The sequence below is a fragment of the Daucus carota genome, chromosome 4, assembly GCF_001625215.2.
Source record: "Daucus carota subsp. sativus chromosome 4, DH1 v3.0, whole genome shotgun sequence".
Classification (NCBI taxonomy): domain Eukaryota; kingdom Viridiplantae; phylum Streptophyta; class Magnoliopsida; order Apiales; family Apiaceae; genus Daucus; species Daucus carota.
In genome coordinates this window covers 36,893,765-37,128,950 of record NC_030384.2, presented here as the reverse complement: position 1 = coordinate 37,128,950, position 235,186 = coordinate 36,893,765, and the positions used below count along the sequence as shown (strand labels likewise).

The 235,186-nt window shown below is 34.0% G+C and overlaps 29 protein-coding genes, 1 long non-coding RNA gene, 1 other non-coding gene and 1 pseudogene across 54 annotated transcripts; 13 read left to right on the top strand and 19 right to left on the bottom strand.

The window, feature by feature from the left end:
- Positions 1 to 4,064: 4,064 nt before the first annotated feature.
- LOC108217335 (uncharacterized) lies at positions 4,065 to 5,366 on the top strand. The gene has a single exon (XM_017390169.1). It carries the CDS (start codon positions 4,065 to 4,067, stop codon positions 5,364 to 5,366), a length of 1,302 nt encoding a protein of 433 aa, XP_017245658.1.
- An 870-nt stretch (positions 5,367 to 6,236) lies between these two features.
- On the bottom strand, positions 6,237 to 10,887 carry LOC108218150 (DEAD-box ATP-dependent RNA helicase 6). Of its 2 annotated transcripts, none has more exons than XM_017391068.2 (4): positions 10,380 to 10,887; positions 7,474 to 7,534; positions 6,969 to 7,146; positions 6,237 to 6,798 (listed from the first exon to the last, which is right to left on the bottom strand). In XM_017391068.2, exons 1-4 carry the CDS (start codon positions 10,679 to 10,681, stop codon positions 6,623 to 6,625), a joined length of 717 nt encoding a protein of 238 aa, XP_017246557.1. In that variant the 5' UTR covers positions 10,682 to 10,887; the 3' UTR covers positions 6,237 to 6,622. The 2 variants fall into 2 exon arrangements, with proteins under 2 accessions (XP_017246557.1, XP_017246558.1); XM_017391069.2 differs by lacking the exon at positions 10,380 to 10,887 and adding an exon at positions 9,283 to 9,945.
- A 3,109-nt stretch (positions 10,888 to 13,996) lies between these two features.
- LOC108215963 (uncharacterized) lies at positions 13,997 to 19,196 on the bottom strand. Its single transcript, XM_017388607.2, has 6 exons — positions 19,014 to 19,196; positions 17,247 to 18,462; positions 16,875 to 17,123; positions 15,986 to 16,066; positions 14,985 to 15,461; positions 13,997 to 14,372 (listed from the first exon to the last, which is right to left on the bottom strand). The coding sequence occupies exons 2-6, from the start codon at positions 18,426 to 18,428 to the stop codon at positions 14,316 to 14,318; spliced, it is 2,046 nt and encodes a 681-aa protein (XP_017244096.1). The 5' UTR covers positions 18,429 to 18,462; positions 19,014 to 19,196; the 3' UTR covers positions 13,997 to 14,315.
- A 1,712-nt stretch (positions 19,197 to 20,908) lies between these two features.
- LOC108219050 (uncharacterized protein At2g33490) lies at positions 20,909 to 32,052 on the bottom strand. The gene is made up of 11 exons (XM_017392297.2): positions 31,795 to 32,052; positions 29,903 to 29,975; positions 29,151 to 29,225; positions 27,875 to 27,936; positions 27,717 to 27,785; positions 26,025 to 26,053; positions 25,744 to 25,951; positions 25,410 to 25,640; positions 24,284 to 24,337; positions 22,872 to 23,787; positions 20,909 to 21,129 (listed from the first exon to the last, which is right to left on the bottom strand). The coding sequence occupies exons 1-11, from the start codon at positions 31,906 to 31,908 to the stop codon at positions 21,119 to 21,121; spliced, it is 1,842 nt and encodes a 613-aa protein (XP_017247786.1). The 5' UTR covers positions 31,909 to 32,052; the 3' UTR covers positions 20,909 to 21,118.
- A 1,566-nt stretch (positions 32,053 to 33,618) lies between these two features.
- Positions 33,619 to 34,785, top strand: LOC108217333 (uncharacterized). Its single transcript, XM_017390168.1, has 2 exons — positions 33,619 to 34,180; positions 34,319 to 34,785. The coding sequence occupies exons 1-2, from the start codon at positions 33,619 to 33,621 to the stop codon at positions 34,783 to 34,785; spliced, it is 1,029 nt and encodes a 342-aa protein (XP_017245657.1).
- Positions 34,786 to 41,444: 6,659 nt separating this feature from the next.
- LOC108217896 (NAC domain-containing protein 41) lies at positions 41,445 to 42,642 on the bottom strand. Its single transcript, XM_017390799.2, has 3 exons — positions 42,292 to 42,642; positions 41,906 to 42,168; positions 41,445 to 41,824 (listed from the first exon to the last, which is right to left on the bottom strand). The coding sequence occupies exons 1-3, from the start codon at positions 42,473 to 42,475 to the stop codon at positions 41,552 to 41,554; spliced, it is 720 nt and encodes a 239-aa protein (XP_017246288.1). The 5' UTR covers positions 42,476 to 42,642; the 3' UTR covers positions 41,445 to 41,551.
- A 3,019-nt stretch (positions 42,643 to 45,661) lies between these two features.
- On the bottom strand, positions 45,662 to 55,279 carry LOC108217332 (uncharacterized; annotated as a pseudogene).
- A 3,039-nt stretch (positions 55,280 to 58,318) lies between these two features.
- LOC108217331 (exocyst complex component EXO70C2) lies at positions 58,319 to 60,468 on the bottom strand. Its single transcript, XM_017390167.2, has one exon. It carries the CDS (start codon positions 60,466 to 60,468, stop codon positions 58,468 to 58,470), a length of 2,001 nt encoding a protein of 666 aa, XP_017245656.1. The 3' UTR covers positions 58,319 to 58,467.
- Positions 60,469 to 63,021: 2,553 nt separating this feature from the next.
- LOC108219455 (uncharacterized) lies at positions 63,022 to 70,464 on the top strand. The gene is made up of 8 exons (XM_017392921.2): positions 63,022 to 63,192; positions 64,679 to 64,807; positions 65,485 to 65,732; positions 66,665 to 66,784; positions 66,890 to 67,046; positions 68,203 to 68,342; positions 68,469 to 68,504; positions 69,404 to 70,464. The coding sequence occupies exons 2-8, from the start codon at positions 64,732 to 64,734 to the stop codon at positions 70,178 to 70,180; spliced, it is 1,554 nt and encodes a 517-aa protein (XP_017248410.1). The 5' UTR covers positions 63,022 to 63,192; positions 64,679 to 64,731; the 3' UTR covers positions 70,181 to 70,464.
- A 6,725-nt stretch (positions 70,465 to 77,189) lies between these two features.
- Positions 77,190 to 77,945, top strand: LOC108219456 (glutaredoxin-C1). The gene has a single exon (XM_017392922.2). The coding sequence runs from the start codon at positions 77,320 to 77,322 to the stop codon at positions 77,683 to 77,685; it is 366 nt and encodes a 121-aa protein (XP_017248411.1). The 5' UTR covers positions 77,190 to 77,319; the 3' UTR covers positions 77,686 to 77,945.
- Positions 77,946 to 82,350: 4,405 nt separating this feature from the next.
- Positions 82,351 to 84,869, bottom strand: LOC108217330 (GRAS family protein RAM1). The gene is made up of 2 exons (XM_017390166.2): positions 83,754 to 84,869; positions 82,351 to 83,576 (listed from the first exon to the last, which is right to left on the bottom strand). Exons 1-2 carry the CDS (start codon positions 84,696 to 84,698, stop codon positions 82,455 to 82,457), a joined length of 2,067 nt encoding a protein of 688 aa, XP_017245655.1. The 5' UTR covers positions 84,699 to 84,869; the 3' UTR covers positions 82,351 to 82,454.
- A 2,818-nt stretch (positions 84,870 to 87,687) lies between these two features.
- Positions 87,688 to 90,720, bottom strand: LOC108219043 (ACT domain-containing protein ACR6). Of its 2 annotated transcripts, none has more exons than XM_017392285.2 (7): positions 90,381 to 90,720; positions 90,078 to 90,123; positions 89,861 to 89,975; positions 89,687 to 89,754; positions 88,752 to 89,360; positions 88,424 to 88,528; positions 87,688 to 88,325 (listed from the first exon to the last, which is right to left on the bottom strand). In XM_017392285.2, exons 1-7 carry the CDS (start codon positions 90,425 to 90,427, stop codon positions 87,975 to 87,977), a joined length of 1,341 nt encoding a protein of 446 aa, XP_017247774.1. In that variant the 5' UTR covers positions 90,428 to 90,720; the 3' UTR covers positions 87,688 to 87,974. The 2 variants fall into 2 exon arrangements, with proteins under 2 accessions (XP_017247774.1, XP_017247775.1); XM_017392286.2 differs by having other exon boundaries at positions 87,688 to 88,316; positions 90,381 to 90,718.
- A 2,933-nt stretch (positions 90,721 to 93,653) lies between these two features.
- On the bottom strand, positions 93,654 to 96,940 carry LOC108219044 (transcription factor TCP20). 2 transcript variants are annotated; one of them, XM_017392287.2, is made up of 3 exons: positions 95,674 to 96,940; positions 94,604 to 95,162; positions 93,654 to 94,291 (listed from the first exon to the last, which is right to left on the bottom strand). In XM_017392287.2, exon 1 carries the CDS (start codon positions 96,571 to 96,573, stop codon positions 95,812 to 95,814), a length of 762 nt encoding a protein of 253 aa, XP_017247776.1. In that variant the 5' UTR covers positions 96,574 to 96,940; the 3' UTR covers positions 93,654 to 94,291; positions 94,604 to 95,162; positions 95,674 to 95,811. The 2 variants fall into 2 exon arrangements, with proteins under 2 accessions (XP_017247776.1, XP_017247777.1); XM_017392288.2 differs by having other exon boundaries at positions 93,654 to 94,151; positions 94,901 to 95,162.
- A 4,439-nt stretch (positions 96,941 to 101,379) lies between these two features.
- On the bottom strand, positions 101,380 to 112,946 carry LOC108219487 (probable metal-nicotianamine transporter YSL6). The gene is made up of 7 exons (XM_017392961.2): positions 112,340 to 112,946; positions 110,927 to 111,099; positions 107,558 to 107,655; positions 106,604 to 106,741; positions 105,617 to 105,806; positions 103,941 to 104,073; positions 101,380 to 102,486 (listed from the first exon to the last, which is right to left on the bottom strand). Exons 1-7 carry the CDS (start codon positions 112,692 to 112,694, stop codon positions 101,552 to 101,554), a joined length of 2,022 nt encoding a protein of 673 aa, XP_017248450.1. The 5' UTR covers positions 112,695 to 112,946; the 3' UTR covers positions 101,380 to 101,551.
- A 6,284-nt stretch (positions 112,947 to 119,230) lies between these two features.
- On the top strand, positions 119,231 to 121,734 carry LOC108219488 (probable WRKY transcription factor 75). Its single transcript, XM_017392962.2, has 2 exons — positions 119,231 to 119,802; positions 121,397 to 121,734. The coding sequence occupies exons 1-2, from the start codon at positions 119,432 to 119,434 to the stop codon at positions 121,578 to 121,580; spliced, it is 555 nt and encodes a 184-aa protein (XP_017248451.1). The 5' UTR covers positions 119,231 to 119,431; the 3' UTR covers positions 121,581 to 121,734.
- A 4,350-nt stretch (positions 121,735 to 126,084) lies between these two features.
- Positions 126,085 to 137,995, bottom strand: LOC108218799 (pentatricopeptide repeat-containing protein At4g02750). Of its 11 annotated transcripts, none has more exons than XM_064091540.1 (8): positions 136,402 to 137,995; positions 133,994 to 135,937; positions 132,615 to 132,730; positions 131,463 to 131,572; positions 129,834 to 129,991; positions 128,282 to 128,326; positions 127,896 to 128,109; positions 126,953 to 127,103 (listed from the first exon to the last, which is right to left on the bottom strand). In XM_064091540.1, the coding sequence occupies exons 1-2, from the start codon at positions 137,911 to 137,913 to the stop codon at positions 135,131 to 135,133; spliced, it is 2,319 nt and encodes a 772-aa protein (XP_063947610.1). In that variant the 5' UTR covers positions 137,914 to 137,995; the 3' UTR covers positions 126,953 to 127,103; positions 127,896 to 128,109; positions 128,282 to 128,326; positions 129,834 to 129,991; positions 131,463 to 131,572; positions 132,615 to 132,730; positions 133,994 to 135,130. The 11 variants fall into 11 exon arrangements, with proteins under 11 accessions (XP_063947615.1, XP_063947610.1, XP_063947611.1 ...); XM_064091541.1 differs by having other exon boundaries at positions 131,463 to 131,562; XM_064091542.1 differs by lacking the exon at positions 131,463 to 131,572.
- On the top strand, positions 126,452 to 133,595 carry LOC108218800 (beta-amyrin synthase 2). Its single transcript, XM_064091548.1, has 18 exons — positions 126,452 to 126,951; positions 127,862 to 128,047; positions 128,207 to 128,296; positions 128,502 to 128,699; positions 128,934 to 129,018; positions 129,148 to 129,314; positions 129,575 to 129,763; positions 129,901 to 130,014; positions 130,354 to 130,473; positions 130,570 to 130,692; positions 130,784 to 130,882; positions 131,047 to 131,103; positions 131,720 to 131,766; positions 131,844 to 131,987; positions 132,065 to 132,242; positions 132,402 to 132,482; positions 132,700 to 132,783; positions 133,197 to 133,595. The coding sequence occupies exons 1-18, from the start codon at positions 126,745 to 126,747 to the stop codon at positions 133,317 to 133,319; spliced, it is 2,292 nt and encodes a 763-aa protein (XP_063947618.1). The 5' UTR covers positions 126,452 to 126,744; the 3' UTR covers positions 133,320 to 133,595.
- A 308-nt stretch (positions 137,996 to 138,303) lies between the features above and the next one.
- LOC108216897 (annexin D5) lies at positions 138,304 to 140,724 on the bottom strand. Its single transcript, XM_017389756.2, has 6 exons — positions 140,549 to 140,724; positions 139,854 to 139,999; positions 139,385 to 139,603; positions 139,089 to 139,304; positions 138,741 to 138,830; positions 138,304 to 138,657 (listed from the first exon to the last, which is right to left on the bottom strand). Exons 1-6 carry the CDS (start codon positions 140,622 to 140,624, stop codon positions 138,451 to 138,453), a joined length of 954 nt encoding a protein of 317 aa, XP_017245245.1. The 5' UTR covers positions 140,625 to 140,724; the 3' UTR covers positions 138,304 to 138,450.
- Positions 140,725 to 143,081: 2,357 nt separating this feature from the next.
- On the top strand, positions 143,082 to 147,402 carry LOC108215921 (uncharacterized). 3 transcript variants are annotated; one of them, XM_017388552.2, is made up of 7 exons: positions 143,082 to 143,169; positions 143,410 to 143,765; positions 144,471 to 144,509; positions 144,596 to 144,666; positions 146,331 to 146,395; positions 146,491 to 146,580; positions 146,695 to 147,402. In XM_017388552.2, the coding sequence occupies exons 2-7, from the start codon at positions 143,416 to 143,418 to the stop codon at positions 147,193 to 147,195; spliced, it is 1,116 nt and encodes a 371-aa protein (XP_017244041.1). In that variant the 5' UTR covers positions 143,082 to 143,169; positions 143,410 to 143,415; the 3' UTR covers positions 147,196 to 147,402. The 3 variants fall into 3 exon arrangements, with proteins under 3 accessions (XP_017244041.1, XP_063948542.1, XP_017244040.1); XM_064092472.1 differs by having other exon boundaries at positions 143,112 to 143,236; XM_017388551.2 differs by having other exon boundaries at positions 143,113 to 143,765.
- Positions 147,403 to 147,919: 517 nt separating this feature from the next.
- LOC108218639 (tubulin beta-2 chain) lies at positions 147,920 to 149,795 on the top strand. Its single transcript, XM_017391673.2, has 3 exons — positions 147,920 to 148,408; positions 148,536 to 148,805; positions 148,905 to 149,795. Exons 1-3 carry the CDS (start codon positions 147,931 to 147,933, stop codon positions 149,573 to 149,575), a joined length of 1,419 nt encoding a protein of 472 aa, XP_017247162.2. The 5' UTR covers positions 147,920 to 147,930; the 3' UTR covers positions 149,576 to 149,795.
- A 78-nt stretch (positions 149,796 to 149,873) lies between these two features.
- On the bottom strand, positions 149,874 to 156,439 carry LOC108218638 (phosphoethanolamine N-methyltransferase 1). 2 transcript variants are annotated; one of them, XM_017391671.2, is made up of 12 exons: positions 156,143 to 156,439; positions 155,925 to 156,052; positions 154,638 to 154,775; positions 154,413 to 154,550; positions 153,569 to 153,712; positions 152,378 to 152,488; positions 152,155 to 152,296; positions 151,306 to 151,586; positions 150,610 to 150,771; positions 150,469 to 150,522; positions 150,304 to 150,378; positions 149,874 to 150,193 (listed from the first exon to the last, which is right to left on the bottom strand). In XM_017391671.2, exons 1-12 carry the CDS (start codon positions 156,159 to 156,161, stop codon positions 150,095 to 150,097), a joined length of 1,491 nt encoding a protein of 496 aa, XP_017247160.1. In that variant the 5' UTR covers positions 156,162 to 156,439; the 3' UTR covers positions 149,874 to 150,094. The 2 variants fall into 2 exon arrangements, with proteins under 2 accessions (XP_017247160.1, XP_017247161.1); XM_017391672.2 differs by lacking the exons at positions 155,925 to 156,052; positions 156,143 to 156,439 and adding an exon at positions 155,414 to 155,551.
- Positions 156,440 to 163,829: 7,390 nt separating this feature from the next.
- Positions 163,830 to 163,901, bottom strand: TRNAC-GCA (transfer RNA cysteine (anticodon GCA)). The gene has a single exon. It is a non-coding gene; the product is annotated as a tRNA-Cys (tRNA).
- Positions 163,902 to 168,581: 4,680 nt separating this feature from the next.
- Positions 168,582 to 172,671, bottom strand: LOC108215516 (probable auxin efflux carrier component 1c). Its single transcript, XM_017387992.2, has 6 exons — positions 171,202 to 172,671; positions 170,841 to 171,084; positions 170,602 to 170,687; positions 169,533 to 169,690; positions 169,025 to 169,101; positions 168,582 to 168,920 (listed from the first exon to the last, which is right to left on the bottom strand). The coding sequence occupies exons 1-6, from the start codon at positions 172,382 to 172,384 to the stop codon at positions 168,854 to 168,856; spliced, it is 1,815 nt and encodes a 604-aa protein (XP_017243481.1). The 5' UTR covers positions 172,385 to 172,671; the 3' UTR covers positions 168,582 to 168,853.
- A 2,725-nt stretch (positions 172,672 to 175,396) lies between these two features.
- LOC108216603 (protein C2-DOMAIN ABA-RELATED 4) lies at positions 175,397 to 177,826 on the bottom strand. Its single transcript, XM_017389408.2, has 3 exons — positions 177,426 to 177,826; positions 176,443 to 176,538; positions 175,397 to 175,982 (listed from the first exon to the last, which is right to left on the bottom strand). The coding sequence occupies exons 1-3, from the start codon at positions 177,561 to 177,563 to the stop codon at positions 175,692 to 175,694; spliced, it is 525 nt and encodes a 174-aa protein (XP_017244897.1). The 5' UTR covers positions 177,564 to 177,826; the 3' UTR covers positions 175,397 to 175,691.
- Positions 177,827 to 178,428: 602 nt separating this feature from the next.
- On the top strand, positions 178,429 to 181,751 carry LOC108217875 (uncharacterized). 2 transcript variants are annotated; one of them, XM_064091798.1, is made up of 8 exons: positions 178,429 to 178,873; positions 178,971 to 179,050; positions 179,524 to 179,586; positions 179,669 to 179,770; positions 179,900 to 179,965; positions 180,760 to 180,835; positions 181,013 to 181,521; positions 181,740 to 181,751. In XM_064091798.1, the coding sequence occupies exons 1-7, from the start codon at positions 178,510 to 178,512 to the stop codon at positions 181,510 to 181,512; spliced, it is 1,251 nt and encodes a 416-aa protein (XP_063947868.1). In that variant the 5' UTR covers positions 178,429 to 178,509; the 3' UTR covers positions 181,513 to 181,521; positions 181,740 to 181,751. The 2 variants fall into 2 exon arrangements, with proteins under 2 accessions (XP_063947868.1, XP_017246261.1); XM_017390772.2 differs by lacking the exon at positions 181,740 to 181,751 and having other exon boundaries at positions 181,013 to 181,717.
- Positions 181,752 to 183,337: 1,586 nt separating this feature from the next.
- On the bottom strand, positions 183,338 to 195,062 carry LOC108219242 (outer envelope protein 64, chloroplastic). Its single transcript, XM_017392571.2, has 13 exons — positions 194,665 to 195,062; positions 192,801 to 192,953; positions 192,422 to 192,546; positions 191,802 to 191,927; positions 189,893 to 190,075; positions 189,387 to 189,531; positions 187,775 to 187,943; positions 186,447 to 186,581; positions 186,069 to 186,269; positions 185,210 to 185,337; positions 185,073 to 185,124; positions 184,140 to 184,209; positions 183,338 to 183,787 (listed from the first exon to the last, which is right to left on the bottom strand). The coding sequence occupies exons 1-13, from the start codon at positions 194,868 to 194,870 to the stop codon at positions 183,705 to 183,707; spliced, it is 1,776 nt and encodes a 591-aa protein (XP_017248060.1). The 5' UTR covers positions 194,871 to 195,062; the 3' UTR covers positions 183,338 to 183,704.
- Positions 195,063 to 197,243: 2,181 nt separating this feature from the next.
- LOC108219101 (zinc finger protein VAR3, chloroplastic) lies at positions 197,244 to 205,690 on the top strand. Of its 2 annotated transcripts, XM_064092609.1 has the most exons (8): positions 197,285 to 197,791; positions 198,794 to 198,911; positions 199,049 to 199,392; positions 201,635 to 201,751; positions 203,575 to 203,691; positions 204,942 to 205,040; positions 205,129 to 205,287; positions 205,324 to 205,462. In XM_064092609.1, the coding sequence occupies exons 1-7, from the start codon at positions 197,388 to 197,390 to the stop codon at positions 205,259 to 205,261; spliced, it is 1,332 nt and encodes a 443-aa protein (XP_063948679.1). In that variant the 5' UTR covers positions 197,285 to 197,387; the 3' UTR covers positions 205,262 to 205,287; positions 205,324 to 205,462. The 2 variants fall into 2 exon arrangements, with proteins under 2 accessions (XP_017247870.1, XP_063948679.1); XM_017392381.2 differs by having other exon boundaries at positions 197,244 to 197,791; positions 205,129 to 205,690.
- Positions 205,691 to 209,453: 3,763 nt separating this feature from the next.
- LOC108219102 (agamous-like MADS-box protein AGL11) lies at positions 209,454 to 213,363 on the top strand. 2 transcript variants are annotated; one of them, XM_017392382.2, is made up of 9 exons: positions 209,454 to 209,549; positions 210,698 to 210,908; positions 211,834 to 211,918; positions 212,126 to 212,187; positions 212,276 to 212,375; positions 212,536 to 212,577; positions 212,662 to 212,703; positions 212,800 to 213,002; positions 213,100 to 213,363. In XM_017392382.2, the coding sequence occupies exons 2-9, from the start codon at positions 210,721 to 210,723 to the stop codon at positions 213,101 to 213,103; spliced, it is 726 nt and encodes a 241-aa protein (XP_017247871.1). In that variant the 5' UTR covers positions 209,454 to 209,549; positions 210,698 to 210,720; the 3' UTR covers positions 213,104 to 213,363. The 2 variants fall into 2 exon arrangements, with proteins under 2 accessions (XP_017247871.1, XP_017247872.1); XM_017392383.2 differs by lacking the exon at positions 209,454 to 209,549 and adding an exon at positions 210,029 to 210,116.
- A 2,585-nt stretch (positions 213,364 to 215,948) lies between these two features.
- On the top strand, positions 215,949 to 219,434 carry LOC108218627 (elongation factor 1-gamma). The gene is made up of 7 exons (XM_017391653.2): positions 215,949 to 216,090; positions 217,076 to 217,225; positions 217,310 to 217,370; positions 217,446 to 217,498; positions 217,618 to 217,719; positions 217,809 to 218,310; positions 218,886 to 219,434. Exons 1-7 carry the CDS (start codon positions 216,082 to 216,084, stop codon positions 219,263 to 219,265), a joined length of 1,257 nt encoding a protein of 418 aa, XP_017247142.1. The 5' UTR covers positions 215,949 to 216,081; the 3' UTR covers positions 219,266 to 219,434.
- A 644-nt stretch (positions 219,435 to 220,078) lies between these two features.
- Positions 220,079 to 222,988, top strand: LOC135152042 (uncharacterized). 2 transcript variants are annotated; one of them, XR_010291155.1, is made up of 2 exons: positions 220,079 to 220,432; positions 222,742 to 222,988. It is a non-coding gene; the product is annotated as an uncharacterized LOC135152042 (long non-coding RNA). The 2 variants fall into 2 exon arrangements; XR_010291156.1 differs by having other exon boundaries at positions 220,116 to 220,432; positions 221,537 to 222,988.
- On the bottom strand, positions 221,568 to 223,973 carry LOC108218628 (GDSL esterase/lipase At1g71691). Its single transcript, XM_017391654.2, has 5 exons — positions 223,529 to 223,973; positions 222,718 to 222,839; positions 222,381 to 222,620; positions 222,035 to 222,284; positions 221,568 to 221,938 (listed from the first exon to the last, which is right to left on the bottom strand). The coding sequence occupies exons 1-5, from the start codon at positions 223,836 to 223,838 to the stop codon at positions 221,718 to 221,720; spliced, it is 1,143 nt and encodes a 380-aa protein (XP_017247143.1). The 5' UTR covers positions 223,839 to 223,973; the 3' UTR covers positions 221,568 to 221,717.
- A 1,739-nt stretch (positions 223,974 to 225,712) lies between these two features.
- LOC108219448 (protein FAR1-RELATED SEQUENCE 5) lies at positions 225,713 to 232,646 on the bottom strand. Of its 4 annotated transcripts, none has more exons than XM_064091814.1 (4): positions 232,288 to 232,646; positions 229,766 to 232,000; positions 226,320 to 226,713; positions 225,713 to 225,992 (listed from the first exon to the last, which is right to left on the bottom strand). In XM_064091814.1, the coding sequence occupies exons 2-3, from the start codon at positions 231,962 to 231,964 to the stop codon at positions 226,540 to 226,542; spliced, it is 2,373 nt and encodes a 790-aa protein (XP_063947884.1). In that variant the 5' UTR covers positions 231,965 to 232,000; positions 232,288 to 232,646; the 3' UTR covers positions 225,713 to 225,992; positions 226,320 to 226,539. The 4 variants fall into 4 exon arrangements, with proteins under 4 accessions (XP_063947884.1, XP_063947885.1, XP_017248398.1 ...); XM_064091815.1 differs by having other exon boundaries at positions 229,766 to 231,995; XM_017392909.2 differs by having other exon boundaries at positions 226,548 to 226,713; positions 232,288 to 232,645.
- Positions 232,647 to 235,186: the final 2,540 nt, after the last annotated feature.

The following is a 235,186-nucleotide window of genomic DNA, read 5'->3' as shown; positions in this document are numbered from 1 at the left end:
GATATTAATGGTGAAGGAATGAAGAGATCAATGGAGATTCAAAAAAAAAAAAAAAGAGTTGTGCTCAAATGCCAGGACCAGCATTTAAGAAAGTGTTGGAGAATAGGCAAGAAGAATGCAGTTCCGGGACTGGTGACTGCCCCAAACAGAATGGGAACTTTGAAGAAGAACCCTGAAGTAATTGTCAGAGGGTTTCATCAAGTAAGTGGATGTGGCTTTTACAATCTATGCTCAGAAGATGAAGCAGTTGAACATCTACTAACAGAATTGGTGCCTGAATACATTGATGCGGTTAGGAATGTCCTACAATTTGACACATTTGGTCTGTATAATTGCTTTGGTTCTGGACCGTTACCACTACCTGACAATAGGCATCCAGAATCTGCTGCAGATATATAAAGCCTCACTTTGTTATTCTGGGATAAGGTTTTAGTGACAATGTGACCATTTTAGCACATCCAGTAGTTATCTACATAGTACATACTTCTTATAATTTTCTCTTCTTTTCTTCATCTTTGTTCATCAATACATTCAGATTATCTTTGTCATCAATTACTATTGAGAGCATTTCCAACGCAGGTGTGTCAGCCCATCTATACCATTTATACTATCTATATTATACTATAATAATAAGCCAACATGGGTATAATTTGTAATCCTACTTCTTGTCATTTTTTCGTTTTGGTCATGTTTTTTAGTCATTCTTATATTATATTATCTTGCTAAAAAAAGAAGAATCACACTAGAAATCTATCTCTTAATAGATACAAGTCTTAAACAATTATAAACCCAAAAATCTATCTAAGAAAAGAATCACACTAGAAATCAAGTCTTAAACAATTATATATTTATTGAAATTTATATGTATCATATAACTGTAAATATAATAAAAATTATACCATTCGAAAGTATAATTAGCCTATTTTAATAAACAACTTTCATATTTTAAAATAATGAATAGATAATTTTTAATGTTTAATCAAAAATTTGTCAATTTTACTCTTTGAAAACTAACATGGACATTAATTAGAATTTGATATCTACTGCAAGGGATGTACTGCCAAGAAAAGTTGCTGGTGAAAATTAGTTTATTAGCAATTATCAATGGATTGCTCACGGTTATTTATTGACAAATTATTTCAATTCAGAAAAAAATAACACATGTTGAACTAATTTAGCTAGAAATTAATCATGATAAAATAATGAGTTTGTTTAATTAACTTAAAAAGTACTTATTACTCCCTTCATCCTATTTTAAGTGTCCTGTTTTGACTTTCAATGGTCAAATTGACCAATTTTTGACCAAACATAAAGAACAAATTCGTTATTATTTTAAAAAACTAAAAATTGCATTTCATAGTATATTGTATGTATTTTATAATGACACAACTTTTTTACTTTTAAAATTTATATTATACGTGTAAATCTTAGTCAAAATTTTGTCAATTTGACCATTCAAAAGTCAAACAAGACACTTAAAATGGGAAGGAGGGACTCCCTCCGTCCCATTTTTTGTGACCTCATTTCTTTTTTGGGACGTCCAAAAAAATGAACCCATAATACTTACTATTTTTGAACACTACTTCTCACTATTACACCCACTACCTCTATATTTTATACTCTCTTTTTAATAAATAAACACTATTACACCCACTACACCCACTACTTTCCTCCACTATCTCAAATTTATTATTAAATATTGATAGGTACCACCACTTTACCCACTTTTCAACTACATTTACTACTTTTTTCTTAATCTCCGTGAAAGTCAAACCAGCTCATACAAAATGGGACGGAGGGAGTACTTATTAGTAAGAAGTTATTTATAAAAAAATATTTTAATTTATATATTTGGATATAAAATGATCTTTTACATGTTTATAAAATTAAAATTCAAAACAAAAATAAGTAATTAAAAATATAAGCATTTTGAACTTTGGGTGCTTAAATTTGACTTCTGTTTATAGCAAATTTTTTATTTCATAATAAATTTATGGACCAAATGTAATATAATTTTATTTATTAAAAGTGTGAAATTATATAGTGAAAATTAAGCTATTTAAATTAAATAATAATATTTGTATTGCAGTTTTGTCAAAAAAATTTATAAATTTCAAAAGTTTTGTCAAAAAAATTCTATAAATTTCAAAATTACATAGTCACTCGTGCTTTGCATGGGTTTAAGGCTAGTATACCTAATATGCAGAGACCTGTTAGCAATATATTTATATACCATAAATCAGCAAACTACATTTGTCGAATGAGTTCTGTCATTTGTATCATATCCGTGTCATTTTCTTTTAAAATTTAACTCAATGAAAATTTAAATCTCCTCTCCACCTATGTGTCTATATTGTATTACATATGTATCATAATATTATAATTCTATTATATATATATATATATGTATATCTTTTTAATTTTATAATTTAATTTTATATATTTTTAAGTGTAAAAATATTAATATAAACAAATAATATAATAAAAATAATATAATAAAACTAATATAATAACTTATATAATTATTTATCGTCAATTGTGAATTTTTAACAAAGAAAATTAGTAAATGTTCATAATATAAGTAATTTTTGTTAATTAGTTTTTCAAGTTTTTATTATTATAATAGTATTGGTATTATGTTTTTATTAATTATATTTTTATTTTCACCTCTATTAAATAAAAATAATTAACTTTTTATTTTTGATTCTTTCAAACCCTTTTTATTAAAAGATAATTAGCTTAAAATCTTTCACTTTAACTTTGATTCTTGCCCTTCTAAATATTTTTTTTTATTTATAGCATATAACATACTACCTTAAATCATTTTTGCAATATTTAAATTAAAATATTTAAGGTACTATTATTATTATTATTATTATTGCAAGTATAGATGTATTATTTATGTTTTTTATAAATAATATTGTTATGTAATATTATGTGAAATTGTTACTGTATTGTATATTATAATTTTTAAAAAATTATAATATAATAATATAAAAATGTTAAATATTATAATTAATCATTATTTATCAAAGATATTATTTTGTTTTCAATAATATAGAATAAAAACTAAATAAATTATTTTATTGTATACTTATAATTAATATTTAAAATAATATTTTGAATATAGTTAATGGTTTTAGCTAATGCTCATTGGAGCAAAAATCCTAACGGACTCAATTTTTTTTAACTAATGATGTTTTAGCTAACAATTTCATCTTTACGTTGGAGATGCTTGAGAATACTAATAACCATCAAATACTAATAAAACATCAGTTCTATCGTGTATCAAACACAAACAAACTACTTGTCATCAATCTTTTAGTTGTTGATATTTTTCTTTAAAACAAAATCTTTAAAATGCTAGTTATATAAACTAGGGGTAAACAAAAACCGGAAAATCCGCCAAACCGACCCAGCCCACCTCTTTTTTAAACTGATCTATCCGAATTGTTCGAAACCGAAATATTAATAAGTTCGTTTTTTTTTTTAAACCCGAACAGGTTGGGTTGGGTTAAGGTTTAACAAATTTCAACTTTTATCCAACCCAAACCCAACCCGTTACATTATATAAATTATATATAATAATATATGAATTTTTAAAGTTAATAAATAATTATAAATATATATTTTGACTAAAGTTAAAATATATAAGTTTTGGACTTATTTGCACTAAAATTAAATATAACAGATATTCTGCTCGATCCCAATCTGCCTTTGTTAACAGAATATACCTAGAAGGTAAAAAAGCAAATGATATTTTCTATTTTATTCCTATTTTTAAATATGTATTCAGTTAATACTTAATCAACAGGTAAATCAGTATCTTTTTATTGGATCCAAAAAAGCTTAGGGTATTCCAGCGGACCTAACCCAAACCAAACCAAACTAATTTCTAATCGAACCAAACTTATAAAAAAATTATTAAAACGAAATATAATGACTTGTTGGGTTAGGGTTTCGCCTAATACCGACTGAAGCCATGAACATCCCTTATATAAACCCAAATTGCAGACTGGCGTGACCAAATAAAGAAATTTTGGGCTAAGCGAGAGAAGCAAGGGATGAAGGGCGTTAACGTGTCTGGGTTGTTGACACTTTCAATTCCTTTGTTTGCTATTCTTACTCGTTATTACTCCTCAAAACACAAGCACAAGCAACTCTCTGAAGAAGAAGAAGAAGTAATAGCGTCGTCGTCATGGGCTGAACTTGACCGGAATCTATTGAGGGAAATAGTGAGCAGACTCTGTGTTGCTGATGAGGCTCGCTTTGGTGCTGTTTGCACCCACTGGTTGGCTGCGGCTCGTTCCATTAGTACTAAATCCTCATCATTACCATGGCATGGTTGTAACTATCCAGGTAGCTCTGAATTCCGAATCTATGACCCTTTATCATCTCCCACCCATCTAGCTTCACGACACCTTATAGACTGGTCTCAATTAGGTATTCCATCTTCCACTGATGGAGTCTCTTTGCATCTTGTCAAGCACAATTGGGTTTTTCTTTCTGTTAGCAAACCAAGATTGTTTTTCTGGACGCGTAGATACATCTTTCTGTTCTCTCCCTTTACTAAAAGAATCATCACCCTTCCTACTTTTGACTATCCTAATGGTTTTTATTTCGTTTCCACGTTTTCCACCCGACCCGATTCACCAGATTGTGTCTATTGTTGCGTAGACGCTGACCGAGATGACAAAATTGCTGTTTTAACATATCGCAATGGTGATAAACAGTGGACTGCTAGACAATTTAATATGCATCCTGATTTTAAGCCTTGGAATTCCATTCCTCACATCCTTGATGGAATTCTATACATTCTTTCTCCCTATGGACAAGTAGCCTCCTATAATATCCTTAATGGAGAATTCATCTTTGACCGTTTGCTCCACGACGAGTTTGTTGTTCACAATTCTGCTAAAAGGATAGTCCATTCGTTTGTTTTGAATGGGGAGTTGCTTATAATAGGTTTTAACCCGGATGTCAGAAAGGATGCTACTCTTCCAGGCAAACAATTTGTAAGAAGGTATCATCGCTCATTCAAGGTTTGGCTTCCCGTAAGAACCTTAGGGGATTATGCTTTATTTTTCAGCCCAAAGTTTATCAACGTTTCACTAGTTAATACAAAGGATGTTAGGACATGTAACGGACTATTATCAAACAAGGTATACCGTTTTTTCAGTGGCGGCTGCCTTGTTTACTCCTTACAGGACGGTGAATTAGTTCAGTTTAAGTGTATAAATTCAACCTTTTTGGGGGATGGTGGGAACGATTTACCTGAGTACAAGTATAATTATTCTACTCCAGCTACAAATTTAGCTTATTGGTTAGAAGCTCCTCCCGTCCGTTCCTCCACAAACAATAAATAGCTTAGTGGTTAAGAGCTTATCCTCTGTCGTTTCAGGTCCTCGGTTCGGTCCTGGCTCATCCTGAGAATATCAATCTTATTCATTATTGTGACTCTGTCAATATTTGAAGTTACCTGACTTATATCCATCATGTTTTCATGATTGTTATTATGTTTTTTTTTGGCCATATATGTTGGTAAGCTAAATTGTTTTAATTATTGTTTTGCTGTAGATTATGAGGGGTTGTTGATTCTTTTTTTAATATTTAGACAGAGTGGATTGAACATGAAAACAATAACAAACATAGGCTTCATAAATTAACTCAAGTAAAGTTGCTACCTTGGGATTTCGTAATTGCAGATAAGATGAATACTACCATGAAAGTGATATAATAATCTATACTATACTATAATTTTACAAAATTTTGTTTTGATCATGTTGGTTTGGTGATTCACTTTATAACTAAAAGTACTCTACATATAGAGTTCTCAGAATTCTCGTAGTTTTACCCTCTAAACAGTTTGTTATACTACAAGATAAAAACTCCACCATTATTCTTTTAAATATAATTAATATAGTCAACCTCCTGATTTTGGTTATATTTGTCGAACCTCTATAGGTAATTTGTAAGAGATTCCACATCATTTATTATTATATTCAAATGATATATTCAATTTATAACAACCAAGGTATTAATAACATACTAATTTTAAAATATAGCCAACCAATATAACCAATACCATCGAAGCAAAATGTGTTATAAGTTTAGCAAATTTTAAATAATGTTTTGCAGGTCAATTTAGACAACCACGTTGAATATGCTATTAATTTTGTCACTCATAAAGATAGTTAATAGCTTATCATACTTCAGGAAAAAATAGCTTATCGTACTTAAGAAAAAGATCAACCACTAACTATTATCCTACAAAACTGGCGTTTCTAACAGTATTTTTACACTCATTCTCTATCCCACATATTTTCTCACCCTTCATTCCTTTTGAAGAGAAAGACCAAAAATAGAAATGTCCTTGGATTGCAGGAATGAAAGGTTAAAGATGACTACAAAAAATGCAAAAAAAAAAAAACATTATGGTGCAGTCTTGTTTTTCCCCTTAATTAAGTTGAGATCAAAATAATCTTCTGGTTTGAGTTTGAAAGTTCTTGGATCGAAAAGGGATTTGTCTGAGGATGGCGGCGTTTAGTGGTACAACAGACAAATGCAAGGCTTGTGACACAACAGTTCATTTCTTTGAGACGGTGTCTGCTGATGGAGTTCCTTATCGTAAGAATTGCTTTAAATGCAGCAACTGCAAGACCTCCAAACGCATAATATCATCCTTCAAACTGGTTCCTCCAGTAGTGACCATCACTTGAATTTTTAAAAGCTTCCCAAGTTCTTTGCACACTTGGGATGTCTGAAGGGCTAGCTCCCTAGTCGAGACTAGTATAGCAACTGCAAAATATTTAAAGCACAAGTTAGAGACTACGTCATGTACAGTAAGGTATGGTTAGCATCACTAGTACAATAACCAAAGCTGAGTTGGAGACTTTCTATTGTCCTCATACACAAATAAGCAGCAAAACAACCAAAGAACATATGCCAGTTATCAAAAACACATATACCTTTAATAACATTTTTATCTGGATCAATCATTTCAAGTGCAGGAATGCAGAATGCGGCAGTTTTGCCAGTTCCATTTTTTGCTCTAGCAAGAATATTACTTCCAGTAAGGGCTATAGAATGCAGCTCTCGTTTCAGGAAATAGTCCTCAAACTCATTTCCTTTGGTAGCAGTGACATCCTGAAATAGCGCCAAGCAAAGTTTAAGCCAAACAAAAATGCAAAGGCTCCTATATTACTTCCCTTACACAAATGTTCAAGAGACTAAATTTCTGATTTCATAATTTTATCCAAGTATGTGATGTTGGGGACAGAAAACACAAATAGTAACAATGTCAAATGTAAACATGCTTCCAGGTGCACATCACTTATTTGAATGCATAAAGTTAAAATGTGAAATTGGCGTTTCAAAGTGATCATGGTCAAGGTTTTTACTCCTCAACCATGAGCATATTTAATTCACAATCATGCAAACAAATGCTGAATTAGTTTGAGTTTCCAATTATACCTCTGTCTTGAAACGATTGTCAGGTGGTGGTTTAATTACTTGAGCTTTCCAGTCTTGAGAGCTGATCTCCAATCAAAGAAGGAACCATCAAGTTACGAGTAAGTATAGGCCATAAAGTGCAGCGTAAGAACACAACACATATACAACTTTAAAGGTTTTGGCAAATAAAACAACTGCAAGAAGCCAACTACCATGCAACATAATTCATATCCGAATAATTATAAATCAGACCATAAAAATATCAAGTGTTGGCAAATACAAAGAAGAAAGAATATATTATTAATTCACATAACAATTTACTACTTACCTTTACGGGTCCACGAAAATTGAAGGGAAGCATATCCCTCAATGATAAGAGTGTTTCTAAGAAATAAAGCAACAGTTTAACCTAATTCCCTCAACCCCGCGCGCGCAAACGCACACAAAGAGGCGGACATGTATCATTTCATTCATCGAATCTGACATGCACTTTAATTTCTTTCAACTTAAGGAATCTCTATATATAGTGGTAACCTACATGCTTAAAGAAATGAAACTACCCCACTTCATCAGTTCGTAGGAACAGTCCAAAATTACTGTCAGGAATCGCCTATGTTAGTTGCAGTGTTTGCTAATATAAGTTGTCAGGATTAGTACTTAGCATAGTAGTACACTTTAGTAAGGGTAGTTGTGTCATTTCAATACTTGAAGTTAGTTATAGTTGAGGTTTGCCTATAAATACTTGGTAAGCTTTGTATTTCCATGCATGTTGAATATGAATATGAAAATGGAACTTGTTCCACAATTCTCTCTCTTCTCTCTAGGGTTTCTCTCTCTCTCTCTAGAAATCTATCTTGTTCTTCAAGTTTCTCTTTCTCATCTAACTCTGATCAATCTGAACTCTGCTTCTCATCTCTATTTCTGCCTATTTTTTATCTAATTCTCTATTATCAAACTATTACCTTACTTATAAACTCAGAAAATACCATATATAGCAACAACACTAGGTCAGAACTCATCAGTTCCTGACATTTACACACAACTTCGAAAGATAACATCAGATGTAAATGACCTTGAAAGGCACATCTATATGTGACACACGGGTTTTTAATACGTATACCATGAACAGTAGTAGATCATGTTGGTCACAAGTAAGCAAGTAGTTTTGTACTTCAAAAAAAGCAACAAGGTATACTTAAATAGTTAAATTCATTACTATATTAGATTATAGAAATGGCATTCCTTATAATACTTCTGACTTTACATTATCACAACGAGAAAAATACAATCTTATTAACAAACCCATAAACTCTGCAAACTGGACCTGACACAGCATGATTACTCTTACTGCAACAAGTTTAAAACATACAACACACCTTCTCACTTATTTTCCAACAAATGGAATAAGAGCTACCAAAAATATATTACAGCTGCATCATATCAAAAATTAAGCAACACATGATGTATTTCATCTATACACCAGACACACATCAAGAAGCACAGAATATTGTATGCATTAAATACCCGCCATCTAAATAGGAATAAGCACATAAAACCTACCTTTCCTGTCGGGAGTACCGACACATATTGCCCTAGTCATATCATCTTGCAATAAAAATCTACACACATGTTCTTGACAAATTCTCATCTTTTCAAGATAAAACATCACAACACACACACATTTTCTCGAAAATTCAATCTTTTTAACAATAATACACTGCAATTTTCTTTACACACAAATATACGCATGTTCTTCACAATTTATCTTTTCAAGATTAAACATCACAAAACACACACATTCTTAATTTAATTTAAATTGAGTATGTCTACCTGTTCATTCCTAGTTGAGGTATTACCCAACGGGTTCACACCAAACAAGCGGCTACCATTTGGATTACATTGCATAATTCTCGGCTACACAACATTAAGAATTAGAATAATGGTGCAGTTATAGAGAATAATACATAAATATGAGAAAAACTAAAAGCACGTATACTTCGAAGTCAGATACATATCTCCGGCGACTTCTAAGTATGTGGGTGTTTGGGAACTAAGCTTCTCAGCTTATTTGAAGTAAAAGTGGACTTCCATTTTTTCAGTACCGTTTGGCAAATTCGTGGAAGTGCTTATATTGGGCTCTGAGAGGCCCGAAAAAGAAGTTAGTAAACCTAGTTTTTTTTTACTTCTACTTATCCTGTGAATCATTAGACCATTCAGTTCTGTCTGTAGTTTTATGTAGCTTCCTTTCTTTTGTGCCCATATGGTTTTATTTCTTTTTATTTTAATATTGAGTTTTATATTTTAAATTTGTAAAAGATTTCATCTATTAATAATATAAGGTATTGTATTATTATGATTTATTTTTTAAATGGAAAAATATTATATTACATAATTACCGAACTATACTAGCTTATAAGTCAAGTTATCCAAACACTAAATAAATTATAAGTTTCAACATCCAAACACTTTTAATAATTTATAAGTCCGAACCAATTTCTCACTTATAATCCACTTCTTTACTTTAAGAAGTCACTTCTTTTAAGCTCAGCCAAACAGCTATGTGCTTTCAGGTTTTCTCATATTTATGTATTATTCTCTATAAATAGACTATTATTCTAATTCTTAGTGTTGTTGTGTAGCCGGGAATTAAGCAATGTGATCCATATGGTGGCAACTTGCTTGGAATTAAGCTATGTGATTCATATGGTAGCAACTTGCTTGGTGTGAACCCGTTTGATAATACCTTAACAGTGAATGAACAGGTACAAAGACAAACATTTATCAAGAACATGTGTATGTTTGACTGCATAAAGAAAACATAAAAACCTAAAAAAAACACATGAAATCACCCTTAAAACCCCAAAAAGACAACATAAAAAACAAATCTTTACATAAATCAACAAACGACAAAAAACCAAGAAATGTACCCAGAATCCTTGTGAGCCTGAAAAGTGTTGCCACCCCTCCTTTCCCCGGGCCCACCTGGCCTTTTCCTCAACCAAAGATGCTGATGCTGCTGATTTTTCTGCTGCACAACACCTGGCCTCTGCTGATTATAATTTGGGCTTCCGCGAAAACCCCCATCACCCCTTGGGCTTCCACGAAAAACCTCGTCACCCCTTGGGCTTCCACGAATACGAAAAACCCCGTCACCCCTTGGGCTTCCACGAAAAAACCCATCACTCTTGGTGCCTCTAAACCTTGGCTGATACTTCCCCTGATTATTCATCACAAAAAATTGTTTTCTTGAATTTAAAGAATGCGAAAGGATGGGATTTTTAAGGGTGAAATGAGAATGCAAGAGAAGGGTTTCAAGATTTGGGGTTTTGGTTGGAACTTGGAGGGGTTTTTGTTATGGGAAGAATGGGTTCTCAGCAATGAGACACTTGCTTGAGAAGGGTTTTTACATTGATTGTGTATTTATATTGTTTTTGGGGCCGCATGGTTTCCGATTCTAGATTTTTTCATATTTTGCGATTTCGCGATAATAATTGAGGTGTGGGGAAAATCTTAAATTCGTTGGATATCTTTTAATTTCGATAAATATCTGAAGTGAATGTCTAGTATTTTTCTTGATATCTTTAGGCGAAATTGTTGAATTTAGTAGATAAGAGGTGGATATAAGTAACCCATTTCAATATATTACTAATGACAGTTGATAATAAATTTTAAAAATATTTAAATATTTAAATATCAAATTATGCAATATCAAGTCTATAGTTCTGATCCGATATATGAGATTCAATTATAGAAATCTCATGGTGGATGGGGTGGGCTCTAGTGGAAAGGGGTTGAGCTAAAGTATTAGCTATTGACTTTGTCTGGAGCCCCTCTGAATCATGTTCGGAGTCTTAATAAGGTTTTAGTGGGCACGGGATGAATTGAATGAGGTCGAGAGTGGGCCCGTGTGATGATATTTAAGAGGTAGGTGATATCATATATGCCTATATTCTTTTAGTTCGTATTTAAACTTCGCATTTAACGGTTTGTATTTCATCATTAACTTATATATATTATTTATAAATAAAATAATTTGGATAAAATTGTAATGCATTATAATAATATACAATATTGTATTTAAATTGAGATTTTGTTCAAACAAATTGAGATATTTTTTAACTAAATAGATATGAAAGATGAATATCATTTTACAAAAAGAGATTATAATGTATTTTAGATAAACCGAGTCGAATATATGTGTACTGTATAGAAAAAGATTATAATAAATTGAAAATGTTGCTGAATTTGAATTACTAACACGATAATGTGATTTATTTATATAATTCTTACTTATACAAAAATTTAAGTCGATCCATAATAAATAAATATACGTCTACACATACATAGCGGTGTCGAAAATATCTTATATACTCGATCTTAGGCGAACTATAATAAATATATAACACTTAAATAATCACGATAAGAACAAGAATTTAGCTGCTAGATAAAATTGTGTATACATGTATAGTTAGATTTTCACACATGAATGACTCTAATAAAAGTCATAATCACTTTTTTAAATAAGTGCAAAATTAACTCTTTTCTCACACAGGATGTTAACATCGAAAGAATGAAATTTGTGGTGTGCATGTGTATTCAAATTCTAGTCATCATAAATCAACAAACGTATACATATGTATTATATATATATTATGTATATATATGTATGTAAGTATTCTAACGCATATACTTGTGATTACGAGAAATGTTAACGTGGGAAAGTGGTTAATAGCAAATATGAGAACTAGCTTGAAAGTAGAAAGAATATCACGAAAAACATGGGACGGAGAGTGATGGAAAGTGTAACTGAACTTGTATTTGATTCTTGAGAAAACAGGAGAGAGTGTTCTCTGGTGTTAATCCATGTAGTGATACAAGAGTCATGCGTACCCCATTAATAGGGATTCAAGGTATCACGTAATTTTTTGGAAACAAATAACCTCAATGGGTTACGTTTTGTCTAGTACATTAAAACCCAGGTCCATTAGACTGTGTAAGCCACCGTCAAGAAGTCTGTAACTCACATGGCCCAAGTCTAAATGGCTAGAGAAGCTGACATGGAGCGGGACGAATAAAGAAAAGCGCACAGTGAGTGGATGTAGAGATCTCAAATGAGTGGAGGTAGAAACCTCAAAAGGTGTGGGGTGCCTTCGGAAACGCGGACACATGTGGTGCATGGCTGTTGTCAGCCTGTAAGGTGTTGGGTTAAGTCCCGCAACATCTCATGTGGCTCGAGTCAGGACTAGTCATGAGCCTTCATGTGTTGTTCATCCTCTTAAAGAGCTAGGGAACTTGAGATAGAAGTTGTAGCCCTAGAGAAAGCCTATACCCTCAACCAGGGTCATCTTGAAGTGGAAAAATGAGAATTAGGAGCTTTGTTGGAAAATGAGTGTAAGGAAAGCAGTCATATGATGAGCGACCTCGAGGGTCATCTTCATACTTGGAGCGACCTCTCCCTTATGAAAGGATGGATCATCTTTTTAGTACTAGTAGTCTATTATGCAGAGTGGCCTACTATAATCATGAGGCGATGAGACTTGGCCTAGCATGATCACGAGGTATTGGGATCAGACCTAATATAACCATAAGTCTTTGATACTTGTAACTTTCATCAAATTGACGTGATATCTTGGTGGTCCTTGTTTAAATATGAGTCTCCCGAGGCTCATTACAATTTTGGACATAATCTATACTATCTATACTATATTATAATAAACCAACATGGCTATAATTTGTAGTCGTACAAATTTTGGTACTCTTTCTATATACAAGCAAAAGTCTACAACATATCAAGATTGTTAAACATTTTAAATACTAAAAACACTCATCTTGTATTACATAACAAAAACTTTATCATTATAACGTACAAAAAAGCAAATATGATTCTCATATGGGGATTGCATCATGCAACAGATTTCATGAGTATGATACTTAGCACAGATATTAGATTGATGGGCCTGATTCCACAACACAAACGGAAAGACTAACACACATACACATCAAAAAAAAAAAAAAAAAAACACTGTGAATGCTTGTCACAAATATTTTATCAATTTATTATTCCCATATTTTCTTATATTAAATTATTCATACAAGTGCATGAAAAAGAGCATAGATTGACAGCTTCTGAAACTCAATCCGGATCACCATCATCATCTTTACTTGATCTTCCCATCTTTCAATCACTCCTCACTAGAGACGAGGTGTACATACATATGTAACATGTACGTGGATTTATAGACATAATAGATTACACATCAATACTAGGTAGGTAGCTTTATTCCCTCTTACTTTCCTATATTAGGTTGTTGAGTTTGTTTCTCCCATTCCTCCCATTTTTACTATTTTTGTCTCTTTCCCACCCACTGTTGCATTTAAGATCTACCAAAGCCTCATCACACGTCTGTCATAAAATCAGAGTTTGCATCTACTCTTGTAACTAAAGCTTCATTTATAATGCCAAACCAAAACTGACACTAGATTATACACTAACGGAAACAAATAATATAAACAGGGCATTCACCTTGTTTGCTGTGGAAACAACTAGTTCTAAATGGCTACACTTTTATAACTTGCACCATTAGTATCTAATTATCTGCATTAAGTATATGTTATATAAATTGAGACAATGTTCTACTACTTGTTAGTAGTAGTAGAAGATGTGACCTTTTTCAATGTTACAATATATACAAGCAGGGAGCAGTATAATGCTAATACAATCCACACATTTGCCTGGCTGACATGAACCTTATTGTTTTACTCAGACCGTCTTGTGTAAACCACTTTGAGATAAAACGGCATTCCGCAACTGTGCTGGAAATTGATATACAAACAGCGGGATTAAATCATAATGATGCTGACTTTCAGCTGCTGATATCGAAGTATCTCGGGTCCTCTGGAAAATGATATTCCACATTCAGCTGCATTGAGTAAACAATATATCTTTAGTTACACATATTTTGAGTGACACGTATTAGGCAATTCAAAAATTTATACACTATTCTTTTCATCCCAAAAGAAGTTGTCATTCAGAACCCTAACTGAAAAAAAAGGAAAAAGGAGGTTTTAAGACCAATTTCAGAGGAATGTTCGAATACCGCTTCTGGTGTCATCTAATATTCTATATATATTCTACTTAGACAGTGCAAGAGTTAAGTTCCACTCTGATTTGGCCATTTTTGCACCCTGTGATAGTTCCTAGCAGGAGTTAACCTATTGAAACTGCCACTGCTTAATTATAAACTAATAAAATCCAACTGTACCAATAGCACACAAGGCACTTTTGAAATGAAGGCTTGTGATCAGCAACTTACATACTGTCATAATCATGCAATTAACGCCACAATCACAATGACAATCACAGTAACATTAATAAGGGACTATGATTTCCCTAACAGGCAACTTCATGTGAGCATATAACTTAATAGGCAACTTGATACAAGCATATACTAATGCCCAAGAAGAAAACTACACCACGTCAAAGAACTAAGATAACTGAATGCACTTGAAACTATGAAACGAAGACAATGCACCTTTCCTTCATCAGCGTCAGAATGGCGCTGAGGGAAAACCACCCTCAGATCATTGTACAGATAGATTTTCCTCTCTTCATTATCTATGTTACTTCGCGGCTGTGATAGAAATTTAGACTTGCCTTTCTCAACTGATCTTGAACACTTTCTAGGAGAAGGGCATAGAAACCGGAGATGAAGAGCATACCGCAGTGCACCTACACTGCCAGGATTCCCATTGACCTTTGAACAAACATGAGCAGATTTATGGTCAGGTACATGACACCGATCCAACCAGTCAATGCCGCCAGTCCTCTGGTCTACATCAGTTTCACTGCCGGTCCCAAAACCTTCACTAACTCTGACAACTTCATCAGATTTATACATCTCCGAAACTTGCATATTTTCATTCTTCATGTCTGAAGTTTTCCAATGCTCTTTGCCCTCTGTAGATATTGGACTAGAGGAAGCTAGAGTCACCTTCTGGCGCAAAAATGTCTGATTTGATTCGAAGTAACAAAGATAAATAAGAGATAAACCACAAAATTGTCTCATTATAAAACAACAGAGTACACAAAATTACATATTCTGGATTTATACTACAATAGTTAAGTATGAGTAGTGAAACAAGATCCTGCTTTTATGTATTAAATATGATTTAAGATAGATTAGAAGAGTCGTCACTGTCCTCTAAGATCTAGTTCCTTTTATTAAGTAAATTTAGTTAGATCATGAATGTACAATGTCTGAAGGTGTTTACAAAAGAAAATCGATACACAGTACCTCATTCTAAGAAATTAGTATGTACATATAACAAGTTTTAAATATTATATTCACATATAGTAGATGGCTGATCTCCTATACCATGATGTTGGTAGGATTAATTAAAGATCCTTTAGAAAAAGACTGAGAATAGGTATTTTACACTGATCACATCACGTCTCACCATACAAGCAATTTAGCAATGGCATTAACAACTGCAAGTAAACCTGAAAAGGGTAGTGCACTACTGTTAAACACACCTTTGTACCAGCTGGCATGTCACTCAGGTCGTAATTGCAAAAGAAAGTATGAAGAGGCGTCTTTTCAGGATTGCTAAGAACCTGCAAAAAGCATTACAATTTAAGGGTGATCATAATCATAACTCGGTAACTCCATATAGACAATAAATCAGTGAATGATAGAGCTGCAACTGTAAGATCTATAGACACATTTAAATACTCAAATATCTATGGAAGACGTAAACAGTAAACACTAATTGGTTTTCAAATATAAAGTCCACTGTGGTTGTAGCATACACAGTGCACCATTATGCGGGTAATTGATTGTGAAATTACGTAATTGTGTATGCTACATCCTTAGAGATACAGGCCTTGACAATAGGTAGAACTAAACTTTCAGTACAGCTGAGTAACAAATAAACTACAGTACCAGAAAGAAATGAACTCCCTATCAAAAAAGAATATAAACTCACATATGACATGCAAATATAATACAATTTAAATACATGAAATAATGATATAGCTGTTTCATACCTAGCCCAGATGGATCCCTGTACATGCCTCATGCATATCAAATAAGTCTCTCATCAATTAACAAACGAGTTCAAAAAACTAAAAATCTAGACAATACCAAATCCAACCATGTACTGCAATATTATTCCATTTACATTAATACATGCAGACTATGTCATATTGACTTCTAGCCAAGGCCACATAATAGAAATAAAGTATAGTTCAGTAAAGGGTACCCAATACGCACATAAAAACAGGCCGCAGCAATGGTAATAACAACAGAGATCATATTGCAATCGCATTTAAGTGGTATACTACGATCAACTTTTTCAACACTGCATTTAATAGGCCTTTACAATTCCACCATCTTTAGTTTGGATAGTGGAAGGATCAGTACCAGCTGTATCCGCCCTTTCACTGGGATACGTAAACGACTCCTTGAACTACGTGAGTTCCCAATGCATAGGTCTTCCTTAGAGTTTCTTCTGCACTTTGTTGATGGAGAATTTCCTGCAAGATCTATGGATGCACAGTATAGCAAGTAGTTGTCTCCATCGATACTGGTTACTGAAAAAGGAAGCTTCTGCGATTTTGGTGAAAAATTCCCTCCAGTTACGCTTAGTACAGCAAGGAAACCATCAATTTTCTGCAGTACAAAGATAAGAATATGTGCATAAGAATTGACCTTCATTATGGACAGTCTCAAAACAGAACTGAAACTTCGAAGTAATTTTAGAATCTTCCTCTATCATGTTAAAAAGTAGATAACCTGAGTAAAATTTCCAAATAGTCGACCAGACAGAAGAGATTCCTCAAATGAACCAACCAGTGACCTTCTCACAGGGAGTCCTTTCATATTTCTATCCAACTTTGTGCAAGGGGAAAACCCTGCGATATCTCGACTGAAAGGCCAACTCTTTCCAAATTTATTCTCTGATGAAGTCGATTGTAAATTGTTATGCAGAAAAGCTGTATCTTCGAAAGATTTACTCTCTATTCTTGAATGCTCCTCCTCTTCATATGAAAAGATGATGCCTAGAGCATTCTTATTAAGGGCCTCTTCCGTGTCTCTAAAAGTAAGGTATTCACCTCTATACTCTTTTCTTTCCTTCCTGCATCCTCCTTCAGCTTTGCTATTAGCAGACAATCTAGGACCAAGAGGAGATAAAGAGAGAGGAATAGAGGTTATCGTCTCTGCAGATACTAAGATTGCACTAGTTCGGGGCTTTGTCCTACATGATTCACCCAAGGGGTCAAGACCAGGTGACGAACACCAAGCATGAGATAATAATTCCTTTTGATCTAGCACCGGGCCATCAGTGAAACAAACAGAGGATCCCATGCCACTATCATACACAAAGTCATTCTGTGCTGCGTAATTAGACACAGAAGACTCTGGTGAAATGAAAGCCTTGTCTCTCCCAATATTAGCTTTCTTGAAATCTTGACCTGTGAGTCTACTATAACTACTACTATTTTTTTGTGAATCACTTTGAAAATTGCTGCCACCAATATCTAAAGAAGCACCGCTAAATTGCTTGGGAAAAATCCTACTGCTTAAAGGTGACAGCATTCGCTTCCTCGCAAGTGAACCATTTGATTCAGATTCACCAACAGTAATACCATAGGTAGACGAAGGTGCAGAGTCATCTGAATTCTGAGCATTAGAAGTTAAAGAATTTCTCATACTAAAACCCAAAATCCTAGAAAATGGAAGTGGACTTCTTTCACTCATAGGAATTGATAAATTATTCTCCGGTGATTTTTGTTCATTAAGTTCTCCTATCGAACTGCATATAGCATTCCCACTACTTGATCTCACACATCCAGTTTCCAGACCACACGTGCTCATATCAGCAAATGCTGGTCGATTTTGCACTAATGTACTCAATGTACTCAATGACACTGTGACCTCAGAAGGCTCACTATAAGTTACTTGCGGCAATCCCATTGTTACACTTCTTACAGAGTTAAACCTTGGTCCTCTAAACAAAACACAACAATGCTTCCATTAGATCCTTCATATAAATAGATCCTACCAAAAAAAGCAAGAAAGTGACAATTGCCAAATGCCTGTATAATCAATACAACTTGATCATTTTACATATAGAGAATTCCAATAATCAATGTTAACCAGGTAGAACAATGCATCTTAAACACAATTCAGCTAATTCGCCGATACCATTAACTCCACGAGTACTGGTAACTCCTTTCAGAACAAGAACATAATTCACCCGAAAACTATTTACCAAACCTACCCAATCAAAACATAACTCTCATTACACTCTTGAATCAAAACAAGTCATAAAAATACACCACAAATTTCAAAACAAGTACAAACACAAATTTAACATAAAAGATACATATAAAATATACACACACACAGAGATGACATCAAACACATAAGTGTATGCACTACTAAGCAAAGCTACCAGTTTAAAGTACAATAAATCAAAAGCAAGAGAGATTAAAGCAAATTATAATCTGAAGATATGTATAGCAATTAAAGTAAAGATAAAGGGGGATTAGAACGGACCAAAAATAAGGGTTTGAAGGATGAATCTGATCTGTGATCATCGGTTTGTGTGTGCACAATGTATAATCAATTTAACTGCATTCGATCATATTTTATTATTAATTTTTGTATCAGTTATATCAAGGAAAATATTTTTATTGGAAATAAAGGGAAAAATTGAATTGAAAATGTAGTGAATGTGGTCTCTTGTGATATGTTTAATGGTCGGAGAAATTGAAGAGCATCCGAAAAATTATAGAAGTTTTTGGAAAGGTCAATTATCAATGAGAAAAGGCCCGAGGTCGTGTAAAATAATATATTCAGGAAGAATGTCTCAAATATTATTTAATAATATCGAATAATATAGTATTCTCAATTTCAGAAAAAAAATAATATCTTATTCTTTTAATTTTGAGCAAAATACTACACGGACGAGCGTTTTGTTTTTTAACACCTACAACACGCTATGTCATGTAATGTTTTGTTTTTACATAAAGTAGTGTTATATTTTTTAATCCCGACAATGTCATATAATGTAATGTTTTTTATGAATATCGAAAATACTACACAATGCGCGTTAATAAATGATAATTCGGGACCATCTTTCTGAATCATAATATTTTAGATATTAATGATTAATTTTGTGCTAATGGTAACAAAACTCATTATCAATTTCTCATTGCTTCAATCCTATTTATGTATTAATTTCATAAATTAAAATTTGATACATAATTTTTGTACCTATTTTTTTATTTTCAATATTGATATCATAAGTAATTGTGAATAATGTCTGTCGTTGGGTTGAGAGTTGAGTTGATGATGATGTTCATCCTCTTTCTTATCAAACACACCTCATATTTCCATTTGCATGTGTATCTTTTTAGAGTGAAATTCAAAAGCACCACTTTTAATATAATTTTATAAATATTATTATGAAAACATTATTTTGTGTAAATGATTAAAAATATTAATTTGATATATATTCTTAAAAGTAATTATTCCAATATATGCATCCTTCAAATGAACATCGCATGCAAAATTAATTTTTTCGATTTTTAAAAAGACTGATACACATTCTAAATGAGTATCAGTGATATAAATTCTTAAACCTTCTTAAAATTTCATTTGTTTGGTTATCATAAAACTTTTATCATATACAATTTCACACCTTAATCACATACAGTATATATTATCATTAGTTCACCATCACCTATCATTAAAGTCATCACCATCAATTATCTCTCATCAAGAATTATATAGTTATCAAAGATAGATAACTTCTTTTGTAGGATCGTATTTTTGACCATTAATCTCAAAAATAGTATTTTTTTGCAAAATATATAAAAGTTATGATATTTTTGTCATTTTTATTTTTTGTTGATGCTTGGTTTACTAATTTACAACTCTTTTCATTCCTTTCATTTATTTACGATTGTTTTACGTGGCTTGAGATGCATTACCAACCTATCGATTTCACCTCGTTCGACATAATTACCAACCTTAAGACTCACTCTTCACTCTCTGGCTCTACCCAATATATACTTGGAGCCACCAGAGTATCATTAAGATTCCAGGTCCTCCACAGACTCAATACAGTCCAAACCCCGGTCCATCTTGATGACATGATTTAAAATTTTAAAATTCTCAACTAGAATATTAAAAATAACAAGAAAAAATTAATTGAATTGTTATCAATTTTTAAACCACCATCGGTTATGACAGATTTTCTTTTAGCCCATGTATAATGATCAAACCTGATTCCAACAAATTATCTGTCATTGATTAAATAACCACACCCCAATTTATCTGCCATTGATCATCAAACCATACCCCTATCCTATTTCACCTCAACCACCTGGCAAACATATTCCGGTGTTCCACCAAAGAAATACTTCTCTCTAATTGCTTGCAACATATCTCTACAAACATACGTTTTATCATAGTCATTGATTCTACAACAAAATTTGGAGTGCGAACAGCAAGTTGCAAATAAAAACAAGGAAGCCAATTCAGATGGAAATATGACCATACATAAACATCACATGATATATATACAGATCTATATCCAGCACAGAAGCTGAAGGCTGGAGAACACAATAGAACATGCGCGGAAGGAGGCATGTGAATCAGCTGCCACCTGCTTCCACCAAAAGTACACGAGGTTTTGTGAGCAGATAGATAACATTAAAGTTAATATAAAATGTGCAACTCTTTAACAATTTGCTTCTTTTTTTGGTATTTTGTCAAGTATATAACTTGTTATTTTGTGAGACACTTAACTGCATACAGGAAGTGCAACCTAACAATTTAGGGTTTACATATAACATTTTCCAAGTGCAGCTCCATGTACTTTATAGCTTAACTACTCAAACTCTAAGGTTGTTTTACACTTGGATGGAATAGAATGAAATTTGTTTTCTTATTTGAGAGAGATTGGGTAAAATGTTTATAATTTTTTTTTACTTCCATTATTCTGTTCCAAATAATTTGAACTATAAATCCAACCCACATGTTTCGTAAGGAATGCTCGATTCCATTTCCTCGCCATCTTTCCTGCAGTTTTCATCATAGAAAAATAGACTCCCTTACATTCACTATTCTCTCTGAAATTCTTCTTTATTCATAAATTTCTTTCTAATTTTCATTCCATTATCTCCACATTTCATTCCATCCAAGTGAACACAATGTAACTATATCAAGAATGAGATGACACAGATGCAAGGGTACTAGGAAGGATTTATGTGGTCAAAGGTCAGTGGTCACCTATAAAATACTCCATCCCCGAGCATGTGTGTCCACTGTCCAGTACCATAATGTGAACTCAGCAACACAAATTTTGAAACTATGGAGACTGCGGGCCTGTTTGGGAGCAGGAAGTATCTTCTGCTTCTGGCTTCTGCTTTTTTTGACCCGTTTGTGTAAAAAAGTAGAAGCACTTTTAAGAAGCTGAGAATGCTAGCTTCTCTCTCACAGCTTCTGCTTCTTTTCCAAACACTTTATTAACTTATTTACTTCTCACTTCTACTCCACTTCTTCACTTTAAGCAAGAAGTCACTTTTTTTAAGCTTGGCCAAACGGCCCCTGCATATATTCAGGGACGTTCCTATGCATTTTTATAGCATAATTAAGAATTGGAGAAACAGATAGGAAGCACATTATGGCAAGTTTCCGCTACCCCATTCCTGTCACATGTTTCTTTGACCCCTCGAAAAATATCTTGGCTTAATTTTAAAATAAGACTTCTAAATCATCTTAAATTCTTTACTAATAGATTAGTTGATTATATTAACTAATTATTCCCCAACCGACAACTATTAAGATCTTATTACTCTATATATCTAATAAGTAGCTACATATCTTCTTAATTAATAAAGTAAACAGCTGCAGATGCAAAAACTATAGGGTTTTGTTGCTCCACTCCCGAGTTTTTTAAGGCGGAAAGTAAAGAAGTGGAGTGCAACAAGTTTCAATCATTTGCTCCTGAGTTTGTAAATTAGAGAGTGCTAATGCTTTCATACTGTGCTCCCGAGTTGGAAGGAAAACATATACTTAGTTGTCAAATTACAATCATATCCTTTTACTCCGAAAGTCACAATTTAAGCAGTAAGGTTGATTTGTAATATCAAATTTTTTTAATTTCCCCCGCACTTGCTTTCCTCTTCATTCCATTCTGGAGTGAAAATTTTGGGTGGAAAGTAAATAAAAATTTTACCCCTCTTTACTCACCTTTCCTTAAAAAAACCAGGGAGCACAAACATGATTGCAAATTATGTTATTTGCTTCCGCCTTCATCTGCTTTCCTTTCTATTTAAAACTCAGGAGCATGGTGAAGAGGGAAAAATAATTTGCATTGTACGCTACAAAATGGCATTTATTTACCTCTGGCCTGCCCATAATTGGAGACTGCTTCAGAAACTGTTGATATTGGCTTTATGTCTGAAAGTGATATTGGTGTCAGCGGAGGAGAAGTGAAGTCTTCAACCTGATCTGGAATACGAGAAGGCTCTAATAGCTTGGTCATATGTGATGCCTTCGCTTTTAGAATGCTAGAGGGTATGGAGTAACTACGAGGAACAGTTAATGGAGGAGCTGGAAGCGGCGTTGCAACGTTTGATGCTAGCTTAGGGTTTCTATTTGTAAAAGAATTCTCATTTCTCATTATTAAAGGGGCAGAATGCCCAGTCCCAGAAGAAGTTGATGTCTTGGATGCAATACTGCCAGGGGGCCTCGGGAGCTCATGAAGCTCACTTATTCTGGGTGAAGATACAGGGGGTGGTGATGCACTTCGAGACGCGTTTGGAGACGTAGACAGATGAGAAACTGGAACTCGAGTAAGCAAAGCACTGGGAACTTCTTTACTAGTCAAGGGACCACTAGTAGATAAAATAGGTTTACTTGGTATTGGACCAGAATAGGCTTGTCTTTTGTTTCGGTTAAGATCAAATGAGTTATGTTTTTCAAACTGTGAACGTCTAGTAGCGGGAGGGGGCAGAGGGATGGAGGAGTTGCTATTGTTTTCATGCTTCTCAGGGCGAAGTGGAGATGAATGGCGCATGTTTGTGGTATTTGTGCTTAGGCTTGCAGAACTTGACGGCGGACCAGAGCTAGTGGTGCTTGAAGATGAAGTCTTTGCCGGAGCTGGAGTAGGCAACACATATGTGTGAAACTTCTTATCAGATGTTTGCACTTCTCTTCCTTTATCAGCTGACTTCTCTGGATATATTGGAGCAGAATAGCTGCTTGGTCGAGAGTGTTGTCCAAAAGCATGGGCCTCGGGGGTTTTTCTATGAGTTCTCTGCAAATATACAGAATGTGAAAAAGATAATCCAAGCCAAAATAGCAAGTGACACATCTTATTTTGTCTGGATTTATTGATCTTAAAAATGACAAATGGCAAGACAAGCAAAACTTCAATAGGTTCAACACCATAACCATTCTCAAAGTTGCTCCGGAAAAGCTATGAATAGGTAATTATATGTATGTAAATGTGTTCTAGGGTAAGGATCTCTTTGTAGAAATAAACATCATCAACCAATCAGTTTTGAATACTTCTAGACTTCTCAGGGTAGGTACGTGCACAAGCGGGCATTACATGTAGTAAGGTTGCAGAAGCTTATATACATATCATACACAATCTTCCTCGAAACTTTTAATGCTATGAAGCCTATTATTACTCACTAATTTTAAACTCTTAATAGATAAAGTGAGGACACAGAGAACTTATCCTCTAATCTAACAATGCAAAATAGACAACGTCGTCAGTTATTTAAGAGAGAATAAAGTCTCAATACCTCACTTTCTTCCGGATTAGAAAAATGAGGATATGATGAGTCAGCCTCGTCCAACTGAAGAAAGTAGAACATCAGACATAAGTTAGAACTTAAGTATATTTAGTGAATATAATATGCATTGGTCCGGAAAGAAATCTGCTCGAGTACAAGAAAATTAGTGCTCCAAGTGTAGCATATACAGTGACTATTAACCTAAATCCAGAGTTGTTTAAACTGGCGGATAAAGTATGGAACCAAGCGTAAAAATTTCTTCTTGACACTAAGAAAAGAAAAAGATGGTGTAGATATGTACGTGTATGTATTCATAAATGTTAGAATATATTGATCCTGGTAAAAAGCCTTTACCTTGAGGTTTTAGGTGAACTGGTCATTTAACAGAGCTCATGCTAGCAGGATACTCGAGTAATTAGATGGAGTGTCAACTTTACTAGGCTTACTAAGCAATAAGCAGTAGCATAGTTTTTCAGCATCTGACTGTCTAATTTTCTGTATCAACTGTCCAGATTTTAATTTCAGCTACATAGTACTGGCATTTCTTCAGATCTACTGGAAGTTTCTGCATTTGTCCAGATCTACTAGAGTTACATTTGCCAAGTGAGTTTTAACAAAAATTGCAATGACTTCTAAATTATAAATTAAACAATTCTTGACCTATAATCTATCCTAAGATAATTTAAACCAAATCAGCAGTTTGTATTTCCAAACATTTCCTGAAAGTAGACGACAAGTTTGAATAAATTCAAATTGTATTCTCATGAACAGCAATCCTTTCAGAAACTTCTTATAAATTGTTCTAATTTTAGTTATGGAGGGTTTCTTATGTTATCTCCAGTTCACCAAATCCACAACCCTGCATTGGTCTGAAACAAGCTAGTCTTTCAAATATATGTACAGACTAAAAAACTCGAGAAGCATAACTGATAAATACTAAATTCCTAGTTAACCTTATTCTTAGCCACCCACCAACTAATCTGCCTTCAACCTTTGGAATAGACATGATCAACTTTTGCAAACAATAGTTGAAATCTACTGCATACTATCCCGAGGCTAGACAATGGAGCAAAGAGTCTGAAAGCAACCTGTGAGAAATATATCTAATAAAGCATCAAATTAGCAAAACTATTACCTCAACCGAGATCCTTGATGTAGGATCATTAACACCTCCCTGATTATTTCTGTAGTCGAAACTTAATTCTCCATGCTCGTTATTCTCGTAACTGCTTCTACTCTCACCCTCATCATCTTCCCCTTCATTCAGTCCATCAACTTGGTAGTCAATTCGTTGCTTTTCACAGACTACTCTCGTTTGTGAATCAACTTCCTCGAGAGATTTAAGTCCCTTCCGAAAGTAATTTAACTGTATTCGTAACGTAAAAAGGTAAAAGGGAATCAAATTAACTATTTAAACTCTAAAATGGGCAGAGAACATGGCATACAGCAAATGCTAGATGCAAGGAAACCTGTGCTGTATGATGACGAGCTGCCTGTGTTAGAAGACTGCGGCATTGACCTTGCTTTAGAGATTTCACCCGAAAAATACAGCGTCTCGCTACTTCATCATATTCAATTCGAGCTTCCTTTACTTGCTGAGAAGTAATGCTTTCACCTTTTCCAGTTCTAAATTTCCCTTTCTCTCTATATTGTGCAAGCATGTGTTCATATACCTCTCTGAAGATCATGTACACAAGTCACATATATGTACCTCAGGGTTTATATTTAAAACCAAAAAAGAAACATATACCTTTTCTCATCACACTGTAATTTCATCTCCTGCCACAATAAAACAAAGAGAATTCAATAAATATTTCACCTACTAGGAAAGATGGACTTGGTTGATGAGAAAGAGAATAGGGAAGGTCCAGCTTTTAGCATGCATATCGTATGCGTAAATTCTCAATGTGTGTATGCATGTGTGTGCGCTTGTCAGAGGGAGGGAAGGCGTGTGGGTGTGTGAGAAAGGGGGGGGGGCACATAATTGTCTTCAAGCATTTAGGGTTAGACATTACTTATTGAATGAAATTCTCAATCGTGTGATACTTTTCTGTCAATAGAATTAATTCAAATGAAATATGAGGTCACCGAGCTGATCACCTTTCAAATTAAATTCGTAGATAGGCTATTATTTACCTATTTAAAAGCCACCTGGAATTAACTAGGTGAATTAGGCTATAATTACTTGATTTATTTAAACAAATTATTCTTATATCAATAGTGACAAACCAAATGTCTACATACGTATATAACATATATTCCCATACTGCTATACATAGCTAAAAGCCTAACGAAGGATGCTAGGCAAGCACCTCAGCACCTAGGCATCCAGATGGTTAGCAAGTTCCCTGTTTCACCTTTTACGACTTGACAAGTATGTTATGAATCCAATTTCTAGCAAACGGTTACATTAATTGCCCGAGAATACAACTTTGCTGTACTGCCCTAAAAATAAAGGTATAATGTTGACAGCTACTGGATGATATTTCTACTCTTTCTCAATAATATCAGAGTGGAAATGAAAATATATGAGCAGAGAAAGCAAAGAAATGGAAAAAAATAACTGCATTACTTGACAAATAACGACCGTACAGAATACAAGAACTCTTAACTTCGAGATTTATTTATTTATTTATTTTTGAAATCGAAACAAAAAACGTATTATTGATTATCAGAAGCATCAACATCAATAAGAAAGGATAGTATAGAGAACCATTCCTCATGATCAGAACTTAAATTAGCTATCCTAACTATAGTATGAGCGGCTACATTCGCTGATCGTCTAATAAAGTAAACTGAGTAGGATCTTAAATCCTTTACAAGAGTGCAGCAATTCATTTCTTTAAAAAAAGGGTGGGATACACCATACACCATATAATCAATAGGAAAGAATATAAAGACCAGCACAAAGAACCCAACTAAAAGGAATCGAGAATGTAGCAAAAATAGCAAAATTCCCACAGCAAGGCATACCTTCTGCAAACTGCATATTCATTGCATGCTATAAGACATATTGCATATTGTTCGGCACATACACATTTAATACCAAAATTACACTCAATTCAAAAGATGAGTTCAGACAGTGCTTTCCCTTTTATTTGTAATGTTACTTTATTTATAAGGAATCAGAGTCGCTAATTAATACGGTTAACAATTTTACACCATATATGATAGTTTCACTTAAAAGAGGGTATTTCTCTTTGTGCTTTACGTAATTCTTGAAAGAAATTATTTTTAAAAGAAAACAAAAAGTAATTAAGGGAAGGCAGCCTAGATATACTATCAAACCGAACCTATTGACCAAATACTTTACATGTATTCCTCTCTTCAGTAAGTGTAAATATAGAAATTTAATTTTTTCTTTAATAATGCTTGTTCTAATCCTAACTAGTATATCAAGCTTGTATTGTGGAAAAGAAAATATAATGCATCAGAAACAAACCTCGACTTTCCGAAGTTCGCTAAGTAGAGACTCTGACGGGTTTGTGATTGTGAGGACTATATGAGAGCGCTGACATTCAAAAACAGATAGCAATTACCAAGTGCAACGTTTATACTTCAAATGGATGATGTAGATACAACATCAGAACAAGCACTCACATAAGTGTCAATAATTTTCTGGAGTTCTATCTGGGCTTTTCCAAGCATCTGTAGCACTCCTCCTACATAAATTATAAAATCAGACAATGGTTAGCCCCTATTATCCAATATTATGTATGTGAGAATTTCATAACAGGGCGTTACCTTTGGTATAAATTACTACTTGGGCGAAAAGTGGTACTATTATTAGCTAAGAAAACCCCTCGTAAACACCCTAACTCACTTATCTGCCTACTTTGTAAATTACATAACTAGCACAAAGGCGGATCATAAACAGGGTTAGTCTTTTCTCAGGAAGTGTATTTTTATAATTAGGAGTTGAAAAGGACTTATTAAAAAAATGTCTTGCATAGAATATGGGCATCCTTGACACCTCCAGGAACACATAATTTCTTAGATTCAGATTTTGCTTGGCATGCCTTGGCAGACCGGTTAAATATACAAAAAAGAGAGAGGGTAGTCATTTACTCCCTCCGTCCCTCTCATTTCTTTACAGTTTTTTTTCACTGCTCCACACGCATTTTAAGGCTCTTATAGAACATAGTTCCGTAACTTATTTTTGAGATTTTCTTTTTGTGTATAAAAATTCAAACATCAAATTTTTATTCAAAAGAAAAAAGATTACAAAATAAGTTACGGAACTATGTTTTCTAGGAGCATTGGAATGCGTGCCAAACTCTCGTCCCCCAAGGTAAACTACCTAGGGGGACAGAGGGAGTACCTGATTAGCCTTGATGGGTATGGGATGCGAAGGACTTGATTAAAACAATGTCTTGCATAGAATATGGGGATCCTTAAGACCTCCAGGAACACATAATTTATTAGATTCAGATTTTGCTTGGCATGCCTTGGCAGATTGGATAAAATATAAAAAAAGAGAGAAGGTAGTCATTTCCCTGATTAGCCTAGATGGGTATGGGATGTGACATTTAGGAGACAGTATTCCGGATGATCCTCCTAAGGCTCACTGGAAATAGTTCCAGCAGAACAAACTAATACAGCTACTGGCAGAAACAGGATGATAGGACTCATGTTTGTTAAGTATGATTTATAGGGCATTCTAACTTCCCTTTCAACTCTCAGAAAAAAGGGCTGAGCTGAAGCAGATATCAGTTAACAGCTAAAATATCCTCCCCCCTCTCCCCCAACACACAGACATGTTTGATTTCTTAGGAGTAAACATTCAATTCTTTATCCTAATCGCATCCATATCATTTCAATGTCTTTTCCTTGAAAAGTCAAATTTAAAACTTCTAGGAAAACAAAAGTTTCTTACCACTTTCTCCATAAACACTTGATGCAGTTCTCTCCAATAAACAGTTTCCCATTTCCAGCAATGACTCTGAAAATTCTGAAGTACAAATTTGGCAGTAAAACTTCAGGCTATTATACGTTATTTAAAATTGGCATTTAATAATAATAATTCCCGTGCAATATCACAATGAAAAGAAACTGAAACTGATAAATATTATTGAAAAAAGTAAAATATATGACATGTATATTCATAAGGTGTATGAACTGAAGTTGGAAAACTCAACAACCCTCTCCTCTTGGTAGCAAGATGTAGAGGTTTCGAGCCTCAGCAGAGGCATGTGTCTGTGAGAGTTCAAATTTATGTAGTTCACCGTCTTTCAAAGAACACTATTCACTTGCAAGTTGATCGATCACTTTCTTCAAATGCGAGATAAGTTGATTGGTCACTTTTAAAATTTGACAAAAGAAAACAATCCAAACTAGGCTTAAGATGATTATATTCCACAGTATCAACTTTGCAAAAAATTGTCTAAAGTATGAGAGCAGATGCATACTTGGTTTGACTATCATATCAAAACTTCATAAACTGCGAAGCAATTATCTATATGTAGCATCTCTAAACATTTTTCATATCATAAAACATATGTATACTAGATAATGACATCAGATATTGGACTGGAGCACTTGGACTCAAACACTGAGCTACGTTTAAATTTTTATTAGGGAATTGGTAACTTCCATTGAAAAGTGAGTTGTGCCAGAATATTAGCATACCATATGCGCTATTAGCTGTGGCAGCAGCTGCAGATAGCAAGTTGTCATAGCAACTCCTCATCTCTTGCATATCCTGCAAGATGATAAGTGATTATATTATTATTAGCAGCATTGGCCAAACACAGAGTTCCAATTATGAGAGAAAAAGAAATCTATCCTAATGAACTAAAACCCCAAAACCCGCAAAACTATTACAGATAAATCAAGATAAAGGATATAATAAATATCTAAATCAAAATCAGTGCCCTAAGTTGATGTCAATCTTATGATTAAAACAAAGAACTGTATATAAAAGAAACCCACAGGCAAGTCAATTACTCTATATTGCACATAGTTAAGCTGTTTAATAATGAATCAGTGCATAATATTTAAATATCAAATACTGAGAATTCATAAATTCAAGCTCAGACATAAGTATAGCACCGCCAACCCAAGTCTAGCACACATATGACGATCTTCATCGTGCATTAAGCTCATAAATACATTTATTTGCTAATATGATGGCCGGTCATAGTTCAGTAAAGATTTCAAGTGGGTTTGCTTGGACTATGCTATGTATGAATGATCTTTTATATTTCACAGGGTTTCCCCTTGACTCTCCTAACTTTGAGCTAAGTGACTTCGTAACCTTTTCGTAGCGTAGTAGAATGAAGGCTCCGCCTAATGCTGAACTTTAGTTCCTGAACCAGTACCAACAAGCTATCAGATAGATAGGTAATCCACAATGAATGGTTTTATAGGTTTTCAGATATCAACAGGCATTATGACGGATTTTAGATTATCGGAGATCTTAAATTATTCCTTGAAAACTTTTCTAGGTTTGGCATTTCCTCATCAGTGTTGTATTACTTCATGACAAGATTTACATATTATAAGGCATTACTAAGGATCACAAAAGTTAATTATAGATACAACTTATAAGATCAGTGATCTATACCACAAATATTTTATATAGTTTTAGAGTATAAATTTGGTGTATAGACATATACAAACTTTTAGAATTTTTTTTAATATAACATTATACATCCCACGATCCAGGCGCGTAGCCATGTACAAACATCTCAGAACTGAAGTGTTTAAAATCATGGTTTTACTAGTTACTAAAATATTAAATTGGACAACTCAGTGGCACGTGCTACACTGCTAGCGAAAGTTTGTGTTAATCTCCATAACAATATAGTTACTGATAAGTAAAATCACTTGTACAGTAAGGTGCATATCCTTGTGTCCTGTGCCTAGTAAATCTCCTAGTTTCACATCAACGTTCAAGGAGTTAATTACTTTAATATGAGTTATGCAGCGACATTCAAATTTGCAATTTACATTCGAATCCAGTTAGCTGACAGTAGTGTTCTACTAAGTTCACAGTATCTTAGTACACATGTCCTCTACAGTATATATCATAACCAGACCGTAGCATATAGTATCTTCAGCTAATTATAACCTCGGTATAAAAATTAAATGAATGCCACATAATAAATGCCACAGAGATGTTTTTGAATTAGATTATAGCTCATTTTCTAACACCTCAAATTCCCGCACTACTTTCCAGAAATAAAACTGTTCAACACAAAGAAAGGAATAGTTCACAGTTCATCATAATCCTATACTCTCTTTTTTTCACTAATCCTAAATCATAATCAATTCATATAGATTATACTGAAAATAACCTATTGGCATTGCTGCCGAGTCAACAAAAGCTCCAGAACTTAACATAAACCTAAATCGAAGCTCGATACGACACTATAGCCTAATCCTCCTCTTCTTCTCGCTCAAGTAAATTACTAAACCAAACCAAAACCCTAGCCGTATAGAAATCGAAACACACAGTTACACAAACTAATAAACAAGTAGAAATTCAACAATAGAAGAATCGAGAAAGCGAGAGATACCTGAGTAGCCTGAGCTAGCTCATCTAATTGAGCCACAGATTGATGATCTCGTCTCTCTTTCGCATCGCTTTTGTGAAGTGCTAGCTTTCGCAGCTTCTCCAAAGAAGACTTCATTTCTCACAGTTAGGTGTTTGGTTGTGTGTGTGTTTGGTAGAGAGATATGTAGAGAGATGTAGTGTGTATGTAGAGAGAGGAGAATTTTCGGTGGCGTTTGTGTTTTGGTAAAAGATGAACAAAGGAGGAGGGAAATGAGGTGCGAGAGTGAATGAAAAGGGAGTTGAAAGTTGGGGTAAAATATTATTTACTGCTGCACAGTCCAGTAGTTTCGTCAACAGTCAAATCTGAAGGCTTACTTGTAAAGAGTTGCAACTTTGCAACGGAATTTGAAAATTATCACAATGGATCACATACATTGAAACCTAAATGTTTTTGAAAAACTGGAATTGATCAATGTTTATGAGGGATCTAAGCATCTAACCGAGATTACAAAGGTTCAAACTTCAAACATTGGGGTGTATTCAACTTTGGTGAGTTTTTTTTTTTTTTTGAAAAAGGAAAATAATTCAATAATGAAAAGCCATACGACATCTACAGATATAATCGAAATTGAACAAACGCAGAATCATATCGCCGTTGAATCCTTCCTTCTTCGGTAGGCAACCAAGCGATTTTTTGAAGAGATATATACATGCTGTAATACTCTCAATGTTGTTTTGAGCAATCGACCATAAATGCATCACCATACAAACCTTTATCATTGAATCAGCATCATGAAAATCCCGCAGATCTGTAATCCCGGACATGATGAACACACAAAACCCAAACAAAAATCAAACTCTCACAGAAGGAGAGACCAAACAAAACCCAAATAAATTGGGAACTTATTGAAGAAAACAAGAGATTAACTAATAGTAAGAAAAGAAGACAATATTGGGGCTTTCCACCGGTGAAATCCGATGGAAGCCCCTCAGATAAAAAGACTGCGGCTACTTCAAGGTGAGAGAAATTTAGGGTTTTGTTCAACTTTGGTGAGTTTTAAAATTCACAGTAGAATTTTGTTCTGCTGATGGGAAATCATCTCATGAAATGTTGTTTTTGACTTTACAGCATGATACAAAGGTCCTTTTTATCAAATTTACTCTCTTAGAGCATCTCCAACAGAGATATGTAAATCTGTTAGCTAAAAGTGTGATTTTAGATGATTAGTTAAAAATTTGCTGAACCTGTAAGGTTTGTCCGCCAACGGTATTAGCTATATTTAAAATTCTGTTATTCTGTTATTTTCAAATTCTAACAATTATATTTTTCAAATAATAGTCATTTATTGTGAATAAATTTTATAAATAATTTTTTAATAAATTCATTCAAATAAATATTTTATATAAATATATATATATATTATTCTGATTAATTAAAATAATATTATTTAGGAATCTACTATTTTACTATTTTCATATTGTAGTTATGTATTGTAAAGAAAACTCATAAATAAATTATTTTCTGAATTTAATCAAATGAAGTTTTTAACAAGAATATATGTTATTTAAATATTTAAATAATTTTATTTATAATGCAAATGATATAGTTTTTTAAAATTAATTTCATTCCCAAATTTTATTTAATTGTTGTAAAAATAAGATAATTTTTAAAATTAAAACACTAATTTATAAATCTGTATTTTAGGTATCAAGAAGTGTATAAGGTGTAAATTTTACCCTAATTGAGAATTACACACGCTTTTCAGAACATATAAACTCAAATCTATTCACATATCCAAAATACTCTTTTGTAATGGACAATACTACACAATTCATTCTTGATATAATGGATGCAGAAGAAGAAGAGCATCAAACAAGGATGAGAATGGGTGCGGCTTACATTCATACTCAGCTTGAAAGAGCAAATTCTATCTCGTATCATGGTGGTTCCACAATGAATCATCGTGTGATTGATCGCAACAGAGAAAAAGGTCATGCTAGACTGTATCGTGATTATTTTTCTGATACACCTACATATAAAGATACACAATTTCGTCGAAGATTTCGGATGCGTAGATCATTGTTTATGCGAATTGAAGAAGCAGTTACGGCTCATGACAATTATTTTACTCAACGAACTGATGCTGTGGGAATTCGTGGCATGTCTTCACTTCAAAAAGTGACAGCTGCACTTAGGATACTTGCATATGGAACAGCAGCTGATGCAATTGATGATTATGTTCGAATTGGTGAGAGTACAGCAATAGAGAGTCTAAGAAGGTTTGTTAAATCAATTGTTGAAGTCTTCGGAACTGAATATCTGAGACGCCCAAATGCTGAAGATGTGTCTAGATTACTAGCAGAGAATGAACAACGAGGCTTTCCCGGAATGTTGGGTAGTATTGATTGTATGCATTGGAAGTGGAAGAATTGTCCAGCTGGCTGACAAGGTATGTACACAGGTCATGTCCATGAACCAACTATTATATTAGAAGCTATAGCTTCAAAAGACTTGTGGATTTGGCATGCTTTTTTCGGATTACCAGGGTCGTTGAATGATATTAATGTGTTAGATCGGTCTCATCTTTTTGAAGAATTGGCAGAAGGTCGCGGCCCTGAAGTGAGGTATACTATCAACGGGCATGAATATAACATGGGATATTATCTTGCTGATGGCATATATCCTTCTTGGCCAACTCTTGTCAAAACTATTCCAAAACCTCAAGGTAACAAAAGAAAATATTTTGCAATTGCACAAGTATCTGTTCGAAAAGATGTTGAGAGAGCATTTGGAGTGTTACAATCTCGGTTTGCGATGATTCGTGGACCATCACGATTTTGGGATGTGGGCACAATGAAATACATTATGACAGCTTGTATAATATTACGTAACATGATCATTGAGGATGAAAGGGATTTACATGCCGAGGAAGAACACTTTGCTGGGTTTGGGATTGAGATTGTGGGGGTGGCTGGGAAAACACATCTTCAAATTCATACGAATCATTATTGAGTAATGATACAAATGAGCTTTCCATTTCTGTAAGAACCAAATCTCTAATTATGTATATAAACAACAGTCATAGATAATCTAGGAAATTATCAAACCTAATTAAACCTGATTGAAATGATGTTATCCGAATTGAAAAAAGAAGAATCACCTTTGCAGCGAGAATGGCGCGCAATGTTGATGATAGAGCGGGAACTGATATAGCGGGAGATGAAGCGGTGTGTTTTAGATGACGAGAAGCTGATCAGCAAATATGAAGGATGGAGGAGCGTTATCTAACAATTTAACTAACAGTTGGGCTCCCTTGGAGAAGCCCATTTTCCACTCGGTAGCTATATTCGACTCAAACTGTTGCCAGATCAACGATTTTAGCTAACAGTTCTGTAGCGTTGGAGCTGCTCTTACCTATCGCATCTTTGCCTTCACTCTGTTTTCGTTCACTACTCTTGTTTCCATTACTTATGGTCTATTTGGATTGCTATTAAAAAATTTAATGTGCTGATAAGTATGATTGCATAAATCATCTTTGATAAAAAAAAAAAAAATCTGATATTTATATATTTTGAATTATAATATAAAAAATTATTATTGATGAAATTTGATAGTGAAATCTAGTTGTTTCTGACAACAATTTAAAAGCAGTTTTGTGTAAAAGTATGCGACTTATAACAACAATGTCAAATTGTTTAAGTTAAATGAGTAGCACATAAAAGGAGGATTTCTATCCAAAGTACATTACAAAATATTTATTATATAAATTATATTATATGCAGCAGATACATGGTTTCTGTAGTCATAAAAAAAAAATTGTGGAAAAGTTCCTCATAATATAAATATAATTTAATTAACAGTCAATTCCCAATGTCTCACTCTTTAAAATTGGTTAGTCTGAACATGATATAGATAAATTATTTGGTATTGCAGAATTTTTCCAAATCATACGGACACAACCATACTTCTTACTCAGCCCTAGAATTCATTATCAGGCTTGCTCCAGCAAGTCCAAGCCCAATCCCAACCTAAACTGTTCCACCTGTCTTGACCCAGTCAGGTCTACTGCAAGTTTACCTGATACTCCATTCCAGTTGTTATTCGTTTATTGCATACCCTACAAATTTGACCAAGAAACAAAACAAAATAAAAATAAAATTAATATGCAAAATATTGACTTGATATCTTCGAATAATAACTCTAGTCTTGCCTTATCTAAATTTGCTACCGTTTAATAGTTTATATATACGAGCAAAGTGCATTTCCTGGACTCCTAGTTTTGTATAAGAGTATTTGAATACTAAACTTTTTAAATTATCACTTACTAGACGATTTGTTGAGAAATATTGGTTTAAGTTATTATTTTGTAGCTGTTTGTCCTCGATTTATTATTTCTTTGGGTCTAACTTGCTTCATTGTTTCTGTCTGATTTTCCCAGGTGATTTTGTGCAATGAACTCATGTATGTTGGAGTTAATTTCGGCAGAGCTCGGAGTTTGCTTTTCACTTGTGATCCATTTACGGTACTCCTTGTAGTCTACTATGTAGGGCGTTTAACTTTTTATAACTAATTTTAGGTTCTTTAGTTGCTATATGGTCAAAACAACTAAATTTAATTGGAAAAAATCAAATGCTTTATATAATGGAATAGAGGGAGTAAGAGTCTATATCCCTGCATAAATACATTTATTAGGGATACAAGTAGCGGCGTTTTCTCGATACGAGCAAGTGTATTTCTGTAAAAAAAAAAAAAAAAACTCTTATGGATTGTTATACAACTTTGAAGAAGGATCATTTTAGAATAATCTTAATATATTTGTTTTCAAAATTAAAATTAGACGAGTATTAACTATTATGTGGAAAAACTACTTTCAAAAGAGATCATTACCGTATGACAGATAGAGTATTATTTTATTTTGCTTTTCATATGATTTTCATTCCTGTAATGTATTTGAAACGTTTTAGATAATTAACGATGTGTGTAAATATAAACGAAGATACGTGGAGGTTATTGTCCTCGGTCAGATAATTATAATTAAAAATCAATTTTATATTTGTGAACGGAGCAATTCGGATGATGAACACGACTAAAATATTAGAAATGAAATATTAATCAAGTTTGGGATCGTAAACTAACGCAGAAATCTCAGACACGTCTTGAGATTTTGCACAGCCCCCTCAAGTCCAATTACCAGAGTTTGATATCACCGAGTTAAATGATTCCCCTCAAGTCCAATTACTAGAGTTTGATATCACTGAGTTAAATGATTCACATACGTGTTATTTCCAGTTTCATTTGGTGCTAATCGCAACGTAAACCATCGGATCAGATTCGAATTTTATTAAACACACTGTAGTTACCCAACCAGGTTGAAACATAAACAAGGCAAGGAGTCAATACGAAAACAGAGACCAGAACATTAATTTATTGTATTTGCCAGAACATTATTTTTTTATATATCTGCATTTAAAGTTTGTTCCTGTTTTAGTTAACAAAAATTACAGGAAATCTGAGTAATGCAATTAATTAAATGGTCAGAGGTACAGTTGCATGGACTTTTATGAAACACAACTTATTGCCGTGAATAATAATTCATCTCACCACCCCTTTCCTTTCTTCTGCTAGCTGGTAAGTGAGGAGTGTTGAAAGGCAGCCATCGATTGATAGTCATAACACTGAATAAAGCCTAGATGCCATGTCCGTACACTGATTCAGTATGATCATGACCAAAACTGATGTGCCATTTCTCTGATTCTTGACCAGCCATTTGTCTTTTTACCTCCTTTTGTTTGTAGCATATAGCCCCATAGGCTAGCTTAATGTCAGAAACATGTATACCACTAAACGAGCTTACGTTGTTAAATCCAAGCCATTAGATATGCTCGGGTCTTTGATGACTCTTAGGTTTTGGTCAAGTCTAGGCTTAGCTTCTCTGACGAGATGAATTGAAGGGTTGTGTCTATAATGAACTAGGTTTAGATGAAAAATGATTCAAAACTACTGGCACAAGCAACACAATCTGGTCCCCTGCTCGTCCCAGATCTTGACTATTACTGCGACTGCTACTTATCTTTTCCTTCTATTCATATGTATTTGCGTGTATAAGCATATTAGGCTAGGGTACAGTGTGTCATCACCGATCTTAATTGTGCAGGGCATCTCTCATGGTAAACCTCTCAACTAAAGGTTTGCGGGTGATATTAGGGCCGTTTGGGCAAATTTAAAAGAAGTGACTTCTTGCTTAAACTAGGGGTGAACAAAAAAAACCGAAAAACCGAAAACGAGCCGAAAAACCGAAAAACCAAACCGAAAAAAACCGTAACCGACAAAAACCGAAAAAAACCGTAACCGAACCGAACCGATATAACGGTTTGGTAACGGTTACGGTTTTACCCCTAAAACCGAACCGAAAAACCGAACCGTTTATATAATATATAATAAAAATATAACATTTCTTATATAGTATTATATATAACATATTATAAATAATATATTATATATATGTGCTATAATATATTAATTATATAGTTTAGTAAGAGAAGTTGATATTATAAGTATATAAATATTTTTATAAAATTAATAATAATATTAAATTTGTATACTAGTTTCTAATCATATAAAAACCGGAAAAAACCGAAACCGACCAACGGTTAACCAAACCGAAAAAAACCGTCCGAAACGGTTCGGTTACGGTTTCTACCTACGAACCGAACCGAACCGAAATACACGGTTCGGTAACGGTTTTAGGTAGAAACCGAGCCGAACCGACCGTGCACACCCCTAGCTTAAACTAGAGAAGTGGAGCAGAAGTGTTTGGAAAAATAGCAGAAAGCAGAAACCAGAAGCAGAAGCTCTTCTGCTTCTGGCAAACAAACATGGTCATTATCTCCCTCCCACCAGATTCTTAAGAGTCTCAAAACAATCCAGTGGACGGAGTGAGGGAGGGAGTATATTTATTTGTTTAGAAGTCATTGCTAGAGATTTGTAAGCTTTACTAGCTCTTGTCGTAAAAAAATTACTAGCTCTTGTTGTAGTGGTATCAATCCAAATCTCGTCTCGAAATTATAATGAAAATTTGTTTTCAATATAAACAATCATAAAACTCCATTAATAAAAGTTCAAAAACAAATTCTTGTCATGTCATATTAATATGGACTTAACTAGGTTGCGTATCCGCAGGTTGTCTTGAATTTAAGCAGTCATAGGGCCACATCTAATAAAAAACATAATCAATCATATTTCATTGTCAAAAAGTAACTCAAATTAAATGGAAATTGGGATTAATCGAAACAAAAATAATTTTAGACTAAAATACTTTGAAAATGATAGAATAAAATTTAAATTCGCTAAAAAATCTGATGAAACAATACAGATACTCAAAATAACGATCATGCGAGATGTTACGTATCTCGGCTATACAATTACAGGTCTACCACGGGACTCGAGAGCCATTGAAGGAAGCAGTTTAGATGGAACTTCCGCTAAACTCCAAAAAATTAGCAGACATTTTTATTTATGTACGAGTAACCAGTAAATTATATCCTGATTTCATCGTTAACCTCTGTGTATTCCTGTAGTATATAGGCACACTGACACTAACGCACTATAGTACTACTGCTGTGAAACCGTGCTAGCAAGATAGAAAGCCAGCATGCATGCCATTCTGCTTTTCGAGTACACATGTTTACTGTCTTGCCAAAACTTGCGCTGCCATTTTTGCCAAGTCTTTCAATTCTTTATCAAGATCTCTCGCCATGTGAATACGAGTATACTTGATGCTTTGACCGCTACTTTTCGCAATTATTTATTGCTGTTATATACTATTTATACATGTCTTGAATCTTGATGTTCCGTTGCTTACGACAAGTTGTTCTAGCAAACATTGTTAAATGAGCGCTCAGGACAAGCTTCTAGCAAATATTGTTGAATGAATAATCTTATAATCATCCTAAAACCTCAAGCTCAATTTTTTAGGATGGAGAATGAATTTGGCGTGGTTCGCGCACCATTCTTTTAATTCATATTAGTATTATATTGTCTTTTCTGGATCATGACGAATCTCGCGTAAATTTATTTCGGATTCTTCCTTAAAGGTTTCATATTAATGACTACTTATATCTGAGATGAATCTTTTTTAACTTTTCGACCTTGATCTGAGAATCATCACTTATGACTTTTGTACCGCCACTACTCATATGTGTTCCTCACCTTGCGGGGCATGCCGCTATGTATTCCTCATCTCACGGGACACGTCACCCAAGCACCCACATCTTTTAAGACGTCCAACTTAGTTTTTAAGACGTAGTTTTAAGGACACCCACATCTTACAATTGCAGCTCGGAATCCCAGGATCAACTTCTTAACTATCGGCTCTGATAGTACTTATTATGCCACACAACTGTTAACTTCATGTTAGTATGATAATGTTCGTTCTGTCGTAGCCAAGCCCACACAAATTTGGTTTGTGGACTCCTCCCAAAATACCTGATAATAATGGGGTTCTTTGATAGTTTATATTTGAAACAATTTTTTTTTTATTCTTTGCGATGTGAGACGTATGGGTTGATATCTACTAAATATTTGATTTGAAAGTGAATCACAGATTCCCATACCTAGAACATAAGTTAGAGGAATCAATTGAAAAATATGTTGAGCTAAAATTTGACAATACTTAAACTCGAAGTCAGGGTCGATTATATTACAAATAAATTATATCAATATCTGTTTCATAGAAACTGAAAACTTTTACTTATATTCTTTTATCATATAATTTATTGAGCCCGTGAGTATATTCCACTCATCTCGTTTAAATTTGCTGGATTAGCTCGCAAATAAATTCGACTTTGCTGTTTAGCGAAAAAAAAAACTATAGTAAAAAACTCAGCTCATCTAAGTCAGAATTTTTCATTGGCAGGCTGAATTAGATCTGCAGTAGTGTGGTACTCCAATTGGATGATGCAAGATGAATTGATTAAAATTCAAAAAACTGGCTGCCTTCCACCTAATGGCTATTGGCTGACATAAGGAATCTCTCAAAGCCAGTGAAGCAATTACAGGGGTGGTTGAATTTCCAGCAGGTTCCTAGAGATTTTATAAATAAAAATGTGCCTTGTTTTGTGTTCCAGAGAGCCAGAACTTGCCATTACTACTGCAAATCTGCAATGTTGCAGGGCAAGACAAATTAAACAAACCAATAATAATCTTTTAGCTTAAGCAAATCAAACTGCTCAGCAAGAGGTGCATTGTTTAGCAGACATGGGAGAATCAGTTAACTATTTTAAATTATCTTTATGGTTTGGAGATGTGTAAATAATAAATTCCAATTTCCCACTTTTTTGTTCTGATGCTTCTCTTTTATTGTTCACTTTGCATCATCTTTACCATAAATATTCACCTCTTTCATGATAAAAAATTATATTCTATAGAGTAATGAATATATGAAGAGATTATTATGCTTAACCATTTGCAGAACAACTCATTCCTAATTAGCATAAAAATTATTCTTTCATCATTTTAGGTCATGTCTTCTAGATTTTAGGTTAATTTGAATTTTGGTCATATAAATGTTCATAATTTAAAGTATTTTTTTTTATAAAAAAAATGTGATGTGATGAAAAGAAACCCAACTAAAACCAGCTGTGAAACTGAAAACAATCCACAAAGAGCTTGAATGTGGTTAATTTTGTATCCATCATGCATTCATTAGTCATTACTCAAAGCCAAGTACAGCATAAATACTTAAGTTCACTAAAAATGATTTTGATTCTGAGCCTTGGTTTCACCAATGAGGAGAAACTGGTTTGATGTTACTGCTGCTGCATGTTTCCTCCTGATCTGTTGATGCATGATTTGCAGACCCATGGTCAGTTGAACATGATGGTGAAGGCAAAGGAGGGCCAGGCTCAGTGCTGTCAAGAACCACAAAATCCATCAGATCATCACATTGGGCACCAATCACATCATCTTCATCTCTTCTTGTTTTCTTCACTTGATGCTTCTTGCCTCTTCTCCTCCTCTGGTAAATGCAAAAGATGACCCAGTCCTCCATGTTCTGCAACAAAATGAAACTGAAAATCAGAAACAGGATATAAAGAAAAAAATAGTTATTGACGGGAAGTGAAGAAAGCAGTACCTGGCTCAAAAGTGTGGCTGTTTGAGAGGGCAGAAGTGAGAATTCCTTCATGGCCCATTGAGTTTTGATGCTATGGGGATAATTCCCTTGGTGGAAAATGTAGGATTTCTTAGTCCCAATAATAAAAGCACTTGATGAACAAATGTACTTGTCTTTGCTTATATGTTTCCAGTAACCAGAGCCATCAGCTGTAGAGAGTCTGCAGTTCTTGAAATGATTCCAGCTGCTTTTGCAGAAAAAATACTTCTTCTCTTTGCAATCACCTTAACCAAACAAAACCAACAAAATATATTAGGCCATAAGTAAAAAACATGAAAGACTGTCGTTTATCAAACACAATAACAAACACGAAAGTAAAGAACGGAACCGAATAAGTATGTGCTTACCAATGAAGAGAGATGGGTGAGAGTGGAAGAGATTGAGATGGTGAGGGATGACAGATGAAGGGAAAGGGAAAGAAAGAAGCTTGGGTTTGAGGTAATGAAGAATGAGTTCTTCATCTGTGGGTCGAAATCTATATCCAATGGGGAGGTTCGGGGCACTATCATTTCCTTCATTCCGGTTCATCATGGTTTGAATTTTGATATCGGAATGGGGAGGGGGTTTTGGGTTGGTTTAATTTTTATTCCTCCCAAGAAAACGTTTGTCTTGTCTTTCCAAAGAACTAGACAAGTGAAGTGGTGCTGGTGGGAGTTGGATCAACATATTTATTTGTTTCCTTCTACCAAAGGGCAAAGTCCTTCGTGTTGCTGGAATATGTGTCAGTACGTATTAATTTATCAAAAGAATTGCTACCATAAGAATATGCTATGGTCACTTTGTTCGTGATAAAGGGGGGGTGAAGAACAATCGAACCAAAAATTATAGAATTTTTTTTAATTATATAGCTAAAATTATTTTACAACTTCAATAAATATTACCTGATCATAGTTTCAGCCTATAATTTTAGCAACATTATTGAAATGTTTAGAATATTCTAATTTAAAACTCTGAAAATAATATTCTTTTCCAATAACACTTTTCAAACTGCATATCATAATATGAGCGACTTATAATTTTATTTTTCATTAATCATGTTGAAAGTTTTAAACTAGTTTAACTAAATTGAATTGTTAAAAGAAATTCAAATTACATATGATGTGTTCCTCTGTGAGTTTAGACTAACACCATTAACAAAAATGAGTGTATTTCCGTCTTTTTCAGCTATATTAAATATTTATCTGTAATCAAAGACTCAATTTCAATGACTAAATCGGAGCAATCATCGATGATATTGTGACAGATCACAAGTTCACTTATAAATGATCATTAGTTCACGTATAAATGAATGTTATAATCACCCTCAGTTCACTTATAAATCCTTTCTCTGTAGAGTGAAGGATATGAGATCCCCTGGTTTCTACCAGGGAATCAAGCTCCTTATAATATAATGCCTTACTGTGTTCTAGGGTTAAAAATGGGGCGGGTTCGGGGCGGGGACTTCATTTCCCAGCCCCGCCCCATATATATTTTTCATACCCCGTCCCCGCCCCATTCCCCGCGGGGATTTATTTTTAATCCCCATCCCCGCTCCATCGGGGATTTAATATAATTTCGCCCCGCCCCGCCCTGCTGCTATAATATTACACTTTAAATAATTACTTTAAAATTTAGTAATTTTTTCTTCAGAATTTAATAAAAATATACGAGACATGTATATTAAAAGCAAAAAATTAAATATAATAGTAATCAAACAGACATGTTATACATTGTAAAATTATAGTTTTGTGTATTATAAAATAATAATATTAAATATAATAAATATATTATATTTTATATAATAAATATATTATATTAAATATAATTATTTATTTATATTAAATATATGCGCGGCGGGGCGGGGAATACCCGCGGGGATTCAACAAATACCATACTTGCCCCATATTTTGGCGGGGCGGAAAATCATTCCCCGTCACTACCCCATTCCCCATATTAGCGGGGCGGATCTACCCCATTCGGAGCGGGTTGGGGCGGGTTCCCCATTTTCCCCACCCCATTTTTAACCCTACTGTGTTCTCCTCCCAGGAATTTGATTTCTTCTGCTTTCTTTAGTAGGTAACCACTTGCTTCTGATCACCAACATAATTTTGATTTACTTGTTTATATTCAAAGGTGTGATGAAAAAATGATGATTGCATTGATGCACTGGACTGAATCTTACTGTAAGCCTGTAATCGGTTACAAAATTATTGTTATGGCCTAATTATCAGGACGGCTATCCCTCAAAACTGTGATCCCGATACCCCTTTCGATCCTTCCAAGGCGATGAAGCTTAGGATTGATCCAATTCCTGTTCATGGTCTTGGAGGTGCGTACTACTTTTGAAACAAAAAAGGCCAAAAAATCGCAAAATAAGCGGTCATGTTGGAAACCTGCATGTGAGGAAGCTTGATGGTGTTGGGGGGATCCAATTTATTCCCATCGATCATGGTCTTTGCTTGCTGGGAAGTTTGGATGATACTTGAATAGCACATCATGTGTCGGATGAAATGGTGCAAAGAAGTCGGAGTGATTCAAGTCAGTTTGGATCAATTGAGTTACTACAGACAAGATGAAAAAAATATCTTTTGAAATGTTAACGTTGTTGTTGGTCTAAATCGATGGTATATTTTGAAAATTGATATCGCAAGTGATCTGATACATTGTATAGAAAATATATTTTGTTCTAAAATTTTCAGACTAGATAACTAAATTGAACCGTTAAGCTAATAGTTTACACTATATTTGAACCAGAGAAATCAAATAATATGGACAAAATGTATGAACATTGGGGCACTACTGGGTTTCATTTATATAAAAGATTTATGTGATATGGGATTTCGTATGGTGACATATTAACATAGCTGAAAATGATATGATGTGTTCAAATATGCGAGGGAGACTTAAAATCATATTTTAACTTTTAAGTATGAAAAGATTAAAAGAGTCGGGCTCGAACACCCTTCTTGATTTGCAGGCACCAGAGGTTTGCCTTCTCTAAAGGAAAGAACGGAGTAACAAATATTTCTAAAATAAGAAGACAATCACGCGTTTTTCTAAAATATGTCATCCTACCGTACCAAATATTTATCAAAAAAATCATACATATTTATTAAAGATTTAGTTTGCCGGTGAGCGAAGATATATACGGCTATATTATGACTCGAGCATTCAACATTGTAGTCCCAGTCAAACACGGTCTGGTCTGCCTACGTGATGGGCTGGGCTCATTTTCAAACCTACCACATGTCTTCTATAAACATGTGACATGATCTTCAGGCTAACTATTTTGAAATTAAACTCAATAAAGATAATAAGATTAAAAAGCATAGCATACTTCTTTCTAGAAGGAAAAAGAGAAGAATTATATTTCAAACCATTTGAAATGTATGACTCTATGTTGAAGAGTTGGAGAATATCAATATCCCATGTTTTTCTTAATCACATATGTAGAACCAGAACAAGATGCTTTTTCACAGAATCAAATGCCCATTAAGATGACATCCGATCTATCAATATTTGTTTCCATTCATTTCACTGTTCCTTTCGCACTTATTTGCCGTGAGTTCAAATTTCGTCAAATATAAGGTGAGTATTATAAGGTGAGTATGTTGTGCGCTAGTGTATTCAATCAATAAGAACACGAATCGCTAAAAACGAGTCAAATATAAAGTGAGTATGTTGTGTGCTAGTGTATTCGATCAATAAGAACGCGAATAGCTAAAAACGGCACTCGTGTACAGGAAAATTGCTTCTTTTTTGGATATCAACCTGAAGGTCGCAAAAACAGTGTAATATGCACCAACACAAGTGAAGTGCCAATGACATGAACATAAACCAGAGACCATATTATGTACAATCATCATGCCTCACTTTGAGCTACCACCACAAAAACTACTCTTGTATTATTATGCATATCAATCCACCTACTATCTCCAATTCACCCTTCTTCCATGCTGTTTCTTTACAATTTCCCCTTTGTTTTTAACTACTGTATCAATTCTGGAATGAGCTTCAGTAGAAATGACAACTCTCTTTGAGAGAACTGAGGCTTGGCTTTGATCACCATTTCTTCATCCAATACCATCTCCTCACCTTCACCTTCATTCTTATTTGTCACATTGATCATATCCTGAACTGCCTCCGTGATTTCCCGAACAAAATCAACAATCACTCCTTCAATTCCCATTAAATACTGCATGTACACAGCTTCTGGCACATTACTGCAACACATAGAGAATTGTTAAGTAAAAAACGCAACTCGAAACCAATGTAAATCTATGAGAAGGGAAAAAAAATTACAACATACTTTAATTTGCCATATGTAAGGAGGGAGAGCTTTGATTCCTTGATCTTGCCAACTACACCAGGATTTCTAAATATGCCCTTCACTTCCGAAACAATGCCCTCAAGTCCTCCTTCTAAGCACAATTTAAGCGCTTCTTCTAATGAGTTCCTTCTCACATCATAGTATAACTCTGTTCCTCCATTTGTAAGGAAGAAAACCTGATTCCAATTCATTATTAGCCTCGTTTATTCATTCGTCGTAAATAAATTAACAAATAGATAGAATTATTTTCTGTTTGAGAACTTACAGGGTAGGTGCTCTGCAATTTTTTGACAAGAAGAGCTGCATCAGGCTGGAAAGTTGAAAATATTACAGGCCTCTCATTTGCATGTTCAAACACCACCTGAAGTCCAGATCAAACATTTAATCATCGAATCCAATTAATTTAAAAATACGAATAAAAAAAAATAGTCCTGTTATTTGTATATACCTGTAATATGGTTTGCAGAACATGAAGAAGATAGTCCTGATCATACACCATATAATCATCAAATTTCAATTCAATGTTGAAGCCCAGACGAGGGTTGACTTTCTGAAAAGCTTCTTCAAGTGTGCAAGAGGGTTCGTCAATTTCAACATCCCAGCTCACGATCTTGCCATCTTTTGTTTTTCTGTACAGAGATTTTCCTGTTTTTCCGGTCTCTCTTTGGGGTCCATATTCAAGAAACTCACAGAGAGATAACTCTGTTACTCTCTTCTCAAAGATAGTACCCTGAAACCATCAATTTCACCCATCAAAACCACAAATTCATTCCGAAAAACTAAATAACAACACTAAACAAAATTAAATTAAATAATTCTCACATTTTCTTGAGAGAGGATGAAGTTGTCGTGGAAAATAACAGGGCAGTCATCTTTGGTGACCTGGACATCGAATTCAACGAAGTCCAGGGGAAATTTAGCGGCCATATTAAACGAGGAAATCGAATTCTCCTTGTAAGTCTTCATTCTCCGATCACCCGAATTCAATATATTCATTCCGTGACCCCTATGCCCTATCACCGTGAATTTCGGAATCTTAAATCCGCCTTTTGCCATATCGACCCCTGTATCCACATAAAAATTCCGTCACCATAACCATGCAATAATATCGAGTATTTAAATTTCCGTAGTTAACGAGTTTCATACCTTTCGGGAATCGGTTGGAACAGAGGGCAACAGAAGCACTTTCAGGAACCTGATCAAGGCACGGAACTTCGGTGACGTGGACAGCCTTGAGAGCCATGATCCGTGACAAAAAATGTGACGAGAGAGGAGAGATACGAATGAATGTGGAGATAAACTCGCGCGTAGTTAGTTAAAGGGAGGAAGATTTAGTGAATAATGGGAGATAATTGGAGTTAGAGAGAAGGTATATAAAGAAAGGGGGGAGAAGAATGAAGCCATGCATGGAGGATGAGCAGGGCATTTTGGATCTTCCTGAATGCCTGGAATATTCCTCTACCCGCCTTTATTTTATGCTTCTGGATATTCCTCTTTTTTTTTTCTTTTCTTTTGCTTGCTTGTTATTTATCGACGCTTTCCTTCTATTACGTCACTTTTCCACCACCACCTATATTCTCTTGCGGTTCCGAAAATAATGGGATTTCTTTCATCTTTTTTACGGTACTGATTATTTGATTAAACTTAGATAAGGCTCGGGTTAATTAATGGTGATGACACGTTGGATTTTCAGTATAAATATGATGAAGCTTGGTCAGGGATATGAGTAATAAAAATACGGTTTTTCTATGGTGTGCCCATGGGCACATGCTAAGCGCGGAAAATTTTGTGCTTGGATCATTTTGATTGGCTCCTATCTCATGATAATTGTGGACCCCCTGCAAATACACCAACCACACCAATCAAAATCTCTCAAATACAAAAATTTCCGCGCCTAGCATATGCTCATGGGCACACACTAGCCAAACCGATAAAAATATTACGATAAAACACGTGGATATGATGTGTCGACACGCCGAGACTAATCCATGACATATTAATCTTGTTTGATCTGGACCGTTCATTCCACAACATGTATGTTTAATGTTTTTTTTCTCCCGTCAGGAGTCAAGGCCAGAGAGGGAAGGGAGTACAATATTTTTTTGCTAAATAAGGGAGTACAATCTTGAATATTAGATATATAAATAATTAACGTAAATTTATATTTCGCTTATAGTCATCCAGTTCACGTGGAATTTGATTATTGTTGTTTTTTATCGCAAAAATATTCTGATAAGAAGCGTGGAAGTATTAGTTGTGAGCTGTACATTTATTTATATTTAGAGCAGAACTTGCGCAGGGATATGTACAGGAACATACTAAAATAAATAAAGAGAGTAAGGGTAATGTGTCTCAGACGTGGATCCACGCATTAGAGGAGTAGTTGTTAGGAGCTGGGAATTAGTTGGCAATTAGAGTATTATTTTTAATCATATATCATTTTTAGTTAAAATAATTAATATACATTCTAAATAAAAATTATAAAAATTATATAAAAAAGAATTAATTTTGATGGGATATTACTACCTGTAATGTCATACAATGTATTACGGATCTGATTGAACCAATTATTCCACTGACCAAAATAAAAGAGATTAATACGGGAGATTTCCGATCATATTCTAAAATATATTTTAGATTATGTATAATATATTTTGATTGATTATAATATTTTCAAGAAAATGTAACTCATATATGCCTAATAATAAGAAGGGCTTTTTTTATTCATAACCACGTTTTCAATCTTATTTCCAAAAATACTACCTTATCCAATCTTATTTTCAAAAATACTACCCTCTCTAAAATATTTTCAAAAATACTGTGGTTGCATATGCAACCATATATGCAACTACAAATCCTGATTTCAAGTTTCAAATTTCAAATGTCATTTTCGACCTCATATTTGGAATCGATATATATATATGGATATATATACCTATATATGTATATAAGTATATATATATTTGGAATCCATATATATATATATAGAGTTGGGCTCAATGGAGACCAAAAATTTTGGAGTCATTAGAGACTACAAGATCTACCGTTAAATAATATGGCAATTAATGGACATGATTAAATATTCTTTGTCCTGCATTTCTTGTCCTGCATTTCTAGTTTTGTAATATTAATAATTTACACTATTCTTGTCCTGCATTTATAGTAATGTATTATTAATATTCTTGTCCTGCATTTCTAGTAATGTAATATTAATAATTTGTCCCGCATATTTGTGATATATCTAAGTGTTATTTTGTCTTGCAACAAATTCAATTCGTTGTAGGACAATGACAATGAGTTCAGTGCCAATCATAGCAGTGTCCAACTACATCTTTGTTTTGTATGCAATTATTATTTTCATTTGTTAGGATTTCAGTGATTGAACACCAATATAATGGAATTATTATTTTATGTTATGCAAGATTTAGAAGTACTGCTTGTTGTTCATCGATTTAGAAGTGCAAGACAGGATAGGGAGAGAAAACAAACGTGCAGGACAAAATATATGCAGCCGTTGGATGTTTAATGATTGGATGACCAGGATTAGGTCTCTACAGTCTCCAAATAATTCAGTCTCCATAGAACTTTCTTCTATATATATATATACACCTATATATGTATATAGGTATATATATATATATATATATGGATTCCAAATATGAGGTCGAAAATGACATTTGAAAACTGAAATTTGAAATCAGGATTTGTAGTTGCATATATGGTTGCATATGCAACCACCGTATTTTTGGAAAATATTTTCAAAAAGGTAGTATTTTTGAAAATATTTTAGAGATTTGAAAATAAGATTGGTGAAGGTAGTATTTTTGAAAATAAGATTGAAAAAACAATATACAAGATAATTCCCCTAATAAGAAAACTATTAAAATATTTAAGTTTCGACCATATGTGGTTTTGTTTGACGTATCTTAAAATTGATCATCCACTATATATTGTTCGAAGTACATTTATCATCTTGTTCACTTGTATCCCTCATCGCAGCTAATCTTCTATCATCTCATCGCCCATTTCTTTCTTTCATATATTTAGAACATTAACTTGTAATTACAAAAAGAGTTGAAATAACACGAGAAGACAGTCTAAAGATGCGGCTACACGATAACATCCCAAGTCTCTTCTTTGTTCTCTAAAATCAACAAGAAAGAAATTGCAAAATACACGCCATATACCGCCTCGTCCTTGTACAATATTTAGACCCATTTGTTTTTTTGTTTGTTGTTTTTTTTTTAATGTAGGAACCCGCTAAGCTAAACCGTACTTAAGCGACATGCTCTGAACCAAGAGGCATAATCATAAATTTCGCTTTTGAGAGTCGGACATGTGACCCTGGCGAGCTGTTTATTTCCTAACACCGCTATTGGGGCTATCCGTCTAATTAATTTCATTTGGCTTGGGGCTATCCGTCTGATTAATTTCATTTGGTGTGTTTGAACACTTGGCGAGCTGTTTATTTCCTAACACCGCTATTGGGGCTATCCGTCTAATTAATTTCATTTGGCTTGGGGCTATCCGTCTGATTAATTTCATTTGGTGTGTTTGAACACTTGATTAATTCAAGTGGCTGGCCACATGCCGATTATTCAAGTGGCTCGCCGAATATTTTAGATCATCTAGTTCGAGACATGAGATTGGAACTGGTTCTAGACATGAGATTGGAACACAAACTCAGATAGGTTAAAACAACAATAAAATTACTAAACAGTTAAAAACAAGATTTTATAAAACATGTTTTCTTAACAACATAACAGTTTTTAACCATCCTCTCAAACAAACCCTAAATATTACACTTTAAAATCAAAATCAAACTATTCATGATATACATTCCAACCCAAGGACACAGTAATTTACACTAAAAGGAATCTTTACGACTCCCAATCAGTTGATCACCTAGAAAATAAACATTTGAACTACATGAATGGAAAAACATGAAACATCACTTAAAAGTCCACCTACTGAAAAGAATCATATGCTTAGGGCCTTCAAAATGTTAACCTGCTGGTAATTGCACTCTAAAATTTTAGCAGAATGGTCCATTTCTAATGCCAGAAGAAAAATCTTTATTGTATTTCATTCAATCGCTACAGCTCTCTGTTCTAAAACACCCTACTCACCTACTGGAAAGATCAAACTGATTTTCTACATATTGTTGCCTCTTTTCTCTCCAAGTCTCTCCCCACATCTTTGCCTCGGCAACAGCCCGCTGTCGTTCTCGTTCCTTGTTCAACTTTTCTGCTTCCACATCCTCGGAACTTTTTACAGATCCAACGGTTTTCATGTTTCTTTGTGGCTCACTCTCCGCTGTCCTAAGTCCGTCACTTCCAGGACTATTAGTACGAGATCCTTCGTGTTCATACTTCTTACACAACAGGTAATCTAATGCTTGTACCACCTCTCTCATGCCAGGCCGAGCACGTGATTCTTCTTGCACACACATTAGGGCAACCTCTACAGCCCTTCGCACACTGGACCGTGGGAACTGACCTTTCAGACGGGGATCTGCCAGTTTAACGAAGTCTCTTCGATCTCTCAGCAAAGGAAGCGCCTTTACGAAATTAAATGAAAGGCATTAAATAAAAGTTACAATTAAACCATGACAAACTCACAAAGGAGACTAGATATACCATATTCAAGATATAATCATGAACTCTTAAATGGTCAAAAAATGGATATCAATTATTCACATGATTGTTCCTACTAGTCCATTTCTGCATATACCCAACTAACAACATGCATCCAGTTGTCTAAAAACACCTCTTGGTGTGAACCATCTCATGAACATCGAAACAAATTTAACAATTACAATCTCGATATCAACTTTAACGATCAACTTTCATGCTACCATGTACGTCCAAGTAATTTGAACACAGTATCAGAGTAAAAGGTAACAACAATCTACCAGGCAGACAGCTAACAGCTTGCACAAACATATTGAAATTTTGTGATAACTTGTATGGGCGATTGTCACTGGTAAAAGTACAGAAACTCAATTAAGGACAATTATCAGAGCCTGCATTAACAGTATGCATTATGCAATAAGGATGCTTAAGTGATATAAGAAGTATTTTCTTGTAATTGTGAAAGAAGTAACACACGTTTTCTGATTCCTTTTTCTTTGCAGTGACAGGAAGTAAACAATGCAAACAACAGAGACAGGGATCAAGAGTGTAAGGAGCACAAACATGTATACGGAAATGATTACCAAACTAATCTCGGGAATCTGTCACATCTCAAACAACATAAGATGTTGGACAAACAGAAGGTATTTAAGCATCTAGAATTGCATTAACTTTACCCATTGCACGATCAACTGCCTTTCCCGCGGTTGAGTTGTATCTAACGCTTTCCTTCCAGTAATTATCTCCAACAAGACCACTCCAAAACTAAAGACGTCCGATCTCTTTGTCAGCTTTCCAGAAATTCCATATTCAGGTGCACAGTATCCATGGGTTCCCATAACTCTAGTAGAGACATGTGTATTACCATCACAAGGGCCAAACTTTGCAAGGCCAAAATCAGAAAGTTTTGGATGGTACTCCTCACCCAGTAGTATGTTAGATGATTTTAGGTCCCTGTATATAACTTGAGGTTTCGCATCATTGTGCAGGTAATCCAGGCCTTTGGCTGCTCCATATGCTATTCTCATTCTCGTATCCCAGTTCAGTGGCTCCATATCAGGCTCAAGATCTGTATGAAAACAATAAATGCATCAATATATATAAATACACTTATTATTCAAAATTACTCCGACGAAATCAAGTGTTTTATACAGTTCAAACACAAGTGCTTCATGGTAATCATGTAAGCAAGTAGCAATTGTCTGCTTCTTATATACAAGGTCAGTATATCTGTCCTAAAAACTATCTGCCAATTTGTCTTTGAGCTTATTTGCTCAACTGTTAAACATCCACATAGGAAGATTATCTTTTCAGACATGTTAATAGCTTTAAATTAAAATTGAAAAATAATATTGCCTTCTGTGGCATCTTCCCTCACTGCTCATAACATTAATGTCATACACAGATGCAAATTGTCATTGTTAGTGAAATTAAAACTAATTACTTTACTTATCACATCAAGTACTGTCACCCTTCATGTTATAGATTGGAATATTTGGAATCAAGAAATGGGGGACCTTATTATAAATGTTATGTTATTCAAACATGAGGAATTGCATTTTATCCGTTAATTATTTTTCAACTAAAAGCATTGACCTAAAGACTGATTATTTACAGTTTTAAAATTAAAGAGGAAAACAATAATCTTTGCATACAGAAGATGTTGCACCAAATTGAAAGAGATGAGATTTTATTAGCATACTACCGTGGAGGTGAGAATCCAAAGATCCTAGGGGCAGAAATTCATATACAACAAGACGCTGATCCCCCTCAGCGCAGTACCCGATTAAATTGACAAGGTTAGGGTGACGCAACAGAGATAGCATCAAAATCTCCACTAGAAACTCTTTGTCACCTTGAACACCTTTCTCATTTAGTTTCTTAATAGCAACAACCTGCCACCAATTGGGAATCAAGTCATATCTAGAAATAATGTAATCCACTTTTTACATCATAGAAGAATAAATGAAAACCAAGAAACTTAAGTCAAGGACACAACTAACTTATGCTCAGTTTAGATAAATAACAAAACCTTGTCCAATAGATTTAATAAAGCTATTAAGCATACCTGACCAGATTTCTCCAATTTCCCTCTATATACTGGTCCAAAGCCACCTTCCCCGACAATGGACTCGTTTCTGAAATTTTTTGTTGCAGTAGCAAGCTCCCGAAAAGTGAATATCTGAGCATCACTTTTTGCCTTGATATCATTCTCCACAATTGACAGCTCGAGATCTGGCTCTGAATTGATTTTCTGTTTGATTTCCAGCCCTGTGAAAGAAGTGTCTATAAGAAGTGGCTTTAATGCAACCAGTACCAATGCCATCAAATAAGAATAATGGTGAAAAAAGGAAATGGGACAAAGTAGCTGTATGAAAGCAAAAAGGAACCCTCTTGTGATGTTACCGATGATTGCTGGAACAGATCTATCATTGCTTGTTCTTGATCTCGAATTTTGTGCTATGTCAAACAATGGTAAATATGTATAAGTTATTAATCACGTCATACGAAATATGAACACATATGTGGAAATTTAAAACAATTGGAATTCGGTTATTAGTAGCCCTTCTTAACAAATTTAATTGTTATCCGTGGTCGAGTTCTTATGATAGTCTGAGCAAGTGAGGGTAGCATTTTTAACAATAATATAATCCACTTTATGGACTCTTGGATTCTTCAATAATATATGATCCAGTTAGTGCCTTCTACAATTTCCTTGACGGTTTATTAAGATCCATTGCGTCAACAAGGCTCTGCCTACACTGCCGTAGAAAAGGGCATTGTGTTTGAGCGAGAGATGGGATTAAACTCATCAGTATGTGTTGACACTTGACAGTGAAGCTAGAGGTTGAAAACTGACGAATTTGATTAATGAGTCCTTTCACTCCTTTGTTGATTTTGTTAGGCCCCGTTTCGATTTCAGACTCTCCACTTAAGGCTGCTACTACTCAGCAGGTGGAATTCCAGTTACTTAGGCTTATTGCATCAATAAGGCTCTTCCAACACTACCCAAGATTCAAGAAAATAAATACATCTATGGCACCACTTTCACTCATCCCTAACACTTGCAACTCAAACACTTCCACCACTTTCAAGCATAACCCAAATCATCATACGAAACAGTAAAAAAAAACAAATCAAAAAGCCAATTAGCAGAATTAAAAACAGTAAAACCCTAGTAAATTAAATTAAATTAAATAATGTGATACACATGCATGTGTAAAACTAACCAGGGGAATACTGAGGGCTCTCGACGGTTACATCATCATTAACGTCATCTTCTTGATCTTGACTCTTGAGCTTCAGCCCTCTTTTGCGGCCAAAGCATGGACAAAAAACTACACTCTCGATCATACTTGTATATACTGACACTAATATACTATACATCTACATCATCTATTTATTAGTACTTATTTATATTTTTTTTCTGAACGATGTACAAATATATAGTTGGTATTAAATATATTTTGATATCGGGGGTTTAGTCCGGTTGATCTGACACGGCGCCGAGCAATCACAGATTCCCCATCTCCGTCGCTCGTGAGCAGTTGCACACTTGTTAACTTCTTCAATGCCACGTGGTGTGTGTTACAAAAAGATGAGAGCTGAGAAATAAATCTACGGATTTATTTTTTTATTAATTTAGATGCAGAGATATTTGGTATTTTCCAATTTCGAAATATTTTATATCTTATTCTGGATGATAATAGTATAATACTACTCATATGAAAGGAAAAGATCGTTGCATGCGAAAAATAATTCTGGCCTCTTTCCAAATGTAAATTGTTTTTATATTAATTTTTTATCAATCAGGGATTTTATGATGGAATTGATGGAAACTTTCAAGTTTCTCAAATTGTTGATGTTTCTTTAATATTGTGAATAAAAAGGATGTTTTTACCTTAAATACTCGATTTTATTTATGACTAAAACCGATGTGCCCTTTCGGTTTCTAAAATTGTGCAGTTTTTTGCAATCCAAATTATCTTTTTTGGTCATTCATATTATGATTATAAATATTTAAAAACTAAACGTTTTTATACTTATACTAATTGTTACAAATTAACATGATTTTTTTTGTCAAGATCTAAATATTCGTATATGAGTTGTATCTCGATATAATCTCGATATAATAGCCGTTACAAAGGAATTCTTTCATTAATTAAAAAAAGTTTATCATCTAATTTGAAAAACATGCAAAAGTATTCATCCATATTTAGATTATTAGACTTTAATGTCCGATTAGAGAATACTCAAAAAATCTCTACGAAGAATCTTGAAAAAAAATAAAACAAAAAAGCATAAATCAATGTATACATATTTTAAAAATAGAAAAGATAATAAATAAATTATTAATACACATAATCATATGTGTGCATGTATTTCATAAAGAAAAAAGAAAAGAAAATAAAGTCTAACATGAAAAATTAATCTGATATACCTATATATTTGATAAGTTGAAAAGATAGTTACAACTTACAAAATATATTACAAAGTTCAAAAACTGCAACTCAAATCATATATTATAAGAACTATACTCTAACATATATTTCAAGGGTCGCGCTTAAGAGAGAACCAGTACTTAAAATAGAATCATAGAACCACTAAGGTTCTGCTGCGGAACCCTAAATTTTAAATAGATTTTTAGGATCTAAATCTAAATACATGTTTTTTTCATATTTTTTCATCGTTGTGTGTGTTCAAAAATAATTTTAAAATCTTATACATAGATATTGACATTTTTTTGCATGCGAAGTTCTGCTGCAAAATCCTAACTCATACTTAAGTTCTGCTGCAGAACCCTGCCTTATAAGGTAAGGGTTATATGGTTCTCTCTCTAATGGTTGTAGAACATGACCCTATATTTCAAATTGGTACTATTTTTGGATTCAATTTAACAAGATTAAAAATAGCTCAGACTTATTGTGATCGACTGGTCTTAATTTCCTAACATGCTCTTGATATATTTTTCTCTCTTTTTTTGAAAATATTCATAAGGAAAATAACTTATTCATGAAGAAGACTACGATTTTCTTAATTTTATGAATTGAGTATGATAATCATCTAAATCTTGTTCTCGTCATTAATTCTAATACCATGTCTCAATTATAAACTCAGTATCATGTCCAAATCAAGCAATTTTATAGATATATACAACATTATTTTTAATTATTAAAGATAATGTTTATTGTAAATAAATATACCATGCGTCATATGGTCTTAATTTTTTCTTGGTGTGTTGACAAGTCTTAACCATCATTTAGGAAACCTGTTGGCATGCAGAATAAGTCCTCCACTCCTCATATAAAATATTATAATATATGATCTGCGGTATCGATAATAAAATACAATATCAAGAAATGTATCACTTTGAATAAATTGAAAATAAATATATGATCATCTCAAATCATTATACGAGGATAAGCTAACGATAATATAAATTACCGTCAAATAAGTTACGAATTCCATGATAATCGGATAATCTTTGATCATTTGGTAATCGGTGACCTTTAATTACTATCCCAACTCTACTTATTTATTTTAAAATATCGTCAATAATAATTATGGTATATAAACCACTCATTCCAATTTTAATTTAATTAAGGGCATGCTTTGGTGTCTGTGAGGAAAGGGCACGACACCTCCTTCCCAAATGCAGGGGCAACTCCCTCCTTTCTTCTTCTCTCTTTAGTCACAAGATTCATCCATATTTTTAGCTCATAAGATAATAATTTAGTGCATTTGTGTGCAGTTAAATTTTGGCTATAACAACTTGACTTGACTAATAAAAGCTCAAACTTGATCGTAATGGTTCAAACTCGATTTTATTTTTAGCATGCTCTCAAAATTCTCTTATCACTTATTATAATATTCATAAAGAAAATAGCTTATTTGAGAATAAGACTAAGAATCTTTAACATGTATACTTTCAGCCCCTTCCAGACAACTCACTGAGACCGAAGTAAATCACCAGATTGTGAAGTAATTTTAAAAAGAAAGATTGATTTATACAATTAATACACCTGCAAGCTTTAGATGTATTAAATCTAATTTACAAACCATTTGTTCATTTGAGGATCAGTTTTTGTTAGTTAGTTTTTGTCTAGCTAGCTATAGTTTAGACATGTGTGAGGACTTAAGTAGCAACTTTAATGTATGAGAGTATCTCTCTTGCAAATAAGCATCAAATGGTTAGTTAACACAAAGATTCGGAACGCATGTATAGAATATTTATCAATAAACATTTTGTGATGAATCGAATTTTCTGGTCTACATCAAATTGTATAATTGTCATTTCAGATAAGTTTGTTTACAATGCAAAACACTAAAAAATATCAAAAGTTATCAGAAACTTACTTCCACACAAAACTAAAACCACTTGTCATAAAAGTACATATAATTTTATAAAGTATTAAAGCATATATAAAAAATGGCTTTGAGCTATTTAACATTACAATAAGTTCAAGTATTCTTAAAAACAACAAAAAAAATTATAAAAAACCATAATTGTTCCACTACACAGAGATTTTTGATGAAATCTCTCCATTGTCTATTACTCATAAAATTTATTTTGATGATGATCACCTCTTCTTTCCCATTTGGGTTGCAGAACTTCCATCAAAAAGCTCATCAATGTACGTCTCTATATCCTCCGGCTGGTACTTTACATACTTCTCCGTCTGCCTTCCTGGTGTAAATGTTGAACTGAACCTAGCCATGAAGGACCTGTAAGCCGGTATCACTAACGAAGCTATCGACACCCTTAGCTCCGACTGAAGTTGTTCATCAGTTACCACCCATGTGCTTTGTGTTTTATGTATCTCATCAAACATTGCATTAAAACTTTTGAACCTTTCCTTCAATTGTGGCTTGGACACTTTACCATGCACTGTCAATCCCTCAGCAGTCAAACACTGCAACACTTTACCCCATGTTTCTCTTTGGTAACTCTTATGATAAGACCTTAAATCTGATGATCGCTTTCGAATCCACGGATCTCCCATGACACCTTTTATTTCTGGTGATCCTTTTACTTTTTGTAATATGTATCGTCCATTATTCATTAGGAAAATTAGGCTTAGTGAAGGGTCTTTGTACAACTTAGATTTCCCCTCGAGATTTATATCCACGGAATCCATCACTCTTTGTAATTGAATTTGGAATGGGGACTGTACAGTGGCCTCTTCATTATTATTCGACGGCTGGTTATTTGCTGCATTGTAGTCTGAGGTGGACCTCTGTGAATCTGCTCGTTCGATTTTTTGATGGTCTTTGAACAATAGTTCTAATGTGTCCTTGTACTCGCATGCTGCTTTTAGATAATTTAGTGTGTAACGTGTGCTTGGATGTACTGCGCCCCCAGGGACGGGAGTTTTACCACTTTCAGTCTTTATTTTGTTTTCGAGCTCAATAAAAATGCATATAATAGTCTCACCAATCTTGCAACGAGTCAAGTTTACGTCTGATTTTATCAGCTCAAGAACAACATCATCTGCAGGAAATAGTCCATCCAAGGAAGGAATCAGATCTCGCAATGTTTCATAGACATCCACAAATTTGAAAAGCTTCTCGTCAGAACGCTTTGTCATGGCGACAGCCTCTGAGAAATTAAAAAGTTGAATTAAAAAGGTTCGAGAGAGTATTCTGAATAAGTTAAGGGATACAGATTCGTGTCCAGCATAGACAGATTCAATGAGGTTTCGCTCTGATGGCAAGATATTTTTAGAGAATTCCTTGTATGTTTTGATCCAGGTGGCAATGTCTCTCTCCATAGACTCCCAACTTTTTTTCTGTATATCATCAATACTATTCTTTTCGAATCCCAATCTGTCAAAAGTCGCCTCTAATGCTTTTCTTCGCTCCAGAAAATACAGTTGACAACATTCTGTTTCATGTCCAGCTGATATCAATGCATGCCCCAGTTTGTTCAACTTGGCTATGATATCGTCTGAATATCCTGGAAAATAGTTTACCTCTGGAGGCTCCTGCTCTGGATCCGGATCTGACGAATACTCAATGTTATTGGCATCATAGTCTTCAAGTAATAACCTGAATTCCTCTTCAAAAAAGGACAAAGCACGTTGAAGAATTCCTCCAAAACGGTTGAGAGTCAAGGCGTAATTTGAATGTTTAGAGAATTTCGCAAGTGATACACAAAGTTTGTGAATTCGAGCTACATTTTCGAGAAGACTAGTTGTTTCTTCTTCGGAAAGTTGGCTCCATTTGACAGGATTATCCATCATATCGTAGTTTGCTATTTTTGCTTCCGCGACAAAGGCAAATTTTTCGAGTGAATCTTGAATTTCTGGGGGTTCCTCATCATCATCACCCGTGTGCGATGATAAAAGAGTAACGAATCCATCAATTTCGTCTGTGACTTTAACAATATCAGGTGCTTGTTGATCAGTATTTTCATCGTCTTGCTCATTTGTTTTATTTTCCGATTCTTCTTTTGGTTCCTTATCATCAGGCTTGTTATCTTTTGTGACATCTGGTCCTGTGCTATGATCTGTTTGTTCATCTTTATTCTCGTTGGTCTTTTCGTCAAGACTTTCATCTTTGATTGTACTATCAGGCTCCATAGAAATTGATTACAATTGGAATCGTGCACGAGAAATTAATAAAAAACCAACCCCGCTGAATAATAACAATGATGATAGATTATAAGCTAACCATTCTCTCTTCTCACCGATATCATTTCATATTCAGAAATGTTTAGTAATAAAAATGATGATAATGATAATATAATAACAATAAGAAAAGAAAAAGGTGTTGTTTAAGGTTGTTGAGATATTGTATGTCTGAACAACAAAGTAATGAAAGGCCATGCAATAATTAAGGGATGTATGTGGGTAGGAGGGAACTTCGTCAAATCCATAATCAATGCTTTCTTCGTTCACCTTTCTTTTTTCAAGTATTATCTGTATTAATATGACCACTTCATACTGATCCCATACACTATGTTGATTAACAAAAAAAATTAACTATACAATTCATATTATGGTAATATTTTACAACTTACTAAACCAAATTATTACTACTTCATTCTTCAGGGTTAACCTTCCACCTTTTTTGTTTACTTATTCTCAATCTTTCATGTTTTGTATAATATTTCTCCGATTGAGTAACACAAGCCTTCATGTCTTCATCGAGCATATCCTAGAAGTAATTAGCAACTAGCGAGTAGGAAAATGAGAAACATTATAGTATTCAACAAAACTAACCCCTATGTATCCGAAAAATTCAATAAGCTCTTCTGTAACTCTCTTTTCCTTGAAGACTAACAACAACGTTATTAACATAGTTGTGCTGATCCTTGTATCTTGAGAATTTTTCAAAAATCAGATCAAGTCTCGAATTCTGAATCTGAATTAAGCGAAATATACTGGCCCGAATGCAATGACTTGGATAATTCGCTAGTCCATTGCAAGCTCCCAAAATATCATGATTTGTTGGTGTATTTGGTAGTCTTATAAACTAAACTAAAATCTCCGCACTCTTCGACACGAGACTAGGTTGGTAAAATAATTCATTTTTACATGTGGCTAAATAGGAGCTTGGAATGAATTTGAGCTCTCAGCATCATTTGGCACCTTATTACTGCATATTTCATCATCTGAATTCTGATGTGAAGCCGGAGTCATACTAAGGGAGTAGTCATAGGACTTTCCATTAGTATGGTTCAACATGTTCTACCAAACTTCTAGTCTTTTGTTCTTCGATGTTGTATGAACATACCATTTTCGTACTCTTGTCCATATTTGTAATAGAAAAGAGTAGCCAAGAAGGCCTTGTGCTTGAGAATAAGCTACAATTTGGTTGATTTGATGACTCATATAAAGAAGATGATGAAAATTATACTTACTGCATTGCCTTTCTCCAATGTGCTCGTTGATTTCTGATTAATTATTAAATATTAAAATAGAGAGTCAATCCTAGTCCATTTGACAATCATTAACTATAACCCTATTCACTTATTCATTTATTCATGACTGATATATATTGTTATATTGATTGAATTTTATATCAAAGTGACACTCTTCTCGTCGGAATGTCTTACATAATTACTCGATCTCTGCAAGGACTCGTTTAAAGCATTTAAATCACTATGACCCTGTTTGGGAATTAGCGGTTAACAGTTAGTTGTTAGAGCATCTCCAAGAGACTCCTTGTTGGCTCCTATATATAATATAAACAATGTGGCTCTTAGCAATTTAGTACAAAGTTAAGAGTGTACACTCCAACAATGCTCTCTATATCTCTTCTCTATTTCATATTTTATTCATATTGGGCTCCACTATATTGGGAAACAAAACAAAAAGAGAGGGAAAGATGGAGGTGAATTGGAGGGAAGGATTTTTTTTATTGTGAAAAAATAAGTTAGGACATGGCTCTTAACTTTGAGGAGAGAGGAGAGAGAAACAAGAGGCTCTTAGTGATTTAAGAGCCACTTAAGAGTCTATTGGAGCAACATTTTGCCTCTCCCTCCTCAAATCTCAAAGTTAGGAGCCTAAATGAAAAGCCTCTTAGAGATGCTCTTAGCTGATTGAAATAGATGTTTTGACTAGCTGATTAATTAAATGTTTTGACTAGCTGATTGAAATAAGCGGTTTCTTAGCTGTTTAATTAGTTTTTTTATGACACATACCAAACCTCTAACCCAAAAATTCCTCAAAGCAGCTTTTTGAAAATTAGTCTTTTGGGACCAAACCTCTATTTCAATCCGCTAACTATTAAACACTAATAGCGGATTGAAATGGTCAAACCTCTAAAACACTCCCAAACCTCTAATTTTACCCTAAATCTCTAGCTTCCAAACACGGCCTGTATATATTAGCTTGTTAAATTTTTGGAAAAAAATAACAGGATCAAAGATTTATTTCTAATTGATCAGTTTAAAACATAGACAATTCTATTTTTTTTGGTTTGATTAACTAAAAATTGGAATAAAAACTTGTTTAATTCTCAAGTCTGGGGACAAATGATTTGAAACTCAACTATTATTTGAAAATATATATTTATGACACAAATTTAAAATTGTAATAAAATTTAAGTATCAAATTCAATATTAAATACCCCTGTTACTTCAAACTACAAACAATAGCAGTAATCGTGTATAATAATCGTATAAATTTGCGCATACTTGTTTCGAATTTGAGATAACAATCTACTTTATTCACGAACACACACAAAATTTTCACAACAGAACGAATCCTTACTTGATTCTCCAAACATATACACACATATGTGTATGTATCTATTCATGACGATATCTACTTGAAGCCTCTGAATTGTTCTGCGTTTTGGTATGCTCTCACTCTTTTTAACTTAAATATGATTATTCATGCGTTCTTTTGTTAGTTAATTGTTCAATTTGTTTGTTTTTGATTGGTTGTGAATAAAGTTGTCGCCTTTTTAATGTTCTTGAAATCTCTCAATTGGTTGTGATTGATTTATGGGGATAATTGTCTAGTTGGGAATTCGAGTGAATTGCGGTGTTTGTGATATCTTTGGGTGTTTTTTCCATTGTAATTGTGAAATTTTTAGGGGGGAATTAAGGGAAGAAAAATGATAGCTTTAGTGATGTAATTTATGTATGATTCAACTCCCTTTTCCGATGCGGTTTGAGTTAACAATAGAGTTCTTGTGGTTTTTAATTTAATACCCGTCTAGTAGTTTGTTGGTGGATTTGAATGAATTTAAAAAACAAAGTAACCCTTAAGAGGAGAGGCATATATCCTGTTTATAACAGGCTCTATATATCAACACACAAACAAAAGATTGTTGGTGTTGCAAATTACAAAGTCTAGCTATATTACTGGTATTAGCCTATTAGGTTTGAAAGTTATTAAAGCATTCCGTCATTGAGAGCAAGTCCAATGCTAGATGCTATATATCTATTGCTATTGCTATAATATAGCACCAAAAAGTGTGTTTTGGTGCTAAAATAAAACTTGCACTCCAATGCTAAGTTCTATAACTTGTTTCAAATTTAACCAACTTATTAACTTTTACCTAATTTCTATATAAAACCAACTCTTTAACTTTTACCTAACTCATTAACTCATTAACTAGTTTCCAATTTCTATTTATTGATGATGTGGCAACATGGATGGATCCATCCTTGGTTTCAAATATAGAACCAAGGATGCATCTATGCATGGATGCATCCAAATATAGCACCCCTTTGGAGTTGAGTTTTTTTACTTTTGATGCTATAATATAGCAATAGAACCAAGTATAGCATTGCATTGGAGTTGCTCTGAGAGTAGAGAAACATATTTGGCAGAACATTAAGGCAGGAAGTTATCTATTAGTATGTTATTGAGAATTCAAAAAAAAATTCAATACTCTATCCTTCTTAGGTGCATCTGCAGCTGTAAGCATTTGTTCTCATTGCTTGTGTTTACCGTGGATAAATTTAGAAACTTGTCAAGTCAAGAGCAAACTATATGCCCCTGAGAAAAAGCACAGAAACCTATTCTCTCCCTGCTGTTTGTTTGGACCAGCTTTGTGTAAACATCAAAGTATATGCCTAAATTGGTAATGGTATAGTCAGATGCGAGGCCATCAGGGTTTATTTATTTGCAAGTCTGTTTAGGGTTCATTTTTTCAGAAAAGTGTGATCCTAAACTATGCAAAATGTTAATCATTAAAGAACACCCTCCTCTATGGGTTTTGGTTGAAACAAGAATAGCGTCTTTTTATGTTAATTTTCTCTTCTTGTAGAAAGTTTTTTCTGGTCATTTGACAAGGTTATGTCTCAATACTTATTTCCTACTCCTGTTTAAGGTTACTCTTGCTTTAAAGTTGTTAAAAGTGCTCTATCATTTCGGTTGACGAAGATGGGCAGTACATTCAATCCTCAAATTTTGAGGGAGAAGTTGGCCAAGCTCAACAGTTCACAGCAGAGTATTGAAAGTATCCTTGCTCAAGTTTGGTGATCCCATTTATGTTTGCATGTTTTTTCAACTCATACTGTTTGACTTGTAAGATTACATCCATTTAATTCATTGTACATATCAAAATTACATTTTGTACTTTTATCTTTAGAAATTTTGTATATTATTCATCCTTTAAATAATACTTTACCTTGTGTTCTCGTGGAATGCCCTACTTTACATTAATTAATTTTGTATCTAGTAGTAGTAGACAAATTTGTTGTCATTAGAGGGTAAACAAGTACATCCTATTGTTTTCCAGTATCTAGTGTATGTTCTCTATTTAGCTTCGAGATAGTTGTGAAAGTGCAATAAATTAAACATTGAGCTGTCATTTGAAAAATATTCTTATTTTTCTTATTCATGTACACTTGGCTCCTGTTCTTGCTTTTTATCTGAGGAAAATTATGACATGAGCTAATGTTTACTTGCTATCTATAGTTATTAATGCAAGTGAAGTCTTGGACTGTAGTGTTATATTCGGTGGGTTGTTTTAGGACGTTAAGTATCTGTATTATGTATGGGGAAGTAATGCAGGAGTGTTCTCACTTTAAGCATAAGTTGGTAACTAGTTATGACTTCCAAATTGTTTTCTTCACCTGTTTGCGATTCTATTCCTAAGCATTACTCCATTATGCTATCCTTGACGTAATAAAGCTCTATCCCATTGGTGTATATTTCACATGAACAATGCGAAGAGTGTTGTTGAGACATGGGAAAGTCAATTCCACTCTTCCCCGCGTGAACAGAGGTTGGCTTTCCTGTATCTATCAAATGACATCCTGCAGAACAGTAGGCGAAAGGGTGCTGAGTTTGTTGGTGAGTTTTGGAAGGTTCTTCCAAATGCACTTCGGGATGTAATTGAAGCTGGACAAGAGTTTGAGAGAAATGCTGCACTACGGCTGGTATGTTATTGAACAACTATACTTTATGACTAAAGAGCAAGTATTTGAGTGTGGGGAATGAGTAGTCTGGGGATACACATATTTGACAAATATGATATTATGGTTATTAAGGGTGCAGGGGGTTAATGATATATAGAATTAATATTTTTATATATTTTGAACGTACAATTGTTATTTTTGGGAAAGTGAGTATAAACATCAATACTCTTCGCTGATGATTAATATTAATGCTTTGCTTTATGTTAAGTAGTCAGTTAACACCAATTTTTGGGGGAAATTGAGTTGGAATTGTGGGAGAATATGACATCTGTATCCAATATCTAGGTGTATTATAGCATTTGATATGCTTGGAATATACATCTATGTTCAGGAACTTAAAACTATTTCAAACAAAAAGGATTCATTGACCGGAACTTATTGAGTCTTATTTTCTGTTAATATAAAAACCAATGTTTGGATATGAATAATCAAGATATTTCAGTTAATAGTGACACCACACCTTTACTTGGTGAATACACAAATGAGTTAGGATCTATTTTTGTGTATTTTTAGTTATAAAGAGGGAGCAACTTTACCTATATGCCAAATTTCCATAAAGATGTTTGTACGTTGAAAGGGGTTGGCGAATGTATATTAAATGAACAACAACATTATGTTTCTGCTGATGACACAATTCTTTGTTCACTAGTCAACATTTGGATTTCCTTTAGCTAGCGGTGTGAAGACGTCCTAGATGCTTGATTCCACTTTCCTTTAGAAGTACACTCTATTGTAAAATGTGTTCAGAATTGTAATGGAACCTTCCATGTTTTGTTATGAGTTCCAATATTCTTCCCTTGCCCTGTAGATGAATGGGCATTTCGTTTTAAATGAGATATGTGTTGGAGTATGTACGGGTTTTCCCATTATTGTGAACTTGCTTTTTGATACAGATTAATATATGGGAGGAAAGGAAAGTCTTTGGCTCTCGAGGTCAGCTTCTCAAGGAAGAGCTTGTAGGAAAAAAGCTGGACACAAATAACAGACCTGGGAACTCTTTCGGGTTTAAGCTGGTGGTTACCCATTTGATAAATAATAAATTTGTATCTTCACACAGTGTTTGCTTTTGTAAGGTATGCTGCTTAACATCAAAATTTATTTAATATCTTTCTGAACAGAGAAATTCTGCTGGAAATGCATTGGACAAAATAGTTTCTGGCTATCACACTGTTTATGGCAGTCAACTGGATGAAGATGCTATACTGAGCAAATGTAGGAACGCAGTCAGCTGTGTTCAGAAAGTAGACAAGGAAATTGGCGGAGATATTGAATCAGGTAATAGGGGACAGTCTCTTATTGACTTTATAAAACAATTGGTAATAAATAGCTTACTGATGCAGGACAACTTTAAGAAACAACCAATATATGGAGCAAAAATATGACAAAGATAATTAGGCAGATTAACCAAAGGGAGAAGTATGGATCGCAATCCAACAAAGTCACTCAATTTACTTCCATAATTAATCAGTTAATCAAATTTAACTAATAAGCAGGATTACATTACTGATATATAAATAGAAAACTCCAAGAATAAAACCTAATGGCCCCGTTGATAATTTGAGCTTACTATAAGTAACCTACTACATATTTACTAACTCTAGCCCCACATATAGAATATATAGATAAATATACTTCCATCTTTAGTCTTTACACTAAATATGTATCAACTAATTAATAACACACACACACACACATAAATTCTTCAGTTCCGTTCCCTATCACTTATGGCACATCTAAATCATTATTATATATCGTACAAGTTTTATCTTATATCCATGTGGCATTTTTTATTTCTAATGCAGTTTTTTTGTTGACATCTCTGCTCTTCTGCTATAATTAGTCATCCGTCATATTATGTGTAGCTGAATTATGAATTTTATGCACACTTTAAAACTCATAGCAACGTTGATCTATGTAATCTCATGTTGTGCAACTCCTTTGCAGTTTGCATGCAATTACGAACAGGGATGTAATGATACATTATGCATATGTGATCTATCAATTTAATTTAAGAATACATTATGTTGTCTGAAGCATTATAAATTAAGATGATAGTTCTTTTTCAAACTGTCTTTGGGGACTATTTGGATTTTGGCTAATCTGAATTATAATGAATAAAATTTGTAATCAGATAGATAGATATCTGAATTATTAATATTAATACTGAGAGATATTTCACAAATCTGAATAATAATTTCTGAATGTTTAAAACATATTTTGAGAAACAACATGTGCAGAATTAGTTATTGCTGCATACATAATTGTATTTGACAAACTATTGTTACTTGATCTGTTAACTGAATTTGTGCTTCACTAGTCTCTTCGATTGTATATTTGACTCTATTCTTTATATGGTTTTCCCTGATATTTACGTATTTGTGGCACTATAGCATATTACAACGAATATATGCCTTTCTCTGCTTTTGAACAGCGCAATTCAATGGATCGGGCATAGTAGAGGAGATTAAGGAGCAACACACTATATTAACTAATTGCATTGGACAGTTAATGACTATGCAATCTTCTAGAGAAAATCTCGTCTCTCATCTCAGACAGGCTCTTGAGGAACAGGTTGGTTAGCAAGCTGCTGTTGTACTTTACTAAATAAATATGTGTCTTAAACTTCTTCTGTGCTTCCTGTTGTCCTAAAATAGTCCTTTCATTTTCTTATTATTTTTTCTCCCCACAAATAACCAGGAAATCAAGCTAGGTCAAATTCGCAATCAGCTTCAGGTAATGTATATAGTGCTTTTCCCTCTGCACAAGGAAGTCCTATTTTTCAGTTTTTACAATGCTACTACTTCTGACAGTCATATATTTCTGACAAAGCTGCACACTATCTATGTACACTTTTGTAGATCATATAGCAAAAAGTGTGGAGTCAAACTGCCAATTGTTTTTAGAAAAATACTATGTTAGTTTGATGAGATCCTAACTAACAAATTTATAGCGGTTAAAAAGTGCATTTAAACTACAATCTCCAGGTTTTCAAGTCATTAAAATGCAAAAGAATATTAAAAAGATCAGATTTGATTTTAATGCGTCAAATCAGTCATTTTCTGTGGGGGACAGCTTGAGTGATTATTAATTATTATTGTGATTGTTCATAGCTTCTTCCATATACAGAAATGGACCCAAATGGTCAGTAGTGTATTTACTTATGAACTTCTAGCACTGTGAGGCTTCTAATGTCATTTAAATATAAAGTGAAACTCCAAGTGGGATGGAAGGATACAGGGTATGTGTTTATTGACATTTTCTAAAATCATGCGGAATTTTTTTTGGGGCAGTTATGCACTCATGCTCTACTTTTGTAACAAGGAATGTAGTTATTGCCTTGGTAAAAAGATTGTGAAACAGGATCACCTTGACGAGGAAACTAAATTGCGAATGGATGTATTCTTTTGTTTCTTGTCTGAAACATAATAGTGTTCCGTATTCTTGATTTCGAAACTGATGGTGTTTAGTACGATGGTAGGCTGGTTAAACTGTTACGTGATCATGGCTAATGAAGTGGTGATATTGGTTCTGTCTTTTTTCATCGACAGAAATGTGCAACATCATTGATATTTTGTTAAAGATGAAATGAATCTGTTATGACAGTGTTGCCTAATTTCATGATATGTATGTAGGCAGCACAATCTCTCTCAGCCCTTGCTGGTAGTCTTTGTGGACAATTTGTAAATGGAAATGCTGAGCAGTCCCTAGCTGATCAGAATAAGGAAACACAAACCTCGAAAGAGAAACAGAGCTACTTGACTGGAAAGGAAGAGCAAACAGCTCCGGTGATGTACACACGACAGATGACTTCTGCTGAAAAACCTGATCATTTTGAAGATCCTAAATCTGCTGCAGCCGCTGTGGCAGCAAAGCTTACAGCATCCACATCCTCAGCTCAAATGCTGAGCTATGTGTTGTCTTCTTTGGCGTCAGAGAGTGTCATCAATAATGCAATGAATGAGTCTTCAGATGATTGCCCCCCTGAAAAGCGAGCCAAGATTGAAAACCACGCCGCTTACATTCCATCCCAAAATCCTCAACCACTTTTTCTGCATCAGAATGCAATGCAACACAATAATCTAACTGCCCCCAAAGAGTCCTCAAATTTAGAGGAGAAACCACCTCTGCCATCATCTCCTCCACCTATGCCACCGCTTCCACCACCCATGCAGTCATATCCTGCGCCGACATTCATGCAGAATTCAGGGTCTATACCTAGTTTACCCTATGGTTACGGAGCACCCCAACAGCAGCCACCACCCTTCCCTTTTCCTGCTACGGGGGTTCAATTTAATGTGATTCCTCCATTTCCAGCCCCTTCAGTTGACCCTTATCACAGTTATCAGACTGAAGCTGGTTATTATGGCCAGCAATCATCATTGTCAATGGCTCCAATCTCTAGGCAGTAGTGTGGGTTCTAAATGCTGGGTAATGGAAAGCATGCAGGGATAAACGTAAACCTTCTAACCGTTGTACGTTAGACTATAGAGTTTTCACATATTTAGCTTTTCGTTGTAGACCGCAGATAAATAGAAATTGTAATTTGTTTATTTAAAACTTGAAAGAAGTGATTTTTTATTTGTATACTCTCTTAATAAGCTTGTAACAGGTAGAAAGTTCAACTCTAGATCTTAATTTTGTAATGTTCTTTCCAACGATAATCACAGGTCATGGAAAGCAAGTACTTCATTCATTCTTTTCCTCCCTCAATCTCATATTTTTTTGTCTTGATTTTTTTATGGTCAATTGACCAAAGTTTGACTATCGTTCATTTTTCTTTTTGTAATTTATAAAATTTGAAATTACATATTAAAGTAGATTCTTATACTTTTTTGATGGTATAAATTTTATTACATCTTATATTTCATATGTGATATTTATTTAATTTGATCAATTTAACTAAAAAGAAAGACAAAAAAATTTCAGAATGATAGGAAAACAAATTTTATACTATCGATTTTAAATATCAAGTAGAAGTGGGTTTGTAAATAAAATGTCTCATATTCTTATACTTTTTATATTTCGAACAAAATACAAGGATGTTTTATAAAAGTCAATAGAAGTAATATTTGCAATTAGAATGAGCAGTTTAAATATCACAGAATAAATATGAATCTTATTTTTGGTAAATAATTAATATATAATGATACAAGATATTTATATACAATGTTTAAATATATATATAATTTATATTTTCCAAATTCTCAATCAAATAAAAGTATTTTTGTAAATAAAAAATGACTTTTATTCATTTTATATTCAAACCCTAATAAAAGGAGGTTTTGTAAATAGATAATAATTATGTATTCTAATAATAATCATTATAAAATACATAATTATTTTTTTTATTTCCTATTTCTGTTCTAATTTAAATATAATTGTCAAATCATCATTAAATTTTCTTATAATGGAAAACCTCGAGATAGTTATAGATGGACATGGAGAGAGACTAAGTTTTGGTTCTTTAGCTTCATCACGGAGTCTTGGTAATACTCTAACGACCGCGACGCGGATTAAGTGAGCTGGATATAGGTCTGAGAGACTGAGACGATTGTCACGTAGGAAGTTAGTGATATCATATAAGAGGCAACGCGGCACATGATATTATATATGAATTGTATTTTAAATTTTATTGAGTAATGTTACGTATTTCAAATTATGTTCTCAAATATTTTTTCAAAATAACATATCAGATAAATTATTGATTTTAATAAATAATTTATTATTAATGTAAATGAACCCACCCTAACTTACCTAACTAAATTTTATAAAAATTCCATACATATAAAGCGAGGAAGTTGGGATAGTACCGACTTTGTTGTGAAAAAGCTGAGCGTAGTGTAGAATAATACTAAATGTAGTTATGGGTAGAAAAAAGTTACTGAAGGTGGCGAATAATGAAATCGGGGGGAGCGACAAAGTGTGGAGAGGTAAAAAGAGAAAAGGTGGTCAACCGGTGGAGATAGGCGCGCCAACGTCGTCAGCTTTTGTTGTTTTGGTGAGAGAAGCAAAAGCTGTGATTTAGCCGTCTTCTTGTTTCCTGCCTGCCTGCTCGCTCCTCACACTCGTTTTTCAATGCCGATTTATGAAAACAATATATGCCGCATTTCATACTATAATCTTTTCTTCAGTCCGCTTAATCTCGTCAAACTATCTTCCTTCGATTCGTTCAATCGTATCAACGAATTACATTATTTTACTAGATACTAGTACTGGACTTTAAATTTTCTTATGTGGAGCATATATTTATTTGAGTCTTTAAATTGATGAGTTGTTTTCAAAGACATTCCATCTGATCGACTCGAGCATGCTCTGAACATAAATTGAGTTGAATTTTGGACAAACTATATAAAATCAAATCACCATTTGAACTACAAAGTTTAATTCCAACAATGAAAATGTTAATAAAATTTTGAGATACGTTTATTACTAACTGAGTTTCAGAATGCAAAATAAGGCGTGCATGTGTATTCAGCTGAATGATTTCATGGATATTTACACATATAAGTATATAACATGTAAATAAACTCCTAAACTGGAGTATGTCTATCCTTATCACTTACTAAGCTTATTACTCCCTCCGTCCCACAATACATGTCTCTTTTGGAAAAAAATTTTGTCCCACAATACATGTCTACTTTTAGTTTCCAATGCAAATATATTGTAAATATTTCAAAATTACCCTTCTTGAAAGTTGTATAACAATTAATGGAGGTTGAATAAGAGTCTACATTCATGCATTTATTAGGGGTAGAGGTGAGAAAATTTTATCTAATCAATGCTTTCTTAATATACGTACTCCCTCCGTCCCTTTTTATCTGTCCATTTTGGAGAAAAAAACACATACCAAGGTATTCCTTGATTGTATGAACTTTTTCATTAAATACCTCTAATTAATATCTTGAAAATGGTGGAATACCTCTACTTTATGTCTCGAAAACATGAATTCAACCAAGTTTTAAATAAGTCAAGCCTTGAAAATGGAAATTATGGAGATATATTTGAAAAACTATCATTAAATTAGTTTTGAAAGTATAAATGGACAGATAAATAGGGACAAATTTTTACTTCCAAAGTGGACAGATAAATAGGGACGGAGGGAGTAATTTTTTCAAAAGAGACATGTATTGTGGGACGGAGGGAGTATTAATCTTAACAATAATAAACTATAATAAATGAGGGTCACAGTTGAACGAAATACATATTTATCTTCTGTTAGGAGTGTTAAGACACATTAATGATTAGTCTTGTATATTATGATCTCTGTCGTCACCCCGTAAATGAAATTGCAGTAGTTCTATCAATTGTGCACGGATCCGTTCTAAGATTTTCAAGTATCTAAGTATAATCGAAACCCTAATCAATATATAATGTCCATATTTTATTTTATATATTAATATTTTAAAAATCTTGAGATTCCATGATATCGATATTTTGAATGATTTTATTCGTTTACAATTAGCATGGAGTGAATCGTTGAAAGTGACTGGTACATATAAACTACTACTTCCATTCTAACATAATAATCTTTTTGACTTTTTTCACGTAATTTGATGAAAAAATGTTTTTCAGTACATTATTTTTCAGATTTTTTTTTATGAATAAAAATTTAGATGTTCAAATTTTATTCAGAAAGAAGTTTGAAAAATAATATATAACAATATAATATATGTTTTATATCTTAAATTATATGAAAAATTATTATAATTATTATTTTAGAATGCAAGGAATATACTATGCCTGATGTTTGACTTTTCTGATGGAAACATGCAAAAATACAAAATGTATAGGTTTGAAGATTGAAAGCTTCCCGAATAACGTGGTAGGCAGAAGGCAGGGAATAAAGCAACGGAGCGACCAACTGACATAACGCACACTCATCAGTCAAGGCATGGTGCTTGCTTTAGTGGCATTATACTTAAATTAATAATATTAATATACAATTTTAGCAGTAATAACTTTTTCTTCTTTTTAGAATTTATTTGATGAGATTCAACTCTGAATTTTCGTAAAGGCCGACTCCCATATACACTTACCTACTGCAATGTACTTTGTGTCTCTCCTGCGCGTATATATTAGTATTTATTTATAACTTGGAGCTAGCTAGCGTGATGTTATGGTCCCTCTTTCTTTACAGTTTACATCACCGTTGGAATGGGCTAACTGAAAACTGAAAAGTGAAGATGCAATATGAGAAAAAGAAACCAGTAAAAAACAGAGATCGAGAAGAAGAAGAAGAAAGCAGTTGAAATGTTATTCGGCATGAATAAATGTAAAGTACAAACCAGGCCCGACAACAAGGACCGAAACAGCCGTCCCAGACATCACTTCCCATCCTCAATTTCTGATAAAGCCTGCCTTCCTTGTACATTTACCACCACCTTGTTGCATACTACCTCTGTCCCATCCTCAGGGTCGTCTGGGAGAATTTTGGGGCCCTGTGCTATAATATGAATTAGGCCTCAAATAAAAAAAAATATATGTATATTATAAAAATAAATAAATAATAAAAATATTATTTTTTTATAAAATTAAAACATGTCACTTAAAATAAGATAAATAATGTTATTAAATAATAGTAATTTTAATATTTTAAACAAAATTAATATAAATTTATATGAGATATATCTATATGTCATTGAAAAGAATGAAATTTATAGTACATATGAAAAAATATCATATGTAAAAAACATTATGAAAACATTTAATAAAAGAGAAATTATTATATAAAAAGTAAAGATACAACATAAAAGATTTAAAATGCAAATAGACATAATAAACTAATCTATTAGATTATGTAATTATTTATCTATAAATAAACAGAATTAAAATAAATATATAATTTTTAATTTTCAATTTCATTTTCGAAATTTAATTTTATTAAATAAAACATTGATTTCTAAATTTTGAGGCCCCTATAGTTTTGGGGCCCTGTGCCATCGCCCACCTTGCACGCCTCAAAAACCGGCCCTGCCCATCCTATTGTATACAGTTTCCCTTTTGGGACGTCCCATCAATTGTATACATATTTAAAATAGTAAATTTTTATAATATAAAAACTTAACTACACCCACTACATTCTTCCACTACACCCACTTTATACCTTAAATATTAGTAGGTCCCACCACTTTACTCACACTACACTTATTTTATACATTAAATATTAATCGGTCCACCACTTCACCTATTTTTCTTACTTTTCATCACTAAATTACACTTTTTCTTAACCTCCGTGCCACTCCCCATATGTATACTACTCACCGGGACGGAGGGAGTATATTTTATGTTTGCATACGGATTAACACTTACATCCGGTCAATATTTTTACCTATGACGAGTTAAAATCAAAATATTTCGGACGTCTTATATCATCTAAATGGAGTATATTGCATTTTGTAACCTAAGACTTTACTTAGCGAATCAGACTTCACACTTTAAAACGTGATAGTTTGTAACTTTAAGTTTCAATTAACTTTCAGTTTATAACCCTGACCTACACATTCGTTAAAAACTGCCGTTAACTTTAACTTTGTATATATTAGTTCCTAAGGCCATCTCCAACCGTGGAACTAGTTTTTGGCCTAAATTTTGGTCCAAATTTAGACCGAACCATCTTTCCATTCCAACCGTTTAGCCTAAATTTTGGTCCAAATTCATATATCAATATTTTATGCTTCTACAATTTTTATATTATATTCTAATCTTTTAACAATAATATAAGATTTCATATAAATATTAAACTCAATAAATTCATTAAATTAGAAAAACATTACATTTAAACAAAAGAAAAAAAGAAAATTTAACATTTTATTTAATTAACTAAAATAAAATTTACAAAGATTCAATACTACTCCGAACTAATATATTGTTCCCAAAAAAGCTCAATTAATGCATCTCAAAATACAATATGAGCTTTTTTATTTTTAAATTTTCGATGTCGTCCAAGAAATCGTTGAAATCGAGCATTTTAATGTGTTGTTAATTTGAATTATTTTGAGAGTATTTAATTTTATTATATTTCATATTTAATATATATATATATATATAATTATTTAAGTAAAATATATTAAATATAACTTATAAATATTTAATAATTATATTAACATAAAATCATTTAATTAACTAAATATACAAAAGATTAAAAGTTATTATTATATTGCTAAAAAGATTTAGGCCGGTAAGCAGTGCCGGCCTAAATTTAGGCCAGTATTGTTCACCGGCCTAAATTTGAAACAAGATTTAGGCCACTGTTGGGAGGATTTAGACTGGAACCAGTCCAAATTTGAACCTTTAGACCAAGGTTGGGTTTGCCTTAACAGCTGTTTGAGAGGTGACAATGTGTATATTAGTTCATAACAGCTACTTTACCCGTGATCCTTTCAAGTTTATGTATTATATTTTGAAATTATTTTCGAACACAGATGTAAAAAAATTATAATAATATTTAAAATATATATTTAGATTTAGAATCTGATTTTTTTTACATAAACGATGTAACTTATTCTAAAACTTTAAAATAAATACATATTTTAAAAATTATTCTAAATTTTTGTACGTGTAGGTATATTTTGTACGTGTAGGTATATGGGTGAGGATCAGCATTGGAGGTGCATAATAGAAATGATATCACAAAAGCAGGTCAAAGCTGAAACACTTAATATGAAATGATCATGCTTCAGTATTTCAAGGTAGTACGTCTGACGACTAGGATCATGCATGTAAAGCAATCACAATATCACATGACAAGATCTCTCTGTCGTTCTCCTTTACACTTGCATGCGCCGGTCACTCTTTTTTACCACTACCTTTTTCACTACAACTCCTGTAAGTTTTTACGGGGTATTCAACCCAGAACACTGAAACAAAAGGTAACCAGAGGCGTACTATACTCCCAGTTAAAAACCACAGTGCATTAGCACATAATGAGCCTGTTTGCCTGTACTCCAAGTCGGGGATTAGAATTGTTTCTAGTTTTAACCTGAAAAATGTTTTTTTTGTGTAATAAGGTGGAAATTGACTTGAACTCAGAAATAAACTAGAAACTTAATTAAAGCTGAAAGTTAGTTTGAGATTTTTTTTCAGTGACTTAATATCATAATTTTTTTTTGATAAACGTTACACATAAGTCATAAATTATTCATAAGTTATTCATGAATCACTTCTATTTTTATATCATATTTTTAATAACTAATAAAACATTAGTAAATCAAAATTATCCGAATAATCATTTTAAACTCTCTATCTTATCATTTTTTCCGTGTGCCAGGTTGTCTCTCGACAGTTTTAAACTCAACCAAACCAGCAATCGGACATCACATGTAATAATTGCAGACAAGCTTTGTTATCACAAAAAAGAATACACTTGAAGTGAGAAAAAACAGCGGCATTATTCTAACAACAATATCTCCACTGTCGTTGTCCACCCCTTAGATCGGTCCATCTATAAATACCCCCTGCCTCCTCTCCATCTTCACTCACATACAATTCACACAACATAACATATTTTTAACACAACATAACATATTTCTCGTTAAAAATCTCGTTAAAGATGCAATATCAGAGAGAATCATGGAGTTCGTATGTGGGAACATACGAGTCCCTGGAGCGTATCGAGAGGCTGGCTTCGGAGAACGCCGTGGTGATATTCAGCGTGAGCAGCTGCTGCATGTGCCACGCCATCAAGAGGCTCTTCTGCGGCATGGGGGTCAACCCTACAGTCTACGAGCTGGACGAGGACCCCAGAGGCAAGGACATGGAGATGGCCTTGACCACCCTACTTGGCGGACGCTCCGCCACCGTGCCGGTGGTGTTTGTGGGTGGGAAGCTGGTGGGGGCCATGGACAGAGTCATGGCCAGTCATATCAGTGGCAATCTTGTGCCGCTTCTTAAACAAGCTGGGGCTTTGTGGCTTTGAGCATGCATTCTCGTGGTTTAGTAGTCACAAGTCCTCTTTCTTGATAAAGTTTTAGAGCAGGGAAGAAGAGATTAGATTACCAGGAAAAAAAGATCATGAGATAGCTACTTAGCTAGTTGGTTAATGTGTGAGGTTTTCTTTCATTTTCTTTTCTTAGTTAGTTAAAGAGTAGGGCTCTTTTAATATATTTCTTTTTTTGTGTTTTTGTTATGTTTAGGAAGGGAATTAAGAAGAGAAGTTTGTTTATTAATTGGTTTTAACTAGGGGTTTAAAGTTGTTTATTCATTGCCTTGCAACCCACCAGAGAGTCATTAACAAGCACTAACAGGTTTAACAAGCACAATTCTTAAGCTAGCTTCTCCTCTCCAGATTTAACTTTTTTTAATTATATAATATGTGTAATTATTGATCAAAGTTTGATATATCCTCGGTCGATGCCTTGCCGGCCTTCTCTCTAAACTGCACCCCACATCTACTACACTGTGTATCCGAGTTAAAATTGGGAGAGGAGAGAAGAGATTAATGCTTATAAAAATTTCCCCGGTTCATATATGTTTCAGAGGTTTTTGAAAGAGAACAAAGAAAAGAATAAAAGGAAGTTAGAAAAGAGTTTGACAACAAAACTTTCTTTCCAAAATTAGAAAGATCCAAGCAGCATAGATTACATTGGATTCAAGGAGATGTGAACCACTCTCACCATGTAACCATTCTGACTAATAAATAGGCTCCTAACTCAAGATATAGAGACGATGGTTAAAAGTTGAGCTCCAAAAGGTTCTTTGGTGGCTCTTAAAAAGTTTAAAACCCTCTCCTCTCTCCTCTATTTTAGAAGCCATGTAATGATTCTAGCCTATGATATAAAGAAGTGAATATGAAATTGAGAAAAAACTGAAGGTAGGAGGAAATGAAACATTAATTATACTTCAAATTGAGATTGTGATCCCTAGTCTATGATATAAAGAAGGAAACGGAGGATGGAACGAAATTTATACTTCGTTTTTCCTTCTAAATTATTCATCCCAAGATCAATGAGAATTTATAACCGAACCGATAAATTAGAAAAACAGTAAATCGCTATCCATACCGTATTGAACCAAAAGTAAAAGAACTCTACGAGCATCTCTGAGAGACATTGCATTGTGATTTGTCTATCCCTGGAACACTGCAATATTTTTAATATAGGTGAAGGGAATTTTACGAAGAGAAAATGGATTATGTAGCGATTAAACGGAAATGTTTAACTGTGGAACAATAGTTTAAATCTTTTAAGAAGCGAGTGTTCTGGCTTCTCTCCGAAATTGGGAACACACGAAAGATTTATATCTATTAAAATTCTTTGTAATTTATTTTTCTTTTCTCAGTTGTTATTTTTTCTGTTCTCTCTAAAAATCTCAGAAGCACGATGTTATTATTGTAAAGGAAATAATAATTATAATCTAGAAAATTTATTGTTAATATACAAAGAAGTTAAAATTAACCGCATAGCTGTTAGGTGATTTTCTAATATTCCAGCCAAGTCAAGAAGGTGGTTTTTTTAATACTGGTCGGACCATATGAAAGAACTATTTTCGAGGATGTTACTGGGTTGTTTACTTGATTGTGTTTTAGGGTCTGTTTGGAGGTGCTGTTAAAAATTGCTGTGCTGTCAGAAAAAGTGCTGGTAAAATAAGTGCTGTTGTAGAAATCAGATAACTGTTTGGTAATTTTTTGATATTTACTTATTTTGAGTTATAATATATAAAAAAATAATGATTTTGGTGAGGTTTTATAATGAAATCTATAACAGCATTCTGCAAAAGCTGAAAAACAGCTTTTTCTAAAAGCATGAGAGGACCTGCTTTTTCTAACAGCAGCTTTTCAGCTAAAAGCTGCTGTTCGGGAAAGCTGCTTTTAGATTTACCAAACAGTTTTTCACCTGCTTTTCAGCAAAAAGCTGCTGTTGCTGTCTGCAACAGCAACCCCAAACAGTACCTTAGTTGAGAAAAATAAATCTTGAAACTCATGTCCGAGTCAGTTCATGGATTTTCGATATCTAAGAGGTTAGGTGTGTATGAGAGAAAACTACGGAATGATGTTCATTTCTCATATTTTTATTTATGATAAAATAATGAAATATAAATATTTAATACAAATTAAATGGATGATGCTTAAATATAACTATAATAATAATTTAATTGATATGGTTATTTAATTTAAAATAATAACTTAATTTTTAATTAATTTTTTACACTAATTAAACTAAATAAAAGATAGCAGATATGTTTCCTCAAACAAACAGAAAACACCTATGATGCATGTATTAAAATATTGGGGTGACTCAAATATTTAATTATGTTCCTAAGCACTTTAATTATTGATGACCACGTTAAAAAAAATGAAATATTGTTCTATAATATGAACCATACCGTGTATCTTCCGACCGAGTTAAAGAAATTTCTTGATTCTTCCATTTTTTTAGAAAATATCTCACCAATTTCTAAACATTTTAGTATAGGTTCATGCTGTTTTTGTCGAAGCATATTCTTTCTCTTACACGAAACCTCAACCAATTCACAATAGGACAAAGATGATAAAAAAATCACTTACTAGTAGAGAATATTTAGCCACAACAACTAATAACTCTAATTTCATGACTCTCCTAGTAATTTAAAGTAATGGAATTTCATGATTATCATAATAAAGAATACCAAATTGGATTACCACAATTCAATAATTCTGAACTACAAAGAAGTCTAAATTATCATTATAATTAGTATGGACTTCCCAAATTAATTCAGGATTAAAAGATGATATGTGTTAGAGAGCGCCCTTCAAACTCTAATTTTTGAGGAACCTCCGATTAACAATTTCAGAATACAAAATAACAAAAGATATAAAAACATTCAAAAATAACAATTCATCCAAGAATCAAAAAATTCATGAACAAAAAGTGATAAAAATAAAAAAGATAATCAATCAATATAACATATCTTAAAATTTAGAAAGCAAATGAAAAGATAGAGTATTGAGTAAATACGGTAATACCGATTGAATCTCGAAAGGAAGAGTGAAGGATAATGTTGATAGTAGTTATTGGACATTTTAAAAAGATTATATCCATGTTATAATTCAACGGGGACTAAAAAAGAACATACACCGATTTTCAAAAATAAGAAAATGCTCTAACATCCTTCGATCCTCTGTCCCCGTCACTGAATATCATTACAAACACTAAATTAACTAATTAAGAACTCATTACATACGTTATCACGACAAACACGGTGGGGGTAGTAGAGGATTATAAATTATAATCAAGTATAAGAGCCTTGTAAGCGCAACATAGAACAATGTGAATGATACCGAATGTATTTTGACGGTGGCCTCAATCCTAATTAATAAGATAGAGCACACAACAACAATCGAGTGCTTTCGAAAAATGGAATCCCGGTGACAGAGCCCTTATATATAGAATATATAGCTGGTTTTTAATACTTGTCCTCAAGTTATAAGTTGTGACTAGTTATACAATGTAGAATTATTTTATTTGTTTTATATTGTTTAAATTATACTAATGGCTCTGGTGAACGATCAGGCCCGGATGCGATTTTAAACTAATATCGATATCAATCATCTAAAGCAATGAGATTAAATTGTTTTGGTTCAAAATCGAAATCGATAAAATAAATTGTGAACCGAATAGTTGATTCATCTGCTATGTGATACCGTGGTAAGGGCTATTAACAAAGAAACTCAATCAGCTTATCATTTTTTTGCCAATTTTTTAAAATATTTTCTCTTCACTAACAACCCCAATAAATTTTATTAAAATTATATAAGATAAATATAAAATAAATCATGATTAAATTTACCAATCTAACTTGTTAAGTATCTTTCTTTTATTTGCATCTTTTTATACACATATTTGCAACATATTGCTCATTCATTAATAAATATAATTATTTCTTTAATAATTTTAATATTTTAATTTCATAAACCCACGCCACAGAAAAGATCGAAGGGTTTTCACCATCTGTACCAAAGAACTATAATTTATTTAAATTTAATTTATATTAATTATTCTGCTTAAGTCCCTAACTTCTACCGGTTCTAGTTAAGAATAATTAGCGGATTTTGATTTTATATTATAATATTTGTTAGTTTTGATTTAAAAGATAACATGAAAAAAAGTGAAACCGTACTTGTCTAGTGTCTCATTTTTTTCTTTGTTTTTTCTCTTACTATATAAATTTGAATTGTTATAATTTGTCAAATAAGCTACTTAATCATCATGATTACTTGTTAAAACTCACGGACACGAAATTTTGTATCAAAATTACAAGTTGTATTTATTTTAGATCTTGTATATAAATCTTCACAAAAATAAATTTTTTAGTTATTTTTACTAATTTTTGATTAATTTTAGTCATGTTGCTACATAAAATATGTGTTAATGATGGTTAACCTATGTAGCGATAAGTAATTCTGATCAAATTTTTTCATAGATTTTGTAAGTTTATTGAGATGGTTAGTGAAAAAAAAGTTTAAATATTTTTTGACAAAAAAAATGACAAATTGGTTAGGTTTCTTTGTTAATAGGTCCCGTGATAATAATAATACACATAAAAGCTTGAATCAGATTGTATATCAATTAAAAACAGAGGCCGAAATTAGATACAGTCTACAAGATTTAAGGAAAATAAATAGGAACTAAAAGGGTAAAAAGTTGACATGAAATCATGAATATTATTAATTCAACGATAAATACTGAGTTTATGTTTTAAAAAAAAAAATCAGCATCGCCATGCAGACGCAGCAAGAATAGCTCTATCCTGCCACCCTAGCAGCAAGCAACCATGGTCCTCCGTCAATCTATATCCATCACAAGAATACAATCCCAGCAATATATTAGACTGAGTCACCGCGTTCTCACTCAGGGGAACTCCTTTAAACCCTTTACTCTCCATTATCATTCTCCACTTTTCGAGCTTCTCGTGCCTCATCACTCTCTCGGATCCCTCACATGCAACGATGTTTTGTATCTCCGGTGCAAATATGCACTGCTCGACCTTCACTCTGTGTGCCGAATCGAGAGGGAATGTGGCGTCGAGGGAGTCGAAAATAGCCGAATAGTAATGAAGTGCCTCGAGGAATCGGCCTAAGAAATATGGGCCGTTATGGCTTGCTTCTTGTTCCACGATGGTTACTATGTTCGGGGCTTGATCTCGAATCATGGTGAGTAAGTTCCCGAGGCTGTTTCCTGGGACGCGTTGGAGGCGGTTAACGGAGTTAACCGCCAAGGCCTCGCCAACGCGTCGGTTGAACATATGTGGTTTTAAGTCTTCGAGTTGTTCACCGACTGGATGGAACTCGAATGGCACGCGAAGCGAGTGCGCTAACTCGCTTAGGCATCGGCCTGTTTCCATGACAGCCTCGGGGGAGGTGCCGACCCCGGTGATTCGGAGGAATGGAGGGCCGCCTGGACGGGCTGCGAGGGCTTGCATGAAAGCTGGCCACTGGTAGCCTTGGAGAATATCCAAGTCGATGACATGCACGCGTTGTTCGGATTCGAAGGCCTCGAAGATGGCTTGGTTGGCGGTGAAGTGTGCGAATTTTATGTAAGGGCATGCTTGGTAGAGGATTTGGTAGATTTTGAGGATTTCAATGGAATCTGGAGGGAAAGGGGTGAAGGGCTTTGAATTAGAGGATGTTGGTTTGGCTGTGAGTGTTGCGTTTAGCCTCGCGCTCAAGGCTTCTGTGAAACAGGACGCTACGCGTTGCATGGAGTCCCCGAGAGGTGTCACAACTCGGTTGAGGTGGTGCACGTATCGTCCTGCCAGCATGTAGTCTTCTTTTGCGGTGGCTTCTGCACAGGCTAGAAGTAGATGCACCAGTTGAAGACCACTTTCTTGTTCCTGCAAACACATGAGTTCATTTTCAATTAAGCAACTATAAGAGTATAGTAAATTTTTCCGTCTTCTTATCATCGATGTTAGAATACAATATAATCCTGAGAACTGGTAACCAGTGGTTTATCAATAAAATTTTTGAATTTGGTCTCTATCGATATATTTTAAAGAGTTGTATTTTACCTGCTCCGGGGCAAAGGACAGAGGAGGAACCATCAAAGTATGATCAATAATTTGGGCTTGTTGGAGGTCTTGAGCTCTTTGTGGGGGTGCTTGTTGCTGCAGCTGCTTCTTTTCTTGCTCCCTTTCTTCTTCTAATTGCTGTAAAAGTGGCGGATTGGCAACCATTGATTTCTTTTGATAAAGACCATCACTTCCTTGAGAATTACCTCCAAGGACGGTTGATTCGGATCCAGAGAACCTGGTGGAATTATTTGGCTGAGTCAAGCACTCCAACAATGCTGGCACTGTTGTGAGGGCCTCATCATAAGAGCCTCCACCAGCACCAAAGCCTTTCAAGGTTCCGAAATCTTCCTCTCTGTCATAATCATCCAAGAAATTCTCCAGGGCTGGTAGGGAAAAGCTCTCCACTTGCATAAACTCTTGATTATTAGGAGAATTCAAAACTCTGTGCAATGGACTCATTCCCTTCACCTTACTACTATTATTGTGTATACTGCTAAAAGGCCCTAGGGGAGATAGCGCCCGCGGAGGAGAAGAATATCCTAAAAGAGACTGTCCATGCATGGACTGCACATAATTGCTATGGTAATTACCAAAATTTGTACCTTGAGGAGAAGGCAAGTTCCTCACAGGGGATGAGATCATGAAGTCACCTCCGTCGAGCTGATCGGTGAAAAATGACTGCCATAGTGCAGAATTATCAGGTGACTGGACTTCCATTTCTCCATCCAACACATCAAACTTGAGGGCATCAAAGTTAAGGCTTGAGACTGAGGGAGTTAAGCTTTTCTTCTCCGAGTCCGAGAGCAGAGGATCCTTCTTAGAAGCTTCCAACACCGACGAAGTGCTGGAAGAATTCGAAAGCAGTTTGGAGCAACTCTCACTCTTCAAACTCTCCATGCTCCCACACAAAGTACTATTCATCATCATCCTTTCCCTCACCATGCAATCTTCTAGTAAACAAAAAACAAAGAATCTTGTAATAGACCAACTGGTACCCTTTCTCTCTTTTCCCTTCCTTTTCGAAATCTTAAGGATTTGGGCAAAATTTAAACCTTAGGCTTGTGTTCCCTTGTTTTATCTTATAAAGAGTCGGGAGATGTTAAGCTTTCAGCACTTGTTTATAACGGAAAGGTAAAGACCAGGACGTGTATTTAAAACGCGAATAATTAAGCACATAAAATACTACGTGCGATGAAAAATTTGTCTCGAGTGTAGATATTATTGGCAGGAGAGTTAAAAAGAGAATGTTAATTTAGATTTGATGTGTTTGGAGGGGAGTGACTAGTTGAATAACCTCTATAACTTCACCACCACCACCGAGTTTAGTTGTTTCCTAGGGGGGCAGTTTTGTCATGTTTTGAGCATTTGTTTATGCATATACCCTAAATGCTTAAACAATGTATTGTGGCACAATATTTGTTTTGGACCCACGTAAATTCTTGAGCCGGCCCAGCTTCAAGTTGAAACAGACCATTTCTTGCATAAAATAATACTCCCTCCGTCCCCGTGGTTGTTTACGCTCCCTGTTTACACGCATTTTGAGGCTCTTATAAAATATAGTTGTATGACTATTTTCTCAAATTTTTTTTAATAAAAGTTTAAATATCAAATTGTTATTCAGAGAAAAAAAAATTCAAAAATATATTTTAAAACTATACTTTAAATAAGTGTGGAAAAACGTGCCGAAAAATAACGTAAAGAAATTAGGGGGACAGATAGGGAAGTACATGGCTGCCTTCCTTGCATGCTGATGAAGACTGGGCGATTGGTTGGAGAATGATACAGAGAGGGAGATTGCAATTAAATATTATAAAGCATATATTTGTGAAAATGACCTGAATAATATAAAAGAGTGTACAAGAATTTATGCAGTTGGAATGATATCGCTTTGTATATACACAAAGATGAAGTCATGAAGGTTAGGGCTGTTTAACGAACCGAGCTGTTCGCGAACAAGCTCGAGCTCGGCTCGTTAAGAGCTCGTTCGGCTCGGCTCGTTAAGTTAACGAGCTCGAGCTCGAACACAAAAAATTGTTCGTTAAGTAAACGAGCTCGAGCCGAGCTTTTAGTATGTTCGGCTCGAGCTCGGCTCGAGCTCGGCTCGAGCTCGTTCGGCTCGAGTTCGGCTCGTTAAAGCTCGAAAAAATGTAATATTTTCGGGGTTTTTTTATAATTTATATATGTTATTGGACTCAGAATTCAACATAATATATATATATATATATATATATATATATATTTTAGTGATGTAAACAAAATTTTAGGAAATAATAATTTTATTTGGTTTTTAACAGGCAAGTAGAAGTTTGACTAGTACCGCTAACTAGTGTTTAATCCTAGTTTAGTGTTTCAATATTTTAAAAAATATTTTTTACCGATCCAACTGTATGGATGTTAACATATATACATTTTAGTGATATAAACAAAGTTTCAAAAAAATTGAAATTATTAGGTTAGCTATTTTAAGAGTCAACTAGCGGTTTGTCCTTATTTTTTTTCTAGCTCGACTCGACTCGACTCGACTCGGCTTGGCTCGTATTTGTTCGCGAACAAGCTCGTGTTCGGCTCGTTAGTTAACGAGCCGAGCTTGAACACAATTTTTGTTCGATTAAAAAGCTCGGCTCGGCTCGGCTCGTCAGAAAAAAAATTAAAGCTCGGCTCGGTTCGGTCAAAACTCGGCTCGGCTCGGTTCGTGAACAGCTCTAATGAAGGTAGCTAGGAAGGAGCGTGCCTAAATCATCTTGGCGGTTTTGTTGGCTAACAGAGGTCAAGTATTGGCGTATTTTGTTTATGCAGTTTGAAATGATATCGCGTCATACATACACAAAGATGAAGTATTAATTATCCATTGCTGGAGTTTTGAAATATCAGTTTTAATTTATTTTTTTTAACCAGACGAGCCACAAACCTGACTCCAACACCCCAACCAAAAGGCCCAAAAACATTTTCTGCTGTTGTTAAAATAGTTGCTAATCAAATTATTATATGTGTTATTTATTTATTTTATTGCTCATCTGCACTATAGTTGTTTATTATTGTTTAAAACTACTCAAATAGTGGTAATTCTAAAGATATACAATGTGAACTTCTAAATAAATTAGAAAAATAAATAATATAATAAGGTATAAAAATCAGTAGTCATGCCGTTGATGTGTCCAAGTCTTGGATCAGTAGTCATGCCGTTGATGTGTCCAAGACTCCAAGACTGTGGTCAGGGGTGAGCATGTGGTCGGGCATTAGGATCGGACCGAACTTTATTTCGGTATATTCGGTTCCGGTTGGTTTTGCTCCACAGTTAGTTGGCGTTTGGCAAGAAAATTTTGTGCGTGATGACGTGGACGCACTCTCGGTTAAAACTGAGATATCATCTAAACTTTGTATATTTTTTCATTTTTTGGATCATGACTCTGCCTATATTCTGATTTTCGAAGAACTTGGTCTTGGTCATGACATATGTGCTTTATTGGTAAAAGTATATTTTCGAATACTCCATGGGTTTGGGCCGTCTAATTTCGAATATCATGGGGTGGTGGGCCGTCTAATTTGGGATAATGGTCTTCTAAGAACTGGGCTATTATTATGGATCATACACCTAAAGACAACACTGGCATTCTGAAAAAGGCTTCAACTGAATCTGCCGAAACTGAAGGAAAGACCATTTTTACATTCCATGTTGAGCAAGTCTCCTCTCCCAGTTTTGTTCAGTGGTTTGTGTATCTCACTGATATGGAGCTTACATTTCCTGCTTTTATATTTGAACTGACATAAGTTATTATGGTAAAAAAAATTATCATTTTTGCCATGGTATCAACCAAGAAAACAATGTAGCACTACCCAGGCTTGCATATAAATATTAAATCAAGCAACCATAAGTTAGCAAGAATCATCCCTGTTATAAAGGCAACCAAATTACTGCTATAGATCATTAGCATTCTGCTAATTGATATGCGACAGGTAGATTATATTAACAAGAGGCACTGTAAAACAATACGTATGCACAACTTTTTCCCTATTTATGTACATTCCTAGTACTAGACTGTACAAGTAATATTATGCACAAAGGATCATGATACATACAGACTAAAGCCTTTCCCTGGTTTTTACTGTCAGATGTAACACCCGATAATAGCGATCTTAGAGATATATTCACACCGATACTTTGGGATAACAGATCAAGTTATCCTGTTTCTGTTTCATAGACTATATCCACTACCAGATTTATGAGTAAGACCTAATCAATTTGAGATTATGGAAAGTTCTTGCTTTAAAGAGGTTCCCAAAGAGAAAACTTATCGTTTTCTCTTGGGGTGGAGTTGGTGAATTACTTGTGTTCTGTCTGACATGCAGTGCAGCTTGTCCAATCTGTCGCCGAATGGAATCAATCATTTTGGGCTCAACTGGATTACCAGTCACGTCAGTGACATAAAATGTATCTTTAGCTTTCCCACTTTTCGTAGAAATTTCTGCTCTTTTGATGCAGAGACTATTCTCCCTGAAGATTCTGGTAATATCTGACAAAAGACCAACTCGATCTTCTGTAAGAAGTTGGAGTTCAAGTGCCTGCATAAACTAGCAAACACTTTAGTGCAAGATCAACCAGTATTTTTAATGCATATTTAATAAACAGGCACATAATTATTATTTTATATAGTGATAGTTGTTTATACTTCAGATGTTCGTCTCTCAATGGCCGCTTCAAGGCATTGCATGACACGCACTCGTTCTGCCTCCGAGCTTATGGGGATCCCATCAACATGTCGGATATAATATTCCTGCATCAAAAATATTTGTCAGTTACATTTAGAGATACTTTTGAGTAATTACATTCCATGAAAGCTGTTTAGTCTCTCAAAAGTGCAGAAGTATATTAGAACAAAGGCCTATAAAACTTTTTTATGGTACCTTTAATATTTAAGTAAATATATATATATAGAGTAAAGCAACAACAATAATTCGGTCGTTGAAACTCATTTTGTAGTCGATATCAGTTTTTACCTGGTAAGCTTCCAACCTCCCAGTGTGAACCACACCATGAAAGACTACATACTGCATGTCAGTTAGAGTGCAAAGCGTATCAAATAGAAGCTTAGGTCGGTCCTTAGACCTCATAGTTATCACAGTGTAGTCCTTCTCAATGCAATTACCAATAGTTACATGTGGTCTGGAACTCTTGTCATCATTTTTACCATCTCTAGAGCTTTCAGTTATTTCGTAGTCCCGATCAGCAAACATAATTTGATGCAGTCTTCTCTCCCTGTGCGTGACACCAGGCGTTGAAAGGGTCATCTTAGCCGTCTTCAAGTCACTACTTCCTTTAAGAACATTTCGAAGGAGCTCCTTGATTGTTAAGAGCCGTTTTGGGTCTTCAATAGCACATCCAGTTGAGTCATCAGTGACATGAACCACAGCTGCGGCTCTAGCATTGTGCGTCCATATCTCGGCATTCACTACATTACAGTGAAGGTCAGTAAGAACTGCACACACTTCAGACAGTAGGCCTGGTCTGTCCATTCCGGCTAATTCAATCGCAGTGTGATTTTGAGAAGGCATCAATCCCACCGACCCTCTTATAGGAGACACGAAAAAAGTGTCACTTTCAAGTGTCTGCAGAAAAGGCAACAAACAATTTTTACCCCAGGTCACTGATATTGGGTTTCCCCTTTTCAGTATATTTTTATGCTTGCTAATTTTATAAAAAAACCAAGATGCTTATAAATTCCGACATTAATTTCCAGATATGTGAAGTTTTATTAATAATAATTATTAAGTGTCCCCTGCTAATAGGAGGTATTTAAGATATTTCAACACACTCAACTACTTCTTACTTCTTAGCTATTAAACCAAACTTCATCATGCTTCAGGAGTTCAGGTTAAAACAAAAATCAAATGGCAATTACTTATGAAGTAAACTGAATACCCAATCAACATACCTCTTGAATATATCTGATGACTTCTTGGTCTGTAATCTTATATCCGTCCCGATCAATCACATGAAACACTGCAACAGAAATTTAATTCCGTAAGACTCAAGAGAAGACCAATTCGTTCCCCTACTTAATTATTCAGATAATTACTAAAATTTAAAAAGTTTAGTAAGACGATACCATCCATAAACCATCCACCGTCAGATGAGATGTATGCTTTCGTAATAACAAGGTCCAAGTCGGTAAGAACTTGGACCACTTCAAGCAAGATTCCATGCTTGTTAACACTGTCAACCTAGATACAAGTGACAAACCACTTAATAGAATGCTTAGAAATCAAGCAACACAACAAAACATAAATACAAGTTCACAAGCTAACAAAACACACAAATTATACCTGGATAATAGTTGCATCAACACAAGAATTGTTCTCAATTGTGACCCTGTTTCCAAAAAGTATCAAATAAGTAATTCAAAGTCCAAAATTTCAACCAAAAAAAAATAAATCCAAATGGGGGTTTTACTATTATTCAATAATTTCATTAAATAAAAAGATCATCAACAATACCACACGAGATCACAATAAATAATTAGTTCTAATAATCAATATATGATGATCATAAGAAAAATCATCACAAAAGGGCAGAGGCTAATAATAAAATTTATAAAAAGGGGTGAATTGGAATTGGGAATGACGAACCTGGGTGGGTTCATTCTCCTGATGAACTTGGCGTACTCATCATCCATGTCCTCTGAAACAAATTAATAAAAAATATATATGTGTAGTTACAAAGTAAAATCGGCAGGAGACGAATTGGTGAAACAAGAATTGTTTATAGATATATGTAGGTGGGTATATATATACAGAGAGATAGAGAGAGAGAGAGAGAGAGAGAGAGAGAGAGAGAGAGGAGTGTATGTATGAATTGCCTGCCTCCAATATGTGCGGAGGAGCTATTACAGAGACAGAGAGAGACGAAAGACTAAAAATAAAGTGGAGAGAGAGAGAGATCAACAGTCAGTTGGTAAATGAATAAACAAACTGATTAAGCATAATATTCAGCTTTTCCCAAATTTTAAAGAGAGTTCTTCTAAACATATTGAAAAAGAAAGATCGTTTTAGAATTTTGATTTTTATTAAAGATAATATTTCCAATTTAACATATACATTTATTAATATATATAGTAAGAAAACATTATGTGAAACTGTAAAAAGAAAAAGAAAAAAAGAAAAGGTAGAACTGTGATTCAAATAAAAAATTATGTAAAAAGATATTCAAGAATCTTCCATGTCATTTATGATCTTTGGAATGTTGTCCAGAACTTTTATTTTTTTAGAACATGATTACTAGTCGATTAAATTAGAATTTTAAGATATTATGTAAAATTTGTTAAATTTGTGATATATATTATTTTGATGATATCGATTATATATATATATATATATCATGAAAATAGTAGATTATTATTTCAAATTATTATAAATAGAATATAATATTTTAATATGTTACTCGATGACGCGACATTTGACGCCATGCAAAGGCTTGACTAAAGATATTGATAGGGAGATTTTGAAAAAACTATCTATATTATTTTATTTGTGATATGTTAGTTCAATTTTTAGTTAATGATTTCATCGGGTTGGAGTTGCTCTTAAAATATTCGTAAAATTGTTGGTACAACAAACATACATATGATATATTTCAATATTTAAATATTTTGAGATATTGCGCCCGTTTATTTTCAAGCTTCAGACCCGTTTGTGTAAATAAGTAGAAGCACTTTTAAGAAGTTGAAAATACCCAACGGCCATTTGTTTTACTGAAGCATAAGCTGCTTCTGACTTCTGATTTTTTTGACCCGTTTGTGTAAATAAGCAGTAGCATTTTTAATAAGTTGAGAATGTTAGCTTTTCTACCCGAGTTTCTACTTTTTTTTCAAACATTTTGTTAACATATTTACTTCTCATTTTTAATCTATTTTTTACTTGAAATCACCTTTTTTTTAACCATATGAATCTCTATTGATTGAATTTTTGAATATATACTGTGCAAAAATCTATCGTAAGAAGAACAATTTTACGTGTGAATCGAGTTCTAAAACAATGATTGTAACAGGCCGTTGATTATTCTGACCTGATGTGTACACTCATCGATTCTGGTAGACACTAGACGGCTGCCTTTTCGCTTTAACCAAATCATACACGTCCGTATTCAAATATCCCTACAAAATTAATATAAACAACAGAATCTCGACCATTAACTTATTTAAATCAATATAATTATTTTATCGTCCTTGTTGGCCAACTTATTGCTGCTCAAAATAAAATCAAATAACATTTTACACTACCAATTAAAATGAATTATTAATGTTATGATTTATGAACTACAAATAGTCAACGAGTATACTATTCCTTGCTTCTTATCTTAGAACTACGAGTGTAGAAAGTGCAAACGTGGCGGCAGCAGGAGGACCCACTAGCATCGCATTCACTTCATTGAGTCATTTGCTTTTTTACTGCTTTGCAAATTGCAAATGTTGAGCCTAATCATATCGCAATATAATGGAAGTGTCAACTGAGTATCTTTTATTCTCTTGGACTACTCTATCATCATTTCTGATATTTTCCGTCCTCTTGACCTCTTGTATATCGGAGGATGGTTCAGGAAACACATGATTACTCAAATTACTCTGTCCCTTTTACTTTTCGGCACGGTTTTCGATACTCATTTAAATATAGTTTCATAATATATTTTTTAAATTTTTTTCTCTGAATAAAAATTTAATATTTAAATTTTTATTAAATAAAGAAAATTTTAGGAAAAATTGTGAAATTATACATTATAAAAGTCTCAAAATACATGCAAACAGTAAATAACCACCGGGGACGGATAGAGTATTAAACAAACACATAGATAGAATTCATATTATTAAACAAACACATAGAGAGAATTCATAATAAATATTCACGGTGTGTGAGATGAGATGATTGTTGGGAATTAGGTCCGAAACGAAATAAATACATATAACATAAAATTTCAAAAGATATTTAGAGAATAATGATGTATCTGCTTACTGGACATGAAATTCTAATTTCAATCTATTCAAGTACAATTCATTAATAATGAATCAGAAAATTGGAATGTAAGCTAATGTATTCAATGTGTCTTAGATAGGAAATTTACACAATCCTTTGGATATTATAGTTTTCTTTTTAATTTCCTGAAGATTCCTGGAAGATAAAGATCATATCAGAGAAAATAAATATAAGGACAGAATAAGTAGGTCCAATAAATATCTTCTCGAATAACTGTAAAGGTATATGTATTTCAAAAAAAAAAAACTGTAAAGGTATATGCAGGTCTGATTCAAGATAAAAAAAACCCAGCGTGTGCCCTTGACAAAAAGAGACAGTTTTTTGTTTGTATATTATATATGCATTTTTATTCTTCAAAAAGCTCTACTGGATCCGACATTTTGTACATGGTTTTATATTCTTCCACCTAAATTTTGTAGGATTACCCCTAGAAACTTTTTAATTTTATTTCACAAACTTTAAAAACAGGAAATAACTTTTACTCTTTTATACAGTTTAGAAAGAATTTAAATGGTAACCATGATGCCCTATTTTGACGATAGTACCTTCCGTTTAATAAATTTAAGTAAATTTGGTTTCTTTATTTCAAAAAATAAATAATTGTTTTTTTGATATGCCTCTTGTTCTCCATATATACATTATTAAACATAAAATTACTCTAAAATTGTTGTTGGCCGATGCTTGGCGGTTCAAGAGACGTACAGAGCAGCAGCCGCAATCCAAAATTTTAGTCTACTCTACTCTGATATCATTTATTTTAAATCAATAAATATGCATTTTATTATAATAAAAGTAAATTTAAAAATTCAATCCCATACTTAAGGATCAACTATTCAAGTATCAACAATCAATTCGTGGACGGCGGGGAGGGAAGAATTTTCAAAAGAAGGCTTTTTACCCATAATAATTTTGCAACTAATCATCAGGTCACCACAAGCTGTCTTCTTTATAAAGCAAAATGAGCAATTTGCATTTTGCCCACGACTCACTAGTCATCATTTTAGTTACTATATATTAAAATCGTAATACATTTAAAAATCAGCTTTGTGTAATACATTTAAAAATCTCTCGGAGCACAATGTTGGGTAAAACTGTTTAAAATTTGTGGAACCTGTGATTGTACTTCAATAAGATTTGCGGTATCTTTCACGTAAAATTTCCTATATTACTGAAGTAGGCAGACACAGAAGGGTTTTCATTGCATATAACCAATTTATTACCCTGCTCAACAAGTAGAATGAAAGCTATCATCCTGCCTGCTTTAATGGAACGGATATTGGACCAAAAATTGTTCTCAAATTGTCAACAATCCGATTTGTTGTTGCGCCAGATATTGGAAAGAAATCCATTAACAAAGGCTGTATTGTGCGCAGGCTGCAGTTCAAACAGGACTAAATGATAACTTGAAGTAAACCTGAAGTCTAGACATCTATTCTGCCGAGAAACCTATTCATGTTATGTGCAAAAGCGATAACATCAGATCAAGTGATTCCCTGGTGATCCTTCTCAAAACCCTTATGTTGTGTTTGGTTGGGGAGAATGGACTAGAATGAAATGCAATGAGTAAAAATACTTGAAACTAATATAGATAAGAAGGAAGTTTTGGAAAAAATTTGAGAGAGTGCAAAATTGCTATGATAAGATTTGTAAAGAAATTGAGAATATGAGAGAATGGAGCATTCCATCTCAAATTGAAGATGTGATATCTATCACATGAAGTAAGGAATGGAATGTAAGAAGGAATGAAATTTCTTAACAATTGTCCATAATATAGTTCATTTTTCATTTCATTCCTTCTGGAATCATTCACCCCACCCAAACACAACATTAAAGATGAAGTGAACCGCGAAAGAGATTGTCTATGGAAATTCATATAAGAATGTTAACTAGGCTGACAACACAACTCACAAATGATATCCTGCATTTAAAGTTACAGAATGTCTACCACTCCAAGGAAACAGAATGTGAAAAAAATGGAATGATTTTTTTGGGTAAAGCAGAACAGTGCTGTTTTTGTTGGAGAGCATTCCTAAAAGATACTTAAACAGACAGGCCTACTTATATTAAGCACATAAAAACAGTAAAATAGGGATGAACACTCAAATGATGTAGGTGTTACATACCAAGCTGACAGATGAACAAAGTGGAGACTGAGGCCGCTCCTTCAATTTTCCGAGTCCTCACAATCTTGCCAAGTGGTATAACTGTCATGAATATTGGTTTCCAGAGACGAGAACGATTACCTTTCAACAATTAACTCTACAACATCGGACTTGCACAGAAGAGTAATTAATACAGAAGCATAGCATGCATCCTGTAACTGCAATGGTCCTTGTAAGATGAGGAATATTTTCATACTGGGGATGCCTTTGAGTATTTTTGTTCCTATTTTTTTAAGAAAGAACAACAAAAACAAAGAGAAATGACAAAAAGGAAAAAAGCACATGCAACTGCAAGTTTAAGGATTCTTTCAACACTATGCAGAATTGAACTTCTACACAAGGAAAGCAAGATATATGGTTTTTCTAATCAATATAGTTAATCAAGTAAACACGAAAACTGGACCAGCAAATCCATTCAACAGAAAACATGTTTTTCTAGTAACAGATCAAATCCTATGTCAATCAACACAAACATCATACTAAAGTTTCAGGAAGTTGCACAAGTAAAATCTGTATATGTAACCTAAGATCATAACCAAAAACTCTACAGGCAGACTCCAACACTACAGAGTGACCTGAAAATGTCCCAAACTGTAATTATAAGCGCAACCGTGCAGATACATATAGCACTACTTCCAAATTAAGGCCTTTCACATGCAGGCCATTACAACTCTATAATTGTAATTAAATACCTAAGCTTTACAAGAAAATACTCAAAACCAAAATGATCAGACCTGTATATTGAGTCAGGGATGAAGCGGCAAACAGAAAACACAGTCCCAAAACCAAATCCAATGCCTACAGAATTCTCATTTTCCATCACATATAAAATCATACAAATACCAATCACCGATACCCCAAGCTACACCAATCTACTGTCCTGAACCTTGAGAATTATCTTTCGAAGATGGATTCTGATGTTGTTGATTCTGGTGCACTCTAGCATGTCCAATCTGCTGATACATCTGGCTCAAAACCCCAATATTTCCATCCTGCGAAAGACCAAGCTCCAGTCCAGGAGGTAACTGCTGATTACTGGCACCCAAAATCGAACTAAAACTCATAGACCCCATATTACTAACAGGCATATCATACCCCGAAAACCCGATTTTTTGCAAGTAATTCGAACTTTCCTGTCCCAAATTGTTACTCACTGGACCAGATGCTGATGGTTGATAACCATAACCAGCAGCAGCAGGGGGCCATATTCCTGCTGAGCCCATTTGGGGTCTCCCCCAACTGGCCCTACTATTACCACTCCCTCCTGTCCCACCAAACTCATGATGCAATCCTGCAGATAAAGAAGCTCCCTGCTGTGAAACAGAGCCCCCTGTTGCTGCCAGGGCGGAGGCCGGGATCGTCCCGGTCCCCGTGGCAGCAATTATCGATGGCTCAGCAGCCTGTAGAAGCCACTGAATGGTTTCTCCATCAGATTTATGTCCTAATTCTCTTGTGAGCTGAAAAATTCTTGCAGCACACAAAGCAGGCATCCTTATTCTCCTTCCCCTGCCTTCAACTTTAGTGTGTCTGTCTTTGTTTGATGTTCTTTTTGGCCCCAACTGCTTCTTCCCCTCTTCTTTCTCTGCAACCACCATCTGCAAATCCTTCACTTCTGCTTGATCACTTTCACCCATGCTTGGCCTTAAAATCCAGCACAACAGCTTTGATGCAGGGGCGTTTGTGTATTCAAGAGCAATAATAGTATGCTATTTTGTTGAATTATTTGAAAGGGAAGCTGTGTGTGAGTAATTAAAGGATGAGGTGACATCAAGAAATAACAGAAATGTTAGTACTTTTAAGTTTTACCTGTACATGATTTCACTGCTTATATCAAATACTCCTCTATGTAAAAGACAAAAAGTAAATCTTGAAAATCAGCAGCACCTGATCATACTTTGCCTGAATTACCAGCTTTGTCAAGATTTTCACACTCAAATTATTCCTCTGCTTTTCTTTTCACTGTGCACACTTGATTGATTTTGATGGGACAAGCTTTTACTCTTTATGGTTTTTCAACTGCACAAATTCACCAAAAACACACACATATAATTATAACATGATGCTCCCTTAGTTTATTTATTTGGTAATTGGTTCAGACCCGATGATTGTTGGTCACACGTTATAAAACAAATATTTTTAATAATAAATCACTACCTCAAAGATACTCCCTCCGTCCCGGTGGATTGTATACGTTGTACGCATGTCAAAACTCTAATAAAATATAATTATATAATGTTTTTTCAAAATTTTCTTTTTTTAATAAAAGTTTAAACGTTAAAATTTTTTTCAGAAAAAAAAATTTCAAAAAAATATTGTGGAACTATACTTTAAAAGAGCATTAAAAAGCGTGCCAAAAAGTAACGTATACAATTCATTGGGACATGGGGAGTATCGAATAAAAACACGTTTATTAAATATATTACACCAATCATTTATCACCGACTCAGATTCGGAAACTCGATAATTAATTAATCATCTGTCAAGGGTTCAGACTCAGAAACTCGATAATTATTTAATCATCTGTCACGGATTAGGATTCGGACTCGGACTTAGAAACTCGATAATTATTTATTGAGAATTGTTGTAGTTAAATTGATGTGGATAATTATGAGAGCGGGATACGCGTGTCAATTAAGCTAGTGTGATAACATGGTGGCTACTATCATTGTAACACCAAGACTTGTATGACAAAGCTATGTGTATAATAATCTCCGTCTCGTCTTGTGGTGCAAGGGAGATGCGAGTGCATGTGGAGGCTAGAGATGAGGACACCTAATTCAAGCATTGATGGGTCTTGACTCACTTGACGTTCTGTCTTGTTATATAATTAAGGCGATCACAAAACTTTCACAACGAGAAACAAATATTTTGGACAAAATTTGTTATATTTTCAAACAAATTGCTACCACACAAGTATTTTTATATTGTATACGATAATAAGTCGATAGTGAATGATGGCGGGATTGCTTTGTCACGATTATGAGATTGAGAATTATGTTGGATCAGCGTGCTTTAATAATTCAGTCGCTTGTGAGAAGAGAAAAATATTTATGGGAACATATATCATTCTCTTGTGTGAGAGAGAATCCTGTAGCCGTTGCGGTTTTTAATTTTGACGCCAAGAATATAATGTTGAAATTTTAGTTCTGCTTCCAAATAAACGAATCATTATTAGGTACTTTCGGCACCTTATGATGTCCTAAACTACTACTCCCTCCATCCTATTTTAAGTGTCCTGTTTTGATTTTCAACGGTCAAATTGATCAACTTTTGACCAAGCATAAAGAACAAATTTGTTATTATTTTAAAAAACTAAAAATTACATTTTATAGTATATTGTATGTACTTTAAAGTGACATAATTTTTTTTATTTTTAAAAATTATATTATATGTGTAAATCTCAGTCAAAATTTGGTCAATTTGACCATTCAAAAGTCAAACAGGACACTTAAAATGGGATAGAGGGAGTATAATAAGGAATATGATACAAAACACAACTCCAGTACTAGCGATTTGTCAAAAAGTTAGGATGTCCCTATATTCTTCATTTTTAAGGATTGTGGAGTTATTCCTTATACTATTTTGAAGAATAATATATTCATTTATTTCCTTTTTTTCCCCCTCTTTCCTTCTTTTTTCTCTCTTATTACAAGTTGAATATTATATTATAATAATAATAGAGAATGTAAATAGTTGGAGTTCCTATTCAATAAAACGTAGTAATCCCTTAAAAGATACATATTTTATTATATATTTAGGGGACCGATTAGGACTCTGAGATGCTCTTAGCTATATTTATCAATCCAAGAGGACCAGGACCTATGTTAAAACTCCCTTTGAATTATACACGTTCACTGTTTGCACGCATTTCGATGCTTTTATGAAGTATAGTTCCATAAATATTTTTAATTTTTTTAAAAAAATAAAAATTTAAACATCAAATTTTTGTTCATAAAAAATTATTTAAAAATATATTACGTAACTATACTTTAAAAGAATCTTAAAAAAATGTATCAAAAAGTTAGTATACATTTGAACGGGATGGAGGGAGTTCGATAAAAAGGAATTATTCTAAATATGAGTATCGGAATAACTATGGGGGTGTTTGGATTGGGGTTGGGAATGGGAATCGAGAATGAGAATGGAAGGTATGGGAATGGGAATGGTATGGTAACCCAAGGGGTAGAAAGGGTATGATTTAACCACCTAAAAAGATTGGGGTTCAATTCCATAGCACCAACTAACTAATCCAAACACTTGTTATGGGATTAAGGTTCCGATTCCCGTTAACCGAGCTTATTAACCATGAACCAAACACCCCCTATCATGAACCAAACACCCCCTGTGTTGCTTCGGCACTGGCCCCAGGTCACATTAGGTGGTTGCTTCGCCCGGAGAGAACATTTACCAAATCACCAGTCACATAATCATATCTGCACGTTGTTACTAGTTTATGAAACAACATTTTCGTTACTTAAACTGCCACATAATCCACCTAACTTTAGTTTGTACAGTTTCGGAAAATATCCAAAATATACGTTCTCTTTATTTTTATCTGAATTCGAACAAGATTATTGCCATAACTCGATAATATATTACGCAGTTCAGTTTGGTAGTCTTTTCATAAACGCACACTTCCTAGAAAAATTTCCTGAAAATTAAAATCTTGCTCTGCTGAAGGCAAACTTTAAAGATTTAAAACTCCGAGTTAAGAAAAAATCTAACTGGGGGTGGTCCTCTTTTTGGTTCTGTTTGGAGAATGGGAAGCACGTTTTGACGTGCAAATCAATCACCAACACACACGTATATTCACATTTATCTGCCCCTGCTTATTTTGCACTCATCCATCCCGAATCGTATATATTAAAAAATTGGGACAAATCTTATAAAATATAGTTTTATAATTTATATTTACTTTTTTTAATAAATATTTAATATTTAAATTTATTTAGAAAAAAATCTTAAAAATAAATTTCAGAACTAAATTATATAAGAATATTAATTTGTAACGAGTAATGACAAAAATATATAAAAATAAGTGGGATGGCAGTTCCTTCTTCCTTCAAATATATCAGAAGTAAGACAATACTTGGATAAATTTGCAATTAGTATGTATATTTTGTATTTCAGCACCAGTATAAAAGTATAATAATTTACGTCGCGAATTTTGTAGATGATGTTAAATGAAAGAAAAATTGCAGGAAAGAAATGAAAACGTATAATATTACTAGTTTTTTTAACAACAAACGTATAATAGTATTAGTTATTTATGTGTTTACGTTTTTCTAGGAAAAGAAAGATGAACATTATTGATTTAACTTTCTGTCCATGAATCTCAAAATCATCATACCAGATATTCTCTCTACTTTAAAATATAGGTTACTTAATTTTTTGATAAACATTTCTAAATGCTTTTACCGCATAGTTTAAATTTTTATTTTTAGTATTTTATAATAAAAATATACTATTAATATTATAATTAAACTTTTATCAAAAATAATAATTTTAATTATGTGATTAAAAGACTAAAAATATGTAAAAAAAAGTTAAATTATTTATATATTTCAAAGCGCAGTAAGTAATTAAGCAAGCTGAGCATATTGTTTGTCTGACAAGTGATACTCCACATCCAAATTAGATGAGTTCTTTGGGCACCTAATTTAAAATGCATTGACCGTAATTACCTGTGTCGAAGCTTTCTTGTTTACAGGTCCGGACTTTCGATTCTCGAAAGATTGCCCCTTATTTGCTATAGTTCCGAAATTTATTTATTTTAACTTTTTTTTATAAATAAAAATTTCATATTTAAATTTTTATTTGCAAAAATAAAATTTCAAAAATAAGTAACGTGATTATGTGGTCAATGACTTTAATGTGCGTGTCTGAAGTGAATGAGTTCATCTAATTTGGGATGGAGGGAGTATCTGAGACGGAGCGGTATAAATATAGAATCATTTATTCGCGGTGTAAAATATAGAATCATTTATTCGTTTTTCATGGTAGGTGAGGAATCCAATTCTTGAAATAGTGGAATTGGAGCTAAAACCCTAATTGTCAATGCACATAAAAGTAAGAGCTATTCTAATTTACCCATTCCTCTCCCATCTCTATCATCTCACTCCCTTTCCATTTTTCAATACACTTGAATCTTCATTGTGTATACTGTCATGCATGACCACATCCTCTCTGCTAGTAGTACTTGCATTTGAAAACATTATTATTTTAATTATTGTTTCTTATCTTCTTATCCGGAACTAATCAATTATAGAGTACTCTCATAATCCACAAAACAGTTAGAAAAAATGTTTGATAAATTTAAATATTATTTTTCTGAACAACAATTTTTGACCATTTTCAGGAAATCAGGTTCTCATATAGTTTTGAAGAAAAAATTATTTTTTGAATTTTCATGAAAAAGTATTACTGATTTTGCTATCAAATTTACACAAACAATTTTTTTTTCACAGCACAAAGTTTACAAAGAGAAAACTAATTTGTACTATAAATAAGGCTTATTTACACTAAAGTTTGTACACATAGTATTTACAAAGAGATAACTAAATAAGGCTTATTTACACTAAAAATTCTACAATGAGTACACAGATGCCTTGCTCAACCGGTAATGGATGGCCCAAAAGACATGCAGATGGGTGGTTCAATCCTTAATAGGGAGAGAATTGCAGACGGTATTGACCATATTCCATCACCACAAATTAACCCTGAAGCAACAGCTCCAGAAAAATCTTTAGCACCTTGCCTATTTACTTGCTCCCATGCAAACAATATAACTGTCCCTACAAACATGTCAATAGCAAAGTAGGCTCCAATATAGAAGGGCACTGCCATTGCCATTGGGATAGGAATAAATTGCGATATCTTCTCGGGTAACACATCTCTTAGCAGGTTCATAAGCAGAGCTGCCATAAAAAATCCGTAACATATGGCAAGGCAATTCTTCGGAAGCTCTGTGAAGCCCTCGACCCCCAGGATGGCCATTTCTCTCAATATAACAGCATACGGTGCCTTGTATGGACTGTCAGGAGTTCCGATTTCAAAAGCAGTCCAATATAACCAAAATGTGAGGGGTGCAATGATACAGCCCATGGCTGTTCCGACTAGCTGACTCACAAACATAGACTTGGCAGATGATAGAGTGAGGTACCCTGTTTTGAAGTCTTGCATTAGATCGGCTGCAGTGGAGACGATGGCCATCATCGCTCCATTAGCAGCCAGACCTGCTATGACCCCTCCATCTTCTCCTACATATGAAGCGATCATAAAAAGGCCAATTTTCCCGTAGGTTGAAGCCAAGCTCCAGTCTGTGAGCCCAGTACCATATGAGTTACAAAAAGCAAGGGCAGGGGAAATTATATATGAGCAGAGGACCAGATACCACTTAAAGGGTGGAAAGATGAGTGGCATCGCAGCTGTAGATATTAAAGCCAGACCCAAATATCCTGAAGCTGCAAACCAGTTTGGTATGCTATCTTTCAGAAACACCTCATCTCGTTGTTTTTGCTCCTGCAGTAACTTATAACTCTCATCATCTGTAAAAAAAAGCGGCAATGACAATTAGGATTCATCATGTCATGCACATGCTTAGTTAATCCACACCTAGGAGCGAGAAGTCCCTCTGCTACCTCAGTTACATCTAAATCTTTGACGCTTCGAAGTGTATACTAATATTTCCAGAAATATCCCATACAAATTCAGTTTTTATTTTGTTAGATACGAAAACTACAATATATAACACAATATTATATAAGGATAAACTCAAATGACAGCCTAGGGGGTTTAGACATCCGCTTACTGTGTAACATGACTTAGAACTGTAAGCATATTCATGCAATATCATAAATTCTACCATATAGCTTCTAATGAACAAACCACAAATGTCTGATATGATTGTCAAGTTGCATTTGTCAGAGAAATATCTGATAAACATTATTTTCAGTTGCCATCATGTAAAGTGAGATCACAATTTGTAGCAACCAACCACTTAACGAATTCCAAGAGGAATTTCAAAATTTATATGCATCTAGAAGAATATTAAAGAGAAGAAATTACAAGAGTAAGTCAGCTTGCAGCAACTAAACTATTGGTACAAAATGGACCCTGCAGCTATTTTCTTTACAATTAAATCAAGTGAACGGATTTGGGCTAGATATCTGTCACGAATAACATATAGCTAGCTAAATGCAATTTTATATTCTGTTAAATTAAATCATCGTGTAGACCATGAAATTCCAGAAGAATAATAGTAACGACCAGAATCTTATGTTCTAGTATGTTTTCTGTGTCCACTTGCTTGAGCTGCCATTAGAAATTTTAAGTGAAATTTTAGTGTGATGAATAAAATATCTAAATGGAATTAAAATCGGGCGGAGATGCGGTTGAATTCTAGCTTCTTCCTCTTGTTTTATGAAAAGTTCATATGTGTATTTATCAAGGATGATAGACTTGGTGGATGATTACAAAGGATGGTCTAGTTATTCGAAAAGCAGAGGGGATGGTATCTGTGAACTCCTTTGATGAAGGTGACTGTGAACAGTGTAGGTCAGTCTGAGAAGTGATTCTATTTGAGAATCCGATGGGAAGGGGTCCGAAGTGGAGGTGAAACAAGAAGTCCAAATGACCAAATTTTTAATGTATACTGAATTCTAAACTAAATAAAGATCATTACCAATTTAGTGCCAGACTGGCCTTCAAGCAAAAGAGTCAACAGGAGGAACTAAAGTGAAACTCGGGTAAAACTTGAGTAATGTAGTCATAGAAAACTTTATTTTAGATCTCATGCTTGGCAAAGGTGACATTATGATTCTTTGAAAATTGAAATAGTTTAACATATTCCTAGCAAATGCATCAGGCATATAACATTTATTAAGAGAAACAACATGAAGGTAAGGGAATGTGCCAATATACTTCACTGCTATGTTGTTTTTAGCTCGAGTGATTTTTTATAAAGAAATTAAATATACTTGTTGAATGTTACAGTTCCTACCTAGAATCTCTGTTACAACAGGAAGATGAGCCTGAGTCGTATTGATTTTGCACAAGTCCTTGACTGTTATAGTTATTATCTTCACCAGATTGTAAAGGCCATCTCCCATAATAAGCGAAATAGATATAAAGACCTGCAAATAGATATATCTATATACCATCAAACTTGAGATTATGGATGTAGAACTTTCACTAGTCTATGGTTTTGACATTTCAAAAGAATAGAGCTTTCTACGATTCTACTTCAGTCAGGATCCGATTACACTTCAGTCTTTAACCTTGAACTCTCTAATATTATGTCAAGGCTTGACTGCATTGTAGATTAATGAGAATAATAACGTCTAATATATTTGTAAGCATAAAGATAACATAAGAAAATCAATACTGAAAAGAAATTTAAGGGGAAATCCTGTGTTAGAACACTGATATGAAGGAATGTAGTTCAGATATTATGGTCGTGGCAAGACATTCCGGTTGCCTTGAATCAGAGCCTGTTCTGTTCCCATTCACTTCAGTTATCACTATTTTTGGTAAGTCAAGCCTTAGTAAATGGCACAGGAGGTTTGTATTGATCTCATTATTTCAAACTATTGATTTGACAACGAAGAACTTGAACATTTTACATTAAAATATGACATAAACTCTCTTCATCTCAAAAATATGAAATGATTGAGCTATTGATTTTTTTTTTTTCTGAAAACATTGATCTATTGATTTGATGATTGAGAATTTGAGTCCAATATATTGATCTCTTTACTTCTGTCCGACAACAAATGGTATAAGAGTTGAGCGCTGTTGCACCAACTCTAACATTGTAGTCCAGGGGATGCCCCTCTTCTTTTGGTAACAGGCCTTCCCTGTTTCTTATACCGGCCCCTTGTCAACTATTGGATTCAGTATTTCAGGATCCTCGTTTTCAGGTCTTCAGTAGTTGAGTGGATCCCTAAAGTAATTATTACACCCATTTCTTTGACGATTTTTTTAAGTAATCTTGCACATATATAGTGACCCCAGAATGGAACCGTGTATATATTTTTAAATTAATGATTAACAGTCCTCATGTTTTTGCGAGTCAGTCCAGTCAAAGCGCTAATGCAACTTTTGCCAAGGTGTATTGTCAAGAGTGGGATCAGACCAGAAAATGAGCATCCTGATTTAATTGGCATCTAGAATAGTCAAATTCTCTAGCCAATATTATTCCTATGGCACTTGCAAAAAAAAAAAAAAAACTTCAGCTTGCTTCACATATCTACACCAACAATATTTGAACCATCAATTCACAAACCACAATCAACTCCAGTAAACCTCATCTTTCTACTTTTTCACCTACTGCTAGCCAGATTCCACCTAACCGAACTTCAACCTTACGAACACCTATTCAGTGCACTCGACCACAGAACTATAATCTATGAGCCCCTATCCACCTCCTAAATCTACAATCCAAAACAACATTAGATCTTCCACTGCTGGGTTAGATTCCACATCAAACCCTATACAGAGCTTATAATCTGTATTTATGCGTACTAGTGTATTACTGCCCAATCAGAATTTTTATCCCTATAACAAAATACTTATAATTAATTATTTTAACATTAACGAATTTCTTATACAGTAAGATTCCTGAAGACTTTGACGATGAGAACTAATTTCTTATACAGTAAGAGTGACCACAATTACCTTATAGCCGTATAGACCTTTGAAGTCGTGGTTTTCAAGGCCGGCTGGGTACCAATCTCCAGCATGCTGGGAAACAAACGGCCAAAGAAATCCCCAAGATATGATTGCTCCAAGAAGTAATGAGCAGTTGACTATGTGAGGGCAGATAAGACCACATCCAACATATGTTGGGCTAAAGTCGAAATAAAATCTACACCATTATTAACAGAGAAGACATTAGTCCATAATACTTTGACGGTTTGTACCATAATTTTGACACAAATATGAAGCGTACATATCATATGAAACCTAATATATATAATAGTTCTACTATTTGACACAATTATGAAGCATACGTATCATATGGCACCTGATATAGAGCTTCTTTACAAAGAGCTAACATGATATATTTTCTTTTATTTCCCATTACAACCTCTAGCTTCTATAAAATATCTAACAATGCTGCTAGTGCTAGATAACAAGTCATATTCCTGCAATAAAGTAACCGAGCCAAGATAATAGCATAAAGTGAGCTAATTACCCCATCTACTTTTTTACTTATATAACAAGTATATGTTATTCATCTAAATAATCTGTGATATAACAGTCAATAATTCATATATTTTGCTGTATTTCGTGTGCCGGTTCAACTAATATTCTAGCAAGATCTTCCTTGCTAAATCTACGGGAGGTCAAGAGTTCAAATTGTCTCAAAGACAATGAGTGTGTCAAAGTGTTCAATCATAACAAAAAAAATGTTTAGACTAGTTATCCATAAAAGTTATTTTCATATCAACTTTTATAATGTAAATTTGAAAAAGAAACAATTTTCTAATTTCCTTTTTGATAAATCTAAATGTATGCTAATTCATATTGTTGAAAGTAACTTCTAAATAATTTTTGAGTGATCTAGTGTCCTGCAGACCTAGAAAAAAGGGTCACCTGTTAGACTCTCATAAGAAGTTGAATCATACAACAGAATAATAACTGAGAGCGCAACAAGCTTACGTATTCTTGAACAGTGTCAGACCAAAACTTGGAAATCTGTCAAATCCACATGAATTTCCAATACCACTGAAGAGCCATTTATAGCAGCTCCAGCAAAAACTCAAGCTCAGATACTTTCCAAGACAGCTTACTTGCTTCCTGTTGAAAGGATATATCATGATTTTATGTACAATTGCAAAGGCACATGGTTATATAGAGTCTAGAATATACTTAATTGACATAGTTCCATATTTGTTTTTTTCATTTCGAAAGACTATTCCTTTTATACACATGTCATTCCTTTTTCTAAGACTACCTTTTCTAACATGTTTGATTTAAACTAAAATTTACAATTATAGCATCACACAGAGTACCCTACATATGCAAACACAAATTGGCATTTACTCTCTCCAATTCCTCCTTCCCAGTTGTACTTATCCAGAATAAGACAAACAGAGCCGGAAGACAAAGTAATCTTGGTTAAACACGACATAACTTTCCTAACTTACAAAATATAACTTATTGTTTGAATCCTCATCGGAAGAGATTGCAAAGGGGAGTGTGAGCAGATTTAAAGATTAAGACAACAAAATCTTACCATTTTGGATTATATTTATTGATATAATAAATCCATCTTCCCATTCCACGTAATTCACTTGGCAGAAGGATAATACTGGCCCATTCATTTTATACCAATACTTATTTTTTGTTTTTGTATAGGAAAGGAGTTATACTACAATAAAGCCTTTAACCTGGTGGAAAATTATTATCAGTATACAAACAGACAATGTTGACCATCTTCTTATATCCTAGGAGTTTATATTACATACTACATCAATAGTCGATCAGAATCAAAATTCTTTCACTTCAATACAGTAACATGAGTTTAGTTAATTTCAACTTCTTTCTTTCCTTCAAATTCTTGAGCAGCATGACATCCACTTAGAAGTAGATAAGTTGAGGACTATTTATTACCCTGCAAGCTCCGCTCCAGAAACCGTGTGGAAGCTATTGATCAACATTGCTGTGGCAGTTCCACTAGGATATGTGAGCTTATAATCCATGACCATAACCTGACGCCGTGTGACGCATAACCAAAGACAGCAAAATCAGTCAAGCAGTAAGTATGTCGACAATGAAACAAATAAGACCCAATGATGGTATTACATGTAAGCCTCTCATAAGTCATAGCCGATAGCACCTAGTTAATACTAGTGACCTATCAGAAAAAGCCTCTTACGGATCCTATTTATATTTTACTGCCCGATCATATATCTGGCAAATAGTCTACAACATAAACTAACTATAAAGTTTATCATTAAAGTCCTATATTCATTATTTATTTAGTGACAAGAAATCATAACCCAAAGATCGTAAAGTCTGCACTCGATCTTCATAGCTCAATGCTTTGTCTGATGTATATGCTTTAATTACCCGAGTAATTAATTTTTCGATATGAATCAAGCATATCACAGAATGATTCATCTAGATCATTCACAAAAGTTGAAGGTACCTTCGTCTACACGAGTTGTGATTGGTGTGGCTATATTAGCTCATAGCTGCACACACTACAATAGCAAACAATAATGAATTGTATTATGTATACTGTTTAAGAAGTCCTGGCACAATTTTGAATTTTCCCAACCAACAAGACCCCTGACTCATATAAATTAAGAACTTGTCAATCCATTTCACTGAAGGAAAGAAGCTGACCAAGTAAAAATAATATAAGCATATACAGTAGCAATCTTACTTCTGCTTTGTTAGAAATCGCTGAACTAAAATAAATCAGAATCTTCTAGATTGTCAAAATAAAAGCAGGATTCACATTTTTGAAGCAGTTGATTAGAATAGTTTTCCTATTTAAGTTTTTGTATTGTGAACAGATTCCCAAATATAATTATATATTTTCATTCCTTCCGGCTTACATGGCATCAGAAGCATGAATTTCATCCGACATTAAAGGCTGCTGGAGCCTGGAGGCAATCAGACAAAAGAGAGATTTATTATCAAGTGATGCTTGAATATGCCGTTGTAATTCTAAAAAATCTTTCCGCGACAGGGTCAAATCAATGTATCTGAAGTATTATGGTGAGCAACAATAAATTTTTTTTAAGGTCAGCTGTGTCATTCACTCAAAAAATACAAAAGCTACATGGCCAAATTATCTTGAACGAGGAAAACGATTAAATTAGCAGTTGATAGAAGAGCAAGGCTGAAAACTGACTGAAAGTCTGAAAGTGATCCAAGTATGAACACTTAAAAATCTTACTCTGATATTGAGAATTCTTCTCTGACTTCTCAGCTCAAAACCAAGTTATTTTTGCTAATTAACTCAAAACCAAGTTGTTGAAGGCTATATAGGGAAAACATGACATTATCATATTTTGCAGTCAACTAATGATATTATGGGAGGCACTAGACACGAGGTATGAATATAAGTGAAGATTTCAAAAATGACAATGTTTTATAACAAAAAAGGAGGAAAATGGTCGCATCTTTTCCCCCCTTCAGGATTCGCATCAAAACCTGGATGATATGGATTTCAGAGCAAAAGCCATTATCTTTCTCTTAAAGAGGTGTACTTTGAGATCTGTAGGGATGAGATGGGAGAAAACTAATAATTAGGAGTTATCCTCTTGTTAACAGAAAACGATAATTTACTTTTAACGACCATGACACACACTGAGAAACTTGCTTAAAACTATACATAGAAATCATAGCAATACAAGAAAAAATTAAAATCCTGACAATCTTAATTTCCTGGCCAGTATAGCTGATCAAGGCCAGAGATGTCACTCAGAATGCAGCCCTTCAAAAAGGAACAAATAGAGTGAATTTGTAAATTCTTTCCAAACAAAACTTCATAACTCAAACTCATCTTTTCTTTGGATCATAACAGTAACTATCATGTCGCTTCTTGTCCAAGTACTGACTAAAATACATTTTATAATAGGTTCCAGATAAACTGAACAGAGAACAGGGCCCTCTACATTTCGTTCTGCAGGAAATTAAGCAGGACTGACAGAAAACAGTTGATTCTCGACATGTCCTGTAACTTTCTTACAATCTATTATCACTTAATAAATAAAATTCTGATCAATCTTGTAGCTTTTTTTTGTCACTACGATTGTCAATTTAATGATTGAAATAGGAAAGATGATCAGCATATTAAGCAAGTGGGAAGACTCTAATTTTTTGAACATAACAGTGACTAGACAAGCCTTTATCTCAAAATATTCGAATTGTGATTTGCTTATTAGTGAATATATTTCTGATTCCGACATTATAGATTTATATGTACAACATCATAACTTTCATTACAGATTACATCTACTTCAATGTTGTATGCTGAATAAAGATCAATCTTTATTTATTGTGAATTTCATCAACTTACTAAAACACTTTCACCACAACCTTACAACCTCACCAAATCTTATCCCAGTAATTCACAACGATGTGTTGGTCCAGGAAGAAACACAAAGGAAAAAGGTGGTTTATGACATTTATAGATATCCATGGTCAGAGGCAGATCCAGGGAGCCATGAATTTTTTCCTAGTGAAGGTCAAATTTGTCGCCAGATAAGTTCATCTTCACCTTATGTAGGTTATGTGAAAAATGAAAGTTTATAGATAATATATAGAGATATATGTGTATATCAGTATAAATCACCAACTCCATTACAGGAGTCCTAGTATCTAGAAATCATAATGATAAGTGTATACTTCAACAATCTTTTAGGGTAATTTTTATGGAATTGTTCATCAAAGTTCATGACCTGACTCTCCACAACAAAATGTAATGACTAAGAGAAAGAATAAACACTTTCAGTAATTGCAAGATCATTTACCTTTTCTACAATTAGATTCACATTGTTGTATGCTTTATAAACAGAACGTTTTTTACAATTATATAGTTTATTTGCTCTCTTAAATGTTTTAATACTTCATCCCATTTAGGTGGCTTTATCTTGATCCTCATTTGAACGAATTAGATTCACAAAATTTTTTAACAACAAAAATTAACATTTTTCTTTACCTATGTTGCTAGGACTCGAATACATAGTGTCGGACAGGATATATAATTAAGTGTCAGGCTCTGGTATTTATATAAATTTGGGAAAGGGGACATCTCCCAAAGTGGAGATGACATAATCAATTTCAAAAAATTTTGTCAATACGTTTCAGTGCTGTTAATGGCATAACTGAAAGCACTCTTAGACATGATCACGTGTTCTACTAATATAAAGTATGCACGAGTAACAGAGTTTCAGTCAGTTTGTCAATTTTTATATATGTAAAAGTGAATAATCAAGTATAAAAAGTAATAAGCTAAGGTTTTACCTTTCGAAGCGGGGCAAGGCTGAAAATGCCAAGAAAACTGACAACAAAAATGAAGCTCATCATCCAAAACAAGCCTGGGTCCTTAACGTCTTGCGCTCGATTACCAGGGTAATCCGCACCAATTAGATTATACGTTCTGGAATCCATTGATAGCAAATATGACCCAAAACCACCTATTAAGATCAATAATAGATTGAAAATTACAATGGCATTTGACAGTATGACTTAACACGGAACAGAAAGGAAAATACAAGTCACAGGTAGACAAAAAAAAATTAAGTCGCCTAAAGATGATGAACTAATATGCTGATCATGAGAAAACTAAGTACTGTTACTCTCTAGCATCATACCCGGCGTACAAAATACATATCATTCTAATAAGATGTCCACAATACTTAACCAAGTACTAATATAATTTAGATTATATGTGACTGGTACTTACAAGTGATGCTCTAAAGGAAAAATGGTTTATAGAAAAATTCTAGATATATGCCCGGCGTACTACATGAATTGGATAATAATATCTGCTAAACAAGTCTAGTTTATCATGGGAGGTGATAAAATGGGAAGTCATGCATGCCATGGAGATTCATATCGGTTGATTGATTTAGAGAGGCATTTGTGTGAGTATCAGTAATACTTTCCCACAAATACAGGAATTTTGTGCATTCATAACTATAATACAGTACATAATTCTACAAAGGAGCTTCCATAAGCATGGATATAATGGTTGGTGCTAAGTTGTAGGCCTCCACCAGTCCCAAAGGTAGGTGTTTGTAACTACATGGGAAATGAAAATGTGGAGTTTGGTCATATATGCATTGGTGGACAAAAATGTGGACATAAACAATAATCTTCTTTCAGTAATAATATATTTGCGGTAGGATTTTTATTTGAAGATAAGTAAGTGCTAATCGCCATATGTTAGAATAATCAAAATGGATAGTTGTAGGACTTTTGAGGGTGTACGAAGAACCACACCAATTAACACCATGTGAGGAGTGCGAAAAATTATGGAGTTGAGCAGAGAACAATACAGGCTACTTTTGCATGAGAAAGAGGGTGATCAGGTGAGAGTTTTTGATTACAGAGCATTCCACCATGTAATTAATACGTGATCCTCCTAAGGTCGTCCTCTAACACCTTAAGGTTTCAGATAAGTTGGTTACTTAACATGGTATCAAAGCTCGTTGTAGGTAGGGTCCGCTATCTCTTTAATTTATATATTATCTATCTTAAAAGTTCTCTTTATACTCTACACTATATATTAAATTATTAATGATTTTTGTCATTTCTCCGCACATCAACGCAACAATGAAATAATTTCTACTCTAGTAAAAATTCAACCAAAATATCGCAAACTTGCAAACATTACTGACAGGCAAATCAACAGACATATAATCACGTACATACCACTAAATGCGAGGCCATAACAAGCCACCACACAAGTCTGAATCACCGTATTCTCCTGTCTAGTAAACGGTTTGACAGGAATCCCCAACCTAAACATAAATCCAGTCCATGACCTAACAAAAAAGAAGCCCAACAATCCTGCAGCAATGTTCAACGACGGGATGATCCCCACCGTCAGATTCAGCTTGTGCGAGATGATACAAAAGAGTGTGCCCAATAGAGCACTCACCACCAACCCTCTTATCGTAATCTGATCTTTCCATTCTGGAATTTTCTCCAATTCAACGGCCTTGATCTTCTCATTATGTAGAAATGGGTCATCTATCTTCACACCAGAAATATTCTCCTTGCCCATGTTCGTAAAATCACGAGGAGATGATTCGGGGCCTAGGGTTTGTAACTTGGGCTACCGTGTATACATACACGAAAAGTTGTACGGATTTTATGCGAGAAAGAAGATGATTCAATGTTAACAAAACTCAGATATGCATGTACAAATGATGTATGCATTCTTCCGAATTTTTTTTTTTCCTGGGTTTCTTGATTTCCGACGTTACGATGAAACGAACATACCTGCCCTTTGATTCAGACTTTCTGTTTTTTACTTGTGTCCGGCTGTATATATTTTATTATTATTTAATATATTGATTCGTTTAAATAAAGTATTAACCAAACTTAAAATTCTCTGTTTCGTAAAAAATATATCTAAATAAAAAGGTTATTTTTGAGAAAAAATTGAAATTCTATAGAGATAGTCATTCAATATTCGAGAATCTCGAATTTCTGTAACAAAATGTTATGAATTGAGTTTTTTTATAAATAATCTTCTATGAATACCAGTATAATATTGAAAATCTTTACAATTATACATTTTTCATAATAAAAATATTCGAAATCACCTCTGCAAACAAAATTCAGAACGAATATTATTGTATAATACATGCTTTACTTGTAAAATATACATATTTTGTAAGATTCCAGTGAGATGGTTATTTTCATAAAATCTGTTTTATAATAATATTGTTTTGTTTGCAAAGTTTTAAGAAAGAGTAAATTGCATTTTGGTGTATGTGTATTTTGTGTGTGAGATTATTTAGACACTGTAGTTTGAAAGTATCACCCTTTATGCACATCTTAACTTAATTCTAAGCACTTCGTATCGTTAATTTTTTCAGGATTAATTCTATCTTCTTCATCACATCATATATCTACACACACATATAAAAAGTGCTATATACACACACACACGTCGATTTTCTCCCTAATTCAGAAGCAGGAATCCTAATTATAAGTCGGTTTTCATCCTCCAACTCAAAAAATAAACCCTAATCCCTAATTGAGTGTCTGTAGAATTTCTAATCCCTAATTCTACTTCTAATTTCATAGCTTAATCTATCTTCGGTTGTTGAATGTTACAAAATTGATATAGTTGATTATCCAAAATTCTGTAGTATTATATATAATCTTCATTTGAATTAATGATATATCTTGTATTTGTTTGAGTATACTAGTATCAATGTATATGTGTGTGTGGGGTTTGACATATCACCATTGTAAATTCTTTCTCTCAAAGATTTATGTATATGTGTGTGTGGTTCGACATATCATCATTGTGAGTCCTTTCTCTCATAGATTTTTGTAACTGTATTTGTGATTTAGATGTTTGATAGCAGATGTATACATATTCGATTTATGATGCTATGTTTGAAAATAGAGGTAGTAATACACATAAGCTACTTCTACGTAGAAGCCGGATTGAAAAGTTTACCAAACGACCATCAATGCAATGTTCGTGGCGTTATTTCTTCAAACATTATTTATATGTTTATACTTTATTAATCACTGTTTTATACAATAAAATTAATAATTTTTATTTATCATAATTTAAAATTTTTATTTATATTTTCTGTTAGTGATAGGTTATTGATGATCGATTATGGATGATCAATATATAGTTGTTGAAAATCCATGATAATAAGAGATGAGATGAGAGGGTGTGTGTGACGGTGATAAGTAGGCGCTAGTTACGGTAAATTGTGATAGTCATGAGTAGCGGTGATTATTGATGATGGAAGATGATGGAAGATGATGGAGACATGTCATAAAAGGTCCTCCATTATTATTGTAAGATGATGATCATATATATTGTGTGTGTGTGTGTGAATGTGTAAGATAATGTTTTGTTATGAACGAGTGATTTCTAATTAAAAAACAGTGATAAAAAATTTGTCATAGTATTTTAATCATAAACCATAAATTTTAATATCTATTTTCCAACTATTTTGTATTCCAAATAAACCGTAAGTTTCACTGTAAAAGTGTTTCAACACAGAATAGTATATAAATTTAGTATTCTTGAATTGATAAATGTTTTGACAATGAAAATGAAAGGCAACATTACAGGCAACTAACAGTTAATTTATTAGAATTAATCATAAAGAACAAATTTAAAGTTGAGGAAAAAATAATCACTATAAGAAAACCGGTTAATTTTGATCGGAAATTTTGACGGTACTGAAAATGGTTGAAATTACTTTAGTAATTTGACTCTAAACAGTCGAATATAGCCTTGTTGTGTCAAATTTTTACGATTAAAAATAACCACTTTTTCTGTAATAAATAGGATGACATCTAAAGAGACCAAAATTACTTTTTGAGTGTTAAATTTTGAAGAATATGTTAATTATAAGACCGATCTCGATTGTCTAATTAGGTTGAGAATTCGACTTTGCTTAATTAATCGTCAAATTAAAGTTCATAAATTTGCATATTTAAATGATTAATTCTACAATAGTAACTTGATAACTATTAACCTTTGAATTTAGGACTATTATTAACCGTATATAAGAGAAAATTATAGAATTACTGTAAATATTTTGCAGAAAGCGATTCCCACTTGTTATGCAATATGCATTACCGGAACAGCAATGATGGAATCAACAAGTCCAAAGATGATGACTTAAAAGAGAAGAAGAAAAAGAGACAAAAGAAAGCAAAACAAAACAGGATTCAAAGACCCAGTGGCTGCGCTGACCAACCACCCCAAGAACGCCATATATATATATATATTTCTCCTTCCTTCTGTCAACCTTTCAATACTCGTGCTCTTCGTTCTTCTCATTTTTACTTCCCCTTCTTTTACCCCGTATATAGATATAGATATACATAGTCAATATATTCTTCCACAGTTCAACACCCCGTTCCACGTTTTCCTTCACCTCCTTCCTCTTCACGATTGTCTGTTTATGTAACATATTCATTACCATGCATCAACCCTAGCTTAATTATATATGTGATATACTTTTTACTAAATTAATTGTTTAATTATGTGATCTTTTATATATGCCAGTACTACTCATTTCTGCAGAGATCACAACTATAACTTATTTGGAAGAGTAGTGGGATTCAGCTTATTTATGAACTGCTTGGCAAATCAAGAGAAGTACTTCAAATGTGGCTTCACAAACTAAAAGAAAAGCTATAAAAACCTACCTTTTTTCGGGTTTGAAATTTTTAAAAAACTTATAATATAAGTCACAGATACTCAAATACTTTTAATAACTTATAAATATAAATCAATTTTTCATTTAAATTAAATTCATTTGTTATTTTAAATAATAAATCATTTTTTTTAAAGTCAGTCAAACTCTTGGACTACTTGATACAAATATTTCACTTCATTGTTTTTAAGGGCTGTCCTACACTCGTGAGTAACAAGCTAGTTAGCTGAATTAGGTTTTAATTTATTTATAACATATTTAAAGTGTACGAATCGAATGCTATTATATATGGAGCAAATCCATATTTTGATGAACCGATGACAAATGGATCACTCCGACATAATATATAGTACTTGTTTTTAAACAACAGAATACTATACGGGTCATGTCCCATCAGGTATGTACGATTACGTCCCGTAGAGAATCATTAGAGAGAACTCTAAAATCCTTATATTCATGGTATTCGTTAGGATTTAGCCGTAGAACTTCACATGCAAAAAATGTCAATATCTATGTATTATGTTTTAAAATTATCTCATATAATTTCTTTTTACAGTTTATATATAAAAACTATATTAATTGCCATATTCATGTAATTTAATCACAAAAAAATCTGATAATATACGTACCCGAACTTATATTAAACCTAGCTAGCTAGTAACTGTGATGCAATCTTGGTTAGGTCAAAATTCTACGTTAGCTAACTTTATAAAGCACTCATTTATTTAAATATATAATTAACTAGTTGAGAAGCCGCGCGTTGCGGCGGTCTACAAAAATTATATTAATGATTTAATATTAAAATTTGTAGAATAAAATAATTTTGTAGCTGTCTAGAAAAACTATATTAACGTTTTAAAATTAATATTTGTAGGATAAAATAAATTTTGTATTATAAAAATCTTGATGTAATACCAATGCTAATATATAAAATTCCAAAATTGGACTATAATTCATGGTGAAAAAATGAAAATAAATTTATAAATGTAATTAACAATTTAAAGCACGACGAATCTTAATTTTATTTGTGTTTTTTTCAAAAGTACTCATGTTCTTACATTGTCACCTTCCGCTAATTTTTTTTGGATTGATTGTGCACAAAAACATCTAACTTAAATCCGTGAGGTGGTAGTATTGAGAGAGAGGAGGTTGTGTTTAGATGATCCAAAACTTACGATTATAAAGGTATTTATAGGTGTAGACAGACTTGTGACTTGTGTGCTACTCTTTCCCATAATTAAATAATCTAAAAAAAATCAGATTAAAACTTTCAAGCTATTATATTCCGTAAATAATCTGAAACAAAATTAGATTCTGAAACTTTTTTCTAATATACCCAAAACTAAAAAAGGTAGTTTTAATTTTTGATATTTTTAATTCAAAAATTCTATAAAATTAGAAAAATCAAACGGAGCGATGTGAGAGGCGCCACTTACACGCCCCTCGCTTCTCCACCATATTTTATTGTATACAAAGTAAATCATATAAAAATTAACAACAACAAACATGTCCGATGAACAAAACATATATTATAAAAGAATAACCAACAAACATACATCACTAATAGTTAATTTATTGATATCATCTATCAATATCATGTCAAGAATATATTCTTTTCCCCTGTTTCAATTTGTCGACTCCCACATAGCGATTCATAACTACCTTTGCTTGCAACAACCTTTATTTTTTTAATACTACAGCCTTCACTTATCGTTGCAGAAGAAGGGCACGACCGAGTTAAAAATCAAGCAATGGAAGAAAGGTAGAGTTGTGGTATTGAGAGAGAGGAGGTTGTGTTTAGATGATTCAAAACCCTACAATCTATAAGGGTATTTATAGGTGCAGAAAGACTTGTGTGCTAATCTTTCCCATAATTAAATAATTTGAAACAAAATCATATTAAAACTTTCAAACTACTATATTCCATAAACAATCTGAAACAAAATCAGATTATGAAACTTGCTTCTAATATACCAGAAACTGAAAAAGGTAGTTTGTGCTACTATTTCCCATAATTAAATAATCTGAAACAAAATCAGATTAAAACTTTCACACTATCATATTCCATAAATAATCTGAAACAAAATCGGATTCTGAAACTTACTTCTAATAAACCTGAAACTAAAAAAGGTAGTTCTAATTTTTGATATTTTTCATCCAAAAATTTCAGAAAATTAGAAAAATAGAACGTAGCGATGTAAGAGGCGCCACCTACACGCCCCTAGCTTCTCCTTTATATAAGTATATTGATTTTATACATACTTCAAATATTTTGAATGCATATTTATCAAAAAGTAAATTTACTATATATAAAAATATTGTGTATAAACCTGCAAAGTACCAGGAAAGGAATGTATATAAAGGGAAGCGCAGTGCTGTGAACGAGTTAAGATGCTCGTCAAGGGTTTGGTATTTAACCTGCAGCTCCCATATTTATGTTCAATTAAATTAATGCTGACCCCTAATTTGTTCATGAAAGAGGTTTTATATATGTCACATAAACACTCCTTTTCTCTCGTTACATAATGTCTAATGATGAATAAGAATGTTTAATATTAAAATATTAAACATATGGTGAGAACAAGGCATCGTTTAATATTAAAGTATATTACTGAGATATAATTTTCGTAATATATTTAGAATTTGAAGACACGGTTGAAGTTGCTCTAATGACATGCTAACAGAGATGGGGAGATGAGAGTAAAAATCAGAAGAGGGGACGGGTGTGGATCATTAACAGTTAAAGAATTTTCAGATCATCCAAGTAACAAGAAACAGTCCACTCATAATAACAATTTCAAAAAAGAAAGAATTAAATTTGGTGCTCTTCAGTAATTACACACCATGCATATATATATGGAGAAATGAGACCACCTGCCGCCTCTCCATCCAAAATTCAGAAAGGTAAATAATTGATGAGAAATTAGGCTTGCAGGGCTTGACTGAGATTCACTTTGAAGCGTGGCTCGATGTAAGTTCAAGATTTCCATGGGCCATGCAGGACTAATTTTTGATGCCAGTGACAACTGGTAATGGAGGTATCAACGTACAGGTGTAGTTGCATATATTTATCCCCTCGCATTTAAAATGAGTTAACCCTGTTTTTCCATGCATCTAAGGAGAAAAATGAATACTCCGTTCTCACACAGTATATAAAATGACCAAACCGTGCATTTGTACTTGTCACGTTTTTCGTCACAAAAATATATTTTACTTGTTGAGCGTTGTCCCTCTATCCTCCGTAGACCAACTTTCGAATTTATATTTTTCTAATCTTTTTACCGTTGAGTTACTTTCTTGAAAGCAGTCTTAACCTTAATCCTGTCGCCCCATTTTTTCCACGTTCATTTCCTCTCGATTTGTCAAATCGATTCCTACTCGGATACGCAATGTTGTACTTAGTTTGATAATTTGTTATGATTAAAATTCTAATTTTCCTCTACAGCTAGCCGCCTTAGTTTCTCCAATATTGGACCAGTAGTACTAAACTACTAGTACTATACTATACACTCATTTATCTTATATATTTCTCCCACAGCTTTTCCTCAATTTCCTTCTTTATTTTCTTTCGAAACCCTAGTTGTAAAATTCAATGGAGAATTATCCCATGCTGTTTCTCGGGTCCGGCGCGACGGCGCCGAACTCGTTGGGTTCGAGCAACAATAATAGCCGATCTAATAATAGCACCTTCTATAACAATCCGAATGGGTTTTTCGGAATGTTGAGGTCGGATGTTCACGGGTCGTCGACGTCTTCGGAGGCCAAGGATGGCGCGGAGAATTCCAATAGCGGGAGCTTCCAGGTGACGGAGAGTGAGCTGGGGAAGAAGAAGAAAGGCGATCAGAAGAAGGCGAAGAAGCCGAGATTCGCTTTTCAGACGAGGAGCCAAGTGGATATTCTCGATGATGGGTATCGATGGAGAAAATACGGTCAAAAAGCTGTCAAGAACAATAAATTTCCAAGGTATGTTTGTACATAAATCAAATTTGAAGTTGTCTTTCGCTTTTTTCTTTCGGCGAATTAGTAGATATATGGAAAAGTCTAGTCTTAATATCGTAATTACGAGGCTTCCTTAGCGAGGGAGCGAGATTGCAAAGACCCCACTAGATTTTGCGACTATCACTTTGTTGAAAAGTGTTGTGTATGGAACATCTGTGGTGCATGTATGGCGGCTGGGTGTGAGGTAGGTGAGGAATGAGAGAATAGAGAATAAGTAGGTAGGTGCATGTATGGTGCTGGTTGCTCCATTAGTTTCCATCACTCAGCTTTCACAACTCCTCAAGCCCAGCGCACGACCACCTGCAGTACTGTGATGGATTAATCTAGGCATAATTAAAAACATAGAACATATGCCATAATCCAACAAATTCGTCGTAAGTTTTCCGCCGTAAATATATAGCATATATATCCTGCCGAGAATGTCTATTAATTCCAAAAGCTACCGTTACTAATGCTTGATCCCTTTCACAGCGGATTCCCAGACCACACACACGTATATATTGAGTTTAGGTTTAGGTTTGATTCGCTCCTAGTTTTTATGTAGTCAATCGTTTCATTTTCTGTATTGCATGTACGTGTAAATTAGTAATCACGATTTCATCTAAATTATAATAAAAATTCAAGTATATGATCGATCAGATCAGATCAGATCATCATCATCGCTCTGGATATGCAGTTAACCTCTGCAATGTCGGAGAACTATCGATCTTACAAGTCTTGCGTAGACTTGCGATAATCTAGCAGTCATCCTTTCATAAACTCATCTAATTATACACTTATAATTTGTTCTCTTTTCTTCTCATTTCTTATTGCAAGTCCCACTGACATAAGCAAAGGATGTAGGTTTTTTGGTATTCCAAATTAAAATAATTTTAGTTGACAATTTAAAGACAGATCGATGTAATTTAAGAGTGGCCATATTCAGTTTTTTCACATGGGATGATGCCGACAGATGTCTGCTATATATCTAGTCGCTGCATAATTTATACTTATAAGTATAAATTAATTCAAAATATTTCTTTCATACCACATTTTAATCATCCACATATAATGCATTAAAGACAATCGTTAATAAATTAATTGTCCGACCGATCTTCTTACAATAAGTAAATACATATGTAAATGATTATAATACATTTTACAGTTGTGTTGGAAATAAATTTAGAAGAGAATGATGGGAGATTTGATTTCTTCCATTCCGGTAAGGGGAGTGTTCGTAAGTATTGTTACTTAGCGAGAAAATTAAGTAGGGTTTTGTCGCAAGTGTGTCTGCACATGCTAAACACTAAATTTTTTATATATGTTTAGCTTATTTTGATTGGTGTGGTTTTTGTGTTCGCAAGGGTCCTCCATTATTAAGTAAGTAATAAGATTCAATTAAAATAAGTCAAACTTATAAATTTTAGTCCTAAGCATGTGCCCATAAAAAAAACTGATTAAGTAGTAATCCAGAAAGAAATTTACGAAAATCCTATTGTATTTCTAACACACTCTATCTCTATACATTACTGAGCATCTGAGTGTAATAACCAATATACATTAATCTGGATATATGCAGGAGCTACTACAAGTGTACTTACCAAGGGTGCAATGTGAAGAAGCAAGTACAGCGGCTCTCCAAGGATGAGGGCGTTGTGGTGACAACCTACGAAGGGATGCACACTCATTCCATCGAGAAGCCTACCGATAATTTCGAACAAATCTTGAGCGACATGAAGATCTGCCCTCCCACCTATAATTAATTTATTTTATTAATCCATCTCATGCTTAATTCCCTGCAGCCCCCCGGAACTACGTTTGCTAGCTTAGCTATGACTACCTAAGAAGAATGCTCTCCTTAATCAATCTTGTAAAGTATATTTATATATACTAAATGGATCGTATTTGTTTATTTAATTACGCACCATTGGTAAGCCTTGACTATTAATCAGCTCTGAATATGGTTTAAACATCTTTTGATGCTCAGATGCCACTGACACTAGGTCAATGACAGCAGCTCCAGTCCCTTGACCCTCTTGTATTTTCAGATGAAGGGTTGCTCCGTGGGGTGTAGCCCTTGTATTGTATTACCTTTGTTGAGCACCAAGCGTAAGCAGAGTCCAATATAGTAGCGGATCCAGCCCATGGCTGGGGTGGGCTGTAGCCCGGCCCGTTCAGAAATTTTGTAAAATTTTTATATACATATTTGGCCCATTTGAGTTTTAGCCCGGGCAGCAAAAAGATGTAAACTTAACTCGGCAGGATATTGCAGGCTTAGGCTTGCAGCATACATAGACCATAGACCCAAATTTCAAGACTTCTCAGCAAGGTACACAATTAAAGTGCCTTGGTTTTTAATTTTTTGCTAAAATTTAGTGCAATCTGCATATTAAACACTGCAGCATACATGAACCATAGACCCAGACTTGGTTTTTAATACGTGAAGAAGAGTTGATTTTGGAAATACTCTCATAATTTTTTAAACGATATAAAACATAGTTGATAATTGTTTTTTGAAATTTTTCTTTTCGTTTTATAAAAGTTTAGATAGTTAATTTTTATTCAGAAGAAAAAAAAGTTCAAAAAAAAATTTCTTTAGTGTTTTCATATTGTTTAGTTTTATTTAGTGCTTGTATTCAAGAGTTTTTCCACGAATATATTTTTATACGACTTGCAAAAAAATTAGTTATACATAAATATTGAGTTGTGAATTTGTTGCGATCTCTTTCGTCCAGCCCAGGTGGATTTAAAATCCTGGTTCCGCCCGTAATCTGTGACTTCTTCCCAGGCTCAGCTGATGGCAGCCATCTGACTCAACTATGATCACTAATCAATTTTAATCTGGCCGTTAAGGTCTTCTATCGACTAGCTAGGTGGATCTAATAAGAAACATGTTGGGCGTCCACTCTAAATTTCTTTTTACATATTTTTACCCATTTAAATTTTACTTCTTCCCACAAAATTTGAAATTATACATGTATTTTTTAAAAATGTGCTTAATGCTCTCAAGAAAATAATTAATCCCACATCCGCCCAAAATCTCCGGGAAATAATTCATGCATGCACATATTTTATTGTAATATCTGAATCTATTAATAATATTCATTATTCAATCTTTTTAAAATTTAACCAAGATATTAACTACATACAAGTTACTCATGAATTAACCGATACAATTATTTATGTATTTAATATAATTTTTTTAAAATATACATGTATTTTTTTTAAAATGTGCATAATGCTCTCAAGAAAATAATTAATTCTACATCCGTTCCAAGTCTCATGAAAATAATTTGTACACATCTTTTATTAATTATAATACCGGGATCTATTAATAAAATTCATCATTCAACCTTCCTATTAAAATTTAATCAAGGTATTAAGTACATACAAGTTAATCATGTATGACTGTAGTTAAGTGAGAAGAAAATCCAAATTTTTTTAGTAAAATTGTTATATTGTTTATTTTCTTAAAGTGATGAAAAAAAATTCTTACACCCATAGATATCTATGAGTGTAAGAATATTTTTAGTGATTTTTCTTGTAGTGGATCCAGGGTAATTCAAAAGCTAAGATCAAGAATTCCAATGGTATAAATTAGCTAGTTAATTTTATAATGTTTCATATAATTTGAATTATATAATTCATAATTATTTAGGTGTATAGTAGATAATAGATACTCCCTCCGTCCCTATTTATTTGTCCACTTTGGAAGTAAAAATTTGTCCCTATTTATCTGTCCATTTATACTTTCAAAACTAATTTAATGATAGTTTTTCAAATATATCTACATAATTTCAATTTTCAAAGCTTGACTTATTTAAAACTTGATTGAATTCATGTTTTCAAGACATAAAGTAGGGGTATTCCACCATTTTCAAGATATTAATTAGAGGTATTTAATGAAAAAGTTTATACAATCAATTATTCCTTGGTATGTGTTTTTTTTTCCAAAATGGACAGATAAAAAGGGACGGAGGGAGTATATGTTTAGAGGGTAGTTGCCGTTTGTGTAAATAGTTTGACAAATCAATACAGAAGTTTGACGTAGAATTTAAGTTAAAAACTTTTTGATCCAAAACTATTTCTTTTATTATCATTTTTGTCTTTCTCGTTTTACTATATATATAGTGCAACATAGATTGTTGTTATAAATGTAGAGCAAGGGAAGTGACTTCATTCTTGTGGAGCTATGATTTATCACGATAGTGTTATCATTATCTTATTGGAAGTAAATTTTGTATTCACATAATAATATTAATTAACATAGACTCGTTATTTATTTAAATTCAGATGGATTGAACACATACATAATACATTCATCAACTTTTTTTCAAAATAAGAAATAGAGAATATAAAAATTCCATAAATTCACATACATATTTCTGAAACGAGAATCATATATAAATTATTATTATTATTTTCTAAATGGACCGTTGAGCATTTCAAATTAGGTTTCCCGCAATAAAAGTCTTTTAAAATTTTATTTTCATACTCCAACATGAAATGCTTAATACCAGTATACCACCCCTTCGTTTCCACATTATAATCATCTATCAACCACCACCCGAACAGTAAATTGTAGATATCAAATATGAATAGGCCGAGTTATCTATTCTCTATGAAGGTGTATCATGATGTTATTTTTATCATTCAATTTGAAAAGTTATATTTTTATACGGATAAGCGTGATAATTATAATATTTTTCTCGTATTTCATTTGTAAATATTATACCTAACTTTTTAATACAAGAACGTTTTACTGCTTAACAACAGTACCGTTCTATATCAAAATAATAATCTTATTTTGAGTTGACTTGATTAAATTAACTAAAATTATGATCTTATTTTTTATTTATGATCCAATTTTAATCGATGTCATTGATGAAAAATCAAACAAAAGTACTATTGAGACCGGGAGTATAACCTTTACTCCCTCCGTTTCAAAATGCATGACGTTTTGATTTTTTGCACGTAGTTTAAAATCTTTTGATCATATACTTATATTTATTATTTTCAAAATTTTATTTTTTTAAATAAAAGTATATAGTCAAAATTTTAAAGTATAATTTTTTTTAAAAGAAATGATGATTTCAGATGCTTGGTCAAAACACTTTGAAATGTGTGTAAAAAGTTAAAGCGTCATGCATTTTGAAACGGAAGGAATAAAAGCTTTGATTAATATATCATTCATGAGCTTCTTAGAATGCACAATAAGCATGCAAACTCTAAAATTTCCGTGCAAATCTTCTCGATCCCTTCCAGATTTAATATTGATGTTATCGTTAAGTTTGATTAGTATTAGTATAAAAAAAGGGTAAGCTGCTTCCGGACTAGGCCCGGTTGACAAGGTAATACGCTCACATAAAACAAAAAGGACACGTAAAAAAATAAATATGAATTTTGATTTTCGATACACGAAACACGAAAATATACGAAACTAGATGATAGATTCCGTGTCAGATATGAGTTTTCATTTTGGGTACACGAAGTACACGGGATATTTGTATATAATTTTTATTATATATTTTATAATATATTAAATAGTATATTATTATGTAAATACATATATTTATATGTATATGTAGATATATATATTATAAATACATTAACAAATTTGTAGAGAATTATATACAAGCATAAATATATCATCCATATCTAGTAAAAATATACAGGAAAATATATATTAAAACTATTTTTTATCAAAATTATATTAATATTTTATATATAATATACACGAAATATTATCGGATACAAATTTCAAATGAAGTACAAGAAATCAATAACAAACGACGAATTTCAAGAAACGAAACATTAATTGTCAACTCTCTGCTCTACTCTGGACATTGGGTGAGTTATGTTTTCGAGCCGTACGTAATCTATATTTTGTTCCTAAACTCATTTTCCTCTTGTTAATTTTTTTCCCGACGTGATAGATACATTTTTCCTTTTGTTCTTAAAATTCTTATCCAACATGACAGAGAGAGGACTGCGTCTAATTGAATAATTTATGTGCTCGCAAAATTTGAATTATTAATATGAGTACCGGACGCTTAACTTTAAATGATACTACTGTAGTCTGTCAAATTCGTACATAATGGTCAAACGGCAAAATTAAACAAAATATTTTAAGGAGAGACCTTTGTCGAAAAAAATCTAACTGAGTCAATTCAACCATGCACCAAAGAACGGGTTAGACTTTAGATATTCTGATAAGTGGATTCTGAAACTTGTTTGAGGATTATGAACCTTGCTGCAACAAAGGGAGACACAAACATCAAGACAAGCTTGAATTGTTCTTAGCTAATTCTTAATATTTTGCTTGTTATGTGTAACAGTGTAAGCTGAATAATTCCAAGTCCTAACATACAGTTTGGAGGCGATGAAAATAATAGCATGAGGTTAGACGGTTGAATATATGAATAAAATAACTTTAATATTTATATTTGTTATCATTCTCGAACAGCCGATAGATCAGTCTTGCTCTTGGTTTAAGTGAAACCTGCTAGCTTTTGTAACCCGGCAACACAGGCAAAGAGGACTGCAAGTAGCATAAAACAAACATATAAGTACATCTTTGTGAATATTATAAACTCAAGCAAAGACAGTTTCAGTTCAATAGGAATCTGTAATTCATTGATTTTACAGATAAATTTTAGAAAAAGGAACATTCCTGGATGAAAAAAATGGAGTAAAGAAATGGTTAGGCAGAGGGTCACCCCACATACAAGTGGAGCAGAGAAAAGTATGCGACATGTAATGGGATTTCTCGACTACAGATTATGATTATCATTATTGTCGTTTCTGTGCAAATGTACTCTATATATATCCAGTCAACAATGGTACCTGTTCTTTAAATTTAGGTGGAGAAATAAAGAAGCATACTATAACCACTCTGGAACTGAACCTGCACAGAGTTGTTTCAAAATGTGGAGGCTAAACATAGCGGAGGGAGGTTCTGGTAAGGATCCATACTTGTACAGTACAAATGACTTTGTTGGGAGGCAAACTTGGACGTTTGACCCGGAGTATGGAACCCCGGAAGAAAGAGCCGAGGTTGAAGAGGCTCGAATCAATTTCTGGGATAATAGGTATCAAGTTAAGCCTAGCAGCGATCTCCTTTGGCGAATGCAGGTTCTATTCTTTTTTTTTTTTTGCTAATTGATTACACACGCACACGTGGGGAGTCGAACTCCCGACCTCCCGCAAGGGGGTACAGGAGCTCTACCGCCACACCAACACTTTGTTGGCAATGCAGGTTCTATTCTTCTTCTCCACTTTGTGTTCTGCATCATATGCATAAATTATTGTCATACACGATCCACTGATAACACCTATGTGTATTCAACAAAAACTCTAAAGTGCTACTGTAGATATTAAACACATCATTATATTCGTTCAACTACCTCGTTCTCTCAAAAAGTAGACAGAAAGAAATCCCACCACTAATGAGCAATGGGCCACAGGCTCACAGCTATCTGTTAAATGAGCCATGCTTGAAAACAGCAATGCAGTATCTCACATTTTACTAAAGATTCTGAAGAAGAATAGTTAATTTTGCACTGGTCATCTGCTAGTGATATTATATCATTAAAAGCATTGCAATCATCTTCTAGATAACACCACATAGCAGGGCATTCTTGGGATATCACAGATTCAAGCCTTGTGGCTAAATATCCATTGGCAAACTTTCAGTGCCTTGGATAAAACAGAGAGTGACAATTAAAGCATCTGAAATTGTATAGTACCTAATCTGTTGAAATTACTAGTGATAAACTGGTGAAATATTATTCACAGTAACTTTTTCTTGATATGGTACCTTATTTTAGGTGGCTTAAGTGAATATAAATATATAATACTGCTGATAGATGTCTCATGAATAACAATTTTTAATTAATCACATACATTTAAAAGAACCCAGAGGTTTGCACAAATAATCTTTTCAAGTAATCACTTCATATGTATAACTGGGTCCACATTACTTCCCGTTATGTTGCATAATTACATATATATAAAGCTTATATGAAATATTTAATGATTCTAGTTTCTGAAAGAGAAGAATTTCGAACAAACCATACCTCAAATAAAGGTTGCAAATGAGGAAGAAATCACCTACGAGACGGCCACGACAACATTACGACGAGCTGTCCGCTTTTTTGCAGCCTTGCAGGCCAGTGATGGTCATTGGCCTGCAGAAAATGCTGGCCCATTATTTTTCCTTCCACCATTGGTAACTCACTCCTCCCCGTTTCATTTCTTGGTATACTTGTGCTGCTCCGAATTTCATCCTCACTGCAAAAAAGGGGAAAGTAAAAGGAACAAATACATTCAATCAACTTCTTGTGCTAAATGATTATTATTACTGCTTGTTGTAAAACAAATATTGCAGGTTATGTGCTTGTATATTACAGGACATTTGAATACTGTATTTCCTGCAGCACATCGGAAAGAAATCCTGCGTTACCTTTATTGTCATCAGGTACATTTCTCGGCCCAATAATTGGTATTCCTAACAAAATGAGATCATTAGCATTTTTAATAAGTGACAAATCCCTTCATGATGGAGTGGAGTCAATTATGATATGGTCATCCGAAACATGTATATGTTTATAATTTAAAAAATATATAAATTAATTCATCAAATTGAGGCAACAAAAAGTTTTGCTGATATATAGCAATTTCAGAATGAGGATGGTGGCTGGGGATTACATATTGAGGGCCACAGCACAATGTTCTGTACAGTCCTGAGCTACATCTGCATGCGTATTCTTGGAGAAGGACCTGATGGCGGTTTAAAGAATGCATGTGCCAGGGCAAGAAAGTGGATCCTTGATCATGGTAGCGGGATAGCAATACCATCCTGGGGCAAGACTTGGCTCTCGGTAAGATTATTCTAGGACTTGCTTGGTAAAACTCTTGAACTCAATATATTTCAAGAAATAAAATGCATACAACATACTCAACAAATCCATATCAAGTTGATGCATATTTATATATTTATTTGCTTCATATGTAGATGCATTAAAGAACTGAATCAGATATTATAAGTTTTTTTGCTTTCCCTAAGCTCAAACCTGTATCTTAAACCTTCATTGTTACTGAACTTGAAATTCCAGATACTTGGCGTATTTGAATGGTCAGGAACCAATCCAATGCCTCCAGAATTTTGGATCCTTCCTTCATTCCTTCCCATGCATCCAGGTTCACTCAGTTCTATGTCAATACTCGTTTATATTTTGGATGCACGTAGATGACCTTTTATCTTTGTAAATGAACTACTCTTCTGGTTTGTTTAATATCTAAATGATTCTCTCTTTCCCGGAAATGCAGCAAAAATGTGGTGCTACTGTCGGATGGTTTACATGCCTATGTCTTATTTATATGGGAAGAGGTTTGTTGGTCCCATCACTCCTCTCATCTTACAACTGAGGGAAGAACTATATGCACAACCTTATGACACCATTAACTGGAGAAAAGCACGACATAATTGTGCAAAGGTATTGCTAATGCAATAATGTTACACATACCGACATTTTTCTAGAAGTTAGTGAGAACTATGGAAACATATAAAACCTAATAGAGAAATATGATTACAAACTTCTATATCACGAGTGCGCAAAACAAATCCTTAAAGAAAACCTTACTATAACATTGTAACTAGACTCCTAGAGTCCCAAGCTAGTTGTAATATATAGAACTCTCTGTGTCTATTTGTAATACATAATTATTTATCTCATATACCAACTTGTTATCACAGGAAGACCTGTATTATCCTCATCCAATGATACAAGATTTGATGTGGGACAGCCTCTACATATTCACAGAGCCTTTCCTGACTCGTTGGCCCTTTAACAAATTAAGAGAAAAAGCTCTTCAAACAACTATGAAGCATATACATTACGAAGATGAAAATAGTAGATACATTACAATTGGGTGCGTGGAAAAGGTAACATGTTACATGATCTAAGGCATATAACACATATCATTGAGCATTGGAAAGAAGTTTCTGACAATACCTTCTCTTTATCAAGTTAGTAGTTCACTTCTGACATCTAGCACTTAAATTGCACGAAATTCGAACAGGTACTATGTATGCTTGCTTGTTGGGTTGAGGATCCTAATGGAGATTACTTTAAAAAGCACCTTGCAAGGATCCCAGATTACATATGGGTAGCTGAAGATGGAATGAAAATGCAGGTTAGAATAAATGTCGACATAAATTGTAGTAATAAATATCTTGAATATAAAAAATCTTAACACTATGCATGAAACTCAATAAAGATATAATAAAGACACACTTAACCCCCTAACTAGAGTTTCCAACACCAAGTAATCAAAAGGTTAAGCTATTTACAAATGTCGATGTAATTCACATAATCTCATATACTTATACATATAGATTGTGCACACAAAGTAATATGCCTAATCAAGATGCATATATAAGCAAAATGCTGGAAGCAAACAACTTCATTTACTTACAAATTACAATCCTTTTTACCTGAGTCATAAAGACATGCAAATGGACTTTTATTGCAGAGCTTTGGTAGTCAGGAATGGGATACTGGTTTTGCCATACAAGCATTATTGGCAAGTGATCTCACAGACGAAATTCATCAGACTCTTTTCAAAGGACATGATTTCATAAAGAAATCCCAGGTTCCAGCTTAAATTTACAAACTCTTCTTTATTTATCCTAACAAGTCTACTCACCAGTAAAGACTGTTTATTAATTCTACTAATATATAATTGCAGGTCACGGAGAATCCTTCTGGTGAATTTAAAGCCATGCACCGCCATATTTCTAAAGGATCCTGGACCTTTTCAGATCAAGATCATGGATGGCAAGTTTCTGATTGTACAGCAGAAGGATTGAAGGTACTTATTCATATGAATCATCATACTTCTAAACATTATAAACAAAACAGCAAAGATGAATCACAATGTCTATACTCTTCTGGTGCTTCAGTGTTGCCTACTTTTATCAAAAATGCCAACGGCTATTGTGGGCAGTAAACTGGAAGACAGCAGATTGTTTGATGCTGTCAATGTACTGCTTTCCCTACAGGTGATGAGAATGAACTTTAATCTCTTTCCCTATTGTAAATGTCATCATACTATAGGTAATTAGTCTAAGTTCTAAAGAAAGCTACAAATGTTGTACATGATTAAAATGCTACTCTTTTCCATTGATATAAGATCATGACTATTCATTTCCATCCGTAACTGTAGAGTAAGAATGGAGGACTAGCTGCATGGGAACCTGCTGGGTCCTCAGAATGGTTGGAGGTAGTTTATTATACTTGTTAATATTATAGTAAATATTCATTCACTCTAATCAAAGTGAGAGTCCATGAAAGATCAAACCTGAAACACTATTAGAAACACACAACCACCGAAGCAGAAAAAAAAAAGATGCGGACGCATGAAAATCCTGAACTGAGAAAAGCACAGGAGGAAGCTAAAACTACAGTCAGGATGTCTAAAATGATAGATGCTGAAAACTAAATTTATTCTTTCCTGTGAATGGAGCATACCCAAACTGGATCCTCCAAACAAGAATCCAATTTTAATAAGTTTTTCTTGATTGTTATTTAAAATTACTCAAATCATATGTTTCAGCTGTTTTACAGCAAAAGACTACGAACCTGGAAGACAATTAGGCTACACTAGAAGATAAGCCTAACAATATTTAAAAAGTCCTTGAGTCAGCCTTTGGTCAGAGTGGCCTCCCCTCCAACAGCAATGCTAAACCAAGCTTACATGCAAAAATAGGCTCAGAACTATTAGAATCTTATACGTCCTCTTTCACGCAAATTTATATTTCCGCACGTATTGAAACTTGAACAGAACATATGCAATGTATAGATACTTAATATGTTTATTGAACTGTTTGATCCTGCAGCTGCTTAATCCTACAGAATTCTTTGCAGACATTGTCATTGAACACGAGTAGGTTTCATTACAATTTTTAATTTTAAATGACGTGTATACACTATTGAGCATAAGACTAATGATTATAGATTCAGGTATGTTGAATGCACTTCATCTGCAATACAAGCAATGGTTATGTTCAAGAAGTCATACCCTGGGCATAGGAAGAAAGAGATAGAAGGTGCTATCTTAAATGCTGTTCAATACCTTGAAGACATACAAATGCCAGATGGTTCATGGTATGTTCCATAGGAGAAGTGATATAATATTTATACTTGAAACTTGCAAATTCTAAGCATAGGGCTGACTAATACAGGTATGGAAATTGGGGTGTGTGCTTCACATATGGCACTTGGTTTGCTATTGGTGGTCTAACTGCAGCTGGAAAGACATATAATAATTGTGAAACCATCCGCAAAGCTGTTGATTTTCTTCTAAAATCACAACGCAGTGATGGTGGTTGGGGAGAAAGCTATCTTTCTTGCCCAAACAAGGTAATCTAGTGAATGAATACTTAACAAACGAATTCCCTAAAATCTAGATCATTAAGGGGTTGGGCATTGTACTGTGTCATTCCTAATGGCCCAACACATAAGATTTTCTCACTGTTTGAATATTATCTGCTAATCCTAACTTAATGTGTTATTCTACAGAAATACACACCATTAGAAGGAAATCGGTCAAATTTGGTCCACACTGCTTGGGCCACAATGGGTCTGATTCATTCTGGCCAGGTCAGTTTGTAGTACTTGTCTTTATCAGACTTATGATTTGATTTCCACTTCAGTATTTTGAATAAACAACCAGATCTACTCGAATGCATTTATAATTTAAGTGATAAGAGTTCCATATATCATCATTCTAACCTATTACTTTATGTGTACGCATTCTTAGACTTGTTGATCAATTCTCCAAATATCATCATGCTAACTCGTGAGTAATCCCATGTAGGCAGTAAGAGATCCGACACCTCTTCATCGTGCTGCAAAATTGTTGATCAATTCTCAAATGGAAAGTGGTGATTTCCCACAACAGGTATGAAACATGATTGGTTTAAGAAACTAAACTGATCTAGATACCACAAGATGAAGAAAGCAATTGTACTGCTGACTGTACATATGATTCCACATTTTCATGGCATAAATACATAATTAAAACTTGAAATAGTTTTGCACAAGCGTCTTGTCAACTAATTATCCTTCAATTTCAACTTTAAATTATGCAATTATGTCTTCCTTCTGAGCTATTCAAGAATGTTTTCCCGCTTATTTCTTTCCTAAATATAATTTTATATGGAGATGTATAAATGGTGTGGAAATATAAGCACAATGAAAACCACTGTTGTATCGTGCTGCATTCTAATAGATTAAGAAACAAAAATGAAGTTTTGTGTACCTTAATTGTCTTCTTCCACTGTTGTCTAACCAGCTCACTTACCCATATTACAGGAAATTACAGGAGTTTTCATGAAGAACTGCATGCTACACTATGCAGCATACAGGAATATCTACCCATTATGGGCTTTAGCAGAATATTGTAGGAATGTTCAACTCCCCTCCAAAAAGGTCTGATATCTACTAGTGGTGCAAGTCCAGCACGACGGCCTCAAAAATGAGACGAGGCCAGAATCCTTACTGCAGTCAATTTCTAAATTCTTTTGCAAAGGTTCGTTAAGAAAGAGCGAATTGATTGCAAATTCAAGAACCTCTTAGATTTATGCCACTAATTGTCCCCCCTTTTCTCTGTACTAGTTGTAAATCACAGTTGTAATCATTGTCAACTTTCTTTTATTAATAATGTATTATTATGGTTCATATGTAAATTTAAATCTTATATAGTGAAAGTTAGCAATGTCTATTCCTTTGTAACTTACAATATTCAGTATTCACTAACTTAAAATGTGTCACAACTTTATTACTAATTTGCTATACTATATACATTCACTATCCTTAAGGTGTGCTAAAAATTTGATGCTTTTATGCTTCTTATTTAAATTACTAAATATACACTCTGAATGCTAAAGGAAGGTAATAAGAGACTTGCATACATATGGATCATCCAGAGTAGGAAAATTATTATTAACAACTTAATTTAGGAAAAGTGAAAATTGTAATTGCAATACCATGCTATTTATGAGTTCATATGCTCGAAATTCCAAGTAGCAGACAATGACGGAAACACTCAGAAGCATAAAGCATGATATAATTGTGTAATGATTAATGCCATATATCAAGATAATTATTACCTCAACTTGGAAATATTGCCTCTCTGAAGACCATCAGATATTCCAACAAGTAGTGTGACTGAATGACAGGAGATTTGTACTGAATGGTGTACCCAGATTCCAAATATAACTGAATGTAGAGGCTGCGAAGGTGGACTTAATCTGAAAATCAAGTTTAACCAGGTCATGAAGGCACAGAGATTTACTGCTCCACAACAACATAAGCTCGTCAATCTCCATATTCTGCCATTCATGTTGTATATTAGGGTTGTTAACATCGAAATATTTAATTCCCATTATCAGTGGCCATTTGGACCAACAACATTAACTTGCCAAACGAAGTGAATGCATTATAGTGGAGAAAACATGAGATGACCAGCTTCCCCATTTATTTCCATTACAATGCCTACAAACTGGGGTTACAGCTACATTAGTTACCGACATTACAATATCAGGACATCAAAGTCCAACAGCACTGCCTTCCAAGTAGCGGACAATAATGGAAACACTCAGAAGCATAAAGCATGATATAACTGTGTCATGATTAATGCCATATAGCAAGGTATTTATTACCTCAACTTGGAAATATTGCCTCTCTGTAGACCATCAGATACTCCAACAAATAGTGCAACTGAATGACAGGAGATTTGTACTGAATGGTGTACCCAGATTCCAAATATCACTGAATGTAGAGGCTGCGAAGGTGGACTTAATCTGAAAATCAAGTTTAACCGGGTAATAAAGGCACAGAAATTCACTACTCCACAACAACATAAGCTCGTCAATCTCCATATTCTACCATGCATTTTGTATATTAGGGCTGTTAATATCAAAATAATTAATTCCCCTTATCAGTAGCGATTGGACCAACAGCATTAACTTGCCAAACGAAGTAAATGCATTATACTGGAGAAAAAATGAGATGACCAGCTTCCCCCTTTTTTTCTATTACAATGCCTACAAACTGGTGTTACAGCTACAGAAGTTACCGCCATTACAATATCAGGACATCAAAGTCCAACAGCACTGCCTTCCATTTTCTGACTGGAACACTGATGAACATTGCTCAATAAGCCAAGTACTCCAGACCATCAAGCACTAGGTATGGAAAGCCTCATAATCTAATTACAATCTGTTACCAAGTCTTTACACTCACCATCACCAGTAATCCCCACATGAACAGAGCCCATCACTAAAGTGATGAAAGCGGTGAGAGTCCCTTAAGATAACCACCCTTCCCACTATCTTTGATATGTATTTGATCGCGGTGTGGCAGTCTGCGCACACTCGCAGGTTTTTTATCACGCGTATAGGTCTTCCAGCTGGTATGGTTAGAATTCCAAAAGCAACTGCTAATTTTTCACTATGATGCTTAAGCATGTGCTCCTTTTCCTCTTCTTCTACATCATGTAAAACTAATTTTGTTGATGAAACAAAACCCTCCTTCTTCATCCGTAAATCTAACTCTTCCAAGAATGCATATATTCTTTCGCGCTGAGGATGGAGTTCGTCGCCAACAGAGAATGTGTGAATCTTGTTTTGAGCTTCAATCCAACTATACCCAGGCACTTTCTTTACCCCTGTATCCCTCATCTTTAATCTCATTCTCCGAACATCACCCCATCTACCGGAAGCTGCATATAAATTCGAGAGAAGAACATACATACCAGCATTCTCAGGCTCCATCTGGAAAATTATCTGAGCAGCTTTTTCTCCCAATTCTGTATCTCCATATATCCTGCTTGCACCAAGTAAAGCACCCCACGTTGCAGCATCAGGTTCAAAGGGCATATTCTTCATCAAATTTTTTGCATCATTTAAGCGCCCAGCTCGACCAAGAAGATCGATCATGCAAGTATAGTGTTTTGCATTTGCAGTTATGCCATAATCACGAGTCATTGAGTAAAAATAGTCTGATCCTGTGTCTACTAATCCAGTATGACTACATGCAGATAGAACACCAACCTAACATGTCCATAATTAACACATTAGCAACCACTAACTCATAAATATGCAAATATAGAGACGTCAATCTAACATATATGATAGTATACTCTGTTGCAAGAAGATGAATGAATTTTAACTGCACACATTGATAATACAAGGTTTCCTTTCAAAAACTATTATTTGATAATAAAGGTTCCTACTAACCCCTATACTTGATGAATTAACAAAGTCGTTGATGATATAAGTCCAAATTTTATGTGAAGTCTATATCCAAAATTATCAGTCACTTTCAACCAACTCAAAGCAATTTTGAAGTCTTCCATTTAAAATCCTAGTCCACTGTGTGTGTGTGTGTGTGTGTGTCTTTGTAGTTGTAGACTTGTAGTGGTTCCAAGATATATAACAAATAATGTAAATACTCCTACATTGCCCACAAAAGGCAAATCTAATATATACTAAAAGATTTGGATATGGTTATGTACCATTGTAACTTCATCAGGTTTAACTCCAGCCACCTTCATTGAATCAAAAATATTCAGAGCCTTCTTACCAAAACCATGCCTTGCATAACCAGCAAGTATAGTGTTCCAAGAGACTACGTCCTTATCCGTGATATCTTCAAATACATCATATGCTTCGTCAATACTTCCGCACTTACAATACATTGCAAGAAGTGCATTCCCTACAAAGCACCCAGACTCGAACCCAGCCTTGAAAGCCCTTCCGTGTAATTGTGTACCCAACTCTAGTGCAGCAATATCTGCACATGTGCTTAAAACACAAGTAAAAGTTGATCTATTAATCCTTTCTCCATCTCTCTTCATGTCAACAAATAGATTCAATGCCTCTTCACTTTGAGCACTTTGAGCATATCCTGCAATCATTGCTGCCCACGAAATCGAATCACGACGGGGCATTTGGTTGAACAAATGCCTAGCAAGAGCAATTTCACCATTCTGTGCATACCCAGTTATCATTGTATTCCATGAACTAATGTTGGGACAAGGCATTGCTTCAAACAATGCCCTTGCCATGTCCATCATATTCCTTTGGGTGTACCCTGCAATCATTGCATTCCACGAAACAGAATTCTTTTCCGGCATTTCATCAAATATTTTTTTAGCTTCGTCCAACATACCATTTTGCACATAACCAGATACCATTGCTGTCCAGGTAAATACATCTCGTTTCGGAGATGCATCAAACAATTTCTGCGCTTCCACCAATTCCCCACACTGTGCATGTGCAGAAATCATTGTATTCCAGGAAACTTCATCCCTCAAAACCATCCTATCGAAAATCCTTCTCGCATCAACAAACCTCTTTTTCCGCACATATCCACCCATCAAACAATTCCACGAAACAACTGCCCAATCCGCTTTCGACTCAAACAACCTATGAGCATCTTCAATCCTCCCATTCTGCACATACGCCGCCAACAACCCATTCCACGATATTGAATTCTTCTGCGGCATCCTATCAAAAATCATTTTGGCTTCATCAACATAACCATTCTGAGCATACCCAGATAACAAAGAATTCCAAGAAACAATATCCCTCTCAGGCATCTGATCAAACAGCACCCTAGCAGCTCCAAGATTACCATTCTTAACATACCCACTAAGCATCACATTCCACGTAACCAAATCTCTCTCGGGCATTTTATCAAACATCTTGTGCGCCAGCTCAAATCTATTATTAGACAGGTACCCGGATATCATTGCATTCCAAGTAACCGAACTACGCCGAGACAGTGAATCAAACAGACCTTGTGCAGAATCACATTGGCCAATGCGCATGTAATTAGTAATAGCCATGTTGTTTTTGACAATGTCTGAGTCTGTTCTGACACTAACTTTATGAAAAAGTTTTTCATCAGATACATGATGTTCAGTTCTGTCTAATGAATTTGTAGTTCTAGGCTTCGAGCTCTGTAATGATCTCCGGGAGCTATTGTGTACTTGTCTTAACCGCATAGCAGTACAGTAGTGCATTTTCGGTTCATGAAATTTTTGTTTTTCAGTAAACTTATATTTATACTTCGATTTTTTATTTCAAAACAAATTTCTGTTTAGAATAATTTGGTCAATATTGTTACCCTTGATTCTTAGAAAAAAAATCAGATTTTTTGTGATAGGTATTTCATATCGATTGATTTGATAAGAAGCTTAATGTCAATTCATATTCATTTATTGTGAACGTATTTTCTAAATAAAACGACGACACGTGAAATTTGTGAAAATTTTGGAAATAAATTTCAAATAAGTAGCATTTTCTATTTGAATTTGTCTAGAAAATTAATTTTAGATTTATGAACTCGTGACTTTTACAAGCTGGTTCCGCATTACTGAAAATATTACAAAGGATTGATAATGGCCAACAGCTTAAACAAGAAAGATTGACATTGTTCAACTGAGAATACTGATAAGCAATGCTAGTAAAGTACAGCTGTGTGCTGTTACAAATTACAATCACAAACACCACAATAACGTGCACTTCATTAGCAGGCCTTAAAAACCATCAAGTTAATGCTAATGGTTCTTAGGACCCAAAAGCGCGAGAAGGAAGGTTCTGTAGTGGCCTGAAGTCTCCGACTGGACTTCATCGTTTAAAGTCTTCCCGTATTTCTTCAGGTATTCAGCCTTAATGTATTGCATATCGATCTCAGTCCTTGTCACGATGACCCTGATAAGTTTTGTATCATCAGTACCCAACCCTTTCATAGCTTTGTTCAACACCTGCAAATTATGAAGTAAATTAGATTGTAAATGCGATGAAGAAGAGTTCAGAAAGAAGGAATAGGGGCTGCAAATTGCAATACCTTGGCGAAATACTTGTAGGGGTTCTTTGCGCAGCCTAAGATTGACAAAAGCGCAAGTTCTAGTTTCCCTGATGTTTCACTCTTTACTGCCTGCAAGAGTCTCGGTTTGTCAAGGTATGATCATGTGTCAAGATGTAAGGAAAGTGAAAACATCAAGTAAAAGAAATGGAGTAATGACGTGACAGACAGATGACTAATTTTAATTGGGTGGTTTATGACTTTATTTGTGTTCAGGGGTCCCATTATTATTAGTGTGAGCGGAACCAATCATACATTGCCAACTAGATTTGGGAGAAAAAATTGGGAACATTTTTTGGGTAGCTAGCATTTTCCGAAAGAAATGTGTACCTTGTTGAGTGAGTTTCCATACATATCATGGTATGCAGAACTGACAGCAATCAAATGAGCTGGACTTCGTTCGCTAAATATACGAACAAATACTTTCTCATTAGTCCCTAATTTCTTCTCCCCGGCTTTAAAAAGAGCCTTTGCATCTTCTGCAACTAGCCCTCTGTCAATCTCTGCGCCTTGATAGCGTGGTGCACTTAAGTATGCAAGCAAGATCTGCGTGAATTGTTAAACAATATGAGGACTTACAATAATATTAACTAGACTAGACAACAAACAGCTTGTAGATGAATTACCTTCTGATGATCACCAATTGTTTGTAGTTCTATATCACGCTCAATATGAGTTTCAAACTTTGAATAATATAGTTGCTTCAAAGTCTGTAATTGAGGAACCGTACGAGTGCATATCAATTCTGTCGCTGCTTCAAGATTAAGAAAGTCCGGAGATAATGACTCGTTTAATATGATAGCATCCCGGCTTGCTGGCTCATGCATCCATAGCAAAACAGCTGTCTGTTACATGTGTTAATTTCAGGCCAGTTTGTAAAATATTTTTAGGAGGAAAATGGTATACTCCATCCAAATTGTGTTTTAGTCCGCCCTGAATACTTCACACTTGATTAATCGTCGTACCCTAAATAATTTCAAGTTCTGAACAATTTTTTCTTTTGCTACTTCTTGGTAATATTGTGGCCCTAGGTAGAATTGTATTAGTCTATCTGAAAGATGACAACAATATATAAAGCAATAACAGAATTGGTACCTCTAATTTTCCTCTAAGTTCCGAAACCAGCTTTTTAAGAAGGTCGGTAGAGTACATTGCATTGTATTCTTGTTGGATCAGAGCACGCTGCATTGAATCACGATGAGCAAGAATCTTAATGACAGCTTCAGTATCGCAGCCAAATCCTGCAATATGTCGAAAGTGAAGAAACTTAAAGCGGGAACCAGACGAACCACATTCCCTGATACTGATCATTGATACTAGAAAAGGATACAGTGCATAGGATTCATGAATCATGATTCAACAGTAAACTGCAAGTATTACTACTGTTTAAAAAATCTCAATTACACAATAAGTAGATGCAGTTTTTTATTTAAATTTTAAACCATTATTTAATTTAAAATCCAATCTTCGTAGGCAAAAATCAATTATTACGTTTGTGAATAAGTTCGATTAGTAGGCATATGCTTGATTTATCAGTATTTACTGATGAAACAGCAGTTGAGATCCTAAATGCATATGTTTCAATAATTTTATCAAAATTAAATTTGAATTTTCAGATTTAAATTTACTACAGATCACTACTAACTAGACAAACAACATCAGTAGTTTTCAAGTATTATCACAGATATCACAGGAACAAACACATGATATGAGATGAATGTTAATTTTTTTAACATGATTACATGAATATATTTTTCAGAATTATGGGAGAGTTCCGCTATTAAACGTACCCTTGAAAGCGCGGTAAAGCTGAATGGCATCCTCTCTTGGGGAGGTAGGAACAGGAGATAAGATTAAACTTGACATGTTTCTCTTCGAATGTTGTATGAGTTTCAGAGCTTGTTAGCAAGCAGACAGCCAAATGTTGTATTGTAGTGTTAGATGGTAAAGTCAAGGCCTGAAATGTTCTATATATATACATAAATTAGCATCATATATATCGTGAATCCAATAATAACTTGTATTTGATAATGATGTTATAAAATATTCTCTCCCGAGCCATTTTGACTAGCACGTTTTTTAAGAGTTTGAAATATTTTGGCTGTAATTTGAATGAGACGATGAATGTTAGAAAAATATATTAACTGAATGTGTAATTGTAATAATTTTAAATATAATTTATTATTTTTTGATATATCAGAAAAAGGGAAGTGGTTGGGATAAAACAGACGGATAATTGGAGCTTATGCATACTTGCACAGGCCTGGCGTCAACGACTTGCAACGGTACTGCATCTTGGCGACTGGTCTTTTGTTAGTGTTGACGTTAGGTAGTGTCTCAAGTTGCATCAATATAAATATATTTTAGTCATATATTATGAGCTTTATTTCAATGTTTCCGCGTTGTTCAACTGATCCAACTATTTTTAAATCTTGAAAGGTGGGATTATGAACCGCGTATGTATTTAGATTATTCGGTCATTCTCGTGCTCCTTGGGCATAAACTTGATTAATTTATTTTTTCGTCATTCTTTTCATGATTATTCCAGCAAATAATTTTTCTTAATTGTCTTTTGTTTGAAATTCAATTTTTGTAAAATAATCACTTATTAATTCCGAAAAAACTATTATTTCCGAAAAGGGCATGGCGAAATTATGGAGAGTCTTGTGCAAAATCTCAAATCGGCCTTAATTTTCATTTTAATATCAACTAAATAATTACTTTTCAAATTTCATCAAAAAACTACTTTCCAAATAAAACATTTTAAACAAGCAGTATAAAAATTTCAGTAATATAATATGCTTTACTTGTTGTATATTTCGTGGTAAAATCATCCATGATACTTTGAATATTTTATACCTAACATTTCTTTTATTATATATATAAAGTATAATCTATTCTGATAATAAATATATAATAAAAATGATATAATTAACCGACACCACTTTTACAAGTTTTGATTAATAAAAATGTTAAATTAGATTGAATGAGTTTTAAATATGAATTTTTTATGTCATTATCACAGTTTAAATCTTGCTTACTTATTTTCAAAAAAAAAAAATCTTGCTTACTTTTTCTCTTGTAAATTCATGAAATCAAACTAATGACATTTGAATTTGCTCACTCCTCATAACTTAAATTAACACATATTTGGAAAGTTTTCCCTCGTATTCACGAGAATAAATCATATTTGGAAAAAAAAAATACAAAGAATCAATACAAAATTAAAACATTGGAACTTTATGTTAACAAGTGGATAATAAAATTAACAAGCACATGTAATACCCCGCCATCCCCGATTCTTTACACAAAGGATAGGCATGTTGGCTGAAAAAATTGGATAGAATAGGATAAGAGGGAAGAATAAGAAAAGTTGGCTAAATAATGGAATTGCTGATACTTAATTTAAAAGTTGGGAAATTTTGCAGTAGTTGAGATTAGTATCTATTTTATAAATATTCAATATGTAAAAATTTTGAAACAAAAAAATTTAAAAAGAACTTCTAAGAAAAAAAGTATAAAATAAAATGAGATGAAGTTTGAACAGTTAGATGTGTGGAAAAATATAAGAAGTTTTAAATGTATTAGAGATTTGACTATGTCAATCTCCTTAGGAATTAGTATTCAATTGATTAATGGTTAATTGAATATAAAATCAAATAATTGAAATTATATTAATAAATAAAATTATTATCAATATGTATATCATGTTAAAAAATATTTACGAAAATCTTACTTAATTTATATTAATAACTTTTGAGTTATGAATGACGATTTATAGTATTTTATTTTATATTTTATTATAATTTTTGTCAAATTGCTTTTTAAGTAATATGAGTCGACGATTACTAAATTTTTGGATATTAATATAAGTGCTGATAACTTGAATCGTAGCTTAATCTAATCGTTAGTAACTTAGTTTGAAACTAATATTTTTAATTTAAATTTATTATTATTAATTTTATTTTCTTTCTAGTTTGGTAATAATTTTCTTTACTTTAATATAAATTCGGTTTTGTTATTTCATTATCGAGTTTAAACTAATATTAAATTCAGTTTAATAAACATCTTTTTTTTTTTGAACTGATAATAAACATCTTATTAAACATATTATTCAATTTATTAACGACCAGCCACCATTGACCAAGCAGGGCAATAATCTATGCCCATCGGTCTAATTGTTTGAGTGCAAGTCCGAGCAAAATTAACTACTCTTGGTTTAATTGCTAGTTTATTATCGAACCGAAATGGCTGGCTAATACAATTGGGTTGGGTCATGTTTTATTTCGGTTCGGCCCACTTTGTATACCCGGCTGAATATCGATCTTGTGGACGAAACCGCCCAGCCGCTGAGAAGAACTAAGAAGCAGACACAGAAATAGAACATGATGATGCAGCAGCTTCACCAATTGTATCTATATTTACCAAATATATCTACACACACCTAAGTCCTCAATACTAACGTTTGTCAACACAATGTGCATACAACACTCATCACCTTAGTCCTTAGACACATGTCATGTCTTCTACTATATAATATACTAAACATTTACAATTCAATGTGTACATATTTCTAACCAACCCCACCTCAAAATCTCTTCATTTTTACAATCTTATAAGTTACTGATTGGGTTTCTTGTAATCGTTGTAGTATATAATGATTTGCTTGAAGACTCCGCCGCTGAGGCATGATATTTTGATCAGTGATCATGTTGGATGGAACAGTCAAGCACCAAAATTAACAAGAATCTTGGCTTTTCCAACCAAGAAAAACCAACCCTTGAGTCTTAAAATCAGAGGGGCAGCAGGGAAAACAGGGAATTTGATGGAGAGAGAGAAGGAGATGGAGGTAGCAGACAGGAGAGCTCTTGCAATCAAGAGGGTCAAGGAGGAGGCTGCTGCCTGTGAGGATTGTTTGAGGGATTTTTCGCTTTTTACGACGAATGCTAGAGGGGAGGCTACTACTTTGTTTGTTCAATCCTGGACTCCTGTGTCTGTCAAAGTCAGGTAGTCAAGTTTTGTTGTGACTAACAAGTGTGAAATTAATCATGATTTTTTTGTGGAGAAGAGTTTATTTTTTGTGTGGATGGGTATAGATTCTTGATTGAGTATGGATTTGACCCGATATAAAAGCATATCGTATTGTATTGTGATGTAGTGTATCAATGCAGCTTGTTAAATTGCTTTGCATATCAAAAAATGTGTGCTAATGCATTTTGTGTTGAAGATGTTAATCCGAGGGGGTTTTTGGTTCATGGTAAATGAGCTTGGTTCAAGGAAATCAGAACCCTTTTCCCATGTTTTAGTGTTGGATGTAGGAATTTAGTTGCTCGAAATGGGAATCTCATTCTCATGACATGGGTAAATCATTCCTTAATTACACTGTGGGATTTCATTCCCATTCCCATTCTCATTCCCATACTCTCCATTTCTATTCGTGATTGTCATTCCCATGACAATCCAAACACCCCCTTGGAAAGATGTTGAAGTTGTAATTTACATGATCTGTCTTTAAACTAGAGTCTGTATATTTACAACATAATTATCTTTGAACATTGGGGAAACAGTTTCGTGGTTTTGTATTTATGACAACTAAATCTGCTATTACCAAGTATGAGATCAAATGACTTGCAGCTGCCCTTTGACTGGTTTATTACATGTTCAATGTGAGTCTTCTGTAATCACTTAATAGTGTGTTTAACTTTGACGCAGAGGGGTAGTTCTTCTTTTACATGGTCTAAATGAGCACAGGTTTGTAATGTGTTTCCTCAAAATTCTCTGTGTTAAGTTGAATTATATCTTTTTTATCATATTCCTTGTGTGCTACTTTTGTTTAGTGGAAGGTACAGTGATTTTGCAAAGCAGCTTAATGCAAATGGATTCAAGGTCATTGGAATCGACTCGATTGGTGAGCTTAATGAATTCATTAGCTGACATTAACGGTATTAGTCGCAGTTATATTCCTACAAATGTAAAAATGTTATTGCCAGTCATCCTCTACTTTTTGTCTGCCACATTTTTTATGAAGTAAAGTGAACCCTAGTTCAAAAATGAACCGTAATCTCCTTAAAGCCAGACCTAAAGGTTGATAGTCTGACCAATAGTTTTGTCAATAGGATTTCCATTCCATGAAGACTATCATTTATGCCTTATAGTAAATGGTTGATGAACTAAAACCCATATTGTCGAGGTATTTTATTCCACAAAAACTATGTTAAGCAAATCGAACAATATTATATATGATGTTCATTATGTCCCCCCAAGACGTGCACACGATAGACATGTTTATTATGCTTTTTGTGTGTGGAAAAAATAAACAAGAAAAGAGAAGTGTCGGCGAACTTATTATGACATGAAAGAGGGAAGAACAGATATATTGTGATACAGTAGAAACTAGAGATGAGCAGAAGTGCGTAAATAATGACATGTCAAAAGAATGTCCAAATTTATATGAGATAGGTGATATCTAAAGTTGAACTGTGTTTCATCTTTGATGATACTTTAAAATTTAGTTACCCCTCGCTGTTGCTTGTTAGAATCTGCAACCCCTGCATCTTCTGATATTTCTTCAAAGATAATAATATTATTAGCTTCAGTACTTTTTTAAGTCAAGAGATCCCCATTCAACTATGCATATGTATCTGGATGTTGCAGGGGTTGCAAATTTTGCATTTGAAGGCCTATTGGCGCACACTGTAACATGTGAGGCTTCTCCTATTACGTAAGATTATCATTTAAGTCTTTACATCTGGCCTCTTCAAGAATGGTGAAGGGCCTTATGATTGACATAAATTAAGTTTTAAAACACTTCTAGTTTCACATTGATGGACGAACCATATGCAAAATTACTAACTATAAAGCAATTGTTACTTCTTTTAAATAGACCCTGATCCCTTTTTTTAAAGTAGAAGTGCTGGACGTTTTTGTTGACAAAATTTGCTAGTCATTGAACATGCATGGTTATGTAGGCAGTTCAGACGTCGAGCAACATGCTCAATTTTTTATTATTCTAATATAAATTTGGTTTTGAGGTCAATTACAGTAAATTTAATACTCAGGCACAGATGCGTCTACTAGAGCTTGTACCCTCGACCTCCCAGTTTGGTGGTCATTAATTTATTATGTGTTAAAAGTATGTCCAGCATAACATCTAGAATCATACTTATAACCAGACTAATTTTTGTCGAGACTAGTGCATGAGTTATACTTTCTCAAGTATCTCCTGAATTTATTGTATCTCAAACAAGTTTGAACTGATTGTGTGTATTTGGATTTTAGCCCCTCTTCATTTCCCTGTGACTCTTTCAATATTTTATCATTAGAGGCTTTTCTGATAATCTTTCCGGAAAACAAAAAGAAAAAATGTGTGTAAAACCTCCAGCAGTCCATCACATAATTTGATTGTTAATGTTCTGGATGTAGTTTTGGCATCTATGAAATCTTACCTTCTTTATCTTCTTGCATGCAAAACCTTTAGCTAATGACAGTCTGATGATTCTAAACTTTATAAATTATTCTCATCTATCAACTTCACATCTTGTATCTAATTTTTCAATCCTTGACATAATTCAGGACATGGTGGAAGCGATGGGTTACATGCCTATGTTGACTCTCTTGATGATGCAGTCCTGGATGTGGTATGCTAGATTATTTAAAAGATACAGAAACATTCAATAATATGATGATGTTTGCAGACAACGTTTATTGAATGATGCCTCCGTTTTTTATGTAGAAATTAGTTATGGAGAAGGTTTTAGCCGAGAATACAGGACTTCCTTGTTTTTGCTTTGGACACTCAATGGGTGCAGCTGTTCTCCTTAAGGTACCATTAACTTGAATATTATGCATCACATGCTACCTAATGCTGAGTTTTATTATTTTTAAATAGTTCTTGATCTGATTGCTTATATATGAAATTATGGACATTTTTCAACAGGCAGCACTTGACCCAGTGGTTGAGACACATATAAGAGGTCTTGTATTGACATCTCCGGCAATAGGCATTAAACCAGCACATCCGATATTTCCAGTACTTGCTCCAATTTTCTCCTTCTTATTGCCAAAGTATCAATTAAGTGCTGCAAACAAGAAGGGTGTTGTATCTACTCGGGATCCAGAGGCACTGCTGGCCAAGTATTCCGATCCATTAGTTTATACAGGATTTGTCAGAATAAGAACTGGTTATGAGATCCTCCGAATCACCTCATACTTGCAACGAAATCTGAGAAGATTGAGAGTGCCATTTTTAGTCCTTCATGGCTCCGCAGATGCTGTAACTGACCCAGAAGGTTCCCGGAAACTATATAAAGAAGCTTCCTCGACAGACAAAAGCATCAAATTATACCCCGAGCTCTTACATGACATACTCTTTGAACCCGAACGGAAAGAAGTTGCAGAAGACATTATTGAATGGTTGAACAAGAGAATGCAAGGTTAAGCTTTCAATATAAAATGTATAGTTATGTTTCCATAGAGGCTCATGTTTAATCTGCTTGGCAACTTTTAATTACCTATGTAATCCTTGCATCGGAGGTTTGCAAGAAAGTGTTGAATCGCCCTGTTGGCTTTTGAGTTCAATTTTGTAAATTTGATTATACAAGTTTTGAGGGATAAAATTATAATAATCGAGTCATTTCATGTCAAATTTGGGTTAAAAAGTCATGTTCGTGATGTTTTAAGATATTTATGTATGAATCGAGTGAAGTTTCGGTTGTGTTGATGTTTAACATACTAAACGAGCATAACTCTGTAATAGTTCGTTTTAGACCTAGTTTCGCGTTTCCTACAACTGATATGGGACAACTCTGAGGAAAAAAGGAATCATTAACGCACAGCAAAACTATACGACTTTCCGAGGCATATCAGTATGCTGATACTACTGAAATACCATGTAAATTTTAACGTTTTCATGATTAAGAACGCAGCATGTGATACAAAGAGTAGAGATAAGTAGTGATGGGGATTGGCCGGCGATCACAAGATCAATGCCCAGTGGCATGTCATATGATTCTCATTTCTCATAACCAAATGGTCAACTAAATGACACAGCTACCATCTCTCAGTAAACGGTTGCTTCTCCGCCGTCCGATTAAATTCCGCAACTTCAATCCTTACCTTCCAATCCAACTGCAGGCCAGTTATTCAACTGTTTATATACCACTTAAAATTCTGTATGTTCCAACAGTCTCAACTACAAAGTACTCAACATATTTCTTCACCATTCTGGTCCCTGATCACTTCCTCTTTACGAGCCAAAATGCGCGAGATTCTTCACATCCAGGGAGGGCAATGCGGGAACCAGATTGGATCAAAGTTCTGGGAAGTTGTTTGTGATGAGCATGGCATTGACCCTACTGGCCAGTACGTGGGAAATTCTGACCTTCAGCTTGATAGAATCAATGTGTACTACAATGAAGCTAGCGGTGGGAGGTACGTGCCACGGGCAGTGCTCATGGACCTCGAGCCAGGCACCATGGACAGCGTCAAGACAGGCCCGCATGGACAGATTTTCAGGCCTGATAACTTTATCTTCGGACAGTCAGGAGCTGGCAACAATTGGGCAAAGGGGCATTATACTGAGGGTGCTGAGCTTATTGACTCTGTTCTTGATGTTGTTAGAAAGGAAGCTGAGAATTGTGAATGTTTACAAGGTTAGTGATGACTGATCAGTGTTACAAGCTTCAATTTCCTTAAATTTTTTTCATCAATTAGCATTGAGTTAATTTCAGAAAGTCAAATCAAAAAGGCTATTATTCTGAGTTTTCATAATTATTTCAGGTTTTCAAGTATGTCATTCTCTTGGAGGTGGCACTGGATCTGGAATGGGAACTTTGCTTATTTCAAAGATAAGGGAAGAATACCCTGACAGAATGATGCTTACTTTCTCTGTGTTCCCATCTCCTAAGGTTTCTGACACGGTTGTAGAGCCCTACAATGCCACCCTCTCTGTTCATCAGCTGGTAGAGAATGCTGATGAGTGCATGGTCCTTGACAATGAAGCTCTTTACGATATCTGCTTCAGGACACTCAAACTATCAACTCCCAGCTGTAAGTGTTACTAATATGTTTGATCAACCAGATTGCCATTCAGCTTAAGCATTTACATTATTTGACAACATTCTGATCTGATTTGTGTGTTCTGAACAGTTGGAGACTTGAATCATCTGATTTCGGGTACTATGAGTGGAGTGACTTGCTGCTTGCGTTTTCCTGGTCAGCTGAATTCAGACCTCAGGAAGCTAGCAGTGAACTTGATTCCATTCCCAAGACTTCACTTTTTCATGGTGGGGTTTGCTCCTCTGACGTCGAGAGGATCACAGCAGTACAGAAACTTGACTGTCCCGGAACTGACACAACAAATGTGGGATTCCAAGAACATGATGTGTGCAGCTGACCCGCGACATGGTCGCTACCTGACAGCCTCAGCAATGTTTAGAGGCAAAATGAGCACGAAAGAGGTCGATGAACAGATCCTGAATGTACAGAACAAGAACTCATCTTATTTTGTCGAGTGGATTCCCAACAATGTAAAGTCTAGCGTCTGTGACATTCCTCCAAGAGGGCTCTCCATGTCTTCCACATTCATTGGCAATTCAACCTCCATCCAGGAGATGTTTCGACGAGTGAGTGAACAGTTTACAGCTATGTTCAGGCGAAAGGCTTTCTTGCATTGGTATACAGGAGAAGGAATGGATGAGATGGAATTCACTGAAGCAGAGAGCAATATGAATGATCTGGTCGCAGAGTATCAGCAGTATCAGGATGCTACAACTGAAGAGGATGACTATGATGATGGTGAAGGCAGTACTGGAGATTGAAGATGTTCCCCAACATTGTTGATGCGTATGTTACGTGCAGCAATGCATCATAAACTTTAATTTCTCAGAAGTTTTATTCTTCCTTAATTTCACTTCAAGTGCTTCAAATGAGTCCAGTGATGAATGTGACTCTGTGATACACCATATGTATGGCCTGTCTTTCCTATTCTATTATAAATACTTATGGAAATTCTATTATAAGAACTTCTCTTTTATAAAATACAGATGTTCATGCATCTCTGATGAGAACCTATTTCACATATTATTTCACACAAGTAAAATGCAAACAATCAAAGTCTGCAATAACAGAAGGTACAAAGTTTAATTGAAAAACAAATATCATTTGTAGAGCCCCAGGAAAGAGCTATACTTTATTCTTCAAACAAGGGTTTCTCAAACCAAGCTAGTACAATACAACAAAACTAGTCAAACAACACGAGATTGCAGTCTTCTTATACATCACTGTGGGCAATGAACAAGCCCCACCTCTGCTCGACATGAGATTGCAGTCTTCTTACATCACTGTTTGTGGGCAATAAACAAGCCCCACTTCTGCTCACCAGATGAGCTCCTCACCAGCTTGGACTTCCAACCACCAACTATATCATTATAGTCTTCCTGTATAATCATATCAATAAACAACAGAATCATTTAGAATCAGAATATACGGTATGGGAATGATATGGCAAATTAGCAACAGAGATTTTTAAGGAAATCATGGTACTCACTTCAGAGAAGTCCTGGATAAACTCATTTTTCTCTTTCTCCACTGTATCTAATTCTTTCTGCAGAACCTTTAGGAACTGGAATAAAAAAACAGAGACTGATTTCAGATTAAAAAGCTGCAGATCGATTATACTGTATGTGAAAAATAATGAAGGCTTCGTGGGCACCTGTTCAGTTCGATCTTCTGCAATAACCTTACTGAAACCAGCGTCTCTAAGCATCTGTACATTAATCCAAAAATCACAATCTTAATGCTTCATGGATGTCCAAGGATAAACAGCATCACATTTAGAAAGAAGTGTGTATACCTGACCGTATGCTTCAACATCATGGAGATCATATCCTCTTTGTTTAATATACTCAGCAAATGATTCTGAGGGAGTTCCAGGTCCTTTGCAGTAATCACTAATCAAGACTTTACCTCCTGGCTTCAACCATTTGTAGAATGTTCTAAACAATGCTGGTTTGTCCTGAACATTCATAAGCAAAATAGAATCTCTGAGGCTCAGAAAGTAACAATAAAGAAGAAAAATAAAGGTTTACAAGACTAAATTAGCATTGAGATTTTTGGACTGACAAAAAACACATCATCATATCTGACATGAACCTTTTATGAATTACACATTCATATCACTTTTCTAATATTCATGCAAAATAGCCTTTTTCCGGAAGAAAAATCCATACTCGCATTAGTGCCGAGTTCCGAATTGACCTTTTTAGAACTATGAATACAAGGCACCGGAAACAAGGTAGTAGATACAAGATATTATCAACACAAAAATAATAACATATTAAATGTGCTCTTTAACATAATCTCATACTTCACATGCTTTCAGCTAACAAAATGGATCTACATTATATGTAACTAGACTAAACAATATCTCCTGCGGAACCAGAAATCAGTGGTGGGCCATAAATCCTTTGTTTACAGGTTAAGTAGCTGAGAATCAAAATTTGAATGTTAAGTAACTGAGAATGAGAATTTGAAGTTTATGAGAGATTACTTGAATGTGAAGAATGGTGTCACGACTGTAGATCACGTCAAATGAGCTGTCAGGATATGTCTTTTTGGTGCAATCAGCAACCTCAAATTCAACTGAACATTTAAGTCCAATAGCCCGTTCAAGAGCAAAAGAGATCATGTTAACGGAGAGATCAATGCCAACAACGTCAACATCAAACTTCTCTGCCATGTAAAAGTCCCCTCCACCAATACCACATCCCACATCTAAGACTTTCTGCCCAGGCTTAAGATCCAGCTTTTCAACAAATTCTTTCGTCGTTTCTGTGTGGCCAAAAGTAGGGATTCAGAGTAGTATACTTTATATTTAACTGAAAATATAGCAAACAATGATTGCTACTCTGTCAAACATTGGTCGACAATTCTGCAAAAGAAAATTAGCAGTTGTGTATATCTCCAAAAAGTTATATTTTCCAGGATATTCTAATGTTCAAACTCATATACCAATATTAAAAAAAATATATAAATTTGAGGATGACGAAAAAAACTGTACTAGACACGCAGAATTCAGAAGTATAAAGATTATGTCACGAATCAGAATTGAAGACAGCGCACAATTTCACCAAGTGAAATTAATGTTAAAAAATTTCAGATTATCTCAGTAAGATCATTTTTTCTCCTTTTAATGAACTTGCTTTTATGTAAAGCTATCTTTGGTTCGCTTATAAACATAAGGAGTAATAACGTTTTTATAAAGATAAATTAGTAGCAATAATCTATTAACATTTCACATGTATCTACAATGCACACGGACCAACATGACATTTTATTGGTCTTTCTTTGGATCAGCTAAAATAAGCAGACCAGAATAAATAGAGGCAATGTGTCATACCAAACCCTCCAGTGCTCACATAGCCCTGTCCAAAAATTCTCTCGTAGCGTAATATGCCATTACACTTGTATTGAACATTATCCAAGAATTTTTGAAAACCTTTGTCTTCTTCTGAACCAACTTTCTGCCATAACCAGCAGATCTGCATCATAAAGGCAAAGTTGTGAAGTTAAGTTAATAATTCTTACTAAATAACAATGCATATAAGCAACAGATGATATACCTGATTTTGGTTTTTCTTATTCCTGACATAGGCCCCGATACATTTGCAGCCAACCAAAGATAACTCAAAGGACTTCCCAGAACCATCACGAATTTGGCATTCTTTGAAGATCTGCAGTATAAATTATGTTCAGACACTAATTACAGAGCTATAGGCTACACATAAAAATGCAATCGTATCTAGATTGCAAGAAGTTTATGGAACATGTACGCGGGACAGTAAATTACCTTTAACTTTTCATCAGACTGATAAGATTAAGTATAAGGAGATTGTTATAGTTTCGCTTTAATTTATCAACACTAATAAAAGATACGTAAAAATATTAAGAATTTGGTGACACTTCTCCAAAAACATCTTAGAATTTTGAAGGTAGACTGTTCATTCCGATTTTCATGGGACAACAATCAGAAGGAATCTTTGTGAAGTTATGTAATGAACTAAAAAATCAAACGTATTGAAGCTACTATTGTTAGACTCACGAGTGTTGTTAAAATTACGGTAGCGCTTTGCGAGTAGGCAAAGGCTCCGCAAGCTGCTATGAGCAATTTAGTACAATTATGAAAATGGCATAACATCGTGCATGACTCGCGGTTACACACTAAAAAGAGCAATCTCACAAAAAAAAAACAAAAAGACTGAAATACCCTTAATTTCAAAAAAAAAAAAAAAAAAACCTACTTATCTTTATAAGTTTAAACCTTTACAAGAAAGAGAGAGAATTTGAGGGAACTGAGATCGAGCTAAACAAATTGGAAGCCTTTGACTTACTAAAGGTTATTGGAGGATAGCCTGATACTTTTTTGTGACATTTCCACTATGTTTGAGACTTTTGTTTATGTTTGAAACTATTTTAAGTATTATTCTATTGTTTAATATTAGAAGAAACATTCTCAAAATTATATAAATATAAATATAGAAAATTATTAGATAATTTCATTTTTGGTAAAAAATCGTGAGAGTAGCCGCGCATTGCGAGTTGCGCTTCACAATTGGGGCTTGCACATTTTTCCATTTGGCGTGTCTCGCGACACTGAATTACCAATAATAATTTCACACAAATAACAGATGGTTTCCAGTTTACATCATAAGTCCAGCTTGCTAGATGTAATACATGTTTATAAAGTGTAGCTATTACAGCATACATTCTTTAGCTACGTACAAAAACAACATGTATAGCTAAAATTACCATACCTTGGTATAAAATCTTGGCTCTCTGTAGTGGGTAGGATTGTTCCGGCGTTTATGATCCCCGGATTGATGGAAACATGATTCTCGGAAGAAAATGTACCCGCCAACCTTCAACCATTTGATCAATCTTTCTGCAAGATTTTCAACCTAGAAAAAAGGATAGTAAGAATATAACTGAAAAAAAAATCTATTGACATAAAAAATTAGGGAAAATTGAGATGATACGGATATTCCCACAAAAGAAAAGGTATATGTCATTATTATATGCTAAAAAAGGAAAATTAGAGAAAGGTTATTGACATGGTAAGCAAGCTAGGTTTGAACAAAGAGAGAAAAATATTGCTGCGTAATTCTCTATATATCCATTAGCAACAGCATTCTCTACAGACCTATAATCCGATTATATGTATCATCTGAAACAAAGCAAGAACATGGAGATAATATGTTCTGGAAAAGCTTAAAACTCATTTTAGCAAAAAATATTTACTGTATCACAAGCAATCAGATACACCTAACTTCGGGAAATAAAAGTAAAAGCAATTGCAATGGGATTTTCAAATTTTTATTCATTGTTCAATGAAAAGATATCTTCTCACCTAATATTATTTTCAGGTCAATTATCCATGTGTCAATGCATATGACAAATGATGTGTGGACTGTAAAATATTGGTTTGCTGAATGACTATAAGTGACTTGATTTACTAAATCTTGTTTGTAATAGTCAAAAAAAATACAACTCTATTTGAAAATAAAATAGCAAGATCTCCTCCAGAAATCAATTTTATCAACCTACTTCGATATAGTGCTGCTCACACGAATTGGTGGAGTGTTAGAGAAGCACACATACCTCTTTGTCAGATAGGTACATTAGTAGCCAGTTTGAAAAGATCAAATCCATCGACTCATCTTCAATCTTCAGGTCAGGAGATGTGACATCAGCACACAAGAATTTGGCATTCTTGTGATGTCCATTAATGCTCTCATTCTGCAGCATGAGATAATGAGAAAGACTTCTTAATGTGGAAAATTGAAACAAAAGATGGTTGAATTCACCAAGGTACAGGACACAAACCTTCTTAATGACACTATCAATGAAGTCCAGGGCCAGAATCTGACCAGCTTTCTCAGCTAATTCACCGGTGAAACGGCCAATTCCAGCTCCAAGTTCCAGGACAGTTTTCCCTTCATATGCTGGCAGCATAGAAAGTACCTGTCCAGATCATTGTGTGAGTTTTCTTCGATAGCAGTGTATACAAGTTGATAACACAGTTTATAGGAACTAGAAAGAGAAATGTTTTGAAATTAACCATTAACTACAATAAATGCAGCTTAATTACAGATACAGTTACTACGCACACCCCTCCCGAATCTAAAGGAGAAAAGGAAAGAGAAAAGGAGTACAAGGATAACTCATTTTAGATGCCGACAAAAATAATGCGGAACAAAACAGAACATTAATTTTCTAGCAACAAGATGTTGAAACTTACATCTGTGATTTTGTCCATAAAAACATGAAGTTATCATAGTTGGGATAAGTGCATTTATAATATGCCAACAAAGATCAAAATACCAGTCAAAGAACATACCAAAGAGATTTAAAAAGATGTTTTCAACAGTAAACAATGGTAAAACCACAACGAAATACAGACTATGACGATCTGTTCACTTTGATCAGATAAACTCAAAGCCGTAAAAAAATGGAAAACCCATGTATAACATGTTTTGTAAAGCTTCCTAGTTCCTACTTTAGTTTTCTATTAGTTTGGTTTATATCCCCTTCTTGAAGTTCCAAGCATAACACTAGCAATGCCAAAAAAAACTTGGAAACAAAACCAATACAAGGTTTACCTCCGACTCGAAGCACATATCATCACTCGTATCCATTATCACTACAGATGAACCCTAAAGCAAAAATTAAAAGCACACAAAATATGGTGTCCCTCAAAGTTTTAAGAGTGTATATATGACATATGTTATTAGTGCTGTTTGTTGAGTTTTAATACATGTCCAGGAAGAGTCCAAGCATAGGGTTCAGTGAGGCACCTATAAAGTAAGATTAAGTACCCTTTTGAACATAATTAATTGTCCCGAATCACCTAATCTACAAAGTCCGAATATAAAAGTCCATCATCACAGTCCTCAAATCATCCGGTAAGTCATCACCATTTCCCACTTCAGCATTAACAAAACACAACGAATCACTCTATCGTGTTATCGGAATAAATTCCAACTTTTAAATCACTTTGTTTACTCTAGATTAAAAAACTCAGTGGCATAACAACAAAAGGTAACAAGAAACAGCATGAGAATATGATATAAAATGTAATAGTAAAAAAGGCTAAAAGGGGAGTGAATATACTTCAGGCCTCTCTTCTTTATCAAGATCCGAGGCTTTGGAATCGAGCATCATGGCTTCAACAGTGAGGTCGACAGAATGCTCAGCCCAGTACTTCTTCTGGATATCACGCTCTGCTTCAGCAGCTACACCTGCATTTTCATAAAAATCACAACCCATTTCATAAAATAACAAAAAATAAAAACCCAATTGGCGTAAACAAAGAAAGATGTGAAATTGACCTTGAGCATTGGCCCCCATGTTACGAATTATGATGATTATAGTAAATGAAAAAGTGAGAAATGGGGAAATTAAGAACCCTCAACGGCAATGCGGGATCGGGAGAAAGAACGGGATCGACGATTGTCTGATCTTCCTTTCTGACGCATCCAAACTCACACACACTGCCTCTGTGTGTTTTTGTGCCTCTCTTTCTTTCTCTCAGGGTTTGCTTGTGTTCATCACTCCCCCAACCACCCTTATTTATAGGCTCACCGCATTCAATATCTCGTTATTTTACTATTATACTGGAGTAGTATAATATTTGTGTAATTGTGTGCCTAATTATACTATACTAGTATTTGCTAATTTCCTGTTAGTATAAATTGTTATCGCAGGTATCTATTTTTTACCAAATGGAGGTTTGACACAAGCATGCCATGACCGTCATTCCTTGATTTTGAGCGTTCACATCTTATTTATTAGGTTGGACTGGCTTCTCGTTCGTAACACGGGTCTTTCTAATTATTTTATAATTTTTTTACTTTTAATATATTTAAAATAATAAAAAAAGTATTTATCAGTAATAAATCTTATAATTAAATAAAAATAAAATAAGAAATAATAATTTTTTGTGAGTCAAAACAATTTGTGTAATATTAAACTCTTGTCCGATCTTTTGGTCAAGTTTTATTTTTATCTTTTGACTTCGTGCTTATTTAGTACTCTCCCCATCCCATTTTAAATGTCCTGTTTGACTTTTGAATGGTCAAATTGACCGAATTTTGACTGAGATTTACACATATAATATAATTTTTAAAAGTAAGAAAAATGTCATTATAAAGTACTTAAAATATACTATTAGATGTAATTGTTAGTTTTTTAAAATAATGACGAATTTAATCTTTATGCTTGGTCAAAAATCTGTCAATTTGACCGTTAAAAGTCAAAACCCGACACCTAATATGACATGGAGGGAGTAACATTATTATATTGTTTACGACATCGTTCATTGTCCTAGATTCTTTGTTGATTATCTTGATCTTGCGTCAACATGGCAATTCATGGCGTATCATAGTGTGTTTTGGTATCCAAACACAAACATGATACAAAATGAATTTGTGTACCTGAAACCAAAACATGAGGAAAAAAAATGAAACAACACGAAGTACATCATTTTTTTGTGCTCAAAATACACGACACGAATTGTACACGAAATGAAATATGTACGAAAAGTACACGACACGAATGTACAAGAAACAAAAAAAAATAGAATACTACTAAATTACAATTTAATATTATCATCATTTTAGTGTACAAAATTTATTTCATTCTCCCCGTGTTACATTCAATCCAGATGCACACAACCTAAGGTACTGTTTTGGAATTGTTGTTGCCGATGGCAACAACAGTTTTTTGTTGAAAAACGGGTGAAAAGTTGTTTGGTAAATTTAAAAACAGCTTTTCTGAATAGCAGTTTTTAGCTGAAAAGCTGCTTTTAGAAAAAACAGGTCCTTCCATACTTTTGGAAAAAGCTGTTTTCAGCTGAAAAGCTGCTTTTAGAAAAAACAGGTCCTTCCATACTTTTGGAAAAAGCTGTTTTCAGCTTTTGTAAGAAGCTGTTATAAATTTTACTATCAAACCTTACCAAACAAGTTATTTTTTTTTATATTATAACCTAAAATAAGTAAATATCAAAGAATTTATCAAACACTTTCTCTAATTTCTACGACAACAAGTCTTTTACAAGCATTATTTCTAACAGCGCATCAATTTTTAGCATTACTCTCGACCAAGAGCCTAAGTCTCCGGAACTGTAAGTTTGTTATGAACGTGTAAAGTGGTCAGCAATCAGGCAAGGATTGTCAATTTCAGAGCCCTTAACGGTTAGACAATAGAAAGCTCAACTTGCCTAGTGGTAGTGGTAGACTGATAGCAGCCTGCTTCGATGAGATTAAACCGAAACCGAGTCCCAGCAAGTTGAATGAGGCTCGTATAAAGAAAAATGTCACTATTATCAAAATTACAAAAACGGAAACACATAGTATAATTTATAGTTTGTTACGATACTTCTAGTTACAATCTCATATATAATCAATTACTCCTTCGGTCTCAATTACACGTTAATTTTTGACATGTTTTTTAAGGCAATTTTAAAATATATCTCCGTGATATATTTTAACGTTTATTTTTTTGAATGATAGTTTAGTGTTTAAATTTTTATTAAAAAAAAGAAAAAATTTGAAAAAAATATTATAAAATTATATTATATATAAGTCCAACATACGTGCAAACACTGAACGTATATAAATGACCGTAAGAGGGGAACAAGAATTTAGATATAATACTAAAACAAATTTACTTAAACAAATTCATATGATGCAAATGTCTAACTTTCGCTTTCCACTAATAATGTAATAAAATCGTGTCATTGCAAAATTCAGATAACTATTTTATAATTTTTTTATATTTGTATATTTTAAGTTATAATATAAAAAATATAAATTTTATGAAATTCAATAGCGAAATCTATGGCTGCTAACAAAAGCCGGAAAACAGTTTTTTGCAAAACCATGACATGATTTGTTTTTCATAAAAAAATTTGAGCTAAAAATTTTTATTTATGAAAATTGCTTTAGATTTACCAAATTTTCACCAGTAGAGCAAGAAGCTACTGTTATTGTCAACAACAATATCAAACACTGCCTTAATTTGGCCTCTGCATAAAAAATTTAACAAGCAATTACACAAATTATGCATTTAAGAATTTTTTTGGAAATTATATCATTTGAAAATATATTTAATCTATCTCAAATATATTTTCAATTTCAAACAATTATGAAATACTTTTTTTGTAAAGTCAAAAATTAGTGACTTAAAGTTAAAAAGTTAAATAAAATTATTATTTTAAGAATTTCTCAATAAATTAATTCTTTTCAGTAGCGCATTTGGTCCAAAAACAAGGGCCAATACTTTCAAATTTTAGACTAAATTATATTATATTCAAGTTGAGATACTATAAAAAAAAAACTTTGATTTGGTGCTGATAGGGCGAATGCCATAACACTAAAGATTGATTGATTCCATGACCCCACGTGAACCTCTGAAAGATTCTCCAATTTCAATTTGGCCCCTCATCTGGCAAAATATAAAATAAAAAAAATTGGCCCCTCATGTCCCTGTATTAATGATTATTTTATAATTTTCAACTCAATCGGATTTTTAGTAGCCACAATATAAAATCTACTAAAATCATTGGACGAACGTACCTGGACCCTCGAGGCTGTAAATCCTCTGAGAACAGGGGTACTCGCCAAAAATTTCGAAGTTTTACCGTCAATAATTCAATTATTTTTTCTCAATTAACTAAAACACATTCATCCAAAAAAAAATCATGGATAACATACATAAATATGCAAATTTATATGATTATTATATTTATATAAATATAAATTAGTTTTTAGTTTCTTATAAATATTCATATAATTTTTGTTTCTTATAAAAAAAATTATACATTAGCTTCTTATAAGTATTCAGTATAATTTTTATTTTAAATAATTATTATCATCTAAAAATATTGTTAATTATTTTACTAAACTATCACAAAACTACAAAAGGTATGCCTAAAACCCGTACATAAAACATAAATACATAAAACTGTTTTGATTATCTATGTAAATTTCACTGTTTAATTTTCTATGTAAATTTCACTTATTAGCCAATGGTATTTATCTTTTTACTGTATTTCAAGTACTTTGCAAAGTGTTAGATCCAAGAAGAAAGTAGAGCAGCTAGTGGTACTCTGATAATTTGAGATCTTGGTAGGTGGGTCTTCTTGGATTCTGTGATCATAAACCAACTTTGCACACAATTTAAGAATATCAACTTTTATGTAAAAGTTAAAAATCTCTTATGCACTAATTTTCATTATTTGTTTGAACTTCAAGTAGTAGAGTATTTAAACCTTTGCTTGTAATAAATCTATAAAAGTGTCAGTCTACACTTCTTCTTTCTTTCTTGAAATTAAAATCTGCAATTAGTGAAACAAGACATGCTAGCTAGTAGTAATAGTTTCTAAAATATAAGTAAGAGGAAATTGTAATGAGCCAACGTTTATTCCTATTCTGTGAGATAAATAACTCACCACCATCAAAAATGTCGACTTTCTTCTTTTTAATCATATGGACCACCTTATGTTGTGTTTGGTTGGGGTGAATGAAATGAAATGGAATGGAATGAAATGATTATAAATAAAAGAAAATAATAGAGTGTGGGATGGAGGATTTTGAACAAAATGAGTGAGGGCAAATTTTGTATGATAAGAATTGAGTAGAAAATAGGCATGATAAAGAATGGAGCATTCCTTTACATGATGAAGGGTTTGAGCTCTAGTCGAGTATGATAGGAATGAAATGGTGGAAGAAATGAAATTATTATACATTCAACTAAATTGTAGTTCAAATCTCATTAAATTCCCTCCATTTTCATTCACCCAAACCAAACACAACATTAGTTTCTCTTGCATTATTGGATCCTAATTCTAAATACTTCAGGGTTAAAAAGGGAAATGTAAGAAAAAAGGCTATATAAAAAAAATTCCAGCCACGCAGCACCTATATGCCTTAGCCCGCCAAATGGTGTATTGTTTTTTACTACTGCCTAAATATTTTAAGATAAAGAGTTGAATTATTTAAATTGTGGCGTATGTTTATTATATCATTAAGAATTTGATTATACGATAGATATATCAGCAAAAATTAGAATTAAGGTACAAGATTCACAACCTCCACCTCCCTTCCCTCCTCCACTTCAATTTTGTATCGGATGCAAATCCAATTTCTTAAAACACGTACTTAGGTTAGATTCAACTTCGCATCGAATACAAATTATTCCAATTCCTTAATACACAGTTTAGATTTGTGTTCACGACTTTCTTATGTAACACTAAATTTTTGTTGAAAAAATTATATAAATTATTTGATAAAATATATAACAAGTTCCTATGAACAACAATTTTTATCTCCAAAACTGCGGTTTTTATCCCAAAAACTATATTAAGGAAAAACAATTAGTCTCGTATTTTATAAAAAGCTGAAAGCTTTTTTTCAACTTTTTTCGAAAACTATCATAAATTTCACTATCAAATATTCAAATCTCATCAAAAACATTATTCCCTCTGTCTTCCTATGTCATTCTAGTGCTCCTAGAAAATATAATTTCATATATTTTTTTAACTTTTTTCTTTTGAATAAAAATTTGATGTTTGAATTTTTATACACAAAAAAATCTCAAAAATAAGTTACGCAACTATGTTTCATAATTGTCTTAAAATGCGTGCCGAACAGTGAAAAAATCGTAAAAAAATGAGAGGTACATAGGGAGTGTTTTCAATATTATAACTCAAAATATGCACATAGCGAAAAAGATTATTAAACATATATTTGATTTATATAATAACACTTTTTTAATAATAATTTTTAAGATAGCACAACAATTTTTAACAACACACTCAAACTAACCTTAAATCACGCCTCTTTGTCTATATTTTGACAGTCCAATAGATAACATAAATATGCTCCTAAAGTCTAATGTATCGGAAAAATGTTACCCATTATCTATTTTTAGATAATCTCTGACAGTTACCTATCAAATATTTATGAAAAACAATTCATCTCCCTCCTTCATCTCTTTAACTTTTCCCTCTTTTTCCACATTCTTTTCCTTAAATTTATTATTAAAATAATAGTAATAGGGAACAAAAAACAGAGATAGACACTAAAAATAGATTCACTAGGGATAGTTACCATTTTTTTTAAAGAACATGCTTCAATTTAATTTTCAGAATCCAAATAATTACATTTAGATTAGTATGATAATTATTATATTATTTTAACATATCCATTTTTCCTGCTAATTAATTTATATAAAATTGTTTCATCCATTAAATTCCACCACAAAAAGACCACATGCAGCAGATTTTTGTTTTACGCAGCAGGCCGCTCGCCCAGCAAATTTGCGAAGGGACACTTGGAACAACTTTCATTATCCATGTATGCACGTGTAAATTATGTATTTAACTAATATTGCAGTTCAATTATTTGAAGATTCTCCTGCATGTTTGTCGAAAATATCCTTTCAACAAAAGATCTGAAAATTAGATTAAGTTTGTGTTGTATTTTTTTTATAAGAAAGGGACGTGTACCGAATTTCAGTAAATTGAAGAAGAATGTATTAATAATTACAATTTTCTGAAAACAATTTATAGATATATCAAATTATTTATTATATGATTTTAATAATCTATCCGTAAAATTGTATAAATAAAATTTAAAATAATATTATACATGAATTTCAGCTTTGGAAATAGTTATATATAATGGCAAAATATAATAATAACACTTCGATAACATTAAGTCACAATAGTGTATATATGAATATCGCACATAAATGGATAATTTCATGACAAAAATCATCACAACATACCTCTTTGTGTAGAGAAAATTATACTTGAAGTGAAAAATAAGAGCCACACGCGTGTCCCCAACATGTGAGATGGAGGCGATAATATCAATTTCCTTTTAGGAAGAGTGTGGTATTGTACTATTAAATATAGGAAAAGTTGGAGGCATATAAACTTGGGCAATAATGAGGCCGAGTGGGACTGGGTACATGAAATTATTATTGAACGGGTGGAGAAGAAGCAAAACGTACATCACATTGGGCCACTTTCCCACTTGCTCCAAACAAACTATAGACACTAAAAATATTGGTGCGTTTTGAAAATTGAAATTTGTTGAAAATTTTGTGGCCGTAGCAAAAGTTATTGAAGATGTATGTTAGGCTATTTTTAACTAAGGCATGTTGAGGAGAGAAGTGTTGGCGCACAACACCCGTTAACTCTGCGTGGTATGATATTGTCTAGTGGTGCGTTTTAAAAATTAAAATTTGTTGAAAATTTTGTGCCCGTAGCAGAAGTTATTGAAGATGTATGTTAGGCTATTTTTAACAAGACCTGTTGAGGAGAGAAGTGTTGGCGCACAACACCTGTTAACCCCGCGTGGTATGATATTGTCCGCTCTGACCGTGGTCAAACCCATATGGATTTGTTTTCAGACTTCTCCCAAAAGGCCTCATATTAATAATGAAGTTCATTGGCCGCTTATATTCAAGATAAATCTTCTTTATCTTTCCGATGTGAGACCTGGGTTGAACCCGAAGTATAAGCATGGATGTTCTCTGGTGCAAAATTACAAATCAACATTAAAACACAGGATACGTGGTTGTTTGGGTGGGTTAGGTTATAGTCACCTCAACTGAACATTTGTACACTGAACAAGTCACGTTAAGATGCGGTTGGCCGCATACACCATTTTAACAAGAAAAATGTCACGTTCGGGATGCAATTGGTCGCATACATCATTTTTACCAAGTACTAGAGTTTGTTTGGTTAACAAATTAATTACATCAAGATTCAGTTTTCTTTTCGTCGATGAATGAAATGCAGGTAAAAAACAAAATGCACTGCTTTGTAGTCTACCTTGTGACTTGTGAGGGAATGAAATAATTGAGTTTGATCAGCCTGCATTATTGTTCACTGGGAAAAATAAAATAAAATCTGTTGGTGCCATTATTGTTCACCGGGAAAAAAGGGGGCCACGCGAGTTCTCAGGCTGGTACAATTGACTATGGGAAAAAAAATTCTGGGAAAGAAGGGCCCAACCGGGTTCGAACCGGTGACCTATTGATCTGCAGTCAATTGCTCTACCACTGAGCTATGGACCCTTACATTTAAAATTCGTGTACCCTTACTAGATAACTACATAATCTGAATATAAACAATATTTATGCTTCCACTTATCTCTGCTGGGTTCACTTGTTCAGATGTGACTTCACTACTCCGCTCAGAAAATGTCAGAGACATTGTTCTTGCAACTGATATTTGTTAAACATATACAGTACTAGGAATACTCAACTGGCAGAGCTCTGGGTTCAAATGAGCAATTCAATCGATAGTTGTAGCAAAGTTTGACAAATTACATGCAACATGTTGTGTAATAAAACTATTCGAATATCAAGAATGAGCAGAAGTCTGCGTTAAAGAATTAAAATGAAAAAATCTTTTGAACTGAGCTATTATACAATTTTATACTTTCTCCGTTCCACCAAGTTCTTTATGCTACTTTTTGACAAGCATTTTAAGACTCCTATAAAGTATACTTACAATATATATATTTTTTAAAAAAATTCTGAAAAAACGTTTGATGTTGAAACTTTTATTTAAAAAAAAAAATAATTAAAAATATGTTATTAAACTATATTTTATTAGAACCTCAAGATGCGGGCAAACAGTGTACGCAAACTTCCGGGCAATGCATTGTTAACGAGTAATAGTATTTCATCCCAAAACTCCACTCCACCACACTTAACTGCAGAGATAATAATACTCAGGACTCAGGAGCTCACTAAGACATCCAGCTTCTCTCGACACAGGGACACTGGCTCGATTCAACCATTTGCCGCCCTGGATCAGTCACATACCCAACACTGTTAAGACCAATAATTCACACAACTGGTTTGCTCAATCTCATATTTCCCAGTGTGGGCTGCATTCTATTGGGCTGATAAAGTTAATGGACCTTAATAATGGACTGACGTCTTCTCCCTGTGGACCAACAGCCCGTTTGCAATGTTCATGAATTCTATTGCAACGATACTATATGTGCCCAACATGAAAGTATTAGAAAGAGCAAATCAGTTCTTTCTTTTTTTTTTTATGACAAAACAAGAAGAAAAAAAAAAAAAATCTTTCTTCTTTTTCATTACGGGTTCATTTTTTCCTTCCCGGGGTGGAATGTTAACAAAAACGTGATACCTATATTACATTATTGAAAGTTAAACATATAAAAGTTTGATTATGGTCGGGGGCATGTATTAAATTAATAATGTAAATTAGAAATATTCTTTATGATACAATCATGAAATTGACTTTTCTTACCAGTATCATTATATTTTTGACTTTAATAATGATACAATTCTTGTATAAAAAACTTTCTCAATAATACATCTATATGTTAGATTAAACGTTAGCCGGACATTAATTTCCAAATCAAGCTCTCATTTAATAATTACCTTAAGGTTATGAATATTTACGATAAGTATCGTGAGCTCATGCTGGCTTTTAGTGTGAAGACCCCAAATTTAAACACAAAACTATGACACGACCTGCTGGAAATGATTCGGTCAAAATAATAAACTCAAAGAAAAATCTTGCATGCAACTATTTAAACCCATCAATATATGAAATCAAGACATCAATCTCATCATCACCCATCCACCTACACATACTCGCTTCATCACCTACACATACTCGCATAAGCTCATTGTCAGTGACAAACTCTTATCTTGTGTTTGGTTGGGGAGAATGGAATGGAATGAAATGAAATGAGTAAAAATACTTGAAACTAATAGTGATAGGAAGAAAATTTTAAAAAAAATCGAGGAAGTGCAAAATTGCTATGATGAGATTTGAGAGGAAATTGAGGATGTGAGAGAATGGAGCATTCCATCTCAAAGTGAAGGTGTGAACTTTAGCACATGATGTAAGGAATGGAATGGAGGAATGAATGAAATTTCTTAAAAATTGTTTATAAAATAGTTTATTTTTCATTCCATTCTTTCCGGAATCATTCACCCCAACCAAACACAACATTATGGAATTCTGATTATTGGAATCTCGACACATGTAATTCGGGATTTTGAAACTTTTTTTAAATTGCTGACATGAAACTCAATCGAACAATATAATTATGTAACTTATCGGAAATGGAACATATCAATACCAAGATGTGACAAAACGAAGTAGCAGAGACACAACAATATTTCGTCGAAAAGAACTTAAAAACGCGAGGTGAACTTTATTACTCCCGTATCAATTTATAAGTCTTTTTTGTTTTTCCAAGTGTCAAATTAACTAAATTTTGATCAGCTATTAAAAAATATTTATTTATTGTTTTACAAAATAAGAAGTTACATATTAAAATAGACTTGATTTACCTTTTGACAATATTTTTTTTTCTTCAATTATATAATATTTATAAATTTCAGTCATCAATTTGACTAGTCAAAAGTCAAAAGCAACTTATATATCGAGACGGAGAGAGTATGATATTATAAAATTGTGAAAAATATTATTAAGCTTAACATTTTATTAACAAAAGTGTCACGCTGAATTGATTTAAATGGTCATGCTGATTTTTCAATCTCTTGTCAACTCTTTTACATTTTTTCAAAACAATTCACGTTGTCGTAAAGTAAGGATGGTGCTTACTGCTTAGCTGGAGCGAGCACAAGATATCTGATCATCTAACTCGTGAACATGAATTGATGTTATTCATTGATTTAAAACAGAGAAACGAAATAGCTATACAACATGAAATATAACAAAATAAATGTTAAATTTAAAATGGCCTTGTCACGAAAAAAGCCGACCAGCCAGAGTTAGTGGGAAACACTTCAACAGTTCAACCTAATCTGTCCATCTCTGAGATTTGTATATATTCAGCTACATTGTAGTATGAAATCTCTCTTGGGACTGAGCAGTCATTTTCTATACATCTCCACTTTAAGATTCTCTTCTTAAATTTGATTATTGTGTTTAGTTATGTTTCAATCGCTATTTAGTGTAATCAAAATGGAGAATATATCAGTAATGTAGCAATTAAAAATTGTACAATCATCTGACAAATTAAATCATGTGTAAAAATTCAAAGGGGTTGAGTTACCGTGTGTGACAGGACATATATACTAAACACTAAATTTAATATATTTAGCTTATTTTAATATGTGGAGTTTTTGTATATAGCGGGTTTCACCATTATTAATAAGTATTAGTAGTCAATCAAAATAAGTTAAATACATTTTGTCAAAAGAAAAAAGTTAAATACATGTAATTTGATATTTAGCATGTACCCATGAACATATCATTGAAAAATTGAAATTGAAAATAGATATTAATTAATTAAGGATCAAGGAAGTGATATTTACGAAAAACTTGTTCCGCGGAACTTACAATAAGTTTTTATTATATATAATCGAATTTATTTTTACTTAAAAGTAAAAGTTTTTAATTTATATGTCTAAATATTTTTTTAAATATTTATAATTATACATAAAATTTGTTAATAATAATAAAATATTATAAATATATTTTTAGATCATTCTATGTATTTTTATAAAACTAAGTTTTAAATATTTCACTAGAAAAATAAATATTTTTAATTTCTCCAACTTTGACTTACAAAATCGGAAATCATTTATAACCTCTTTACGCAAATCATACAAACAAGTTGATTTCGTGTTGAAGAAACAGACCAAACATTTACCTCAAGTCTGTGGTCTGATATATTAAAAATTTTCATAACAATATCGCAATACGAGTAGTTTGTTTGGTGTTAGCACGATGTATGTAATCCACAATATTTTAGAAATGATTTGCAGGTGTTTTCGCTAACAATACGAGTAGTTTGTCGGTGTTAGGCTGTTAGCACGATATATGTAATCCACAATATTTTAGAAATATTTTACAGGTGTTTTCGTTACGGGATATTATTTAAATTTTTTGTAGAGAACTCAATGTAGTTAGCAAAATTGATTATATCAATCAAATTAAATTTACAAAAATACAATAATAATATTATAATTTATTTATTTATTTGAAAGAAAAGAAAGGGGCCCACTGGCGAGCGAAAGAGACTGAAAGAACTTTAACCACAACGGTTGTCTCCCGATATTCGAGAGCGTGACATCATGTCAAACTCACTGGGTGGTGGCCCCTCTCCTACAACACCATCTGCACGCCTCCATTTTTAAATCAAACTACCTATCATTATGCTGCTGCTTAACCATTTTGTTTTTTATGCAAACAAAAATAAGTGGCCTGTTTTGTTTTTCAATTTTACAATAATATTTAAAAAAAATTTAGTTGTCTCAAAATATATTTGAAATAATAAATCAGATATATATATATGATGTTAAGTGGGAATTCCAGTACATATCAGTTTAATTTCTGCGCCAAAATTATCTATATATAAAAACGATATGTTGGCAAATGAGAAACGTCGAAAAACACTTATCAAATTTGTGTACAAATATTTTATGAGAAAAATCTCATATTCAAGTCGTAACTCACTAATATTTATAACATTTGGGATTTTATCTCTTCTCTTGAAACTTTTAAATTTGGTTCCATAAAAATTGTATAAAGCTTCGACTAGTTATAAAAAGCACATATAAAAAAAAATAAAAAATCAACCTAACATCTCCTTGTGGATGGACAGGACCATCTCATAAAAAAGATAAAACTTTGCAGAATATAATACCAAAAGTTAGGAGCTTTTACGATAAAATAAGCTTATGGTCAAAAGGGAATATTAGATAGAGGGTGTAACATGAGAAGAGGCATCATCACATCAACACTTATGTTACTTTCATGTAAGCACAAGTTCTAAGAATAATTATTACAAAACCAAAAATATCATTAGAATAAAACCCCCTAACGAATTAACTAAAACATGATTTTACAATTTAACTAAGCAAGAGAGATTTTTCATTTCACACTTGTGCTCCATTTCATAGCCTTTTCTCTTTACTCCTTTGCTCTACACCTTCAATAATTCCTTTTTCTTTTTTTTGCTTTATCAAGTTAGCTGATTAGGATGATAATGATAATCTCTACTTCATAGTCCCAACAAAACATAGTAAGCCAGTGTGATGGGCAGAGCAATTAACATTCCGAATATAACACTGCAATTAAACCAAGCAGATATGTTAGCTCACATTATTCGTTATCAGGTCGAGTGTTCGAAACTTGTCAAAAATACGACGGAACCGGGAAATAGACTACTCACGCGGTGCTGAGAATGTCAGGATGTACATTGTATTCCTTAGCAAAGACAAAGGGGACAATTCCCTGTGGTAGAGCTGCCTGGCATTCCACACATAACAATGTGAGAAAATCATTCAACACAAAACCAACCAAATCTAAGCAAGTACTTAAATGGAATCTTGTGAGATAGTGAAATATGATAAATCCATGTCTGTAGTTGATAGTTCAGGAATATTATGAGGGCCAAATTCAAAAACTGATATTAAAAAAAGATGAGAAGCAGCAACTTTGCAAAAGTTTTCAAACAAGTAATAATAGTTACAGAAGATACCCACTAAGAGTTGTCCTAATGGACATAAACAAGAAAGAAAAAGATGACTGGCCACATATAATACCTTAATAGAAAGCTGACTACTGACTTGTACCAAAAACAGTATATATAATCATATACAGAACTAAAGCATGCAACAATAAAGTGTTTATATATGAGCAATGACATGAAACTATGGGGGGTTTGTGTTTGAGTTAACCTGGACAATGGCAACATGTAAAAGAGTGCCACGGAGACCAACAGCAATGGAAGCAGCTGCCATGACAGCTGGGCCTGTGAGGAATCTGACAGCCATGGCAAAAGTTGCTATAGAATTCCCACATGCTATGATCCTTGGTTGCAATGCCATAAACAGACCTGTCACAAACACAAAAACAACACTCCCTAATCAATTCCTCCACCTTCACCCCACCCACATTCTGTCAGTTTTTATGTTCTCATTTTATCATACACCCTTTCATCATCACCACCACCCCACTTCATCATTCTTACTTCCACTCTACCTTTGTATGTCCACTTCTATATGCAGTAACGGAATCAGGATTAAAAACGACTTAAAATGACTCGCGACTAAATTATAAAGTATAGTTTTTTTATTGATTATTCGGGATTTGCTGGAGTTCAAAGTTAATTTTAAACTTATTTTTTGGGTATGGAATTTGATTTAAGATAAAATGGTTCACTAATTTTGCGACTCAGTCTCGGTAACGCTCTTCCTAGTTCCGTCCCGGTCTACAATGCAATATAATAGTACATCACATGAGAGAGAACTGTAGTATCTTTCAAAGTTAAAACAGCCAGTCTTGTTGCATTAAATTATGAAAATTGTTTTTTTTAAAGCACCAAGTGTTGGTTTATACCATAAAGTCTCACACTTTAGACCTTAATTTGGGTAGGAATCGGCCACATTGAAGATGTGTAGTTGGATGCATAATTACTTAAGAGTAGTAGTAGTAATAAACAAGATTGTGCTTGTGCTTGTTCTTGTTCATGTCAGTGAAGTTAGCTAAGGCCTGACCTCACCATTGTTATAAGACATCATTAAACCAAGAATATGCACCTACCCTATGATGAACCATCATTTAGCATGTTTACAGGTTATCATCATTGATGACAAAGAGTGCTATCTTACTTGAGCTTTAAAATCACTTTGTTTAATCAGATCTACATTTAATAATGTAAAGGCAGAGAGGCAGTGATCTTTATCATAAAAGAGATCTAGCAGCAGAATATAAGATGAGATATGAAAGGATGTGTTTAGTACTGACCTAGACTGAACATGGCCATGCCAAGGCCTGCATCAGACAGTATGGATATAGACTTTGCAATTATGGCAGGCATTTCAACATGCCACCTACAAGATACCATTTCCACAAGCAACTGTTTATTACTACAACCTCAAGAAACCAAAAATAGACTATACATAACTTCAAATATACAGATTTGCTCAAGTTATTTTGTGGATATTGAAAGAGATGGGCTAAAATAATGCAAGTAAATAATTTACCTGAATGAAACTAGAGACCAGATGAGCCCAATCAAGCTAGAGTAAGTGTTGGGGTTCCTGATGAGCTTTCTCCAGACCATGATCAAAATGAGCCTGGTCATCACACTTGTTGGAGGCATGACTTTAGCTTTGTTATCTCCACCTTTCTCACCACCTTCATGCTTGTGCATTTCTCTGTCCCCAAAGCTGAATTCATCTCTCTCCACCATGTATTCTTCTTGATTATCAGCTCTATGACCCTCAACTGAAGTATAAAGATTACAAACATAAGTACATGTTGAAAAATGACCTAAAGCAAGCAAACATACAGAACACAGGACTCACAAGTAATTAGCTAAATTAAGTAATTTCAAAAAATTACCTTTTGCTGGAGAAACAGCTACTCTTACATCTTTAGGTGCAGGTTGGTCTAAAGCTCCATATTCATGGCCTCCAAAAACATCTGACACAGGAGATGCACTAGAACTCCACACAAACATGTGAAGATCTTTAGTGCCTTCCTCTGCCTTGTTATGACCTTGTCCATTAGGCTTCTTGGATGCTGCTGATGTTCCATTTGTCTTGGGAGAAAACATTCCCGGATTGGGAGCCGGGTAATTATGCATGTTACCCGGCTGCCCGTGATGGTGGAACCTGGACTTGTTCCCGTTTCCACCATCATCTTCAAAATTAGATGTCCGAGGAGTAGGCCCCCTCGAGGCATTAAGCCCGTAAACATCAGAAGCACCAAAGTTCGAGTTCCTCCCACCCCCAGCAACCATAGAGTAAAAATCAGTGTGATTGAAACTCGACCCTCGCGGGGTCGGGTTTCTTGAGGACTGCAAAGAATAAATCTCCGCATTAGTCAAATTAGAAGGTCTAGGGGTCGTCGACAACCCCTGGGACCTTCTCGAATAAATATCAGACCTGGAAGCATTAGACTTCCTAACAGTAACATGAAGCTTCCCATCCTCCTTAATCTCAGCCTCAGTCTCCAAAACATGTCTTCCATCCAATGACATGACATCAGAATCCACATGAATGGAAACAATAGAGCCAGCAGTGTCAGGAAACTGTTCAGAAATCAGCATCCTAGCCCCTCTAAACTCAAACAAGAAAAGCATCAAAGTATACCAAATAATACACTGAAGCACAACAATCTGCACCATCAAGCTCCCTGAGAACTCCCCATACATTCCTTTAAGCAGAGGAATGCCCATGACAAGAGTGTTTGGCAGAGTGGACAGTGAAAAAAGTGTAATAGTCCATTCCAAACACCCCCTTCTGCTCACTCTACACCATATAGCTAACACAACAAGCATAATGATCTTTTGAAGTGTATCAGCAGCAATGAACCTGAAGTTCATAGTGTAAGGATTGTTGGAAGAAATGAAGTGAAATGAAAGAAGAGGGACTGCAAACAGAGCAACAAAACGGTTGATCCCTGAACATTGGTCAGGAGAGAATATCTTCCACCATTTCACAGAGCCATAAGCTAAAATCATGGCTACATAGAGTGGAACAACTGCAGTCATCACATGGTAAAAATCTGAAAGATTGATCATGTTTGCTCAATAACAAGCAAGAAGTGATCTTTTTGGCAAATATATCAACAAGAGTAGATTTCTTGAAGAGGGTCTTGTGGAAAAGAGAGAAATGTTATGAAGTTGAAGAGCAAGTGAGATTACTGATGAGCAAAGTGTGTTTGTAGTTTTCAGAGTCTCCAGAACACAAAGTAGAAAAGGCTGTTAAAAAGTGTTCAATTTATGTACTAGTATACACATTTTTTAATAGTAAATATTTTTGAAGTATGTTTTAATTATTAAATTAATTTTGGGGTTTGGTTTATGCCATTTGTTCTGAGCTATGTTTGGATATGAATGAGACATGGGCATGAGTGACGGAAACAAAATTTTGCTAAAGTTATTTGGTTGGAGGTGGTGCATTTACAAGTTTTATACTCGTTTAGGGGCTCTTACTATTTTTCCCTTTGATTCTTTTCTTCTTCTATTCCCTTTAAATAAGTTTGGTTTTAAGAACATAAATATTAAAAATTCATTTTCAGTAGAGTGCAGAGCTACGTTATCTCGACTCTTCATTTTTTTTCTCACGTACTCATGTCTGACATTTGACACTCGGACATGGATATGTACACTCCGACACTTATTTTAGGTCAAAACCATATAAAATTTTCAAATTATTGCCGAGTCGGGGTAACTAGGTGCAGAGTGCATAGATAGTTTATATATAATAATCGAACATAACCAATTTCTTTGACAATAATGTTAACTACTAATTGTTTGTATTGCCAAAATTATACATGCTTTTCTCTTGGGAAAAAGATAATCATATTCTTGAGTGAAAATGTGTTGTCCCTGTGCTAATAAATAGAAGATATTATGTTTAGTTTTCTTGTGAAAGCTGAATACAACACAATTCTTGATAATTGCTTTTGGTTTTAGTTATATAATAGTATCTATTTTTATACAGTATAATTACTGCATAAAAATCTTAATTTATTTTTGTTTGAGCCAATGAAGCTCTTAAAGTGAGCATGTTCTCCTTTTATTTTTGCTGTAGGATTCCCCTTTTAGCTCGTGGGCTATTGATGGGCTATGGTTGTTCTTATGTGCTAATCATTCATTCATTCTTTTCAGATTTTTTCTCCCGGTACAAGATTATATAAAAAAATCAGACTATGTTCAATTTAATTTCAATGATTCAAAATTCATGAAATGTAAAAGAACGAATGTTGTGGAATCACCTTTAGAAGTTTGATGGCACACAAGCAGTTTATGTACAAAAAAACGTTACCTTGTTTCAACATCTTTTCATTTCATTAAAGTCCATATTAGTCAAAAAAAAAAAAAAGTCCCTTTAATTAAAGCTATTTACACTATACTTCAACACACAATTTCAAGATACAACTTTTTGAACCCAAAAAGATATACTTCATCAAGGCACTAGTCTCCCTTCAAAATTCATTTTCTCACTGGCTTTACATAACACAATTAAAATTATCGCGAGATTTGAATCCGGTAAATGAGAATCGGAACGAGATTTCAATACTAATATTAAATGATATGGGCCATATTTGGAAGTTAGAGGTTTGGGCAGAAAATAGAGGTTTGAGGTGGTTTAGAGGTTTGATCACTACAATCCGTTAATTTTAATGTTTGGTAATTAGCGGATTGGAATAGAGGTTTGAGCCCAAAAAACTAATTTTGAAAAAGCTACTTTGAGAAGTTTTTTGGGTTAGAGGTTTTGGTTTATATCAGAAACAGTTAATCAATCAGCTATTTACCAAACAGTTTTACGAGAAACAACTAATCCAATCCGCTAGTCAAAACATCTAACTCAATCAGCTAGTCAAAACATCTAATTCAATTCGCTAACAGTTAATCGTTAACTTCCAAACAGGGCCATGATCAATATTCATACAGCGCTGCCCTGGGTAAGGTAAGTATATTAGTGTCATAGGAGTGCTGAAAACACAGGGAAGCATGCATTGAAAGAAATGATGGAAAAACACATGGTAAAAGTGAAAGAAGGAAAAAAATGAGTACTCTTACTATAATTAAAGACAAGGCAAAGACTGGCGTGTCGGTGTTATAGGCCTCTTGGAATTCCAAAATTCCCAAACACCATGTTTATATTTCACGCTTTGCCATATATTTTTATGACCAGATGTTTCAACTTTTATCTTCTCAAAATTCATCGGCTCTTCATTTGCTTACACTTAGTTGTTTATTCTGCCAACCACCTTTCGTGTCTTATCCTTCGCCATTTCCTCAGCTTATTTAGTATATTCCACACTCCACAGTCACCGCATTGATTTCAAGACTCAAATTCAAATACAGACAGGATTTTGAAACAACCGGGATAAATTTAACCGATATTGAATTTAAGTTTGTGTTTTAGAGATCAGTGTCAGGATTTTGAAACAATCAGGATAAATTTAACTGATATTGAATTTAAGTTTGTGTTTTAGAGATCAGTTCCGACCTGTTTCCGAGCGACTGGTGAAAAGTAAATGGCATCCTGTGTGTCCTCTTGCTCTCAAGGATTTGCGTGCTGTTAGTATAAAAATAAAAAGGAGATGCATGGCCACCATTCGTGGTATCACATCTTTAATATCCACACGGGATGTTGAAGCATCGGAGAAGCCAAAACTCTTGTCCGCTTGCTTTTAGACACTAATTTCTCACCATATATTACACACACACACAACAAGATGCAATGTGTAGGAGATTAAACAATGTGTTGGATTACGAAGAGTGCCTCAAGAAATTTGATGTGGACATTCATGGTGTCAGGATATTATTTCAGTGTGCGCGCACGTCTAGTTCTTTGTCACTTGCTGGTTTTATTCAAATCGTATCTGCTCATACTTATCTCTGATTTAAATTCACTGAGTCCAATTTCGAGAATTGCCCAAAGCTTAGATTAAACATTAAGAAATTGCATCTTAATATTGCTCAAGTTCTTGTATATCTCTGAAGAATTCTTTTTTCTAAAGGAGGACAAAGTAAATTCTAGGACTGTGGATTATAAAAATTTAAGGGAGATGGACCAGATGGGGAAAAGCACGGATCAGTTAAAACACACAACAAGATATATATAATCCGAGTCAAAATGTGCTGTCAAGACAGATTTAGCAGACATAAGACCTCATAACTTACAAAATTCCCAGTGCATATAATTAGAGCAGCATCCAAATGTTCATATGGTAAACCAATAACCTCATATGCACGGGAAATGGTGAGCATGTCATATACTGCTGAGGATGATTGCCGAATTAGATCTGATACGAGCAGAAGTCCTTGACAAAGCCTCCCGGGAACATCAAGCAACAAGATCAGCTGTACTAATTTATATACCTTTGGAGCCAGGAAGATCAATCCAATGCAATTCAAGTTCAACTTCACCACATTCAACATCATTTAATCTTAGGCACAGTTCCTGGATGAAACGACCATTCCTATAGATCACATGGCTCTCCTCAACCAGGCAGTTCAGCCTGCTTGGATGTACAGTTGTAATAACAGTACCATTGGGGACAGATCCCACTTCAACTTTTAGTGCCTCTATAAATTCCTTTATGCTGAATTCTGCTTCTCCCATTTTGTCATCCAGGCTAAAAGTGTCGTGATCGTACACGGTCTACATGTACCAGCATATTCAATATAAGAACTCAATTTTAACTAAGGATGATAACATTTCCTTAAATTATTATGCCGACTAATGTCTACCATATAGGAATGCAATCTGCTGATATGAGATAACTAAAGGTGTAAAATGAGACCACAGATTACTGAGCATATCATCTAAATGAAAAATCGCACTCACAGAGACATATTGGACGAATGGTAAAAAACACTTTATAAGTTAAACTGATCGCTCTTTTATTTGTTCCCTGATATAAAAAGTCCTCAACTTGCTTTCTGATGTTGTAAACTAGTTCCATAAAACAATTTGCAAAGAACATCTTTCTAAGATTCGCATGTTGATAAACATGATATACTTTTTAAATACTGATGAACAATTTCACCTACTTAAATCATCAGAGCTAGTCCTTCAGTCTTTATCTTGTATTGGCCAAAAAAGTGGAAAAGAAACTTACTAGCTTGATCGGGACATCAGGGTCTTGCACAGAAAGAGTTAAATCTTCATTCCACTCAGGATTAACGTCCTTCTTAATGACACGTGTCTTCAGCTTCTGCATCGTCCACATTTTTAGATGAGATACCATCGAGAAATGAAGATATTAAAAAAATTTCGACTAAAATGTTACCCAATGATTTTACGGCATTTTACGGCATTGAACAGAAAATAAATTAGAAAATTATAATATGTTAATATATTCAATATTTCAAAATCATAATCTTTTCGAGGAAAGAAAAGCTTGAATAATTTAGTTAGCTTGCTTAAATCCATGATCATTATAACATGAGAAACGTGGTATTTCATTGATCATTCTACCCCAGCATACAGATGACAATAAGAGTTATTTACTGCATAGTGAGTTATATTTGTATATGAATATGACAAACATGTGTCGAGCCAAATCAACTCTTCTAACATGTTAATGTATAACAAAAACATAGGACATGAATTTGTGACAAATTGCCAGCAAAAGTTGTCCACAACAGCGGTAAATCAGACAAGTAAAATTCCACACCCTTAAAGAGACATCCCTATGTTTCTAACCTCGAGAAAAATAACAAACCAGAAGATGTATTTCCATTTTAAAGAGAACAATAACTGCAATTACCTCTAACAAGAGAAAAGAAGGAAAAATTCCCTTTTTCGAATAACAAAATTTGTTTAGCACTTTTATACCTTTAAAAAATAAAAATTAATTTAGCCCCCCGAAATTATTATAATTGGTACTACTATTTTTAAGTTATATGTAATGAATCCGAATGATGTCAACGTTAATGAATTATATTAGTTATGCCTCCGAGGGAGCAAATTCACAACTTCCCTAAGATGCCACAAATCAACATATATCAAAGGCTAAACAGTAGACTAACAAAATTCATAAGCAACGAATTCACTTAAGCAAAAATAAAAAGACAGGATAACAAAAGAATAGAAGCATACTTGTCGACCCATCCTAACGACAATATAAGGGTCACTGGTATTAAGATCACGAACAGCAAGATTGACACCCCTTTTAATCCTAATTCTCAAAAGACCCATTAGGTTAGCCATGAGTGATGATCCTGCTGCCATATTCATATGTCTCCGAATTATATATATGTGATTGTGTGTGTGTAGAAAGTAGAATAATAAAAGATTGCCGCCCTCCGATTCTAAATAAGAAAGGCAGGGGGTAAAATTAATTGGAAAAAAGAAAAAAGATGATGAAAGCTCAGTTATAGAAGGTTTGTGGGGAAGGAAATGATGATCGTCTCAGAAGGATTATCGAAGATTGTGGTTCTTTCTGCTCTTCCTATTTTTGGGGAATTTATTGGAGTAATTAGAAACAACGATTTGCAAGGGAATTGTTTGGTGGCCACATACCTTGTCTTTAAATTTGTCATTTCGTTTAATTTTATCTTTCAAGTGCATCATTAAAATTTTCTGAGAAAATAAATTATTTTTATTTTTATTTTTATATTTTAATAACTCATGAATCATTAATAAATCAAAATTATTTAAAAATACATTTTAACTTTTAAGTCACTGGATCATGTTAAGGTAAATCTTGACTGAATTAAATTTTTTTAAGCATTTTTTAATTGAAATTATCCATAAATTATTTTTTTATCATAAAAAATTAAATTTATCCAAACAAATATTTTAAACTTGAAAATTTTAATTTCAGTCAAACTGCCTCATATTTCAGAAGTTTCATGTCCCCATTTTATAATAAAAAAATAAGTAATACTTAAACAATTATGTTATATACATGATTGAATTTTAGAATATTTATATATATATATATATAATTCTAATTTTTTTGGAGAACAGTTATTGACAATATCCACGTATATTTTTAATCTTATCTGTAAATTAAAATTTAATAATAAATGTAATTTAATCAACCTAACAAATACAATTTGGGAAGCCTATTAGGGCATTCATTGTTCGATTATCGATACACAGTAGTGGCGCCAAACAAGGTGTTGTTCAAACAAACACTATTCATCATTTCAGCGAAGAAGCAAGTCGAGTCACAAGTATGGAGGAGAATTGGGAATCACTCGATGTGGATGACTCAGATCTCCCTTCTCTAATCCTCCGTCCTTGCTCCAATTCCAACAAACACAATCACAATCACATCTCTCAACCACAACAGCAGCATCATCAACAACAACCACAGCGAACTCCACCGCTAATTTCGCCGCGCTTAATCCCCGGTCCAGCCGGAAAAATACAAGCCGCGATGAACCGGAAAAGACTTCACCACTCCGATTCACCGCTTCTTCCTACTCAGGACTTTCTTCTCAAGGCGGCGCAATGCTCCGATCTCTCGTTTCAGGATGATGATGATTTTAAAGCGGATGCCTGGCTTCGTGCGCTTCGTTTTCTCGGAAACGCCCAAAGTAACCTCTCTGTTTCTTTTTCTTCTTTTTGCGTGTGTGTGTAATTACAGCGAATTGTTTCATATATGTATGCTGAAATGTGTGAGAATTGTTTCAGGCACTACGAAGGATTTTGTTCTTCAAACCACGCCTTTGTCTCGTGTCGGTAGCAGTTTGCCTGATGGCATTGTTAATCAGGTATCAGCAAGTCCGCAACTATCCCCCGAGTATCCGTATTGTTTTGTTGATGGACACTATTGCAATTATCTGTGTATGTTGACTTGCAGCTTTGTGTGTAATTAGTAATAATAATTACAATAATGATTCATGGATGTTATTTATTTGCCCTTTCAAAGGAGGATTGTGTTCTTTGATGCACAACATTAGTTATGTTGTATTATAAATGAGTTAGGACCATATGTACCTGCCATGCCTCCTGTGGCGGTTACTAAGTTTGGATGTGCCGAGCTGGATGACTTCATTTTTGGGATAATCAGGCTGTTTGTTTTGTATGCAATTATGCAAGCAATCAATAGTCTGTAAGGTGTAAGCATGATGTTTTACATGCGTGTATTTGTATGTTGTTACATCTGGTGTGTGATTGCCTGATTGGTACATGTTCTTAATTGTGTTACTTTAAATGATTGTTTTCTTGATTCTGTTACGCTTAGGTTGTTGCCATTATCAATTCTTGCACACCAAATGGTCTTGGTGATATGACGGTCACGCTGAAGGTATCTGTACAGAGATATTGTTAATTACTCACGGAGCAAGCGGTTATCCTTGCTGTATTTTAACTGGACTGTTTATGTAAAGGACACTACAGGTTTAATTGATGCTACCATCCACCGTAAAGTACTGACTGAGAGTGAATTTGCAAAAGACATATCTGTGAAAGCAGCTATCATTCTTAAGAAGGTATTTATACTCTATAACACAGATGGCAAAATAAATTGTCAGCCCGATCTGAACTCTTTCTTAGTATTAATGTTGTCTGAAATTGATTAGTGAAGACACTGTTATTAGACACGGAAATTGTGATTACAGGTTTCTATATTTGCACCTTCATCAAAAACTGTCTATCTCAACATCACAAGGAGCAATGTGGTGAAGGTGCGTATTCTTTTAGTCTGTTCACCTAAGTATACAATGGATATATGGATATGGTATTATAATACCATCAGCACATTCATTTGTTGCATATAACATATATGTATTCCTGATTTTAACAGTTTGTGTTTATATAAACTATTGTGTATAAAACCTTCATCCTTACTTTTCCTCCTTTTAGTTTTCTTGCTTTGCCTTTTGACACAACTGCTGAGTATTGGCAGCCACGGCCAGCCACCTTTACGACTTGGTAGACTAGAACTGATTCGTGAAATCTATTCATCTGCTAAATAAAAGAGAAAACATAATGAAAGACTAGAATACATCCTAGTACAACTAGAAACTAAGGTCATAAACTTCATATTATTCACCTTGAGTACGTGAGTGCAACCCCTGACAATGTATATTGGTATGGACTCTCCTTTTTGGGATAAAACTTGCTGATAACTAAAATATATCTAAAATTTTGTCTGGTGACTAGCCTAACAACTGGACATGTATTCATGTTGGATACTTTCAACCGATCCCACTTCACACAGGTCTGACTTATACAGAGTGGAATTATAAAATTGTTTCTCCCCAGGAGTGTAGCGGAACACGAAGAATAACAAGAAAATATCTTTACACACTAAGGTTTTGGAAACTTAATCAACTTTAGTTCATGACATATGTGTCTGCAATTTTTTGAGGTGATTCATTGAGGCTGTATTCTAATCGTCAGTAATTTAGGGGTGTCAAATTTTCGGACTGCTTACGATCTGGCTGTGCCTTTTGTGACACAAGTTTGCTATCTGCAGGTGTTTCATAAGGATGTTACACCGGCATCGGGCAATACAAATGTTGTTGCACCTAGAGTAACATATCTTCCTCCAGGTATTTAGGAAGCTTGTCAACATTTGACAAATTAACTTTTATTATAACCTTCTTTTCCACAGTATCCTATAGTCATGCGTCATTCTATTTTTTTTAACGATGACTACGATGCCTGTTCTTTAAATAATTTTTTTTTATATATCTAGTAACTGAAATGCATACCTGTCACCTAATTAGATATCAGTAAAAAATCACGAGTGCTGGAAGACGAATTGGCACAGGAGCATGGGCGAACCAAAGAAATTATGCATGAGGTCTGTCAAGTAGCTACTGGTGGTCGAAACTGGCTTCTTGATAATCAAAAGAAAAATGGATCATTGTTACCGGAAAGTGGCAGTGATGAATTTGGCAGAGTCAAAAATACTAGTACACAGAACAAAGCCTTTTGGGCTAGGGAGTGTAGTGCTACCACTGAAATATACGAGAAAGCTGGTGCTGATGTTGCCGGTGATAACCATATGACTTTGGATAGCAATGAGAAGAGACCAAAAGTTAATAATTTGTCAGAGGGACACAAAAACAGTGTTTTTGTAGGGAACTTGAACATGGACCATGGTGATGAAACTCAGCAAACAGACAAAGCTGTGAAGCAAAGTTGTATTTCAAAAGTTTCCCTTCCGCAGTGGACAGATGAACAGCTACTTGAGCTGTTTGAAGATGATGAACCTCTCTTCTGAGTTCACCTGGTAACGGGGTTTATTTTTTTTTTGACGGATGGTAACAGAAAATTTTGAGTGTAAAGATTAGTAGGAATCACGTAGACTGTCATTTCTGTACAGTTTCATTTGATATTATTTTTAGTTTGATAACAAGTTAAGATCATTCTTAAAGTAGACAAAGTACAACTTTGGTCTCCATATTTTCTTTCTGCATAACCATCAACTTGGTGTTAGTTTTTTTTAAGCTTTACCGCTTTAAGTTCAATTTCAGATGGTTAAGTTGTGCCAGGTGATGTTACTTGGTAGCTCGGGTGATTAATTCAGCAAAAAGTACTAATGAAATATATAATAGTTAATTCCGTCCCACTCATTTCTGTATAAATTTTTTATATTGTTTGATGCATCTGTGTTCGAAGGACAACCATCTTTTTCCATCGGAATGGTTCTTAGGAACGAGAAGGGAGAGTTTATTGCTGGGATGAATAAATGCTTGGCTGGTAGCTGCTCAGTTCTGGAAGCAGAAGCTACGGGGGTGCAGGAAGCTATAGACTGGGTTGATAGGTTTGCTGTAAGTCAGGTTGTTGTGGAAAGTGATTCGCTTAGTGTGGTTAATGCAATTCAGAAACACATCAGCTACCATTCTGAAGTTGGCAAAACATTCTTCTGTCGTGCAGGCTCAAATTGTAGCAGAGGACTGGTTTGGTTATTAAACATGTTTGAAAACGAGCAAATAGGGTAGACCATTTAACGGCTAGGATTCCTTGCTTGGTAGGAACTGTTAATCTGTTTATGTCTCCTCCGGATTGTTTGTTGGAGGCCTTATGGCTAATGGCATGATTCTTGTTCTTCGTAATGGAACTTTATTTTCAAAAAAAATGTTTAGGATTTACCAGGTAATAATATACTTCTCCGTCCCCAGATTTGGAGTATATTATTTATTAGATAATAATTCACTACCTCCATCCCCACATTCGGGGGCAAGGAGATTCAAGAAATGAATAAGATAATAAAGAAAAAGGAAGAAAAGTTAGTGGAGTAATGACATCGATTTATAAATAATATATAAAATAAGTATAATGAAAAAAATTGGTGAATGTAGTTAAATTTTGTATTATAAAATTTTATCATTTTTGGCAAGATTTAGAATATAAAAAACCAAAAGGAAGATAAAAGTTACTGTATAAAATTTTATCACTTTAATAAATTTTAAAATATAAAGAATCGAAAAAATTTCTAAAAAATAAAGTACATATTCTATCATGTTTTAGTAAGATTTAGAATATAAATAACCTAAAGAAATACGAGTACCTAAAAAAGAAAGTATAAAGAAATGATAATACCTCCCCACAACTTGTGCACAACCATGTTAACATCACACAACACCACTAAAAAATTGATCAATCCTCTCAAGCTCTTCTGTTGACGACTTCGCACGACATAACACCAGACCATACCACTACGAATTCTCACTCAATCTGTAGAACCACACTTAAGAATACTGTTCAGAGAAAGTTCAGCAAATCTGTAAAACTGCACTCAATAATACTGTTCAGAGAACGTTCAGTAGCACTATTCTTTGCACATTGCTAATCCCACACCACTTCAAATAAATTTTTTCAAGATACGGCCAAATGTTTCCGTCTCTCTATTCAAGCAAAGACATCACGGTACCAAGTATCTGGCATATTAATCTTCTAGAGATACTGTGAACTTAATTGTTCAACTTATTACGCTGAAAAACTACATTGAAAATTCGTTCAATTTTTACTTAAGTTTGCATATGCTGCAACCATTTTTGCTAATTGCTGTGATAGTACAAGTACACACGATTGTTGGATTTCACTTCTATAGTAATTCCTGATACCACTTGATGATTAATATATGATTCAAAATATATCTTCTTAAAATCACTGACTAACTAATTAAAGTCTAATCAACGATTTTGGCACAAAAAATTGTGATATACTAAACTAGTTGTAACCAATTTAAGTGCAAGGAAAACCCGCCCAATATACAAACTCGGCTATAACATAAAGGGAAACGCAGGCAAATGTGAGTGGTTGCTCCAGAACCAATTCAACAGAAGCCACAACAAATAATTTCCCTTTTAACTTCAAAATACGCGATCAATGCATTACTCGTCTGGTGCAGGACCTTGCAAGTCATGCCGACTAGGACCTTGCAATTCTCTCTCAGTTTGTATTTGATCATTAATGAAACAACTTTATTAACCTGTCGGCAGATGTAGAAGCTCTTTTGTTTGTTGGCTCAAGAACAAGTGCATATTTGAAATCTGCAGGTTATATATATATAAAATATCAGCATGCAACTATTTAAGCTTCAATATATATATATAATATCGGGGAACGTTCAGGTCATATTATGATTTATGCATACATAATCCTGTGCGCATACATCTAATTAAGCTACAAGCGAACATGTAAGATCCAACATTTTCAGAATTCTCATAATAACCTTGTAGTACCGAGCCCAAATATATAAATAAAAGCACTAACTATTGGAAGAATACATCTTCATAATACCCTCATGCAGCCTATTAGACATTTGTAAAATTCTACCAAATTAAGAAGATACATAATCAACAGCATAGAATATACTCGTTGAATATGCAACATTTTACATACCTTCAATTGCCCCATCAAAGTAGCCAAGCAACTCCCGTGCTGTACCTCTTCTTAGATACGACTTGACATTCTGGATAATATAACGAGGTATCAGAAAGTATTAAAGGCTCAATACACTTTCAGATCTATTTCAAGTGATAAATCAGCAGGAACAGGAAAAGAAGGCAAGTCCGAGTGGATCCCATGAAAGAGATAAACTTTGAAATGCTTCCAAAATGTGTTCTGATGCAGAAAACTTGAATGCAGTCACACGATTATTGTAGAACAAGCAACCCAGGAGCCGCATTTTCCTTACCATCTTGGCAGTTGACTACTGCATTTTAAGAGAGTTCGGACGTGTCGAACTATAAAGTAACTAGACAACACGATACCCAACAAGTCCCACTCAGAACCGGGGGTGTCTAAGATATATCTGAACGCCTACTCTAAAAGTAGCGAGACCACTTCAGTGAATACCCCTGACTTTTCTAAACAATCTTGGAAAGTTTATGAACGTGTTTACATTCATGGGACACTCTTAAAAGACCTATAGAAGACAGCAATGAAATGTAGGGGTGCAAAGTACCAGCTAACAATTTGCTAACCCGCGGATCTTATGCTGTGTTGTATATAACTGTGCTACACCATAAATCTAGTACCAAACTAACAATTTCAAATCCTTCAAAGCAAAACAGTTTTTAGTAGGCATAATGAATAAGAAAGCTACTCCAGAACTAACGGATGGTTTTCAGTCTATCCAAAATTTTCCCTGCATGCCGTCTGATACTAGGTGTAATGATACAAATTATATTCAGTTAATACTCAGATACTAGGGGCCAGTAAACAACTGACACATACACAAAGGCTAATTGTACAAGGGTGACTCATCAATGTATTATTATATTTATATATGATATTAACATAAGTACATAACGTAGTTGAGAGCAGAATTACCTTCTTGTCAAGGTCAATAGCTTTTGTACAATCAGCTTCTGCCTTAAGATAACTGGGACAAAAAAACAGAGAAGATTATATCAAGACACAGAGTTCAAAAAATACCGGTTAAGGTAGTGGACACGAGGGGAGGTTACCTTCCCGCTTCCAGATGTGCAGCAGCCCTGTTACTGTAATATGTTGCATTATTACCGTTCAGTTTAATAGCTTCTGAATACAAATCAACCGCTCTCTTAAACTGCTTCTCTTTATATGCTTGATTTCCCTACATCAGAAGTCCGGGTGACAAGTAATTATGGATTATGTGAAAAGATAGGTATGTAAGAAGTAATGTCAATTTACTTGCAAAACCAATATTTATAGCCACTTGATAATAGGTACTGACGTACTATGAACATGAAATAGCTTTATTGCTAAGATATTTTTGGGTTGCACGAAAAGTTGTAGTTTAATATAGGTGGTAAAAATACAATAATATGATACATGTACATAAATACTCCATAAATTCAATAGCAAGATCCAGTGAGAGGTCTATAGGGCCATGGAAAGGAACTGACACATCATAGGTCATAGACAACAATTAAATTTAAATTTTTATATAAGCACATCTCCTCAAAATTGCTTGTGGACCATGACCTGCCTAATACCTAATAGAACCTTTCCATTCCAAACCTTATGTTCGTTCTTGATATTTCTGGTATGCTCAGGGGTGGCAATATCAGACACGGCCCGAAACCCGAACCGACCCAATCCGTAACCCGATTTACTGAGACAAAACCCAAAAGTGACCCGAAATAGAATTTCATTTCTAAGAACTTCAATTTTCAGTTTTATTCAATTTTAAGTGATGTTGGCTTGACCCGAAATCGACCCAATATTACCATGCTTTAGCAGTAAACATATAGTCTGTATATAATACTATTATTATACATATCATTCAAATAAAGGCCAAGAGACGAAGAAATATAATTAGATGAGAAGAAAATGATGCCATACCTTTTCTTTTGCAATCTCTGCAGAAGCTTCCCTGCTGACAACATTACTCGACAAGTTCGACTTCCCAGCTGCTTCAGCCTGCTCCTGAAGAGAAGCATGCATCAATTTTGTGGTATCCAGTAAAAATCGATCACCGCCATGCCTAGCTATGAATGAAACAGAGACAGGAGACTTGTCTTGAAATCCCATTGGTATTGTAACCTGCAAAAAGAGATGGCCACATAAGACGAGAAAGCTCTTCAAGACTTTAGTATACTATTATAGCCAAGCAGAAATATCAACCATACGAGCCTAGGGCCTAGGCACAATGCTAAAAAAATCTGACAAAATAAATCAGCAATGCCTCGTAACAGATGGACTGAGATTGAGATAGAGAACCTGACAACAACCCGACATGCTAGCTAAACTCATCAAAGAATATGTACGAGTTAGATAGTCTTCCGATGAAATCTCCTTTGCGCCAAGTTTTGGAGGAGGATGTAAAACTGATGGGATCACTAGGATGGCATCGTCCTATCAAATTGTCAATTCAGAAATTAACGAATTGCAAAATATATGAAGCCTTTCAATAGCTTAAACAGGATAACATATATTCTGATATGCATGCGTCAGTAAATGCTATAAAATATAAGTCAACATAGAACAAATTATACAGCAAAACTGTGCAACAAAAAAATAAGTTTGCTCATCAAATAGAAGCAAAACAGGAAAGTTACTAACAGGAAGGTCTAATGCCAATTGAACACCTGACATGTTATAAAAATAGAGGTTTAATATTATGATATCGGGCATTAAGTGGAAAAAGTCTAATGAAATAAAACAAGTTGTGCAAATACAAGTCCCAAACAAAAAGGTGATCCTAGACATTACATCACCTTAAATACAAATACAAGTACCGAGAACTACTGTCTCTTGTAACAAATTATAGATAACTGCAACTCACTAAATGTCAAGTACTCCACATATTGTTTTTCGAGTGGACAAACTGCGTGCACTTGCTTGTTACTAAATGTGGATTACTTATAAGTTTCTACTTATGTCAGAGTGTATTTAAAGATGCAGCCAGCAGAAGAAATGAGAGAGAAACACAAGCCAAATTGTCTCCTAGATGTAGGTTAAATTGGGGCCTTCAATATGCAGAAGGGAAACATCTAACATAATAGCCAACATACTTAGTATGAAAGTAGAGTATTCTCCATTACAGGGAAATGCTTCTTAAAACTAAACAATCCATGATGCCAAAATATAGTAACTTCCCTGTACAGAAAAAAGCACATCATATGCCACTTGTACTTCGATTGTGCAGTTTTTTGATATCTTTTATGCTACTGACATATATGACAAAATAGATGAGAAAGAGACAAATATAAAACAAATACTGGAGTTAAAAGGGTAAATAAGTGAGAGAGCGAGAAGCAGCAGAGACCTTTAGAAAGAAGAAAAATATGTCTTGATAAGATCATGTCATGATCATCAGCACATCTCAATAATGATCACATTAAACATGATATACAACTCCTTAAGAAGCTATAAGACTCCAGTACCTACTACTCTGAGTTTAAGACCATACAGTCATGCTAATACAGCCGCCTTTAGTTGACGGCAAACTATTTCCAATAAAACAATGTAGACTATACTGGCAATAATAAAGTACAAATAAGGCTGCTTTAACATACAACAATCCAGTTAAACTTAAAAGCTCATACCTTCAAAAGAGCATTAAGAGCCACTTTCAAGTCATTCCTCACTTTCTGGATGTTTTCAATTTCAGAATCTGTTATATCTGGACTATCATGCAGTTGTGCTGTCACAACAGTATCCAGAATACGCCTCTCAGATGTTATCCATTCACCATGGTTATTTTTAAATTCATGTCTGTATCATAAAAAGTTCAAGGTAATAACATAAGTTTAAACATTTCATATGCTTTTGCGTTTAGTAAAGCCATAATAGCGAACATGCATTACATACATAAAAAAATTACTTCTGGACCAACCCCCCTTTGTGAGCCCCACCATATGATCACAAAGACGAATAAAGAAAGAAAAAAAAAACAGTTTGATGTTCGATCCAAGGCTATCAGAAAACAAAGAAGTTTATGCTTTCCCCCTTCCAAACTAAAAACTTATCATCATCCTTGGCCTGGGACTTTAAATTAAGCCAATAGTGTGAGATGAACGATCTGCACACATTTAGATTGTGAGAGAACTTTAAGCACCAAGTAGGAAAAAGAATGGGCTTTTTTCATAACTGCCAAACCTTGAGAAATTTTTTACAAAAATACTGTTGTCAACTTTCAATAGTTTTAGAAATATCAATTTTTTACAAATTATTTACAAAAATACGACTTGCAACTACTGCAACCTCATTTGCAACAACATTTTGCAACAGTAGCAAGTAGTTGCAAATGAGAAATTCATTTGCAACTTATGCAACAAATACGACTTGCAAATTCTGCAACCTCGTTTGCAACACCATTTACAACAATTGCAAATGAGAAATTTTATTTGCAACTTATGCAACCTCATTTGCAGCAGTTACAAACTGATGCTGCAAATGAGGTTGCAGAAGTTGTAAGTCGTATTTTTGTAAATAATTTGTAAAAAAATTGTATTTTTAAAACAATTTCAACTTGACAGTATTTTTGTAAATAATTTATAGAAAGTTGGTATTTTTATAAATATTCCAAAAAAAAAAAAGAACTTAAAGCATAAAAGGGGAGAGAGGGGAGGGAGTACATTCCTACCATCTGAATAGTCAAACATGAACAATATTAATATCTAACTGCATCAAGACAATCATCAAGTAATTTGAAGTCTTTAATTACTTCAGTCACCAACTGCTGTAGATGAGACGACAAAAGTAACAACAGTGGGACCTAAGAATCACATAGAATTTAATATAAAGATTAACTCCACTTATTGGTACCGTTTGAGAAATTAGAGATCCTAACTTCTTTCTGTGACTTGTTCTAATTTTTGAAATTCAACTTCATAAAAATGTGTGCTTTTGAAGATAATTCATAATATTTTACAATCATATTATTGGTATTTACACTTAATAAGTTATAAATTTATCCAAAAGCTACTTTTGGCTTAATAAGTAAAAAATAACTTATTTTTAGTTATCCAAACACCCACAATGTACACAGCATACAATTCTAGGAGAGAAAATGTCGCAAATCACACTTTAAAAGAGATTTGTTACGAATGAAATAAGATGGTGTTAAAACAGTGAATTATTTTCAGCAAACATTGGCAAGTTTATCCATAGAATGCTAATGCGACCATATGTATACTCTTACAACAACATGCTCACCTCCAAAGTAGTTGCATGGTGTGTGCGAGTGATTTCAGCGACGAAGGCTTTTGTTCACCATTGGCCTTGTTACTATTCAATTTCTGTAGGCTTGGCACCTTAGAACTGATATACTCCCCAAGATTCATATGCTTTAAAACTTGTTCTGTAAAAAGTTGTGTCAGGAATAAGTAAAATGCTTATAACTTTCTATACAGAAAAAACTTTAACAGAGGACTTTAAAACTTACTCCCTCTGTCTCACAATACTTGTCCACTTTTGACAGGTCAAATTGACTAAAATTTACGGATATTATATAATCACAAAAATTTAAAAGATCATACCATTAAAAGTATATATAATCTACTTTAAAATGTAATTATCAGATTTTTTGACATTCAAAAAAAAATTGTGAATTTTAGTCAAAATTTGGTCAATTTGACCGGTCAAAATTCAAGAGTGGACAAGTAATATGAAACATAGGAAGTATCATTAATATCCGACCAAAGTAAAAATAAATGACATACTGCCAAGTAGCTTCTCAGTGGATCTAACCACCGACTCAGTGATGCGGCTAACAGGTGTCTTCAATAGTTCAAAACAGTCATCAGCTATCAATACACTCCTTGGATTACGTTGAACTCCAAATGGCAATTGCAGCAGCACATGTCCAACCAGCCCTAATATTTTTGGATCCTTTGCAAACCATCCTGTGAGATAAATGATAAGAACCACATAGTGAAGGAAAATGCAGAAGCAGCTTCATTTTGCAACAATTGAAGGAAATTTAAATTCGAATTACATTAAGGGAGAGAGGGGGGACGGAGGGAGAGATTAGATTATCACGGACATACTTCCAGCAACAACTTGCAGTCATTAAGTTTTATATCATTCAAGAGAGATTCAATAAAATAAGTGAAAGTAATGTGATGAATATTATATTGAATTATTTATCTACGGCTGATTTCCTCTATTTTAACCCATCCATCTTGATCCCGAGCACACAATTATGCACTTACGCATATACATGTCTATAACTATCTCTGTTTTTCTCGAAATGATCTTCATAAATTCATAATAATTAATAATCTATCCGAAATTTGTCTTCTCCTCTACACTGGTTAATTGGACGAAGATAATAATAAATCTCTCTCTCTCTCTCTCTCTCTCTCTCTATATATATATATATATATATATATATATATATATATATATATATAGGGTCGCGCTCAAGAGAGAACCCATCCTTAAAATAGAACCTTAGAAGTTAGAACCACTAAGGTTCCGCTGCAGAACCCTAAATTTTAAATATATTTTCAAGATCTGGATCTTAATACATGTTTTTTGCATCATTGTGTGTGTTCAAAAATAATTCAAAATGCAATACATAAACACGACATTTTTTGCATGTACAGTTCTGCTGCAGAATCCTAATTTATACTAGAAATAAGACTAAGGGTTCTAAGGGTTCTTAAGCTAAGGGTATATATGTATTGCGTGTATGTAAACTGACCCCTGTGTAAATTCAAAAGCATTACCTGTATCTTCTATTGTCCTCTAAAGAAAAAAAAACTCTCATGGTACACAAATATATTGAGAACTGATCCATCTAAGAGACTGTTTATCTCTTAATGAGTGCAGGGGCAGTAACTAGGTTTTCCCCAGTTCAATAAACATGCCAGATTATTTACAATCAACAATATCTTTTCCCACATGTACTTTGGAGTGCGCTGGGAAGAAACCTAGCCTCTGCCACTCACTATGACTTATGTGTATCTGACTATCTGTCATGAACAGAGCATGACTAGTAGTATGAGTGGTAGTAGTAGTATAAAGGGGTATTATGGTCTTTTATTAGTTAGTAGTGGGTCGCACTAGTATAAACTGATATGACATTACAAGTTGTAATGTCATATTTCAGTGTATACTTGTGATATATGAAAATTGGAATTAATTTCCACCACTCTTTCTCTCTCTAGTTTTCTAAACACTTTCTCTCTCTTAATTCTTAACTTCCTGAGCAAGTTTCTATCTCTCTATTGCTATTCTCTCTAAAATCTACCTGTTCTCTCTCTCAATCACTCTTTTCTGGCTAAATCTACCGATATCTCTGTGTTTTCTACCTAAAATCATGTCTATTTCATGTTTATCTACTGCTTATATAACAGAATATACGAAAACAGTTATACTTCTCTAGTGAGGAACCCGAGTATCTAACAGTATGCCATCATGAACTCACCCCACACCACTCAAAAAACTTATTATAAGTCCAAACTAGTTATAGTGACGTAAATGAATCTAAACCAATGCTTGCATGTTTAAAATTTAGAAAGAAACAACATATTAAAAACGGACAAGATTAGAAAGGAATGCTAGATTGACTCACACATCTTTTTGACTTATTAATCTAAATACAGACAATTTCGAGGTACATACCAACAGCTTCGAGACTTGAAGCAACAGGAATTATTCCTGTGTGAGAAACAGCACCATGTGAAGGTCGGAATCCAAGTACGCCACAAAATCCGGCAGGTATTCTCACATCACCAACAACGTCAACGCCTGTCACATTCTATTAATTATATTTTGTCCTTGGAAGACAGATATACGCAATCAAACATTTTAAAGATCTAACAGCTTATCAACAAGGAAAAGAACAGTCGAAAATATAATATAATTCGAACAAACTAAAAAGTTCCTAGTATATTATTTAATTAATATATGGCTGAAATCTAAATTCTGCTGTAGTAATTAAGGACAGTTCATATTTACAACTAAAGGTAATTTTCTAGAATAACAAGATTGAGCAAGCAACACAAAGACATATGATCGGGGGTGTGACCAGTTTTAGATTGTTAGCTAATAAGGGAAGAGATCTAGAGAAGTCACAAAGGAGTCTGTCGATACAACATAAAGAATAGATGAAACCCACACACATTCAAACAGTTGCTAATGAACTCGAACTAAAATATACATGAGCTCGTTTAGAATAAAGAATATAATGCTAATAGGGAGGTAGAAGAATAGAAAACATGCTGAATGAACTAAAAACCTACCCAAAGAGAAATCAACAAGATTAGCAGCGACAGCAACAGCAGCACCACTAGACGATCCTCCAGGTACTCGTGCAGGAGCAGCCGGATTCGTAGGTGTATCATAATGCTTATTTTCTCCACTGATACTGGATACAGAACAGGAGACACGAGAAAACCACAGTGTAAGACTAAAAAAGCCAAAACTATACTGTAAGACTAAAAGAGTGTGGCATCACTAGTAGTCATGGAATATCATGTGAAAATAGGTCTAGTTGAAAGCATTTACCACTGCTATACATTACTTAAAGATAAATGCTCACTAAGTTGTGCTTAATTTGCATGAATTTAAAACTTGTATTCGGGAAATGGATGAGTAAGCTAAACACTTGAGAGTACAAACCTAAATGTCATTTCATCCACCACAGTTTTCCCAACACATGTGGATCCTCCTTCAACAAGGGTCAAAACCACAGGTGATGTTTGGGAAGCAGCTTCATGTGTCCTTGCCCAGTCTGGATTGCCAAAACCAGTTACATGTCCATCGATATCAAAGCTGAAAAATGTACATTTTAAATTAGCTAGTTAGTAGTTCCTAAGTGTGAAACTTGAGAAAGAGGAAAACAAGACAACATGCATTTACTTGTTGGCATTCTCAATTCAGTATGCAAATTAAAGCTCGATATTCTAAGAAGTTTATTTCACCCAACTTCGTGGAAGGCACAAACTCACAAAGAGCACCAAAATGGACTTCGGAAAAGCAGCAATTTTTACTAGTTTTTTTTTAAAAAATTATATCATGTGGCATTGTCTCAGAACATAGTAGAAACAGGTTATGAGATATTAATCAACCAATTTCATTATTTAGCTGGAGTTCAGGTCCTCAAACTCCAATCTTTTTATTAAGCATTGGCTGCAAAGGTTGCATTTGAAGTGAATCTGTTATTTGTCAAACACTCTTACGATAAAATGATCCTTCAAACTACATAAGCAATATAAACACCATACCAATCACAATGAAAGTGTGAAAGGCTGAAAGCCAAGACGAAAGAGGGGCGGAAAATATTAAAGTTCTTTTTTAAGAGAGATATATTAAAGTGGGGTGGAAGCCAATGAAAGTGCAGAAAGCTAATGTTATTAATATGTAAACAACTTCATATCTTCACGTCATTTGAAAGGGAATGAAGGTATTAATCATTGTGGACAATTAGAAAAAGGAAGAGTAAAGCAAAGTGAATTCCAATGTCATCCATGACAATCAATAGTAGGCATATTTTATATCTTTCTGTTTAGCTATTTACATATATAATGGCACACATCTATATATGAAACAGACTCAGAATGCGCCTACAAATCACAATATGTATTTAGAACTCACTAGAACTTCTTGTCGAAGAGTAAGTGGCGGAAGCAGGGGGGATTTATAAATATTTTTTAACCCTCACATTTTTCGAAAGTTAAGATGAAAAGGCCACAAATTTTGAAAAATACAGGGACAATTAGGAGTCTAATTATGGCAAAAATATCTTTGAAAATCCAGTATTTTAAAGAATTAAACCCAAATAATTATGTGGAGAAGTCTTCCAGTAAACAGCTTGATTACTTAAATTTCTATCAAAATACATCTATTCATTACTAACCACTGATTGAGAAAATTACTTATTATCTGTCAGAGTTTAAAACATTTATTACACAGCCTATGAATTTAATTGGGGAAGGATGCGGACCCCAGTCCCTCCAGCATCCACTAGGAAGAGTACCCGTAGGTGACAGTGATACTAAACTTTACACAAAGCAAACACTGCTTGTTCACTCTCTCCACTAAAGTTTAAACCCTGGATTTCTCAGTGACTAGTCAATCAAATAATCTACAGTAAATGATTTGAGTTGGATATACATAAATTGCTAGTTTCCGAAAACTTTAACCCTTCGTTTCATCAGTATATCATCCACCAGACCATCTGCGGTAATTTCTTGTAAAACTCAAGTAGGCACAAAGTTTAAAACCAACAAATTCAAATATACGATAGAATTAGGGTTTATGGGAGCACTCCTATTATAAATCTTCACTGTCACATAACTCAATCAATAACCGCTCAATGTTGGTACCCTTCCATTAAAACCCCCTAAATCCCTACCCCGAAAGAAATACCAAAATTCAACAATTTTAGCCAATAACACAGCAAAATCTATTACACCCAAACTAGATATTCGAAAAAACAATGAAAATGAACAACACAGACACACACATAAAATCATATACATACATATCAGAGACAGCAAAAGAGAAGCCAGTGAGAGGATGAGGAGCTTTAGGAGGGGCAGGCTGAGGGGGTGGAAGCAGCTGAAATCTCTCAACAAAAGCACCAAAATCAGCTTTGATAGTCTTCTTGATTTTCTTGGTCATAATGAAAAGTCCAGCTATGCCTAGCCCCAGTAAAACCCACAAATTTGCAGCTCCCGATGAACCCATTGCCGGATAGATGTAGATACACAATATATGTATGTATCTACGGAGAGGGGGGAGAAGAAAGGAAAGGATAACACAGCACGAGGGGGTGTGTAGTGTTGTTTGTATAAGCAGAGGAGCAGCAAACCTAAGGCGTGAAGCTTCCAATGTTTATTAGACTTCTTGGCCCAATCTCCTATCCTCTCTTTCTTCATTGTATTATATGTTGGTATTGAATATAATTATTTAAGTTATTTCATTCAATGATATCGATTTTCTAAATATCTTTCAATATTGAAATTTTTTAAATAAATCTCGGATTATATTTTTAAACATATTGTATTGATTTATCAACTGTACTATGATTTAACTAAAGAGTACTATTGAAAAAATTGATGACTAATCGAATTGCTAGAACAACTAATTAATTCGATTTTCAATTTATAATCATATATCCACTGTTTATTTTTTATTACTATGGAATGGGAGTATATAAATTATATAAAAAAAATTATACAATGAATTTGATGATGGATGTTAATACACTAAAAACAAATTAATATGATAATCTATATAATATTATCAAAGGTGATATGCGGAAATTTTGATGATCTGACTATATAATATTATCAAAGATGATATGCGGAAATTTATATAATATTTCATTCGCATGTTATGATTGTGTATAAAAATAAAAAATTATATGTTAATAATTATTATTGTGAATAATAAATTTGAAAAACATCGACAACATAACTTGAATATCTTTATGGTCAGTTATAAATATAAGTGTAGCATATTGTTAATTTTATTATAGTGTTAGTTACAATATATAATTTACAATCAAATATTAACATTTATTAAAATTATATTAAATCATTAAAGTATATAAAAATTAGAAACAACGACACACGATAATTAATTAGAAACAATAACACGCGATAAGCAAGTATTTTCTTTGACGCGATCGATTCTTTATATTTCCCTTTACCGCATACCCCATTTAATTATATATTAAACTATTAACATACAGATGAAAATGTAAATTTGTTTGAATACGAAGAATATTTTTTTATTCATTTTTACATGTTAATTTGTCAATACACATGTAATATTATTATAATAAGTATATATTATTTTTCCACTAAAAGATTATAATTAGATCAGACCATATTTCTGAATCATTCTATTTCTTTTCCTTTGTAAACTATATTCCGATTTTCAGCTCAAACCAAGCGGGGGATTAGCATTTTCGTCACATTTTCAATATGGATTCGTTTAGTGGATCAGAGAAATGAATGAGCTCAACAAATTAACAAAACTTAAGTGATAATATTTCTGGTGTTAATTTGTGCACACATTGTTTTGTGTTACTTGGACAATAATTAAATAAAATGGTCCACGGACTATCTACAAGAACGCAAAACTACATATCGTCGATATAAATGTTCAGTTCAAAGTGTTCACGTATGTGCAAATAAAGGTCAGCAGATTTCAAGTGTGTATGCCCAAACTCCAAAGGCACGTTTTAAATAATTCTGTCCCCTAACTGTGCAAAATGCAGGTAAAGAGACTCTCCCAGTCTCCCCATGCCTCCTGAGTCTTGTATTAGGTTGTTTGAGAGTAGGCCTCTGCTCCATAATATAAGTCGTTTGATTTTTTGCACGTAACTTTAGATACTTTGGCCACATAGTAAATATTATTATTTTGTAATTTTTTTTGAATAAAAGTATAAATATTATATTTTTATCCAGGGAAAAAAATTACAAAAATATTAATATTTGCTATATATCAAAGCACCTAAAGTTACGTGTAAAAAATCAAACGACCTATATTATGGACTAGAAAGAGTAGAAGTTTTTGCTTGAAATTAGGCAAAAATTGTTTATTAAATTTAAAATGAAATTTCTGATTTTGAGTCAATAATCGTTTTAGAGAAATGACTTTCTTTTACTTATATTAGAATTTAGAATATCTCCGACCATGTAAAATCCTTAACTATAAGTCATTAATACATTTTATAAATAAAAAATGTATAAATTATATAAAAGAACTCAATATAATGGGTTCATTCCCCTTCTCTAAAATACAACCGACCTTTAAATGTTGGCTATAATAGAAGTTGTCACATATTTTGTTACTAATCCTCGTCGAAAACCCTATTTTTATAGAGTATATTATAACTCATAATGTATAAATATTAGAAAAATTACCAAAAAATAAACTTATTTGTGCAAACGATATTTTTTATGAACGGCACAATAATTTTGAACTGAACTGGTAGATTATCAAGCGAAAAACAGGCCTGATCTGCTCAAAATTGCCCCCACTCATCCAAACAGTGAGCAGCCCATTTACATTTCAGTTATCCCAAAGGACCCAAACCCAACCCGAGTTATCCCAAACCCAACCCAGAAAGATTGATAACCCCTGTCAGGCTATCATCTCTAAACCCTGCAATCTCTCTCTCTCTCTCTCTCTCTCTCTGTACACTCATGGTTTATTAATTTCCCCAAAAATCATCATCATCATCATCCAAAAATGATAAGCACCACCACCGCAACAGCGGCAGCAGCAACCTCGAGACTCATAATCTCATACATCGGGAACCGAGCCATCTCTCCCCCTCTCTTCTTCACAAAAAAGCTCTTGTTCCCTTCTTACTCCACTCTACACTCCCACCGTTACTCCCATTTCTCTTCCTCTGCCCTAGCTTCTCCTCTTACTGACACTAATACAGCCGCTGATTTACCGGAATCAGGCGTTAATTCGCACCACCCGTGGCCCGAATGGGTGCTTTTCGTCGACCGATTGAATTCGAAAGGCTATTTATCGAATAGCGGTGCTGATAGTCCTCAAATTGCGCGGAGAATTGATTATAAGGATATGAACATGATGAGAGACGCTTGTCTTAGCTTTGCTCGTGACCGTCTCGATATTTTCCAGTTGAGGCCATTTCGTTGCTTGTCTCATTTACATTTTATGCGTAATTTTTGTTTTTGTGGCATTATATACTTATATTGATGTTAGTTGTCGACTATTTTGACTTAGAAGCCGTGACATTATACAAGTTACCGCGAGGCTTGAATGAGGTTTTCGGAATTGGATATTTTGAAGTAAATGATGATAGCCTGTTGGATTTTCTCTCTACTTGTTAATGCTTGCAGCAAGCTTATGTAATTGCTCAACATTACTAAGTACAGTAATAATGCAATTACGATGAACATGCATTTTTTGACATTCATTATATGTTAGGACATACTGTACTAAGAGGTCATAATCTAACGTAAATGGTAATTTATGGTGGTTAGCTGTCTGGTAACAGTACTTGTTGCTTTTTGTAGAGTTTTATTTCCTTCCTATCATTGTGAATGTAACTGTTATTTATATGTAGTTAGACAAGATTATGACAATAGCACTTGCTTAATCGAGGAAAAACTGTCTTTGATAAACAACACAAGAAAAACCCGTCTTTGATAAACAACACGAGACTTTGAACAATCCATAGTGATAGCAACTCAAAATTTATATAAGGAAACCTAGGTTTATTTGGCTTAATTTTACACACCACATCAGTAACTTGTTCAATACACAGTCTGGCAGCTTTGCAGTAATTGTAAAGCATTAAACGGTGTCCTTTATTAGTTTCTTACTATCTAATATGTGCCTATAAGATTGGTACGATTAATGCCAAAATTTTAGAATATGCATGTTCTTTCAAAATAATGTTTGATGATTCAATATGCTTCTGCTGATCAATAATCATACTAATGATAGCCATATAGTGATGGGAAAATTGAATCAAAGATAAGTCCTTATTTTCAAATAAAGAATATCAGATCACCCAACTTTTTCTTTCAGAAAACTCAAGTACTCAAGCTATGTGTTTGGACAAGTTATTTATATATTTAATAAAAATTGTGAATTAATAAATTTACATACTTCAGGTCGTTGTCAAGGCCATATATTCAGGCTGTAGTGGAGAGAGGATGTCCTAATGTGTTCAGAAAATCTGTTAATTCAGGGAAAAGGTTGAGAGTATATATGCAACTTGACGAAGGAGATGTAAGTTCTTGAATAATTTATGCACTTCATTTCACTTCCTGTTGGCAAGTAAAGATACATGATAGGCACTGTAAGAACTATCAATATATTTTTTAAGTGAGCTCACTTGGTGGTCTGTGGTAAATTTACATACGCAGGTGTGCAGCAATTGCTTGCTCCGAGGATCTTGTGACAGGGCCAATGTGATAGTAAAAGATTCAGAAGCAGCGGCAGGCACAGTGGATATTGTGCGTATATTACTGGCCTATGCTTTAGATTCAGCTGTTGTTACTGGAGAAAAGTTTCCTGGTAGAGAACATATCGAAGTATCTGCAAGAAAATTGCTGTTGGAGTTAATTGAATTGAGTGAGACGGCTCCAAATCCTGAATTTTCAAAGCCTGTGGCAATAGCACCGAACCAAAAGAAGAAATCTTCACTTTTGGCAGATGAAAATCTTTCACCAGATATTGAATTGAAGCGAGGAGATTGGATGTGCCCCCAGTAAGTAACTTCATTATTTTTCTTCACGAAGTTCTGAACATTTTCTGTTAGGACGTGTTATTCATGTGTACGATGTTCTATAAAAAATAGTGTTGCGGATTTTTGTATGAACCATACCCATGATATGTTGATTAGAAGCCTGGAAGCAAAAATACTACTCCCCAGTCTTCAAATTTCTCTAAATATTTATCCTTGGGCCTTCCCGAGAAACCTGAAAAAGTTGTTTGATGACATATACCCTCAATTGTCACTAGACTATAAGCTATTTAACTATGAGAAATGAATAACGTCAAATGTGTTATATAGTATGTTGAAACAATGGTGTGTGTGTGTGTGTGTTTGAGTTGTGTTCCTAGACCTTATATAGAGTACCAATGAAAAACCCATGTCTCGCAATGTTCTGCTTATATTTGCTTATGTTTCACAATATTTTATACGTAAAACATATTGCATGACGAATATTTATTCAACTAATATTCCATATAACATATTTTTATAATGTTTTATATGCCGGATATCTGGGTCTCTTATTCGTCCGCTGTATAAGGTCCTTCATTGAACTTTTGTCACACACACACACACACACGTCCAAGTTCTATGGAGTCCACAAGACATTGGAGTATCGGAGTCTAAAATTGGATAAAATACAATCTAGTCGTTTTAATTTTAGTTTTATCTGTTCTACAATATTTGTAAACATCTAACAACTTGCAGATTATGTTATACAATATATTCGCTGTAATCAAAAGGTAGAACAATTACTTTTATAAATCGCTGGACACTATGTTCTGCAATTAAACTAATAAGCAGAACAATGATCTTAATGATTGTTAAAGTTGAAAGATGTTAATGATTAATTGATAATTATGTTTAAGACTACTTATAAATGATAAATTATATATAAATTTGGATAATCAAAGATATTATTTATGATTAAAACCCCCGGAATTAATAAAAATGGGCAATCCATAAAAAATTATGACTCGTACTCCAATACAACAGCTTAAATGCGGACTCCATAGAACCCAACTCATATGTGTGTGTGTGTTAAAGGACACAAGCCGAGCCATAATAATGAAAAAAGTGCCTAATAATTATGTTGAACTACTAACAAAATTAAAGCTATATATTGAATGACATTAAGAATGCTATAAAACAAAAAAAAAGAAGAAGTAATACAATAAAATAAAATCACTGAAGTGGAATAGATATTTTTCTTCAAGACAAATAGTTCGATTTTTTTGGAAAACTTTATTTTAATTTTCTTTTGGGAGTTCTATTGTTTTACTAGAAACAATAACAGAAAATTTTCATCACTTTGGAAGTTACATGATCGACAAGACAACTTTTGGCACATTGAACATTCCAAAGTTGAAAGGCTACTACTAGGACTGAATTACCTTAGGTGAATAACAAACTAGGTTCCTCTGATTAGGCGACGACAATCTCACTTAGCGGGCAGAATGTTCCATATTAATTTTTGTAAATTTGAGCAGTGTTCATGCCATGTCTTAAAATCAAAGCCTTTGTCTGTAAGCTAACCTCTGGTTCTCTGAAACCTTGATGTTATTGTATTTGGTTGCGCTGAATGAACTCGGACTTTGGACATAATGAAATGAGATTTGAACTATATTGTCAGTAAATTTTCATTATATTCCGTTCATTCCTAACAAACTACTAGAATTGAAACCCTATATTTATGATTTTTGAGAAGGTTCCATTCTTCATTATACTCATTTTCTCCAAATCTCGCCATGTAAATTTTCATCAATTCATTTTATATCAAAATCTTCCCTCTTATCTTTCTTATTTGCCTTTATTTTTATTCATTCTATTCATTCTCCCCAACCAAACACAACATAAGGTGCCGGGAGAAACCATTTTACGGGTCATATACATTGATGATGGTCTTGTTAGCACCCGTGATGAGTGAATAAGTGATGCAATGCTCTTCTTGAAACTTGTAAGATGTCCATTGCAGCTTATAAATGGTAAGGAAGATCTTTAAACAACGGGATCCTCATACTATGTATGCAGCTGTTATTTTATATTAGTAAAATCTGTCTATTATTCTTCCTGCAAGAGATTTACTCTCCTGTGAAAATAGTTGGTATTTGGAGAAACCGTTGGTAGTGGGATTTGCATAGATAGATAGCTCTAGTAGTACTGTAATAGGGCTAACAATGCATATAAAATGATCCTGCTATGTAAACTGATGCCAATGCTGCCAATATCATTTCAGATGCAATTTCTTGAACTTTTCTAGAAATGTGAAATGCCGAGAATGTGGTGAAGATGGACCTAAGAAGGTCAGTCGTGCTGAAGTTGAAATGAAGCAAGGAGATTGGATTTGCCCAGAGTAAGAAATATGATTTACTTAAAGTTACTTGACTTGGCGAGTTGCAACTGATATGTTTAAAGAAATTTAGCCTATTGTTATTATATGATATGCATGCGTTAAACCTCATGAAAGCAAATTTTCATTCCCATTCAACATTTCTGCTTTCATATATGTACTCCCTCCGTTTCAAATTAGATGTCCACTTTCAAAAAATCACACAGTTTAAGAAAAGTAGTTGTTTACAAATTAATTGCATTAAATGACCATAATATGTGGTATGGGGTTGATCTTGGAAATATAAATAAGAGTTATGTGGAGTAGAATTGACTTTGGAAATATAATTTTGCATTGAAAGTTGAAGTGGACAACTTATTTGAAACAATTTTTTTTTTTCAAAAGTGGACATGTAAATTGAAACGGACGGAGTATTAAATTATCGTGAACCATCAAATCGCTTATTGCATATGGAGAAATTCTGGCAGCTATTTTCTATTCTGCTTAACATCATATTAGCCTGTGATAGTTTGTTTGTTTTCTTACTCATAACAAAGGGAAATTAATTATCAATAGATTTCAGCTTTGTACTTGTATTAATGCTAGTTTTTGACTTGAACCGAATAAAATCTTTGTTGATCCTTACTAGGTACAACTTTAATATTCTTGTAAGTGCATACCTAGAGGGTTGGTGGGAGAAGAGGGAGGGGGTGTACATAGGGTGTGAGGGTTTGAGGTTCAGTAAAGGCATGTCTGTGAATCTACAATGACAGAAATAAATAATACAACTCCCAGTCCCAACCACTGATTCTGCCTGCCGAATAGAAAATCCTGTCACATTTCTTTTTATTTCATAATACAATACAGTGACTTGGTAGAATCTCAACTATATAATATCATGGTAAAAAAAATAAAGATCGATGAGCTGAGAACCAGGTGAGATTCCAAGCAAAGGCTGTACAACAGTGTATCCCGTATAGATAATGGAATGTCTCCATGTGGTGCAATCAACCAAGCTGTAGAGCTATAAAGAGAATTAAGACAATGGCTATATCCAAATGATCAAGTAAAAAATAAATGTCTCTGGAAGTTTTTCTGAATGTGTGCTCCTAACAGCGAGTCTCAAATGGTTATAATTTCACAAGTTGAGATAGAGTTTGAATTGAAGTGAGATACTTCATCAAAAAAAATTATTCACTCCAAGTCGGATGGAAATGTTATATAAAGGGATCCATACAATTTGATTATGAGTCAACCTCTGAAAGCTTCTACAAAATTCTTCTTAACTTTGACTTGGGAGTTGCTTATGATTATATATTAGGGATTGACGCTACTTAGGAGCAGTTTTTGTTAAAGTTATTATCTAGTTTTAAACTTTATATTCATAATAAATCATTTCTCGAGCAACATAGAGAGTTTCAGGTTTCCAAATCTTGCAATATTTGGTGTATTCACTATTCTCTATATCCCATGATGTATGCGCTTCATTTTTTAGTGTCGGCAAAATTTAAAGTTCCTCTTTGATTTGAATGGAGGACTTGGTTGCGGTGTTGTTTCATGTTATAGTATGACCTATATAAAGTAAAATTATTTATGTGGTAGAAAATTGAACAGCCTGTGGGTGTACTAGGAAATGAAAACAAGTAGACCATTGCTGTATGACACTTCTTCAGATTGCAATATTGCATATATATCATAGTCCATATTTGTAAACTGGCAGAATCTTATTGAGATTTAAATCGTCTTTTTGTTATAATGTTATTTAACTACCCCTTGGATGTGTCTTTTTTTGCCCCACAGACATGACGTCACATGTTTCCTAATCAAAAGAATTTAATTTGCTGCAGTTGTGGTTATATGAACTTCTCCAGAAATGCAAGCTGCATAAAATGCAACGTGGAGGGTCCTAAGAGAGTTCGTGCTGATGCTATTGAAATGAAGAAAGGAGATTGGAACTGTCCACAGTGAGTTCTATAGTACTTGTTCATTTTCTGAGCATGAAGCATTGCCAATATAATATTTGAGTACATCTGCTAAGAAACCTTAATATATATGTGTGTATATTCTGTATTCCAGTTACCGTTCTCAGGAATCTTGCATCCTTCATATTGTGTTGTTATAGGGTTCAAATGGTTTGTGCTACTAAGTAGGTTTTTTTTTAATATTCAGCGGCCCGAGTGGTGCTTTTTATGCGTTTGTTAGTCAAAATGCAGTCTAGTCATTTTTCCTCTCTTTTTTGAGATCCAAAAAGAGTACAGGATGCCGAAGTTGCTGCTGCATATGAAAGATATAACTACATAAAGCACGTTTAAAAGACTATAAACCAAATCACTTTTTATGCTATAAAATATACAAGCAATATAAGTTTTTATGTTGATGTCTTTTACTATATAATCTTTTGGACTAACGGGGAGGGTTGCAAGGGTGATGCATAGTATGCTGTGGATTAGTGTTCTATAAATCTTTTATAGGACTACATATGCCCTTTGTGTTGGGCTGTTACCTTAAATTGTCTGAGCGCCTTCTGCTCTGCCAACATTACTTGTACTGCATCATTAGAGAAGGGCTTTATGACACTGCATCTGCGGTGTTTAAAAGGATTGTATTAAATAATATTATCTATATATAATCATATACAACAAAGAATCAAATAAATGAACTTCCAAAAATCAAAAAAGGGCAACGAACAAGACTGTTTTGGTCACCAGCAACATCATGAAATGCTCTTCATGCTTCAGTGATAATTATGTTCAGTTCCTTGAGGATTATCTATGTAAACTTTTCCTGCACTTACAAAATAAAAATTACAGCCATACTATTCTGTATAGGATGCAAGACGCAGCTCCTGTCAAATTTGTCAATCTTGCTGATCTTGTAATTACCAATGTGTATCAAATATATTGTGGCCAAACAGATAATAATTATGTAAATGAATTCAGAAATTATATGTTTAGGTACAAGTTATGTTATAATTGTATGCTTGTATGCACGGCTGCTCTCAAGTTTTAGCTATTTTAAAATTAGATAATTTTCTCTGGAGAATATGTAGAGATATTAAATCAGCTTGATATTCTGTATCTTTTGCAAAAGTTATTAACATATTAAGTTGCTGTAATACCCATGGTTTTGGGTCTACAAAAGCTGCCAATGGGCTATTTATTGTGTTAGGTCAGCTTTTGAAATCAGTAAATATTATTTCGTGTACAATTTGCAGGTGTCAGTTCATGAATTTTGCAAGCAACAAGAAGTGCAAGCGTTGCCAAGAAGTGCGTCCGAAGAGGGAGCTTATCCCTGGAGATTGGGAATGCCCCTCGTGAGTGTTTATTATACTTTAGCTGACATTAAACAGTTATAATTACTGGCCGAGCCTGTAAATTAACTGGGCTGTTTTCCATCTGTAGATGTGATTTTTTAAATTACGCAAAGAATGTGATATGCCGTAAGTGTGATGGTGATCGCCCAAATGAAAAAGTGGATACACGTTATGAAGACCAGTTATGGAGGAAGCCCTCAAGCCCTCTCCAAGGCAGGTAGCTTGATAAAGCTCAATATCCTAAACGAGAAATGATGATCTATATGCATGAAGGTTGGATTTGTTATTTGCCAATGCTCTGTATTCCATGCATTTGGCTCTTCTAGTGCTATTCCACCAGCTAGAAGAAGAAAAAGAAACCATAGTTGGTCTCTTGCATGTGATTTCTCTAGTTAGGTTACTTTTGTAAGTTATGATAGTTCTTCTTAGGGTTTTGTCACATATTCAAATCATCTTGGTTGATATTTGATATTATTAGAACTGTTTTTTGTGGCAGTGTATAATGTCTACTGAACCGATTAGAAGAAACATCGGACATGCTCTTATGAGGAATGTTAGCGAACTTCCTGTTATTTTATCGATCATGTCAGGAGTCTTGATATATTTAACAATATATTTTATAGTGAATGCAATTTTAACTCCTCGCATCATTGCATGTGTATGTTTTCTTTGTAACCTTTGCATGTGTATGTTAAGTTTTGTTTGATTTGATTCTTCAGTTTACTTGTAAGTTAGTACTTCCTATGTCTCAAAATAGTTGTCACATTTGGTTTTGTGTCGGTCATATTGACTGAAATTTATTAATATTTTATCAATTGATAAAATAAAAAAAAATATATCACCGGAAATAACTTTTAATCTACTTTAAAATGTAATTTTCAGTTTTAAAATAATGAGTGATTAACTTATAATCTTTGATCAAAATTTAGTCAATTTGACCAATGTGACAACTATGACAGAGGGAACGGAGGGAGTATCATGTTTAATTTCGTCGTTACAAGTCTTCAAACATTCTGCAAAGCCGTCATTATTAGGAAAATGCTTACAAGTTAAAACAAAAAATATAATTAGAGATATAACTGAAATCTATATATATAATAAACAAATTAGTTTAATAATTTTTTAATATAATATTTGAATTAAATATTAATTTTTTTGGTTGATCGTTCTCTGTATCATTTTTTTAATTTTTAAATCCAGTCTATTTATTGTTAAAATAAAAAATATCAAAATATGAAAAAAAAATCAGTACATAGGTCGGTATTTACTATTTAGGGCAAAAAATATTTTGATAGGTTTATAATTGGATGCGTATGTATAATATTTCTTGTATACTTTGTTCAATGATTTTATAATACATAATTGAATTGAGTGGCAGTAAATAATTAGAGTTTGAATCAAAAAAAATCCGTTTATCGAGAAAGTGACATTAAGAAAACCTGAAAAATATCCTAATAACAAATTTGAGAACCAGCTGGGTATGTGCAATAAACATGCATGAAGAGTTAGTTAAGCTAAGTTTAAAAGAAATTATTACTATTTATAATGAAAAGATAAAAGTTATTTAAATATTTGAAAATTTTTATTTAAACTATCAATATCAATATATATATATATAAAGGAGGATGCGGGCGTCTCTAGAATTGTTCGATTCAGTCTTCTGATTTTTCTTAAATTTCGGAGAGAAAATATAATTATAATTCGAAAAATAAGTTTCAAGAATTCTAAAAGTAATACAACTCTTTTCTTATTGAATTCTAAAAATGATACAACTCTTTTTCTTTTTATTTAGTATTTCTTATTGAATTCTAAAGATAATACAATTTTTTTCTTATTTAGTAATCCAAAAAGAAATATGATTATATTTAAAAAATCAGGTTTTAACCAATGACTAGGAATCATAAAATAATAATAATTAACAAAAAAATAGGATATATAAAATAAGAATCATATATTGATTTTATAATAATGTAAATGATTCTTGATTAGTATTGTGTTTGACGTGCACGGGAGGCGACCCAAACTAATTTTTATCTAAATAATAATAATTTTCCAATTAGTATTATGTTTGACGAGAAAGTGGCTAATATAATTTTTATCTATGTTATAATTTTTTTTTGTTGAAACGGCGGTTCAAAATAATTACAAAATAAAATAGGATATATAAAATAGGAATCATATATTGATATTATAATAATGTAAATGATTCTTGATTAGTATTGTGTTTGACGGGAACGGGAGGCGGCCCAAACTAATTTTTATCTAAATAATAATAAATTTTCTATTAGTATTATGTTTGATGGGAAAGTGGCTAAAATAATTTTTTGTCCATGTTATAATATATTTTTTCTGTTAAAACGGTACCACGGTTCAAATTAATTTTTATCCAGTTATAATCTTTAATTTTATCATAATTAGAATAATTTTATTAGTATTGTGTTTGACAGTAAAGCGACTCAAACTAATATCTAAATTGTAATGTTTTGTTATTAGTATTGTGTTTGACAGGTGAGCATCTCAAACTAATTTTGATCTAAATTATAATATTTAATTTTATCTTAAAAATAATAATTATGGATTAATATTGTCTTTGATGGGAGGGAAGTTCGAACTAATTTTATTATTAGTATTGTGTTTGACATGATGACCACTTATACAAATTTTTATACTAATTATAATATTTTTTTATTAGTGATATGTTTAACGGGAAGATGACTCAAAATAATTTTTATACTATTCATATCAAAATTTATAACGCCGCCGCGAAGCGCGGCTTTTTTCACTATACTTATATAAAGGAGAAGCGAGGGGCGTGTAGGTGGCGCCTCTCACATCGCTCCGTTCTATTTTTCCAATTTTCTGGATTTTTCAGATGAAAAATATCAAAAATTAGAACTACCTTTTTTAGTTTCGGATATATTGGAAGCAAGTTTCAGAATCTGATTTTGTTTCAAATTATTTATGGAATATAGCAGCTTGAAAGTTTTAATCTGATTTTGTTTCTGATTATTTGATTATGGGAAAGACAGATTATTTATGGAATATAGTAACTTGAAAGTTTTAATATGATTTTGTTTCAGATTATTTAATTATGGGAAAGAGTAGCACACACATCTATAAATACCCCTATAGATTGTAGGGTCTCTCAATATCTTTGGTGATAGTTCTCTTACTCGATTTTTAAAGGAAAAGCGAGGGGCGTGTAGGTGGCGCCTCTCACATCGCTTCGCTCTCTCTGGTGAGAGTTCTCTTGCTCGATTTCTAACTCGGTGGTGCCGTTCTTCTTCAACGATAAGTGAATGCTGTTTATACGGTATTAAAAACAAATATTAATATTAAATCATTAATATAATTTTTTATAGGCCGCCGCAACGCGCGGCTTCTCAACTAGTTTAATTATTTAAAAGAGTAAAATTTTACTTTGAAAAGAAGTAAATTGTAAATGAAAATGTAACTTTATCAGCTCCAAACAACTTCTTAAAAATATTATTTCTTTATAAAAGAAACAGAAGTCCATATTTTATTAAAAAAAACACGGTTTCTTTTGATTTCCCGCACAGACACCAACTAAATAACACCGAAACCTACATACATTCTGCTAAACATATCATGCATGTTGAAGTTATTGTTTCACACGGAATTGACCAGCATTATAGGAAAACTGGAAGGAAAAAAAAAACTGATCAGATGAATTGGTCGTTAAAGAGTCTAATAAATCGATTTTAGATGCATAATTGATCGTAAAAGCTGGACATTTTAAACTCATCAGTTCAATTAATTATATTTTATAAAATTTCCAACCATCAATAGTCCCAGAAATACGTCCGGACTTCTGAGTATCTTACATGAAAACAATTCAAACCAACGACGGGTTTTTATTAACTTGTAATCGACTATTATATATAGAAAAAGTGAAATGATCAGTTTTGTTGTATTGAAAGTCGAAAAATAAGAAGATTAAATTTATAAAAAAAAAATACAGGTTTAATTTTTTTTTTAAGTACATGACACTTAAAATAAAAGTAATTCAAAATTTAGCCAGATTTCGTTTTATACATTCTAAAACTGTTTGAATGAATTAAAGTACTGAACCCTCTCTCTTGGGTATGCTGTGTGATGCTTGTGTACACTGCACGATTCACGAAATGATTTAATGAAGTCTATATTATGTATCATGTATGTACACACTACTTACATAATTAAGTTATTTGTATACATAAGCCGGGGGACCATTAAATTCTTTTGCTATGTTTGGCTGAAATGGACACCCCTAGAGCTCCACTCTCAATTTAAGTGGTAAGCGTCTTGTATAACCTAAACGGAAATATGTCAATTTATTCTATTTAATCACAGCTTTACGTCGTTTTCCTGGCCAGCTCGATGTATAATTGGTTCACACTAGTTTCTCTTTTGTGTAAGCAACTTTGTGTGTATATATTATCATGCTCAGGTGTGGATTTATTGGTAGTTGTGTTTGCTCAAGAGCTTGAACAACTCTTTGTTCATCAGGTTTGAATGAATTTACTATGCATATTTTATAAGTGGAGAAATTAAGCAAGCTTTCATTTTCTGTGCCTCGACTTGTTACAATGTTTTAACAAATATAGTTATTAGTTCACGTCTGTTCTTTTCTTACTTATTGTGTGTGTATAATTGGCTTAGATCATGTTTGATTGTGGTGATGACCATCACTAGCTTGCTACTGATCAATATATATATAGTACTAGTAGTTAATCTGATCAATTCTCCTGCCTTTGTGTGTTCATCTCATTGTTTTCATATAGCTCTTTCCCTAGCTCCCTAGATCTCTCTTTATATATGTAGATACAGCTGCAGAATATTATGTGTGTGTGTGGATGATCTATCGATCTTGGGTGATTGTTTGATGTCATGCTAGATATATAAGCTTGCGAGTCTCATCACAAACTTGTTTTTCTTTTTTTTGTTATTGCAAGTTTAAGCTTAGATCTGTATGAGCCTAGAGTCCAGAACCCTAATTTCTTTGCTGCCAGTTGACAGTTTTACTGGGTCTTTATTTGTTTACGTCTTTATTCTTCTCTCGCTCTCATCATTTAGGTTATGCTTCTCTCTGTCTCCCTCTCTCTCCCTCCCTCCCTCCCTCCCTCTCTCTCTCTCTCCCCCCTCTCTCTCTCTCCCCCCCCTCTCTCTCTCTCTCTCAGCTGGCCATTACATGTTGCTCCCTCTCCCTGTCTCTCTCCGTCATAATTAGGTTACAATTACATGTTGCTTAATTTCTGAATTTCCAGACTAAATTGTACTGCAGTACTATATTTGAGTGTGATTCACTGATACCCTCAGGTGTTTAAGTTAGATCTATACTCTTATTTTAACCATATTAATTAATTCTTGTTGGAGGAGATCATTAATCTGGTCTAGATCCTGTACAGACAGCATCAGAAAATATAGGATGACCTAATCAATTTTGACTGTTTTTTATCCCCTTCTCACATTTCCGATGCAATATAATCATCACTTTTTGCTTGTACTCCTACATATATTCTTTTTTTGTTTCAATTCTCATTAATGATAGTGTACAAATTTCTGAAGAAGATCTGTAAGAAAGAATTCATTTTACGTTTAAGTGGCTAATTCGACGACTATACATGTTAATTTATGTATTATCCTGATAATTACAGAAGAGTACGTTGAAATAATAAAGATGGGAAGAGGAAAGATCGAGATCAAGAGGATAGAAAACAACACGAACCGGCAAGTAACCTTCTGCAAGCGCAGAAACGGACTTCTGAAGAAGGCTTATGAGTTATCCATTCTGTGTGAAGCTGAAATTGCACTCATTGTTTTCTCCAGCAGGGGGAGAGTTTATGAGTTCTCCAACAACAATAACAGGTACCCCGCGCACCCCACTTAACTCCTACTGCTTTCTTTTTAATGTCAGACACTCAGACTCGATCTGATTTTTTTTCAAATCTCGAAAACTTGTCATCATTACTTCCTTCTCGTACTAACTCTGCTAATTCCCAGTTTGACATATAGTACATATATACATATAGGTCCATTATTCATCAATGATGTTGCTAAATTGGTTTATATATATATTTAGCAATTAAAAAAACAAATATTAATTGGCGATGAATATTATCTGTGTGAAAGCCTGAAAGGTCATGTTCATAAACTGAATTAAACTGTGTGAGGGCTTAAAGTAAATTTTAGTTTGGCTTGGCTTATGAAATAGTCTCAGCTCTGATCCTGTTTAAACATCTATGAATGATACAGTACTGAAAAGTATTTTTTCCAAATCTGAATATCTGATGCATATTGGCTTTGCTTTTTTGTGAAAGCCTGAAATTTCTCAGATATGGTCAAAGATATCTCAAGTAGAATGCAAGATATTGTAAAGTTCCAATGCACCTTAATGTAGAAGTAAATATTTTCACAGAGAGTGTATAAAGAGTGTAAGGTGAGTACTGTATTTTCACAGATGGGTAATAGCTCTGAACTCTGTTGGAGGAGACAAGAGTTTTTTCTTATAGTCTGACCTCCTTTCATATATATGCTAGCTGCAGCAAGAAATGATCAACTGCATATATGTCGCAGTAATGTCGTCTGTGGTGCATTTATATATATGGATACATGCATTTCATTCCATTTCTTGTGTTGTTTCTTGTACCTCTTGTGCTGTACAGGACTTTCCAAACCTGTGAAAGTTTTGTTATGAACTCAGTTTATTTATTTGCATACAGCACAAAATTTGAGCCAATTACTAAACGAAATTAATTATGTGTTTTTATAACCGAGCTTGTATATTTTGCAGCAACATAAGGGGGACAATCGAGAGGTACAAGAAAGCCACTGCTGATGCTTCTGCTACTTGCTCAACTCAGGAGATCAATGCTCAAGTAAGTAATTAATTAAGCTTTTTTTGTTGTGTACAAATACTAAACATCACATTTTTACACAGAAATTTGAATCAATTACGTAGTTTAAGATAACTTAATAAGTTTGGAATGGTCTTAATTCAGATAGTAAAGTTTCTTGTCTGTATATAATGAATGTTTTTTTTTGCTTCTTGTCCATTTCTGATCATGGATGCATTATGACTGTAGTTCTACCAGCAAGAGTCTAAGAAGCTTCAACAACAGATTCAGATGATCCAAAATTCTAACAGGTAATCATATCGTTATGACCATGGATGCATTGAGTACCGTAGTTAACTAATTTTGTTTGTTATGTATGTATCTCCTTATTGTTTATAGGCATCTGATGGGTGAGGGATTAGCTTCTCTGAATGCCAAGGAACTGAAGCAGCTGGAGCACAGGCTTGAAAGAGGCATTGCAAGGATCCGATCCAAAAAGGTCTATACATACTAATTACTTTTACAAATTAACAAAAGTATGAATTTGGATTAAAAGTACAGGGAGCAAATAATCAAAGTATATGGATAGGATTAATACTCTTATTATGAAATTATACTACTGTATCCATGTTAAGTTTTGGATATTGAATGTAATACAGCATGAGATGCTACTTGCTGAAGCTGAAGGCTTGCAGAAAAGGGTAACATTTCAAACTTTAGCCGCTATTTTAAACTTAATCAATTGAGCAATTAAACTAATTATACAAACGTTGCTGTTATTACAGGAAAACGAGCTGGAGCATGAAAATGCTTACTTAAGAGCAAAGGTACCTACACTTGACAAAATTAATTCTGAATAAAACCATCACTGAATGTGCATGTGTTCAGTTCCATATATGTGTGTGTTCTTGTTGAATTCACAGATAGCTGCTGAAAATGAGAGGCTCCAAGGGCTGAGCATGGTGACAGGCAGTTCAGTTGGGCAAGACGAATACAACGAGTACCAGGCCTTTCTGGCACGTAATGTGCAGCTGCAGTTCAGCATCATGGATCCCTCTCCTCACCCTGCAGACGATCACGTCGAAACCGACTACCAAATCACCCCCAGAAAGCCTTTTCATCTTGGGTATGTGCCTACTTGAACTCACATAAATGCTCATATGTGTTCACTAATACTCTAGAAATTTTCATGAAATTAAATAGGGATTTTCTCTTGATTTCAGGTGACTTGACTTGGTGACAGAAACTTGAGAGCATGCATGCGATCTTTGACTGGTACAATAACAGAAGACACAATAAAGTAGCTATTCTAATATGGTACTGTGCTGTGCTATATTTAACAGACCAGAGTTATTATTGGAACCTTTGCATTCAGATGTTTTAATGTTTTATCATGTCTTCAATTTATAATTAAAGGGGTCGGTGCACCTTTGTATGACTCGTACTTTCGATCATTATGCATGCTCTTTATTTATTTGACTTCTACAGAGAGCTATATATATGTATCATGCACTAAGTTGTCCGATTTATATCCACATATGGTTTTTTTTTTGTCTTCAGGATATGTCCCTGTGTTAATAAAACAAAATACTCATTTGAACCAGAATTTATTATATGATAAATTTATAAGAACATCACAAATGATATAAAAATTATTAGTTAAAATATAAAATTCTAAATAGAAATAATTATAAATATATAGAAAATTAATTATCAAACTTCAATGAGATATTTTTCTTCACTAGAAAATCAGCCAAGTTCCGGTTCTGATTATATTTGTAAAATTATCTTCTTTTTTCTTTTTTTTGGAAAATTTGGTAAAATTATATAATTAAGCAATATCATGGATACTTAAAATCTTACAAGTTCATTATATTTAACATAACCTGTTGTTGTTGATTATTTTTGTTAAGCTATTTTTTGAAATATAATTAAACAATATAGTGAATATTACATAAAATCTTACTGAGTTTGTTAAATTTAACGCAATCTTTTTTTAGTCAACCATTTTACTCCGGATCCTCGTAAATACTCTGCTAGAGCATGTGCGAATATTATGTAAAATTTGCTGAATCTGTAACACATCGTGCTTCGATAATATTGATAAGTTATAATTTAAAAATAATATGCTATTAATATTTTGTTTCACAATAATAAATTTTAGCAAATAAATATTATATTAGTGAAAATTTGAAATAAATTGAATGTCAAACATTTTATGTTTTTATTTTATTTTCCTTTTTCTGAAGTATATGATAAATAATATATACGGTGAGATTAGCTCTATTATAGTATGTATATATTAACCGCTAGTACAAAAATGTTTTTTGCAGCGCCCCTATTGTGTCGGTTCTACCAATCACCGTCACCTAAAAACTTTTCAAGCGTCGGTTCTAATATTAACCGACGCATAAACTTAAATTTCTTACATTTTAGTGTCGGACCAATAAATAACCGACGCCTATAAACTATTTTCTGCGTCGGTTAGCTGAATGAAGCCATGTATTGCTTTATCAGTTGTTGGTAAAATATTGCTTGTGTACTTCTATTTAAATTTCTTTTACATGAATTAAGAATGAGTAGGTTAAGAACATACATATAATATAATATATCAAATTATGCATATATAAACATTGCTTGTGTACTTTTATTTTAATTTCTTTTACATGAATCAAGGATGAGCAAGTTAAGAAAATACATATAATATAATATATCAAATTATGCGTATATATACAAATATTTTTTTTTAAAAAAAAGGACTTTAAGCGACGGCTTTTCAAACAACCGACACAGTAGCTACAACTTTAAGCGACGGCATTTTGGCTACCCGACGCTAAAAACACATCCTTTAGTGTCGGTTTTTTTGCTATGCGACGCCATAAATCATCTTTAAGCGGCGGCATTTTGACCAGCCGACACAATAAGTGTACCCTTTAGCGTCGGCACTTTGACTATGCGACACAAAAAATAACTTTAAGTGTCGGCTAATGTTTCTTTTGCGTCGCCATGGGGTTGATTAATCAGACTTTAAGCGTCGGCTAAACAGCCGACGCAATAATTGCTACCTATAGCTAGAGATGCACAAAAGATCTGTTCGGGCCAGATCCAGACCGGGCCAAAAAAATCCGGATTTTTTTCAAACCAGATCGGGCCGGGCTTTTTTTAAAATCGGGCCGGGCCGGGCCGGGCTTTTCCAAAAATACTAGGCCCGGTTTAGTTATAAAAAGCCCGGATTTTTCAAAAATCCGGATTTTATCCGGGTTTTTTTGAAAATATTAGGCCTGTTTTAGGCCCTCGGGCCGGGCCGGGCCAGACCGGGTTTTTTTCGGATCGGATTTTTCAGATTTTTTTCCAGATCGGATCAGATCGGATTTCAGATTTCGGATTTTTTGAACATCTCTACCTATAGCGTCGCGTTCATATACTACGCTGGAATGCCGACGCTAAAGGCCTAATTTGACCAACGCTAAAAGCCTATTTTGTACTAGTGGATGTTGTATATTAACGAAATCGCTCAGGATGTTGTATATTAACGAAATCGCTCAGATCATTTATTGTCAGCTGTATTCAGTAGGTCCATGTGTTAGGAATCATGGGTCAAGGTACTATTTACATATATAAACCGGAGTCTTCACGGAAACAGCCTCCCTACTCTTCGGCCTAGGGACATGGTCCAGATGTGCTCTATTCGGGATATATTGAGTATGTTTGGTTGGTTATAAGTTAAAAGTAAAGAATATATTATTATTTTAAGTTAATATAAATAAATATATTATTTCTCGAAATTTTGCTTAAACTCTTTAACAGAATACAGTTAACTAAAACTATAGATAATTTTGTATTTCAGAGGGTGTTCGATTTTTAACCGATCTTGTTCCAACTTTTATTTCAAATTACTATAATTTTTATTTTTTTATTATATAAATTATAATAAAAAGATTGCATCTAATATATCTCAACAATTAAATTACTTTAAAATCGATCGTTCTATTTAAAAGGGCTAAAACATACTGTACCTACGGAAGTATAATTATGGGCTTGGTAGAAATCTAGCGTATCAAAGTGGATCGGGCCTTCCAGATCTTGACCGAAAGGCCTGTGTTTCTATATATTAACCCATCCAAATACATTTTCTCACACTCGCATCACACACAAACCCTAAACCCCTTTCATCTCTCGCTACAACGCGGCTGAGTTGAAACGCCATGGCTCTCGTATGTTCTCCTCAGATCTCTCTTTTACTCTTATCTGTTCATTTCTTCTGGTTTTATTCGCTTTTTCTTTGTTTCATTGCTTAAAAGATGCTCACTTTTTTCTACTTTTTTCTTTATATTTTGTTTAGTATGTTCTATAAGTTAGCATCTGTAAATCACAATTAGCAAGTGCTTCACCAGTTGATACTGTATCACATATTGCATAGTTATTATGGATCAATATTTTAAGCTGATCGGGGTTTTCGTCGACAGATTAACTTGAATAAGCAAAAATGTAATTCTTTGTCAAGTAAGTTGCACATGACTTTTGATCGATATATATAAGTAAATGTTATCGTGTCCAATTATGGATGTAGAAATTGGGAATCAGTACTAATCAGTTGAACTACTGATTTAGGATTTATTGGGATTTTTAAATTAATCGGTGTCCAATAAGTAAATATTTTGTTGTTTATAAAATGAATGTTGACTACATCTGGTTAATGCTTTAGTAGTTTAGTTCATCTGGCTTGAACTTTCGGGATTTGTTTGTAACGATTTTCAGATCCTTGGTTCTTGTATTGAATATCAGTATGGGATGTTAGTTTTCTGGAAAAATATATACGATTCAGTTTATCGAGTTCAATTGCTAATAGTAGTTTAATGGTTTATCAAAGTCTTCTTTAAGTTGAAAATGGGAAATTTGCGATTGTTGGAGTCTTTATGCCCGTGTGATGCTTGAACAAATGGTAGTTCCCCCAAGTTCTATGCAGCACTTGAACTTGTTGTACCCTGTGTTCTGTTTTTGCAAGTTTCACAAACATACAACTTAATTTTGTAGGTTTTGAGTGAATATATGGGGTAAAAATAGTCAAACTAGTGGAATCCTTTAGGGTGATTATGTGTTAATTTTAAACATAACATATGATTTGTGTATTGACATATAAGTGATGTATGACATGTGTGTAGCACTTTCTGCAACTGTAATGATGTGTTCTGCTTTCAGATTTTGCATGCTGGAAATGGAAATAACAATGCTTGGAAAGCACTCATAGCAGCAGAATACTCTGGTGTGAAAGTCGAACTTGCTAAGGATTTTCAGATGGGTGTATCAAATAAGACACCTGAATTTTTGAAAATGAATCCAATGGGAAAGGTGTGTCCTATTTTTGAATAATATGGCTGATTACATTTCCCAGGATTTGATTTTTCATCTGTAACAGAAAATTATATATTGTAGATTCCAGTGCTTGAAACCCCTGATGGTGCTGTTTTTGAGAGTAATGCCATAGCACGTTATGGTGAGTCTACTTTGCTCTATTGATTATTAAGTGTATTACCCTGCTCTAATTGTAGTCTCTTACTGCTTTGTACAGTTGCCCGTTTGAACCCTGACACTGCTCTTTTCGGATCTTCACCAATTGATTATGTAGGTCACTCTGTTACCTATCATGTGGTCTTTTTATGCTATATTTGCCCAAATAATTTTAGTTCATTATTATTTATTATTTCCATATGCTTCTTAAATCTCCTATGCTGTATTTATAGGCCCGTGTTGAGCAATGGATTGATTTTGCATCTCTGGAGCTTTACACGAATCTATCTCGATGGGGATATCCACGAATGGGTTATGGTGTATACCTTCCTCCTGTAAGTCAAATATCCTTCTTCCCTTGATTTAGTATCGCTCAGAGGTTATTTATTTATTTATTTATTGCGACACGTATGTAAACCCAAAGGTTGAAGAAGCTGCGATTGCTGGATCGAAGAGAGCACTAGGAGCCTTGAATACCCATCTTGCTTCCAACACGTACCTTGTTGGGCATAGTGTCACCTTGGCTGATATTATTATAACATGCACCTTGGCTTTTGCATTTAGTCGATTACTGACCAAGAGTTTCACATCGGAATTTCCACATGTTGAGAGGTATTTTTGGACCATGGTTAATCAACCAAATTTCTCCAAGATATTGGGTGAGATCAAGCAGACAGATTCAGTGCCCCCTGTTCCCTCAGCAAAGAAGGAAACTGCAAAGCCCAAGGCCAAGGATGAACCTAAGAAGGAGGTAAAGAAAGAAGCAGTGAAGCCTAAAACTGAAGAGGTGGTTGAAGAAGACGAAGCACCCAAGCCAAAGGCAAAGAATCCACTGGATCTGCTTCCTCCTAGTAAAATGATACTAGATGATTGGAAAAGACTATATTCTAACACTAAGACCAACTTCCGCGAGGTTGCTGTTAAAGGTATATCTATCTTGCAATTTTTGTTATGATTAGGTTATGTTAGATTTTGGCAACCCTTGTCAATAAAGATTAATGCTGAAGGCATTGTTTGCATGAATGTGATCTTTTCCATGAATGTTGTGTGTCTCTGTTGGTGTGGTCTTTCCAGTCCCATATTTGCCTCTTTCTACTCTTCGTTTTGAGGTTCACAATTTTTTTACAGTGTTATGTCATAGTTATAAATAATTTGAACCATCCAAAAATTTTGTGATTTTAGTATTGCAGATGACAATGATATTGTTTCATGTTGTATATAATATATTGCCTTTTGATGTGGTATATACACAACACTTGCCTTTATTTTCTGTGAAATATATATTTATGCTTTTTACCATTCCTAGTCATGGTTCTCTTTACTATGTATGAGGTATATGCTTTATTTGTTATAATGTAAATTTTATGACAGGAGTCTTATGTGCAATTATGAATCTATCTGAATTAGTATGATCTAATGTGATGTTACGTAATATGATTAGTACTGAGATAATATAGGAGTATGTCTTGAATTTGATCCATATATTTTGCCTTATGTGCAGGATTCTGGGATATGTATGATCCTGAGGGCTACTCTCTTTGGTTTTGTGACTACAAGTACAATGATGAGAATACCGTCTCATTCGTGACTATGAACAAGGTGGGTGGATTTCTGCAGCGTATGGATCTGGCACGGAAGTATGCATTTGGTAAGATGTTGGTTATTGGTTCGGAACCACCGTACAAGGTCCAGGGACTGTGGCTTTTCCGCGGGAAAGAGATCCCCAAATTCGTAATGGAGGAGTGCTACGACATGGAGCTTTACAACTGGACAGAGGTTGATATCACTGATGAAGCTCAGAAGGAGCGTGCTAGCCAGATGATAGAAGATCATGAGCCTTTTTATGGTGAGGCTCTATTGGATGCCAAGTGTTTCAAGTGATTCTTGATGTGAACTTCATCATTTTTGTTTAAAATAGAACTGTCTTCTAAAATTTTACTGTCTTCTAAAACTTTTGTTTTAAGCTTAAAATACTTTGTACTTGTGTGTCTGCCAAATGTTATTGTGTTCCTTCTCAAGGAGATTTAATTCTATCTTTATTTCTGGCCAAGGTGGTGGTGGACTGCTGGTTGTCTTTTGCTGGCCTGCTTGTAATCTTAGTACTACATCTAACGTCTCAGTATTTTTAGGAAATAGTACTATTTATATTTTTCAAATCAACTAAAACATCTGTTTTCTGAACAATGTAGTCAAAAGGGCAGGGGGGTTGATATTTTAGTATAAGAAATACCATAGTTCCCAAAGAAAGATCCCAATTATTTTTTTCCAGAAATTGATATATCAAGCTGCCATTGATAACTCTCCTGCTAATACAATGTTCCCCATATATGTGCCTTTTGGGAGTCAAGTGCAAGTTCCTCCTGATTATAAATAGGATCTTTCTAGTGTGTGTCCAACAACTACTTTTTATTGAGATGGAGGATTTTTACTAGTCATGATTTTTGTGACACTAGAAAATCCGTTGTAAATATATTGCCTGATCATTGCCTTGACTGCATTGGAGATGGTATTTACTAGTGGGGTCCTGTTTCTTGACAAACAGTTGTGAGGGAACATTTAACCAACACATGGCTTCCCAGTCGTTGGATCAACGATCCAACGGTTGGCAACAATCCAACGGTTGGGACAAAAAAAAAAAATTTAATCGATCTGGTTGTTTTTTTACGCGGATTGAGTGGGTTGGGCTTGCTTTCCGTGGTTATTTTACGTGGTATAGGTTTCTTGATCCGCTGAAAAAAAACGCGGACGTGCTGATAAACCCCACTCTCTAAACTGTCCTTTCCCTCATTCCCGCCGGCATCTCTTTCTCGGTCTCTCTCGCCGGCGTCTCTTTCTCGGTCTCTCTCGCCGAATGGACTTAACTGTAACCTCAAGAAGGCCTTGTTTCGTTGAAGAAGACGATGGTCTTGTTTCTCTTGCTGACATGAAGGCTGATTTTACTGGATCTCCACCCAAATCAACCATAACCAACCCAACCAATTCATCTCAAGGCATGTGTATTACTCAAAGAAAAGCACTCGGTGATAACAAAGACATCTTCATTTACAGGTTTGTAATCAAAGCTTTAATCTTTTTGATCTGGGTTCGCTTAAATCAGCGAAAAGATGATAAATCAATGGTTGAATCTGAGTGATAATATCCGTCCGTCCGTGTTTCTTTTCAGCGGATCTAGATACCCGTACCGCGTATAATAACCACGGAAAGCAGGTCCGGTCAGTCAATCCGTGTAAAAAACCAACGGATCAATTAAAATTTTCTTTTTATCTCGACCATTGAATTAACGATCCAACAGCTGGGAAGCAATGTGTTGGTTAAATATTCCCTGACACACGGTGTCAGGGAAAAGGACCCTTACTATTGATAAAAATCTAGGAAGCATAAGATAGTGGGAACTATCGTTTAATTTAAGAAAGTTCTTCAACTTGATCTAATACCTGATAGTTGGTAAACTAGCATTGCTTTTTAAGGATTTCGGTTATATGGCTGATAGATTGATTATTTTAAATAAAAAGACATAATTGATTCAGGAAAAAAGATATATTTATATTTGATTAATTAAATGAGTCATTGGAGATTACAAGTACGATGTAACATAAAAAAAAACTTTTAATGGATCTTTTAGTCTGTGCATATTGATACATACGAGTAATTTTTTTTGATTTAGATGATAGATTTTAATTTGCAGAGATTTGTTTGTATATATTATTAGACCAATGAAAAATCGCCATCAAGAATTGGTTTTTGGTGTCCATGAATACACTACAAAAACCAGTACTTCATTGAATATGTTAAAAGATGGCCTTAGGGGGACAGAAACCAAGGGAAGGTTGGTGTGTTTGTGAACCTCCGGGAAAGTAACCTTGTGCTCCCCGTGCTGTTTGAAAATTCGATCTACAAGTTTGGATTTTGAGTTCATAAATAAACCATGTCAAGAGTACCACCGGGGTTGCAAATTTTTTAGCTGAAATTAATCTAATGTGTGAATATTATGTGGAAAAATTGACACATATTTGAAGAACATACAAAGAGTTATAGTGTTTCAACCTTGTAAATTGATTCATGTTAAGATCGAACTTGTAGATTTAATGCCTTCCCCTTATAGAGAATTATCTCATATCAGGAAAATTAATATTTGTCTCGTATATATGTCAGGATCATTCCATCCTATGATACCCAGGCAATCTTGTCAAAAACAACATTTAACATAATAGAAAACACTACAAATGCGAAATCTGTCTACAAAAACCTCCAAATTCTGGAAATATTAGTAGCTGAAATTATAATAGCAGCACAGGCTGCACATTGCGCGATTTCTCTGGTGTCTCCAAATCTGTCAGAGATCGGCAAGCTGCTGGATGTTGATGGGAGAAACAACATCTTGATTCCCATTGAAAGCCTTCCTTGCCATTAGTACATTCACCGCTTCTGTTGGATGGAATGCATCCCAGAACACGTATTGATCCCTGTTTGAGCACGGCTGCTGCATGGGGAGGCATGTAATCTGTCCATTGTTCTTGCCTATACCACAGCACCCGCGGTCTAGAACCGTGAATCCTGCATAGTCATGTAACAACGGTGTTATACATAGTCTTCCAAGACCCTTGCTAGCACATTGATAGATTTAAACGTGTTAGGCTGAGGGAAATTTACCATAGGATCCAGGGTTGGCGAGGATGTCTTGGATCATGTTGTGAATGTCGATGAAGGTTATTCTTGCACCGGGAAGATTGGTGTTCAAATTATTGATCATTGTCTTGGTGTTGGCATTGAAAGGTAAAACTAATTGGTTCACATCCTCTGAGCACTGATCGTTTGCACTCTGTGAAAGAATGCTCGGTATACAACCCATTAGTCCAAGCCCTGCTATGATAACCTTCCGCGCTCCAAGAGTGTAAAGTCTCTGCAGCAGCAAAAACGCCATAAAAAATTTGATCAAGACCTTTTCCATTTTTCTTAAACAAGAACAGAGGTATTATAAAAAAATTTATGATCTTACAGTGAGTTGGGCTGTGTACTGCTGAACCAAGAGATCCGCGAATTGTGGACCATTATATTGATTCTTTGTCGGATAGTTGGGCATTAGGTAGTTGTTCAAGTAGTCATTGCTGCCCATTCCAACAAAGAAGATGCACCTTGATAGCTGTTGTGCTAGATTCTCTGCTCCGACTCGTGCTCTGATTTGAGTCAGCGAATGCTCAAAGTTCTCAAGCTGTCTGTTGAATGGTATCCTACCAACCTAACAACAAAACATTGAAAATGATACTAATGAAATTCTCATTGTTAGCTTGTCATTAGTTGATAAGTAGGTAACATTGTTGTTGTTTGTTGCTCACAAAGTTTCTTCCTGTGATATCAAGAATTCCAGCTGCAGCAGAAGCATAATTAACACCATGGAGCATATCATCGGTTGAAGCTTCAGAGTATGCAGGTACCAGAGGTAGTCCCAGTAGATCAGCTGCATGATGAAAATTATTTTGTAATTAGATTTGAAGGCATAAACAAGTGTGGGCACATCATTCTCCTCACATCTGTGAGTTTAGCATAAGGTGAATCATGGTTTCAATTCCGAAGCAAGTTTGTGAAATGAGCATTTTACTTATCATATGAGTCCTCTTACTATTTACTACATTAGATTTGGTGGAAACGTCAAGTACACATTGCTAGCAGCATCTAAATAAGCACCAAGAAATGAGCCGGCTCAATTAGTGCTACAGAACTTTAATTAGTTGAAATTATTAAAATTACAGAGTTTTTGGTTCAGTTTGGGTCTCAGTGTAAGTTCACTTATCTTTATCTAGCTATACGAGAATACGAGCAAGTTAAATTCAGGGAGTGAGGGAGAGGAAGGGAGGGGGAGAGGGGGAGAGGGGGAGAAGGAGAGGGAGGGAGGGAGGGAGGGAGGGAGGGAGAGGGGGAAGAGAGAGAGGGAGGTAGAGTAATGGGAGGGAGAGGGGGGGAGAGGGAGAGAGAGAGACAGAGAGAGAGGGAGAGAGAGAGAGAGAGAGAGGGAGGGAGGGAGGGTGAGAGAGAGAGGGGAGAGAGAGAGAGACAGAGAGAGAGGGAGAGAGAGAGAGAGAGAGCGAGGGAGGGAGGGAGGGTGAGAGAGAGAGAGAGGGAGGGAGGGGAGAGAGAGAGAGAGAGTACCAATTTCATCAACCATAGTGTAACCATTAGAAAAACGACCAGTAGGACCCCCCTTGAAGTCAATCCCATAAGGGTAATAGTTAGCCTTGGCTAAAGAAGCCAGATTATTGTTATTCCCATTGTCAATCAATGAATCTCCAAAGACGAACATAGCAGGAACCATCTCTCTTGTTGCTGCAGCTTGTGGTGCAACATCATAATCATCTCCCACCCCTTGCCCCCAAACCCCCACATTGACATTGCAAATGTACATGAATACCACTGCCCTCAACAACACATGCAACCAAGAAAACTTCAGGTACTTGCCCATTGTGTGTGAGTGAATATTGGTGTGTGTACGTAAGTGGAAGACAAGCTTATATATAATACACTACTACTATGCAATAGCCAATGAATAGTGAAGGTGATGAGAGAAGAGAAGTGAGGTTCAATAAATAAAGTGCATGGGATAGGACGGATGGACTGAGGAACAAATGTAAATGCATTCACCTGTAAATTTCCTTAGCAGTAAATACCCCTCTTTATTTCCCACATGCATTGCCCACCTCTTTCTTCTTCTGTGTAGTGTCTTCCAATGCTTGCTCGAAAATATTGCTCCCCTTTATAAATTCAACGACTGAACCAGAATTTACAAGTCGTTCTATAAATATTTAGTGGCGGAAGCAGGAAATGTTAATAGGGCTAATCAGTAACACAATTAGAAAAAGTCTTTGTAAATTCAGTGACAAAACCAGAATTTACTGGTCGTTCTATAAATATTCAGTGGCGGAAGTAAAAAATGCTAGTAGGGGTAATCCGTAACACAATTAGAACAAAAAGTGTCAACTTGGACTTGAAAATTAGTAGAAAGTAAACTCATGCCCTCAAAAATCACTCTTAGTCTTGAAGAAGATAGTGTAAAAATTGGGAAATTCTTTCTCTGAGCACTACCGTAAACGATTACAACTTGATAATGTTTCATATTTCCCGTTCCGCCGATTGAGCAAGTTGCAGTGAAGCTAGGTTAATTAATAGGAACATGCGGAAGCGGGTTATCTTTCATTGCTTCTGTATTTATTTATTGTGTAAATGAATGAGTCAACTGAGTGCAAGTACATTTATGTTGGTTTCAGGCATGCATTCAGTCCACCATCATATCTTGTCATCAATCTTTGCCACCTTCAATTTACAATCAAACTACAATATTGCTCAATTTTCATTTTTATAACGCATCGATTTTTATTCGGACAATATTTTCAACTCTCGACCTCATCTTCAGTCTATGCGTTACGTGCAATTGGTGTTTTCGCAATAATATACTGTACTGTACACACATGACTTTGCTGTGTAAAAGTCTCTCTCGCTTTCAACGGTGATCAGTGATTCAGTATTCAGTACTGTCGCTCATCTTTCCATAAGAAATTGATAGCGCCAAATTTATTACTCGGTCTGTACTCTTTTACAATCCAATAAGTGACATTCTCGTTTCTTGATGCAATTTTTTAATACAAATATTTTATCAGGTTGTCAACTATAGAATTAAAGCCAGTTTTGGATTAGCTGTTGGCCGTTATCTTTTACAAACTAATGCATTTTTTTGCCAAAAAGGAAGTAGATCTTGCTTTATCTGCAAGAGAGAGAGTTGGCGGGAGGGAGAGATGGGGGAGGGGGTCGGCAATTTTGGGCAACAAGTCGTGTTCATGTCAGCAATCGGGTCGATTTCAGATCAAGCTAAAATCACTTAAAATTGAATAAAATTGAAAATTGAATTTATTAGAAATGAAATTCTAATTTCGGGTCCATTTTGTGTCAATCGGGTGATTTTCAGATCACTTTCGAGTTTTGTCTCAGTAAATCGGGTTGCGGGTTTGGGTTCAGGTCTGATATTGCCACCCCTGACGGGAGAGAGAGAGAGAGAGAGAGATTTATATATGGGGGTTTAACTGTATTTCTTAGGGGTTGGGACTTGCTAAAGATAAGTAGTGCTTTTTTTAACGAGTAACATGTTAGTTGGAAGATGGTAGATGCAGTACGCGTAATACTACAATGAAGACTCTGCAGACACAGTTACTGCATCCATGATGCTCCGCCAGAGAAGGCTGTTGGTTTTGTATTTCCACTGCACAGTCCCAGGTATAACTTCTTTTTCTATAAGGCTCCTACCAAATTACCAAACTACTTGCGCTGTCCAAATTAATATCCTCATAAAAGAAATATACCAGTGGATCTACCCTGCTCATTGAGACATTATATGCACAATAAAAAGGAAAAGAAATGACAGTACTATTTCATGTACAAGCATAAAGTCAGTAATCAGCATCTTGACTAGCACCTTTTCATCTATTCTGAATCAAAAAAAAAAAAAAAATAGAGACAGGGATCCTTGGTCGGAAAAGATAGAGGTATAACGGGATATCGCTGTTGGTTAAGTATCACTCTCCTCGATGACCCAAAGCTCAGAGCATGTCACCAGAAAAGCTCTCAGCTGTAAAAAAAAAAAAAGGGGGCTTGAGATTAACATCTCGGACAAACCAGTGGATAAACCTGGGGTCAGTGACAATAAAACAGTGCAACGGAATGAGCAAGTCAATATGCTTGACTTAATTTAAGCTTGGTCAATATGCATATGTTCTTTCCTAGTTGAAAGAAGATCTCTAGTAAATATTTGCCTCTGCACAGATATTTGATACAGACGCTATCACACTCCCAGAACATTTCAAACTATAGTTTGCTATTAACTATTGGGGGGGGGGGGGGGGGGGGGGGGGGGCGGGGGGGGGGGGTTACAATTATCAGAAAGTTACATACTTACTTCTTCCCCTTAAAATTTATATATCGCAAGACTACTTCAGTTGAAAGATACAACCAATCTAGCCTTCCAAACCACACTACTCCTAGACATCTTGAAAGGGAACTAGTTCAAGTTTCGGAATGTGGATGGAGTACATAACTAGGCATGAAATTTCCTTTATCAAAAAACTGTAAGCCACAACTTCCCTCGCTGGAGAACAATAAATAATCATGTGATATCATTACATACCGTTTCTCATGCTAAGCTTTATGTTTTCAACTTTGAGCGAGAGCTCTTGTTTGTGTTGCTCAATATTCTGAAGCACTGAAAACAGGTTCACCCTATAAAATTCAGACTTCCTATTTGCGCTGTCCAGTTCTTCAGTAAGTTCTCGAATCTTCCTGTCCATGTCATCCTACAACATAAGACACAAAACTCTCGATTATAAATATGTTATTGTAATTTTAAAGAAGAGTATGAATTAATCCAAGTAAATACATAACGTGGAAAATCCTGCTAGAATGAGCTCGTGAAATCGATAGCAATCATGATCAGTATTATCATACAGACTCAGAAATTACTGAAGACAGGTTATCAATATTTAACACAATCAATACAGACATAATATGTATATTCACTACAGAGTAATCATTTGTATTGCCTTAGGAATATTAATGATCATTTAAATACTGAACAGAACTAAAACACAAAAGTTATTGAGTGCCGATTATGAATATGTTCATCACAAGTACGGTTTTTTTTTATTCATAAGAATGCATTTTATCATTAAAAAAAAAAAAAACAAGTATCCATTCTATCACTAAGAGCAAGCAACATAAAGCACAAAAGAGCATTCTACAATCTGGCACTTCTGCCTGCTTTCGAGTTTCAACAGATGCAGTCTCCTTTTTCCACATTAAATGTTGTACTTCATCAACCTCACAATCAATCTCCACAAACATATTAAATGGACAGTTAAAAGAGCCATGTGACTATCACCAAGGTACAAATAAGTTCATGTTGATCAATGGAATTATTATTTGACCATGGGATTCATGGGGGCATTTTCTTCAAAAGACCCAAGTTCTTTGATTTGCGAGGAAATAGAAGTCGAAGAAAGTTTACAGTAATACATTCTGCATTAAAAGTAAACTTTCATATTTTTCCACTGATTTCTTTCCAAGATAAATGCAAGTGTGCGATAGTAATATTGGATATGGTTAATCTAGACTAGTAAGCATTCATCCATGTGTACTCGACAGAACCAGGAGACATCACTGGAAAAAGTCAAGTCCACTTAATAGATGGAGATCAGCATTGGCCATAGTCCATATTTTTGAAGATTTGAAGGGCTATCTGTATCATCTTGCCAGAGAAGCTGTGGAAGAACCAGTAACCATAAAATTTCTGCTGCAGAACGCTCAGGCCTCAATAAACATTGTCTATTGATTAATTAACTTTGAGGGGTTAATGAAGGCCTAAAGTTGGATTCAAGTAATATGCTCCTGGTACTTTTGGATCTCGCATACAAAATGTACAAAATAGTATATGGAAATAAAGAAACTTTACATGATAATAATATGCAAGCTGAAGATCAGAGCGTCCAACTCCCTATTTGAGAAATCTTAGGATCCTAGGATGTGATTGTAAATATAAATATAAGTGCTGTGAGCAAATTACTTATTTTAAACATAGATTTGGTATAAACTTGTTAACGTCTTATATTAGTAATCATTTATCCAAAGAAGACCTGTATGCGCTAATAATTATTTTTAAATAAAATTAAGAAGGAAAACAACTGTGTAAGGGCCAGTGTTAATGAAGGCAAAAGCGCAGCGAACTCAAGGGGTGAAGCGCGGGCTTTTGTAAACAAAGCACACTATATTAATTAATATAAATTTTTATATATTAAGATAATTGGACAAGCTAATTACTATTTATAAACTCAAAAGATATAACTAGGCCCATGTGCCATGGTACTTAAGTATGTTTAGAAGTGGATAAAATGCATTGACCACTTGTGCATCGAAGATTTGTTGCTATTTAAGAAGTCTTGTACCGGTGCTTTGTTCAGCCATTTACACAAAAGCGCGCTTTTTATAGCTTTTTTGCGCTTTGGGCTTCAGCATTAAGCGCACATAAAGCGGGGCTTTTGTATTTGCTCTGCGCTTCGGAAAAGCAAAACCCAATAGGTGCGCTTTGCTGCGCTTTTCACTTAAAGCATCACTTTATGCACGCTTTTGATAACCATGATAAGGGCGGAAGAACATCTAAAAAATCAGAAATAAACATGAAGAACAGAAAAGGATTCTCATCAGTATCAAATTCTCTTTATTGACTAGGTGTCTTCTCTACTTAAACCAAAGATACTTTAGAATATATGACTTTGGCTGGCTAATGTCGTTATATTGCAACTTTGTTAATAGAGTTTAGATATTATTAATGTTATAGTATCAATATGTATCACAAATATGCTATAAATGTATATAATTGCATATAAACATGGCATATTCATAATTCATGCTAAACAACAAAAGATAACCTTTAATTAAAATTAGCACCCAACTTACTTTCTATTATTTATTTGTATAGTTATATGTGTACATGTATAGACATTATATTCTATTTATTTGTTTGTATAGTAATATGTATACATGTATAGACACCTATATAAACGTGGGACATGCATCCAAATCTGCTCATCTCAGAAGTCATTATTTTAGCAATCCTTACAAGTCCTCGAGTGTCTTATATGGGTTCTTCCAAAGTAGGTGACCTAATGACCAAGAAGTCAGTCATGAACAGAGAATGTTAGATAGGAACCGTAATCCAAGTGATCCAGGACCGACACAGAAGGCCTAAAGAAACATGGGTCAAACAGTACCTTAATTCTTGGAGTCTTGGACCTAAATGTAGATAAATGTGTTTCTTCATATTATTATCATGGTGAAATTAATGATAAGATTCACACTAATTATGGCCTCAAGGTTGTACCTGCACAGCACCAACAGTGACTATATTTTGGTATCTAACAGACTTCTATCGATTTGATTTTCTCTGTTTACGGGTTATAATGGTGTCTAACATTAGATAGGTTATATACTTCATACTTGCTAGTTGCTACATTTTTCGAACAAAATTCAAGAAACGGCAAGAAAAAATTTACTCCCTCCGTCCCACTCATTTGTCCTCATTTCCTATTCTGCTTGTCCCAAAACTATTGTCCACATTTAGTAAATATGGTAAAATAATTATTAGTTATGTTATATATGAAAACAATACATCTTTTTAATGACTATCAGCTTATTTGATTTGAGTGAATAAAAGGTGAATTTCTAATTGTGAGACAGAATGAGTGGGACGGAAGTTGTAAGATTTTCCATCAGATCTAACATGTATAGCAACCATATATTACATGCAAAATAATTAACTTCATACAGGAGAAGCACCAGGATGAAGAAAATCACCTCAGATAGTTGTTGACCCATGCCTCCGTCGTGATTCCAAGTGCTATGAGTTTCTCGACTTGACAAATCTTCCTTGTCACGCCCACTCTTTGTTGCTATTTTCCCCTCATTCTTAATGGCAAAAGCAACTCTATTAGAAGCCTCTTGTAGAGCATCTAATGCCACATTGTAAGTATCAACTGATTCTGCACCTTCATCCACAAATTTAAAGGCTTCATGGCGTAGATTATTATATCGGAAAATATGAGACTCCAAATAGCTGCTATATGTGTTAGTGGAACGCTCTTCCAAAATAATACTGCTTTTCGCGTTAATTGTCCATCTTTTCAAAACATAATGAGATGGAAGAGTAAGAACATTTGTAACTCTAAAGACAGCCAGCACATGCCTACAAAGAAGACCGGAGAACTCAAACATCTTGCAGCTACATTTAGCTCTCATACCTAGGACATTAAATTTAACATAGTTTGCTTTATGATTCTCCCCATATTTTGCGACCTGGTAAGTCGTGATTTCTCCATCGTCCTCCACTTTTGAAGCCATATAAGTAAGAGTCCCAACTAGCTCCTCCTGAAATCTTGTGAATAATTTTCTTGTGTACAACTCAGATGCTTGTTTCTCCATTGGAGAAGGGGTCCTCAAAACAGGAGAACCCTTCATCGTGTCATAATCAGCTTTTACTTCTTTCTCATTTCGACTCTCCAATGCTTTTTCATATAATTTAAAGAATTGATTTAAACTAGTTGAAGCATTCACATACCCATCGAAATAAGAGTTCATACTATCACTGCGTTGGGTTATAGACATTTCTGCAAAAAAACTATCACGTATATATACTAGCACCCATTGCCGGCGAACAGAGTATAATGTTTGAAGCCATTCATGATCCTTGAGATCATACTTATCAACTAGAGAAAACCAGAAAGACTCAAACTCATCGACCGAATCAGTCAAGTTCACACATTTATGGAAGTCTGCTTCAAAATTTGGATGTTGAAGAAACATATGGGACAACTTCTCTTGGCATTTCTTCAAAATGTGCCATTTGCAGAAACGATGACGGGCCTGCGGAAATACCTGCTTGACAGCTGAACCTATCAATGCATCATAGTCTGTTGTAATTGATACTGGAGGACGTCCGGACATCGCAGTAAGCCATGTCCTAAATAGCCAGATAAATGATAATTCTGATTCAGTTGTAAGGAAAGCACACCCAAACAACACTGGTTGTCCATGATGATTCACCCCGGTAAAAGGTGCAAAAGGCAGGCGATATCTATTCGACCTGTAAGTTGTATCAAATGTCACGGTATCACCAAAATAAGTGTAGTTTGTCCTTGCCTTTGGATCAGCCCAGAAAACATTACCAGTAAATTGTTCTTCATCGCCCTGCACCGCATAGAAGAAGGATGGGTTATCTGCATGCATTTGTCTCAAATAATCCAAAAGCAGCTGAATGTCACCTTCTGAGCTTTTTTGGCGGTTATTTCTCATGTAATTCCTGCAGTCCACCTCGGTGAACCCAACTTTGCTTATACCTCCATATTCTTTAATCAAGGCTGACATGATACGGCGAGGACCCATTCCAGCTGCCTGCAAGGTGTCAATCAATGTCTTAGCAGGACCTGAAATTTGCCGATGGGAACGTAAGCAATGAACTTGGTCAGGGGGTACCAACTCATGATTGTGCTCCTTAACGAAACTTGAAACAACCCATTTTCCAGAGTCTTCTTGTATCTTCACAGACAGTGCTGCTTTGCATCCCACTCGGGTTATAGTGCGAGGACGTTTGATCTCCCTATCCTTGGTGCGCTTTTCATTTAAATTACGGAACCCTTCTTTGGCACAAACAAATGACCGCTGAATAATTGCCCCATCCTTCCTCGACCGCCGGGAAGAACTAACCCGCGTACTAAAGCCAACACGCCTGGCGTACGAGTTATAAAATGCTTTGGCAGCCTCTTCGGATTCAAATTCCATTCCCTCATAAGGCTCAAGGTCCGGGTCTCCCAGAGGGACAAACAGCTGTCCAGCGCCAACCCCCAATAAACCAATAAACCCCGTTCCATTCGCAGGTGAGCTATTGTCCATATCTTCGTCAACATCATTAAGAGTATTTTCAATATCCACCACAACATCATCTCCCACACTTCCACCCCCCAAACCTATATCCATGTTTCTCCAATGCATATCTTCCATACATGAACCATTCTACATTTGATCCCACAACCTATACTGTTTCCAAAAATTCCAATTCATCATTCTGAAAAACATTACTAAAAGCGGAAAAGAAAACAACTTTAACCACATACATACAACACCCAATTTCAAAACACAAAATGCTTCAATAAACTGCAACAAAGTAAGCACTTTGCAAATAAGACTCTTCAATATAACAGCTAAAAATCCTAAAAACAATGCAAAAAATATACAAACGGTCAACTTTACATATGCAACACTAAAAATGATACACACAGTTAACCTAGAGGCGTGAAGTTTAGAACAGAAATAGAGTAACTAACCATGAATAAAATTATCGCCTGTTGGGTGAATAATTACATTTACGATGAGAAGACTCACTGAAATGTGGAATTAGAACATTCACTTCTAGGGTTCGCGAAGGTGTCTTTTTGTATATATGTTACATTGGGGGTAATTAACAACTTTTTGGCAAAGTTAAAATCAGGGTTTAGGGCTAATTTGGAGTATGATTCTGGTAGTGTTCAATTCATATTGCACTTCGGAACAGCGAGAGGGAGAAGAAAAAGAGGGGTGATCTTCTGCGCGGCGTTGTTGTATAGGCCCGATATACGGTGTTTTTCTATATGGAATAACTATATTAAAAGCTGAGCTTGGTAAAGATTTTACATGTAAATTTTATCTGAAATTTTTACATTGCTTAACGTTCATCTTTGATTTGTACTCCATGGTTCTTGATGAAATATATATTGATGGGACCAGGTCCCTGGCATACGGCTGCCAGGGACTGGTTAAACAACAATCCATTTCCTGGCCGTTGGATGCATATCCAGCGGCCAGGATCTTATTAAAAGTTTAATGTGTCCAGCGCTTTTTTAGCGCTGGACGTGGGAATCCCTGTCCAGCGCTAAAAAAGCGCTGGACACATTAAACTTTTAATATGATCCTGGCCGCTGGATATGCATCCAACGGCCAGGAAATAGGCTGTTGGTTAAGCGGTTGCTGTGGACCGCTACCCTATATTGATTTACTATAAAATATGTGTTTAGTTGATATATTCTTCTCAAAAGGAGATTTTTAGTTATGTAAAAATATTATAAAAATGTTATTATTATTTTTATTGGGGAGAACTAAAGAATAACCGTAACTCGAGAAAAATTTAGGCCGCAATTATGTTTCGATTCGAAAGCACCGGATATGATAATAGAGAGTCAAGTGGTCCAATCATGTATCGATTCGAAAATATTATAAAACAATTCAGACCACAATTATGTATCGCTTTAAAAACACTTAATGATACTCAGATCGTTTAAAAAAAATAATGATACTCACATATTTTTAATTTAAACCCTGATTTAATATAACTTTTTATTTGAATACTAAACACTGATTTCAAAAACGTATTTGTTATGCATAAATAATAGTATGATTTTGTTTTGACTACACACTCATAATAATTGTATCTTAGTCTCAACTCGGTCACACCTAAATCATCCATTATTTCTTGTCGGTTATTGTTACAACAATGACGAATTTTTTTTAATTTTATTTCTCTTTTAGCACATTTTCTAGTGGACATATAAATAACACATTTATAATCTTTCTTAATTTACATGATCGATCGAGCAGAAAAATTGTCAAAATCTTATTCTCAAAATGTTATATGAGTAGGTTTTTTTTTATATTTTATATGTTGGATTCTTAATCCCACAATAATGAAATATCTTTTCATTTAGATGATATCCAGAATTGATTGTGACGAAATATGATACATATTAACATGTATATAATAGAATATTAATATATAAATATAAATAATAAAAATTATATTAGAACATACGATCATTAATGACAATTAAATGAATATAATAAAATAATAATTATTTGGATTGTATATCAAGAAAAGGGGTATACTTTTATAACATTAGTTTTATAGTCGTCAGTTGTATTGAAAATGAGAGGAAGAAAAATAAAATTGGGAGAGATTATGAAAATATGCTGAAAAGAGTGAATAGGCGTGGCAAAGAGAGATGACATAATTTTTCCAACAACCCGGTCAATTTTGAAAAATGTTATAAAATATCCAAAATCACTTAGGATTTTTATTTTAGTTAAATGATTATGACAGAGGTAGTGACGTTTTTACCGCAAAAGCCAAATGAGCTTATTAAGTGAGGAAAGTTCAATAATGGTGCAAGAATTGATGTGATTCTTTGATTTGTTTATTAGTACCAGGCAATTAGCATTTTTCTTAAATTTGTTTAATATTAGACTAGCAATGCAAATTAGCAATATGATTTAAAAATGACATATTTATTAAATACAAGTGTAGTAATATAATCAAATTCGACACTAGTCAAATAATTTTTGAAACGATCGAGCAAATTGTCAAAATATTCACCATCTGAGATTAAAAAAAAACAGTTTTTCCTAAATATTAGTCGCTTCTCGTATTATTATGAGTCAAGGCTAAAACTTTTAAAAAAAATTAAAGACTAACCTAACCTCACATCCTCACATGATTTCCATTTAATTCATCGACGAATCACACATACTCATGATTTTCATTTAATTCATTGACAAATCACACATAACTTATGTGCGTGCGCATATCGTTGGACTTAATCATGAAATATGACGTTAAATATTTCATCATGGTGAACGACAAATAATATATTATGAATAGATTAAAATTACAATATTTCTCTCTCAAGCATTTTTTTTAGGTTGAAGGTGGATTATGGGGCTGTTTGGATTGGAGAATCACTGACTTTTTTTTAGCAGAAGCACAACTAAAAAGTTACAATGATGTTTGGGAAAAAAACTCAACAGCTTTTTTTGGGCTTTAGAAGCAGGAAGTGATAAGCTAGAAGTCCAAGTTTTTTTCTTCTGCTTCTCACTTTGTCCACTAACACATCCACTAATAGAAAAATATATCCAAACACTTAAGTTTTACTTATGCTTCTCACTTTTATTCCACTTCTTTATTTTAAGTAAGAAATCACTTCTTTTAAGTTTAACCAAACGACCCCTATATACTTACATTTTGAGATAGCAATTTCTTTTTTATGTTTGTAAATAGAGCCAAACATACGATCAAATATAAGATTGTTGTCAAAAATGAGTTTCAAACTTTCAATATCACATATATGAAATCTAAAAGTGTTATGAATAGATATCACTATGATCACATTATTGTATAGCATATGTCGTAAAAGAATC

Bases quoted from the DNA above. Each gene is read 5' to 3' on its own strand.
- LOC108217335 (XM_017390169.1), top strand. From the start codon at position 4,065: ATGAAGGGCGTTAACGTGTCTGGGTTGTTGACACTTTCAATTCCTTTG.
- LOC108218150 (XM_017391068.2), bottom strand. From the start codon at position 10,681: ATGAATAATCAGGGGAAGTATCAGCCAAGGTTTAGAGGCACCAAGAGT. The intron at 7,535-10,379 runs GTACATTTCTTG...ATTGGAGATCAG, and splicing joins CAGGCTCACAAGGATTCTGG to CTCTCAAGACTGGAAAGCTC. The intron at 6,799-6,968 runs GTATATGTGTTT...AATATTTTGCAG, and splicing joins AGATAAAAATGTTATTAAAG to TTGCTATACTAGTCTCGACT.
- LOC108215963 (XM_017388607.2), bottom strand. From the start codon at position 18,428: ATGGGATTGCCGCAAGTAACTTATAGTGAGCCTTCTGAGGTCACAGTG. The intron at 17,124-17,246 runs GTTATCTACTTT...TTTGTACTGCAG, and splicing joins TATTTGGAAATTTTACTCAG to AAAATTGATGGTTTCCTTGC. The intron at 16,067-16,874 runs GTACTGATCCTT...TGCTTTTTGCAG, and splicing joins TGAAAGGGCGGATACAGCTG to GTTCTTAGCAATCCTGAAAA.
- LOC108219050 (XM_017392297.2), bottom strand. From the start codon at position 31,908: ATGAAGTCTTCTTTGGAGAAGCTGCGAAAGCTAGCACTTCACAAAAGC. The intron at 27,786-27,874 runs GTGAGTGCTTGT...TTTGAATGTCAG, and splicing joins AGAAAATTATTGACACTTAT to CGCTCTCATATAGTCCTCAC. The intron at 24,338-25,409 runs GTAATAGTTTTG...TACTTTCTTCAG, and splicing joins CATCAAGGATCTCGGTTGAG to TTGGACGAGGCTGACTCATC.
- LOC108217333 (XM_017390168.1), top strand. From the start codon at position 33,619: ATGGATGCAGAAGAAGAAGAGCATCAAACAAGGATGAGAATGGGTGCG. The intron at 34,181-34,318 runs GTATGCATTGGA...TCGGATTACCAG, and splicing joins AATGTTGGGTAGTATTGATT to GGTCGTTGAATGATATTAAT.
- LOC108217896 (XM_017390799.2), bottom strand. From the start codon at position 42,475: ATGATGAACCGGAATGAAGGAAATGATAGTGCCCCGAACCTCCCCATT. The intron at 42,169-42,291 runs GTAAGCACATAC...TGTTTGGTTAAG, and splicing joins TCACCCATCTCTCTTCATTG to GTGATTGCAAAGAGAAGAAG. The intron at 41,825-41,905 runs GTACTGCTTTCT...ATTTTGTTGCAG, and splicing joins CAGCCACACTTTTGAGCCAG to AACATGGAGGACTGGGTCAT.
- LOC108217331 (XM_017390167.2), bottom strand. From the start codon at position 60,468: ATGGAGCCTGATAGTACAATCAAAGATGAAAGTCTTGACGAAAAGACC.
- LOC108219455 (XM_017392921.2), top strand. From the start codon at position 64,732: ATGGGCAGTACATTCAATCCTCAAATTTTGAGGGAGAAGTTGGCCAAG. The intron at 64,808-65,484 runs GTATCCTTGCTC...GACGTAATAAAG, and splicing joins TTCACAGCAGAGTATTGAAA to CTCTATCCCATTGGTGTATA. The intron at 66,785-66,889 runs GTGGTTACCCAT...CTTTCTGAACAG, and splicing joins ACTCTTTCGGGTTTAAGCTG to AGAAATTCTGCTGGAAATGC.
- LOC108219456 (XM_017392922.2), top strand. From the start codon at position 77,320: ATGCAATATCAGAGAGAATCATGGAGTTCGTATGTGGGAACATACGAG.
- LOC108217330 (XM_017390166.2), bottom strand. From the start codon at position 84,698: ATGGTGAGGGAAAGGATGATGATGAATAGTACTTTGTGTGGGAGCATG. The intron at 83,577-83,753 runs GTAAAATACAAC...ATGTGTTTGCAG, and splicing joins TGTCCTTTGCCCCGGAGCAG to GAACAAGAAAGTGGTCTTCA.
- LOC108219043 (XM_017392285.2), bottom strand. From the start codon at position 90,427: ATGGATGATGAGTACGCCAAGTTCATCAGGAGAATGAACCCACCCAG. The intron at 90,124-90,380 runs GTTCGTCATTCC...TTTTGGAAACAG, and splicing joins AGGAGAATGAACCCACCCAG to GGTCACAATTGAGAACAATT. The intron at 89,755-89,860 runs GTATCGTCTTAC...TTTCTGTTGCAG, and splicing joins CGGTGGATGGTTTATGGATG to TGTTTCATGTGATTGATCGG.
- LOC108219044 (XM_017392287.2), bottom strand. From the start codon at position 96,573: ATGGGTGAAAGTGATCAAGCAGAAGTGAAGGATTTGCAGATGGTGGTT.
- LOC108219487 (XM_017392961.2), bottom strand. From the start codon at position 112,694: ATGGGCAAGGAGAATATTTCTGGTGTGAAGATAGATGACCCATTTCTA. The intron at 107,656-110,926 runs GTAAAACCTTAG...ACACGGCGTCAG, and splicing joins GCCTTGCCCCGCTTCGAAAG to GTTATGGTCATGGATTATAA. The intron at 105,807-106,603 runs GTAAGCTTGTTG...ATAATGGTGTAG, and splicing joins CTGACACTGTTCAAGAATAC to ATTTTATTTCGACTTTAGCC.
- LOC108219488 (XM_017392962.2), top strand. From the start codon at position 119,432: ATGGAGAATTATCCCATGCTGTTTCTCGGGTCCGGCGCGACGGCGCCG. The intron at 119,803-121,396 runs GTATGTTTGTAC...GGATATATGCAG, and splicing joins AAGAACAATAAATTTCCAAG to GAGCTACTACAAGTGTACTT.
- LOC108218800 (XM_064091548.1), top strand. From the start codon at position 126,745: ATGTGGAGGCTAAACATAGCGGAGGGAGGTTCTGGTAAGGATCCATAC. The intron at 128,048-128,206 runs GTAACTCACTCC...CAAATATTGCAG, and splicing joins TATTTTTCCTTCCACCATTG to GTTATGTGCTTGTATATTAC. The intron at 128,297-128,501 runs GTACATTTCTCG...TAGCAATTTCAG, and splicing joins GTTACCTTTATTGTCATCAG to AATGAGGATGGTGGCTGGGG.
- LOC108218799 (XM_064091545.1), bottom strand. From the start codon at position 137,913: ATGCACTACTGTACTGCTATGCGGTTAAGACAAGTACACAATAGCTCC. The intron at 135,938-136,401 runs GTACATAACCAT...TGGACATGTTAG, and splicing joins AACCTGATGAAGTTACAATG to GTTGGTGTTCTATCTGCATG.
- LOC108216897 (XM_017389756.2), bottom strand. From the start codon at position 140,624: ATGTCAAGTTTAATCTTATCTCCTGTTCCTACCTCCCCAAGAGAGGAT. The intron at 139,305-139,384 runs GTAATTCATCTA...CAATTCACGCAG, and splicing joins CAATTGGTGATCATCAGAAG to ATCTTGCTTGCATACTTAAG. The intron at 138,658-138,740 runs GTATTGCAATTT...CATAATTTGCAG, and splicing joins CCTACAAGTATTTCGCCAAG to GTGTTGAACAAAGCTATGAA.
- LOC108215921 (XM_017388552.2), top strand. From the start codon at position 143,416: ATGATTTGCTTGAAGACTCCGCCGCTGAGGCATGATATTTTGATCAGT. The intron at 143,766-144,470 runs GTAGTCAAGTTT...ACTTTGACGCAG, and splicing joins CCTGTGTCTGTCAAAGTCAG to AGGGGTAGTTCTTCTTTTAC. The intron at 144,510-144,595 runs GTTTGTAATGTG...ACTTTTGTTTAG, and splicing joins CATGGTCTAAATGAGCACAG to TGGAAGGTACAGTGATTTTG.
- LOC108218639 (XM_017391673.2), top strand. From the start codon at position 147,931: ATGTTCCAACAGTCTCAACTACAAAGTACTCAACATATTTCTTCACCA. The intron at 148,409-148,535 runs GTTAGTGATGAC...TAATTATTTCAG, and splicing joins GAATTGTGAATGTTTACAAG to GTTTTCAAGTATGTCATTCT. The intron at 148,806-148,904 runs GTAAGTGTTACT...TGTTCTGAACAG, and splicing joins CAAACTATCAACTCCCAGCT to TTGGAGACTTGAATCATCTG.
- LOC108218638 (XM_017391671.2), bottom strand. The intron at 154,776-155,924 runs GTATATTCACTC...TGATCTGGACAG, and splicing joins ATAAAGAAGAGAGGCCTGAA to GTACTTTCTATGCTGCCAGC. The intron at 152,297-152,377 runs GTATATCATCTG...TTTATGATGCAG, and splicing joins ATAAGAAAAACCAAAATCAG to ATCTGCTGGTTATGGCAGAA.
- LOC108215516 (XM_017387992.2), bottom strand. From the start codon at position 172,384: ATGATCAATCTTTCAGATTTTTACCATGTGATGACTGCAGTTGTTCCA. The intron at 171,085-171,201 runs GTAATTTTTTGA...TTTATACTTCAG, and splicing joins AGCTGTTTCTCCAGCAAAAG to TTGAGGGTCATAGAGCTGAT. The intron at 170,688-170,840 runs GTAAATTATTTA...GGTATCTTGTAG, and splicing joins TGGTCTCTAGTTTCATTCAG to GTGGCATGTTGAAATGCCTG.
- LOC108216603 (XM_017389408.2), bottom strand. From the start codon at position 177,563: ATGAATATGGCAGCAGGATCATCACTCATGGCTAACCTAATGGGTCTT. The intron at 176,539-177,425 runs GTATGCTTCTAT...TGGACGATGCAG, and splicing joins TCGTTAGGATGGGTCGACAA to AAGCTGAAGACACGTGTCAT. The intron at 175,983-176,442 runs GTAAGTTTCTTT...TGGTACATGTAG, and splicing joins CTGATGTCCCGATCAAGCTA to ACCGTGTACGATCACGACAC.
- LOC108217875 (XM_064091798.1), top strand. From the start codon at position 178,510: ATGGAGGAGAATTGGGAATCACTCGATGTGGATGACTCAGATCTCCCT. The intron at 179,051-179,523 runs GTATCAGCAAGT...TGTTACGCTTAG, and splicing joins CTGATGGCATTGTTAATCAG to GTTGTTGCCATTATCAATTC. The intron at 179,587-179,668 runs GTATCTGTACAG...GTTTATGTAAAG, and splicing joins ATATGACGGTCACGCTGAAG to GACACTACAGGTTTAATTGA.
- LOC108219242 (XM_017392571.2), bottom strand. From the start codon at position 194,870: ATGGGTTCATCGGGAGCTGCAAATTTGTGGGTTTTACTGGGGCTAGGC. The intron at 190,076-191,801 runs GTATGTACCTCG...TTTATCTCACAG, and splicing joins TTCAAGTCTCGAAGCTGTTG to GATGGTTTGCAAAGGATCCA. The intron at 185,338-186,068 runs GTATGGCATCAT...CTTCTGATGTAG, and splicing joins CAGAGATTGCAAAAGAAAAG to GGAAATCAAGCATATAAAGA.
- LOC108219101 (XM_017392381.2), top strand. From the start codon at position 197,388: ATGATAAGCACCACCACCGCAACAGCGGCAGCAGCAACCTCGAGACTC. The intron at 198,912-199,048 runs GTAAGTTCTTGA...TTACATACGCAG, and splicing joins TGCAACTTGACGAAGGAGAT to GTGTGCAGCAATTGCTTGCT. The intron at 205,041-205,128 runs GTGAGTGTTTAT...TTCCATCTGTAG, and splicing joins GGAGATTGGGAATGCCCCTC to ATGTGATTTTTTAAATTACG.
- LOC108219102 (XM_017392382.2), top strand. From the start codon at position 210,721: ATGGGAAGAGGAAAGATCGAGATCAAGAGGATAGAAAACAACACGAAC. The intron at 212,188-212,275 runs GTAATCATATCG...TATTGTTTATAG, and splicing joins ATGATCCAAAATTCTAACAG to GCATCTGATGGGTGAGGGAT. The intron at 212,578-212,661 runs GTAACATTTCAA...CTGTTATTACAG, and splicing joins CTGAAGGCTTGCAGAAAAGG to GAAAACGAGCTGGAGCATGA.
- LOC108218627 (XM_017391653.2), top strand. The intron at 217,371-217,445 runs GTGAGTCTACTT...TGCTTTGTACAG, and splicing joins TAATGCCATAGCACGTTATG to TTGCCCGTTTGAACCCTGAC. The intron at 218,311-218,885 runs GTATATCTATCT...CCTTATGTGCAG, and splicing joins CCGCGAGGTTGCTGTTAAAG to GATTCTGGGATATGTATGAT.
- LOC108218628 (XM_017391654.2), bottom strand. From the start codon at position 223,838: ATGGGCAAGTACCTGAAGTTTTCTTGGTTGCATGTGTTGTTGAGGGCA. The intron at 222,285-222,380 runs GTAAGATCATAA...TTGCTGCTGCAG, and splicing joins AGTACACAGCCCAACTCACT to AGACTTTACACTCTTGGAGC. The intron at 221,939-222,034 runs GTAAATTTCCCT...ATGACTATGCAG, and splicing joins CGCCAACCCTGGATCCTATG to GATTCACGGTTCTAGACCGC.
- LOC108219448 (XM_017392909.2), bottom strand. From the start codon at position 231,964: ATGGAAGATATGCATTGGAGAAACATGGATATAGGTTTGGGGGGTGGA. The intron at 226,714-229,765 runs GTGATTTTCTTC...CTTATGTTGTAG, and splicing joins TGGGTCAACAACTATCTGAG to GATGACATGGACAGGAAGAT. The intron at 225,993-226,547 runs GTATGTAATGAT...TTTTTTTTACAG, and splicing joins AAAGCTTAGCATGAGAAACG to CTGAGAGCTTTTCTGGTGAC.